This window comes from Epinephelus lanceolatus, chromosome 5 (assembly GCF_041903045.1).
Source record: "Epinephelus lanceolatus isolate andai-2023 chromosome 5, ASM4190304v1, whole genome shotgun sequence".
Lineage (NCBI taxonomy): Eukaryota > Metazoa > Chordata > Actinopteri > Perciformes > Serranidae > Epinephelus > Epinephelus lanceolatus.
The window spans coordinates 49,290,001-49,576,317 of NC_135738.1; the positions used below are offsets into that span (position 1 = coordinate 49,290,001).

Below are 286,317 nucleotides of genomic sequence, written 5' to 3' on the forward strand. Positions count from 1 at the left end.
TTGTTTAAAATGTTGGGACACTTCTTTAGCCTTAGTTTGGTAATCATCTTCTTCACTGCATATTCTTCTCAATCTTACAAACTGACCATAAGGGATGTTGCTAATAATATGGTCAGGAACAAAAGTAGTAGAATGCAAGGTAGTATTTCTGTCAGTTTTCTTACAATAAATAGATGTCTCTAGGTTTTTATTGTAATGAATGAATGAATGAATGAATGAAATTTTATTTTTGTGTCTGGCTGCCCAAGACAGCCCATCCCTCATGGGATTATTCAGATACATTTTAAACAAAACATTTTCCAGTGCCATCACGCCAACATAGAACAGTAAACATGACATATATGCATATTGTAATTAATAGTTATAGAAAGTTATCCAAAGGTCCAAAAAGTAAATTTTTTCTTGACTGTATTCCACAGTGAAATGCATGGTGGGATAAATGCTATTTATATAGTCACTAAATGCCTTAAGTTTATTCTCAGTACCTGTAAACCCCATGAGGATGTCATCAGTGTACCTTCTAAAAAACAAGATGTTCTTAGCAAAGGGGTTGCTGTTAAATATATATCTGTCTTCCCATAAACCATGAATAAATATGCATAGTTAGGAGCAAATGGTGACCCCATCCTTGTTGCTTGAGATTGCAGGTAACACTTTTTGTCAAACATGAAGTAATTAGATTTTAGAGTGATCTTAGTAAGTGACACAAGCAATTCCACTGGAACCGTATCTTTCCTGGGTTCAAGATAAAAATTCTTAGCTTCTAATCCATCCACCTTGTGGAAAATTAGGATACAAACTCTCCACATCAAAAGATACCAAAAAAGAGTTGTCAGGCAAAATGATGTCCGTCACCAGTTTTAAAAAATATCTAGTGTCTGCCACATATGATGGTAATGTCTTTGCAATGTCTTTAATGAAATGGTCCACAAATTGGCTTAAAGGCTCTGACAGTGAGTTGTTACTTGCCAGGTCAGGGTACCTTCAGGCAGTTCGTTTTTTGTTTTAAACCAAAAACGAAAAAACAGAAATACCATGGTTTTCCCGTTTTTTTTCAAAATGAAAAAATGAAAAAACTGAGCCGTTTTTCCGTTTTTGTTGTCAGAATCAAAAAACGAAAAACGACAAAACCAAATTCAAATAACAGCCCGATTTTGTTTTTTGCAGATGCATTTTTTCATTTATTGTTTTGGACAAAAAGTAGAACTGCGGTGACATCAGAGGCGGAAGTAACTTCAAAATAAAAGACAGGAAGATAAGATTGCCTATAAAACTTATAAATACCCTACAAAACTTTCCCATGTATCTTTTATTTCCACTTACACCTGATGTTTTGCGCATTTTGAAAAGCTGCCTGCCATTGCTGTGAGGAACTTTTTATTCATAAAAATAGAAATAAAATGTTATGATCGCAAATTTGTTGTTCAACCATAACGTTGCTGTTCAGAGGGAAATCGTCATGCATATTGTTCCCATGAAGGACGTATAGGGATTACCTCAAAGATTGTGTTTTAATCTTTCGCCAAATTGTTTGCAATAAAGTAATCGAGGATATAATAAATTATTGTGTGTGCCACGTTGTTACTGTTAACACAGGTTTTCTCCATAACGCATCATTGTGTCAGTGAAGTGTCAAGCTGATGTTTGTCCTTTTTACCAGCAGATGGTAGTAGGCCTATGGATTTATTTGCTGTCAGTGAAAGCCTGGTTTTCTCTTAGTTTCTGTTGGATTATACAGACCTGCAATTCTTCAGGTTATTGATACGGACAATTCAAATTATATGCAGCATATATTTACTTGTATTCTTTTATATTGTTGTATCACATAGGTCTATGCATTGTTGGTAGAGATGGGCAGCATTTTAATTACATGTATTTAAAATGTTTTATCACCTACTATGACAATAGAAATGTCATACAAAAATGCATCCTGTGCCTTTTTTCAAAATCTGATTATCATCGAATAAAATAATCAATGATTAATCCATTATTTTTTAAAAAATATATATGTTAGTGGCAGCCCTAACTGTATGCAACACATCTGATTCATATTATTTTAACCTGTTCGTGTTTCTTGCAATGTCCCTCGAAAATAAACTAATAAATACATGAATACAAACACCTTAGCTACTATTGAACATTTGAATGTGATGAGGAACATTTAATGTTCATATGAAGGCAAGTGAAGGAGCTGCTATGTTACATTCTAATAACCTTTCCTATTTTAATTTAAACTTTTTATGTCAACCTCCCAATGAGGTGCAGTTTCCTCATTGCTGCCCTTTGCATTGAGGCCCTCCAGACTGGACCGCTAGGGACCGCTTCGTCTTTGGTTTGCAGTCCGTCAACCACCAGTAGAACAAGGAAGAAGCCGCCGAAAAACAAGGAAGAAGCCGCCGAAAAACAACTCACCTGATTTAGACAATTTTTGAACCCACCTCTTAAAAGAATCAGAACAGGAATTGTTAAAATTCAAACAATGCCTGAACCTAGTGCTTTTTTTTTTTTTTTTTTTTTTTTTAAATCGATTCACATGAAAATCGCGATGCTTTTCTTTGACGATTCCGAATCGGTTCATTAATCCAAAGAATCGATTAAAAAAAAAAAACAAAACACTAGGATCGGGCATCGTTTGAATTTTAACGATTCCTGTTCTGATTCTTTTAAGAGGTGAGTTCAAAATGTTTGCATTGTCTAAATGAGGTGAGTTGTTTTTCGGTGGCTTCTTCGTTGTTTTTCGGTGGCTGTTTCTTCCTTGTTTTACTGGCGGTCGACAGACTGCAAACCAAAGACGAAGCATGGATCAAAATTGTTTACAAACTGTTTAGGGGAATCGAAATTAAAACTTCTTAATGATTCTAATGAATCTGAAATGTTAGAACAGGTTCAGTTCGATTCTCGATGCCCAACCCTAAGCAGCACTTTTAATTTATTTTTTGATAACTTGAATCTATTATTCTTGAAGTCACTGAGAATTCAGTTTTCATTTGTGCAAGTTAAGCATGAATAAATGTTATCTTTTGTCTTAAGTTTGCCTTTGTATGTTTGATTATTGCAATCAGTTGATTTGACTTTTTCAAATATAAAAATGACATAATTTTGTACATACTTTACTCTGCTTTCATGCCATAATTTTCCACACTCACACTGTCTCTCTTCGTGCACAGCAGACTGGAGTAAAAATTAAACACCCTTATGTACTGAAAGATTCACATCCCTAGTCATCACGGCTTGGGCAGGATAAAGATGGGGCCACCGTGCAGTATGTGCTGCTCCTGAGAATCACCGGTCCAAACCTCCCGGCGGGCACGTCCCCGGCAACGCTGAGCACAGCGAGAGTCTCCTTACCGTTTCATTTTTAATTCCAGCCAGGACAAAACAGGAGGTTTTTTTTCTTGTGTTCACTAAAAAGTAAAGATTTGTTATCAAACTGCTTGTGGTCCCCACTTTACGCATGTTGTGGTCAACACAAGCCTGGCCTTAATACTAGTAACTTTAACTGGTACACACTACATTTTGAATCCATCATTACTGTGCTACTTCAATATTATTCAGTCTGGATCATTAGATTAGTTATATTCAAAGAACAAACAAACAAACAAAAACAAACTGAGGAGCGTAAGGGTGACAATGCTGCTAGCATCATTCTATAGGACTATTTAAACAAATACAACACAGACATCAATACAGTTGCTTGATTTTATGGACTTGCAATCACATCCAGGTCATAAATGATAACATAGTTGTACTTTTTAATCCCAGTTTTCATGAAGTGGATATTTGTCGAGGCTCACTGTTGCAAGACTATGTTATGCCAGTACAGGTCAGGCCCAGCAGTAAGGAGGACCACCTTACACTCCGTCCATAGCAGTCCAGTCTGGAGGGCCTCAATGAACAGGGCAGTGATGAGGAAACTGCACCTCATTGGGAGGTTGACATAAAAAAAAAAAAAGAAAAGAAATAGGAAAGGTTATTAGAACGTGACATAGCAGCTCCTTCACTTGCCTTCATATCAACATTAAAGGTTCCTCATCACATTCTAATGTTCAATAGTAGCTAAGGTGTTTATTCATGTATTTATTAGTTTATTTGTAAGGGACATTGCAAGAAACACTAACAGGTTAAAATAATATGAATCAGATGTGTTGCATACAGTTAGGGCTGCCACTAACTTATATATTTTCAAAAAATAATGGATTAATCATTGATTATTTTATTCGATTAATCAGATTTTGAAAAAAGGCACAGGATGTATTTTTGTATGACATTTCTATTGTCATAGTAGGTGATAAAACATTTTAAATACATGTAATTAAAATGCTGCCCATCTCTACCAACAATGCATAGGCCTATGTGATACAACAATATAAAAGAATACAAGTAAATATATGCTGCATATAATTTGAATTGTCCGTATCAATAACTTGAGGAATTGCAGGTCTGTATAATCCAACAGAAACTAAGAGAAAACCAGGCTTTCATTGACAGCAAATAAATCCATAGGCCTACTGCCATCTGCTGGTACAAAGGACAAACATCAGCTTGACACTTCACTGACACAACGATGCGTTATGGAGAAAACCTGTGTTAACAGTAACAACGTGGCACACACAATAATTTATTATATCCTCGATTACTTTATTGCAAACAATTTGAATATTAAAACACAATCTTTGAGGGAATCCCTATACGTCCTTCATGGGAACAATATGCATGACGATTTCCCTCTGAACAGCAACGATGTGGTTGAACAACAAATTTGCGATCATAACATTTTATTTCTATTTTTAAGAATAAAAAGTTCCTCACAGCAATGGCAGGCAGCTTTTCAAAATGCGCAAAACATCAGGTGTAAGTGGAAATAAAAGATAGCCTACATGCGAAAGTTTTATAGGATATTTATAAGTTTTAGGCAAGCTTATCTTCCTGTCTTTTATTTTGAAGTTACTTCCGCCTCTGATGTCACCGCAGTTCTACTTTTTGTCCAAAACAATAAATGAAAAAATGAATCTGCAAAAAACCAAAATCGGGCTGTTATTTGAATTTGGTTTTGTCGTTTTTTGTTTTTTGATTCTGACAACAAAAACGGAAAAACGGCTCCGTTTTTTCATTTTTTCGTTTTAAACCAAAAAGGAAAAAACAGGAAACCATGGTATTTCCGTTTTTTCGCCTGACGGTACCCTGACCTTGCCACCATCGGTCGTTTGTGTTTTGTATTACCACAGCCCCTCCTTTATCAGTGGGTTTAATCACAATTTTAGGATTATCTCACAGTTTGTTTACATTCAACAACCTCTTCAATATCTTTTTCCACTACTTTACTAAATGTAGCAAGTGCGGGGTTGCTGCATTTGCCAGGAGGCATGAAATTAAATTTTTCTTAAATTTGCTCAAGGATTCAATTGCTCCCTGGATTGCTACATCCAACTCATTGTGAAAAAAAAAGCTGTCTGAAAAATTTATAGGATTCAACTTCCAATTTGAATGCATTTACTTTTTTAGTAGGGACAATGGATAGTCCGCGACTCAAGACTTTTGATTGAGGGGGGTCAGTGTATAATCAGAGATGTTAATTACCGAGTGTGCCAGCTCCGTGTCACCATCCCTCTGGTGGGATTGGGGTCTCCTCTGTCCCCTTATGTTTTTTTCTTTGTGGACAGTTCCTTTTCGTTTTCAGGAGAAGCTCCCAGCGTTGTCCTGGACGTACATGCTCCTAGTGTCCTCCAGGTGCGCATCTACATCTTGGCCTCTGGCTCTGTTGTGCACAGGTTTCCAAATGGGTGTCCAGTTGTAAACTGATCCTCCTCTGTAATCCTTTGCATCTCATTCATATTTCTTTATTTAATTAGGGTTCTAACCCCGAAGGGGTAGAACCCTTCTAAGATTGTACCGGTTTATTATTATTATTAGGGTTCTAACCCCGAAGGGGTAGAACCCTTCTAAAATTGTACCGGTTTATTATTATTAGGGTTCTAACCCCAAAGGGGTAGAACCCTTCTAAGATTGTACTGGTTTATTATTATTATTATTATTATTATTTTTATTATTATTATTAGGGTTCTAACCCTGAAGGGGTAGAACCCTTCTAAGATTGTACCGGTTTATTATTAGGGTTCTAACCCCGAAGGGGTAGAACCCTTCTAAGATTGTAGCGGTTTATTATTATTATTATTATTATTATTATTATTATTTTTTGTTGTCTGCCGCTTGAGCTCAAATTCCCGTGAGCTGGAATGAGCCAGAAACCTGAAACTTGGCCCAATGATTGGAAATGATGTGCATCAACTTTTATTAAAATATGAGCCCAGTTGGCCACATGGTGGCGCTGTAATTAAGGCTTAAAAATGACTTTTTTGGGAGGCCACGCCCCTCACACCATAAGTCTGATTGACTTGAAATTTGACACACAGGTCCAGCTCAATGTGCTCTACAAAAAAGCCTCTGGGACCACTAAGCTCCGTCTGACTAGATTTTTTGCTAATTTGCATAATTTGAAAAACAGTAAAGTGACATAAACTTTTACAATTTTGACTCCATCAACACCAAATTTGGTACACGGCTTTGGGGGATGACAAGACACATTTCTATTATAAATGAGCCAGATTGGTACAAAAACATGGCCGCCACGGACCAATGAATCTTTGCTGTGGGCGGAGCTTAGAATTGATTGGCCATAACTCCCACACCCTTTGACCTATCATCACCAAACTTGGTGGGTAGATCCACAATGAGACTTGGAAGCTGCCTACCAAAGCATTTTGAGCTCAGCCTATAGGGGGCGCTATAAATGCCACACATCTGTATCTCAAAGACCATTGGATGGAATTTCACCAAATTTGGTATGCATGCTCTAGCGGTGGCTATTAACTCATATCTTGAGTGCCATGTTGATAGGTGAAAGTGGGCGTGGCCTATTCATCATTAACCATCATAATTTGCGTTTTATTAATTTATGACCAGCTGGAAGGACCTAGGGACATGAAACGTGGTACATGGACTATAAATGACATCCAAATACTGCTCAAAAAAATTTGGTCCCAATCGGCCTTATGGGGGCGCTATAACATAGAGTGTAAAGCTTGAAAGGCTCTGCCCGCCGCACCACAAGTGCTATTGACTTGAAATTTTACACACACATCCTCCTGATAGTCCTCTACAACAAAGCCTCTTGCACCATGAATGCCGCCCTTACAGAATTTTTGCTAATTTTAATAATGTTAAAAACAGTAAAATGAATAAGCTTTTGAAATATTTGTGCTATCAACACCAAACTTGGTATGAGGCATCGGGGGACCGAGACACTCATTTCTATTATAAATGAGCAAGATTGGACGAAAAACACGGCTGCCGTCAAGCAAAGTGTCCTTGGAAAGGGCGGGGCTTAGCGAATATCGGCTGTAAAATGTTAACCGTTTTTCCGATCGTCACAAAACTGAGTAAATATCATCAGAAGGGGACCAAGAACACACCCAAAAAAAGATTTTGAGATTAGCACATAGGGGGCGCCACCGCCAAACCGTTTTCTCCATTGAAAATGAATTACGGAATCTTCAAAAATCACAAAATTTCAAACGGTAACTACGGATTCATACTTTCAGCTAGAAACTCCATTCAAACTGGAAAATATTCAGCAATTCCTTGACTTTTTGCATATGATTAAACTTTTCAATCCCATTCAAACTTTCCAAAATATTCAGCGTTTTCTGAAACTTGGTTATAATGCAAGTCAATGAGAAAATCCTTCAAACTCACTCATCTTCACCCACACTTCACGAACTCATACATTCACGTAGAAACTCCATTCCAACTCTGAAATGTTGACATTGCCATCGACTTTCAGTGACTGATTCATATTTTCCATATCTCTTTTAGTTTTTCTACACCAGCTGTTTAAAAATCATGAAATTTTCAGCCCTTCTCAGAATTTATAATGGGTGTGTATTGCGTGGAATGTTGAGAGTTAGAGTGGGTGATGTCATCGCTAGAGTGAACAGCACCTCTGAAATCATCAAGAAATTTTCTCTTAAACTCGCTGGTGCGGCCACATCGTTCACTCTACATACACAAATTGTACACCAAATTGTAGGAAAAGCCGTTCCGGTCGCAGAGGTGCGACCGCTGAAGAAAATGGATTTAGGGTTTTGGCTGCAGGTGGTCTAAAAGGACAACAAGTCCAACCAACTGCCCCATTCACTCCCATGTTAAGTGAGAGCCCAAATTTCTGGAAGAAAGCAGACCATTCCACTTATGTCCATCATGGCTCTGGCCTCATTTTTCACACCACAGAAATGAAATTTACACCTTTGTGATCCGCATCCTGTCCTCTCGCTCACGGTGTGCTTTTTGTAGCTGTAGCACTTACGGTTTTTCATTAAACAGTTGGAGTTTGAGAGGAACTTTTGGCTCAGTTTCTGCCTTTTCTTGGTGTATTTAAATTTGACTGTGCCATTGCCAACTGGTGATTGGCTGAATCAACTCCAGCCGTTCGGCCAATCGTCTGTGTGTCACAGCACAGTCAAATTTGAATATTTCAGCAACCTGACTTCTTTGCAGTTAAAGCCTCATCATACAGAGGTAATTACATATGTGTCAGTCTGCCTGTCTGGGTCTGTCTGTCTCTGTCTTTCTGTGTCCATCTTGGACATTTTAGACTGCAGTCTTTTTTAGCTGTTAAGTTAAGCTGTTTTTTCTATCTGTAAGTGGACATACACACAGACAGACAAACAGACTCACACATACACAAACGCGCGACAGCACGTGAACATACACACATTCAGGCATGCACACACACACAGACACACAGTGATACATTTACTGCTATTAATAATTAGCATATTGCTATGGGGATACTAGTTGGCAGCGAGCATCAGGCACACAAAATTTCATGTGAAATTTTCTAGTTCATTCATTCACTCATTCATTCATTCTTGAAAATGAAAATTTCATTCATGAAAATTTCAAATGCTCTGCAGAGATCAGATGAAGGCCACAGGATTTGTTTAAAGCCAATTTCCCAATTGCATATTTGAACCTAGCAACAGCTTTCTTTTTAATTTCACTCTCAGGTCCATGCCTTGATTTACCAGCGATAACCCAATTTTTCAAAGCTTCTCTGGCTTGCTGGTGGAGTTCATCCACATACTCAGTCCAGCCTGGCCTGAAGCTGTACTTCTTTGCTTTTCTCTGAATGAGTGGTTTACTAGCCTCATTCAGACCCTGCACAATTCTGTCATATATTACACATACAGTGCCCTCCAAAAGTATTGGAACAGTGAGGCCAATTCCTTTATTTTTGTTGTAGACTGAAAATATTTGGGTTTGACATCAAAAGATGAATATGGGACAAGAGATCAACGTTTCAGCTTTTATTTCCAGGTATTTACATCTGGATCTGATACACAACTTAGAAGATAGCACCTTTTGTTTGAACCCACCCATTTTTCATGACAGCAAAAGTATTGGAACATGTGACTGACAGGTGTGTTTTGTTGCCCAGGTGTCTCCCAATTACATTGATTATTCAAACAATAAATAGCACTGGATGTCTGAGCTCAGTTTCAGATTGGGTACGATAGGTTTTGCCTGTGCAGACTGCATTTAGAGGTGGAACCAACATGAAAACCAGAGAGCTGTCTATGGGTGAAAAAGAAGCAATTGTGAATCTGAGAGAAGATGGACAATCAATCAGAGCCATTGCACAAACATTGGCCATAGCCAGTACAACCATTTGGAATGTCCTGAAGAAGAAAAAAAACACTGGTGTACTAAGCAACAGACGTCGAACAGGTACACCAAGGAAAACATCAGCAGTTGATGACAGAAACATTGTGAGAGCTGTAAAGAAAGACCCTAAAACAACTGTTAGTGACATCAGCAACAACCTCCAGAGGGCAGGAGTGAAGGTATCACAATCTACTGTTCGCAGAAGACTTCATGAACAAAAGTACAGAGGCTACACCAGAAGATGCAAACCACTCATTAGCAAGAAGAATAGGAATAGGAGGCTGGAATTTGCCAAAAGGTACAGAGATGAGCCTCAAAAATTCTGGGAAAAAGTTTTATGGACTGATGAGAAAAAGATTAACTTTTTCCAAAGTGATGGTAAGGCGAAAGTTTGGAGAAAGAAAGGATCTGCTCATGATCCCAAACATACAAGCTCATCTGTGAAACACGGTGGAGGTAATGTCATGGCTTGGGCTTGCATGGCTTCTTCTGGGACGGACTCTTTCATCTTCATTGATGATGTAACACATGATGGCAGCAGCAAAATGAACTCAGAAGTCTACAGAAACATTTTGTCTGCTAATTTAAAGAAAGATCCAACCAAACTGATTGGGAGATCCTTCATCATGCAGCAAGATAACGACCCAAAACACACTGCCAAAACAACAAAGGAGTTCATCAGGTGCAAGAAGTGGAAGGTTTTAGACTGGCCAAGTCAGTCTCCAGACTTAAACCCAATAGAGCATGCATTTTACCTGCTGAAGAGGAGACTGAAGGGAGTAACCCCCCAAAACAAACAACAACTGAAAGAGGCTGTGGTGAAAGCCTAGAAAAGCATCACAAAAGAAGAATGCAAAAGTTTGGTGATGTCAGTGGGTCACAGGCTTGATGCAGTTATTGAAAGCAAAGGATTTGCAACTAAATATTAAGTCTCATTCACTTTAATCTATTTTAAGTTTATATGTTCCAGTACTTTTGGTCACCTAAAAATTTTGTGTTCCATTACAAATAATGCTATCTTCTAAGTTGTGTATCAGATCCAGATGTAAATACCTGGAAATAAAAGCTGAAATGTTGATCTCTTGTCTCATATTCATCTTTTGATGTCAAACCCAAATGTTTTCAGTCTACAACAAAAGTAAACGAATTGGACTGACTGTTCCAATACTTTTGGAGGGCACTGTAGCTCTTCTTTGTGATTTGGCATACCACAGTTGAAATTATCACACATTATAGCATCATATGGAATTTCAGTGTTACCTATGGTCTTCTCAGTCAAGTCATGATAATGTAGCAGGTCGTTCTCTGAGAGTTTAGCCCACTCAATTTTCCCACCATGATTAACCTGATTATCATCCGTGGTCATTGTAGGTAGGTTTTCTACATTGAGCATAATGGAGACAGGCATGTGGTCCATTGTTGCAAACCCATACAAAATCTCAACTTTATCCACACATTCATGGGCATCAGCTGTGCTTACACAATGATCTAGCCAGGATGTTGTATTCCAAGCCTCACTGACATATGTATAGCTATCTGTTGGCAAATGGATCTTACTTGCTAACAAGAGCTTATTATCATGACAAAATTCAACTAGGTATCGGCTAAACACAGACTTCCTATCAGAGATATCTGCATTCAAATCACCCATTACATAAATACGGCTACATTCATTTTCCTCAATAAAAGAGCCAATAAAAGCAAGCTTTTGAAGATATTCGTCCTCGTTACTGGAACATTCATAAGGTGTGTAAACATTCAAAATGATAAGAACATTACCATTATAAGAAACTTTTATTGCAACACACCAGTCTACTCTCAATCTAATCACACTGATCAGAGGGTCATATTTTTTATGCCACATAATGGCCACACCTCCAGGTATTCTGCCTTGAACCAACCCCAAGCTCAAATCTGTGGTTGACTCCCCCACCCCATGGAAGTTACTATGAACAGAGTTAAGCTTGTCCAGGTCCTGTTTAGCAAGAAAAGTTTCTTGTAGACAAAGAATGTCAGTTTCCTCAAGGAGTTTGTCAACAACAAGTCGCCGTGCCTTATCCGCTGCATTGTGTCCTAGACGCAGGCCGCGTGTGTTATATGACACAATTCTCATGAGAAGTAGACAAATCTTATGCATGTCACCCAAGTAAGCAGCGATGGACGAAATGATTACTGCATGTCATTTACCCAAGCTTTCTCTTTACATCATGTTTCTCTCCACTCTCCTTTCTGCTTACATGTATAACTCCTTGTATGTTCACACACTTGATCCTGGGTTCCAACTCCAATGTAGTTACTCAGTCTTGTTAATCATTACTGACATGGTGCAGATTTTAAGTTTAATACTATTATGGCCAGGACAGTCTGACAGACTGACAAACAGACATTGCAGGTCTCTCTCACTCTGTGAGTTTTGCTAATATTTGATGACTTCCCATCCTACAACATAAGTGAAACAAACATGATGTCAGGACATTTTTTACCCTTGAAGAGGGCGGCACATGTAGGCCTATTTTAGATTTAGTAAAATGCCACAGATTAGCCTATGTTTTTGGAACTTCACCTGGTTGAACAATATGGTAAATAGGCCTACTATCATTTTGATTTCATTTGATTTGGAAACATAAAACATTACATAACATTTTTATAGACTAGTGGTTGTTCAGGTGGGGTTAAGAAAGATAAACACAAAAAGCAATGTTGTAGGAATTGAGCAGAGAGAAAACAATGACATAGAGTACTGGGCCTATCCTATTTGTACCTAGCTAATGCATCTGGGTCTCGTTTCAATTTGGTTTTTTCCGTAATTTGGTTTTGAAAGAGAAAACGGGAAAACAGAAGCACTTCCGTTATTTCGTTTTGTGTCTCAAAACGGAATAACGGGAAAACGGCCGTATTTCCATAAATCCGTTTTATTTTGAAAACAAAATATCAAACTATCAAAAGGTACACGGACCCTCACTACCACATAATACCACTTCATGCAAATGAAGCTATTATGTCATGTTTGAATAAAAAAGCCTGCATGTGCACATGTTGCTATAGTTATGTGACTTTTGAGGTCACGTGAATATATTTAGAATGGTTTGATAATTTGCCACTTAGACCATGGGGAGGAGACCAGCTGAGTAAACTGATCTGTGGATGAGAAACTTGCAACTGAAGAAGTTACCCCCACCCCCCGGCCTAGACACTGGGGAAGGTAGGGAATCTTGAGGTGACCGGATGAGGGAACTTCTCATTTGAAGATCCAGATTAAGACAGTCTGTATCTTGATGGAGGTGGTGCAGGGGTGGAGGTGGGCTGGGAGTTTTGCTGAAATGACAGCTGGATGACAGCAGAGAGAGAAATTTGACAGCTAATGACGGATTGGTAGAGAACAGGGAGAGGCTGGCAGACTGTGACTTGTTGAAATATGTGAAGAAGGGTGGAGCAAGAGGATAGTGGGAAAACAGAGAAGTGGCTTTGAGGTATACTTAAGGTAAACATTAAAATACCTATTGAAACTTTGAAATACGCATCAATAGGTAAAATTTCAATTCATGTTTTGATGTTCAAATGGAGTCTCTATGTGAAAGTATACCACAAATGTTATTAGCATGTAGGCTAGCTGAAAACCCGATTTCAAGAAATGTGTGACTTGGAAAGAGTATGCATTGCTTGGAGCTTTCAGGGACAGAGTGGGGAACGTCTTGCACTACGGCAGATGAGGGTCACGGTGGGTGGTGAGGGTCACGGTGGCTGGTTTGGGGCGGAACAGGTTAGAACCTGCAGATTGCCGCTCGCGGCTATATTTATTATTATTTTTTGTTGTCTGCCGCTTGAGCTCAAATTCCCGTGAGCTGGAATGAGCCAGAAACCTGAAACTTGGCCCAATGATTGGAAATGATGTGCATCAACTTTTATTAAAATATGAGCCCAGTCGGCCACATGGTGGCGCTGTAATTAAGGCTTAAAAATGACTTTTTTGGGAGGCCACGCCCCTCACACCATAAGTCTGATTGACTTGAAATTTGACACACAGGTCCAGCTCAATGTGCTCTACAAAAAAGCCTCTGGGACCATTAAGCTCCGCCTGACTAGATTTTTTGCTAATTTGCATAATTTGAAAAACAGTAAAGTGACATAAACTTTTACAATTTTGACTCCATCAACACCAAATTTGGTACACTGCTTTGGGGGATGACAAGACACATTTCTGTAATAAATGAGCCAGACTGGTCAAAAAACATGGCCGCCACGGACCAATGAATCTTTGCTGTGGGCGGAGCTTAGAATTGATTGGCCATAACTCCCACACCCTTTGACCTATCATCACCAAACTTGGTGGGTAGATCCACAATGAGACTTGGAAGCTGCCTACCAAAGCATTTTGAGCTCAGCCTATAGGGGGCGCTATAAATGCCACACATCTGTATCTCAAAGACCATTGGATGGAATTTCACCAAATTTGGTATGCATGCTCTAGCGGTGGCTATTAACTCATATCTTGAGTGCCATGTTGATAGGTGAAAGTGGGCGTGGCCTATTCATCATTAACCATCATAATTTGCGTTTTATTAATTTATGACCAGCTGGAAGGACCTAGGGACATGAAACGTGGTACATGGACTATAAATGACATCCAAATACTGCTCAAAAAAATTTGGTCCCAATCGGCCTTATGGGGGCGCTATAACATAGAGTGTAAAGCTTGAAAGGCTCTGCCCGCCGCACCACAAGTGCTATTGACTTGAAATTTTACACACACATCCTCCTGATAGTCCTCTACAACAAAGCCTCTTGCACCATGAATGCCGCCCTTACAGAATTTTTGCTAATTTTAATAATGTTAAAAACAGTAAAATGAATAAGCTTTTGAAATATTTGTGCTATCAACACCAAACTTGGTATGAGGCATCGGGGGACCGAGACACTCATTTCTATTATAAATGAGCAAGATTGGACGAAAAACACGGCTGCCGTCAAGCAAAGTGTCCTTGGAAAGGGCGGGGCTTAGCGAATATCGGCTGTAAAATGTTAACCGTTTTTCCGATCGTCACAAAACTGAGTAAATATCATCAGAAGGGGACCAAGAACACACCCAAAAAAAGATTTTGAGATTAGCACATAGGGGGCGCCACCGCCAAACCGTTTTCTCCATTGAAAATGAATTACGGAATCTTCAAAAATCACAAAATTTCAAACGGTAACTACGGATTCATACTTTCAGCTAGAAACTCCATTCAAACTGGAAAATATTCAGCAATTCCTTGACTTTTTGCATATGATTAAACTTTTCAATCCCATTCAAACTTTCCAAAATATTCAGCGTTTTCTGAAACTTGGTTATAATGCAAGTCAATGAGAAAATCCTTCAAACTCACTCATCTTCACCCACACTTCACGAACTCATACATTCACGTAGAAACTCCATTCCAACTCTGAAATGTTGACATTGCCATCGACTTTCAGTGACTGATTCATATTTTCCATATCTCTTTTAGTTTTTCTACACCAGCTGTTTAAAAATCATGAAATTTTCAGCCCTTCTCAGAATTTATAATGGGTGTGTATTGCGTGGAATGTTGAGAGTTAGAGTGGGTGATGTCATCGCTAGAGTGAACAGCACCTCTGAAATCATCAAGAAATTTTCTCTTAAACTCGCTGGTGCGGCCACATCGTTCACTCTACATACACAAATTGTACACCAAATTGTAGGAAAAGCCGTTCCGGTCGCAGAGGTGCGACCGCTGAAGAAAATGGATTTAGGGTTTTGGCTGCAGGTGGTCTAAAAGGACAACAAGTCCAACCAACTGCCCCATTCACTCCCATGTTAAGTGAGAGCCCAAATTTCTGGAAGAAAGCAGACCATTCCACTTATGTCCATCATGGCTCTGGCCTCATTTTTCACACCACAGAAATGAAATTTACACCTTTGTGATCCGCATCCTGTCCTCTCGCTCACGGTGTGCTTTTTGTAGCTGTAGCACTTACGGTTTTTCATTAAACAGTTGGAGTTTGAGAGGAACTTTTGGCTCAGTTTCTGCCTTTTCTTGGTGTATTTAAATTTGACTGTGCCATTGCCAACTGGTGATTGGCTGAATCAACTCCAGCCGTTCGGCCAATCGTCTGTGTGTCACAGCACAGTCAAATTTGAATATTTCAGCAACCTGACTTCTTTGCAGTTAAAGCCTCATCATACAGAGGTAATTACATATGTGTCAGTCTGCCTGTCTGGGTCTGTCTGTCTCTGTCTTTCTGTGTCCATCTTGGACATTTTAGACTGCAGTCTTTTTTAGCTGTTAAGTTAAGCTGTTTTTTCTATCTGTAAGTGGACATACACACAGACAGACAAACAGACTCACACATACACAAACGCGCGACAGCACGTGAACATACACACATTCAGGCATGCACACACACACACAGACACACAGTGATACATTTACTGCTATTAATAATTAGCATATTGCTATGGGGATACTAGTTGGCAGCGAGCATCAGGCACACAAAATTTCATGTGAAATTTTCTAGTTCATTCATTCACTCATTCATTCATTCTTGAAAATGAAAATTTCATTCATGAAAATTTCAAATGCTCTGCAGAGATCAGATGAAGGCCACAGGATTTGTTTAAAGCCAATTTCCCAATTGCATATTTGAACCTAGCAACAGCTTTCTTTTTAATTTCACTCTCAGGTCCATGCCTTGATTTACCAGCGATAACCCAATTTTTCAAAGCTTCTCTGGCTTGCTGGTGGAGTTCATCCACATACTCAGTCCAGCCTGGCCTGAAGCTGTACTTCTTTGCTTTTCTCTGAATGAGTGGTTTACTAGCCTCATTCAGACCCTGCACAATTCTGTCATATATTACACATACAGTGCCCTCCAAAAGTATTGGAACAGTGAGGCCAATTCCTTTATTTTTGTTGTAGACTGAAAATATTTGGGTTTGACATCAAAAGATGAATATGGGACAAGAGATCAACGTTTCAGCTTTTATTTCCAGGTATTTACATCTGGATCTGATACACAACTTAGAAGATAGCACCTTTTGTTTGAACCCACCCATTTTTCATGACAGCAAAAGTATTGGAACATGTGACTGACAGGTGTGTTTTGTTGCCCAGGTGTCTCCCAATTACATTGATTATTCAAACAATAAATAGCACTGGATGTCTGAGCTCAGTTTCAGATTGGGTACGATAGGTTTTGCCTGTGCAGACTGCATTTAGAGGTGGAACCAACATGAAAACCAGAGAGCTGTCTATGGGTGAAAAAGAAGCAATTGTGAATCTGAGAGAAGATGGACAATCAATCAGAGCCATTGCACAAACATTGGCCATAGCCAGTACAACCATTTGGAATGTCCTGAAGAAGAAAAAAAACACTGGTGTACTAAGCAACAGACGTCGAACAGGTACACCAAGGAAAACATCAGCAGTTGATGACAGAAACATTGTGAGAGCTGTAAAGAAAGACCCTAAAACAACTGTTAGTGACATCAGCAACAACCTCCAGAGGGCAGGAGTGAAGGTATCACAATCTACTGTTCGCAGAAGACTTCATGAACAAAAGTACAGAGGCTACACCAGAAGATGCAAACCACTCATTAGCAAGAAGAATAGGAATAGGAGGCTGGAATTTGCCAAAAGGTACAGAGATGAGCCTCAAAAATTCTGGGAAAAAGTTTTATGGACTGATGAGAAAAAGATTAACTTTTTCCAAAGTGATGGTAAGGCGAAAGTTTGGAGAAAGAAAGGATCTGCTCATGATCCCAAACATACAAGCTCATCTGTGAAACACGGTGGAGGTAATGTCATGGCTTGGGCTTGCATGGCTTCTTCTGGGACGGACTCTTTCATCTTCATTGATGATGTAACACATGATGGCAGCAGCAAAATGAACTCAGAAGTCTACAGAAACATTTTGTCTGCTAATTTAAAGAAAGATCCAACCAAACTGATTGGGAGATCCTTCATCATGCAGCAAGATAACGACCCAAAACACACTGCCAAAACAACAAAGGAGTTCATCAGGTGCAAGAAGTGGAAGGTTTTAGACTGGCCAAGTCAGTCTCCAGACTTAAACCCAATAGAGCATGCATTTTACCTGCTGAAGAGGAGACTGAAGGGAGTAACCCCCCAAAACAAACAACAACTGAAAGAGGCTGTGGTGAAAGCCTAGAAAAGCATCACAAAAGAAGAATGCAAAAGTTTGGTGATGTCAGTGGGTCACAGGCTTGATGCAGTTATTGAAAGCAAAGGATTTGCAACTAAATATTAAGTCTCATTCACTTTAATCTATTTTAAGTTTATATGTTCCAGTACTTTTGGTCACCTAAAAATTTTGTGTTCCATTACAAATAATGCTATCTTCTAAGTTGTGTATCAGATCCAGATGTAAATACCTGGAAATAAAAGCTGAAATGTTGATCTCTTGTCTCATATTCATCTTTTGATGTCAAACCCAAATGTTTTCAGTCTACAACAAAAGTAAACGAATTGGACTGACTGTTCCAATACTTTTGGAGGGCACTGTAGCTCTTCTTTGTGATTTGGCATACCACAGTTGAAATTATCACACATTATAGCATCATATGGAATTTCAGTGTTACCTATGGTCTTCTCAGTCAAGTCATGATAATGTAGCAGGTCGTTCTCTGAGAGTTTAGCCCACTCAATTTTCCCACCATGATTAACCTGATTATCATCCGTGGTCATTGTAGGTAGGTTTTCTACATTGAGCATAATGGAGACAGGCATGTGGTCCATTGTTGCAAACCCATACAAAATCTCAACTTTATCCACACATTCATGGGCATCAGCTGTGCTTACACAATGATCTAGCCAGGATGTTGTATTCCAAGCCTCACTGACATATGTATAGCTATCTGTTGGCAAATGGATCTTACTTGCTAACAAGAGCTTATTATCATGACAAAATTCAACTAGGTATCGGCTAAACACAGACTTCCTATCAGAGATATCTGCATTCAAATCACCCATTACATAAATACGGCTACATTCATTTTCCTCAATAAAAGAGCCAATAAAAGCAAGCTTTTGAAGATATTCGTCCTCGTTACTGGAACATTCATAAGGTGTGTAAACATTCAAAATGATAAGAACATTACCATTATAAGAAACTTTTATTGCAACACACCAGTCTACTCTCAATCTAATCACACTGATCAGAGGGTCATATTTTTTATGCCACATAATGGCCACACCTCCAGGTATTCTGCCTTGAACCAACCCCAAGCTCAAATCTGTGGTTGACTCCCCCACCCCATGGAAGTTACTATGAACAGAGTTAAGCTTGTCCAGGTCCTGTTTAGCAAGAAAAGTTTCTTGTAGACAAAGAATGTCAGTTTCCTCAAGGAGTTTGTCAACAACAAGTCGCCGTGCCTTATCCGCTGCATTGTGTCCTAGACGCAGGCCGCGTGTGTTATATGACACAATTCTCATGAGAAGTAGACAAATCTTATGCATGTCACCCAAGTAAGCAGCGATGGACGAAATGATTACTGCATGTCATTTACCCAAGCTTTCTCTTTACATCATGTTTCTCTCCACTCTCCTTTCTGCTTACATGTATAACTCCTTGTATGTTCACACACTTGATCCTGGGTTCCAACTCCAATGTAGTTACTCAGTCTTGTTAATCATTACTGACATGGTGCAGATTTTAAGTTTAATACTATTATGGCCAGGACAGTCTGACAGACTGACAAACAGACATTGCAGGTCTCTCTCACTCTGTGAGTTTTGCTAATATTTGATGACTTCCCATCCTACAACATAAGTGAAACAAACATGATGTCAGGACATTTTTTACCCTTGAAGAGGGCGGCACATGTAGGCCTATTTTAGATTTAGTAAAATGCCACAGATTAGCCTATGTTTTTGGAACTTCACCTGGTTGAACAATATGGTAAATAGGCCTACTATCATTTTGATTTCATTTGATTTGGAAACATAAAACATTACATAACATTTTTATAGACTAGTGGTTGTTCAGGTGGGGTTAAGAAAGATAAACACAAAAAGCAATGTTGTAGGAATTGAGCAGAGAGAAAACAATGACATAGAGTACTGGGCCTATCCTATTTGTACCTAGCTAATGCATCTGGGTCTCGTTTCAATTTGGTTTTTTCCGTAATTTGGTTTTGAAAGAGAAAACGGGAAAACAGAAGCACTTCCGTTATTTCGTTTTGTGTCTCAAAACGGAATAACGGGAAAACGGCCGTATTTCCATAAATCCGTTTTATTTTGAAAACAAAATATCAAACTATCAAAAGGTACACGGACCCTCACTACCACATAATACCACTTCATGCAAATGAAGCTATTATGTCATGTTTGAATAAAAAAGCCTGCATGTGCACATGTTGCTATAGTTATGTGACTTTTGAGGTCACGTGAATATATTTAGAATGGTTTGATAATTTGCCACTTAGACCATGGGGAGGAGACCAGCTGAGTAAACTGATCTGTGGATGAGAAACTTGCAACTGAAGAAGTTACCCCCACCCCCCGGCCTAGACACTGGGGAAGGTAGGGAATCTTGAGGTGACCGGATGAGGGAACTTCTCATTTGAAGATCCAGATTAAGACAGTCTGTATCTTGATGGAGGTGGTGCAGGGGTGGAGGTGGGCTGGGAGTTTTGCTGAAATGACAGCTGGATGACAGCAGAGAGAGAAATTTGACAGCTAATGACGGATTGGTAGAGAACAGGGAGAGGCTGGCAGACTGTGACTTGTTGAAATATGTGAAGAAGGGTGGAGCAAGAGGATAGTGGGAAAACAGAGAAGTGGCTTTGAGGTATACTTAAGGTAAACATTAAAATACCTATTGAAACTTTGAAATACGCATCAATAGGTAAAATTTCAATTCATGTTTTGATGTTCAAATGGAGTCTCTATGTGAAAGTATACCACAAATGTTATTAGCATGTAGGCTAGCTGAAAACCCGATTTCAAGAAATGTGTGACTTGGAAAGAGTATGCATTGCTTGGAGCTTTCAGGGACAGAGTGGGGAACGTCTTGCACTACGGCAGATGAGGGTCACGGTGGGTGGTGAGGGTCACGGTGGCTGGTTTGGGGCGGAACAGGTTAGAACCTGCAGATTGCCGCTCGCGGCTATATTTATTATTATTTTTTGTTGTCTGCCGCTTGAGCTCAAATTCCCGTGAGCTGGAATGAGCCAGAAACCTGAAACTTGGCCCAATGATTGGAAATGATGTGCATCAACTTTTATTAAAATATGAGCCCAGTCGGCCACATGGTGGCGCTGTAATTAAGGCTTAAAAATGACTTTTTTGGGAGGCCACGCCCCTCACACCATAAGTCTGATTGACTTGAAATTTGACACACAGGTCCAGCTCAATGTGCTCTACAAAAAAGCCTCTGGGACCATTAAGCTCCGCCTGACTAGATTTTTTGCTAATTTGCATAATTTGAAAAACAGTAAAGTGACATAAACTTTTACAATTTTGACTCCATCAACACCAAATTTGGTACACTGCTTTGGGGGATGACAAGACACATTTCTGTAATAAATGAGCCAGACTGGTCAAAAAACATGGCCGCCACGGACCAATGAATCTTTGCTGTGGGCGGAGCTTAGAATTGATTGGCCATAACTCCCACACCCTTTGACCTATCATCACCAAACTTGGTGGGTAGATCCACAATGAGACTTGGAAGCTGCCTACCAAAGCATTTTGAGCTCAGCCTATAGGGGGCGCTATAAATGCCACACATCTGTATCTCAAAGACCATTGGATGGAATTTCACCAAATTTGGTATGCATGCTCTAGCGGTGGCTATTAACTCATATCTTGAGTGCCATGTTGATAGGTGAAAGTGGGCGTGGCCTATTCATCATTAACCATCATAATTTGCGTTTTATTAATTTATGACCAGCTGGAAGGACCTAGGGACATGAAACGTGGTACATGGACTATAAATGACATCCAAATACTGCTCAAAAAAATTTGGTCCCAATCGGCCTTATGGGGGCGCTATAACATAGAGTGTAAAGCTTGAAAGGCTCTGCCCGCCGCACCACAAGTGCTATTGACTTGAAATTTTACACACACATCCTCCTGATAGTCCTCTACAACAAAGCCTCTTGCACCATGAATGCCGCCCTTACAGAATTTTTGCTAATTTTAATAATGTTAAAAACAGTAAAATGAATAAGCTTTTGAAATATTTGTGCTATCAACACCAAACTTGGTATGAGGCATCGGGGGACCGAGACACTCATTTCTATTATAAATGAGCAAGATTGGACGAAAAACACGGCTGCCGTCAAGCAAAGTGTCCTTGGAAAGGGCGGGGCTTAGCGAATATCGGCTGTAAAATGTTAACCGTTTTTCCGATCGTCACAAAACTGAGTAAATATCATCAGAAGGGGACCAAGAACACACCCAAAAAAAGATTTTGAGATTAGCACATAGGGGGCGCCACCGCCAAACCGTTTTCTCCATTGAAAATGAATTACGGAATCTTCAAAAATCACAAAATTTCAAACGGTAACTACGGATTCATACTTTCAGCTAGAAACTCCATTCAAACTGGAAAATATTCAGCAATTCCTTGACTTTTTGCATATGATTAAACTTTTCAATCCCATTCAAACTTTCCAAAATATTCAGCGTTTTCTGAAACTTGGTTATAATGCAAGTCAATGAGAAAATCCTTCAAACTCACTCATCTTCACCCACACTTCACGAACTCATACATTCACGTAGAAACTCCATTCCAACTCTGAAATGTTGACATTGCCATCGACTTTCAGTGACTGATTCATATTTTCCATATCTCTTTTAGTTTTTCTACACCAGCTGTTTAAAAATCATGAAATTTTCAGCCCTTCTCAGAATTTATAATGGGTGTGTATTGCGTGGAATGTTGAGAGTTAGAGTGGGTGATGTCATCGCTAGAGTGAACAGCACCTCTGAAATCATCAAGAAATTTTCTCTTAAACTCGCTGGTGCGGCCACATCGTTCACTCTACATACACAAATTGTACACCAAATTGTAGGAAAAGCCGTTCCGGTCGCAGAGGTGCGACCGCTGAAGAAAATGGATTTAGGGTTTTGGCTGCAGGTGGTCTAAAAGGACAACAAGTCCAACCAACTGCCCCATTCACTCCCATGTTAAGTGAGAGCCCAAATTTCTGGAAGAAAGCAGACCATTCCACTTATGTCCATCATGGCTCTGGCCTCATTTTTCACACCACAGAAATGAAATTTACACCTTTGTGATCCGCATCCTGTCCTCTCGCTCACGGTGTGCTTTTTGTAGCTGTAGCACTTACGGTTTTTCATTAAACAGTTGGAGTTTGAGAGGAACTTTTGGCTCAGTTTCTGCCTTTTCTTGGTGTATTTAAATTTGACTGTGCCATTGCCAACTGGTGATTGGCTGAATCAACTCCAGCCGTTCGGCCAATCGTCTGTGTGTCACAGCACAGTCAAATTTGAATATTTCAGCAACCTGACTTCTTTGCAGTTAAAGCCTCATCATACAGAGGTAATTACATATGTGTCAGTCTGCCTGTCTGGGTCTGTCTGTCTCTGTCTTTCTGTGTCCATCTTGGACATTTTAGACTGCAGTCTTTTTTAGCTGTTAAGTTAAGCTGTTTTTTCTATCTGTAAGTGGACATACACACAGACAGACAAACAGACTCACACATACACAAACGCGCGACAGCACGTGAACATACACACATTCAGGCATGCACACACACACACAGACACACAGTGATACATTTACTGCTATTAATAATTAGCATATTGCTATGGGGATACTAGTTGGCAGCGAGCATCAGGCACACAAAATTTCATGTGAAATTTTCTAGTTCATTCATTCACTCATTCATTCATTCTTGAAAATGAAAATTTCATTCATGAAAATTTCAAATGCTCTGCAGAGATCAGATGAAGGCCACAGGATTTGTTTAAAGCCAATTTCCCAATTGCATATTTGAACCTAGCAACAGCTTTCTTTTTAATTTCACTCTCAGGTCCATGCCTTGATTTACCAGCGATAACCCAATTTTTCAAAGCTTCTCTGGCTTGCTGGTGGAGTTCATCCACATACTCAGTCCAGCCTGGCCTGAAGCTGTACTTCTTTGCTTTTCTCTGAATGAGTGGTTTACTAGCCTCATTCAGACCCTGCACAATTCTGTCATATATTACACATACAGTGCCCTCCAAAAGTATTGGAACAGTGAGGCCAATTCCTTTATTTTTGTTGTAGACTGAAAATATTTGGGTTTGACATCAAAAGATGAATATGGGACAAGAGATCAACGTTTCAGCTTTTATTTCCAGGTATTTACATCTGGATCTGATACACAACTTAGAAGATAGCACCTTTTGTTTGAACCCACCCATTTTTCATGACAGCAAAAGTATTGGAACATGTGACTGACAGGTGTGTTTTGTTGCCCAGGTGTCTCCCAATTACATTGATTATTCAAACAATAAATAGCACTGGATGTCTGAGCTCAGTTTCAGATTGGGTACGATAGGTTTTGCCTGTGCAGACTGCATTTAGAGGTGGAACCAACATGAAAACCAGAGAGCTGTCTATGGGTGAAAAAGAAGCAATTGTGAATCTGAGAGAAGATGGACAATCAATCAGAGCCATTGCACAAACATTGGCCATAGCCAGTACAACCATTTGGAATGTCCTGAAGAAGAAAAAAAACACTGGTGTACTAAGCAACAGACGTCGAACAGGTACACCAAGGAAAACATCAGCAGTTGATGACAGAAACATTGTGAGAGCTGTAAAGAAAGACCCTAAAACAACTGTTAGTGACATCAGCAACAACCTCCAGAGGGCAGGAGTGAAGGTATCACAATCTACTGTTCGCAGAAGACTTCATGAACAAAAGTACAGAGGCTACACCAGAAGATGCAAACCACTCATTAGCAAGAAGAATAGGAATAGGAGGCTGGAATTTGCCAAAAGGTACAGAGATGAGCCTCAAAAATTCTGGGAAAAAGTTTTATGGACTGATGAGAAAAAGATTAACTTTTTCCAAAGTGATGGTAAGGCGAAAGTTTGGAGAAAGAAAGGATCTGCTCATGATCCCAAACATACAAGCTCATCTGTGAAACACGGTGGAGGTAATGTCATGGCTTGGGCTTGCATGGCTTCTTCTGGGACGGACTCTTTCATCTTCATTGATGATGTAACACATGATGGCAGCAGCAAAATGAACTCAGAAGTCTACAGAAACATTTTGTCTGCTAATTTAAAGAAAGATCCAACCAAACTGATTGGGAGATCCTTCATCATGCAGCAAGATAACGACCCAAAACACACTGCCAAAACAACAAAGGAGTTCATCAGGTGCAAGAAGTGGAAGGTTTTAGACTGGCCAAGTCAGTCTCCAGACTTAAACCCAATAGAGCATGCATTTTACCTGCTGAAGAGGAGACTGAAGGGAGTAACCCCCCAAAACAAACAACAACTGAAAGAGGCTGTGGTGAAAGCCTAGAAAAGCATCACAAAAGAAGAATGCAAAAGTTTGGTGATGTCAGTGGGTCACAGGCTTGATGCAGTTATTGAAAGCAAAGGATTTGCAACTAAATATTAAGTCTCATTCACTTTAATCTATTTTAAGTTTATATGTTCCAGTACTTTTGGTCACCTAAAAATTTTGTGTTCCATTACAAATAATGCTATCTTCTAAGTTGTGTATCAGATCCAGATGTAAATACCTGGAAATAAAAGCTGAAATGTTGATCTCTTGTCTCATATTCATCTTTTGATGTCAAACCCAAATGTTTTCAGTCTACAACAAAAGTAAACGAATTGGACTGACTGTTCCAATACTTTTGGAGGGCACTGTAGCTCTTCTTTGTGATTTGGCATACCACAGTTGAAATTATCACACATTATAGCATCATATGGAATTTCAGTGTTACCTATGGTCTTCTCAGTCAAGTCATGATAATGTAGCAGGTCGTTCTCTGAGAGTTTAGCCCACTCAATTTTCCCACCATGATTAACCTGATTATCATCCGTGGTCATTGTAGGTAGGTTTTCTACATTGAGCATAATGGAGACAGGCATGTGGTCCATTGTTGCAAACCCATACAAAATCTCAACTTTATCCACACATTCATGGGCATCAGCTGTGCTTACACAATGATCTAGCCAGGATGTTGTATTCCAAGCCTCACTGACATATGTATAGCTATCTGTTGGCAAATGGATCTTACTTGCTAACAAGAGCTTATTATCATGACAAAATTCAACTAGGTATCGGCTAAACACAGACTTCCTATCAGAGATATCTGCATTCAAATCACCCATTACATAAATACAGCTACATTCATTTTCCTCAATAAAAGAGCCAATAAAAGCAAGCTTTTGAAGATATTCGTCCTCGTTACTGGAACATTCATAAGGTGTGTAAACATTCAAAATGATAAGAACATTACCATTATAAGAAACTTTTATTGCAACACACCAGTCTACTCTCAATCTAATCACACTGATCAGAGGGTCATATTTTTTATGCCACATAATGGCCACACCTCCAGGTATTCTGCCTTGAACCAACCCCAAGCTCAAATCTGTGGTTGACTCCCCCACCCCATGGAAGTTACTATGAACAGAGTTAAGCTTGTCCAGGTCCTGTTTAGCAAGAAAAGTTTCTTGTAGACAAAGAATGTCAGTTTCCTCAAGGAGTTTGTCAACAACAAGTCGCCGTGCCTTATCCGCTGCATTGTGTCCTAGACGCAGGCCGCGTGTGTTATATGACACAATTCTCATGAGAAGTAGACAAATCTTATGCATGTCACCCAAGTAAGCAGCGATGGACGAAATGATTACTGCATGTCATTTACCCAAGCTTTCTCTTTACATCATGTTTCTCTCCACTCTCCTTTCTGCTTACATGTATAACTCCTTGTATGTTCACACACTTGATCCTGGGTTCCAACTCCAATGTAGTTACTCAGTCTTGTTAATCATTACTGACATGGTGCAGATTTTAAGTTTAATACTATTATGGCCAGGACAGTCTGACAGACTGACAAACAGACATTGCAGGTCTCTCTCACTCTGTGAGTTTTGCTAATATTTGATGACTTCCCATCCTACAACATAAGTGAAACAAACATGATGTCAGGACATTTTTTACCCTTGAAGAGGGCGGCACATGTAGGCCTATTTTAGATTTAGTAAAATGCCACAGATTAGCCTATGTTTTTGGAACTTCACCTGGTTGAACAATATGGTAAATAGGCCTACTATCATTTTGATTTCATTTGATTTGGAAACATAAAACATTACATAACATTTTTATAGACTAGTGGTTGTTCAGGTGGGGTTAAGAAAGATAAACACAAAAAGCAATGTTGTAGGAATTGAGCAGAGAGAAAACAATGACATAGAGTACTGGGCCTATCCTATTTGTACCTAGCTAATGCATCTGGGTCTCGTTTCAATTTGGTTTTTTCCGTAATTTGGTTTTGAAAGAGAAAACGGGAAAACAGAAGCACTTCCGTTATTTCGTTTTGTGTCTCAAAACGGAATAACGGGAAAACGGCCGTATTTCCATAAATCCGTTTTATTTTGAAAACAAAATATCAAACTATCAAAAGGTACACGGACCCTCACTACCACATAATACCACTTCATGCAAATGAAGCTATTATGTCATGTTTGAATAAAAAAGCCTGCATGTGCACATGTTGCTATAGTTATGTGACTTTTGAGGTCACGTGAATATATTTAGAATGGTTTGATAATTTGCCACTTAGACCATGGGGAGGAGACCAGCTGAGTAAACTGATCTGTGGATGAGAAACTTGCAACTGAAGAAGTTACCCCCACCCCCCGGCCTAGACACTGGGGAAGGTAGGGAATCTTGAGGTGACCGGATGAGGGAACTTCTCATTTGAAGATCCAGATTAAGACAGTCTGTATCTTGATGGAGGTGGTGCAGGGGTGGAGGTGGGCTGGGAGTTTTGCTGAAATGACAGCTGGATGACAGCAGAGAGAGAAATTTGACAGCTAATGACGGATTGGTAGAGAACAGGGAGAGGCTGGCAGACTGTGACTTGTTGAAATATGTGAAGAAGGGTGGAGCAAGAGGATAGTGGGAAAACAGAGAAGTGGCTTTGAGGTATACTTAAGGTAAACATTAAAATACCTATTGAAACTTTGAAATACGCATCAATAGGTAAAATTTCAATTCATGTTTTGATGTTCAAATGGAGTCTCTATGTGAAAGTATACCACAAATGTTATTAGCATGTAGGCTAGCTGAAAACCCGATTTCAAGAAATGTGTGACTTGGAAAGAGTATGCATTGCTTGGAGCTTTCAGGGACAGAGTGGGGAACGTCTTGCACTACGGCAGATGAGGGTCACGGTGGGTGGTGAGGGTCACGGTGGCTGGTTTGGGGCGGAACAGGTTAGAACCCGCAGATTGCCGCTCGCGGCTATATTTATTATTATTTTTTGTTGTCTGCCGCTTGAGCTCAAATTCCCGTGAGCTGGAATGAGCCAGAAACCTGAAACTTGGCCCAATGATTGGAAATGATGTGCATCAACTTTTATTAAAATATGAGCCCAGTCGGCCACATGGTGGCGCTGTAATTAAGGCTTAAAAATGACTTTTTTGGGAGGCCACGCCCCTCACACCATAAGTCTGATTGACTTGAAATTTGACACACAGGTCCAGCTCAATGTGCTCTACAAAAAAGCCTCTGGGACCATTAAGCTCCGCCTGACTAGATTTTTTGCTAATTTGCATAATTTGAAAAACAGTAAAGTGACATAAACTTTTACAATTTTGACTCCATCAACACCAAATTTGGTACACTGCTTTGGGGGATGACAAGACACATTTCTGTAATAAATGAGCCAGACTGGTCAAAAAACATGGCCGCCACGGACCAATGAATCTTTGCTGTGGGCGGAGCTTAGAATTGATTGGCCATAACTCCCACACCCTTTGACCTATCATCACCAAACTTGGTGGGTAGATCCACAATGAGACTTGGAAGCTGCCTACCAAAGCATTTTGAGCTCAGCCTATAGGGGGCGCTATAAATGCCACACATCTGTATCTCAAAGACCATTGGATGGAATTTCACCAAATTTGGTATGCATGCTCTAGCGGTGGCTATTAACTCATATCTTGAGTGCCATGTTGATAGGTGAAAGTGGGCGTGGCCTATTCATCATTAACCATCATAATTTGCGTTTTATTAATTTATGACCAGCTGGAAGGACCTAGGGACATGAAACGTGGTACATGGACTATAAATGACATCCAAATACTGCTCAAAAAAATTTGGTCCCAATAGGCCTTATGGGGGCGCTATAACATAGAGTGTAAAGCTTGAAAGGCTCTGCCCGCCGCACCACAAGTGCTATTGACTTGAAATTTTACACACACATCCTCCTGATAGTCCTCTACAAAAAAGCCTCTTGCACCATGAATGCCGCCCTTACAGAATTTTTGCTAATTTTAATAATGTTAAAAACAGTAAAATGAATAAGCTTTTGAAATATTTGTGCTATCAACACCAAACTTGGTATGAGGCATCGGGGGACCGAGACACTCATTTCTATTATAAATGAGCAAGATTGGACGAAAAACACGGCTGCCGTCAAGCAAAGTGTCCTTGGAAAGGGCGGGGCTTAGTAATATCGGCTGTAAAATGTTAACCGTTTTTCCGATCGTCACAAAACTGAGTAAATATCATCAGAAGGGGACCAAGAACACACCCAAAAAAAGATTTTGAGATTAGCACATAGGGGGCGCCACCGCCAAACCGTTTTCTCCATTGAAAATGAATTACGGAATCTTCAAAAATCACAAAATTTCAAACGGTAACTACGGATTCATACTTTCAGCTAGAAACTCCATTCAAACTGGAAAATATTCAGCAATTCCTTGACTTTTTACATATGATTCAACTTTTCAATCCCATTCAAACTTTCCAAAATATTCAGCGTTTTCTGAAACTTGGTTATAATGGAAGTCAATGAGAAAATCCTTCGAACTCACTCATCTTCACCCAAACTTCACAAACTCATACATTCACGTAGAAGCTCCATTCCAACTCTGAAATGTTGACATTGCCATCGACTTTCAGTGACTTATTCATATTTTCCATATCTCTTTTAGTTTTTCTACACCAGCTGTTTAAAAATCATGAAATTTTCAGCCCTTCTCAGAATTTATAATGGGTGTGTATTGCGTGGAATGTTGAGAGTTAGAGTGGGTGATGTCATCGCTAGAATGCACAGCACCTCTGAAATCATCAAGAAATTTTCTCTTAAACTCGCTGGTGCGGCCACATCGTTCACTCTACATACACAAATTGTACACCAAATTGTAGGAAAAGCCGTTCCGGTCGCAGAGGTGTGACCGCTGAAGAAAATGGATTCAGGGTTTTGGCTGCAGGTGGTCTAAAAGGACAACAAGTCCAACCAACTGCCCCATTCACTCCCATGTTAAGTGAGAGCCCAAATTTCTGGAAGAAAGCAGACCATTCCACTTATGTCCATCATGGCTCTGGCCTCATTTTTCACACCACAGAAATGAAATTTACACCTTTGTGATCCGCATCCTGTCCTCTCGCTCACGGTGTGCTTTTTGTAGCTGTAGCACTTACGGTTTTTCATTAAACAGTTGGAGTTTGAGAGGAACTTTTGGCTCAGTTTCTGCCTTTTCTTGGTGTATTTAAATTTGACTGTGCCATTGCCAACTGGTGATTGGCTGAATCAACTCCAGCCGTTCGGCCAATCGTCTGTGTGTCACAGCACAGTCAAATTTGAATATTTCAGCAACCTGACTTCTTTGCAGTTAAAGCCTCATCATACAGAGGTAATTACATATGTGTCAGTCTGCCTGTCTGGGTCTGTCTGTCTCTGTCTTTCTGTGTCCATCTTGGACATTTTAGACTGCAGTCTTTTTTAGCTGTTAAGTTAAGCTGTTTTTTCTATCTGTAAGTGGACATACACACAGAAAGACAAACAGACTCACACATACACAAACGCGGCGACAGCACGTGAACATACACACATTCAGGCATGCACACACACACAGACACACAGTGATACATTTACTGCTATTAATAATTAGCGTATTGGTATGGGGATACTAGTTGGCAGCGAGCATCAGGCACACTCAAAATTTCATGTGAAATTTTCTAGTTCATTCATTCACTCATTCATTAATTCTTGAAAATGAAAATTTCATTCATGAAAATTTCAAATGCTCTGCAGAGATCAGATGAAGGCCACAGGATTTGTTTAAAGCCAATTTCCAAATTGCATATTTGAACCTAGCAACAGCTTTCTTTTTAATTTCACTCTCAGGTCCATGCCTTGATTTACCAGCAATAACCCAATTTTTCAAAGCTTCTCTGGCTTGCTGGTGGAGTTCATCCACATACTCATTCCAGCCTGGCCTGAAGCTGTACTTCTTTGCTTTTCTCTGAATGAGTGGTTTACTAGCCTCATTCAGACCCTGCACAATTCTGTCATATAGTACACATAGCTCTTCTTTGTGATTTGGCATACCACAGTTGAAATTATCACACATTATAGCATCATATGGAATTTCAGTGTTACCTATGGTCTTCTCAGTCAAGTCATGATAATGTAGCAGGTCATTCTCTGAGAGTTTAGCCCACTCAATTTTCCCACCATGATTAACCTGATTATCATCCGTGGTCATTGTAGGTAGGTTTTCTACATTGAGCATAATGGAGACAGGCATGTGGTCCATTGTTGCAAACCCATACAAAATCTCAACTTTATCCACACATTCATGAGCATCAGCTGTGCTTACACAATGATCTAGCCAGGATGTTGTATTCCAAGCCTCACTGACATATGTATAGCTATCTGTTGGCAAATGGATCTTACTTGTTAACAAGAGCTTATTATCATGACAAAATTCAACTAGGTATCGGCCAAACACAGACTTCCTATCAGAGATATCTGCATTCAAATCACCCATTACATAAATACGGCTACATTCATTTTCCTCAATAAAAGAGCCAATAAAAGCAAGCTTCTGAAGATATTCGTCCTCGTTACTGGAACATTCATAAGGTGTGTAAACATTCAAAATGATAAGAACATTACCATTATAAGAAACTTTTATTGCAACACACCAGTCTACTCTCAATCTAATCACACTGATCAGAGGGTCATATTTTTTATGCCACATAATGGCCACACCTCCAGGTATTCTGCCTTGAACCAACCCCAAGCTCAAATCTGTGGTTGACTCCCCCACCCCATGGAAGTTACTATGAACAGAGTTAAGCTTGTCCAGGTCCTGTTTAGCAAGAAAAGTTTCTTGTAGACAAAGAATGTCAGTTTCCTCAAGGAGTTTGTCAACAACAAGTCGCCGTGCCTTATCCGCTGCATTGTGTCCTAGACGCAGGCCGCGTGTGTTATATGACACAATTCTCATGAGAAGTAGACAAATCTTATGCATGTCACCCAAGTAAGCAGCGATGGATGAAATGATTACTGCATGTCATTTACCCAAGCTTTCTCTTTACATCATGTTTCTCTCCACTCTCCTTTCTGCTTACATGTATAACTCCTTGTATGTTCACACACTTGATCCTGGGTTCCAACTCCAATGTAGTTACTCAGTCTTGTTAATCATTACTGACATGGTGCAGATTTTAAGTTTAATACTATTATGGCCAGGACAGTCTGACAGACTGACAAACAGACATTGCAGGTCTCTCTCACTCTGTGAGTTTTGCTAATATTTGATGACTTCCCATCCTACAACATAAGTGAAACAAACATGATGTCAGGACATTTTTTACCCTTGAAGAGGGCGGCACATGTAGGCCTATTTTAGATTTAGTAAAATGCCACAGATTAGCCTATGTTTTTGGAACTTCACCTGGTTGAACAATATGGTAAATAGGCCTACTATCATTTTGATTTCATTTGATTTGGAAACATAAAACATTACATAACATTTTTATAGACTAGTGGTTGTTCAGGTGGGGTTAAGAAAGATAAACACAAAAAGCAATGTTGTAGGAATTGAGCAGAGAGAAAACAATGACATAGAGTACTGGGCCTATCCTATTTGTACCTAGCTAATGCATCTGGGTCTCGTTTCAATTTGGTTTTTTCCGTAATTTGGTTTTGAAAGAGAAAACGGGAAAACGGAAGCACTTCCGTTATTTCGTTTTGTGTCTCAAAACGGAATAACGGGAAAACGGCCGTATTTCCATAAATCCGTTTTATTTTGAAAACAAAATATCAAACTATCAAAAGGTACACGGACCCTCACTACCACATAATACCACTTCATGCAAATGAAGCTATTATGTCATGTTTGAATAAAAAAGCCTGCATGTGCACATGTTGCTATAGTTATGTGACTTTTGAGGTCACGTGAATATATTTAGAATGGTTTGATAATTTGCCACTTAGACCATGGGGAGGAGACCAGCTGAGTAAACTGATCTGTGGATGAGAAACTTGCAACTGAAGAAGTTACCCCCACCCCCCGGCCTAGACACTGGGGAAGGTAGGGAATCTTGAGGTGACCGGATGAGGGAACTTCTCATTTGAAGATCCAGATTAAGACAGTCTGTATCTTGATGGAGGTGGTGCAGGGGTGGAGGTGGGCTGGGAGTTTTGCTGAAATGACAGCTGGATGACAGCAGAGAGAGAAATTTGACAGCTAATGACGGATTGGTAGAGAACAGGGAGAGGCTGGCAGACTGTGACTTGTTGAAATATGTGAAGAAGGGTGGAGCAAGAGGATAGTGGGAAAACAGAGAAGTGGCTTTGAGGTATACTTAAGGTAAACATTAAAATACCTATTGAAACTTTGAAATACGCATCAATAGGTAAAATTTCAATTCATGTTTTGATGTTCAAATGGAGTCTCTATGTGAAAGTATACCACAAATGTTATTAGCATGTAGGCTAGCTGAAAACCCGATTTCAAGAAATGTGTGACTTGGAAAGAGTATGCATTGCTTGGAGCTTTCAGGGACAGAGTGGGGAACGTCTTGCACTACGGCAGATGAGGGTCACGGTGGGTGGTGAGGGTCACGGTGGCTGGTTTGGGGCGGAACAGGTTAGAACCCGCAGATTGCCGCTCGCGGCTATATTTATTATTATTTTTTGTTGTCTGCCGCTTGAGCTCAAATTCCCGTGAGCTGGAATGAGCCAGAAACCTGAAACTTGGCCCAATGATTGGAAATGATGTGCATCAACTTTTATTAAAATATGAGCCCAGTCGGCCACATGGTGGCGCTGTAATTAAGGCTTAAAAATGACTTTTTTGGGAGGCCACGCCCCTCACACCATAAGTCTGATTGACTTGAAATTTGACACACAGGTCCAGCTCAATGTGCTCTACAAAAAAGCCTCTGGGACCATTAAGCTCCGCCTGACTAGATTTTTTGCTAATTTGCATAATTTGAAAAACAGTAAAGTGACATAAACTTTTACAATTTTGACTCCATCAACACCAAATTTGGTACACTGCTTTGGGGGATGACAAGACACATTTCTGTAATAAATGAGCCAGACTGGTCAAAAAACATGGCCGCCACGGACCAATGAATCTTTGCTGTGGGCGGAGCTTAGAATTGATTGGCCATAACTCCCACACCCTTTGACCTATCATCACCAAACTTGGTGGGTAGATCCACAATGAGACTTGGAAGCTGCCTACCAAAGCATTTTGAGCTCAGCCTATAGGGGGCGCTATAAATGCCACACATCTGTATCTCAAAGACCATTGGATGGAATTTCACCAAATTTGGTATGCATGCTCTAGCGGTGGCTATTAACTCATATCTTGAGTGCCATGTTGATAGGTGAAAGTGGGCGTGGCCTATTCATCATTAACCATCATAATTTGCGTTTTATTAATTTATGACCAGCTGGAAGGACCTAGGGACATGAAACGTGGTACATGGACTATAAATGACATCCAAATACTGCTCAAAAAAATTTGGTCCCAATAGGCCTTATGGGGGCGCTATAACATAGAGTGTAAAGCTTGAAAGGCTCTGCCCGCCGCACCACAAGTGCTATTGACTTGAAATTTTACACACACATCCTCCTGATAGTCCTCTACAAAAAAGCCTCTTGCACCATGAATGCCGCCCTTACAGAATTTTTGCTAATTTTAATAATGTTAAAAACAGTAAAATGAATAAGCTTTTGAAATATTTGTGCTATCAACACCAAACTTGGTATGAGGCATCGGGGGACCGAGACACTCATTTCTATTATAAATGAGCAAGATTGGACGAAAAACACGGCTGCCGTCAAGCAAAGTGTCCTTGGAAAGGGCGGGGCTTAGTAATATCGGCTGTAAAATGTTAACCGTTTTTCCGATCGTCACAAAACTGAGTAAATATCATCAGAAGGGGACCAAGAACACACCCAAAAAAAGATTTTGAGATTAGCACATAGGGGGCGCCACCGCCAAACCGTTTTCTCCATTGAAAATGAATTACGGAATCTTCAAAAATCACAAAATTTCAAACGGTAACTACGGATTCATACTTTCAGCTAGAAACTCCATTCAAACTGGAAAATATTCAGCAATTCCTTGACTTTTTACATATGATTCAACTTTTCAATCCCATTCAAACTTTCCAAAATATTCAGCGTTTTCTGAAACTTGGTTATAATGGAAGTCAATGAGAAAATCCTTCGAACTCACTCATCTTCACCCAAACTTCACAAACTCATACATTCACGTAGAAGCTCCATTCCAACTCTGAAATGTTGACATTGCCATCGACTTTCAGTGACTTATTCATATTTTCCATATCTCTTTTAGTTTTTCTACACCAGCTGTTTAAAAATCATGAAATTTTCAGCCCTTCTCAGAATTTATAATGGGTGTGTATTGCGTGGAATGTTGAGAGTTAGAGTGGGTGATGTCATCGCTAGAATGCACAGCACCTCTGAAATCATCAAGAAATTTTCTCTTAAACTCGCTGGTGCGGCCACATCGTTCACTCTACATACACAAATTGTACACCAAATTGTAGGAAAAGCCGTTCCGGTCGCAGAGGTGTGACCGCTGAAGAAAATGGATTCAGGGTTTTGGCTGCAGGTGGTCTAAAAGGACAACAAGTCCAACCAACTGCCCCATTCACTCCCATGTTAAGTGAGAGCCCAAATTTCTGGAAGAAAGCAGACCATTCCACTTATGTCCATCATGGCTCTGGCCTCATTTTTCACACCACAGAAATGAAATTTACACCTTTGTGATCCGCATCCTGTCCTCTCGCTCACGGTGTGCTTTTTGTAGCTGTAGCACTTACGGTTTTTCATTAAACAGTTGGAGTTTGAGAGGAACTTTTGGCTCAGTTTCTGCCTTTTCTTGGTGTATTTAAATTTGACTGTGCCATTGCCAACTGGTGATTGGCTGAATCAACTCCAGCCGTTCGGCCAATCGTCTGTGTGTCACAGCACAGTCAAATTTGAATATTTCAGCAACCTGACTTCTTTGCAGTTAAAGCCTCATCATACAGAGGTAATTACATATGTGTCAGTCTGCCTGTCTGGGTCTGTCTGTCTCTGTCTTTCTGTGTCCATCTTGGACATTTTAGACTGCAGTCTTTTTTAGCTGTTAAGTTAAGCTGTTTTTTCTATCTGTAAGTGGACATACACACAGAAAGACAAACAGACTCACACATACACAAACGCGGCGACAGCACGTGAACATACACACATTCAGGCATGCACACACACACAGACACACAGTGATACATTTACTGCTATTAATAATTAGCGTATTGGTATGGGGATACTAGTTGGCAGCGAGCATCAGGCACACTCAAAATTTCATGTGAAATTTTCTAGTTCATTCATTCACTCATTCATTAATTCTTGAAAATGAAAATTTCATTCATGAAAATTTCAAATGCTCTGCAGAGATCAGATGAAGGCCACAGGATTTGTTTAAAGCCAATTTCCAAATTGCATATTTGAACCTAGCAACAGCTTTCTTTTTAATTTCACTCTCAGGTCCATGCCTTGATTTACCAGCAATAACCCAATTTTTCAAAGCTTCTCTGGCTTGCTGGTGGAGTTCATCCACATACTCATTCCAGCCTGGCCTGAAGCTGTACTTCTTTGCTTTTCTCTGAATGAGTGGTTTACTAGCCTCATTCAGACCCTGCACAATTCTGTCATATAGTACACATAGCTCTTCTTTGTGATTTGGCATACCACAGTTGAAATTATCACACATTATAGCATCATATGGAATTTCAGTGTTACCTATGGTCTTCTCAGTCAAGTCATGATAATGTAGCAGGTCATTCTCTGAGAGTTTAGCCCACTCAATTTTCCCACCATGATTAACCTGATTATCATCCGTGGTCATTGTAGGTAGGTTTTCTACATTGAGCATAATGGAGACAGGCATGTGGTCCATTGTTGCAAACCCATACAAAATCTCAACTTTATCCACACATTCATGAGCATCAGCTGTGCTTACACAATGATCTAGCCAGGATGTTGTATTCCAAGCCTCACTGACATATGTATAGCTATCTGTTGGCAAATGGATCTTACTTGTTAACAAGAGCTTATTATCATGACAAAATTCAACTAGGTATCGGCCAAACACAGACTTCCTATCAGAGATATCTGCATTCAAATCACCCATTACATAAATACGGCTACATTCATTTTCCTCAATAAAAGAGCCAATAAAAGCAAGCTTCTGAAGATATTCGTCCTCGTTACTGGAACATTCATAAGGTGTGTAAACATTCAAAATGATAAGAACATTACCATTATAAGAAACTTTTATTGCAACACACCAGTCTACTCTCAATCTAATCACACTGATCAGAGGGTCATATTTTTTATGCCACATAATGGCCACACCTCCAGGTATTCTGCCTTGAACCAACCCCAAGCTCAAATCTGTGGTTGACTCCCCCACCCCATGGAAGTTACTATGAACAGAGTTAAGCTTGTCCAGGTCCTGTTTAGCAAGAAAAGTTTCTTGTAGACAAAGAATGTCAGTTTCCTCAAGGAGTTTGTCAACAACAAGTCGCCGTGCCTTATCCGCTGCATTGTGTCCTAGACGCAGGCCGCGTGTGTTATATGACACAATTCTCATGAGAAGTAGACAAATCTTATGCATGTCACCCAAGTAAGCAGCGATGGATGAAATGATTACTGCATGTCATTTACCCAAGCTTTCTCTTTACATCATGTTTCTCTCCACTCTCCTTTCTGCTTACATGTATAACTCCTTGTATGTTCACACACTTGATCCTGGGTTCCAACTCCAATGTAGTTACTCAGTCTTGTTAATCATTACTGACATGGTGCAGATTTTAAGTTTAATACTATTATGGCCAGGACAGTCTGACAGACTGACAAACAGACATTGCAGGTCTCTCTCACTCTGTGAGTTTTGCTAATATTTGATGACTTCCCATCCTACAACATAAGTGAAACAAACATGATGTCAGGACATTTTTTACCCTTGAAGAGGGCGGCACATGTAGGCCTATTTTAGATTTAGTAAAATGCCACAGATTAGCCTATGTTTTTGGAACTTCACCTGGTTGAACAATATGGTAAATAGGCCTACTATCATTTTGATTTCATTTGATTTGGAAACATAAAACATTACATAACATTTTTATAGACTAGTGGTTGTTCAGGTGGGGTTAAGAAAGATAAACACAAAAAGCAATGTTGTAGGAATTGAGCAGAGAGAAAACAATGACATAGAGTACTGGGCCTATCCTATTTGTACCTAGCTAATGCATCTGGGTCTCGTTTCAATTTGGTTTTTTCCGTAATTTGGTTTTGAAAGAGAAAACGGGAAAACGGAAGCACTTCCGTTATTTCGTTTTGTGTCTCAAAACGGAATAACGGGAAAACGGCCGTATTTCCATAAATCCGTTTTATTTTGAAAACAAAATATCAAACTATCAAAAGGTACACGGACCCTCACTACCACATAATACCACTTCATGCAAATGAAGCTATTATGTCATGTTTGAATAAAAAAGCCTGCATGTGCACATGTTGCTATAGTTATGTGACTTTTGAGGTCACGTGAATATATTTAGAATGGTTTGATAATTTGCCACTTAGACCATGGGGAGGAGACCAGCTGAGTAAACTGATCTGTGGATGAGAAACTTGCAACTGAAGAAGTTACCCCCACCCCCCGGCCTAGACACTGGGGAAGGTAGGGAATCTTGAGGTGACCGGATGAGGGAACTTCTCATTTGAAGATCCAGATTAAGACAGTCTGTATCTTGATGGAGGTGGTGCAGGGGTGGAGGTGGGCTGGGAGTTTTGCTGAAATGACAGCTGGATGACAGCAGAGAGAGAAATTTGACAGCTAATGACGGATTGGTAGAGAACAGGGAGAGGCTGGCAGACTGTGACTTGTTGAAATATGTGAAGAAGGGTGGAGCAAGAGGATAGTGGGAAAACAGAGAAGTGGCTTTGAGGTATACTTAAGGTAAACATTAAAATACCTATTGAAACTTTGAAATACGCATCAATAGGTAAAATTTCAATTCATGTTTTGATGTTCAAATGGAGTCTCTATGTGAAAGTATACCACAAATGTTATTAGCATGTAGGCTAGCTGAAAACCCGATTTCAAGAAATGTGTGACTTGGAAAGAGTATGCATTGCTTGGAGCTTTCAGGGACAGAGTGGGGAACGTCTTGCACTACGGCAGATGAGGGTCACGGTGGGTGGTGAGGGTCACGGTGGCTGGTTTGGGGCGGAACAGGTTAGAACCCGCAGATTGCCGCTCGCGGCTATATTTATTATTATTTTTTGTTGTCTGCCGCTTGAGCTCAAATTCCCGTGAGCTGGAATGAGCCAGAAACCTGAAACTTGGCCCAATGATTGGAAATGATGTGCATCAACTTTTATTAAAATATGAGCCCAGTCGGCCACATGGTGGCGCTGTAATTAAGGCTTAAAAATGACTTTTTTGGGAGGCCACGCCCCTCACACCATAAGTCTGATTGACTTGAAATTTGACACACAGGTCCAGCTCAATGTGCTCTACAAAAAAGCCTCTGGGACCATTAAGCTCCGCCTGACTAGATTTTTTGCTAATTTGCATAATTTGAAAAACAGTAAAGTGACATAAACTTTTACAATTTTGACTCCATCAACACCAAATTTGGTACACTGCTTTGGGGGATGACAAGACACATTTCTGTTATAAATGAGCCAGACTGGTCAAAAAACATGGCCGCCACGGACCAATGAATCTTTGCTGTGGGCGGAGCTTAGAATTGATTGGCCATAACTCCCACACCCTTTGACCTATCATCACCAAACTTGGTGGGTAGATCCACAATGAGACTTGGAAGCTGCCTACCAAAGCATTTTGAGCTCAGCCTATAGGGGGCGCTATAAATGCCACACATCTGTATCTCAAAGACCATTGGATGGAATTTCACCAAATTTGGTATGCATGCTCTAGCGGTGGCTATTAACTCATATCTTGAGTGCCATGTTGATAGGTGAAAGTGGGCGTGGCCTATTCATCATTAACCATCATAATTTGCGTTTTATTAATTTATGACCAGCTGGAAGGACCTAGGGACATGAAACGTGGTACATGGACTATAAATGACATCCAAATACTGCTCAAAAAAATTTGGTCCCAATAGGCCTTATGGGGGCGCTATAACATAGAGTGTAAAGCTTGAAAGGCTCTGCCCGCCGCACCACAAGTGCTATTGACTTGAAATTTTACACACACATCCTCCTGATAGTCCTCTACAAAAAAGCCTCTTGCACCATGAATGCCGCCCTTACAGAATTTTTGCTAATTTTAATAATGTTAAAAACAGTAAAATGAATAAGCTTTTGAAATATTTGTGCTATCAACACCAAACTTGGTATGAGGCATCGGGGGACCGAGACACTCATTTCTATTATAAATGAGCAAGATTGGACGAAAAACACGGCTGCCGTCAAGCAAAGTGTCCTTGGAAAGGGCGGGGCTTAGTGAATATCGGCTGTAAAATGTTAACCGTTTTTCCGATCGTCACAAAACTGGGTAAATATCATCAGAAGGGGACCAAGAACACACCCAAAAAAAGATTTTGAGATTAGCACATAGGGGGCGCCACCGCCAAACCGTTTTCTCCATTGAAAATGAATTACGGAATCTTCAAAAATCACAAAATTTCAAACGGTAACTACGGATTCATACTTTCAGCTAGAAACTCCATTCAAACTGGAAAATATTCAGCAATTCCTTGACTTTTTACATATGATTCAACTTTTCAATCCCATTCAAACTTTCCAAAATATTCAGCGTTTTCTGAAACTTGGTTATAATGGAAGTCAATGAGAAAATCCTTCGAACTCACTCATCTTCACCCAAACTTCACAAACTCATACATTCACGTAGAAGCTCCATTCCAACTCTGAAATGTTGACATTGCCATCGACTTTCAGTGACTTATTCATATTTTCCATATCTCTTTTAGTTTTTCTACACCAGCTGTTTAAAAATCATGAAATTTTCAGCCCTTCTCAGAATTTATAATGGGTGTGTATTGCGTGGAATGTTGAGAGTTAGAGTGGGTGATGTCATCGCTAGAATGCACAGCACCTCTGAAATCATCAAGAAATTTTCTCTTAAACTCGCTGGTGCGGCCACATCGTTCACTCTACATACACAAATTGTACACCAAATTGTAGGAAAAGCCGTTCCGGTCGCAGAGGTGTGACCGCTGAAGAAAATGGATTCAGGGTTTTGGCTGCAGGTGGTCTAAAAGGACAACAAGTCCAACCAACTGCCCCATTCACTCCCATGTTAAGTGAGAGTCCAAATTTCTGGAAGAAAGCAGACCATTCCACTTATGTCCATCATGGCTCTGGCCTCATTTTTCACACCACAGAAATGAAATTTACACCTTTGTGATCCGCATCCTGTCCTCTCGCTCACGGTGTGCTTTTTGTAGCTGTAGCACTTACAGTTTTTCATTAAACAGTTGGAGTTTGAGAGGAACTTTTGGCTCAGTTTCTGCCTTTTCTTGGTGTATTTAAATTTGACTGTGCCATTGCCAACTGGTGATTGGCTGAATCAACTCCAGCCGTTCGGCCAATCGTCTGTGTGTCACAGCACAGTCAAATTTGAATATTTCAGCAACCTGACTTCTTTGCAGTTAAAGCCTCATCATACAGAGGTAATTACATATGTGTCAGTCTGCCTGTCTGGGTCTGTCTGTCTCTGTCTTTCTGTGTCCATCTTGGACATTTTAGACTGCAGTCTTTTTTAGCTGTTAAGTTAAGCTGTTTTTTCTATCTGTAAGTGGACATACACACAGAAAGACAAACAGACTCACACATACACAAACGCGGCGACAGCACGTGAACATACACACATTCAGGCATGCACACACACACAGACACACAGTGATACATTTACTGCTATTAATAATTAGCGTATTGGTATGGGGATACTAGTTGGCAGCGAGCATCAGGCACACTCAAAATTTCATGTGAAATTTTCTAGTTCATTCATTCACTCATTCATTAATTCTTGAAAATGAAAATTTCATTCATGAAAATTTCAAATGCTCTGCAGAGATCAGATGAAGGCCACAGGATTTGTTTAAAGCCAATTTCCAAATTGCATATTTGAACCTAGCAACAGCTTTCTTTTTAATTTCACTCTCAGGTCCATGCCTTGATTTACCAGCAATAACCCAATTTTTCAAAGCTTCTCTGGCTTGCTGGTGGAGTTCATCCACATACTCATTCCAGCCTGGCCTGAAGCTGTACTTCTTTGCTTTTCTCTGAATGAGTGGTTTACTAGCCTCATTCAGACCCTGCACAATTCTGTCATATAGTACACATAGCTCTTCTTTGTGATTTGGCATACCACAGTTGAAATTATCACACATTATAGCATCATATGGAATTTCAGTGTTACCTATGGTCTTCTCAGTCAAGTCATGATAATGTAGCAGGTCATTCTCTGAGAGTTTAGCCCACTCAATTTTCCCACCATGATTAACCTGATTATCATCCGTGGTCATTGTAGGTAGGTTTTCTACATTGAGCATAATGGAGACAGGCATGTGGTCCATTGTTGCAAACCCATACAAAATCTCAACTTTATCCACACATTCATGGGCATCAGCTGTGCTTACACAATGATCTAGCCAGGATGTTGTATTCCAAGCCTCACTGACATATGTATAGCTATCTGTTGGCAAATGGATCTTACTTGTTAACAAGAGCTTATTATCATGACAAAATTCAACTAGGTATCGGCCAAACACAGACTTCCTATCAGAGATATCTGCATTCAAATCACCCATTACATAAATACGGCTACATTCATTTTCCTCAATAAAAGAGCCAATAAAAGCAAGCTTCTGAAGATATTCGTCCTCGTTACTGGAACATTCATAAGGTGTGTAAACATTCAAAATGATAAGAACATTACCATTATAAGAAACTTTTATTGCAACACACCAGTCTACTCTCAATCTAATCACACTGATCAGAGGGTCATATTTTTTATGCCACATAATGGCCACACCTCCAGGTATTCTGCCTTGAACCAACCCCAAGCTCAAATCTGTGGTTGACTCCCCCACCCCATGGAAGTTACTATGAACAGAGTTAAGCTTGTCCAGGTCCTGTTTAGCAAGAAAAGTTTCTTGTAGACAAAGAATGTCAGTTTCCTCAAGGAGTTTGTCAACAACAAGTCGCCGTGCCTTATCCGCTGCATTGTGTCCTAGACGCAGGCCGCGTGTGTTATATGACACAATTCTCATGAGAAGTAGACAAATCTTATGCATGTCACCCAAGTAAGCAGCGATGGATGAAATGATTACTGCATGTCATTTACCCAAGCTTTCTCTTTACATCATGTTTCTCTCCACTCTCCTTTCTGCTTACATGTATAACTCCTTGTATGTTCACACACTTGATCCTGGGTTCCAACTCCAATGTAGTTACTCAGTCTTGTTAATCATTACTGACATGGTGCAGATTTTAAGTTTAATACTATTATGGCCAGGACAGTCTGACAGACTGACAAACAGACATTGCAGGTCTCTCTCACTCTGTGAGTTTTGCTAATATTTGATGACTTCCCATCCTACAACATAAGTGAAACAAACATGATGTCAGGACATTTTTTACCCTTGAAGAGGGCGGCACATGTAGGCCTATTTTAGATTTAGTAAAATGCCACAGATTAGCCTATGTTTTTGGAACTTCACCTGGTTGAACAATATGGTAAATAGGCCTACTATCATTTTGATTTCATTTGATTTGGAAACATAAAACATTACATAACATTTTTATAGACTAGTGGTTGTTCAGGTGGGGTTAAGAAAGATAAACACAAAAAGCAATGTTGTAGGAATTGAGCAGAGAGAAAACAATGACATAGAGTACTGGGCCTATCCTATTTGTACCTAGCTAATGCATCTGGGTCTCGTTTCAATTTGGTTTTTTCCGTAATTTGGTTTTGAAAGAGAAAACGGGAAAACGGAAGCACTTCCGTTATTTCGTTTTGTGTCTCAAAACGGAATAACGGGAAAACGGCCGTATTTCCATAAATCCGTTTTATTTTGAAAACAAAATATCAAACTATCAAAAGGTACACGGACCCTCACTACCACATAATACCACTTCATGCAAATGAAGCTATTATGTCATGTTTGAATAAAAAAGCCTGCATGTGCACATGTTGCTATAGTTATGTGACTTTTGAGGTCACGTGAATATATTTAGAATGGTTTGATAATTTGCCACTTAGACCATGGGGAGGAGACCAGCTGAGTAAACTGATCTGTGGATGAGAAACTTGCAACTGAAGAAGTTACCCCCACCCCCCGGCCTAGACACTGGGGAAGGTAGGGAATCTTGAGGTGACCGGATGAGGGAACTTCTCATTTGAAGATCCAGATTAAGACAGTCTGTATCTTGATGGAGGTGGTGCAGGGGTGGAGGTGGGCTGGGAGTTTTGCTGAAATGACAGCTGGATGACAGCAGAGAGAGAAATTTGACAGCTAATGACGGATTGGTAGAGAACAGGGAGAGGCTGGCAGACTGTGACTTGTTGAAATATGTGAAGAAGGGTGGAGCAAGAGGATAGTGGGAAAACAGAGAAGTGGCTTTGAGGTATACTTAAGGTAAACATTAAAATACCTATTGAAACTTTGAAATACGCATCAATAGGTAAAATTTCAATTCATGTTTTGATGTTCAAATGGAGTCTCTATGTGAAAGTATACCACAAATGTTATTAGCATGTAGGCTAGCTGAAAACCCGATTTCAAGAAATGTGTGACTTGGAAAGAGTATGCATTGCTTGGAGCTTTCAGGGACAGAGTGGGGAACGTCTTGCACTACGGCAGATGAGGGTCACGGTGGGTGGTGAGGGTCACGGTGGCTGGTTTGGGGCGGAACAGGTTAGAACCCGCAGATTGCCGCTCGCGGCTATATTTATTATTATTTTTTGTTGTCTGCCGCTTGAGCTCAAATTCCCGTGAGCTGGAATGAGCCAGAAACCTGAAACTTGGCCCAATGATTGGAAATGATGTGCATCAACTTTTATTAAAATATGAGCCCAGTCGGCCACATGGTGGCGCTGTAATTAAGGCTTAAAAATGACTTTTTTGGGAGGCCACGCCCCTCACACCATAAGTCTGATTGACTTGAAATTTGACACACAGGTCCAGCTCAATGTGCTCTACAAAAAAGCCTCTGGGACCATTAAGCTCCGCCTGACTAGATTTTTTGCTAATTTGCATAATTTGAAAAACAGTAAAGTGACATAAACTTTTACAATTTTGACTCCATCAACACCAAATTTGGTACACTGCTTTGGGGGATGACAAGACACATTTCTGTTATAAATGAGCCAGACTGGTCAAAAAACATGGCCGCCACGGACCAATGAATCTTTGCTGTGGGCGGAGCTTAGAATTGATTGGCCATAACTCCCACACCCTTTGACCTATCATCACCAAACTTGGTGGGTAGATCCACAATGAGACTTGGAAGCTGCCTACCAAAGCATTTTGAGCTCAGCCTATAGGGGGCGCTATAAATGCCACACATCTGTATCTCAAAGACCATTGGATGGAATTTCACCAAATTTGGTATGCATGCTCTAGCGGTGGCTATTAACTCATATCTTGAGTGCCATGTTGATAGGTGAAAGTGGGCGTGGCCTATTCATCATTAACCATCATAATTTGCGTTTTATTAATTTATGACCAGCTGGAAGGACCTAGGGACATGAAACGTGGTACATGGACTATAAATGACATCCAAATACTGCTCAAAAAAATTTGGTCCCAATAGGCCTTATGGGGGCGCTATAACATAGAGTGTAAAGCTTGAAAGGCTCTGCCCGCCGCACCACAAGTGCTATTGACTTGAAATTTTACACACACATCCTCCTGATAGTCCTCTACAAAAAAGCCTCTTGCACCATGAATGCCGCCCTTACAGAATTTTTGCTAATTTTAATAATGTTAAAAACAGTAAAATGAATAAGCTTTTGAAATATTTGTGCTATCAACACCAAACTTGGTATGAGGCATCGGGGGACCGAGACACTCATTTCTATTATAAATGAGCAAGATTGGACGAAAAACACGGCTGCCGTCAAGCAAAGTGTCCTTGGAAAGGGCGGGGCTTAGTGAATATCGGCTGTAAAATGTTAACCGTTTTTCCGATCGTCACAAAACTGGGTAAATATCATCAGAAGGGGACCAAGAACACACCCAAAAAAAGATTTTGAGATTAGCACATAGGGGGCGCCACCGCCAAACCGTTTTCTCCATTGAAAATGAATTACGGAATCTTCAAAAATCACAAAATTTCAAACGGTAACTACGGATTCATACTTTCAGCTAGAAACTCCATTCAAACTGGAAAATATTCAGCAATTCCTTGACTTTTTACATATGATTCAACTTTTCAATCCCATTCAAACTTTCCAAAATATTCAGCGTTTTCTGAAACTTGGTTATAATGGAAGTCAATGAGAAAATCCTTCGAACTCACTCATCTTCACCCAAACTTCACAAACTCATACATTCACGTAGAAGCTCCATTCCAACTCTGAAATGTTGACATTGCCATCGACTTTCAGTGACTTATTCATATTTTCCATATCTCTTTTAGTTTTTCTACACCAGCTGTTTAAAAATCATGAAATTTTCAGCCCTTCTCAGAATTTATAATGGGTGTGTATTGCGTGGAATGTTGAGAGTTAGAGTGGGTGATGTCATCGCTAGAATGCACAGCACCTCTGAAATCATCAAGAAATTTTCTCTTAAACTCGCTGGTGCGGCCACATCGTTCACTCTACATACACAAATTGTACACCAAATTGTAGGAAAAGCCGTTCCGGTCGCAGAGGTGTGACCGCTGAAGAAAATGGATTCAGGGTTTTGGCTGCAGGTGGTCTAAAAGGACAACAAGTCCAACCAACTGCCCCATTCACTCCCATGTTAAGTGAGAGTCCAAATTTCTGGAAGAAAGCAGACCATTCCACTTATGTCCATCATGGCTCTGGCCTCATTTTTCACACCACAGAAATGAAATTTACACCTTTGTGATCCGCATCCTGTCCTCTCGCTCACGGTGTGCTTTTTGTAGCTGTAGCACTTACAGTTTTTCATTAAACAGTTGGAGTTTGAGAGGAACTTTTGGCTCAGTTTCTGCCTTTTCTTGGTGTATTTAAATTTGACTGTGCCATTGCCAACTGGTGATTGGCTGAATCAACTCCAGCCGTTCGGCCAATCGTCTGTGTGTCACAGCACAGTCAAATTTGAATATTTCAGCAACCTGACTTCTTTGCAGTTAAAGCCTCATCATACAGAGGTAATTACATATGTGTCAGTCTGCCTGTCTGGGTCTGTCTGTCTCTGTCTTTCTGTGTCCATCTTGGACATTTTAGACTGCAGTCTTTTTTAGCTGTTAAGTTAAGCTGTTTTTTCTATCTGTAAGTGGACATACACACAGAAAGACAAACAGACTCACACATACACAAACGCGGCGACAGCACGTGAACATACACACATTCAGGCATGCACACACACACAGACACACAGTGATACATTTACTGCTATTAATAATTAGCGTATTGGTATGGGGATACTAGTTGGCAGCGAGCATCAGGCACACTCAAAATTTCATGTGAAATTTTCTAGTTCATTCATTCACTCATTCATTAATTCTTGAAAATGAAAATTTCATTCATGAAAATTTCAAATGCTCTGCAGAGATCAGATGAAGGCCACAGGATTTGTTTAAAGCCAATTTCCAAATTGCATATTTGAACCTAGCAACAGCTTTCTTTTTAATTTCACTCTCAGGTCCATGCCTTGATTTACCAGCAATAACCCAATTTTTCAAAGCTTCTCTGGCTTGCTGGTGGAGTTCATCCACATACTCATTCCAGCCTGGCCTGAAGCTGTACTTCTTTGCTTTTCTCTGAATGAGTGGTTTACTAGCCTCATTCAGACCCTGCACAATTCTGTCATATAGTACACATAGCTCTTCTTTGTGATTTGGCATACCACAGTTGAAATTATCACACATTATAGCATCATATGGAATTTCAGTGTTACCTATGGTCTTCTCAGTCAAGTCATGATAATGTAGCAGGTCATTCTCTGAGAGTTTAGCCCACTCAATTTTCCCACCATGATTAACCTGATTATCATCCGTGGTCATTGTAGGTAGGTTTTCTACATTGAGCATAATGGAGACAGGCATGTGGTCCATTGTTGCAAACCCATACAAAATCTCAACTTTATCCACACATTCATGGGCATCAGCTGTGCTTACACAATGATCTAGCCAGGATGTTGTATTCCAAGCCTCACTGACATATGTATAGCTATCTGTTGGCAAATGGATCTTACTTGTTAACAAGAGCTTATTATCATGACAAAATTCAACTAGGTATCGGCCAAACACAGACTTCCTATCAGAGATATCTGCATTCAAATCACCCATTACATAAATACGGCTACATTCATTTTCCTCAATAAAAGAGCCAATAAAAGCAAGCTTCTGAAGATATTCGTCCTCGTTACTGGAACATTCATAAGGTGTGTAAACATTCAAAATGATAAGAACATTACCATTATAAGAAACTTTTATTGCAACACACCAGTCTACTCTCAATCTAATCACACTGATCAGAGGGTCATATTTTTTATGCCACATAATGGCCACACCTCCAGGTATTCTGCCTTGAACCAACCCCAAGCTCAAATCTGTGGTTGACTCCCCCACCCCATGGAAGTTACTATGAACAGAGTTAAGCTTGTCCAGGTCCTGTTTAGCAAGAAAAGTTTCTTGTAGACAAAGAATGTCAGTTTCCTCAAGGAGTTTGTCAACAACAAGTCGCCGTGCCTTATCCGCTGCATTGTGTCCTAGACGCAGGCCGCGTGTGTTATATGACACAATTCTCATGAGAAGTAGACAAATCTTATGCATGTCACCCAAGTAAGCAGCGATGGACGAAATGATTACTGCATGTCATTTACCCAAGCTTTCCCTTTACATCATGTTTCTCTCCACTCTCCTTTCTGCTTACATGTATAACTCCTTGTATGTCCACACACTTGATCCTGGGTTCCAACTCCAATGTAGTTACTCAGTCTTGTTAATCATTAATGATATGGTGCAGATTTTAAGTTTAATACTATTATGGCCAGGACAGTCTGACAGACTGACAAACAGACATTGCAGGTCTCTCTCACTCTGTGAGTTTTGCTAATATTTGATGACTTCCCATCCTACAACATAAGTGAAACAAACATGATGTCAGGACATTTTTTACCCTTGAAGAGGGCGGCACATGTAGGCCTATTTTAGGTTTAGTAAAATGCCACAGATTAGCCTATGTTTTTGGAACTTCACCTGGTTGAACAATATGGTAAATAGGCCTACTATCATTTTGATTTCATTTGATTTGGAAACATATAACATTACATAACATTTTTATAGACTAGTGGTTGTTCAGGTGGGGTTAAGGAAGATAAACACAAAAAGCAATGTTGTAGGAATTGAGCAGAGAGAAAACAATGACATAGAGTACTGGGCCTATCCTATTTGTACCTAGCTAATGCATCTGGGTCTCGTTTCAATTTGGTTTTTCCGTAATTTGGTTTTGAAAGAGAAAACGGGAAAACGGAAGCACTTCCGTTATTTCGTTTTGTGTCTCAAAACGGAATAACGGGAAAACGGCCATATTTCCGTAAATCCGTTTTATTTTGAAAACAAAATATCAAACTATCAAAAGGTACACGGACCCTCACTACCACATAATACCACTTCATGCAAATGAAGCTATTATGTCATGTTTGAATAAAAAAGCCTGCATGTGCACATGTTGCTATAGTTATGTGACTTTTGAGGTCACGTGAATATATTTAGAATGGTTTGATAATTTGCCACTTAGACCATGGGGAGGAGACCAGCTGAGTAAACTGATCTGTGGATGAGAAACTTGCAACTGAAGAAGTTACCCCCACCCCCCGGCCTAGACACTGGGGAAGGTAGGGAATCTTGAGGTGACCGGATGAGGGAACTTCTCATTTGAAGATCCAGATTAAGACAGTCTGTATCTTGATGGAGGTGGTGCAGGGGTGGAGGTGGGCTGGGAGTTTTGCTGAAATGACAGCTGGATGACAGCAGAGAGAGAAATTTGACAGCTAATGACGGATTGGTAGAGAACAGGGAGAGGCTGGCAGACTGTGACTTGTTGAAATATGTGAAGAAGGGTGGAGCAAGAGGATAGTGGGAAAACAGAGAAGTGGCTTTGAGGTATACTTACGTAAAGAGATGATCTTCCTGTCTGAAGTTTCACTTACCTTTATTTAGGTAAAATCATAATAGTACACTCACATCTGTGTCTTTAGCCTTACAGAATATTTTACAGCCTCTCCCATACACATCCATTATTATCTCCAGATTTCTCCCAAAATTATCATGATCATGGAACTGTGATTGCTTAAACATTAAAATACCTATTGAAACTTTGAAATACGCATCAATAGGTAAAATTTCAATTTATGTTTTGATGTTCAAATGGAGTCTCTATGTGAAAGTATACCACAAATGTTATTAGCATGTAGGCTAGCTGAAAACCCGATTTCAAGAAATGTGTGACTTGGAAAGAGTATGTATTGCTTGGAGCTTTCAGGGACAGAGTGGGGAACGTCTTGCACTACGGCAGATGAGGGTCACGGTGGGTGGTGAGGGTCACGGTGGCTGGTTTGGGGCAGAACAGGTTAGAACCCGCAGATTGCCGCTCGCGGCTATATTAGGCTTTAAGTTTATCTTCAAAGCCTGCCACTTCTTGTTTCAGTTCAGTTTCCTTCATGATGAAATTCATAATGTCTATATTGTTCTTTGACATTGTTTTCAGTTCTTGTAACTTTGTCTTTATTTTAAGGGATTCTTGCTTAGTTTGTTCAATGATTGACGATCAGTGATGGACTTAATGAAAGACAGGATTTGACTCCTTTTCTATGATATAATTATTAACTTATATCTCCCTCCACAGGTAATTTGGATCCACAGGGAGAGATGAGCCACAAGGCCCCTTGTCACTTCCCTATCACTCCCCCTTACTATTTAACGTAAGTGTAGAGGGATAGAAGTAGGACCTGCAGTCTATCTGTCTTTACAAAGATGTCATCTAGATAAAGGGATAAGGTTAAATTCACCTATCATTCTTGTAACTCTTGTACTCTTAGATCTTGCTGTGTTTTTTTTTTATCTATGTACCTAATTGTGTGTAGGCTACATGTATTATGCTTTCTGGATGAACTGTAAGAATCTTTTGAACACACACACACACACACACACGCACACACACACACACACGGGCGCACTGCCTATATTTACGCCCCTTATTTTTTTTCATCCTGCATAAAACCCTACACTTTTAGGGGTAAGGACCTCTGAGATTCTTAAGTAAGAAATGGAAACAGCAGTCCAACAGAGGGGTAGTATGCTGGTTATAGTAGCATCGTCAGTATCATGCGTATTAATATCCTACAGCAGTAGTAGTCTAATGTTGTGGTGTCATTACTCCAGCCAGCGTCATGGCCCGCCCTCCCTGCTGTTCAGTGTAGTCAGGTTGGGAAGGAGGACGGGTTAAACTGGCAATTCACATAGCACTGGATTTACCGGACTCCACCTGTCGCGAGCCCTGTTTTGTTCTGTCAGTGTCGCAGCAAACGATAACAGCGCGCTGTGACAGAGGTCGGCACGAGACACAAACACAGGAGCGAGACCTGGCTTGTTCTTTTTTTCGTTTACAGAGGACAGAGGGGGAAACAACAACCATAACTCCGGTGGATGGTTTTATCCGCAGTGTCTCAGCCAGCCAGCCAACCGGGGAGCAGAATGTCAAGACAGCAGCACCGGACGCCGTTAAAACTCACCGACAACGTGGTGGAGGTCAAGAGCAAAGTGAGTACTTGGCGAATGGGGTTGTTTGTTAATGTAAGTGGTTATGATAGGATACGGGCTCTGGTTTATGCTTCCGTTCTGCCGGTGCACTGACATCACCAACAGAAACCGATGCACGTTTACTGTTCCACACTGCCAGTTCAGGGACATACTGTGCATGAAAAGCGACTGGATGCAGCTGAAAGGCGGCCTGGATGAGTTTACTGTACACGGACTAATCGACCCCGCCGCTCCGTTTAATTATTTAGTCGTTTCCCCTCCGTGTCTCTACTAAGCAGTCTCCTCCTGTCCCTATACTACGTTTCAGTGTCTCTTGGTTAGTATTTATAGCTCCAGTCAATTAAGATAGCCTGCTTGCAGCTGTGTTACTGTAATACTGCAGTGTAGTGTTACTTTATTCCGATGTACAGCCTGTCAGTGTTGACACGTTACACTAGGCTACAGCAGGTGTTGCGTTTGCGCTATACTTCGTAACTACATTCCGCAGGCTAGTCTGTAGTTTTGAAGTAATGGTAGGCCTCGTTACTCTATGAGAGTATTTTTATTTGGGGAGGCAACAAGACCACTTACTCTGTTCGAGCTGTAGAAACACCCCACTTGATGATGGAGATGTTATAACCCCCTCCCCCCTCTCAAACAGGGAAAACAGAATCATGTTGAAGCTTAACATCAGTCACAGAGGTTTATTTTGCCAACCAATTTCTAAACTTAGAGTCACTAGCGGCGCTGGGCCCAAATCGTTTCTTTCATTCACACACTCTACTTGTCACTCACATATGCAGCTAAATGCATTCAGTGTAGGTTGTCGTAAAGGTTATAGCGCTGCATCATTAGTAGGTTGAGGTCGACACCTACAAAGCCAGGATTGGCGTTTGATCAGGTTTATTTTAGCCAGCAGCCATACCCATGCCAGGCCCGATCGGCGTGAAACCAATATATTTCTTACGTACATTAATATGTTAAATACCATAAAACAGATCCAAGACTTTGAAACCTATTGTTATACAAACATTTAAATACAAGTAAGAGTATGGTACTAGAAGACACTGTGGTAAGCTGTGTTTGTTTTCCTAATACTGTGAATAATGTGCACTATGGTTGCTCTTCTCCCTTTATCAAGTGTCTTGTCTTAGGTCTTGTGTCTGTTGGTGTTGTGTGTGGCTTATATGTGGGTCAGCATGGTTATTGTGTGTTGGCCTTAAGTTTACAGACTTGACTGTCGAACAGTTGCCATTGCTTGGCAGTTAAATTTTCCCTTTATATAATTAGTTAAACAAGACTGAACACGGTGTCATTGTTTTTCTCAAGTGGAGTTGTGGTGGCTGAAGTAAATGTTTTGGAATCAATCAAGCACATTTTTGCTGCATCATTTTGTCAGGACATCTTGCTGTGGAAGCAGTTTATAGCACAGTTTTATTAGTATTTGATCACTGAAATTCATCCATAATTTTAAAGTCAAGTTTTATATTGAAGTCAAGTCTCAGTTGTAATGAAATGATGTGACTGAGGTCCTACCTTGGTGAAACCTGCCCTCCTCCAGCACACAGTCGTAGTGATACTATCTACTAATCTAATTACTTGGACAAAAACATGATTTTTTTTACATGTAGTCAGGCAGGGAGTCATGTTGTCATGTGACAGATAACTTTTTCACTGCTTGAAGTTGCTACATGTTGTTATGTTGGGAATTGATCAGCAGCCTGTCATACTAGTGATGCATATTCATGTTTTCATCATAATCTGAATTATACAGGCTGCTACTGTTCCATTGTGGCATTAAAAATGGCTCACTTTACTTGTAATGCACACCAGCACAGTGAGTTATGGCAATAGCGCTGTTTAGCCATTTACATAATTACATAAACCTAACTTTCCCTGTAACAATCCATTAGACAAGAATTTCCAGTGGTCTAATTTCTGGTATGCATCTCCCCACCCCAAACAGCATGTTTCCTGTGAGGTACAATCACACCTTGTCAAAACAATTCTAAGTATGCCTCTCCACTGATACCACGTCATGTTGATCATCACAGGCCTCTCTCTACTACCATTACAAATGCTATGCTTCACTCTCCAGTTTAAGGAAAAGTAATTAAACAATTCCTGCCAGTGATGCATCCCACCATCCAGGTATTTCTGCTTGAGGATTGATGAGGTTGGGTAGTCCAGAGAGAGTTCAGGGATTTAGACTCAAGACATTTAGAATGGAGCTGTATGAGTTACATATCCAGAATATACCTTAAAGAAGGCTGTTTGACCAGGTCACGAGAGCCGCTGTGTGGCTATAGTGTCTCGTTCATCAGCTAACATTAGCACAAAGGACACATCCACAGTGAGCAGGGTAGCCGATTCAGCAAGAAAGACTGGAAAGTCTCTTAGTGATGGCTGTTCAGCTTGTGTGTATATGACTGTGGTATTAAACAGATATGTTTATTCATGTATTCATTAGACTGACAGAGCTCAGAGAGCTTGTGGGACATAGCAAACTCACCACTGACACAAAGTTAGCAATAAAAACGACACCAATACTATGCGTTCTAATGTTAGTAGTAATGTAGTGTTGATATAGTAGGCCATGAAAATGTTGAAAAACAGTATTTTCTAACATGTATAATGTGTTAAGAAAGAAATCACTGATTTTGCTATACCCAGACTTTAACTAACCCATTTCAGCCAGACCGTAATCCCTGCTTTATGCAAAGAGGCTAAATTATGTTACTTTTCATGCATTTAACATTTTAAGAATCAAGAAAATTTATTTGGCATTTCTACTTTTTGTTCTATCAAAAAATGTACTGAACCGTGACACCACTGTATCTTATGTAATCAAACCATGTTTTTTCTGAACCATTACACACCTACTCTGTACCCATTCAAAAGAACACAGTGCATAAGAGTGGATCAGTGATGAGGCATTTAAACTTGTGAAACACTCTGAGTTTGCACACAGTGTCAATAGTAAGTTTACAATCGTAAGCTCTATGTGGAGCATACATGTAAGATTAACTGAGAACATGTCCAGCTTGGCCACAGTTCAAAAGGTCAGACTTATGGCTGGCTTTGACTACACAATATTTTTGTCTGTTACAGTGGTCACTGTGTCAGATAAGGTGCCATATCCTGTGTGATGTCATGGGAGGTGCTAGGGTACAACTTCTGGGAACAAGAATGTAAAAAACAATGACATCCAAAGTGGTGTGTATGTTACAGGCCAGACACATGCACATGCACAGATAGACCCTAGGTGATGCTTAAGCACCTGCCCTTTTGGCCTCTGCCTAGATAAGTGCCCTTCTTGCAAGACCTATTTTTTTATTTCTTTTAAAAAAGATTTATTTTAGTTTTTAAATTTGCACCATGGTATCAATTCTTTTTCTTTTTTGGCCTTTATTGGAAAGGACAGATTAAGTGGAAGGACACTGCAAATGGGACACACAATCCACCCACCGAGCCACTGGGCGGCTTGGACCATGGTATAAGTTCTTAACTAAAAGCATACTGTATGCCTGACAACTGCATTTGAGTCAATCTCCTTGCCCTCCCTCTTTACCTTCCCTTGATTTTACAGCCACCACAGTTAACACACCCAAATCGAGTGCCCTGTGGCACAGCATCCGTGTCTCCTTTCTTTATGGACAGCCAGGTAACAATAGTGTTTGCAAGCCTTAGCATTGTTGGTTGCTGTTGTGAAATTAAACCACTGTTAAAACGTGAATACAGCCAGTCTGACTTAGGCAACAACCCACCATTACACTTAAAAACAAGTCAGCTTTAAAATAATGTTTGCATCCCCCACACACTGCTGAGGACCACAAGATGCAGAGGAGGAGATGAGAGGCACTGAGCTGCTGCTGCTATTCTTTAGGAATATTTAATAGTTATTTAGAAGATAATTATATGAATTAGTACATGACAATTTAAAAAAGAAAGAGAAGGAGAAGAAAATAAGGTGAAGAATGAGTTGAAGAGGAAAACATCAAGACGAGGAGAGTGACAGAGAGAAGAGGAGAGGAGAGGAAAGGAGAGGAGAACAAAATCAGGAGGAGAACAGAGCAGGATGCACTTAGCCTGACTGTTTCAGCTGGACACAGGCCTACTTTGTAGTTTGGAGTGTAGATTGATTGGTTTATTATGGTATTTATTCAGAGAACAGCATTTTTCAATTTTTTTTTGAAATTTTTTGATTTGAAGTCCTCTGAAGCGTTCACAGTTTGCATTGTTTTCGTGGTTGTTAACTGTTGCATAAATGTACAAAGTGAGTTTGGATGAGTAGCAGCTGCGAGGTACCTATAGTGCAGATCCTGAGACACTTCATATGCAAGTTTGACAGACATTTTCCCTTCTCATTACTGTGCACAAAGGTACTGTATGTACTTAGGCCTCAAGAGTGCTTCTGGTGCCAGCAGACCCATAGAAACTTCTTAACAGGGTGCACTTTGCCAGCGCACAAAACTTTTCTTCCTACATGTGCACCGGTGTGACCTGTTTGTTTCTGCTTGTGCAACTGCCTCACAAATAGTCTATGCACAGCACTGTTATTACTGGCTGTCTTGTTTTCAATCAGTTCAATCAATTTTTATTTATAAAGCCCAATATAACAAATCACAATTTGCCTCAGAGGGTTTTACAGCATACGACATCCCTCTGTCCTTAGGACTGTCGCAGCGGATAAGGAAAAACTCCCAAAAAAACCCTTTAACAGAGAAAAAAATGGTAGAAACCTCAGGAAGAGCAACTGAGGAGGGATCCCTCTTCCAGGACTGACAGACATGCAATAGATGTCGTACAGAACAGATCAACATGATAAATTAACAGTAATCCGTATGACACAATGAGATAGAAAGAGAGACAGAGACAGACAGTGAGTGATGAAAAATATTTAGGGGCACATGTGCACATAAAAAAATCAGCCGAAGCAGCCTATATTTTTGTCAATAAAAAAATATGATAATCTAACCACAAATATTGAAGGAACTCCAGCCATCTTCCCTCTTCCCCGTGTGACACGGTTATGGGCGGTTTTCCAAGCCACTGTTGGCATAATGAATATAAGACCCACTGTTGGAAGGGTGGAAATAAGTCAAAGTGTGGCGGAGGCAGGGGCGGTTTTTGCTTTGGGCAAAAACATAGATTGCACCCTGGGCGACCGCCTCAATCTATGTGAGGGCGCACGAGCGCCCTCCGCAAAAAAGCCAAAACAAACAAACAACAACAAAAAAAACTCGCCAGTTTTCTAGACTACCGCTCATTTCCATGTCAAGTTAGTGGAGTGGGCGCTGGGGCGCCCCTATTATCACGGCGGTTGTGGGTTGAACGGGGGTCACAGATAGGAATACGGTGGAGGATCATAGTGCGCAAGATTATAATTTATTTTATTTTGATCCCCCCTATGTTAATCACTTATTGATGCAGTTAGGGACCGTTCTCCACGGCCAGGCTGTCGGCTGGGTGGGAATAAGTCAAAGTGTGGCGGAGAAGAGGGACCAGGAAAAGAGGCTCCGTTCTCTAGGGACCATTTGCCATGGTACTGCTGCTGGGCAGGGTGGAAATAAGTCCTGCAGAGTTTCAGAGGACCTGGAGAATGTTTTAGGATAGTAATAACATTATATAAGATAATCATATTGCAAAGATAATATATATAAGATAATAACATTAACTAAAGACAAAATTAAATTGCAATACTTTTTCAAAACTTGATGATTTTACCTTTCTGTACATTTTGTATACAAATTCATTAAATAATTTTGCTTGTAAATGTGTATTTGCATCACGTTTATTACAGAAAACACATTATTTGATCAATTTACATTGTGCCCCTAAAGTTCTTTGTGCGTTCCTTACTTTTTCAACTTAGGAGTACATGTGCTCCTTGGGAAAAAAGTTAAGCCCTGTATTATAGGAGGTCCCCCAGCAGACTAGGTCAGCCTAACTAGGGGCTGGTACAATGCAAGCCTGAGCCAGACCTAACTATAAGCTTTATCATAAAGCAAAATCTTAAGTCTAGTCTTAAATGTGGAGATGTTGTCTGCCTCCCGGACCGCAACAGGAAGATGATTCCACAGGAGAGGAGCCTGATAGCTGAAGAACAAGCAGCAACTTCCAGGGCTGAAAAATTAAGCCAACATGGATATGCTAAAAACTGCAGTTCCTCAAGTAGGCAGCAGAGGCTGGCTGCAGAAGCCACCGGCATAGACCCCATATACCCCAATGTTAAAATCTCCAAATTTACAGTCGAAATAAACATGTTTACAGCGTGGTACAGAAAATGGTTTTGGTCTCTAAAGCTAATGGCTCCCTGCATGACAACTATACGGTGGAGAATCTATACATTTTTATTTATATAATTCACCTGTTTACATTTTATTGAAATGTTGTAAGGAGGGCTGCTTTGAATGACAGGCTGTCTGCTGATAGTGACCTCAGATCCCCCCCCCACTCCTCCACAGCACCAGTCACTTGCTCAAGTATGGTCACTTCTGACTCCAAAACACCAAGATGGCAATAACCAAAATGCCAAAAACAGGAGTCCACAACCATTATTTTAAACAGTCTGTGGTTCAGAAAATCCTGAAAAAAGAAATAAAGAAAATGTGACTCTTCCTCTTTTTCACAGTTTCATCTGCAACACCAACACCATGCCTCCCTCACTTTCTCTCACTTAATAATAGTAATAATGACACTATGGACACTTTATGGACACCACAGCAGTCTGCTGTTTTTGCACATACAATCACTTGCACCTTATCCACAGGCCATTTTCATTCACTGCTGCTCCTTATTATCCACTTCCCATTATTATTTTTATTGTTATTGTTATTATTATTTATCGCCGTCTCTTGTATTTTTGTACTTATTTGCATGTCTAGTTATTTAAGTTTTTAAGTTTAAATTTGAAATCTTTAATCTGACTCTTTCCTCTTGACTGCTGTAACACTGGAATTTCTCAATTATGGGATCAATAAAGGTGTATCTTATCTTATCTTAATAATACTACTACACACCTTACAGGACACAGTTAAAAACAAGCAGCAGTCTATCCATGGATCATAAAATCAAACAGTTCAGTAATATACAGTAATAAGGTAATACAAAATAATGATAATAATAATAATAATACAAAATAATACAGGTGTATACTAAAACCAGGTACAAAATCACCATCATGAAGTCAATGCAAGTCTCGATGTGTATGTCAGCATTAAATCAGACCAGTTTATGTCAGCTTGAAAAGGTTGGTTTTCAGACAAGATTTGAAAGTGGAAAGGGAATCAATTTGGCAAATGTCATGAGAGAGAGAGAATGCCAAAGGCAGGAGGCAGAACGGCCCCAAAGCAGAATGGCTTTGTCCAATAATGATCCAAAGAAAATGTGGTACAAATAGAACCTACGGTTTAGGATGAGATGTCAAAAATGCGTTTTTCGTAACAATCAAAAAGGTGTTGCAGCGCTCCCTTTTGACCTATTTAAAATAATATTACACATGTAGTTCAAGATTATGATTTAAAATATTATGCAAGTGTTGTAATGATTGGACAAACAGTTTCTGATTTATGGTCTTTATAGATAAGGTTGGTCCAACAATAATCCGCAGAAAGGTTGGTACAAATTGGACGTATGGTTAAGGAGGACCCCTCACTTGTAAACAAGACCCCGAGATACTTGAACTCCCTTGCTTGAGGCTGTAATTCTCCCCCAACCCACAGGGGGCAATCCACAGGTTTATGGCAGGGAACCATGGCCTCAGATTTGGCGGTGCTGACTCTCATCCCAACCGCTTCACACTTGGATGCAAACCACCCCAGTGCATGCTGGAGGTCACGGTGTGATGAAGCCAACAAAACCACATAGTCTGCAAATAACAGAGATACATTTGTGAGGTTCCTAAACCGGACCCCTTCCTCCCCCCCGGCTGCACCTCGAGATCCTGTCCATGAAAATCACAAACAGGATCGGCGACAAGGGACAACCTTGGCTGAGGTCAACACCCACTGAGAACATGTTTGACTTTGTGCTGAGTATTCAGACACAGCTCTCACTTTGGTCATACAGGGACTGGATGGCTCGTAGCAGCGAGCCTGGTATCCCAAATTCCCAAAGTACCCCATAAAAGACCCCCCGAGGGACATGGTTGTAAGCCTTCTCCAAGTCCACAAAGCACATGTGAACTGGATGGGCAAACTCCCATGACCCCTCTAGCAGCCTTGCAAGGGTAAAGAGCTGGTCCACTGTTTCACGGCCAGGATGGAGTCCGCATTGCTCCTCCTGAATCCGAGGTTTGACAATCAGTCGGAGCCTCTTTTCCAGCACCCTGGAGTAAACTTTACCCAAGAGTCTGAGTGTGTGATACCCTGATAGTTGGAGCACACTCTCCGGTCCCCCTTTTTGAAAATGGCAACCCCAACCCTATCTGCCACACCGCAGACACCGTACCCGACCTCCACGCGATATTGAAAAGGCGTGTCAATTAAGACAGCCCAACTATATCCAGAGTCTTCAGCATCTCAGGGTGAATTGCATCCACACCCAGCGCCTTGCTGCTGGGGAGGGTTTTGACTGCCTCAGCAACCTCTGCCAGGGATATGGGTGAGAGTTCCAGGCTCTGCCGCCTCCATGGTGGACGTGACGGCCGGGTTCATGAGTTTTTCAAAGTGCTCCTTCCACTGCTCGACGATGTCCACAGTTCGGGTCAGCACTTTTCCTTCTTTGCTGAGCACAGCCTGAGACAAACCCTGCTTTCCCTTCCTGAGGCAGTCTGCCAGAACTTCCTTGAGGCCAACTGAAAGTCCTTCTCCATAGCCTCCCCGAACTCCTCCCACACCCAGGTTTTTGCTTCAGCAACCGCAACAGCTGCAGCCTTTCTGGCCAACTGGTACCTGTCTGCTCTATCAGCAGACTCCAGGGCCAGCCAGACCCTTATGGCCTCCTTCTTCAGCCTGACGGCCTCCCTCACCGCTGGTGTCCACCAGGGACTTCTTAGGTTGTTGCCACGACAGGCAATGGCGGTAACTTTTATGTCTGGAATATCATGCTAGCACAACAGAAAGCCAAACGGCTTTCTTGAATGTCTTTTTTTTTTTATCAAAATTTTATTTTAATCAATCAGTCAATCAGTTTTATTTATAAAGCCCAATATCACAAATCACAATTTGCCTCACAGGGCTTTACAGCATACGACATCCCTCTGTCCTTAGAACCCTCACAGCGGATAAGGAAAAACTCCCCAAAAAAAAAACCTTTAACGGGGGAAAAAAACGGTAGAAACCTCAGGAAGAGCAACTGAGGAGGACGGACAGATGTCGTACAGAACAGATCAGCATAATAAATTAGCAGTAATCCGTATGACACAGTGAGACAGAAAGAGAGACAGAGACACAGACAGAGAGAGATGTAGGACAGACGGTAATGACAGTAGCTTTTACAACAACATTAATGAAAGTAATAATATGCAATATGCATTTTCAAATTAGAAAAAAAAACATGAGTGAATAATACCAAGGCACAGGGTGTGTACATATACAATACACACAGAACATAAAATAACTAAAAATAACTAAAAATGGTCAAAGAATATCTATAAAAAATACTAGTACGGGCAAGGGCATTGGTCGACGGCTCACCAACATTCAACACACACAAGGTGCAAGAGAAGAAGAAAATATACACACACACACACACACATATATATATATATATGTATATGTAAGAAAATGTCAATGACGTGATGCTACTTTTTTTGTGTTCATATGGTTTAGTCAAATTTAAAATAAATGTATGATTAACTTACAAATTTTAATTTTGTGTGGATCCAGTATATATTTCTGCTTTTAATTCATTTTGAGAGAATATATTAGAGGATAATGGCAAAGATGTCTAAATGGTGTAACCATAAAAGCTTGCACCAAATTATCTCAAGGCAATTGAATCGAATGCAACTGGACTTGGTTTTGTCTTAGAAGACGTTTCACCTCTTATCTAAGAGGCTTCATCCATCCACAGGCATCTTGCAGCAAATTATTAAACTTGCTTTAAAACATTAAAATTAAATTGACGTTTTTAGACTGGTCAGGTTTGGTAAGTTTACATGTCAAATGGTATGACCCTAGAAAAACATTAATAATTCATAAAAATCATTAAAATTAATATTTACTTAAAATATTATGTTTGAAATATTGAGACTAAGGCCATGTGCTTACACAGGTGTGCTTACACAGGTGTCCATGGTAATGCCTATCAAATTTGATTTTAAAATGAAATGTCAAATGGTGTAACCGGTTACACCATTTAACTCCTATTAAGAGCCTTTCTGTTATAGGCAGTTATGTCAAATATCAGCAGTTTATGATAGTAATTTGTTAGATATCAGTAGTTTATGATGCTAATTAAAGATGTATTATAAAAAAAACTCCTTTTGATCTTGTACAGTAGCTTTAAAATACCTAAAAATCCAAAAATTCATTTAAAGTAGAAATGTTACTTGAACATTAAAATTTCTGTCTGTGAAATACAATTATTTACATTTCTGCTATTTCATTACTAATGTATTACACATTTATAGAAAACTAAAGTAATCAAACTAAATAAATAAAATCAATTTTTCCCATCAGATGCCAGTTTCTGGGAGGGCCACCTGACAAGCCCTAAGGGTTTTCTTTTGGCTCCTCCCACACACTGTTTTTTTTCTCTTTTAAGTCATCGTTTTTTATATGTGTCAATACTGTATGTATTCTGTTTCTTCTTATTGACATCCTATACTCTTTTTCTTGTGTGCAAATAACAAAAACAAAAAACAAAACAAGGAAAAGTGGCTTGTCATAGAGTGTTAATGCAAATGAATGCTAATGATGCAGCAAGGGCCAATTACGTCCTTATGAGTTGGGTCAGGTGACTTTTTCCCTTATCAGAATTTAAAACACAAAATATGAAACATGAGTTAAATTTTAAAATTAAATGATTGTTGTTAGCAAAGAATTTACAGTAGAAGAAATTAGTTAATTGTTGTCAGCTCTTCCTTTTTCTGAACTTCCTCTCTCATTAAATTTTTATTGATTGATATTGAAATTTTTATTTTAATAGTAGACCAGTTCACCCTTATGAGTTGTTGTCAGGTGACTTTTTTCTTATCAGAACTTTTTAGGAAATGTCCTGCTCAGTATTGCCAAAATGCATTAAAATTTAAATATAGAAATACTTCAAAAATATCTTATTTCAATTTAATGCTTTTGAAATAACGATTTTTTTTTATAAGTACACTTAAATCTACTATAGGTGGATAAAATATTTTATATTTATCATTCTTTCGTGGTTACACCATTTGACATTTTCAGGAGCATTCAGTCTTACTTTTCATAAAAAATGGTGCAAATGTCATTTCAAATGACATAAAACCAACAAAAATACAGAATGTACATTTTAACAAATCTGATGCATGCTTTGAAAACTATTTTTGAAGATATTTCTGAATTGCTCATCTTGCCAACCCTTATTTGTCACTGACCCATATACATACATACACACACATACATACATAAATACATACACACACACACACACACATATATACATACACATACTGATATATATATCCTCATACATATATACATATATGTACATACACATACACATGCATTCTATTCCGATGTAATACAACTCAATAATCCTAGCTACTATTGATAAATTTAAGACAATATGAGATATATATTCTTATACACAAGAATTGTGGTCATTGAAACAGCTTATGATCACATTGCCCGAACCTAGAACAAACAAGTAATGACAGCAAAAACAAACAAACAAACAAACAAAGACACACATAAAACAAACAAACAACAAGGTCTGTAGGACTGGGCAACAATAAGTATTCACAAGAGAAGATTATAGAGAAGATGACGTGTTCAATTTTTGAATATGCTCAATGGCCTTGGAACAGGTCAGAAGGGAGTCAGATTTAGCACTGTTGATTCTGGCAGTAGATCTTTCAAGTAAACAAATATCAAAAAAGAAATTAAGCCAAAGTCTCCTCAACGAAATGGTAGGTTCAAACCAGTTCTTAATGATAGATTTTTTTAGCTGCAGTTAAAATTCGCTTCCCCTGAGAAGAAATATAAACATTATTGGGGTTGAACCCCAATAAATAAAGAGCAGGACAGGTGGGAAGAGATTTACCGATAATGTAACTAACAGTAATGTTTATGTATTCCCAAAGAGACTTAATCATGGGGCAGTGCCAGAGCATATGAAGGTAACCCCCTCTCACAGGATTCAGATAGTTGGGACAAGAATCATTATCTGCTAGTTTAAGTTTAAATCTGCGCTCAGGGGTGAAGTAGAATTTATAAATGAACTTAAAATGAATTAGTTGATGGGCCAGATTCTTTGATGATGAAAATAACGTAGTCTAGATTGTATGCCAGTTGCAGACAAAACCAAGAGATTGTAAGAGATTTTCCCAATCATGTAGAGTTTTATTGGGGTTCAACCCTAATGTTTAATGGGAGAAGTTTAATACCAGTTGAGGTGAGCTTGGTGTAGATCTGAGTGACTAATTTAGACTTTGAGAAAAACAGTGTTGTTATTGGATGAATGCCAGGAGAAACATCCCATGGAACCCTGTAAGTTTTTAAAGCAGTGCGGACTTGAAGGTAAAAGAACCATGAGGAGCCTGGGATGGAATAAGAGTTTTTAAGGTCTTGGAAGGATCGGAGGCCTTGGTCATTAAAGATATCGCCTAATACATGGATCCCCTGTTTAGACCACTGGTGAAAAGTAAAGGGCATTGACCCGGATAGTAGTGAATTATTGTGCCAGATGGGAGAAGAGGCGTGAAATTTGCAAGCAATAGATAAATGCTTTTCAATGCAATACCAGATGGATAATGTATTAGAGAAGATGGAACCCATATGTGATTTAGCAGTTTTGAGCTTAACAGAGGAAAATGGTAAGTCCTGAATTCTGATTGGGTGTGACAGAGCATTTTCTATGGCACGCCAAGACACTTCTGAGGAAGGATCCAAAAAGATTTTAATGGCTCTTAATTGAAATGCCCAGAAATAATACTTAAAATTCAGTAAAGCAAGACCACCAAGCAATTTGGGACGAGAAAGACTTATCCTAGCCCGTTTCCCCTTCCAAATAAAATTTCTACATGAAGACTCCAGGTCTTTAAAAAAAGTGGTTGATTGGAGCGAGAGGAAGCATGGAGAACAAAAAAGTGATTCTAGGCAGAATATTCATTTTTATAGTGGAGACACGGCCAAAGAAACCACAGTGCAAGGAAGACCAGGAATTGAAATCTCTCTTTACTTTTTCTAAAGCAAAATTAAAATTGTCTTTTATTATTTGAGAGATTGTGGGTCTTATGGAGATACCTAAGTACGTAAAGCCATGGGGTTGTACAGATACTGGGAAATTTGACAGATTGAGATTCGCGAGTGTGAGATGGAGGGGCATGAGAATGGATTTTGAGCGATTGATTTTATAGCCAGAAAAGGAGCCAAATGTTTGGAAAAGATTCAGAACACGGGGTAGGGAGTTGGCGATGTCAGTGAGATATAGAAGGATGTCATCTGCACACAGGGAAATATAGTGCGATGTATTCATAATTTTGACAGGTTTTATGACATTGTTTTGCCTCAGTGCTAGAGCTAGTGGTTCCAGCGAAAGAGCGAATAGAGTGGGGGACAGTGGATAGCCCTGTCTGGTTCCCCTCGTTAGAGGGAAGTCACATGCACCAGGGTGACCAGTTTGAACACGCACAGATGGGGCTGTGTATAATGTTTGGACCATATGAATAAAAGAGGGGCCGAAACCAAAGCGTTTCAACACTGCCAATAAAAAACTCCACTCCACGCGATCAAAAGACAAAATGCTGAAGGATGTTGCTCAGAAGCTGCATCAATAATTTGTAATAAACGGCAAATATTGTCTGAGGCCATCCGACCCTTCACAAAGCCAGTTTGGTCAGGGTGAAGCAGAGAAGAAACACAAAAGTCTAACCTTCTTGAGGGTACTTTGGCAAACAATTTCAAATCAGCATTTAAGATAGGGGGCGGTAGATAGAGCATTCAGCTGGGTCCTTGCCTTTTTTCAGAAGTAATTAGATAAGTGTGTTCTTTTGGTCTCTGTGAAAAGAACCGACATCTAAAGAGAAATTAAAGGAGTCAAAAACAATAGGACCGATCAAATGCCACAAAACAGAGAGTTATTTGGGGGGATTCCATTCTGGAGACTTTCCTTTCGGCATTGAAACAAGGGCATCTTTAAGCTCTTTCAGTGTGATTGGAGCTTCTAAGAGAGAGAAGTGTGGGTCAGAGAGAGTTGGAAAGTTCAAAGAATCTAAAAAAGACTCCATTTCTTGGTGGTCTCCTGGAGCCTCTGATGTATATAATTTAGAATAATAAAGTGTAAAAGCATGATTAATATCAGAGGGAAGTGTGCATAATTCACCAGTGTCATTTTTAATACAATTAATAGAAGCTAAATGTTCAGATTGTTTAAGTTTCAATGCCAGAAGTTTACTCGGCCTTTTGGAATATTTGTAGTATTTTTGTCTAGTTTTCAAATGAAGAAACTCAGCATGTGCAGTAGTAAGACACCTATGCTCTGACCTAGCAGAAGTTAGGACCTTTTGGCTGGCTTCAATGAAGTTAATTTTCTGTTGGGCTTCAAGCGAGGATATCTGCTTTTCAAGGTCTTCAAGAGTCTTCCTGCATTTTTTGTTCAGGTGGGATGAGGAAGAAGTAAAAAAACCCCCAAATATGACATTTAGTTACCTCCCAGAGTATATGTGGGTTGACCAGGGATTGTGTATTGAGATGGAGAAAATCCTTTAAACTTTCAGTGATATAAATTAAAAAGTCCTTATTTTTAAGGGTAGTATTAAATTGCCATCTCTTACATCTAAAAGGTTCTGAGAATTTTTTAAGAGAAAAAATAATGGGGGAATGATCAGAAAGAAGCATAGAAAGTATAGTAAACTGGGCATTATATTTCAAGAGCACAGGAGAGATGAAAAAGTACATTATTGGCGAGTTAAGCCAGCCGCCACCTGTAGAAAGTGGTTCTACACACAATAAAGCCTATAGTTTGGGAAAGTATAACACAGCAGTCTGCTGGTTTTAATCCGCCCGTATCCTATCCGCTATTAATTAGCCTAATAATTAAAACTGAATGACCCAAATCCGTGGATATCCGGAATATCTCTAGCCTACTTTACATCATCCCGAAACTGAATGTCCCTCAGGCATATAGGCTTTTTACAGCAAACAGAAATAAAATATAAATCTAGATTTTACAAGTAAGGAAAGACTTGACAAGACATCAGCATGAACAGCACTGAGTGTTCCCCGCTCTCAACCTGGCAGCGAAAGTCCAAGTGAATTTAACCCATTTAAACCCATTTAAGGATGTCTGAAAAGCTGTTTCCATAAACTATCAAATTTGCAAAAGGGCAAAATGCGAAAAAAAAATGTGAATGAATTTATGAAAACACAACTATTGATTAAAAACATACAGATGGAGGTTTGCAGCATTTAGGATCCAATTCAATAACAGGCTATATAGTCACAATTAGTCTGTTGTAGCCTATATATTATCTTAGTTAATTATTTTGAAACCACAGCCAGACATCGAGGGTGGTCAGTAGCTCTGATTTGTGAGGATAAGATAAAAATAAAAAAAAATCATGCATGTGTATATGCAGGTGTATGTCTGCAGCAACTTGATTCATTCATTCATTCCACTCTTGCGAAGCACACACACACACGCCTGCCTACATGTGTAAACTATGGAGACAGACAGTTTGCCAAAGTAATTTGACACGTTCAGGTGTTAATGATGTGTACATGCACTGTGTGTGTGCGCACACGCAGGTGTAGTGTATGTGTGACGTTTGTAACGCGCTGTGCACGCATCCTGAAAAGACGTGTGAGCGCATCATGTGAGTGGAGCGAACAACGCCTGTGCGTCATGTAGCGGGTGTGTGTGCTCACGCGGTTTGATTAGATCTGATGTGTCCTAAGTAGGCACAAGTGACGTGTTGTAGTGTGGTTGGGTGAAACGTTTGACCCCTCATACACACACGCACACGCACACACACACACACCCATCGAACAGTGGAAATGCAAAATGTATCAATCTGCCAAAGCCTCTTGGTGTTTGAACAATATGCAATTACTTTTAAATGAGGATGTACATTGCTCATAGTGTTTATGAAATGTGGATAAAAAAATCTTCTGTTACAATTTACTATTTACTATTACTGAAAAATTTTAGTTCCCCCATGATTCATGTTATAAGCACATGAACAACAGTTATGTACAGTTTATACTTGTTAACAGTGCCTTGTGTTTCATGCAGGTAGTATGAATATTTTTTATTTAAATTCAGTTTTTACACAGGATACTGTGCTTGTAAAGGCCAACCTGTGTTTACGTATCCATCTCCATGCAGTTAACCCTCGTCAGGTACAGCATGATGAGTTAATGTACATTTTATTTCCTGCACAAAACTAAATATTCTTTTCACATCTGCTGTGCATTCAACCCTTTGCATGCATACTTTTAATGATATAGTATAGAAAGATACCTCACATGGGGTTCATGTTTATATTTTTCATAATCCTACAGGTTGCTTCTTTCTTTATTTACTTTTTCACCTCACCTATGTAATGTTATTTTATTCCTTCCAATGTTGTAGTGTGATATTGTAATTTCCCTACAGACACTTGACCATCTGTAATCAACCTAGGAACTGACTCAACATTCAAGAATATCTTTAAGCACATTTTCAGAGACAGTATACCCTCAAATTTACTTCTGCCTTCAACCCATCTGGGATGAAATATGTTAGTTCCTGCATTCTGACATTTTCTAATGCAGTAAAACTAAATCCTCATTTTTGCAGTCTTTACAATAAGTTACACCGGTCGGACTTTACATCACACTGTCTATAGTCAGTTATGATGAACGTAATAAAACCATGATCAAACTGGATGTCTACTTGTTATGTATGGAGCTTTTTTCCTATCTTTATTCAAGAGAGTGGTATATCAGTTTGAGAGCATTATTTATTGATTTCACGTTCAGATTCTGTAATATTGTCCCTCAAAACCCTGCCCTCGCACTCAAATAGCCTCTGCTTGCGCTTAGATCTACTCTGTTTCTACTCAAACTGTGTGCTCGCACTCAGATACAGTGTTGCTTGCACGGATTTCCTGCTCCAGCTGCAGGTCTTCTCCTCATGCTCAAGCTGCTTCTGTGTGCTCGTGGAATTTCTGCTCTCAAATTTCTGCCTTGCGCTTGGATTTTTTGTGTAACAACCTTGTCAAAATCCCCCAACCAATAGAACGGCAGGTTTATTGTTGATCAATGAAATGATCCCTGCCTCGCTTTAGATTTTTAGAGCGTCCTGTCCGGGCGGGTACTTTTTAACTGGGTTCATCCACTCCCACCCTTCAGGGCTTTATTAAATGTTCTTGCCTTGCTTTCTTTACAACTGAGATAGCGTTTACGTTAGCAGTTACATTTTTCATTAAGAGAAAATGACTTTTTCCTTTTCTTTTCTCCGTCATGATTTAAATGTGCACGCATCACCAGCCTCAGGTCATCAGCTGGCAACAGACAGTTGTGCATTGTGCGTGGCTGCGGGGATGGGCGCCACAGCGAGAAAGTTGAACCAGAATCGACTTTTGGAGAAACACAACCTGTAACGCTTTACAACCCTGCCATGAGGGAAGACAAAAACATTACTAGGAAGAAAGAGTAAATTTATCTTTCTTTGATAACATTAAAAGTAAAGTTAGGCTTTGCTGACGGCTTCCAGACTCATTAAAAGACCTGAACCTGCTTTCTGAGAATAGTATGCGGTCCGGTCAAGCCACACCTGACCTGAGGACTTGGGGACGATGGAATACGCTCCGGGTCCATTTTTGACGGACGCCGCACGATGGCGTGTCAGTTTACACAGACCAAATGAGTCAAACAGGAAGTCATGCGCAGAAAAGATAAGAGTATCCAGTCAATTTTCAGAATAAAACACCCATGAAAACTCTGAACATACAAGGTTGTGGTGTCTTTAAAACTTCAGCATAGAGGATTTTTTATTGCAACTTTGACAGCTTCTGTTGCCTTACCTTCAAACATCACACTGCTGGCCCATGGAACAGTCTGCTTCTCCTCCAAGTCTGTGGCGCTGCACGTAGAAGCTTCAGTGTTGATTTGCTATTACTCTTGTCGTGTAACCAATCAGTGGGGGCTGTAGGCAGGACATTGATACACAGCCAAGAGTGGGGACTTCAGGCATAGAGACGGCTGCATCAGAGCCAAAGGAGTGCGTTTTAAAATGAACTTATTTTATCAGAAAAAAATGGCCGATGCCGATTATCATAAACATGCCGAATATCGGCCTATATTATTGGCCAATGCCGATAATTGGTCGATCCCTAATTTGTTCACAAAATATCATGCACAGCTACAGATCTCTGTACGGATTCAAAGTTAAAGTTATTCAACACAGAAATTTACATTTTTGGCCATTTTAACAGTATCATACACTATATGTAGTCTACTGTATATTAATATTGGCCTGTTTTAAAATAACATCTGTACAGATGTGAAGCCCTGACTATATCTGACTGATCTTAATGAAAGCTGTTGTCTTGTATTTCTTTTCCTCTGAAAATATTACCCGTGCAGTCAGACACATTTTGTTAAGCCTCTGTAGTTGAGGGGACAGATCTGCTCTGCAGCAGCAAACTGATATGATGCTGATTTACATAAGAATTCATGTAAAATTGAGGTTGAACCATGAACAGAAATTACACAACGCCTGCAAAGCATTTTAATAAATCAATCTATCGTAATTAAAACATTTGAAGACTGAGAACAAAGTGATATATGAGTTTGGATTCATTTGGATTCAACCCAAATGTCAGGACTTCATCGCACTTTGCAGATTAGCAGACTTTGCAGGCATGTTCCCGGGAGGTCCGGGAGTGCTAAGGGCTGTCCAAATCCACAATTCAGCCAGTCCACAAGGGGCCTCAAGTGGACTTTCTGCAGACTTTGAGAGAGTCCGGCTGGAGTGCAGACTTCAGCAGACTTCTCTGATTAAATAACTCACATGATGTTGGTAGGCCAGAAATAATATTCAACCACATCATGATACAGGGATATGTATAAGTATAGGCTGTAGAGGGACTGAAAATGCATTTTATTATTGCAGCCTATCAGGCTGTGCAGTGTAATAGGCTAAAATAATGGCCGAAAAACAACAAAGAAGGTTTCTAATGTCAGTAATACCCAATTTATTTTGTTATAGTTTTTTATTAGGGACCTCGGCCGAAGGACGAAGTCCCTCTTGTTTCTGGTGTGTTTATTATTAGGGAGCTCGGCCGAAGGACGTCCCTATTGTTTTTGGTGCATTTGTTATTATTCTTTCTTCCGCCGTCTCTTTAAACTGGAATTTGACCCCTTAAACATACTCAAAAACTCACCAAAATTGGCACGCATGTCACTGGTGAAAAGCTTTATGAAATGAAAAAATTAATCCCAAAAGTGCCAAAATGGCCTCTCTAGCACCACCTAGACATTTAGGCACACTAAAATGGCCGCTGCGGCTTGTAGGAATAACGTAGAAAGATCAAACCAAAACTTGGCTTGTTCGTCTCATCGAGACCTACAAATCACGCGCTGATACCCCTCACGCCCCTGACCTAAATCCAACAGGAAGTGAGCTATTTGCCCTTTCAAAGTAAGATTTTGCCTCAAAAATGTTCTTTCTTTCTTAAAGAAGAAACAAAAAAAACAACTCCTCCTACACCGTTTATCGTATTGGCTTCAACCCTGACAGATCAACCCCTGGGGAACAAATCTTCTGTACAACTTTTTTGTTACTTGAACAGTTTGGATTTTATGGCCTCTTACAGGTGATGTCTTACAAAACCTCCCGACGATTTTTGCGCCACCTAGACATACTAAAATGCCCGCTGCGACCGGTACAAATGTCGTAGGAAGACAAAACCAAAACTGTCTTGTCGGTCTCATCAAGACCTACAAATCACGCACTGTAATCACTGACCTAAATCCAACAGGAAGTGAGCTATTTGCCCTTTCAAAGTAAGATGTCATTTTTCAAAAATTTTCTCCTACACCGTTTTTCGTATCGACTTCAAACATGCACACATGACAGACCAAGCCCTGCAAAATAATTCCTTTGAAGAACTTGTCATTACTCGATAGAAAGATCAAACCAAAACTGGCTTCTTCATCTCCTTGAGACCTACAAATCACTCATCGACACCACTGACCTAAATCCAACAGGAAATGAGCTAGTGCCTCTGAAAATGAGATGAGCAAATGTGTCAGCTGTGAGCTAGACATTGTAAACTTGCGATCGCTTTTTTGACTCCACAAACATTAAAGCTATATACATCTGCATTCGGAGCGAGTGTATCTATCTGGTGATATCTTTAGATTGATGATCGGACCCACGGTTTGGGAAGAGGAAGGACTAGTTTCAGAAATTTCCATCAAAGTCCATCTTGTTTCTGGTGCGTTTATTAGGGACCTCGGCCGAAGGACAAAGTCCCTCTTGTTCCTGTAACGTTTATTATTATTAGGGACCTCGGCCGAAGGATGAAGTCCCTCTTGTTTTTGCTGCGTTTATTATTAGGGACCTCAGCCGAAGGACGAAGTCCCTCTTGTTCCTGGTACGTTTATTAGGGACCTCGGCCGAAGGACGAAGTCCCTCTTGTTTTTGCTGCGTTTATTATTAGGGACCTCGGCCGAAGGACAAAGTCCCTCTTGTTCCTGGTGCGTTTATTATTATTAGGAACCTCGGCCGAAGGACAAAGTCCCTCTTGTTCCTGGTACGTTTATTATTAGGGACCTCGGCCGAAGGACAAAGTCCCTCTTGTTCCTGGTACGTTTATTAGGGACCTCGGCCAAAAGACGAGGTCCCTCTTGTTTCTGGTGCGTTTATTATTATTAAGGACCTTGGCCGAAGGACGAAGTCCCTCTTGTTTTTGCTGCGTTTATTATTAGGGACCTCAGCCGAAGGACGAAGTTCCTCTTGTTCCTGGTACGTTTATTAGGGACCTCAGCCGAAAGAACAAAGTCCCTCTTGTTCCTGGTGCGTTTATTATTATTAGGAACCTCGGCCGAAGGACGAAGTCCCTCTTGTTCCTGGTACGTTTATTATAAGGGACCTCGGCCGAAGGACAAAGTCCCTCTTGTTTTTGCTGTGTTTATTATTAGGGACCTCGGCGGAAGGATGAAGTCCCTTTTGTTTTTGCTGCGTTTATTATTATTTGGAACCTCGGCCAAAAGACGAAGCCCTCTTCTTCCTGGTACGTTTATTAGGGACCTCGGCCGAAGGACGAAGTCCCTCTTGTTCCTGGTGCATTTATTATTATTAGGAACCTCGGCCGAAGGACGAAGTTCCTCTTGATCCTGGTACGTTTATTATTAGGGACCTCGGCCGAAGGACGAAGTGCGAGGACCCTATTGAAATTCAAGGATTTCTTCTTCTTCTTCTTCCTCCAATGAATTGCCTTTTTGGGAGGCTTAACATACCTGAAAACTCATGAAACTTTGCAGATATATCAGAACTGGTGAAAAATTTGATATTTTAAGGGTCTCGTGCACGGGTTCCGAAAAATGCCTCAGTAGCGCCCCCTACAAAACTTTGAGGAAACAGCCCCTGAAGCTAGTTTAACCTACATGTATGAAACTTGGCAGGCTTATGTAACACTCAGAGACATACAAAAAAAGCCTCTTGGAGGCATGCTCTGAACCCAACAGGAAGTCGGCCATTTTGAATTTACTGTGGAATTTTGATGCATTTTTGGCCATTTCCAGGGGTCCTAAATGAACGAACTAGTCCTAGAGATTTCATCCGATCGACTTCAAACCTTGGTCTGTCCCATCCCAAGACCTTGAAGATGAAAAGTTATCAAAAGCTTGAGTTTTCGTCAATGCATGTGAACGTGGGATGGCGTCAAAGTTAGGGGTCTCGCCACTAAACAGGAAGTAGTTTATAACTCCAGCATACATGGTCCAATCTTGCCCAAACTTCACAGGATTGATGCCAGTCCCGTCCTGAACACATCAACATGTCAGTAATTAGAGATAAATATAGCGCCCCTTACTGGCAACAGGAAAAGTCATGTTTTAGACTTTAATGTACATCTCCTACAGAATTGATCAGATCCACCTCAAACTTGGTCAAAAAAGTCATAAGACGTTGATGACGCTTTGTTGTGGAAACAGTGAGTTTTCGTCGAAGGGCGTGGCCACGGCCTGGCGGTGAACTTTGATGTTTTGCTGTGATGATAAACGTTGCTGTAACTTGACTCCACGTGGGAATATCTTGCCAAAACTTCACACATATGATGACAGTCCAGCCCTGAACACATCTTCGGAGGAATTTTGAATCACCGCCATAGCGCCACCTACTGGCAACAGAAAGTTACTTTATACATTCTTTGATGTCCCTCTTCTAGCTGATTAATGAGACCCACCTCAAACTTGCTGGACTAAGTCCTTAGACCTTGATGATGCTTACAAATGAAGCTTTTGAGTTTTCATCAAATGCTGTCACCATGGCGCCGCCTTGTTTGCCATCAAACACGATGTTGTTTTGAAGGGACAAGGGATGCCTGAAAACTCACCAAACATGGCATACACATCACAGGTCGCAAGTCCTGTTGTCTGATGTGATTTTTGTGCTTTGATGCACCAAGATGTATTAAACTTGGTAGGCACCTGTAACACTCTATTACGTACAAAAAAGCCTCTTGGAGCCATGCTCCAAACCCAACAGGAAGTCCGCCATTTTGAATTTACTTGTGCCACTTTTGTGCATTTTTGCCCATTTCCAGGGCTTGTAAATTAACAAACTTGTCCTACAGATTTAATCAGATTGGCTCCAGACTTCGTGTATGTAAGCGTGACTATATTGTGACCAAATGTTATCACAGGATTTGCCCAATGTTGAATGGCGCACCCGCTGCCGAGCGTTGAATCTTGAGGTCTCGCTATGAAAAACAAAATTGCTGTAGTTTTGGCATAAATGGTCCAATCTCCACCAAACCTAACATGATTCATATTAGTCCCGCCCTCAACACATTTTCATTACCATATTTCCTGATAATTATAGCGCCACCTAGTGTTGAAAGGAAGTACTTCTTATCAGACAGTTATCTTTGGATTAACCTGAAATTTCAATGCTGTTGTCTATATTTGATGTTCACAAACATGACATATAATTAGTGTCTACATATGCTGCAGAGGGTTTAATTTTGATGTCTCGCCATGAAACAGGAAATTGCTATAACTTTGGAGTAAATGGTCCAATCTTCATCAGACTTCAGATGATTCATATTAGTCCTTCCCCGAAAACATTTATATGACCGTTTTTCCTGATACTCATATACCACCTTGTGGCGACAGGAAGTAGGCCTCATTAAATACTTATCTTTTGATTTATCTGAAAGTTAAATGCTGTGGTGTATATTTGGTGTATAAAAACATGATCTATAATAGTGAGCTCTCCAACTCCCTCTTGTGGAAAGAGGAAGTGATACAAAATGTGAAATATGTCATTCCAGCACTGTATCAAGGATATGCCAAGTCACTCCGGCATGTGATGTCTAACTTCGGCAGAAATGATCCAACACATCAGAAGGCATCCCGCCAGTCACCCCGAGTTGCGTGAAGGTGCGAGGGCCCGTTCATAGCTGCTTGCAGATTTAATTATTATTATTATTATTCTTTACCCGACTTCGTGCCCCAATTTTGCCACTTTCCCAAATTTCAAAATGCTTCTAACTTTCCATATTCGTCCGGCCGCATTTGAAATTCGATATTTTTGGGCGGTTACACATGGTCAATGCGAAATGGCGAAATAGCGCCCCCTACAAATTTTCAAAAACCCCTCCACATTGGGGTTAGTTTGTCGTAGGCAAACAAAATTTGGTACGCACATGTATCATATCGAGACGCACAAAAAAGTCTCTTGACGTCATGGTAAAATCCCAACAGGAAGTCAGCCATTTTGTTTAGAATTTTTTCATTACGGCCATTTCCACAACTTAAATGTCAACGAACACCTCCTAGGGATTTTGTCCGATCAACTTCAAATTGGCTACAGATCTTCCTGAGAACATGCCAATCAAAAGTTATTAAAAGCCTTTCTCTTTGTCAAGCAGCATGGCCGCTAGGGCATGACAAATTTTGGCGACTTTTTGTTTCCTTGCCATCAATCGATCAATCAATCAATCAATCAATCAATCAATCAATTTTATATATAAAGCCCAATATCACAAATCACAATTTGCCTCACAGGGCTTTACAGCATACGACATCCCTCACAGTGGCTAAGTAAAAACTCCCCCAAAAAAACCCTTTAACGGGGAAAAAAAATGGTAGAAATCTCAGGAAAAGCAACTGAGGAGGGATCCCTCTTCCAGGATGGACAGATGAGCAATAGATGTCGTACAGAACAGATCAACATAATAAATTAACAGTAATCCGTATGACACAATGAGACAGAAAGAGAGAGAGAGACAGAGATGCAGGATAGACTGTAATGGCAGTAACTTACAACATAAACAACATTAATGAAAGTAATAATATTATAATTAATAATTATATATTAATATCTGATAGTATACATGTGTGAAAATAATCATATGTGTATAATAACAGTAGAAGTATGACTAATGATGATAGCAGCAGCAGGACAACCACACACGTCACACGATCCAGGCACCGCTGCAATACGAGTTAACCTGAGAGACAGTGGAGCACAAAGGCTCGGGAGAAGAAGCCGAGTTAGTGACATCCAGAATGGCCGAGTTAGCAAGATGCAGTAATAGGACACAAGAGAGAGAGAGAAGGAGAGAAGGTGCCCGGTGTATTATAGGGGATCCTCCGGCAGACTAGGCCTAAGTCAGCCAAACTAGGGGCTGGTACAAGGCAAGCCTGAGCCACCCCTAACTATAAGCTTTATCAAAGAGGAAAGTCTTAAGTCTAGTCTTAAATGTGGAGACGGTGTCTGCCTCCCGGACTGCAACAGGAAGATGATTCCACAGGAGAGGAGCCTGATAGCTGAAGGCTCTAGCTCCTGATCTACTTTTGGAGACTTTAGGGACCACGAGTAACCCTGCATTTTCAGAGTGCAGTTCTGGTGGGATAATATGGCACTATGAGCTCTCTAAGATATGACAGAGCTTGACCATTTAGAGCTTTCTAAGTTAACAGTAGGATTTTAAATTCAATTCTGGATTTTACAGGGAGCCAGTGCAGAGAAGCTAAAACAGGAGAAATATGATCACGTTTCTTAGTTCCTGTTAGTACACATGCTGCTGCATTCTGAATTAGCTAGAGAGTTTTAAGGACTTACTAGAGCTACCAGATAATAGAGAGTTACAGTAATCCAGCCTTGAGGTAACAAAAGTGTGGACCAATTTTTCTGCATCTTTTTGGGTCAGGATAGGCCTAATTTTCGCAATATTACGCAGATGAAAAAATGCAGTCCGTGAAGTTTGTTTTAAATGAGAATTAAAAGACAAATCTTGATCAAATGTGACTCCGACGTTTCTTACAGTAGTGCTAGAGGCCAGAGCAATGCCATCTAGAGAAACTATGTCATCAGATAAAGAGTCTCTGAGTTGTTTGGGGCCAAGAACAATAACTTCAGTTTTGTCTGAATTTAACATCAGGAAATTGGTGCTCATCCAGGTTTTTATGTCTTTAAGGCAATTATGAAGTTTAGTTAATTGATTAGTTTCTTCTGGCTTCATAGATAAATACAACTGTGTATCATCTGCATAACATTGAATTTCGAACAGCTCTCCCGCCCACATACTTGATCTCAGCAGCTTCAAACTTGCTGGACATGATGATGGCTCTGCCCTGAACGCCCCGATATGTTAATATCCCACCGTCCCCCGGTGGTAACAGGAAGTGACCAGTTTTCACTTTAACATGTACTCATGCCACAAACTTGACCGCATCAACTTCATTCCACTTCTGATGCATGCAGAACAAGTTGGTGAAGCTACCTTATGAACGCTGTGAAGCTACGTCTAATCGTGTCCCTGTGGCGGTGTGGTGACTATCGATCCCTCGCCACTGAATACGTTTGGCTTTTTGATGACCTCAACGACCTCATCTCCTCATGAAAATTGATACACAGTTCAAGAATGTTGAGCTCTTGCGTCTGCTAGGGGCATTCTCCATGGGGGGGACAAAATGTCTCTATAGCGCCCCCTTGAAATTTTTAAAAAACCCTCCCCATAGGGTTTTTTTTGGAGTTGGAACATGAAAATTGTTACACATGTGTATGTTGTCCAGACGCACATAAAAGTCTCTGGCACCAATGGTCTACTCCAAACAGGAAGTCGGCCATTTTGATTTTGACTTGTCATTTTGGCGCGATTTCCACATGTTGTATTTTAACGAACTAGTCCTAGGGATTTCATCCAATCGACTTCAAATTTTTTACCGATCATCCAGAGACCGTGCTGATTAAAAGTTGTGCTCTGCATGTCTGTAGGTCAAAGGCTTGGCTGCTATGGCGCTGCCATTGTTGATGCATCGCCATGCATATTCAAGCAGCTCTCTCTCCCACATACTTCATCCAAACTGCTTCAAAATTTCTGTACATGATAAGAGCCCCACCCTCAACGCCTCCATATGCTCGTAGGCAATTTTGCTCATGCCGCCCCCTTGTGGAAACAGGAAATGCCCTATTATACATTGACATTGTCCGGTTTGCTCAAAACTTCACAGGTGTGATGAGGGTCCGCCCCTGAACGCAACTGCCCACATCTAGTTACGCTCGTAGTGCCACCTGGTGGATAAACGAAACATTGCGTTTTTTCGCTCCTGCCAGGTTTTTTCTCCCTTCTCGCTTCGCCCCAAAGCCCCCGCATGCCTCAGGCCCCCGTGGTTGCATGGGGGAGCGAGGGCCCGATCACAGCTGCTTGCAGCTTTAATTAGGGACCTTGGCTGAAGGGCGAGGACCCTCTTGTTTTTGGTGCATTTATTATTATTATTCTTTCTTTCTTTCTTTCTTTCTTTCTTTCTTTCTTCTGCCGCCTCTTTAAACTGGAATTTGACCCCCTAAACATGCTCAGAAATTCACCAAAATTGGCACGCATGTCAGGACTGGTGAAAAATTTTATGAAATGAAAAAATTAAAAGTGCCAAAATGGCCTCTCTAGCACCACCTAGCAGTCTAGGCACACTAAAATGGCAGCTGCGGCTTGTAGGAATGACGTAGAAAGATGAAACCAAAACTGGCTTGTTCGTCTCATCAAGCTCTATAAATCACGCCCTCTGACCTAAACCCAACAGGAAGTGAGCTATTTCCCTTTCAAAGTAAGATTTCGCCTCAAAAATGCTCTTTTTAAAAATTCCTTAAAAAAAAATCAACTCCTCCTACACCGTTTATCGTATCGGCTTCAAACTCGCACACATGACAGATCAACTCATCCTTATCAGATATTCTCTTTAACTTTTTCATTACTCGAATGGTTTGGATTTTATGGCGTCTTCCAGGTGATGTCTTACAAAACCTCCTGACGAGTTTTGTGCCACCTAGACACACTAAAATGCCCGCTGCGACCTGTAAGAATCCTGTAGAAAGACCAAACCAAAACTGGCTCGTTCATCTCATCAAGACCTACAAATCACGCACTGTAACCACTGACCTAAATCCAACAGGAAGTGCGCTATTGCCTTTTCAATGTAAAATGTTGTTTTTCACAAATTCTCTCTCTCATAAAATATTTCCTCCTACACCATTTATCCTATTGGTTTCAAACTCGCACACATGACAGACCAAGCCCTGCTAAACAATTCCTCCAAACAACTTTGTCATTACTTGAACAGTTTGAATTTTATGCCATGTTTAAGGTGACATGTCACAAAACCTCTTGACAATTTTTGTGCCACATAGACACAGTAAAATGGCTGCTGTGGCCCGTACGAATGCTGTAGAAAGATCAAACCAAAACTGGCTTCTTCATTTCCTCGAGACCTACAAATCACTCATTTACACCACTGACCCAAATCCAACAGGAAATGAGTTAGTGCCTCTTAAAGGTGACATGTCACAAAACCCCTTGACAGTTTTTGCACTAAAATGGCTGTTGCACCCAGTAAGAATGGTGTAGAAACATCAAACCAAAACTGGCTTCTCTGTCAACTCGAGACCTATAAATCACTCATTGACACCACTGACCTAAATCTAACAGGAAATGAGTGTGTGCCTCTGAAAATGACATGAGCAAATGTCTCAGCTGTGAGCTAGACATTGTAAACTTGCAACTAAGATCGCATTGTTGACTCCATACACATAAAAGCTAATTATGTCTGCGTTCAGAATGAGTCTATCTATCTGGTGATGTCTTCAGATTGACGATCTGACCCACGGTTTGGGAACTGGAAGGACTAGTTCGAGAAATTTTAAACCCATTTTACTCTCACCCTGTCTCTCAGCTGCATGCTGTCATTAATTAGCATAACAAAGGCTTCACTCTGACAGACACAAGCCTGTGTGTGTGTGTCTGTGTGTGTGTGTGTGTGGTCACACACACCTGACAAGATAACACTGACCAAATTGACCAGCTCATGTGTCTCATTCCTGCAATTTCCTAAATGAATGCCTGATAGCAAAAACATGTAAATACAAGATCTCCAGGTCAAGCTCTTTTGCCTCATTTAGAATCTGAATCAAATCTGTAGCTAAAACTGTGCTGCAGCATTACACAATCAAATACATGTAGTCCTGCTCAGTTTCTCCACTGAAATTAACTAGTGTCTGCCTGCTGTTACATCAGGAAAGTATACACATCTTTGAGGAAATGTTACACTCCAAAATTACAAGCTCTTTTGTTTAATCACCACTTTAGTCTTTGTAAAAATAATTTTCTTTTATGATTTACTCTCCTTTATAATTCATGTTTTGTCCATGTTAATATTTGTTATCCTGTTAAAACATCACAATGTGTTACACAACAAAGCAGTACTGTCACCACAGACCTTTGTTTTTTACAGTACATGAGGAACACTTCAATTCTTAACATTATGACAGACACCATGTTGCTGTTAACATTATATAATTACTTAATCATGACAGTGTATTTCATTTCAATGTGGATGTTTTGGACAAGACATTTTGTTTCCATAGCTGACATATCACAGGTACATTTTAGTTAATACATCGGTTGAAAATTAAATACATATTGTAATGTACTGTAATATAAAGTCCCTCTATTGCCAAAAATGACATTGCATTCTCTTGACATTGCTTGTTTTATCGACATTTTGACTCTTACGAATAATTTGCACTGTCTACGTGAGCTGGAGGCCGACAGCGAGAGCCCGAGGTCCCGTTCATTGCTGTTTGCAGCTTTAATTTATATTAAGTATTTAATGACAAAAATAGCTTTGTATCTCAATATCTACCAGGTCATGTGACGTAATGACTCAAAACTAGCGTTGGATCATTTTGAAACGTCTCTTCATTAGCTTTTGCATCTTTATTTTGAAAGTTAATACACGCTGGAGTATTAGCGCAGACTTTCCCAACCGTATCTGTGTATTTACAGTAAAGTCTACATTACGGGCGCACTTGAAATGTCGGGGCGGCTGGCTTGACTATGCAAAAACGAGAGACGGCTGGCTTGGCCGCATTCCCCCCTCACACACATTAGCCTACACTGGTGGAGTCGCTCTCTTGTTTGACAATAAGGGAAAAAAAAAAACGCCTGCAAATTTGCGGGTCACGCACGAGCGAGTAGTTGTAAAAAAAATACTCGCTCTGACTGAGTCTGGAGCCCTGATCCCACACCACTCTTACTAGAAACATTCAGCTCCCTGGTGATCTCCCTACAGCCAGATGAAAACTTATTTAGGATTTTCCAGTGAAATGAGGAGGTATCATACAGATAACTACTCATTTCACCCTCCTGAATCAGCTGTTCCTCATCCATTGCAGTGCTTTAAACGTGAGTGACAGAATAAAAAACTAGAAATAGGGCATTCTACAAAAGTTTTAGTCGATACGGTGCGTGCATGCATGCGTAGCTCACAGGCAGCTAGGGTCCAAAAGAAAACAATGCAATCAAATGATTGAGCTGCTGACACTCGCTCACATCACATCCAGTTAGGACACGGTATTATTCAATGTTTGAGCAGCATCAGACAGAGCCTGAAAGCAGGTTTATCATAATAAAAGTGTGAGTGTTGTCTCTCTGCTCACAGAATGCTGCCTCTAGCCAGGACGCATGATTACACTGCCACAAGTTATTTTTGATATTTATTGAAATATTACATGATTGCATGTATCTCAGAATCCTTCCTTCTGTTAGTTAGTGTTAGTCTTTATGTTAGTGATGGAAGCAGCCAGACACACATTTAGAACTTTATGTTTCAACAAAAAATTTTAAACCGTAAACAGTGACAGTACTCTAGTTTGTCTCAGCTGTTAGTGTATGAGATTACAAGTTAAATTAAAGATGCAAGCAGGGATGAACGCTCCCTCCACTAGAGGGAGCTGGAGGACACACTAATTATAAGCCATGTTTTTATACATCAAATATTGACCACAGCATTTAAATTTTAGGTAAATCTAAGGACAAGTGTTTGATGAGACCTACTTCCAGTTGCCACTAGGTGGCGCTGTGTGTATCAGGATATTTCCTGATACACACAGCGCCACCTAGTGGCCTTATTAGGTGATATAAATGTTTTCAGGGTGGGAATAATATGAATCATCTAAAATTTGGTAGAGATCAGACCATTTGCGCCATAGTTATAGCAATTTTCATTTTCATGGCAAGACCTCAAAATTCAACACTCCACAGCAGGCGGGCCATTCAACATTAGGCAGATCCTGTGATCACAACGTAGTCAGGCTCACGTAAACCAAGTTTGGAGCAAATCTGATTAAATCTGTCGGACAAGTTCGTTAAATCACAACACGTGTGAAAGCCAAAAATGACCACGGAATTCAAAATGGCCCACTCCCTGTTGGGTTAAGGCAATGGGTCCATCAGACTTTTTTGTGCATCTGGGCGTGATACAGGTGTGTGCCGATTTTCGGGCATGTTGGTAAAACATGCGGCGGGGGCTCCTCTTTAAAGGGCGTGGCCAAGCCATTTTGCCGTGCTCATCGATGACACTCATGTCCAGGCCTAGACTATTAAGTAGTGTGTTAAGTTTCAGGTAGATTGAACAAAGTCCACTTTAGTTAATGCCATTTCCTGTGTTTTGGCGAAACATCCGACTTTGCTGTGCTGTTATGGCGATGCCGTTTGGTGACATTTTACCATCTTCACCATATAACATAACCAAGTTCTTAAGACCTTTATGAGTTGGATATAGTCAACCTGCCAGGAGAAGCACGTTTAAGTGTTAAACATGTAATTTCCTGTCGCCACTAGGTGGCACTATGACTATCAGGAAAAAATGGTTATGTAAATGTGTTCAGGGTCAGACTAATATGAATCATGTGAAGTTTGGTTGAGATAGGACCATTTACGCCAAAGTTATAGCAATTTTGTTTTTCATGGTGAGACCTCAAAATTCAAGCTCCACAGTGGGTGCGCCATTCAACATTGGGCAGATCCTGTAATAACTTTTGGTCACAATGTAGTCAGGCTAACATAAACATCGCAAATCCGAGTAAATCTGTAGGACAAGTTTGTTAAATCACAACACGTAGTCATGCTGTCACACTCGGTCACGCTGCTTGTTCACGCGGTCTGGGCTGGAGTGTGGTGGTTGCTGCCTGTTGCCTCTCTTGCTAACTAGCTGGATAGGTGCTCCTCTCCTGGCGGTCGACTTTACTGGGGTAAGTTATATTGTCTCACGTGTGGTCAGTTTAGCTGTGGTTGACGGTTGCTCGCTGTGGCTCCGCAGATCAGTGTCCCTTCACAGGGATTACTGTCTGACGGGTTAGTCTCTGAAAGGTCGGGGGCTTCACAGCTCCCAGCCTGATCTGTGTGTGGACGTGTGTGTCTATGTGTGTGCCCAATGAGTCGGCTGTACTGAAGTGTGTGGCATAAAACCAACCAGAGCAGCATTGTGTTTTTGTTACAGTATTAAAAACACACATAAGTGGCAGTTACTTCTTACTTGCTTCCTGCTCTTCTGTATTTTGAGATTGCTTTTGCCGCTCAGCACTGCGATTGGTCACCTTCATGCGCGTCATCATTACCCGTGACAACAGTCACAATGCCACCTAAAAAGAACAAGTAAGTCGAGGAGATAAAGAGGGCGCTTGATTTCATGTCAGAGGAGATTGCTACTGTTTCTAAGCAGCAGAAAATGATAATGGACATGATGAGTGAAATCAAGGCTCTGAAAAGTCAGAATGAGGAGAAGAAGAAGAGGCTCGCCAGTCTGGAGAGCCGTGCAGCAGACCTGGAGCAGTATACCCGCATGAATGACATTATTGTCAGTGGGTTGGAGACCAGACCCTGGTCCTACGCCAGGGCAGTGGCAGGGGCAGATGAGGGGGACCAACAGAACCTGACATGGGCTCTGTGGAGCAACAGGTGACTGCCTTTTTCCACAGCAAAGGCATCTCCATTGACAGCACAGACATTGAGGCATGTCATCCTCTACCACAGAAAAACAAAAGTGACAAACCTGCCATAATAATCCGCTTCACCAACAGAAAACACAAAAACACACTCCTGATCCAAGGAAGAAAACTCAGGGGAACTGATGTTTTTGTGAATGAACACCTAACAAAAAAAGTGGCGACATCACCAGAAAAGCGCGCTTTCTAAGGAAGCAGAAGACAACAAACTATAAGGTCTTTATCAAGCTGAACGAGTCACCTGAGGATGCCAAAGTACTGAACATCAGATACATAGAAGAGCTGGAAAAGTACCAATGACCCCAGAGCACATAAAATTAAATCTGCATACTAGATTAACACTGTGTGTGTTTTTCTGAACTGAATGAATATGGATTCAGGTGAAGAGATTGACTATGTAAACGGGACATCATATGGAAATGAGGATAAAGATATGTGTAATGATTTGAACTTTAAAACATTCAAATTCACGGACCATAATCTGCAGGACTTTGATCCTGAATTTTTTTTTTAACAATAATAACTGCAGCTACTACTCAGAGGATGAATTCAACAAGCATACAAAATCAGGTCAGGGGTCATCAATCATCCATTTTAGCAGCAGGAGTTTATACACTAACTTTCACAATATCAAAGAGTACTTAAGTCACCTAAATAAGCCATTTAATGTTATAGCCATATCTGAGACCTGGCTAAGTACTGAAAAGGCTGTGGATTTTGAGATGAACGGGTATGAACTGAATTACTTAAACAGGCAGAACAAAAAACTATTATTGATGATGTGATGGAGTGTATCACTGTAGAATTCTGCTTGGGAAGAAAGAAAAAGGCATTGGTAAGTTGTGTATACAGAGCTCCTAGGTCTGATGTTGAACCATTTAAGAATAGCATCGAAAGAATGTTTTCCATTGAAAATAACAAAAATATGTTCATTTGTGGGGATCTCAACTTGGATCTTTTAAATCCTAATAAGCATAAACTGACTGATGAATGTATCGATGTAATTTTTAGTATGAGTTTATTTCCATTAATCACCAAACCAAGCAGAATAACATCTCACTCCGCCACACTAATTGATAATATATTCACTAACTGTGCGGATAATACCATGATGTGTGGACTACTTCTGATTGACATCAGTGATTATTTGCCAGTGTTTGTGAGGTATGATTGTGATTATGATATGTTTAAGGATGCCAATGTGTCTAGATACAAAAGAATAAGAACAGAAGAATCTATTAACAACTTTAGAAATGAATTAACACAGAATTAGAAAAAAGTGTATGAAGAAACTGATAGTAACAAAGCATATGAAACATTCCTGCTAATATTTAAGTCATTATATGATAAGCATTGTCCATTAAAACTATGCAAGAGGAAGAAAAGATATACAGATAAATCATGTATCACGAAAGGGCTACAAATGCATGCAAAAAAAAATATTACATTATACAGGGAATTCATATAATCAAGAACTATAGAAGCAGAAAAGAAATACAACATGTACAAAAATAAGTTAATATTATGAGGAAATCTAAGAAAGATTACTACAATGACATACTGGACAATAATAAAACAAATATCACGGGCATATGGAATGTGTTAAACAATATTATCAGGAATGGTTCAACAAATAAAAATTACCCTGAATACTTTATGGAAGGTCATAAAACTGTATTCCATATGAATGATGTGGTCAGTGGGTTGGGGTCATCCCTATGTTTCCCGGGTTCTGTGTTTCCGGGGTTCTATGTTCCCTGCTTACCACCCAAAAAGGTTATATGTTTCCCGGATTCTATGTTTCCCGCTTGGTTGAGCAGGGAACATAGAACCCGGGAAACATAGAACCTTTTTTGTGTAAGCGGGGAACATTGAACCTTTGTTGCAGGGTTAAGTTGGGAACATAGAACCTGGGAAACATAGAACCAGGCTTCCAATGGGTTCAACTGATTTTTTGTAAGCCTGGGACCAAAACTGGCAGAACAAATCACAAACCCACAGCCAGAAGAGGGACGGGGGAAGGTTGTCGACTTTTTAGACAGCAACCCCAGCTCAATGTTTTTGAAAGCAGCAGCTGAAAAGGAAATAAAAATGTCCACAGACTGGAACGCGTAGATATGTCTTTAATTAAGAAAGTAATCGCTGTCATTGTAAAACCATTAACTTATGTGTGTAATCTGTCATTTACAACTGGTGTATTTCCATGTAAAATGTAAACTGCTAAGGTCATCCCACTTTACAAAGCTGGCAACAGGAAACAATTCACTAATTACAGGCTGGTCTCGCTCCTCTCGCAATTCTTGAAAATTTTGGAAAAGCTTTTTGCAAGTAGACTAGATAATTTCATTGAAAAGTATGAACTGTTAAACGATAGTCAGTACGGCTTCAGATCAAAAAGATCCACATCAATGGCATTAATGGAATTAATGGAAGAAATAACCAGTTCTCTGGACCAAAAAAAGTATGCAGTAGGAGTATTTATAGACTTAAAAAAAAAAAAAAAAAGGATTCGACACCATAGATCAACAGGTATTAATCATGAAATTAGAAAAACATGGAATTAGAGGGGTTATACTCAACTGGTTGAAAAGTTATTTGGTAAACAGGAATCAATTTGTGCAGATGGGTGATCACCAATCAACACACCTTGATATTACATGTGGAGTCTCACATGGGTCTGTTTTGGGTCCCAAATTGTTTATTATATATAAATGATATTTGTAAGGTCTCGGAAAGTTTTAAATTTGTGTTATTTGCGGATGACACAAACATTTTCTGTTCTAAAATAAAGTATTAAAAAAAAAAAGAAAGAAAAATGTGCGAAATGCCAAAAATGACCATGAAATACAAAATGGCCGACTTCCTGTTGGGTTTAGGCAATGGGTCCAAGAGACTTTTTTTGTGCATCCGGGCATGAAACAGGTATGCACCGATTTTCGTGCATGTCGGTGAAACATGCTGCGGGGGCTGCTGTTTAAGAGGCATGGTCAAGTCATTTTGTCCTGCCCACCAACAAAAGCAATATCACACTAACATGTACATGGGAACTGAAGGGGACACACAAATTGGGGAGTTTTTGAGTATGTTAAAGCCCCCAAAAAGGCAATTTATTTGTCAGAAAAATGATAATAATAATTCCTTCAATTTCAGTAGGGTCCTCCTCGCACCGAGGTCGGTGCTTGGGCCCTAAATATCCTGGGCAGAGACATTTAATGCTTTTGTTCATTGTCGTCTTCAGTTTGAGGCAGAATACCGGCGCTTTGCTCTAAAGAGGAATGGCCCGGGTGGGTTTCAGGAGTTCTACTGCCTCCTCCAAACCATCCATCGCATCCCTGGTGTCGACGTGCTGCTGGGATATGCTGACATCCATGGAGACCTCCTTCCAATCAACAATGATGACAACTTCCACAAAGCTGTCTCCTCAGCCAATCCACTGCTCCGCATTATCATAACCAAGAAAGGTAAGGCAGTTAAGGACAAACTAAGGGATGTGATGGAGAGAAAGTATATCATAAACCTGTTGGCTGTCCCTTCTTGCTTTCAAGTAGTGTTGGTGTGTGTGAGAGTCAGTGGCAGTGCACAGCTGCAGGGAAGGTCCTTGTTCTCCACACCAAACATATTTTATTTTTTATTCTAACGCCACATGATGATTCTCTGCTTGCCTGTTTTCATGCAGATCGCCCTCTGGGTAGGCTGTGCTGTGCTGTGTTTTGTTTTTGTTTTTTTGTTCTGGGGCATGTCTGCTTCAGACAATGCAGCATAGGAAAAGAGAGATGGAATAGAGCCACTGTCAGACATTGCAAACAATTGTTGCAATGGTATGAGATTGTCATGGTACAGTAACTGTCTCAGAAAATATTGCAGTCATGGTATCATGGTTTTTACAGAATTTCTATTAATATCAGTCAGAACGACCCTTAAAGGACTGAAAACATGTTTCAGTTATATTTGCTGGAAAATGCTTTATTACTATAATTGAAACTTGTCACCACTTTGTTAGGGCGGTACGGTGGTGTGGTGGTTAGTACTGTCGCCTCACAGCAAGAGGGTTGCCGGTTCGATCCCGGGTGTGGGAGCTCTTCTGTGCATGTTCTCCCCTTGTCAGCGTGGGTTCTCTCTGGGCACTCCGGCTTCCTCCCACAGTCCAAAGACATGCAGATTGGGGACTAGGTTAATTGATAACTCTAAATTGTCCGTAGGTGTGAATGTGAGCGTGAATGGTTGTTTGTCTCTATGTGTCAGCCCTGCGATAGTCTGGTGACCTGTCCAGGGTGTACCCTGCCTCTTGCCCAATGTCAGCTGGGATAGGCTCCAGCCCCCCCGCGACCCTCAAGAGGATGAAGCGGTTAGAAGATGAATCAATCAATCTGTTAATGGAAGTATGTGTAAAAAGTCTCCCCTTTGAAAATAGATAAAATAAAGGAGAGATTCAGCATTCAGTTGCATTTTTTTTCCAATATCGTAGATGCACCTGGTATGATAACTTTAATATCATGGTTTACCTTGAAACCAGAATATTGCTGCAATCCTATTGTAAACCCATCACCTCAGAGTTTGCTATATCTGGTGTTAGAGGTCACAGTCTGAGGGACAAATCCTTATTCTATTGGGCTTTACAAATTCATTTGTAACCTTGGAAACAGCAGTTGTCGAAACAATATCAGCTAAACTAAAGGTCCATTAAAGGTTTGGGTAGGCAGAGCAGGTTGTCCACTAATCGGAAGATTAGTGGTTCGATCCCCAGCTCCTCCTGTTTGCATGTCAAAGTGTCCTTGGGAAAGATACTGAACCCCAAATTGCTCCTGATGGCCATCAGTGTGTGATTGCATTTAAACTCAGTAGCAGGTGGCACCTTGCACATTAGCGTCGGCCACCAGTGTGTGAAAGCGTGTGTGAATTAGGGCTGGGGAAATAATCGATTCACAAATGTCAAAAATTGATAACCTATCTTGTTAATAATGTGATGGAATGTGAGAGGCGGAACTCAACTGTGAGGAAAGTGCATCACCTGGACAGTCTCCAGCACGGATGCGATAGAGTTATCTTGCAAGTCATATTCACAAAAGGCAGCAGTTCCAAGCAACTAACTTGGAATAACTCTATGTTCAGCCATTTTCCCCTCAAATACCATGCGCCTGGCCTGCTCAGTGTCTAGACTTTCCATGGATTGAATGGCAAGAGGAGCTCCTTGCAGCTCTGCTGCTGGCATAACGTAAAAAGCAACACAGCTGAGCCACGGAGCATTTTGCCTTCTCCTCATGTTATTCTTAGGAACACAGGAGACTGTAAGGCTGCCTTTACACTACCATGTCTTGATGCCCAATTCCGATTTGTTGCCTATATCCGATTTTTCCTGACTGTTGTTTACATGTTCTGTTCACCTTATTTTTCACGGACACATGGAGGCAAAACAGAACGCAGCCAGCTTCCAGTTTTTTGTGCGACACTTCCGGTCCAGCACTCTTGACCACTGTGTAAATGTCACACGGTATTTGCTACAGTGACATTACTGTGCGCATGGAAATGTTTACATTACTGAAAGCAATTTTAAGGACTAACTTTAAATATCTGAAGTTAATCGTTGAAGAATAAATCACCCGGAAAGCTGGCGCTGCTCCACATAATTTAAAAGGTAACTTAGCCTACACAGAGCGGTGGAAATGTCTGTGAAGCTGCAGATGGGTGCAGCTGGATGTTTGATGCGTACATGCTGATTCGGGTGCTATCAGAGCCGATCCGTGCATGACTATGGCTTAATAATCAACTCAGTCAATAAAACAACCCATCCTGTATTAGGAGTGTATGTCGCTGACAGAAAGAAAGAAAGAAAAATAAATAAAAAAAGCTAGAAAAGCAGCGTACACCTCACATATTTATTTCTCACAGTTGCGCACATGTTTGGCTGGCATGCAGAAGCACCGTCTGTGTGTCGAGGGTGTGAGCCGCAGCTTCAGCTGCTCAGGTAGAGAGGCTGTGTAGCCCAGTGTGTTTTTCGCTGATTCGGTTCTGCAGGTTCTCTGCTGGTACACTGGAGATGGGGATCAAGCAGTTTGTCTCACTCGGGATAGATTGTGCTTTTTTTGGTTCATAGTTTTTGATTGACGTGCAATTTATTCGGCTTTCCTTCCTTTCCCTCGCTCATGAGCACGTCATCAAAATGCGCTGTCGTCGCATTATTCATGACGTACAGCGTGGATTGCCAGGAAATATCCGATCTGTTTAGATTACAGACCTATTGGCAGATATGTGATTCATATCTGATATATTTCCACATATGAAGGAGGCCTGAATCCGATCTGGCAATATCCGATATCATGCGTTTTTTTTTTCCTGTTTACACATTCATGTTACAGATCCGATCTGTGCCACTTGAGAGGAAAAAATCAGAACTGGGTCACTTGAACCATGTAGTGTAAAGTATGCCTAAGGTAATTTTGAATTCATTAATTTATTAATGCAGTTTACCTTTTAGAATAAAAATGCTGTGAACTATTTATTATACAACAGAACGTGAGTGGCTTACTGTTTATACTGAAATATTAGAATAGAATAGAAAGTCTTTATTGTCATTGTACTAAGATTATACAAGGAGATTAGGATCAGGTGCCAACTAGTTAATAAAACAACCAAGTAAAAACAGACAATACAATCATTCATAAAATTGGAAATAAATAGTATTGAAAAAAAAAAATAGGCTTGTATCAAACTGTGTTAGATATATAGTGGACTGCACTTAATAGGTTGTAGATTGCACTATTTAATAAGTAGTGGATTGCACCTGACAAGCAAAATGATGTCATATGCATTGATTTATCAGCCCAATGGCCCACTGGTAAAAACTGTTTTTGAGTCTGTGTGTGCGTGACTTTAAGCTCCTGTATCTCCTGCCAGAGGGCAGGAGAGAGAACAGTTTGTGACCCGGTTACAGTATGCAAACATTGGAGCTTACACCGGCACGTATATATCCTACAAAATATAAACCACAATTGATTAGCATGAGCAACTGAAGATGGATACAATCTAACTGGCACCCACTGATTCAAAATCTGTAGTGTATGGAGATAGGTTGAAGGAAATAGGGACCTGGACAAGAGCCACGTAGTCAACAAACAAATTCATCTGGGCCCAGTTTCCCAGAGCCTTCGTAGAGCTACATGCATTGTCAAGCCTAGTTCACATTACACGATTTTCACCCTGATTTTGCATCGCAGAGACTATTGTAATCTTTTGAGTGTTCATACCTAGCGACATGTGTTTCTGTCTGCGGGAGTCTTGCCAACTGTGTTACAACCTGTGTACACACCACAAGATTTCTCCACCGAGCCCTCACCGACAGAGCCCCACATAAAGCGGTGACGTCACCAAACTTGGGGATGACACATAGTAAAGGCATGAATATTCTTCCCAGTGTTGAATCAGATCTGCCTCCAGGGCCTGGGTCCAAACACAACGCGCTTCCTGTGATCCTGTGGATGCCGCCATTGTTGTTGTTGCTTGCTGGCTTGTCAGTGTTGCCAGATCTTGGGAGAGAAACAAGCAACCAGGGCTATGGAAACAAGCCCAAAAGCGTTTAAATAACTTAGAAAGGTGATGTTTAGAGAGCAAGCCCAAATAAGCAACTCCACTTTAGAAACAAGCCCAAAGTTGCGGCTATTAAGTGGACCTGGCAAGTGGCAACCCTGTGACTTGTCCTCCTCACATTTCTTCTGTCCTCCTGCGTGCTGACGTGGGACGTATTCCGCCTCTCATTGTCTGATGCTCTTTGTCAGTTGTGTCAGACTTCTCCAGTTTTCTAGCATGCCAGATATCCAGTCCCAGTCACAGACGAGGGGGTGACTTGCTCGTTGGCTTGTTTACACATGAGGACTCGTCGTGGTAGACTATCTGCTGACTCACCTCCGACCCAAGGTGGCTCTCAAGATCCCCTGCAACGTCAAAATTGCAGTGAAAATCTTGTAATGTGAACTAGGCTTAAGTTGTATATTAAGTTCTCACTTAAGCTTACAGGCTGTTTCCCAGAGTCTCCTTAGTGAAGATATATCTTCTGAAAGGTCTATCTTAAGAAGGGTGGTCTGAACCACTGGTAAGCTGTCCCTTAGTGATGCGCTCCATTCATCCTGTCAGTTTTAGCTTTAGCCGATTAGCCAATTTTTATCCAAAATTATGCTTTTTAAATGGACAGTTGCAGTATAATTCACTTCTAGACTCCTTGCGCAAATTACATCATTAGTTTAGAATTAACTTCATGAAAAATCATAATGAATATTGTATATTATGAATATATAGATTTATTTATTTATTTATTTATTCATTCATTCATTTATGTAATGGAGCTAACTAACTGAGGATATGTTTTTTCTGACGAGGCTACAGGCTGTACCCTACCACTATATATTGAATATCTGACAGATATTTGACAAATTGATCAAATTGCTATATAGGTGATCAAGTCTCTGCTTGCTTCATTGTAGACGAGATTATGGCTGCCTTACAGCAGACAGGGCTCTGAAGCACAGAGCTCTCTGTGGGGCAAAATAAGCCCGGGTATAGGGAAGGGGTTAGAACACTGCGGGGAAACATCATGGTTATCCGACCTGGAAAAGTTTTCCTATTGTTTTTTTTTTTTTTTTGTTTTGTTTTTTCCTCAGAGATGTCCTTGAGGAAAAAATAAAGAGGAACCCAATCAACACACACTCTGTGTCTCTGCAGAAAAAGACAAACAAACATGTATGCTGTTATAAATGTTGCAGTAAGAAGTGCATTATCGGTGCGTAGCAATCACGTTTCTCTGCTTCATTATTAGTCTCCTTGTTTATAACTGGATGCGCATATAAGTCATTTTTGATGTGATATGCTTCAGACATATTAGGACGGGGATTTTTCCTGAAATGGTGCCAAAACGCTCATCTGGACCGAAATTTAGTTTTAAAGCGTTGTTTTTATGAAATACCCATGTATGTGTGGACTAGGCTTCAAATAGATAAGCAGATGTTCTGTAAAAGTCATAGCGTCATTTTTGATATAATATTTGGTACATCGAAACTGGGAAACGGGGCCCAGTTTGTTGAATTATGGATCACTACAAATACAGTATGCTATGTTTAAAATGTATTAAGTAGTTACACAGTGAGAAAATAAATCATTCATTGAAATCAAAAATTTCAATATGTGAAAATTCTCTGTCCTTAGGACCCTCGCAGCGGATAAGGAAAAACTCCTCCCCAAAAAACCCTTTAACGGGGAAAAAAAATAGTAGAAACCTCAGGAAGAGCAACTGAGGAGGCATCCCTCCTCCAGGATGGACAGACGTGCAATAGATGCCGTACAGAACAGATCAACATAATAAATTAACAGTAATCCATATGACACAATAAGACAGAGAGAGAGACAGAGAGAGATGCAGGACAGACGGCAATGACAGTAGCTTACAACAACAATTACAATAACAATTAATTAAAGTAATAATATTATAATTTTAATTACAGCTATTGTGGTACAATATGTTGAAAGTATATATTAATATCTGATAGTATACATATGTGACAATAATCATGTGTATAATAACAGTAGAAGTATGACTAATGATAACAGCAGCAGGGGACATCAGGTAGGACCACAGCAGCAACACAACCACACACGTCACACTATCCAGGCACAGCTGCAATGTAACTTAACCTTCGAGACAGTGGAGCACAAAGGCTCCGGAGAAGAAGCCGAGTTAGTGACATGCAGTACAGCGGAGTTACCGAGATGCAGTAACAGGACATGAGTGTTAGCAAAGGAGAGAGAGAGAGAGAGAGAGAGAGAGAGAGAGAGAGAGAGAGAGAGAAGGTGCTCGGTGTATTATAGGAGGTCCTCCGGCAGACTAGGCCTAAGTCAGCCAAACTAGGGGCTGGTACAAGGCAAGCCTGAGTCAGCCCTAACTATAAGCTTTATCAAAAAGGAAAGTCTTAAGTCTAAGTCTTAAATGTCTGCCTCCCGGACCGCAACAGGAAGATGATTCCACAGGAGAGGAGCCTGATAGCTGAAGGCTCTGGCTCTTGATCTACTTTTGGTGACTTTAGGGACCACGAGTAACCCTGCATTTTCAGAGCACAGTGTTCTAGTGGGATAATATGGCACTATGAGCTCTCTCAGATATGACAGAGGCTGACCATTTAAAGCTTTCTAAGAGTAGGATTTTAAATTCAATTCTGGATTTTACAGGGAGCCAGTGCAGAGAAGCTAAAACAGGAGAAATATGATCTTGTTTCTTAGTTCCTGTTAGTACACGTGCTGCTGCATTCTGAATTAGCTGAAGAGTTTTTAAAGACTCATTAGAGCTACCAGATAATAGGGAGTTACAGTAATCCAGCCTAGAGGTAACAAAAGCGTGGACCAATTTTTCTGCATCTTTTCGGGTCCGGGTAGGCCTAAGTTTCGCAATTTTACGCAGATGAAAAAACGCAGTCCTTTTTAAATGGGAATTAAAAGACAGATCTTGGTCAAATATGACTCCGAGGTTTCTTACGGTAGTGCTAGAGGCCAGAGCAATGCCATCCAGAGAAACTATATCATCAGATAAAGAGTCTCTGAGTTGTTTGGGGCCAAGAACAATAAGTTCAGTTTTGTCTGAATTTAACATAAGGAAACACACAAAAGGAGAACACTACGTCAGGTTTTAATTCACAAACATATCCAATACAGTATTCAGCGTAGTTTACAACCATCAGTTACTGAAAATATAGCTGGCATTAGTGCCACAAATGTGGAAAAATAATTAGCACATGGTCCACTAGCATAATGCTAACATATAATGGAACTCTTCATATAACAGGAATTAGCATGGGTGCCGCAAAGGGTATTACAATGACAAACAAAGTGCAAGTGAGCAACTCTACATAACATGAGCAAATAAACTCAGAGCAAAACATTTGTACTTACAGACATATGTTTCCTGTGCTCTATTAAACTTAAACTGTGTCGTTGTGCACCACTACAAGTCTGCATATCCCGCTTCTAAAAATACACATCACTGAAAAGGTATAATGACTTAGGCCCAATCCTAATACCCCCCCTTGTCCACTACCCCTTAGCCCCTGGCCCTACCCCTAGCCCTTGGCCCTCAAAATGAAGCAACGAGGGATAGGGGTAGAAATCTTTCCCTTGGAATTGGGACACCGCTCACTACGTCACAGCATCGATTAAGTTCATGCATACGTAACTATTTTAAACAGGAAGCTGTGAGCCATCTACATTAGCAGCCGGCATCTACAATGGAGTCTCATTAATCCTACCGATTGCGTTTGCAGCATTTATCATGCTTCGTATGATGAACGACAGATGACAGGGGACTTCTGCTAACATTACGAGGCAGTATAGTTATACTAGCTGGCGTGTTATCGTAATGTGAAAAGTCTGACAATTTTTCAGAACAGGACAGATGACAGACGCCAGATAGTGCGAGCTAGCTAGCTACCTAACAAGCAACCTGACGACGGTAACGTTAGCTATGTATGAACTTTTTTCCCAGTCTCTTGTTCGGTGGTAGCCATGGCAAGTCAGCATCTGGAATTCCTCGCTCTGAAGGGCTAGTTTCATACCCACTACCCATCGTTATGCCCCCTACCCCTACACGCAAAAAGGAACTGGGACACCACTACCCCTCGTGGGAACGCGCAAATGCAGGGGTAGGGCCACGGGGGTTATTGGGATATATTTTTAGAACTTTTAAAAATGCTATGGGCAGCTCCCTGCACTTTTAATTTTCATCTGCTGTTCATTGTTGTACATTTACTGTTCAGTGTTTTACTTTTTACAGTACTTTAAACCTCAGGGAGTACATTTATATCTTTCCATTCATTTGTTTACTTGACAAAGAGTGTTTATTTTTCTAATTCTGTGTCAACCATGGTTTTTACAAGTCAGTTGTAAATATCAGCGATCGGTATCTTTGTTTCATAATAATCGGTATCGGCATCGGCTCTGATTTGGAGTGGACGTGTAAGATTCTGGTTAATAATTACACTAACACAAACAAAATGAGCAGACGACAATGCTGCGCACAAAACAACTGTGTAGTGTGTGCACAACCGTGAACCACTTGTTTTCATTTGGATGATGTGCTGCTGGATCAAAGATTACTACGCGTAGGGCAGGGTTGTCAAGTCTGTTTATTAGCCGCGACTTTGGGTTTGTTTCTAAAGTGGAGTTGCTTATTTGGGTTTGCTCTCTAAACGTCGCCTTTCTCTATATATATCCATCTAATAAGTTATTTAAATGCATGATAGTATGCTGGAGTGCAGGATGTTTCCACAGCTTTGCTCCCTCCGCCCCTCTCCTTCTCTGCATACACACAGGTGACGGTCAGTCAGTGAGACTTTTCACATTTAAATTGCGTGATTAATGGAGGTTCTTTAACTATTTGGCTAACAAGTCAAGTCAAGTCAACTTTATTTATAGACACTTTTAAAAACAACAATTGTTGACCAAAGTGCTTTACAATGGATACAAGTATACACAACCAAGAAAAATAATCAACCTAGACAGTAGAGTTTGCCTTGAGCAAATTCAATGAAAAGATGAATATCAAACAAAATGTTCTCATGATGGCAGAGAGATTGTTGTGGCAGGCTGTTCCACAGTTTCGGACCAACAACTGAAAAAGCTCTGTCACCTCTGGTTTTTAACTTTGTAAGTGGGATGGAAAGCAGTGATTTGTCAGTGGATCTGAGGGGACGAGAGGTGGAATAGAGAGTGAGGAGTTCTTAAATATAATCTGGTGCTAGTTCATGCAGTGCTTTAAAAACAAATAAAAGATTCTTAAAATCAATCCTGTACTGTGAAATATGTACTCATCATTCAGATCTTAGCATACCAGCACTGTGACAGTGAAAGTAAAATGGCTTGTTATATGCAACTTCTTTACTTTAATTTTCATTCATTCATTTATTCTTTCCACATTTTTGGTCGGCTCGTTGGTTTGGTAGACTTCAATGGCAATAAATGTAATGTATTTGTAAAGTAATTTTGAAACAGTTGCTTATGAAATGCTGACAAATCCATGCATATACTGCATCCTATACATATATATATATATATATATATATATATACACAGGGATCAAAATTAGCAGTCGCCAGAGGCGACTAATTTTAACCCTTTGGCCAGTAAATGAAGTCATCTAAACAGCCACTCTGGCGAGTGAAAAAAATAGGGCCAAACTACTATTATTGTTGTTCCTCCTGCCCCTGGCTGTGTGTAGGCTATGTGATGTCATTGGTTGCGCGCCGGTGTCGTACAACAGATCTTCAAGCCCACAACATGCCGCAAAGTGGGAGCTAGAACATGAGCGTGCAGTTGGAGATCAGCGGTCCGCCATTTCCACGCCCTAGAAAGGCTGATAAGGGGGTGCTGTGGCCGTGCTGCCTGCTCTCTCTGGTTTTATGCCAGGCTCGGCTCGTTTCAAAGACTCCTTGCGAAGCACTCCAGCGACCGGATCTTTGCTCTCAAACCACAAAAAAAGATGTGATGGCACAACAGTCTCCTTCAGTACACTATTCTGTGCTTTCTTTTGATTTTCACATTGGCTAGTCATCCTGTTTAATTTGTCTTCTGATTAAATCGAAACCGTTGAAACAAGTTGTAGGAAGCCTCTGCAAGTAATTGGTTGCTGGCAGACACTCTGCAATAAAATGGTTAATCAGCAGTGCCGTGCACTGTAGAGCCGATGCACTGCTGGTTCTGCCGGCCTGAATAGAATATAATATCTACTGTTGTGTACAGCATTTATAGACTGAGCTGAGTAGTGATGCGCGGGTCAACCCGTAACCCGCGGGACCCGCAAATGGACCTGTGGGTCGTTCAGCAGTGATCGTCTGTTAAATCGGTCCGTAAATGATGTATGACATTATTGGCTATTACTGTCATGGCATCCGAAGGTACTGATGCATTGAGCAGGTGACAGTCCGCGGCCGTTTGCCACGTACTCCAAAAGAAACTTGTTGAAACTTTAAACAATTTATTGTACAAAACGGGGGAAACAAACATTGACAAAAACGGTTCCATAATTCATATTAAATTCAAAAGATAACGAAAAAACAGCTACAAGTTAGAGGGAATAGTGATAAAGTGGTAAAACATGGCATTGATCCACAGCCTCAGATGGATGCGCTCAAGCCTGCCGTGCGCACAAGCTCAGTTGGTAGGATAGGTCTACTATATTTTCACACATTTTAACATACATTTAACCTACATTTACCAACAACAAAAGACTACATTTAACACCAGAAAAATATTAAAAACAAAAAAAAAAAAAAAAAAATAATAATTAAAAAAAAGTAAATAAAAAAACGAATATTGAATACCAAATTTTCATAACGAATACCTACCCATAGAAACGAATATCCAAATATTTGGGTACAGCCCTAGAAATAACTGACCAAAAATATTGAAGTTTTTCACAATATTGTGATTTATGGAGATGCGCCAGTATATAACAATGAGTTGATACATTTAATGTAAAGCTTATTAAGTATGTTTTAATAAAGTATTTTTAACAATCAAATTTGACTCATTCCTTAACAAAATTATGCTAATATTGTATTTTGAGAATTGCTCAAGTTTATTATAGTAATAACACATTGAAAATATACTAAAATGCTATTTATGATTTTTGGCTAGTGAAAAAAATTTTTAAAGCTTACTAGCCACTTGACTAGTAAGCCAAAAAGTTAAGTTTGAACCCTGTATATATATACATATATATATATATATATATATATCTATATATATATATATATATATATATATACAGTACAGGCCAAAAGTTTGGACACACCTTCTCATTCAATGCGTTTTCTTTATTTTCATGACTATTTACATTGTAGATTCTCACTGAAGGCATCAAAACTATGAATGAACACGTGGAGTTATGTACTTAACAAAAAAGGTGAAATAACTGAAAACATGTTTTATATTCTAGTTTCTTCAAAATAGCCACCCTTTGCTCTGATTACTGCTTTGCACACTCTTGGCATTCTCTCGATGAGCTTTAAGAGGTAGTCACCTGAAATGGTTTCCACTTCACAGGTGTGCCTTATCAGGGTTAGTTAGTGGAATTTCTTGCTTTATCAATGGGGTTGGGACCATCAGTTGTGTTGTGCAGAAGTCAGGTTAACACACAGCCGACAGCCCTATTAGACAACTGTTAAAATTCATATTATGGCAAGAACCAATCAGCTAACTAAAGAAAAATGAGTGGCCATCATTACTTTAAGAAATGAAGGTCAGTCAGTCCGGAAAATTGCAAAAACTTTAAATGTGTCCCCAAGTGGAGTCGCAAAAACCATCAAGCGCTACAACGAAACTGGCACACATGAGGACTGACCCAGGAAAGGAAGACCAAGAGTCACCTCTGCTTCTGAGGATAAGTTCATGCGAGTCACCAGCCTCAGAAATCGCAAGTTAACAGCAGCTCAGATCAGACACCAGATGAATGCCACACAGAGTTCTAGCAGCAGACCCATCTCTAGAACAACTGTTAAGAGGAGACTGCACGAATCAGGCCTTCATGGTCAAATAGCTGCTAGGAAACCACTGCTAAGGAGAGCCAACAAGCAGAAGAGATTTGTTTGGGCCAAGAAACACAAGGAATGGACATTAGACCAGTGGAAATCTGTGCTTTGGTCTGATGAGTCCAAATTTGAGATCTTTGGTTCCAACCGCCGTGTCTTTGTGAGACGCAGAAAAGGTGAACGGATGGATTCCACATGCCTGGTTCCCACTGTGAAGCATGGAGGAGGAGGTGTGATGGTGTGGGGGTGTTTTGCTGGTGACACTGTTGGGGATTTATTCAAAATTGAAGGCACACTGAACCAGCATGGCTACCACAGCATCCTGCAGCGACATGCCATCCCATCCGGTTTGCGTTTAGTTGGACGATCATTTCTTTTTCAACAGGACAATGACCCCAAACACACCTCCAGGCTGTGTAAGGGCTATTTGACCAAGAAGGAGAGTGATGGAGTGCTGCGGCAGATGACCTGGCCTCCACAGTCACTGGACCTGAACCCAGTCGAGATGGTTTGGGGTGAGCTGGACCGCAGAGTGAAGGCAAAGGGGTCAACAAGTGCTAAACACCTCTGGGAACTCCTTCAAGACTGTTGGAAAACCATTTCAGGTGACTAACTCTTGAAGCTCATGGAGAGAATGCCAAGAGTGTGCAAAGCAGTAATCAGAGCAAAGGGTGGCTATTTTGAAGAAACTAAAATATAAAACATGTTTTCAGTTATTTCACCTTTTTTTGTTAAGTACATAACTCCACATGTGTTCATTCATAGTTTTGATGCCTTCAGTGAGAATCTACAATGTAAATAGTCATGAAAATAAAGAAAACGCATTGAATGAGAAGGTGTGTCCAAACTTTTGGCCTGTACTGTATATATATATACATACATATATATATATATATATATAGACAGATTAACTAATACAGTGGCCTCTGGCTATTTTTAAGGTTGTCATTTTCATGCCCAACAAAGCAAACATTCCATAAACATTCCGCATTTTATATAATTCCAGAGTGAGCAAGTACCTTGTAGCTGGTATTAAAAAAATAAATTGTGGAAAGGGGTTGGATGAACTGCACTCTGTTTTGGTAGTTTTGCTGAAACATTCAACTTTGTTCATTTGCAGAATAAGGGAAATTGAGTGTTAGTGTATTTTAATGTTCAATTTTTTTAAAATTTTTTCTATCATTATTTACTTTTATTTATTGTTATTTACAGTCCAGATGTAAAAACTATTATCCAACACTTAGGGGCACTTGCCCCAGGATGGTCAGATGGCTCTCAGTTTGAAACTGACATGTTATTTGTAGTAGGCCAATCTACCTGCTTTCAATGTAAAGAACATGAAGACATGTATAAAGATTTGTACCTCTAGCGAGATGGTCATGATGGCTCAATGGATTTGTTCTGTTTTGGAATACACAATATTCCTCCAAATTAGTGTTTGTGTATTTTAATGTTAAGAATTTCACTTCAACAAGCTCTCTCCTTTTTGACCATACACCTGTTTGCATCCCTGGTTTCAAGTCGTCTTCATTCGCTGGTTTCAAGTTGTCTTCAGTACAGCATGATGTTCATTTATTAAATTATGCTTCCTTGAGCATCCTCAGATCCCCCCCTTCACTCCTCCCTAGTTCCACCCCATCCAACTATGGTCTCTTCTGGCACCAAAAACAGAAGGTTTCCAAACAGGAGTCCACAAACCAATGGATGACAACATGGTATTTATATCCATTATTTTATGCAGCCTATGGTGAAACCCAAGGTGTCTTTTATCATAGCCAAAGTTACCGTTGGGCTCTAACACCTGGTCATACTGGTACTGCAGCTAGGGCTGTCATGAGCATGAAATTTTAGTTGACTGTCACACAAATAATTGGGAATAACAATTTCATTGTCTTTTTCTTTTCATTTTATGTCACACAGTGGTGCTGTTGTGTTTGGCTTTGCAGTTACACCTAAATCCATTTTGTTAATTTCAGTGGCCTCTCATCAATAAAAATGAATGATATGATTTTTGGCAAAATAGTGGCCGTCTTTAAATAGTTTGCTGAACCAATATTTCGCCTTTTGCTCTACTGCACAGATTTAGTTGAAATACCTGGTTCTTTAGCTGGTGTGTAGGCCTACCTAATGTATTAAAAATGTGGTTCAAATCACTTTACCAATTTAGCTTTCTGTCTGAGGAGCTGCCACATTTATTCAGAGACAAAGTTAAAACTACACTGTTCATTTACTACCGCTAGACAACTTAACCGTGAATTTCTCTGTCTAATCTGACTGCCAACACCTGAACACCTGTCTGCTCTGAGTTCTTCCACCGTCACTCTCTCTCACTCAACCATATCCTCCCTGCACTTGCATAATGAAACAGAAGAACCTGCCCAAGAGTAGTAAGATCTAGAAAGCCAAGCTCTCTTTTTCCATGTCTTTCCTGATTTCCTTGATTTTGGAATCTAAAATGATCGTGGACAGCTCAATTAGTCGCGATCAGGCAATCTTACTATATAAGGATGAAAACTCTGTCTGTAGCCGTTTCTCAATACTCAAGTTCGGCAGTTCGGACTTGTGGACTTGGCAAGTTCGGACTTGGCAAGTTCATGCGAGAGTCCGGACTTCCCAAGAACAGGAGAACGGGAGGACGGGAGGACGGGAGTACAGTCATTTCTGCTTTTGGAACAGCAGCGAACTTGATGATGTCACCACCTCCGCTCGCCTTGGCTGTTGTACTGTGTTGTATACATGTATTTAGAATAAAACAATATAAACACAGCCCAGTCCTGCGTCTTTGCATAGACATTGTAAGAAATTAATATGTATATGTATATGTTTTTAATGTTTCAACATATATAACTGACATACAAAAACATAAATAGCCAAAATATTTTCATAAAATGTCTTTTAAAACCTTTTCCCCGCAGCTGGCTTCTGATTATAATCAAAAGTCAAGTGCGGGGCGAAAAGTTTGTGGAGAGTTGGTGGTTATTGTGATCGTGAGCATTGGCGAGATGGAAATCAAAAATCAATAACAGACATGGATCGGAGAAGGCGTCTTGGCGCAATTATTGCAGCAGGATTGCTGTACCTGCGGGCTGAGAAGGAGGCTGCCCAGCTGAGGAGGCAGATCCCAGAAAGACAGCGGAGGATGAGGATGAGACGTGCACTGCTTGCATGTCTGTTCGATATGTTTGTTCAGTTGTGGACAAAGTACCCAGGAATATCACAACAAAGAACAAAAACTCAGTCAGAAGTAAAAGTGCTGCATACCAAATCTCACTTGAGTAAAAGTATCTGGGTATTGTCAGCAAAATGTAGGCCTACTTAAAATTAAAAGTTCAAAGTACTCATGATGCAGAGAGACCCAATTTCAAGTGTTGTAATCATCATATACATGAATATGTATTGAGTATTAATTGATCAACATCGGCTACATGTGAGCAGCATTTAAATGTTGTCATGGTAGAACTAATTTTAACACCTGTCACTGGTGTACTAGTCTAATCTATGACAACACACAGCAACTTGTAAATATGAAACTTACAACATATAAAACAAACTATCTGAAAAGTAACTATAGCTATCAAATAAATGTAGCTTGAGTAGAATGTACAGTATTTCCCTCTAAGTAAATGGAAATACCCAAAGTACATCAAATTTGTACTTAACAGGGTACCCGCAGATCCTTGAAAAATCTTAAAAAGTCTTAAATTCATGTTTCTAAAAGTAAAGCCTGAAAATGTCTTAAATTCATTAGAAATGTCTCAAATTGGTCTTAAATTCATTACTAAAAAGGTCTTAAAATTGTTGCAGAAGGAATATTTAATCTGACTTTATTTCTTTTCTTTTTTTTATTCTTGCGGCACTTTTCTGTGAGTATCCATGCGCCGTCCAATAACGGCGCACGCTGGCGGTAGCACATACACAATGAATGGGTTCGTCAGCGGAGGTCTGCACTTTGCACGCTCTGTGTGAAAAGGGCTTAACAGCGCGCGCTGGCCACCTGGCACTCAATATGCTGCTGTAGTGGTTTGTTTTCCAGACATGTGAGTATCTTTGAGCAGTGAAAGTTATTATTTATGACTTTTTACTTGTCGGCAGTGATTTGTTTTCCACAGAGCTCTACGTGCGAGCATTTTACTCGCATTTGCGACTAAAAATAGTTTTGTGCCAGCAAAATAAATCATTCAGCACGCAGTGCGAGTCCAGATTTCAACCAGCAGCAGAAACGAAAGGCGAATCATGCAGGTTGTGGGTTGAACGGGGGTCACAGACAGGAATACGGTGGTCAAATAGCCTACGGCGGCTCTGCGGCGCAAAATAACGGCTTAGTGGCAGCAACAGAGGAATCCGACCCCAGGTCCAGTAGCCTAATTTCCTCTTTTGTTGGCGTCATAACTGCCGTTCACATTTCTCTCTGTGGCAGGTAACGGCCCACAAACCTCACCGCACTTTAGGGACTGTTCTTTACTTATGAAGGGACTGTTCTTTACTTGTCAGGGGAGGAGGGTGGCTGGTTGATTTTTATTTTATTTATTTATTTTATTTCAATCCCCCCTATGTTAATTACTTATTGATGCTGTTTTTCTATGAATAAGTCAATAAGTAATTTATTCCATTGAAATATCATTGATGTATTATAGAAAAGTGATTTATCTTTTTATAAATGACAAAGGCACATCTGCCTCATTTTTGCTGTGGTATCATGATACTGCTCAGAACCGTGATACTTTCACTGGTATCGTACTGTGGGTCCCAATTTTGGTACCGTGACAACACTAGATGTCACAACCATTCCATTCAGAGTTGCACAGTGAAGCGGCTCTGGTGCCGCTTAAAAAAAGTGTTCCCCCACTTCTAATTTTACAAATTAAGCACTGGTTATAATACAGCGGGATCCCCCAACCATCGCTTATATTTATAGTTTTTTCGGTCTTAAATTCCATTCAAGGTGGCATTAAAAAGGTCTTAAAAAGTCTTACATTTAACTTACTGAAACCTGCAGATACCCTGCTTAAGTACAGTAGCTCCTTGAGTAAATATACTTAGTTACTGTCCATCGCTGCATTTGTCTCATCATTACGCTTTCTGTCTACATTTTTATGGAGAGTTGACAGTTTACTTGGTACACCTAGAAAAAACAAAAGCAGTTTAGTATTGTATTAAGTCTAACATTTTATTGAAGTGTTGAGTTGTAGATTGTGGTGGTGTTGAACTGTACTGGATTATACTGACAGTAGTTTCTCATTTAGTCTATCCTCACCAATATAAATGGATCAAACAGGTCAGATGTTCAGAGGAAAAGTTTATTCAGCCACACTTCAGACATCAGGTATACAATTCATATCAGATAATCAATATTTAAAATGCTGTTGAATAAATACTACAATAAAGACAATCTTTAAATACATAAATAAATTACAATAAATTCTTAAAATTATTATTGAATGGTAAAAACACATAGGCCTAAATAAGCAAAAGAATGCAAAGAACGATAACATGTTACAACATTTAATAATATAAGAATATATCTTATACTGAGACTGAATGTTGCCCATTAGACATACCCCAAACGAATTACATTTCATATTTAACCACTACAGAGATATCAGCCACGAATTTCAAATGGACTACCCGAGAGAGGCTGCTCTCTGGGGCAGCCTAGGAGCTCATACACACGTTTATTATCTATGAGCGCTGACACCGCTAGATGACAGCGGTGTCAGCGCTCATAAACACATGAGCGCTGACACCGTTGTCATCTAGCGGACCTCACATTCAACTGGGCTCTATATTAAAACCATGGGTCTGACATTTAAACTACGCATGAAAACACTACGTTCTGTGACAAAACAACAGTAACATATCGGTAATTATGGCTTACAATTGTGCGCCTTTCCCTTACTTGTCATTTTCCGATGATCGTTGCGAAATGCATGCTGGGATACCTGGCTGTCTGAAGTCCACACAAGTCTGCTCCGATGCATCCCCGGTGAAATGGGTGTTGTGAGAACACATCCGGGAATTTGGACTGAACTTGGCTAGATGTGTACTTTGAATTGGAACAGTACTGGCTGTGACTGATGATGTGTCACAAGTCCACAAGAACACAAGTCCGCACAAGAACGCATATTGAGAAACGGCTTGTGTGTCTGTCGGTGTGTCTGTGTGTGTCTGTTCCATGTTTTTCTCCTCACTGACTTGGTCAATCCATGTGAAATTTAGCACAGTGGTAGAGGGTAATGGGAGGATGCGAATGATGAAGCAATATTACATCAATTGGCCAAAGGGGGGCGCTATAGCAACCGATTGAAATTGCAAATATTGAATGGCATATGTCGTACAGACATAAAACTTTGCAAAGAGATGCCTCTCCTCACGAGGAACAAATTACCCTCAAGAACCCACAACTTCTGGTTATATAGATTTTCCGCCCTTTTGAATTTTTTGGAAAAACACTTAAAATCGATCTCCTCCTAGGAAGTTTGACAGATCTGCATGAAACTCGGTGAACATAATCTAGGGACCAATATCTAAAGTTCCCTCTTGGCAAAAGTTGGAAAATTTACTGAAACTGAGCTTCTATAGGGCAATGAATAGGGCGTGGTTCATCACATAAAGGTGTATAACATCTCAAGGATTTCACCGATCACCACGCAACTTTGTAGGCATATGACCACACATAATCTGAGGGGACCCCCCCATTATTGACCCGATCAAACAAAATGGGGGTGCTAGAGAGCTAATTTCTTATCTAGGCCTAACTGCCATTTCGATTTTTACTAAACTTGGTAGATATGTAGAACAGGATGCCTCAATGTGACTGGAGAAATTTAACTCTAATTGGCAATTGGGTGGTGCTATAACAACAGAAAAATGCTTAAAAATGGCTAAAATGCGACCGATCACTTTGGCTCCCCCTGTGGCCAAATGTTTTTTTTTTTTGTTTTGTTTTTTGTTTTCTAATTTTTGGTAAGACTAAGTCATGTTATGGTATGCTGTACATAATCACGGAATGTGTCAGTGTGTTATTCTGTCATTCATTCATATTCTGTCTGTCCCATGTTTTTCTACTCACTGACGTGGTCAATCTATGTGAAACTGCACATAGGCATTGAGGACTGGCATAGGTAGAAGGTGACAAAGCTACTTTTTCCAAAAATTACACTATAAGTTTATTCTTTTACAAAGTCGCTTTTAATTGAATTGTATGTATTCACCCCATGAGTTACTGCACATGCACGTTAATATATGTATCCACCTCAAACGGACATCAGCTGTAGCAGAGCAATCGTTCTATCAAATTCACAAAAACTCTGTCTGAATACATTGCTCTTCTTAATGGGTTCAGTTGACTATTTAATCTGCAATTTCCTATGACCTGTATCTCAAACACACACCATGTGAAACTGTACATGGGCAACTCTGCACTCAATGGGTATGGACTAGTTGTAAATAATTTAGGAATGTAATATAATTATAAAATTGGGTTGTAAACTATATACTTGTATGTAACTATATATACATGTAAGAATTGTGCAAATAATTTAAGTTAATAGAGAAAATATATGCAAAAATTGGTGTAAGTTAATAGAAGAAAAGTGAAAGACGGGTAGGAACTTTCAAGTTTTACTTCTACCTACTCCTTTTCGAACATTTCTGTTTTTTTTTTTGTTTGTTTGTTTTTTGTTATCACAACATTGTTTTAAACTTTGGTTCGAAATAAAGTCATTCATTCATTTATTCACTGGCTGCTGGGATAAAACTCTTCATATCTTCTACACACGCTTAGTTCTTCTATCATGTGAATTTGACTGATTATTGTATAACAGACTAATGCACTGTTGTCTGTCGGAGCACCTTCTCTTGCTGTGTCTCTGTATCTTGAATAATTCATGATGTAACAGTGCTAATCTGCTACTTAGCAGGCCCCGATTGTTGTTGAGAATCAAGACAGCTGCTAGCTTAAAGGCGCCGTATGTAAGAATCGTGTCTGCCCCCCCTCCCCTACAGATTCGAGGTTGCTGGACAGCGGCACGCTGGAGATAGATTTGTTTGCCCACGGGTGGCTGCCGTGGCAGGGCCGCGTCGCCGCGTCCTTGATCTTCGGTTTTCCAGCAGACCGTTGGAGCAAGTCCGGCTTCTCTGCTGCTAACGCTGCTGCCGGGATACAGCGGAGGAGGAGCCGGCTACTAATGCTATGTACCGGGACACTGCTAATGCTTGCCGTGCTGCTAACGTTTGTTTCTCAAAACAATCAGCCAGGTCGATGACCCACCTGCACATGGGCTACAATGTATGATCGAAAATGAATAACCGATGATGATGAGGGTTTTTAATGCCTCTGTGCTGGTGATAGCCGTGGTTGGAGGCATTGTGATTTCTGGTTGTCCACCCATCGGTCTGTCCATCCACAAGTCAGTACGACTGTCTGACCATATGTCCCGTTCAGGGAATTTCTTTACATTTGGCACAAACATCCTCCTGGACTCGGCAATGAACTGATTAGATCTTGGTGGGCAAGGTCAAAGGCTAAGGTCGCTGTGGCATAACAAAACATATTCTTGGCTATATCTCAAGAATTCATATGCTAATTATGACAACATTTCACACAAATGTTTAATAGCGCACAATGATGAAGTAATGACATTTTATATTAAGAAGGTAAAAGGCCACCTTCACTGTGATATAATGATGTTCTGCAAAACACTTTCTGGACATTACTAAACATCAGAACCCAGGAACAAAAGGGGAGACATTTGGTTAGATACGGATTTGGTGACACTATTCTTGGGTACGTGGGCATGGGTCCCTTCTGTGTGGAGTTTGCATGTTCTCACCATGTCTGCGTGGGTTGTCTGTTAGTACCGGTTAAGTCAATTAGTGACTTAAAATTGCCTGTAGGTGTAAATGTGAGCATGACTGGCTGTCCATCTCTGTGTGTTAGCCCTGTGATGATCAGGTGATCTGTCCAGGGTGTACCCTGCTTCTTTCCACATGACAGCTGGGAACACAGGATAAGCAGTTAGGGAGAATGGATGGATGGATGGATGGATGGATGGAGCCAAGTGCAGCCATTTTTAACTCTATTCCGTTAATCAGCCCTAAACCTAAACTAGATTATAATTCCTTTGAAAGCCTTGTTCTTAGTCTTTTACATCTGACCTGGAAAACCTCACAGCCACTTTTATTTGTTATAGTGTACCGTGCTCCTGGCCCATATTCTGAATTTGTGTTAGTTCTTAAATCAGATAAAGTTATTATTGTAGGTGATTTTAACATTCATGTTGACATTGAGAATGACTCCCTCGCCACTGCTTTTATCTCATTATTAGACTCCATTGGCTTCAGTCACAGTGTACATAAACACACCCACTGTTTTAACCATCACCTCGATCTAGTTCTGACGTATGGAATTGAAATAACCTAACAGTCTTTCCACAGAATCCCTCTCTATCAGATCCATCCATCCATCCATCTTCTAACCGCTTCATCCTCTTGAGGGTCGCGGGGGGCCTATCCCAGCTGACAGTGGGAGAGAGGCAGGGTACACCCTGGACAGGTCGCCAGACTATTGCAGGGCTGACACATAGAGACAGACAACCATTCACGCTCACATTCACACCTACAGACAATTTAGAGTTACCAATTAACCTAATCCCCAATCTGCATGTCTTTGGACTGTGGGAGGAAGCCGGAGTGCCCGGAGAGAACCCACGCTGACACGGGGAGAACATGCAAACTCCGCACAGAAGGGCTCCCACACCCGGGATCGAATCGGGAACCCTCTTGCTGTGAGGCGACAGTGCTAACCACCACACCACCGTGCCGCCCTATATATATTTACATCTTTTTTATTTTTCTTTCTTTTTTTCTGTCAGCGACATACACTCCTAACACAGGACAAGTTGTTTTTATTGACTGAGTTGATTATTAAGCCATAGTGATGCGCGGATTGGCTCTGATAGCACCCGAATCAGCATGTACCTATCAATCATCCAGCCGCACCCGTTTGCAGCTGCACGGACATTTCCACCACTCTGTGTAGGCTAAGTTACCTTTTAAATTATGTGGAGCAGCGCCAGCTTTCCAGGTGATTTATTCTTTAACCCTTTAAAACCGGCGGGAGCGCCCACGATCCCATTTGCATATTGATTTTTAAATCTGGGTAGAATTGCAACCAAATAAGATAGAGCAATAATTCTTTTTGCATTTAAAACCGGAGGAGTTACTCTAACTTACCATGCATTCATCATGTCCCAGAGTGCTGTTTCCTTGCACTGACAGGTTTGTAGAAAAACAGTAAAAAGCGCTAAGAACAAAAACATTATAATCCTGATCGCGGGTATTCACAGCACTTCCAATGTTGGACTAAACGTCATCACGTTGTGAGCATGAACTGTCACGTTATTTTCTTGTGTGTCTTTCTCGCGACACTACCCGCGGCAACAAGGAGTGACGTCATTTCCCGGGAAATTCCTCTCTTTCTTCCGCGGTAAATATTTCTCTCAGCTTGCAGTCACACACTCGCTCTCGCTCTCGTTTTGTATTTTACTCTTTCACAACAACACTTAGACACACACACACACACACACACACACACACACACCAGACACTCACCACACACTCGCAAAATATTGCTCATCGTGGACAGGAACTGTCACTAGACCTATCACAGCTCCCCTGGTGCTATTGAAAAGTAATGTTTGACTTTGAACTTTGGTTGTTCTATTGTAAATATTTTATTTTGATGTACATGTTGTATTTTTGCTAATTGTGCACAATGTGCATTTAACTTTCGTTTTTGTCACATTTTATAAAAATGAGTGTATCTCAAAAATTAAGTTATGAAAACACTCAAAATAAATTTTCTGTGGTTTGAAAGGATTTTGTGCAACTTTTTTACATTTACAATTTGGAGGGATACAGCCATGATATTTCTGTATTTAGAAAAATATGTGTAAAAACAAAAACGATTTTCATTTTTTTACTGGTTTATTGCACTTTTTAGCAATTTCTTTCATTAGTATGGACATATGTCCACACAAATTATTACAATTTGGGATTTAAGGGTTGTATTGATGTATAGCATATTCAAATACTCCAAAAAATGGCCCTACAGCAGGTAAAATTGTAAAGATATGCTCTGGCGGACTTGCTCTATGGTAGGTCATAAAGGGTTAACGATTAACTTCAAATATTTAAAGTTAGTCCTTAAAATTGCTTTCAGTAATGTAAACATTTCAATGCGCGCAGTAATGTCACTGTAGCAAATTCCGTGGGACATTTACACAGTGGTCAAGAGTGCTGGACCTGAAGTGCTGCACAAAAAAACGGAAGCTGGCTGCGTTCTGTTTTGCCTCCGTGTCTCTGTGAAAAATAAAGTGAATAGAACATGTGAACAGCAGTCAGGAAAAATTGGATATAGGCAACAAATCGGAATTGGGCATGGTAGTGTAAAAGCAGCCCAAGTCAAGGCAGTTTGGTGTGTTTGTTTTGCTGACTATGGCAGTTTTCTACTCTTTCTAAGTATGCCCTTTTTTCTCTCTGTCCTTTAATTTCTATTACTTTCTTTCATTCTCTGTAACGTTTATGCTTTACGTTGTCTTTGTGTGTATGTGTGCACTGCAGCGCAAGCGGGAGAAAAACGTGGAATAGACACACACACACAGACACATATACACACCAAGCTTGTATATAGTTAGAATTTGTGTGTTTTGGTTTGCTTTGCTAATTTGTGAATAAATAGAATTCTTTGGAATCATGCCTGCTGTCTGTTTAATGTTGCACAAGGGTGAATGAATAGTCAACCTCTGCTGCGTCAAGGACTCCGAAATCCTTCAGGCGTTACTGTTAATTTTGGTTGTTATCATTAATTTAATTATTAATCAAACTCCAAATTAATAGTTTAGTGTATTTTATGAGACTGATATCTTTAACTGGCTATTATTTTTCCCTTTACGGGAATGGTGCCCCACGAGGTGATTTAATGTTAATTAAGTCACATTATTTAACATAATTATTAATTATTAATAATAATTATTAATTATTTCTGATAGCCAGTTAAATCCCAACATATTTGGTGCCTCCGTGTGAAGCCTAATTTGTTGACCCCAACATTTATGGTGCCGCCGTGTGAGGTTGACCCCAACAAACCATTATCAGAGGTGATATGTGATGATTTTTTTTTCATGCATTTACCCATGTTTATCCGTGACATTGTGTAAATGTCCGTGGCGGACATTTGAAAGCGAGTAAATGACAAACAGTACAGTAAACTTGTAGATAAGTCAAATATATGTAATAGCTTAGGTGGAAAATGCTTTAACATTTCATTCAGCCTACATGCAGCCTCTCAGCTCGGCGGTAAACGACCCCGCTGGCTTCTCTACAGTCAGTGGAGCCCCAATGAATACGCCGCGACGCTACACTGAAGTGACGCTTACGTTTGCAGCCGGTGAAGCCCAGCCGTTAAACTAACCTTCCCGTGCAGTCAATCTACTGTTTTTTTGTTGATGTTTTTGTTGTTGTTGTAGTGTTGTGTTGTGTAGTTTTATTTTTTCATAGTAAATAGCATTTAGTTCATAAAATGGACAGGCAGAGGGTACTTCTTCTAGCTCTGGTTGAGGGTTAGAAGCTGTCAGCAAATAGTTTGTTGAGCACAGGGAAACAAAGATCTGTGTGGGTACATGAGACCCTAAGAAAGAGGATGGATCACCGGGAGTACCACCAGTTGGTCCAGGAGCTTTGCCTCGATGATGGCCATCCCCAGGCATATTTTAGAATGACTCGGGGGCAGTTTGACAACCTGCTGTCTATCGTCGGGCCATATAGCTCTGGGTATCCAGCAGCTGCTACCACCAGTTTCTCTTCCATTGTTTACCAACTCTAAACTTGTTGTTGTGACCATGACGAAGAAAGAGATGACATGGGGCGTTTTTCTGCTCTGAGTTTAAGTTTATACAACTTGAGGAGTTCAAAGCGTTCCAGCAAAAATGCCGCTTAGAGCGCAGAAATGTGAGGCACGTCACAATGCAAAAACTGCAAGCAAAATCCATTTTACCGAATATTTTTTGTTTGGACTATGCCTTTGTTTTGGATGATACTATCATAAACTTTACAATAAATGACCAGACATGAAGAAACATGACAGTTTAACAATACTGCAGGATTTACATGGGGTTATAATGTTAATCCAATCTTGGGTGTGCCACTGCATTAAAGGACAGGGTTAGTCTCAAATTTTGGGGACAGAGAAAGCTTAGAATATTGTTCTTTCTGTCTGCTTTTGTTTGTGTCTGTGTGTTTGTGTTTGTGTGTGTGTGTGTGTGTGTGTGTGTGTGTGTTTTCTCCTGTATTAATGTTTCTCTCTGTTGGTCGATACTGCCTTTCAGAGAGTGACCTAATGAACACACACACACACACACACACACACACACACACACACATACAGTGATTGAAACAAAGTGTGTGACTGAAAGAATGTTGCATGTGGAATGCAGCAGATCAGGTATGTCTCCAGCAGAGAGGATTCCTGCACTTTGTTTGCTCTTTGGTTCAACAAACTGTAAAGGAGACAGACAGTTTCATGTGTGTGTCTGTACTCTGAGTGAGCATTACTGTCATGTAGAGAAATATTCAAGTTAAACACACAAAAGCCTTTGAAATAGAATTCATAATGTCCTTTGATTAGTATAATTAAAGCTAGTGGGTATTTGCTTTGATATCATGTATGGCAGTCTAGCCAGGCAAATATTATCATTAGTAAATAGTAGGGGTGGGAATCACCAAAGGCTCCATGATACGATATTATCACAATTCCTTAGTCAGGATACAATATTACTGCAAAACGTATGATTTATTACCTATTTTCAACTGCAAATAATCTCTTCAAAGGAGAACTTTGTCAGCATCTGTATTATCTAATAAGTTAAAGTTTTCAGTCCATTCATCTCAGTTAAGTCTTTTTGAAGCAGCAGCAGTATGATGTATGTAGTGGACTGAAAAAGCAACTGATTATATTATTCAAGTAGGCTACTATGGTAGGATACTATGCTGTATCGATTTTTCCCCCACCCCTCGTAAATAGATAATGAAATGACACTAAGTTGGAAGACATGTTGTTTGTGATGTTTTCAGCTTTAGAAAAATGTGATTGTAAAAGTGCTGAAAGAATGCAGTTTTGCTTGCCATATTGCTGATGCACTGTAGTTAAGAGCCCTCAACAGGTTTAGCCTCAAGACCCTACAATTTAACTCTCAGTGGTGGTTAATTCTTGACATATACCATCTGTCAACTTCATTTCAGCCACTGTAAACTAAGCTTGTCTTCTATTTTTATTTTTGAACGATGATTGAACATGAAGACCTGGAAGTTACATTCTTGGATAAATAATCTTTATTCAGCATGTATAATTTCCCAAAAAAGGAAGAAAATTATTTTATCCTGTTTTTTTATGCTTGCTAGTTTTGTTCTCTCAGTGCTGTTTCTTGTGCCAGTAGTGAGATGTAGAGATGTTTTACTCAGCTCTTGTATTTTTATTTTGCTTCTTTTGTAAATTGTTCTTCAAAATATTTTATCGGATTATTAGTGAACTGGGAGACTTGCCCCTAGGTTTTAAGTGGGTAACAGATGCCCAGGATATATGTTCAAAGTAGTACATTATTTAGAGGTAAGCCTGGAGGGATGCTAGATGTTCCCTCTCTCAGAGCAGTCTGTTTCATTTAAAGGATAAATGAACACTGACTCACATGAGGCAGTAAACAGCTCCTTTAGTGCTCTTCATGAGCTGAAACTAAGCATCCAGCACTTTTGTCATGCCCTGATAATTGACATCACAGCAGGTGTTCTCCCTCAGCTGGCACAGGCAGATTTTATTCAAATAGTTTGCAAAGGCTCAAAAGGAGGCTACAACCATACCCAAACAAGATCTGCTCCGGCTTTCTGAATTTTCAGCAGTGATCCAAAATGAAAATCTGCAGTTTTATGGAATGTTTTTTGCTTGCTATGTGATAGACAATATTGATTTAGAAAAAAAAGAGACTTCTTTAAACGTAAAGAGATGTCATTGAAATTCTACAGGCACAGATTCTATGTGGGCCTCCTAATAGCAGACAGGTTGGTTTATTTGGCTCAGGATTCATGTTCATTCCGTCTATGCTGTTTTTGATGCCCAGGAAGACATTGTGTCACACACCACAGGCAGCTGTGAGGAGCAATTTAGGGGTTGTGTCTTACCCGTGATACTCTGAGATATAACTGCAAGGGCCAGGGATCAACCTCCAACCTTTTGATTAGTAACAACCTCTCTATTTCCTGAGCCACAGCTGCCCATGTCATTTGCCCATGATAGAAACAGATCATTAAACATAACATAAGAAGCCTTTTAAATGTTCACATCAAGTCAATGCTATTTCAGTCATACTGTACTTACTGTATTTCATAATGCAAAAGTCAAAAGCTTCATGCTCCTTCTTGACTTTAAAAGCCTAAGAAGGTCAGTGTCCCGAATGTTTTATGAACAGCCCCAGACTTCTCAGACTTCCCTGCAGAGGGAACTCATACAGCGACTCCACAGCAGCACAGCGTCTCTCTCTTTCCTCTCTCGCTGTGGTGTCATCAAGTAATTAAACCTTCAGTAATATAAACTATGTGCCACTTGCACCTCAACAAAAAATTAATCAGGCAAGTTAGTTAGAGCTGCATTTAGAGCTGTTATGGTGAATTTTAATAATTAATAATAATGATAATAATGCACAATAATGCACAATATGTGGTATTACCACCATTTTTGTTGTTTTTGCAAGTCATTTCATTTATTTTGATTTTTGTGCTTTGTGAATAAGCTTTATTGTTAGGCTATTATTAGGCACATAGTTGCTTTTCGAAAGTCCAGTGTGTCAGCTTTAGGGGGATTTGGTGGCATCTAGCAGAGAGGATTGCAAATTGCACCCAGCTTAAACTCATCCTGATCAGATTTCCTTCAGTGTTCATTGTTCAGGATATTTTTGCTGGGAGCTGAATTATCTGCATAGGTCTCTAACTCTTTAAAACAAATACACTAGCTGATTTGACTGGTAAAAAACACTGAATACTGTTTCATGTTACAAATCAGTATTCATTTGATGCTGCTTGTCATAGATAAGCTTCTAACTGCCATGGCTGACACAAAAGTGTAAATAGCCCTATCTAGAGTCAGTGTTTGGTTTGTCTATTCTGGGCCAGTGTAGACACATGGCGGTGCAACATGAAAAACTGTAAAACTAGCGTATGAGACTTTTACGGTACGATAACCATCTCAGAAAATACTGCAGGGTCACAGTATCACAGTATTTTTTTCAAATGATGCGCCGGTTAGAGTGGCAGCAAGTCTAAGTAGCTCCTGTTTTTTAAGTCATTTTTGAGTGTGTTTTTAGTTTTTTAACCCTACTGTGGTCTTAGCCGTTTTTTAGTCATTTGATCATAAAAATGTTTGGTTTTTTTTTCATCTACATGCACCAACATTACATGGATGGTACCTGTTATGCCCTTTGTTAATAAAATTTAGTACCACAACTTTTGACTGAATTATGGGTGTTCTACTGAAACAAAAACACCTAGAGCCTTCCCAGGTAAATTTGACCTTGTTGTAAAATGGGTCACAATCCAGCAGATGGCGACAAACACACACACACACACACACACACACACACACCTGCACGTTTACAGACCATCACAGACACATGTTTGCACACACACATCACAAACTCACACACACACACACACACACACACACACATACAGTTACACAACTACAAAACACAACTTCCTATTACAGGTGTGTAAACAAAATTTCAAAACAAGTTTTGCCTCCATCATGACTCAGACCTTCGAGACAACACACACAGGCACACACACACACACACACACACACAAACACTCAGAAACACACACATATTTCAATGCACAATGTCAAACCACAGTGTAAACTACATTACAAAAACAATGTTTGCCTACAAAATGAATCAGAGCTACCACACACACACACACACACACACCACCACACACATCTCCCTGAACACACACACACACCACATATACACACATGCAAAAAATGGAACAAATAATTGGACAATGATGAACTCATTATGCTTTATAAACAGCCAAATCAAGCCTGGTCAATTTGACCAAAAGATGTCATTATTGGCTGCCATTCAAAAATAAAAATGGTTTCAAAGCAATTTTCTGACAAATCTTTGACATGTACCAGTCTCTGATAATCCATCAACATATGTCACTCTAAACCTATATCTAACCTATCTATAGATGAAATAATTCATAATTTATGCTTGTTTTTACACATACACACAAAAATACACACAATGACACACACACTCATATACACACTCACACACACACAGACATACACATGCAAAAAATGAAACACATCATTGGATAATAATTTATTGTTTATGCTTTATAAACAGCCAAATAAAACTGGGTCAATTGGACCCGGGAGGGCAGCAGGTGTTTTTATCTGCTGCCATTAAAAAAATAAAAACATGGTTTCAAAACAATTTTCTGAAAAAACCTTGACAGGTACCAGTCTTTGATAATCCATCATCATATGTCACGCTAAACCTGACTATAATGGAAAAAAATACAAAATCTGCTTGTTTTTAGACATAAACTCATAAAACACACACACACACACAATGACACACACACACATACACACACTCATGCACACACAGACATACACATGCAAAAAATGAAACGCATCATTGGATGATCATTTATTATTTATGCTTTATAAACAGCCAAATAAAACTGGGTCAATTGGACCCTGGGAGGGAAGTGCAGCAATTATGGATGGGAAGATAACACAAATTAATGATTGTTAATTTTTCCTATGTGATGAGTGAAGTTGTGTACACGAGGGATGATTTTCTGGCTCTGAGAGGAATAACTTACGGAGTTAAACACCCGATACCGGCCGAGCTGAGGAAGGTGTTTCCAGGCTGCAGAGCAGGAGCAAAGCTAAAGGCTAGGAAGTGGAGATGCAAGCCTTTTCTGCTGTCGTGGGGAATGTAAACTCTTTATCCAACAAGTGTGATGAACTGCTGGCACTGGTGAGGAGCCGACAACTCTACAGGGAGTGTAGTCTGATGTTCTTCACGGAGACGTGGCTGAATGACAACATGCCTGACAGTGCACCTAACGGGCTTCTCTCCTGTGCGAGCGGACAGGGACGTTAAGGCGAGGGGCAAAAACAGAGGTGTGGGACTGATGCTGCTTGTGAACAATAAATGGTTTCATCCTGGAAATATCACAGTGAAGGACAAGATCTGCTGTCAGAATATTGAACTGTTGGCAGTCGATCTTGGACCATATTATGTGCCTCGGGAGTTTTCACACATTGTCATCATTTTTGTTTACACTCCACCACAGGCAGCAACGGCAGTGGCGTGTGACATCATTCATGAAACTGCTAGGATTCAGACCCAGCATCCTAGTGCATTCCTTGCAATAACGGGGGATGTAACAACCCTGCTTTCTTCTTCCGTCTCCCTCGGTTTGTTCAGTATGTGGACTGTCCCACCAGAGAGAATAAGACACTGGATTTGTTTTATGGAAATGCCAAGGATGCCACCTCTTGGCAGATCATATCATAATCTGGCTCTCTCCAGCCCACATACAAACCCTGCCTGTTACCACCCGCTCAGTCAGAAAGTGCTCCCCGGAGACCGGTGAGTCTCTCAGGGACTGTTTTGAATGTACAGAATATCTAAACTTCTGTAGGGACACTGTGATGCCAGTTTTGGTTCTAATAATGCAGATAACTTTAAACCTATCAGTCCGAAAGAAGTCATGAAGCTTGTGGCTAGCTACGTGGTAGAGGAAATGCTGCCATTGTCTACGGTGGAGTCTAAAACATTCCGCAGGATCGTCAGTAAAATCCCCACGACTCAATAGATGGAGGAGGACTCGCTGATAAACAGGTCAGACTCAGGACTTGCATTATGACTGGTACACACTAGTACTACACGACTTTTCTGTCCATTCTGAAAGTCACTATGTCACATTACACAAGTGTGGAGTCATAAAATCATGCCGTGACTAGGCCGACAGACATGACACACTACACGATGGTACTCACCAACTATCCCCAGTCGTCTTTCACAACATGTGTGATGTCATCGGGTTATTCTTGTCCTATTTTTATTACTTTTACTATTATTTGAGTCACTGTGTCTGTTCATGTGTCAGCCGAAATGTTGTTTTAGTCACCTAAAAAGAGCCAGCAGATGGCAGGAGCTACATTTGAAGTACCGTACGCAAACATTCAAGCTACTGTATCCTCCACAACAAGTTCCTACAAATGTTTCACAATAAAAGCCTATTTAGAAAACGGAGGGATTCTCTCAGCTGAGGTTATAGGGGGCTTTAAATTTGAAGCAAATTCAGGAAGTGTTGAGTTTGAAATAATGGCGCGATATGTTAACTTTATATTTTCACTTTTTATCTGCTCCTGTTGTCTTTATAAAGATACAGAGGCATCAATAAATAACTGACCATCTATAATGTAGTCTGTTTCGAATGAAGCTGGTAGCCTCTGCAGCTGTGGTGAGTAAAAGCCCCACCACTATTTGTTAATGTTATTACTTTATGTCAGTCTCCATAATGAGGACGTAACATTGTTTGCTAGCTTGATGCTAATGGCAGTACTCGGGTTGACAAAGTGCCTCTGCTGTTTCACACCATCATTTTCCCCTTTTACTCTGTGCGGTAACATCCCTAGAGAAAATATTAAAAACGCTGGGGTGTTGTTGTGATACAGTTGTCTATGGCAGCAGATTGTTCTGTGTTTCTACTGGTTAAAGTGACTGCTGTGATGGGAGAATTGGATCTCAGTGGTCCATAACTTTAATTTTGGAGACAAAAAATGTAGGCTAAGCGCCCTGTGGTCCATTGCCCAGTAGGAAACGTAGAATACTCAAAAGTACTTTAAAAGTACTTGTGTTACATTTCTCAGGGAGTAACGTTGGAAGTACTTTAAAAGTACTTGAGTTACTTTACTCAGGGAGTAATGCAGTAAAGTAACTAGTTACTTTTCAAAAAAGTAACGATGTAAAGTAATTTAATTACTTTTAAAGTAACCCTTACCCAACTCTGTCCCAATAATAAACTCTGGGTTAACAATGATATCAAACAGCTCCTCAACCAGAAAAAGCTGGCATTCAAGCAGGGGGACAAGGAGAGGCTCAGGGAGGTTCAACATGAGCTGAAGGGGAGACTGAGACAGGCAAAGGACTACAAAAGAAAGGTGGAAAGTAAGCTGCAGCAGAACAACAACAGAGAGGTGAGGAAAGGGAATGAACATCACAAGCCATTCAAAGAAGAATAGCCAGGTTATGGATGGTGATGTGGAATAAGCCAACTTCAACCTGTTCTTTAACAGGTTTGATGGAGGGGGCAGTGTTCACCCTACCCCTGCATCCAACCCAACCCCCCCCCTCTTCCACAGTGTCACCTGCTGCTACTGCTCCTCCTCCACTGTCACCTTGAAGTTGCTGATCCACCACTACTGCAGCTACAGCTACAACATCTACCACCCACGGCCAACTACCACTGTCCTTGACAGCAGACGAGGTGAGGGCGGAGCGCAGGAGACTGCATACAGGGAAAGCTGCGGGCCCAGATGGATTGTGTCCAAGGCTCCTGAAAGACTATGCAGCCCAGCTAGCGGAGCCCCAATGTTGAGTCTCAATGTTTTGAGAAAATTGTCAACATGCTCAAAACCGAAGTTATTCATAGTATGGATCCCTGCCAGTTTGTACTCCTGCCTTGCCTGTAGGCAGAGGATGCGCTCCTCAGTGTAACTCACCTTATAAGCAAGCACCTTGAAGATACCAAATTGTATGCCCATGTTTTATTTAACATTTTTTATATTATACTCCACTTCTGCCAATATATCCTCCTAGATCCTAAACACTGGACCTTTAAATGATGAAAATGACACAGTTAAACCAAATTTAATACTTCTTCATTGTTAAATGCACAACACAGAAGGCCAATCAGGTGCAATAAGAGATACACACGTACACCCATCTCCTTATAAACACAATATCTGAAGGAGACCTCCAGGGAATTTCTTCAAATTTGATGCAAATGTCCACCTGGAGTCAACAATAAACAGAGTTGTTGTCATAGGTCAAAGGTCAAGGTCACTGTGATCTTGTTTGTCTCATTCTTGTAAACGTGATATCTCAAGAATTTCTTTAAATATGGCACAAAAGGTTGACTTGGTCTCGAGGATGAATTGATTAGATTTTGGTGGTCAAAGGTCATCTCATTTTTGTGAATGCAATATCTCAAGAACACATTAGTGGGAATTTCTTCAAATTTGGCTCAACTGATTGGATGAAGTGATTGGACTTCGGTGGTCAGGGTCAGTGTAACCCTGCATCTGTCTCATTCTCTTGAACATGATATCTCAAGAACACCTTATTGAATTTCTTTAAATTTGATGTTCACTTGGACTGAAGAATGAACTGATTAGAATTTTGTGGTCAAAGGTCAAGGTCAGTGTAACCTCACAAAATATGTTTTTGGCCATAACTAAAGAATTCATATGCTAATATTGACAAGACCTCACACAAAAGTCTTAAAGGATAAAATAATGAAGTGGTGACATTTTATATCAAAAAGGTCAAAGGTCAACTTCACTTTGACATCATAGTGTTCAGCATAAAACACTTTCCTGGCCATTTCTCAATGTCATATCTCAGAAACAGAAGGGGAGACATATGGTCAGACACTGAATTGGTGACTCAAGCGGAGCAGTCTCGCAGAAGTAGGTGCTAGAATGGATGGTCTGGAGGAAATAGTTATTTCTTATGTTCAGAGAGCAAATCCCCAAAAAACAAACATGACAAAATGCACAGCTATTCTGTGCGACAAACTGTGCCTCCTCACTTAGTAGTTTTTTATTATGGGACACACTAAAAGCTTACTTTAAGGGGACACATTATCTCCTACACATAAAGTATTAAAAAGAAATACATGGTAGAAATAGAAAAGCTGGAAATAGAAATTTTAAAATTGTAAATCAATTGTATACCAATCACTTGTAAACAAAAAAAGTAAAATGCAGTATTTACACACTAAAAGCTATTTAAAGAACCAAACAACAATTTTCTTTTCAAATTCAAAAAATTGTCCTGGCAATTAAGAACAGAGGAAAGCTCAAGAACATTCAGTGCAATCCAAACTGAAACAGGTTCAGTTTCACGTAATCCAAGGAATTATTGACACATTCAAAGAGTTTTATACAAATATGTGTACATTGGAATCACCAGAAGATTGACAAAGATTGATACGTTTTTGTCCACTATTAATTTACCTAAACTTGGCCAGGAGGACCAAAAGAATCTTGATGTCTCCTTCACCCAGAAATAAATTGAAAAGGCTTTTGGCTCATTACAGTCCAATAAATCGCCAGGACAAAGGATGGATCCCTCCTGAACTTTACAGAGCATTTAAGGATTTACTCATTCCTCTCGTAATGGGTATGATTAATTTGGCATCTAAAACTTTAACTCTTCCTGAATCATTCTCTTGTGCCATAATCACTGTGATCCAAAAAAAGAGACCTATTAACATACTCCTCATTTTGGCCCATCTCATTATTAAATTCAGATTACAAATTGATTCTCAAAGTCCTGGCTAACAGGCTTGGCCAATATTTGTCAAAATTCAGAAAAAACAAGACCAGAGTGGCTTTGTTCAGCTAACAATTTATGTTGACTCCTTAATACTATTCAACAAACAAAACTGAGCCTAGTTTCGCCGTAGCTTTAGATAAGAAAGAGGCCTTGACAAGCTAGAGTAGCCACATTTGTTTAAAGTCTTGGCCAAGTTTGGGGTTGCCCAGTTGTTTATCTATGAGGTTAAAACCCTTTATAATGAACCTGGGGGCAAAATGACTGCCAATGAACAGATCTCAACAGCATTTCCCTTGAAAAGATCAAGCCAACAAGGATCCACTGACAGATTATATTATTTTATACTTAACCGACCCTGGTAACTCCCTCACCAAATTACGGGATCTACTAAATGCTTATGGTGTTATCTCAGGTCATAAGTCATCAATTGGAAAAAAGTGAAATTCTTCCAATAACACGTTTTGAATACAGTATCAACGAACAAGCTCATTTTAGTGCCTTCTAAATTGTGTAAAATAACCAGAAATAACTGTACATAATGGCCTTAAAATGTATACAAACTTAACAATCTCCTTTTGCTTAGTAGAATTGAAAATGATCTAAGTAGGTGGTTGAGTTTGCCCATCACTCTAAATGACAGTTTACTGTGTGAAAATGAATATACTACTGAGGTTACAATATCTTTTCAAGTTCTTGCCCATTCCATTGTCTCAAATATTTTTCAATACCCTCAACAAATGTTGAGAGTAGGTGTTTCTGTGATGATCTGGAGAATTCAAGGATGAGGCCGATCACAGAATTCTTTCTTAATGCACGTTTAATTACGAGCTTGGATCAACATGGCTACATGCAGAAGCTTTATTGTGAAAACTGTGAGTTTTCATCGAAGGGCGTGGCCACGGCCTGGCGGCGAACTTTGATGTTTCGCCGTGATGATAAACGTTGCTGTAACTTGACTCCATGTGGGAATATCTGGCCAAAACTTCACACATATGATGACAGTCCAGCCCTGAACACATCTACAGAGGAATTTTGAATCATGGCCATAGTGCCACCTACTGGCAACAGAAAGTTTCTTTATACATTCTTTGATGTCCCTCTTCTAGCAGGTTAATCAGACCCACCTCAAACTTGCTGGTCTAAGTCCTTGGACCTTGATGATACTTAAAAATGAAGCTTTTGAGTTTTCATCAAACGCTGTCACCGTGGCGCCACCTTCAAACACGAATATTGTTTTGAAGGGACAAGGGATGCTTGAAAACTCACCAAACGTGGCATACACATCACAGGTCGCAAGTCCTGTTGTCTGATGTGATTTTTGTGCTTTGATGCACCAAGATGGCTCAACAGCGCCCCCTAGAATATTTCAATTAAGCAGCCCCCAAAGCTGATTTGACCTGCATGTATGAAACTTGGTAGGCACCTGTAACACTCTATCATGTACAAAAAAGCCTCTTGGAGCCATGCTCCAAAACCAACAAGAAGTCCGCCATTTTGAATTTACTGTGCAATTTTGGTGCATTTTTGCCCATTTCCAGGGCTTGTAAATTAACTAACTTGTCCTACAGATTTAATCAGATTGGCTCCAAACTTGGTGTATGTAAGCGTGACTATGTTGTGACCAAAAGTTATCACAGGATTTGCCCAATGTTGAATGGCGCGCCCGCTGCCGAGCGTTGAATCTTGAGGTCTCGCCGTGAAAAACGAAATTGCTGTAGCTTTGGCATAAATGGTCCAATCTCCACCAAACTTCTCATGATTCATATTAGTCCCGCCCTGAACACATTTTCATTACCATATTTCCTGATAATCATAGCGCCACCTAGTGGTGAAAGGAAGTCCTTCTTACCAGACACTTATCTTTGGATCACCTGAAATTTCAGTGCTGTGGTCTATATTTGATGTACACAAACGTGACATATCATTAGTGTCTATGCGCGCTGCAGAGGGTTTAATTTTGATGTCTCACCATGAAACAGGAAATTGCTATAAATTTGGAGTAAATGGTCCGTTGTCCACCAAACTTGACATGATATTTGTCCCACCCTGAACACATTTATATGACAATATTCCGTGATAGTCATAGCGCCACCTAGTGGTGAAAGGAAGTACTTCTTACCAGACGCTTATCTTTGGATTAACCTGAAATTTCAGTGCTGTGGTGTGTATTTGATGTACACAAACATGACATATCATTAGTGTCTATGTGTGCTGCAGAGGGTTTAATTTTGATGTCTCGCCATGAAACAGGAAATTGCTATATTTTTGCCATAAATGTTCTGATCTCCATCAAACTTCAGATGATTCATATTAGTCCTGCCCTGAAAACATTTATATGACCATATTTTCTGATACTCATAGTGCTACCTAGTGGTGACAGGAAGTAGGTCTCAAACACTTATCTTTTGATTTATCTGAAAGTTAAATGCTGTGGTGTATATTTGATGTATAAAAACATGATGTATAATTACTGCGCTCTCCAACTCCCTCTAGTGGAAAGAGGAAGTGATACAAAATGTGAAATATGTCATTCCAGCACTGTATCAGGGATATGCCAAGTCACTCCTGCATGCGATGTCTAACTTTGACAGAAATGAATTGACACGTCAGAAGATGTCCTGCCAACCCACCCCCCCGAGTTGCGTGAAGGTGCGAGGGCCCGTTCATTGCTGCTTGCAGCTATAATTAGGGCCCGAGCAGGAGACCTGCGAGGTCCCTATTGTTTTTCTCCGGATTATCTTTTTTTTTTTCCTTTTCCTTCCGCCCATATGATCGCATTTTTCACTGCCTGAACATTCCCCAAAACTCACCAAACTTGGAATATAAGTCACACCTGGCGAAAAATTTTATAATCTATTGTCGTCCTGAATTTCCACCACTAGGTGGCGCTATTATTAAGGAAAGTGCGTTTTGGCTCATAACTCCCATATACTTTGTCACACATTCAAAAACCTTATATCCACACGTTCAGTGAATTGTGCTGATTCTCGTGATATAGGCCACGCCCATTTCCTCCTAAAGTTTTTCCCCCAAATTTGCAAAATGTTGCAAACCTACTTTTTCTAACTCCTCCTAGGCTATTTCATCGATTTGCACGAAACTTTGCACACAGCATCTGTGGACTCTTCTGCCAAAAAGTTATTAAAAGAATTTTGATATTCCAAAGAATACTCAAGTTATTAAATAACAACTTCCTGCAGATTTAGTTCTAAACAGGAAGTGTTGCATATCTCCACATTGGTGGGTCCGAGTGACATGAAACTCAGTTTACTACTTCCCCATGAGCCCTTGAGGCTCTGTGCAAAGTTTCGGGTGATGACCCCAAGGTGGCGCTCTTTAAATTGAAGTATTTTATATCTCAACATCGGTTGGGCGGATTAAAACGAAACTTGGTACAATTATTGTCAATGTCCTCCTGAGGATATCTGATGAAGGACTTACCGATCTGCCACTAGATGGCACTCTGGTGGCCGTCTAATTTAATATTTGGCACTGTGCCAACACCATAACACTCATGGAAATAAAATTGATAGGGGTGGTAAAGACTGGCCCCTGTAACTCATACACCAAAAATGACCAGCAGGTGGTGCTATTTTCAATGCAAAAGCATTTTTGGCTACTCCCACATAATATGTCGCACATTGTTAAACCTTCTATTTACGTGTTCTCTGAATTGAGCTGAATTGTGTGGTGTAAGCCACGCCCACTTTCGCGGTAACTCTCCATTCACTAAATCGCAACAAATGAAAATTGTATTTTTTCGAACTCCTCCTAGGCGATTTGACCGATTTGCACCAAACTTTGCATGTAGCATCTGTGGACTGTCCTGACAAAAAGTTATTAAAAGAATTTTGATCGTCCAAAAAACGCCCAAAATGTAAAACAACAAATTCCTGCATATTGTTTTCAAAACAGACAGTCTTTTATATCTTGACCAAATACAGTCCAATTACCACAACACTTTTGCTAATTGTGTTCCATGGCCTGATGAGGGATTGTGCAAAATTCAGTGCAAATCGGCCAATAGGTGGCGCTCTGGTGGCAGTCTAATTAGTGTGAACGAAAGTAAGTTGGAAAATCTTCAAATCCTCTTCAAAACTCATCGACTTTCAACCTTCTTGTCCCTCATACTTTGAGCTAGAGACACCATGTCAACTTTTAAAGAGTCAGAAGACCTTGAACTATTGGGCATGTATTAAGCTTCTACTTTTTAGAAAAATACATACGTGGGTTGGGTGCCTAGTTGTATACTGGAAATGTAAGTAAGAGATAACGTTTATTTTTTTATTTATTACAGCTGACAACACTTCCAGGTGCACGGCCCCTGACAGCAGCATGCCCCGACGCGCGTGGACTGCGAGGGCCCATTCATCGCTGTTTGCAGCTTTAATTAGGGCCTGAGCGATGACTAAGTCGTCCGTGAGGACCCTATTGTAATTGCGCCGTTTATTATTATTAGGGCCCGAGCACCTAGCGGTGCAAGTACCCTATTGAAATGCAAGGATTTTTTATTATTATTATTATTTAGGGCCCGAGCGACGACGAAGTCGTCAGTTAGGACCCTACTGTAATTTTTTTTTTTCTTCTGCCCATGTGATTGCATTTTTCACTGCCTGAACATACCCCAAAACTCACCAAACTTGGAATATAAGTCACACCTGGCGAAAAATTTTATAATCTATTCTCGTCCTGAATTTCCACCACTAGGTGGCGCTATAATTAAGGAAAGTGCGTTTTGGCTCATAACTCCCATATACTTTGTTGCACATTCAAAAACTTTATATCCACGCGTTCACTCAATTGTGCTGAATCTAGTGATATAAGCCACGCCCATTTCTGCCTACTTTTTTTTCACAAATTCACAAAATATTGCAAACCTACTTTTTCGAACTCCTCCCAGGCAATTTTACCGATTGGCATGAAACTTTGCACACAGCATCTGTGGCCCCTCCTGACAACAAGTTATTAAAAGAATTTCGATAGTCTAAACAATACTCAAGTTATTAAATAGCAACTTCCTGCAGATTTCGTTCTAAACAGGTTGTGCTGCACATCTCCACATTGGTGTATCCGAATGACATGAAACTCAGCTTACCACTTCCCCATGAGCGCCTGAGGCTCTGTGCAACATTTCGGGTGATGACCACAAGGTGGCACTCTTTAAATTGAAGTATTTTATATCTCAACATCGGTTGGGCGGATAATCACACAACTTGGTGTAATTATTGTCAATGTCCTCCTGAGGATATCTGACGAAGGACTTACCGATCCGCCACTAGGTGGCGCTCTGGCGGCCGTCTAATTTAATATTTGGCACTGTGCCAACACCATAACGCTCATGGAAATAAAATTGATAGGGGTGATATAGACTGGCCCCTGTAACTCACACATCAAAAATGACCAGCAGGTGGTGCTATTTTCAATTCAAATAAACACAAGAAGTTTGTGCTCTAATAAAAAAAAAAAAAAAAAAAGGGATCAGCACTCAGTGAATAATCCTCCTAAGCCCTACGATAAGCTATTATGGCAAGGCTTAACTATACAGACCCGTGAGCAGTGATAACTAACATGTCTTTGGGGTCATCGGGTGGGAACCTCCTTTCACCGGTGTTTCGTCTAGTTAGTCCCACGACACCTCCAGGAGGCTAGACAGTGATCTCTGGCGTCCCAGAGACACTCCCCTAATGCCAGGTCTCACTGCTCCCCACACTAACCGAACAACCTCTTTTACCTTACCTATACTACCACAGAGGAGGTAGACCCAGGGAAGGAAGCCTTGTTAGGCTATCACACTCCCCCGCCGGGTTAGGCTGTACAGTCTACCTCCACAGGACGAGCCCTCACAACAATGACACCTCCAGGAGGCTGGACAGTGATCTCAGCCCAAACAGCACTGCCACCTTCAACCAAGCCCAGGCTCCGTTTATGCGAGCTCCAGGCAGAAGCAATGCTGATACTACCTTTACTAGCACATTCACCATACTCTATTTCACATGCTACATGGCATAACTACAATGTCAGCTAAAGTTAAAGGAGATAAATGAACTCACAGGATCAGCAAACACACTCACTTTGCAGCATGGTCTCAAACAAAATGGATTCAAATAGGCCACTCCCACACTTAAATACTTCCTCTTCCTGGATTTCCTTCTTACTTACACATGGCTTTCTCAGCCCAAACAGCACTGCCATCTTCAACCAAACCCAGGCTCCATACATGCGAGCTCCAGGCAGAAGCAATGCTGATACTAGCTTTCCTGTCACATTCACCATACTCTATTTCACACACTACATAGCATAACTACAATATAAGCTAAAGTTAAAGGAGCTAACTGGACTTACAGGATCAGCAAGCACACTCACCTTGCCGCATGGCCTCAAACAAAATGGATTCCAATAGGCCACTCCCACACTTAAATACTTCCTCTTCCTGGATTTCTCCTGACAGGAAGTGGATCTCTCCACCTGATCTCAAGGAGTTATGTGCCCTGTTTAGTAGTTCCCCCTGCTGGCCCCCAGCTGACATTATTTCTTCTGTAATAGATAAACTGGCTGCATTTAATTGCTTCATCTGACATTTCCCTCACTGTCTTCCTCAAATTCTGTCCCCGCACTCCGAGTTCCCCCAGGAGTGAGACAGTTGATCTTGCTATGAATCCCCTACACCCCACTTCCACTGGACAAATCCTAGTCTTCCATCCTCGCTGCTCAGTTTCTGCTCCTAAGTCTGCATATCTAAGCTTTTTTCTTTCATAGGCTTCTTCCACTGAGTCTTCCCAAGGAACTGTCAGCTCAATGAAATAAACTATCTGTTGACTCACTGACCACAACACTAAGTCAGGCCTCTGCCTGGTACAGACTATTTCCTGAGGAACAACAAGCTTTCCCCCTAAATCTACTTGCATTTCCCAATCACAAGCACCTTCTAGGCGGCCACACCCTTGCCTCCTCACTAACTTATCCCTTCTGTATTTCTCTCCCTCACGGACAAACTGAATTACTAAGCCCCTATCCTTAACACCTTCTGAATTCACCTGTCTTCGTTTCCCTTCGATGCCTGCAGCTAAACATTTCAACACCTGATTATGTCGCCATGTATATCGGCCTTGTGACAAGCTAACTTTACAGCCTGACAAAATATGCTTTAAAGTTGCGGTACGTGAACACAATGGGCATGATGGGTCCTCATTTACCCACAGTTTTAGGTTCTGGGGGGTTGGTAAGACATCGTATGTAGCCCCTACCAGGAATCTAATATGATTCTCCTCCATGCTCCACAGGTCCCTCCAACTAAGCTTCCTCTTCTCTACATTTTCCCAATTCAACCACTGTCCCTGTTTAGCCTGGGCCACTACCTTTGCACCCCTTACTATCTCTTCCTGTCTGCATATCTGTTCTACAACCAGCTTTCTTTTATCTTTGAGGCCTGCTGTATTCCATACCGGTTTACCTGAGCCAAGCCCCAGGCCTCCCCGGCCAAACTGAACATTACCTACAATCTCTGCATGTCTAAGAGCTGCCTCTGCCTCCTGAACTGCCGATCTTGGGTTCCACTTCCTCCCCTTGGTTGGATTTGGAACCACACTCCTAACTACCACATCCTTACTCCCAGATAACAACAGCTCTGTCCTGACCTTGGTACATTTAAATTCCTCTGTTAAACTAGATACTGGCAGCTGAAGTATCCCTTTTCCATACAATGCAACACTACTTAGGCACCTAGGAGCGCCCAACCACTTCCTAATGTAGGAGCTAACCGACCTTTCAATTCTCTCCACAACAGATATTGGAATTTCATAAACTGACAATGGCCACATTAACCTAGGATATAGCCCAAATTGCAAACACCACAACTTCAACTTTCCTGGAAGTTCTGATTTATCTATTCTATCCAATCCTTCAGCCACATCTTTTCTAAATTTCACCACCTGTTCCTTATCATTCAACTCTACATTGCACCACCTACCTAAGCTCTTTACTGACTTTTCCCTAATTGTTGGGATGTCCTCATCATCTATGACAAACTTCCTATCACTTAACTTCCCTCTACATATCGAGATGCTTCTAGATTTACTAGGCTTGATCTTCATGCTGGCCCACTTGAGGTTCTTATTTACCTTCTCTAGTAGCCTTTTTGTACATGGCATTGTTGTGGTCACCAGTGTCATGTCATCCATGTAAGCCCTAACTGGTGGAAGATGCAACCCATTCTGCCGTCTCTCCCCACCTACCACCCACTTAGAAGCCCTGATGATTACTTCCATTGCCATAGTAAATGCTAATGGAGAAATTGTACACCCTGCCATGATGCCTATTTCTAGCCTCTGCCAACCTGTTGTGAAATCTGCTGTACTTAGACACAACCTAATATCCTGAAAATATGCTTTCACCAAGTTAACAACTACCTGTGGCACTCTGAAGTAGTCAAACGCACTCCAAATGAGGCTGTGCGGTACTGAACCAAACGCATTTGCAAGATCTAAAATTATTACATGTAGGTCCCTTTTGTTAATCTTCGCTGCCTGAATCTGGTGCCAGATCATGCTAGTATGCTCTAAACACCATGAAAAACCTGGTATTCCTGCCTTCTGCACCATGGTATCTATTAAGCTATTCCTTTCTAAGTAGCTAGCTAGTCTCTGCGCTACTACACTAAAGAAAATCTTCCCCTCCACATTCAAGAGAGAAATCATCCGGAACTGGCTAAGGTCCACAGACTCCTTCTCCTTAGGAATGAGGACACCCCCTGCCCTACGCCATGCTCTTGGTATAATTTGTTTTTCCCAAACTATTCTTAGCTGTTTCCACAAAAATTTAAGGGTATCAGGCGCACTTTTATAAACCCGGTAGGGGACTCCATTAGGCCCTGGGGCCGAAGAAGCCTTTGCACGCCTGACCACCTCCTGAACTTCCTTCCACCTAGGTGGCCTGACATCCATCTCATGCTCTATCCCTCCTAATGGAGGGATATCAGGTGGGAAACCTACTATCATATTCTTCTCCAAATCTGAATACGTGTTTCTCAAATATTCTTCAACCTCTAACCTTTCTGCTTTAAGCTGCCCTCCCTTTTCCTGGCTGAACAATCCTTTAACAAACTTAAAAGGGTCCCTGAAAAAACCTGTCCTAGCATATTCCTTCTTCCTCCTCTTTTTCCTGAGATGCTCCGCCCTTCTAAGAACTGCTAGCCTGCTTCTCAACTCCTCTTGCAACACCTTAATTCCCTCCCTTTCTTCTTCTGTAGCCTTTTTCCACTGCTTTCTTAACTGTCTCCTTTCCTTGACTAACTTCTCTATTTCTCTCTGCCGCCTAGACTTACCTGACTGTACCCTCTCACTCCTCTTTCTCTCATGCACCCCAAACCTCTCTACACCATATGAATACATTATATCTCCCATCTTTTCTAACCTTTGTACTGCATTTCCTCTAAGCCTACTCAAGATTACTGACAAGTCTCTATTAACTATCTCCCATTCTTTACTGTCATTTGCTCTAGGCCATCTAACTCTAACCTTTTGCTCCATGGTTCTTTCAGCGTTTTGTTAAACCTTCTATTTACGTGTTCTCTTAATTCAGCTGAATTGTGTGATGTAAGGCACGCCCACTTTTGCATTAAATTTCCATTTGCAAAATTGCAAAAAATGAGAAACCTACTTTTTCAAACTCCTCCTAGGCGAACTGAGTGATTTGCACCAAACTTTGCATTAAGCATCTGTGGACCCTCCTGACAAAAAGTTATTAAAAGAATTTTGATCGTCCAAAAAATGTCCAAAATATAAAACAACAAATTCCTGCACATTGTTTTCAAAATTGACAGTCTTTCATATCTTGAGCAAATACAGTCCGATTACCACAACACTTTCGCTAATTGTGTTCCGTGGCCCGATGAGGGTTTGTGCAAAATTCGGTGCAAATCGGCCAATAGGTGGCGCTCTGGTGGCAGTTTAATTAGTGTGAATGGAAGTAAATTGGAAAATCTTCAAATCCTCTTCAAAACTCAACAACTTTCAACCTCTTCTTGTCCCTCATACTTTGAGCTAGAGACACCATGTCAACTTTTAAAGAGTCAGAAGACCTTGAACGCATTAACTGTACATAATTATCTATCTTTATCTTTATTTCGGCCATGACCAATATTCTTTTGTTTATGAACACTGGTAGATAACTATCTTGCCACCAGGTGGTCTTTGGCTGCTCCTGACGCTACCATCATAAAAACAAGAGACCGCACATGCGCAGTTGCGCACTCTCAGCTGATTGCAAACAGATAAGATGGCGACAAGACGCAACGTCAGTGTTCATTTAAAGCTAGACGTTTTGAAATATTCCGAACAAATGTCGGGGGAATACGCCACGGACATGTCCACTTTTCACGTCCCGTCAGGGGCGTCCGGGTTTTTTTTTAATAAACTGATAATGTCCGGTTTTCCGTGTGTTTGTGTGTGTGTGTTAGAGGGCGGTACAGCCGCATATTTCTGTTCCAACCCGAACCGAGCCCGACATTATTTATAACCAAAGTACTGAGTTTGTGCCACACAGTTGTTACGGTTACAGGCTCTTTAACCCTATGGGCCCAAACGATGCATAGTCCGTCCAAATTCACACCTGTTCTTCTCTGTGGATTTTCTCCGCAACCGTGGCCACGCATATCACGTGAAACAGTGGAATCATAGCTTTCCGACAAGACCAAGCACTTGTCGGTAGTCCAATGTTTTCACAGCAAAAAAAATGAAAAAGTTACACTAAAGTGATGTATAACAGAGCTTTCATACAGCTCTGCACGCACATTACTATTGGATGGATTACTCACGAATGCAGGCTCGCACAGAAATGCCCAGCATATCACATGAAAGTGCAGGAGCAGAGCTTTCCAGTGATACCACACATCATTGTGCTGTCATTCCATCACGCTATAAATACAGATTAATTGTCTACAAAATAAAAACCTGACGAATTTCTTTACAATCCATTATACAGATCTTGTTATCAGTCACTTCATATAGTGAGGAATATCGTATCTTACCACGTCTGAGACTTGCGTGTGTTTCTCCCTGTCTATCCACATTGTAGTCCGCCTTTCAAGATGCAAATATCTCCATATTGTCCAGTTGACACTCCATCAAACTTTGTATGACAAGACCAGCCACTTCACCTTTGCACACCCAGACAACAGTAGCCTAATTATGCATGCATGACAGGGCCGTAGTCACCATATACATTGAGGGGGACACGTGCCCCCCCCCCCCCCAATGCCCACACAGCTGCTGCAGCTTTAATTTAATTTGATTTGAGTCACTATCCAAAACCAAACAGTCACGTGTTATGTCCTTCCGCAACTTAAAAAACATTAATTTAGCAGACCTCATAACAGGCAATGACAGTTTCCCCATCATCAATTACCCATGTACCCCGGATCAACTGGTCTCCATTTACAATGGTGGTCTCCAAACTCTGCTGGACTCATTCGCTCCCCTCAAAACCCAGACTGTCACATTCCCCCACTCTGCCCCTTGGTTCTCCCCTCACCTACAGTACAGGCCAAAAGTTTGGACACACCTTCTCATTCAATGCGTTTTCTTTATTTTCATGACTATTTACATTGTAGATTCTCACTGAAGGCATCAAAACTATGAATGAACACATGTGGAGTTATGTACTTAACAAAAAAAGGTGAAATACCTGAAAACATGTTTTATATTCTAGTTTCTTCAAAATAGCCACCCTTTGCTCTGATTACTGCTTTGCACACTCTTGGCATTCTCTCCATGAGCTTCAAGAGGTAGTCACCTGAAATGGTTTTCCAACAGTCTTGAAGGAGTTCCCAGAGGTGTTTAGCACTTGTTGGCCCCTTTGCCTTCACTCTGCGGTCCAGCTCACCCCAAACCATCTCGATTGGGTTCAGGTCCGGTGACTGTGGAGGCCAGGTCATCTGCCGCAGCACTCCATCACTCTCCTTCTTGGTCAAATAGCCCTTACACAGCCTGGAGGTGTGTTTGGGGTCATTGTCCTGTTGAAAAATAAATGATCGTCCAACTAAACGCAAACCGGATGGGATGGCATGTCGCTGCAGGATGCTGTGGTAGCCATGCTGGTTCAGTGTGCCTTCAATTTTGAATAAATCCCCAACAGTGTCACCAGCAAAACACCCCCACACCATCACACCTCCTCCTCCATGCTTCACAGTGGGAACCAGGCATGTGGAATCCATCCGTTCACCTTTTCTGCGTCTCACAAAGACACGGCGGTTGGAACCAAAGATCTCAAATTTGGACTCATCAGACCAAAGCACAGATTTCCACTGGTCTAATGTCCATTCCTTGTGTTTCTTAGCCCAAACAAATCTCTTCTGCTTGTTGCCTCTCCTTAGCAGTGGTTTCCTAGCAGCTATTTGACCATGAAGGCCTGATTGGCGCAGTCTCCTCTTAACAGTTGTTCTAGAGATGGGTCTGCTGCTAGAACTCTGTGTGGCATTCATCTGGTCTCTGATCTGAGCTGCTGTTAACTTGCCATTTCTGAGGCTGGTGACTCGGATGAACTTATCCTCAGAAGCAGAGGTGACTCTTGGTCTTCCTTTCCTGGGTCGGTCCTCATGTGTGCCAGTTTCGTTGTAGCGCTTGATGGTTTTTGCGACTCCACTTGGGGACACATTTAAAGTTTTTGCAATTTTCCGGACTGACTGACCTTCATTTCTTAAAGTAATGATGGCCACTCGTTTTTCTTTAGTTAGCTGATTGGTTCTTGCCATAATATGAATTTTAACAGTTGTCCAATAGGGCTGTCGGCTGTGTATTAACCTGACTTCTGCACAACACAACTGATGGTCCCAACCCCATTGATAAAGCAAGAAATTCCACTAATTAACCCTGATAAGGCACACCTGTGAAGTGGAAACCATTTCAGGTGACTACCTCTTGAAGCTCATGGAGAGAATGCCAAGAGTGTGCAAAGCAGTAATCAGAGCAAAGGGTGGCTATTTTGAAGAAACTAGAATATAAAACATGTTTTTAGGTATTTCACCTTTTTTTGTTAAGTACATAACTCCACATGTGTTCATTCATAGTTTTGATGCCTTCAGTGAGAATCTACAATGTAAATAGTCATGAAAATAAAGAAAACACATTGAATGAGAAGGTGTGTCCAAACTTTTGGCCTGTACTGTACGTCAGCTGAAAGCCAAAGGACGTCAGCTGGAGTGGCTTTCCAGAAAATACGGACTCGCTGTTCACAGGCAGATGTACCATGCTCACATTCTCCAATAAAAAGATGCCCTCTCCTCAGCCAAATCACAATACTTTGCTGAAATAATCTCTGCTGGTGCTGCGAACACCGGGGCCCTGTTCTCAGTGGTCAACAACACACTGTGCCCCCCAGATTCCCTTCCCCCACACTTCTACTCCACTGACCACTGTAACTCCCTGATGTCATTTTTCAACTCAAAAATAAGTACTACCCACCAGCAACTGACCCCCCACACGTCCAGCTGTCCATCTCCTCTAGTTCTCCACTCCCCCCTTCTGTACCACTCTCATGCTTCCAACTCCCCTCTGCCGCCAATTTATCAGAAGTCATCTGGAAATCCAAGCCATCCACCTGCCAACTTGACCCCCTGCCATCCTCCCTGGTTATAGCCTCCCTCCCCTCTCTGCTGCCCCTGATAACAGCCATTATCCATTCCTCCATGAATGGTCCTGTCCCACCATCTCTTAAATCTGCTGCAGTGACATCGATACTGAAAAAACCTGGTTCAGACCCAGCAACTACAATAACCTTCATCCCATCTTCAACCTGCCATTTCTCTCTAAAATACTGGAAAAGGCAGTGGCATCACAGGTTCAGACTCATCTCTCCAACAATAACCTCTATGAACAGTTTCAGTCTGGTTTTTGCCCCGGCCACAGCACAGAAACGGCCCTCCTTAAAATCTCAAATGACCTCCTAATGGCTCCTCATCCTCCTTGACTTGAGCGCGGCCTTCGACACCATATCACACTCACAGTCTTTTAATGTTCTGCTGCAAACTCTGCACTATTTTTCTGTTGTATTTTAGATGTGCTTTAATTGTTGTTGTAGTTGTAGTTTTTTTTTTAATTGTTGTACGGCGACCTTAAGTGCCATGAAAGGCACCTTATAAATAAAATGTATTATTAAAGGGATAAGGGTCAAGGGGTGAAGGATGCTGGATGAAAGGATGAAGATGGAAGGATGAGGAATGAGGGGGTGAGGGATGAATGGATGAGGATCGAGGGTCGAATGAATGAGGGATGAAGGGATGAGGGTTGAAGGGTTGAGGGATGAGGATTGAAGGGATGAGGTAATGGGGTCGAGGGACGAATGGATGAAAAGTAAGCAATGACAGCATGATGATCAAGGGATGAAGAGTGAGGAATGAAGGGATGGAAGATTGAGGGATGAGGGCTAGGTCTCTGGGTCATGGGTGGGTGTAATGATGGATGTGTTCGTCGAAGGCAGGTAGGCAGGAGGGACCACAGGAGTGAGACTGGGTGGGGTAGTTGCCTTTTCGTGAACTCTGCTTCAGATAGAGCCCCCAAGAAAAGCTTCAAGAGTTGTGGGTGTTTCAGATGTTGTTTGGATCGTAGCTCATGTGTGTGATCTTCACTAAAGAAGGCAGCACTCTAGAATTTCAATATGGTAGAGAATTTCCTGCCTATAAGCAGTTGAGTCTACTCCATGTGAAGAGACAACCCAAGTCAAAACAGTCGAAAGAGGTTCAAAGCTGAATGACTCATGGCTTGGTGGTGTGATCATCACGAAAGAGAATGTCATTCCAGGAGGAATGGGACTGGTGCTATGGTTTTAGCTCCATCTTGCATGCTTAATTAAGCTTGAGTGATGATACAGATGAAGTAGTTACTGAGTCCTCGTGGTGAAGAAGTTCGGTCGGAAGGAAATTTGAAAAGACCAAAAGAGGCTTTCACATCAGGGACCCGGGCCCATATCAGCCCATGCTTGACCTCAGTCTGGTTCTTTGGATAAGTGTGAACACTTTGCACCACATCATGGAACAGTGCACTGAACCTTGCTCAAGTCCACTTGAAAGGTTTGTCTCAAATAAAGTTCACAGTACACAGTGTGGTTCCAGCACAGTATGTGTCAAGTGTGAAAATCAACTATACCAAAAACCATGGTATAATTGCTGGGCAACCATACTTGAGGACAGCATGAATCACTCGTACCTGATATAAAAATGCCTGACGGAATTTTGGCAGATTTTCTTGGTAGGCAGGGATGCTTGTAATGAGATGGGGTTAAGGGGAGTGGATGAAGACAATGCCGAGGGAGAGATGGGATTGAAGGAAAGGATGAGTCGGAGGGAAAGTGAAGGTGGTTCAAGAAAACGGAAACAAGGGCCTACTTAACGATGATCCATGTTGGAAATGCAGGCAAGAACTTGGCACATATATGTATAGGCGTAGGATTGGGTAGGGACGGTAAGGACACGTCCCTACCAATATTCAGCTCCTTCAGTATTGTCCCTACAAAATAAACACTGGCTGTCGGCGTCTGCTCAATGTGGTACACAAAGGGTTAACAATCATTGGTGTCTACCATATTTCCCGCCTCTAACCTCATATTGCTCATCGATTGGCTCTACCGTTATTTTGGTAACGCGTGATTGGTCCTCCCCAGCGCTGCTCTCTCCACTGACTTTGTGGCTGCGCGTCACTGTACAGTTCACGGCAGTTTGTGAGGGAACGACACATACAAGGGTAAAAAAATGGCCGAAAAATGAAACGCCAGCAGGCCCAGCACCAACAACAGTCGTTGATGAACTGGATGAAAAGGAAGAAAACAGATGTGAGTTGGTTGGTTCAGTAAATAAGCTAAAAAAATGTATTTTTTGCCAACACCTGTTGATGTTAAGCTAACTGAATGGCGTTCCTTGGCAACTCTTTGCTAGATAATGAGATGCTAACGAGATAATACTAGCTGAGCTAAGTTTGGCAACTATTAGATCAATATTATATGCCAGAGAACATGAAATTCAACTTCACATGCTCCATCAGCAATCATAGATGTCATGTAGTGATGACACAGTTCAAATTAATGTTTGTAGTAAGATGACATGATAGAAACAGTCTGAACAAATAAAGTGTAAACACTATAAATAATAGCTCCTTCACTGACAGTCTTCAGCATCCATGGTTTGTGAAGGAGAGACTTAGGAGAATAGAGATCCACTGCTCTCAGTAAAAAAACCAAAATTGATTGATTTGTTGATTTATTTTATTTATGTTTAACATGATGAAGCTGACTAAATTGTGCTGACATTATGGCTGTTTTTTAGCCTATGTACATTCAGATGTTGTGTAATGAATTACACATTTACACAATTACACATACACAACATACAGTATGTTTTTTACAGTATGTTTTCCTCAGGCTACAACAATCAAAATCTATGACTGTTGCATCTCAAATTGTCCCACTGTTCACATGTCTTGCATCAATATATTTTTTGTCAGATGACAAGTAGTAGAGAGACTGGAGGAGATGGAGGAGGAGAGGCAGGAAGAGAGACAGAAGGAAATGGAAGAGAGACAGGAGGAGATAGAGGAGAGACAGGAGTCTCACAGGTGAGACTGGGCCTGAAAAGATTATATTAAAACTTGATAATCATAGATGTTATAATTTACCCTGGGAAGCACATACGGACAGATGTGATGAAGTTATCAGTGTATATTCATGTAACTGATAACATTAGAGAATACGTTAACCAAGACATTCTTGTATTTAGTGTAGAAATCTAAATATGCATTATAAAGCAGTGATGAGTTTCGCATCACGTGAAACTGCATTAAAAAATCATCAACGTACAGGTCGCCGCCATGGAGCACTTTTATGTCCCTACCAATGTGAAAATCAAACCTATGCCCTTGCATATACGTATGAACTATGGGAATGTCCTAAGGGTTCTTTACTTGTGGAGGAATGTTCTGGATTAAATTGGTATATGGTTAGAATTTGAATCGCCTAGTTTGCCGAGACTATGGCTACGGTTACGTGATGGCTTCTCATTCAGAATGAAATAAATCTGAATGAAATCATTCGGAATTAAAGTTTTTCCAGGTAGTTTACATGGGAAATATTCATTCCGAATGAGGGTTTACACGGGAGATCAGTTTAATCGCCTTTATTCAGGTCCGCACAAGGTTTGGGGCAGGGAAGGTTTCTGATTGGATAGGGGGTCGGGCGGATGTTACTTGTTTACATTTACCGGAAGAAAACACTGTAGTCCTCGCTCCGGATAACAAGATGCTTCTTAGTGCCTTTTTCGGGCTTGTTTTGCTTATATTCTTGAAGCAGCAATACGACAACAACCTTGTTCTGCTAATGTTTCGTCTGTTGAGGAGGAGAAGAGAGGTAGAAGGTCGAAGAAGGGAGACAGAAGACGGTGCTGTGGTGAATGGAAACCGGTGAGTGCAACGAGCCCGACTGCTCTATCTTAGCCCGTTGCTATGCACACTATATACGTCATCGCGCCAGAAGGGCAAGGAAACGAGCATGCGCAGAAAGACCAGAATGAACTTAAAGAGGAATGAGTGTATACATGTACACAAAATTCTTTCATTCGGAATGACAAACGGAATAAACCACCCCCTTTAATCGGATTTAATTTTCAATTGGAATGACCATTTTTCAATCGGAATGGCCTTTCATTTCAAATGAAAGTGGAATTAAACTGTCCATGTAAACATACTGACTGTCTCCTCGGTGACAAAACTGTAGTGCCATTAGAATATTGAAAACTGGCCTTATAACCTGTGCTCGGATGATTCTAAGGTGTGGAAGGAGCCTCGAACTCCTACACTGAATATGTGGAAAGTGCAAATGATGGAAACTACTGCGTATGAAATGATACTTGGAAGATTAAATTGGAAAAATTATATGGTTAATTAACAATGGGACAGTTTCAGCGGATGTATGTCGGTAGTAGGGCATTAACGACTTTGATTTTTTTCAGGTCGACTTATCTGTCAATAAAGTCTAAGTCGAGTCGACAAGTCATTTGACGTCACATTGACACGGCGGAGGAAAGTGAAGTATCTCCACACGTGATGTGTGTCTGTCAGGCCCAAACATACTCGGGCGGAACGTCAGCGGAACGGACTCTGCGGAGGTCCGCGCAGACTCAAAGCAGACGTCCACAAGCCCTGTGCGTGCAAAGCTCAGATTTTACGACCGCGCGGACTCTGCTCCGCACACCAGTGACTGCTCGGCATGTATTTTTCACATCGCGGGGATTTTTCATGGACATTTTTACAGGAAACTACAATGCAGAAGTGCGCTCGACTATGAAAGCCCAAATGACTGCCCAAATGACATTCCTCGCGGTATCTGCTCCGCTTATAGTACACCCGAGTATGTTCACTAGGATAAAGTATCAGCATAAGCCAATCAGAGGCAGCGATTGCATTCCGTACACAAGCACACAGAGAGAGAGAGAGAGAGGGAGAGAGGGAAAAAAACACACGACTTGTCGACTCCTCCCGGGGGGTGTTGACTTGTGCCACTGACGTCGACACGTCGACAAATCAACTTTTCTGTTAATGCCCTAGTCGGTAAGGAACAATTTAAAAATGTAAAGGCACTGGTGATGTGGTTTAGTGCCCCTCTGACACATTGCACTAATGATTGGCTCACCACTGTGACTGAATAGCAGCCTTTCCTGTACTATTGTCTGTCAGTATTTGCTAGATTTCCTGGCTGTTTGTTTGATTTTGTTTTTGATTGTTGTGTTATTTTGTTAATGATTTTCATCTTTTTAAAAAGCAATAAAAATTTTAATTACGAAAAATGAAAATGGAAACAAATAGCATGGGGAGGAATAACAAGGTATAAGTAGTGAGGTGTGGTCCTGCTCCCAGACTTAAGCCAACTGGTAAACTAAAGTTTGCCCCAAGGACTGTGCCACGACCAAGCAGTTTGTAAAGGTTTAATAAGACAGGGAAGTACAACATGTTGAGGAAGTATAAACAAATTTGAAGATGGGGATGAACGTGGGGCAGGAGGCTGTCCATTGATGCTGGTCTGTGATGGATGTATGAGGGCCAGGGAGGAGGAAATAGTTACAACTGTTGCAGATATGAGAGTGAAATTAGGTGACCAGTGGGAAGGCTGTGCTGATTTACTTTGCAGGAGTGAGAATGAGAGAGATTCTGAAGTATTAAGTTTTCTGCTTAAGTGCTCCATGCTATTTGCTGCAGTGACATTACTCCTCTTACAGCATTACCCTCAGTAGGAAACTACTTGCTTGCAATTTACCAAATCTGCCATGTAAATAGCAGTGCTCCAGGTGCAGGTGCACCTGGCTTATAAAGGGAATTGGAGATCATACTCTGATTGGTTGACTTCAAGTCATGCCCAACACTCACATGATTTTGCCCCATTTTGCCTTACTTTGCACCAGGATTATGTGCCATTCAACCTGCAAAAGTTGAGTGAGACATGCCATAAATGCACTTATGCTATGCACTTAAGACCATATGCTGTACACTGTTTAAATAGGGTCCTGGGTGTTTTTGCAACTTTAGCATAGGATTGTGATGTTCATTACAATTAACACATTCCACCTGTTTATAATTCTAATATAATACGCTTGGGTGGGGACAAAAAATAAACAGGGCAGAGCTGTCTTGCTGCGTTATTGACAAAGCCCTCCAAAATGCTTTTGCTTCAAGTGTCCGTGAATAGCAGTTGTATTGCTTTGAGAAGCCATTTACAATTTGTGGATGAGGTTTTTCAGCTGCAGCTTGTTGTGTGGAAGCATCTATGCTTTGATTGGGCGCAGCTTATTTTATTGCAGCTTCACTTCATCGATTGTATCGATAAATTGGCCCAACCCTAACTGCTGGCATTGAAATTTTTCCTGACATTAAAAGTGGGACAAAATATCAGTAAGAGATTGTATCGTATTATTTCCTCTTGTGATGTTATTGATACACTGGTGCCAAATACTGATATTTTTATTAAAACATGCAGAAACTCACAGGAGGAGATGCCAGACAGTGCAGACAGCAGGGGAAAACAAATCCCGAAGCACCGTCATCTTTTAAGTCAAGTCAAGCTTTTAACACACAGTTGGGACAAACAAAATTGATAAAGACTATGCTAGTACATAGGCAACCAACCCAATCACCAAAATAAATTTTGAGATTGTATGTTTTACAGACCACAGATATGTTTGGGCTTATATCTCAGCTGCTGAAGTCTTGCTAAAAAAAAAAAAAGTCTTGGCTCGAAAGGCACAATTAAAGCTGGAAATGTCCCCAATGTCACACTCAAGAACACTCGCTCTCTGTGACACAATTAACACTGGACATGCAGCCAACATCTTGCTAAAGAACTCCTGCTTTTGGTGGCACAATTGATGCTGGGAATGTCACATGCATCCATTTCCATCCATCTATGTTGGGCTGAGTCACAGGAGCAGGAGGCTGAGCAATGCTTTCCAGCTCCTCCTGAGGGATCCTCCCCCTTTTTCTAAGACTTAGCCCAGCCACCCTCTGGCAGTACCCCCAACAGGATTCCCTATGGGATGCAGTCATAATATTTCTTCAAGTCCACAAAACGCACGGAGACTGGATGGGCAAACTCTCATCACCCCTCCAGCAGCCCTGCAAGGGTAAAGAGTTGGTCCACTGATCCACAGCCACGATGGAATCCAAATTGCTCTTCTTAAATCTGAGGTTTGACTATTGGTGACTGACTTAGCTGTCAAGTAATAGAAACTTGGCCAGTTTCCCAGGCTGTTGAAATATTTCTTTAAGTTAATTTTTCAATTATAAATCGTGAATTGTTCAAAAGCACCAATAATAAATAATGAACTTCTCTTTCCATCCTCTCCTTTTAGAGGATGAACCGGTAGTTTTTGCCACCAACTCCCTTCAGAGGCGTAAAAAGGGGCTGGGCTTAACCGGACTGCGCACCACCGGCTCAGGCTCCACTCATTCAAAGAACAAACCAGGGCTTATGATTGGCCTGCCACAAAACTTCAGACAGATCTCATCCATTATTGATGTGGACATCTTACCTGAAACACACCGACGTGTACGACTCCACAAGCACGGTACCCACAAACCACTGGGCTTCTACATCCGTGATGGGGTTAGTGTTCGGGTGACACCACAGGGCGTAGAGAAGGTAAGATGTATTTTTATTTCATTTTAGATAATTCCACAGACATATCACCTTTCAAGCTGACAAAACTGATGATAAATATCTGGGTCAATAACATACCTTCTCTCAGACTTTCTCTGAAAATCATCCTTTACTATGAAAATACATAAGGAGAGAAAAGGCAAGTCCAGCAGAATTATTGTTTATCTTTGAAAATGTTACATGACAGTTTAAAATGGAAAATGAAACATTTGACACATTTTTGGCTTGCCTGTCATGAATCATGGCACTGACCTGAATATCAGAACTGAATTATGGAACTTGTTGAAATGTTTTCTTGGGAAACTGATAAAAAAACAAAAGGTCACACCATTCCAGATACTTTTTTTTTTTAACTGTTTACTGCTGTTTCTTCAGATGTAATGGAGTGGTCCTCCATCTAACTATAATGGAAATAATCTCTGTATGTACAGTACAGGTCAAAAGTTTGGACACACCTTCTCATTCAATGCGTTTTCTTTATTTTCATGACTATTTACATTGTAGATTCTCACTGAAGGCATCAAAACTATGAATGAACACATGTGGAGTTGTGTACTTAACAAAAAAAGGTGAAATAACTGAAAACATGTTTTATATTCTAGTTTCTTCAAAATAGCCACCCTTTGCTCTGATTACTGCTTTGCACACTCTTGGCATTCTCTCCATGAGCTTCAAGAGGTAGTCACCTGAAATGGTTTTCCAACAGTCTTGAAGGAGTTCCCAGAGGTGTTTAGCACTTGTTGGCCCCTTTGCCTTCACTCTGCGGTCCAGCTCACCCCAAACCATCTCGATTGGGTTCAGGTCCGGTGACTGTGGAGGCCAGGTCATCTGCCGCAGCACTCCATCACTCTCCTTCTTGGTCAAATAGCCCTTACACAGCCTGGAGGTGTGTTTGGGGTCATTGTCCTGTTGAAAAATAAATGATCGTCCAACTAAACGCAAACCGGATGGGATGGCATGTCGCTGCAGGATGCTGTGGTAGCCATGCTGGTTCAGTGTGCCTTCAATTTTAAATAAATCCCCAACAGTGTCACCAGCAAAACACCCCCACACCATCACACCTCCTCCTCCATGCTTCACAGTGGGAACCAGGCATGTGGAATCCATCCGTTCACCTTTTCTGCGTCTCACAAAGACACGGCGGTTGGAACCAAAGATCTCAAATTTGGACTCATCAGACCAAAGCACAGATTTCCACTGGTCAAATGTCCATTCCTTGTGTTTCTTGGCCCAGACAAATCTCTTCTGCTTGTTGGCTCTCCTTAGCAGTGGTTTCCTAGCAGCTATTTGACCATGAAGGCCTGATTCGCACAGTCTCCTCTTAACAGTTGTTCTAGAGATGGGTCTGCTGCTAGAACTCTGTGTGGCATTCATCTGGTCTCTGATCTGAGCTGCTGCTAACTTGCGATTTCTGAGGCTGGTGACTCGGATGAACTTATCCTCAGAAGCAGAGGTGACTCTTGGTCTTCCTTTCCTGGGTCGGTCCTCATGTGTGCCAGTTTCGTTGTAGCGCTTGATGGTTTTTGCGACTCCACTTGGGGACACATTTAAAGTTTTTGCAATTTTCCGGACTGACTGACCTTCATTTCTTAAAGTAATGATGGCCACTCGTTTTTCTTTAGTTAGCTGATTGGTTCTTGCCATAATATGAATTTTAACAGTTGTCCAATAGGGCTCTCGGCTGTGTATTAACCTGACTTCTGCACAACACAACTGATGGTCCCAACCCCATTGATAAAGCAAGAAATTCCACTAATTAACCCTGATAAGGCACACCTGTGAAGTGGAAACCATTTCAGGTGACTACCTCTTGAAGCTCATGGAGAGAATGCCAAGAGTGTGCAAAGCAGTAATCAGAGCAAAGGGTGGCTATTTTGAAGAAACTAGAATATAAAACATGTTTTCAGTTATTTCACCTTTTTTTGTTAAGTACATAACTCCACATGTGTTCATTCATAGTTTTGATGCCTTCAGTGAGAATCTACAATGTAAATAGTCATGAAAATACAGAAAACGCATTGAATGAGAAGGTGTGTCCAAACTTTTGGCCTGTACTGTATTGATGTGTGTCCTTCGCATATCCCACCAACCATTCTTCCAGTGGTTGGTTGCATTTGCCAGGTATACAGTGCCTTGCAAAACTACCCCCTTGCTATGCAGCCAGGTCTTATTTAGGGGCATCATAGCAAATGGGCAAGCACATATCCACGTACCACTTGTAACTACACCAATTTTGACTATTTTGTGTTGGTCCATTACAGAAAATGCAAATAAATGAAAATCCATATAAATCACAGGTTGTAATGCGAAAAAAACAGGATAACAGCTAAGGTGGGTGATGTACTTTTGCAAGGCTATTAAGGTTTCTGTGGTCATGAAAAACCTGGAAAAGTCTTGGAAGTTTTAAATAGCAATATCTAGGCCTGGGAACGTTTTGGAACATTATAAATATACGCGGAAAGTTGAGGAAAAGTCATGGTAATTTGTTTCACAAATACCTGGATAAAAGAGTATATGTGGTCTAGTTAAGATCATCTGAAAAAAATCTAAATTAGCTTAACAGATCAGTCACGTCACTTGACGTTCTTTGCAGGGGTAATGTCAACCTGAGTCAACCTTGTTCTTTAATGAAATGTAAGTTCACGTAATGCGAAGAAAATGTTTACTGGATATCGTCTGGTGTCGTCTGACTTTAGTGGGATAAGTGTAGGGCATAGCTTGGTAAGGACCAGAACCTGGGATGTGCAAAATGTGAACTGTGTGTCGTAAATCGTTCAATGTTTTTAACATGGGAGAGGCAATGACACAGCATGTCACACCCGATGCCAGCTGCAGTGCTTCTCTTTTGTCCACCACCAGACAAGGGACCATTTTGGGTCATTTTTGGGTACTGTTCCAGAAACGGAATACTAACTGCATTAGAGGTGGGTACCAAAACCCAGCTGGCCGCGGGGGTAACGACTGTAGTATTGATAAAGTCTGACATTACTGGTACTTTTATCGGTATTTTTTTTTAACACAAACGACACTGACTGAAGTCAGTGAACAGCAGAGAGGGTGCTGTGAATACAATAAACAACATTCACTACTGTAAATGCAATAGAACCTTAGCGAGTTAAAAGCAGCATGTCGGCTGTGTATATCGCCAGTTTTTCCGTAATAACTTGAAACTAGGGCTTTTCACTCTTGCTGTCAATTACACACAGGTCCAAAAGACACACACATGCACAAACAGGACCTATACGTGCACAAAGTGGAGAGATGTCAGAGTGAGCGGTTGGGGGGGTTTGGTGCCTTGCTCAAGGGCACCTCGGCAGTGCCCAGGAGGTGAACTGGCACCTCTCCAGCCACCAGTCCACACTCCATATTTGGTCCGGATGGGGACTCGAACAGGCGACCCTCCGGTTCCCAACCCAAGTCCCTATGGACTGAGCTACTGCCGCCCCATTCATATGCTTAGTTAATTACGACCTTTATTTATTTATGTTGGACCTTTCACACTACAAATTTATTCCAATTAGCTTATCTGAAACCAACTGCGATGAGATGCTGCGACCTGCGAGCTCAGTTCCAAACATAGACTGCGGAGATGAAACTCCGCCTTCCGTTGCGACTTCCGTATGTGGGCAGGTATGGGCCGACCCAAAGCCAACGTAACAGAGACGTTTGATGAGCTGGGACAAAAGAGTATTAAATTTAAAACGTTATAAATTAAGGGCCGATGTGTCGTCCTTAGGCCGACGTCGGCCAGATATATGTGTGCTATCTGGATACTAATAATATTACTTTAGGCAAAATACCAATGCTCAATAAATCCATGGTCTGCTTTATTAATGCCATTGTCACATCAAAGCAAGCGACGAACACAATTATTTGGGGATGAATACCTCCACTAAGTGTATTTCATCAGTGTATTGTGAAAAGCACTGACTTTGGTGTTGTTAGGGGTAGATTTAGTCATTTGGGGCAAATGTCATCTTGCTTTACTTTTCACCCTTTCTCTCACTGTGAATGTTACTAAGTTCTGCATCTAATTTTTGGTAGCACTTTTTATGAAGACCACGTCTATAATGCATCATAAGGCCATTCATAGTGAATTATAATGCATTTATAATGTTCTGTTACTACACTCATAAAGACACATCATGCTTCCTGATGCACTATATCAACAGTCATAAAACATTATAGATCTGACTTGAAGTGTCTTATGGATGCTCTTGACAACTTGAAGTGTCTTATGGATGCTCTTGACAACTAGAGTTGACTGATGGGGCTTATGATGCATTTTGAATATCTATACTCACCTATACACACTTAACACGCTTCAATATCACTCTACGTGTTAAGTAAAGTACATTGATATATCAATAATAATGCATGCTTCATCATAGTGTTTCATTGTTGGTGCTCAGTAAAGTGTGATGCATTTTCATGTATTTAAAAGAATCCATGATGCATCATAAGTAATTAATGTCTATCATACACTAGAATAATTTGAAAAACTTTTAAAAGACTTAATTCTGACACCCTTTCGCATCTTCAGACTGTGTCATGAGTCAGAGAGTTTCCAATCACAAAATACAATTTTACAAAAACTGGGCATCTTGCTGAGTCACTATTTGCAAGACTGTTAGCTTCAAAAAGAAAAAAAAAAAAGTGGACAGAAATTGTTGCAGCCTGTTACATCCTTAAACTAGTCCATACCCATTGAGTGCACAGTTGCCCACGTACAGTTTCACATGGTGTGTGTTTGGGATACAGGTTATAAGAAATTGCAGATTAAATAGTCAGCTGAACCCATTAAGAAGAGCAATGTATTCAGACAGAGTTTTTGTGAATTTGATAGTACGATTGCTCATCTACAGCTGATGTCCGTTTGAGGTGGATACATATATTAACACGCATGTGCAGTAACTCATGGGGTGAATGCATACAATTCAATTAAAAGCGACTTTGTAAAAGAATATACTAATAGTGTAATTTTTGGAAAAAGTAGCTTTGTCACCTTCTACCTATGCCAATCCTCAATGCCTATGTGCAGTTTCACATAGATTGACCACGTCAGTGAGTAGAAAAACGTGGGACAGACAGAATGAATGACTGACAGAAGAGCACATTGACAGTTTCCGTGATTATGTACAGCATACCATGACTGTCATACCAAAAATTAGAAAAAAAAAAAAAAATATTCAGCCACAGGGGGAGCCACAGCCATCAGTCACATTTTAGCCATTTTTAAGCATTTTTCTGTTGTTATAGCCCCACCCAGTTGCCAATTAGAGTTACATTTCTCCAGTCACATTGAGTTTAGTAAAAATCGATATGGTGGTTAGGCCTAGATAAGAAATTAGCTCTCTAGCTCCTCCATTTTGTTTTATCGGGTCAATAATGGAGGGGTTCCCTCAGATTATGTGTGGTAATATGCCTACAAAGTTGCGTGGTGATCGGTGAAACCCTTGACGTTATACACCTCTATGTGATGAGCCACGCCCTCCACAATATCCATTGTCTTATAGAAGCTCAGTTTTAGTAAGTTTTCCAACTTTTGCCAAGAGGGAACTTTAGATATTGGTCCCTAGATTATTTTCACCGAGTTTCATGCAGATCAGTCAAACTTCCTAGGAAGAGATCGATCAAAGTGTTTTTTAAAAAACTCAAAATGGGGGAAAATCTATATAACCGGAACTTGAGAGTAATTTGTTCTTCATGAGGAGAGGCATCTCTGTGCAAAGTTTCATGTCTCTACGACATACGGAGCATGAGATATGCCCATTCAAAGTTTGCAATTTCAATCGGTTACTGTAGTGCCCCCCTTTGGCCAATTGATGTAATTTTGCATCATTCGCATCCTCCCATTACCCTCTACCACTGTGCCAAATTTCACATGGATTGACCAACTCAGTGAGGAGAAAAACGTGGAACAGTCACACACACAGACACCCACAGACACGCAGAGTTTAAGATATGAAAATTCATCCCCTGTACAGTTGTCATAAAGGGGGGAAAAAGCTATAGAGACCAAAACTATTTTTTGTACCATGCTGTAAACATGTTTATTTCTGTTGTAAAGTTGGACATTTTAACATTGGGGTCTATGGGGATTGACAGGCCTCTTGTGGCCAGCCCCAAGTGGTCGTTCAAAATATTTGAAGTTTTTGGCACTTCCATTGCTTTATTTTTCTTCCCTGGATGTTGCCTCTTGTGGGAGGACTACAGAAGTTTTTGAAATGAACACAGTTTATGTTTCTGCAGTCGTATGGTAAACCAGTATCAGGAAACATACCTAAAAAAAGAGGACTAATGATAAAATAATACAGCAAATATTTGGACATATTTTCCTTTTCCATACTCCCATAGGTCCCAGGGGTTTTCATTTCTCGTCTGGTACGTGGCGGGCTAGCAGAAAGCACAGGGCTGCTGGGAGTTAATGACGAGATCCTGGAGGTCAATGGCATCGATGTAGCAGGAAAATCTTTGGATCAGGTAAATTTAGTGTTCAAAATTAACCCTCTCCTGCTATTCCCTTTCATTTTGTGCCTACTGTGAATTGTAGACACATATGCAGATATAGGAGCCCTGTCTGCACGGTGAGTGATTAGTTCACAGATCTATGTCATAAGGAAGTAACAGAGTTTATGGAGTCCCGCTGCTAGTTCTTGTTCTTAGGACAAGCTTAGGGAGGTTTAGGTGTGTTTATCTGTCACCTGTTTTGAGGGGTTTTGTTGTGGGGAATTGGGGTGGTAGGTCCTACAGATTCACTTTTATTTTTATTATTGTTTGTGTTTTTAATGCTACTTCCTTCTACAAGGCATTATGTCATCTCACCATATACTTACAAGGTTGATTATGGCTAATACAACAAAAAAAGGGTTGTCTTGTTTGAGATTTGTCTCTTGGAATGTTAAAGGGATCAACGGCCCAGTTAAAAGGGGTAGAATATTTTCCCATTTAAAGCATCTTAAAACAGAAATTGCTTTCTTACAGGAGACACATTTGATCGCCAAGCTTTTCACTCCAATTTTAGTAGTAAAGCAAGGGGTACATAGATTTTAATACATAAAAAAATACAGTTTAGCCCAACAAATGTCATAGCTGACCACCAAGGCCATTTTGTTATAGTCTCAGGTTCCTTTAATAATGTATCTGTTGTTCTTGTCAATCTCTATGCACCCAACTGGGATAACAAAGCATTTATCGGGAAAGTAATCTCAGTTTTACCAGATCTAAGTTCCCACCATTTAATCTTAGGGGGTGATCTTAACTGTGCAATAGACCCTTTGTTAGACAAATCTTGTCCAAGGCAGGATCCTCCTGCTAAAATGGCTAAAGCAATTTGATCATTTATGGATCAAATAGGAGGTGTGGACCCATTGCGCTTTCTTTATCCTGATAAAAAAATATTTTCTTTTTACTCTCAGGTCCATAAAACATTTTCAAGAATTGATTACTTTTACATTGATAATTATTTTCTTCCTGCTGTCGATAATATAGAATACTCAATGATAGTGGTATCTGACCACGCTCCATTGCTACTCGACCTTTCGTTTACACTCTTACAAAAAACACGCCCCCCGTGGAGGTTGAATTGCACATTGCTGAACAATGATGGATTCTGCAAAACAATTTCAAAAGTAATTGACGATTTTCTCATAATTTACAAATCTAATCTCATATCCCCATCTCTACTTTGGGAGACATTAAAGGTGGTAGCCCGTGGAGAGATTATATCTTATTCTGCGAGACTAAATAAACTTAAAAAACAAGAACAGCTCATGGAAAGCATAACAGAATTGGACAGAAAGTTATCAGTATCTCCATCCCCTGAATTAGAAAAGGAGAGACAAAACCTTCAAATGAACTACAACTTACTGTCAACACAAGAAACTGAAAAATTACTCTTACGATCACATGGATTTCTTTATGAGCACAGTGAGAAGGCAGGACGTCTTCTGTCTTGCCAAATTAGAAGCCATTCAGTATCCCAGCAAATTAAACAGATTAGAACCCCCTCAGGTGAACTTACTGTAATGCCATCTGTCATTAATGAAACCTTTAAAACATTTTACTCTGAATTATATACTTCACAATCCCCAACCGACAAAACAAATATGGTGAGTTTCCTGGATAACCTGAAATTTCCACCCATATCTTCTACTCAGAAGTGCGAAATGGATCGACCTTTAGAAATTCGTGAAATCGCAGATTCAATTAAACTAATGCAAAGTGGCAAGGCCCCTGGCCCAGACGGCTATCCTATAGAGTTTTTCAAAAAATTTGCTGATAAATTAACCCCCCTCCTTTTAAACATGTTCAGTGACTCTCTGGACCAGGGAACCCTGCCTCAAACTCTCACCAAGGCGTCAATAACCTTACTACTAAAACCGGGTAAAGAAGATTCTGATTGTGGTTCTTACCGTCCCATTTCTCTTTTAAATGCTGATTATAAGATTTTAGCTAAAGTACTGGCCTTGCGACTTGAATCGGTTATGCCAAGCATAATTTCACTCGACCAAACTGAGTTTATGAAAAACCGACACTCTTTCTCCAACATCCATCGCCTCCTCGACATTCTTTTTTCTCCAGCATCCAGGGAGACACCAGAAGTGGTGGTCTCCCTGGATGCGGAGAAAGCATTTGATAGGGTGGAGTGGAGTTATCTGTTGGAGGTCTTGGAGAGGTTCTGCATTGGGTCTAAGTATACATCTTGGATTGCATTTTTATACTCTTCCCCTAAAGCGTCCGTAAGCACTAATGGGATGAAATCCCAATATTTCACACTTAGCAGAGGAACTTGCCAAGGGTACCCTTTGAGCCCGTTGTTGTTCGCCGTGGCAATCAAACCTTTATCTATTGCACTTAAATCGGCCAGTTTTAGTAAAGGATTCCACAGATGTGGTTTGGAACGTACACTTTCCTTCTATGCGGATGATTTATTATTGTTTATTTCTGATCCGATAACAACCATCCCTAAGACAACTGAGTTGTTAAACAGCTTTGGAACATTTTCAGGTTATAAATTGAATTTTTCAAAAAGTGAATGCTTTCCTGTAAATAATTTAGCCCTTGTGATCCCTAATGTGTTTCTTCCATTTAAAATGTCTAAAAACAGCTTTAACTATTTAGATGTGCATATCTGCCGTCAGATCTCTTCAAGAACAACTTTCCACCCCTAATCGACAAGCTTAAATTAGATCTGGAAAGGTGGAACAATTTGCATCTAACTATAGCAGGCAGGGTAAATTGCATCAAAATGAATGTGCTTCCACGCTTTCTGTATCTTTTTCAATGTTTGCTGATTTTTTTACCCAATTCCTTTTTTCGTATAAACTAGTTTCATCTTTTATATGGAAAGGCAAGACTCCCAGGATAAGGAGAGAGTTTTTACAAAGGCATAGGTCCGTAGGTGCACTGTCACTCCCTAACTTAAGACTCTACTATTGGGCAGCTAATACACACAAAATGACTCTCTGGATCCAAGAACCTGAATTAAACTGGTGTAAGCTGGAAGCTAAATCCTGCTCTACCTCACTTTTAGCTCTGCTTACATCAAAATTGCCCTTTCGATCATCCCAATTTACATGTAACTCAATTGTTGTCTCCACCCTTAAAATTTGGTTTCAATTTAGAAATACTTTTGGACTCCAGGGATTGTCCAATCACAGCCCCATTCACAATAACCATCTCTTCCTCCCTCCCAGCACAGACTCCGCCCTTTCTCTATGGCAGAGATCAGGCCTTGTCAAGCTAAGGGACCTCTATACTAACAATGTCTTTGCTAGCTTCAGTGAACTATGTAAAAAATTTAAACTCCCAAAATCTCACCTATTCCGATACTTCCAGCTCCGTAACTTTGTTAAATCAAATAGCACCTCTTTCCCTAATACTCCCCCTAACTCAGTAATTGACTCAATTCTGGACATCTCCTCAAATCAGAAAGGTCTTATCTCAAAAATGTACACCTTAATCTCATCATCATCAGACACCTCTTGATAAAATCAGAAAACATTGGGAAGTAGAACTTGGCAGTGTTAAAACTGGTGAACCAGGAGAGAATGGACTCAAACGCACGACTCAAGAGGCAGTTCAGGTAAGTAAAAAGTCTTTACTGGACAAAATAGGTTGAGGTAGACACAGGGAGATCAGTAGAGGCAAAAGTATCCAAAAAGGGACAAGGCAGAGGCAGAGTCAAAAAACAGGCTAAGTCCAAAAAACCAACAAAGAGGCACAGGGAATCAAAAAGCTGGAACGTCGACACCCAAGGAGCTAAGACATACTGGCACAGAGAGAAAACAAGGCACACACTAAATACTGTGGTGAGGGGAAGGATAACAAGGCACAGGTGAGACTAATCAGGGCGGGACAGACAATCTGACACAGGTGAAGCCATCAAAAGGGAGGGAAAACACACAGGGGCAGGAAGTGAAGTGATTTGAAATGAGAAGAGATGTGAGTTTCAAAGTAAAACAGGAAACAACATAATTGAATAAAAACAACCTAAGAAACCTGAGCTGTGACAGGCAGAGTTATAGATGACAGTGACTGGGACTCCTGCATTAACTCGAGTAAATAACAGTACATCTTGTGCCAGGCTTAATCTGATTCAATTTAAGGTTGTCCACCGTACTTATTTTACCAATTCTAAACTCTCCAAAATGTATTCTGATATCGCAGATACATGTAATAGATGTCACATGACACCAGCAAACATGACACACATGTTTTGGTCTTGTCCCCATCTGCAGGACTATTGGACAGCTATTTTTAAACATCTTGCAGAGGCACTAAACATGAAGTTGACGCCATTTGCAGAAATGGCCATTTTTGGAGTATTATCAGACCCTCAAACAATTAGGAGGAAGTGCAAGTTAGAATCGCCTTTGCATCCTTATTAGCACAAAGAAGAATTTTGTTGGAGTGGAAGTCACCATTGCCCCCAAAGCTTTATTGTGGCTTAAGGACCTCATGCTGTACATAGACCCAGAGAAAATTAAGTATAATCTGAGGGGGTCACTTGGAAAATCTGATTCTGTTTGGGACTGTATGATTAATTATATAGCTAAATTAAAGACACTACAGGACAAATGAAATCCTCACCTCTGACAATCAGCTTGTCACCATATTTTATTTTCTTCTCTGCCCTTTTTTTTCAATCCATCTACAATGCTACTTCTCTGCATGTTGTTATCTTTTTTATCTTTTTATTTGTTCACCTGCTTATGATAAGAAGGAAGGATGTGTATTATTTCTTGCCTTTACTGATTTGTAACAAGCTTATGTAGGACCAAGGGGGGGGGGGGGGGGGGGGGTAAGTGTCGTTTTTGGAAAAAAGAAAAAGTCCTTATTTGCCATTGTATTCACTTTTGCCTGCCAATTGAATAGAAAGAATTATTAAAAAAAATAAAAAATTTAACCCTCTTTGAGATGCAGCTGAGATTTTAGGTGATGTTTTCTTTTTTTGTTTTGTTTTACACTAAGATTTTTTGCAGGGTTACTAAAAGCAGATCTTGTATTGTGTCATAGTATGCAGTTATACAAAGCTTTTCTTAGAGTTGTTATATTACTGTAAATTAGTTCAATCATTTAAAACTTGAAAAAGAAATAAAATATCTTTTGTTTCTTTTTGTTTCTAATTCAACAAATCAAACACCTGCAGCATTGACCCAAGGCTGATTTAATGACAATCCCAATTAATGGATATCAAACACTAACTGAAGCTATCAAATTTCTATAATCTTAGTGGATTTATGTGCAAATGTTAGCTATTGGCATGAAACGTATTGGATGGAAAGTGCAGTGATGTTTAACAGTGTGCCAACAAATTACTGCTAATGCCTTTTGTAGGGTCATTCGCCTTGGAGCTCTGGAGCCATGTCTGGTTTTTTTAATTTCAATTATAGCATTTTGGTTAAATGAATTAAACAGATCCAACATGGTTCTTCCAAAAGTTATGTTGTTACAAGCACATTTTGATTGCAATGATAACAATGAATATCAGGGTGCTTTGATTAAGTGTCAAAAGAGGAGTAAAAGATGTTTCCAAATTTCATATTTTACAGATTTAAAGAAGGGAACTGTGAATCATGTGACTACCCTTGTCTTTAATAAACAAATCCCTGAAGTGTTTTTTTTTATTTTATTTCTCTTCCTTTGATACTAAGACCATCTGCGTGTCATTGCAGGTTACAGACATGATGGTGGCCAACAGTCACAACCTCATTGTGACTGTCAAACCGGCTAACCAGAGGAACAATGTGGTGCATCGTGGGAGTAAAACCTCGATGGGCAACTCTGGTTCTGTGGGCTCAGCTGGATCTACTGGCTCTGTTTTGTCACATGACTCACCAAGCCCCGCCTCTCAGAGCAATCCTGTTACTGCAAGGTATGACATGGACAGGACAGAGGACCTGCTTCTTGCACAGTAGAAACTGATTGAAAAAACGCAGTGCCAAGGAAATCCCCCCCAAAAAAGACTCAAAAGTAGTCATGGAAATAATATATGTCTAACATTTTAATAAACCCTCTTTGGTTCAGGAATTACAAGATAAATGTAAACTTTTTCGGTGTGACACCCCCTGATCAGTCCCGATCAGTGTACAACTTGTGACTTATGGCACGGTTTTTGTTTGTTTGGCCATAATAGTGGTTTACCACTTTGGTTGCCTTGGTTTATGGAAAAAGAGAAGAACTTTGCAAGCAGTATTTGGTACTTAAATTCAAAATGTGGCAATATAATGTAGGTTTGGGACATTCAACAAACATATTATACCTTAAACCTGTAAAAATCAATATTTTTATATAAACAATGCAACTAGGGATGCACGATTATATCGGCACATCATCAGTATCGGCTGACATTGGTTTTAAAATTAAATATCCGAATCAGTCATCATGTCCATGTGACAAACCGATTTTTTCTAATTAATTAACAAAGTAAACAATACAACAATGACACAGCACATGTAACAAAACAACGTATCTGAAAGATATACAAGTATGTAGGAAGAATATAAATGACAACAGTTAAAACATATGTTAAAATAATCATGTGTAACCTTTTCACAGTTGGCTGTGTAAAAACCACCAGAGCAATGAAGCAGAAAGGATATCTGTGGCATGATTGTAAATGACGATGAAAGGGCCATTACCAAAGATTACATGTCCTTATGATCCACTTACTAACTATGGTGTGAAAGGACCTAGAATATAGAACAAAATGAGGATACTCCTGTGTTGAGATAATGCCGGATGAGTCCGGCAGCGCTGTGTTGTCCTCTTCTGTTGTAGCGTTATCCACTCTTGAGCCATCGACCAGCGTAAAATCAACTGCTAAGCTAGCTAACGGCTAGCGAGCTACAGTCTACACTTGTTAAAAGCTGCTAAAGTTGCTAGCTAGATGCTTGGGACTAAACCGTTATCACAGTTCTTGCAACATGGCACTTTGTCAAAATGTTCATTCACAGTCAGTGAACAAAAGCCCCACACTCTGTACACTCCGGTGCTTACAGTCAGTTCTTGTTGGCTCACTATTTAGTACTTTTTCTGTTGGCTGCTCTCCTCCATGCTGTCGTCTCTCCAGGGTTGTCAGTTCTGACCCTTTACTTCTTTGCCCCTATGACAGGCTAACAGCTTAACAAGCAAATTACCACCCTTTCAACTTGAAATCTACTAAGTAAAGTCTGTTTTACAAATTTCTTAAACCACCACAAAGTAAAACAACACCCTTATAAAACAAAAGGCTGTGAATTATTATTTTCCTTAGAGCATTTCAAATTTTAAAGTGAAATAATAAATAATAAATCCATAAAATTAGACAATGTATAACAGTACTACACAATGCAAACACAAATACATGGTCTTAAACCAGGGTATTACATAAGTACATAGATGAAAATACATATAAAAATAAGGATAAACCAGGGCACACTGATACATACGAAGAGGTATATTCAGTTGCAGGATTAGGGGAAGGAAGTTGCATAATTTTCGTAACATATGAATATATCGATATTCGTATCGGTTATCAGCCAAATGAGTTGTTATATATTGACATCTGATATCAGCAAAAATACAACAGATGATTAAGCGTTATATGAAAGATGTCACTCGTACTGTTGAAACCACAGAAAATGATCTCCAACTCTGCAGTTCCCCTCAGCTCTGCAGAGCTTCTAGCCTCTTTGAGATTCCCAGCTCACAGCTTTACTGTTTTGGTTTAATCCCACTGTTTTCATCAACATGGTCTCCAGTAGCAGCATCAGCTGCTGTTTTCAGTGGAAAAACAGCTCTATGACCATTTTACACTGCCTGTTACGCAGAGAACAGCAGAAAAACACAGTTGAGCCCCTGTCCCACAGGACAAAGAACCCACTAACATCTAGCTTTTGTATTTCACGGGAAAGGTTAGAGTCGGCGTTCACTCCCAGGACAAATGAATTTGCAGTAGTTAATTGGCTTCAGCTCTCATTGGATTCGATCAGCAGTGATGGAAATATGACACCCGGGTAGTCATGCAAATTTTAGCCCTTTGCCGGCACGGTGCAATAACCAGCCACCAGAGAATGCCATTTGTCTCCGTCCAAGCAGCACGTAGTTTGAAAGAGAGACTGGATAAGTAAGAGATATAAAAAATAAGTAACCTCTGTAACATTTTCATTTCATTTTTGGCCTTGATGCTGCTCTCTGCTGTTTACCAACCTGTTTCGTTGACCATCTATGACGTTGAACATGACACATCAGGAAAACAAATAAAAACAGAAAGGAATACTTGTCTGCTGTTGACAATGGAATAGTCTCGCCACCAGACAATCAGAGATCTCCGCCTTCTGGTAGTCTGGGGACATTCCTTTCTAAAGTGTGTTTAACACACCGGAGAAAACGGCCGGCAACAAAGCAACGCCTCTTGCATTTTTTAAAAGGACACGTCATCCCGGAAATGTGCGCTCCCCCTTTTCTCGTCCACAAGGAAACAAACACGCACAGAGCTTGAAAATGGATGCCGAGAGATTTAACTCCGATTTATCAAACATGCGCTCAGGCCACAGGATTGTGGAAAGGAAGGACTTACAGCAACTTTGTTTAAAACTTTAATGCAGTCGGACTATGTTTATGAGCACAAGAGTTCAGTGAGCCACCGAAGGACCGCCCTGTGGATTTACGATTGGTTCTGCAACGTAGGGAGTTTTTTTTAAACTCTGAAATTGTATCAGCCCATCTAAACACAAAATCAGGGAGAAAGACATCAGTCTTTAGTTAAGCAAAGCGTCTAAAGACTGACTTGTGAGTCTAACAATGGGAAAGCAGTGAATACCCCCTTTTTTCTTTTAAAAAAAGCGATTTTTGCCTTTAAAGCAACACAATGGAGGATTGCACTTTTTAACCTCACAGGGTGCCCCTACAGACGAAAAACAGTATTGTCTGTTACAACTATTGCAAAAATCTTTCTGTGCGTGCATTTGTTGACAATCCAACAATACCGGTCAACTTCCTGAAGCTGGCCGTGTAATGCGCAATCATCATGTCTTCAGAACAGTAGCTTTATAGCATTTTGTACATTCATGATTAGGCCGATTGCTTTATTAGGGCCCGAGCAGGAGACCTGTGAGGTCCCTATTGTTTTTCTCCCGATTATTTATTTTTAGGGACCGAGCCTAGAGACAGAGGACTGCTCACAGAGCAGTCCTCGCCGAAGGTGAGGACCCTATTGTTTTTGCTGCGTTTATTATTCTTTCTCCCGCCGCCTCTTTGAGCTGGAATTTGACCCCCTAAACATGCTCAAAAACTCACCAAAATTGTCATGCACATCAGAACCGGTGAAAAATTTTAGAAAATCATGAAATTAACCCCTAAAGTGCCAAAATGGGCTCTCTAGCGCCACCTAGGCACACAAAAATGGCCGCCACGGCCTGTAGGAACGTTGTGACACATACCAGCTCAACTGCTACTAAACAGATCTTCTGTGTAACTTTATCTCTCTCATCATCACATTATTTTCATGATTGGACCAACGGTTTGGGAATGGGAAGAACTTCTTCGAGGAGTTAAATCTCCACTAAAACAGGTCTCTCTGTGTTCTGTCTGTCTCTCTCTGCTCTTCTGCCAGGTGCACCTACTTCATCACCATGGCAACCGCTGTCACACACAAACTCACAGAAACATGGTGTGTGTGTGTCTTAATCTTACATGCAGACATGACAGGGGCACAATCTCCATTTTAACCCTTTAGGTGGCAGAGTTTATTGAGGAAAATATTCCATTTTCATTTCAACATTTCAAAAGGCTGTGGCTTGAAAGTGGTGAGAGATAAAGGCATACTGTAAATGAGAAAACTATTCATCATGACCCAAAGTTTGTCATGGGAGTAAATTAACTCATCTAATTTGCATATTGTGACGTCACTAGGCGGCGGCCATATTGGATTTCATACATCTCAGTAAAACAACATTTTGAACATATTTACACAGTAGATTTATTTTGTTTTGTGTTGTTTTTGTTGTCTCTTCCTCAAAATAAAGGAAGAGGAATCTGATGGGAAGAAATTCGCTCATCTAATTTGCATATTGTGACATCACTTCTCCATACCTACAGCTACAGAAAGCGTTCAAACATCAAAACGTTCAGCTTTGTAAGGACTTTCTGATGTTTGTGGCAATATGTTTGATATTTCTAAATATTTCACAGTGACGTCATAAGCTGGGGGCCGAAACAGGCGCGAGTGCGAGGTCCCGCCCAACGCTGCTTGCAGCTGTATTTAGGGACCGAGCCTACAGGCAGAGGACTGGTCACAGAGCAGTCCTCGCCGAAGGCGAGGACACTATTGTTTTTGCTCCGTTTATTCTTTATTATTATTATTATTATTAGGGACCGAGCCTAGAGGCAGAGGACTGCTCAAGGAGCAGTCCTCGCCAAAGGCGAGGACCCTCTTGTTTTTGCTGCGTGTGTTTATTAGTGACCGGGCCCAACAGCAGTGGACTACTCACAAAGCAGTCCTCGCCATAGGCGAGGACCCTCCCTATACTTTTTGCTGCGTTCATTCTCACAGACCAGTCCTGGCCGAAGGCAAGGACAGTATTGTTTTTGCTGCGTTTATTAGGGACCGAGCCCTAAGGCAGAGGACTGCTCACAGAGCAGTCCTCGCCAAAGGCGAGGACCCTCTTGTTTTTGCTGCGTGCGTTTATTGTGGACCGACTCCAACAGTAGTGACTCCTCACAGATCAGTCCTCGCCAAAGGCGAGGACCCCCCCTATACTTTTTGCTGCGTTTATTCTCACAGACCAGTCCTCGCCGAAGGCGAGAACACTATTGTTTTTGCTGCGTTTATTATTATTATTCTTTCTCCCGCCGCCTCTTTGAACTGGAATTTGACCCCCTAAACATGCTCAAAAACTCACCAAAATTGGCACGCACATCAGAACCGGTGAAAAATTTTAGAAAATCATGACATTAACCCCTAAAGTGCCAAAATGGGCTCTCTAGCGCCACCTAGGCACACAAAAATGGCCGCCACGGCCTGTAGGAACGTCGTAGAAACATGAAACCAAAAGTGGCGTGTTCGTCTCATGAAGACCTAAAAATCACGCACTGACACCCCTGACCTAAATCCAACAGGAAGTGAGATATTTGCCCTTTCAAAGTAAGATTTTGCCTTAAAACTGCCTTTCCTAAAAAATCTTCTTCTCATACACCGCTTATCCAATCGGCTTCAAACTTGCACAGATGACAGATCAACTCGTTCTAATCAAAAGTTATTCGTAACTTTTTCATTACTCGCTTAGTTTGGATTTTATGGGTTCCATAAGGTGAGATGTCAGAAAAACGTCCTGGCGATCTTCGAAAGCTGTCCCATAGGAAATGAATGGCAGCAGGGGGGAGAAAGAGACCAATCTTAGGGCTTTTTCTAGCATTTACAGCGTCTCCATACTTTGTGCTACAGACTCCATTCCAACTCTCAAATGTTGCCACAGGTCTCATCTATTCACTCATGTTTTCATCTTTTTCATATCTTTTACCGTTTTTCATCTGTGCCTCTCAAAGTACCATGAGCAAAAAGTGGAGAAATTTTGAGTTTACAATGGGTGTGTATTGCACGGAATGCTGTGAGCTAGAGTGGAGAGGGCTCTAAAAATCGTCTAAAACTTTTGTCTTTAACTCGCTGCCATGGCCACAATTTTCACTGTACAGACACAATTTATACCACAAAACGTAGGAAAATTTGTCCTGCTCACAGATATGTTGACATGGAATCTCTCACACGTACACATTTCTGCTGAGTGGCTCCAAAGCGAAGGGAGCGCTGATTTTTTTCTCATTCACTCCCATGTAAACTCAGAGGAGAAATTTCTGGAAACAGCTTAGGTGCAACACATTTTAAACTCGCTCCCCTGACCACATTTTTGACTCGAGAAATATAAAACGCGACGCGCTTTCACGAGACGTGAACCCTTTATTTTCTTGCTTGGACCAACGGTTTGGGTATGCGAAGCATTTGTTCGAGGAGTTAAATCCCTTTATAAACAGCCTTTGGTGATCTGCTCTCCTGACGTGTCTGTGTCTGCCACAGGTGCGGGCAAGTCATTAATCGCCATGACAACGGCTGCACACACAGACACAGCCACAGGGCTCTCTGGTCTGTGTGTCTCACAATCTTTAAAGGACAGATTACAGCAGCAGAAACTTCATTTGAAACAGAACACACACATTATTAACCCCTACAGTGCCAAAATGGGCTCTCTAGTGCCACATAGGTGCACTAAACTGGCCACTGCAGCCCGTAGGAATGTCGTATCAAGATCAAACCAAAACTGGTGTGTTTGACTTACAAATCACGCGTTGACACCCATGACCTAATTCCAACAGGAAGTGAGCTACTTGACCTTTCAAAGTAAAATTTCACCTCAAACGTGCTCTTAAAAAAATACATCTCCTCCTACACCGTTTATTTTATCGGCTTTAAAGACGCAGACATGACAGCTCAACTGCTGCTAAACAGATCTTCTGTATAACTTTATCTCTCTCATCATCACATTTTTTTCATGATTGGACCAACGGTTTGGGAATGGGAAGAACTTGTTCGAGGAGTTAAATCTCCACTACAACAGATCTCTCTCTGTGTTCTGTCTGTCTCTCTCTGCTCTTCTCCCAGGTGCACCTACTTCATCACCATGGCAACCGCTGTCACACACAAACTCACAGAAACATGATGTGTGTGTGTGTCTAAATCTTACATGCAGATATGACAGGGGCACAATCTCCATTTTGACCCTTTAGGTGCCAGAGTTTATTGAGCAAAAAAAAATTCCATTTTCATTTCCACATTTCAAAAGGCTGTGGCTTGAAAGTGGTGAGACATAAAGGCATACTGTAAATGACAAAACTATTCATCATGACCCAAAGTTTGTCATGGGAGTAAATTAACTCATCTAATTTGCATTCCGTGACGTCACTAGGCGGCGGCCATATTGGATTTCATAAATCTCAGTAAAACAGCATTTTGAACAGATTCACACAGTAGATTTCTTTTGTTTTGTGCTGTTTTTGTTGTCTCTTCCTCAAAATAAAGGAAGAGGAATCTGATGGGAATAAATTAACTCATCTAATTTGCATATCGTGACATCGCTTATCCATACCTACAGCTACAGAAAGCATTCAAACATCAAAACGTTCAGCTCTGTAAGGATTTTCTGATGTTTGTGGCAACATGTTTGATATTTCTAAATAATTCACAGTGACGACATAAGCTGGGGGCCGAAACGGACGCGAGTGCGAGGTCCCGCCAAACGCTGCTTGCAGCTTTAATTTTTTATTTTTTTTTTTTCTTCTGCCCATATGATCGCATTTTTCACTGCCTGAACATACCCCAAAACTCACCAAACTTGGAATATAAGTCACACCTGGCGAAAAATTTTATAATCTATTCTCGTCCTGAATTTCCACCACTAGGTGGCGCTATTATTAAGGAAAGTGCGTTTTGGCTCATAACTCCCATATACTTTGTGGCACATTCAAAAACTTTATATCCACGCCTTCAGTGAATTGTGCTGAATCTTGTGGTATAGGCCACGCCCATTTCCGCCTACCGTTTTTTTCCGCAAATTCGCAAAATGTCGCAAACCTACTTTTTCGAACTCCTCCCAGGCAATTTCACTGATTGGCATGAAACTTTGCACACAGCATCTGTGGACCATCCTGACAAAAAGTTATTAAAAGAATTTCGATATTCCAAACAATACTTAAGTTATTAAATAGCAACTTCCTGCAGATTTCGTTCGAAACAGGAAGTGCTTTATATCTCCACACTGGTGTATCCGAATGACATGAAACTCAGGTTACCACTTCCCCATGAGCCCCTGAGGCTCTGTGCAAAATTTCAGGTGATGACCACAAGGTGGCACTCTTTAAATTGAAGTATTTTATATCTCAACATCGGTTGGGCGGATTAACACGAAACATGGTATAATTATTGTCAATGCCCTCCTGAGGATATGTGACGAAGGACTTACCAATCCGCCACTAGGTGGCGCTCTGCTGGCCGTCTAATTTAATATTTTGCACTGTGCCAACACCATAACACTCATGGAAATAAAATTGATAGGGGTGGTATAGATTGGCCCCTGTAACTCACACACCAAAAATGACCAGCAGGTGGCGCTATTTTCAATGCAAAAGCATTTTTGGCTAATAACTCCCACATAATATGTCGCACATTGTTAAACCTTCTATTTACGTGTTCTCTGAATTTCGCTGAATTGTGTGGTGTAAGCCACGCCCACTTTTGCGGTAACTTTCCATTCGCTAAATCGCGACAAATGAAAAACATACTTTTTCGAACTCCTCCTAGGCGATTTGACCAATTTGCACCAAACTTTGCATGTAGCATCTGTGAACCCTCCTGACAAAAAAGTTATTAAAAGAATTTTGATCATCCAAAAAATGGCCAAAATATAAAACAACAAATTCCTGCACATTGTTTACAAAACAGACAGTCTTTCATATCTTGACCAAATACAGTCCGATTACCACAACACTTTTGTTAATTGTGTTCCATGGCCCGATGAGGGTTTGTGCAAAATTCGGTGCAAATCGGCCAATAGGTGGCGCTCTGGTGGCAGTCTAATTAGTGTGAATGGAAGTAAATTGGAAAATCTTCAAATCCTCTTCAAAACTCATCGACTTTCAACCTCTTCTTGTCCCTCATACTTTGAGCTACAGACACCATGTCAACTTTTAAAGAGTCAGAAGACCTTGAACTATTGGGCATGTATTTAGCTTCTACTTTTTGGAAAAATACATACGTGGGTTGGGTGCCTACCTGTATACTGGAAATGTAAGTAAGAGATAACGTTTATTTTTTTATTTATTACAGCTGACAAGACTTCTAGGTGCACGCCCCCGACGGCAGCATGCCCCGACGCGCGTGGACTGCGAGGGCCCATTCATCGCTGCTTGCAGCTTTAATTTATTTATTATTTTTCAAAACTCAGAAATGAGTTGTTCTCTGCATGTCAGGGCTGACCTCCTCCTCACAGCGCACATGCACACACACACACACACACACAAACTCAACAGAGTGAAGTCAGACAACAGCAGAGAGGCCGCGGTGCAGATGAAGGGAATATAACTTCAAGATTACTCTAGTTGACAACAACTACGCTTGTTACTGTTAGTAAGTGCGGTAAAACCTCTGCCAGCCAAGCCAATACTTTATCAATACATGTGATCAGCATGTAGAAAGGGTGCGAGAGGGTAGTTATACGCACATCGAAAAAGGTGCAAGGCCGGCACAAAACATGAATGAAAAAGAGGTAGAGCCTGCACACTTACTCCATGCCACAAACTTGGTAAAAGACCTGTATAGAAAAGAAACAGATAAATGTTCTTTTTTACATGGCCAATCTTTCCACCCAACCCATCTGAAAAAAAGCCTCCCCATCAGTCAGTTTAGTCGTATCCGGAGAATTTGTACAAAACAAACAGACTATGAAAAACGAGCTGATGAACTAGAGCATAGATTTAAGAAAAGAGGCTACCAGGACAATTGGATAAAAACCGCCCGAGATAGATTTAGCGGATTAACCCAGGATGAATGCCTAGTCAAAAAGGTTAAAACCTCAGCAAATAACCACCCTAGATGCTATTTAACATACTCATGTCTAGGAAAGGATTTTGAAAAAATCATTAACAAACATTGGCACATCTTAAGTTTAGATCCACTACTCCAAAACATCTTTAAAAATTCTCCTAGAGTGGTGTATAAACACCCTCCCAATCTGAGACAAATGCTGGTAAAATCTGATCTGAGACCAGCCAGAAACCCAACTTTCCTTGAACTGCCTCCTGGCAATTATCGGTGTGGTTCATGCACTCAATGCAATTTTACATACAAATGTACCACGTTTAACCACCCGGTAACTGGGAAAACAATAAAAATCAGAGGTACAATATCCTGCTCAACAAAAAAATGTTATTTACCTCATAAAATGCCCTTGTCGTTTAGCATATGTGGGCAAAACTCAGAGACCTTTAAAAACTAGGGTAGCTGAACACAGGAGCTGTATTCGAACTCAGGACCAGCATAGCCTGGTGGCGGTGCATTTCAGGGAGGCAAATCATTCAATTGCCTCCTTGAGATACATCGGCATCGAACACGTAAATCCCCCAAGAACAGGAGGTGATCTGAACACCCTCCTATTGAAAAGAGAGAGTTTTTATATCTTCATCCTCCAGACTCTTTCCCCTAGTGGTTTGAATCAAGAATATGAGATCACACACTTTCTTTAAATCCATTAGGCTGACTTGAGTGATGAATTAACATATTTTTCTTATTTTTTATATATTCCTATATTGTTCTATATGGTTTCGTCAGTTTACATGTCCCAGTAGCCTACTGGGACATGACTGTGAACACTAATTTTGGTGTTCAGGATCTGTGAGCTTAATCATTTGATTTTTTTCCATTGATGAGGTCTATTTAAATATATGAGATGAGGTTTTGCTGCTAAGATGTATTTTGGATGATTTAACTGTGATGATTTGCTAACTTTAATGTTATTCTGTTGAAGAGACTAATTGGCCCACGCTGATTAATTGAATATAATCCACTTAATATGATTGCTGCTCATGATATATTACTCGATGTTTTTTTGATTTGTAGGTCCCCTCTTTTTTCTGATGGAATTTTATAATATATATATATATATATACATATATATATATATATATATATATATATATATATATATATATATATTCTTAGAGTGTTTTTGATGTACTTGTACTGAATTGTTACCCTGGATTGAATTTGATGTTTGCTTTTTCTGGTCAATGTTTTTTAAAAAATAACCCCAGATGATATTGGGATGATTAATCACACCTGTTGCACACAATGTTATAAATAGAGGTGTGGTTTTCATTTTCCAACATTCAGACCTGATGAAGATCCCTCTAGGATCGAAACGTTGTTCATTAAAGTTTGTGGCATGGAGTAAGTGTGCAGGCTCTACCTCTTTTTCAGCATGTAGAAAGCCATATTTCAATCTGCTCTGTCCACAGTCTCTCATTCACCACTATTATGATTTACGATCATGGACGACACAAGCACATCGCGCTTACGGTGCTAACAGCAAACTGTTGAAGACGAACTAAAATGAAAGTTTAGTTAATTTATTGACTTTATTAATGCCCCTGAGGGGAAATTCAATGTTTTCACTCTTGCTTGTCAATTACACACAGGTCTGAAAGACACACACATGCACAAACAGGACCTATACATGCACAAAGTGGAGAGATGTCAGAGTGGGGGGGCTGCCCTTGGTGAGGGTCTGTATGTAGGCTAACACTTTATCTTAAAATGTACCTGAGCCAGCTGACCTGCAGACAGTGAGTCTCCTAAGTAGAGGGTAACAGCAGTAACAGTGCCAGGTCACCATCGGTCGGCCATTCCTCCTCCTCTTTCAGCTCTTGCCAGCGTGTGAAAGCCGTGCCAATAATAATCCTTGTTCGAGCTTTTGTTTTATCGCTCTCCCGTTTTCTTTTCTTTGTCTCCTTGGACAACACCTTCACCCTCTTCGTTTTATTTCTCGCTTCAGCCATGACAACCACATCTAACTTCGTTCACTTCGGGTTTGGCTACGCTACTCTAAAGAGGGGAGGGGGATATGACTTATGCTGTAAAGCAGCCAAATTTTGTAGTCCTTTTTGTGTCTGGGTTCCTACCTGAACCCTGAAACTGCATAGTGCCAGTGCAAGTGAATCTCAAGCAATGACGGTGTCATCCAACCTATTGAGTTGATGTTCCATCACAAGGATCTTGGATATATGTTTTTTGCGGTCTCAAAATCTCCATTGAGTTGCTTTAATGATAGTACATCTGATTAGAATCGATCGGAATCAAACCTATGTTTTGGCAAAGGCTTGTATGGGGTGCACACTCCACCAGGTGAGGTACAAGTTGCCCCTCAATCTTCTATTTTCAATGGGTTTCCTGTGTTTAAAAACTTGCATCTATGCACCCATTTTGGTAGAAAAAGGGATCTAGATGGTGAACATAGTGGAGCATTTACCAGTTAAACAGTCCAAACCAGAGCTAAAATAGAGTGAATACTGGACTTATTCATCAGGTGTCAGAAACAAAACAACAGATATTAATAAAAAAATGTAACCCAACAAACTGCTCTGTTAACATTACTTGCCCTATTGTTTGTTGTTACTACAGCAACAGCATTGCCGAGGGCGACAGTGATGAAGATGATGATGATGATGATGATGATGATGATGGTGACCTTATTCTGGAAAATGACTGCCTGACACCCTACGAATCCCACCGGGTAACCAACAGCAACAACACTAACCTCAACAGAGACTCACCTAGCAACAGGCCGCATAACTCTGCTGAAGTCAGGCCCCTCCCACAGAGCGTCTCATTGCCTAATAGCGTTGGCGCATCCCTGAGTGACAGCTCCATGGTGGTGTCCAGTCACAATGGAAACCCCACCCACACGTCTAGTAGCAGTCAAGAGAGCATGAGAGAGGATGGCAACATATTAACACTGTAACCATGACAACACTGACAGCTACACTGCAAAAGTCAGGAAAATGGACTGTTACAACCAGAGTGCTATAACCATGACAACTCCAGATGGCTTTTCTCCTGAACAGACTCAGTGGCACTTCTTCTTTTAAAGCTTTCTCCTGTTGACTTACTGATAGTTTCTCTTCTTAAAGTGCAGAAAGATTAGGAACAGTGACTGCACTGCATAGAGACAGCACACAATCCACCAGCTTAACAACACTCGTAACACTTTATATGTCTGCCACTTGTGGCTGAGTTATATAGACACCTGAATTGTCAAGTTCAAAACAATAATTTGTGGCTACCCAAAGGAAATTATTAACTGATCAATGTAGACTCATAGGGAGCAACAACACTGAGAAATAACTGTTAATGCCCTTGTAAAAGCCATAGATTGTTAGTTTGATGTGTTGTTAAGTCATCCTTATTCCAACATTGTTTATGAAGTACGACAAAACTACAAACCGACACCAAACACAAACATCAGTTTTAACTGCAGGATAGCTGATGTGTTCATTATAACAAGACAATGAAGGCACAATATAAAGTGAATCCTTAAGGGCGCTATTTTACTAAACAACCATTGCAAGCAGCGCTCCGACAATTTGGTGATTGCCTGACAATGAAATTCTCTTTGCCCACGTCTGTTTCCAGAGCAAAGTCACTCTGCTGTCAATTGAGGGATTTTCACAATTGCACAGCAATAATGGAATTATCTACTAGGCCTACTGCTACTACAAGCTTTTCCACCAGTAGTTGAATTTAAATTGAACTGTGAAATTAAAGTTTATTGTGGGTAAAGCAGAACCGTCAGTAGAATTAAATATGAGTGATTGCTCCAGTATGTGTTGTCCACAGCTGGTTTATACTGCATTAAAAGTTTCTCCTTCAGGTCATTAAATGGTTGCAGACATGTGAAGGCAGCAGGATACAGGTGGTGATAAATCTGCAGCCTCTGTTTTGAGTTCTGTTTAGAGCTCAGTTGTTTTACAGCTATAAGAGCAGTGTGACAGGCGAAGAGTGGATTTTTTATTCACCACATCCTTTGATCAATATTCCACTTCACCCAGCCCATTTGCACTTTATATTGCTGCACATACATGAACCAAAGTATGAGGTGGAGATGCACACACAGATTCAACTGGTTTAAACCACTTTAAAGTGAGATCAAAGGGGTCTATCAAATATGATTACTGTGGATCATATATAATGATTCTGATTTTACAAATAATGTCATCAACAGTTATTCATAAAATAGGATGGAGATGAGATGGAAAGGTGAAGGTGAGGTATAGGTACACAGTGACTATATTTTATGATTTTCACATAATTTAAGAATTAATAAAATGCAAACGTCAGTTCCCTCCCTAGTATAGCAAACTTTAATCATATATACACAAACACATGGATATGCACACAAACACACTATAAACCATCAGGGAGCAGGGGTCAGAATATTGAAATTCCTGTCATGGTTGAACAATCTGAGTGTAGCGTGAGTGTCTTATCTGACTCATATAAATCTGTGTGTGTATGTGTGTGTTTATGCATGTGTGAGGTCATGGTGTTGTTGTTGGAGCTCTGGGGGTATTGCCTTACAGTCAGAAATGTTGGCTTACTCAGTCACACACGGCACTCTTTCTTTACAGTCCTCTGTCTCACATCCTACTTTCAACCACACTAAAATATTTTTTGACTGACTGTCAAACACAATCAATGTTACACTCAAGTTTACAAAATAATATCAGCTATGTGATGTACAACAGAAGATGGACAATGGTCATAAACCATCTTTGTAAACTTGGCCTTGGGTGATGCCAAGGCCGTGCTTACAACTATAGTTGTATGTTTTCATATATAATTCATCAGAAATAAAAAATTATAACACCCTAACAGATATATTATACAGAGCTCCATAGTCTGCTTGTGTTTAGTGTCCACTCACAGTGTGAATGCTCTTTCAGTGCTATGGTGCTCTAATCCTGCTCAGAAAAGTCCCTGTGCCCTGGAGAAGGTAGAGGAAACCTGTAAGGTTTTTTTTGTTTGTTTGTTTGTTTTTTCTTGTTATTGTTTTGTGTCTTAAGCATTCAACAAGCAAACCTTACAGAGGTAGAAGCCATTTAATACCCTAAAAGACTTTTGACTGGTTAAAAGCAACTATTAAAGTAAATAGTTTTCAATTTAAAGTAGCATGATCACTTTTAGGAACAAATTAGCTGATTTAAATGGGTCTGATGGCTATTTCCTCTCGTTGGAGAAACAAACGACCAATCAGAGCTCTGTAGGAGGGTTTAAAGATGTATACATCATCGTCCTGTATTTGTAGATATATGAAGCTTTATGAAACATACTGGCAGGAAAATGGCAGCAAAAAGGATGACAAGCATTTAAGAGATGATGATCATCATATTTCTTAGACCGACCTTTAGCTTGTGATGGAGTGAAGCAGTCTGTGAGACATGTTATTTCTGATTAGATGTTTATACAGAAAACTCCTGAGATCTATGAGAGTCATAATATTATCAAAGTATCATCAAGAATAATGCTCAAACCTTACCCTGCGTCCCAAATGTCCATGAAAGCACAATGTATGTCATTCAGCAAATTTAAGGTTTGGTTGGGAAGTTTCCTGTGGCAAATGGAATTCTTGATCCCAGTACTGGTCTGTGTGTGCATAGCTCAGCCTGATGTAACTGTCTCCTGCTATGTCAAACGTAGACTGAGATTCGCTGAAAGGAGTTTCTATGAAGGCAAAGGATGTAGCATCTCTAACCAAACTCTGGCTGCTTAATATAATTGAAACGAGGTACTGAGTTTGAAATCAAATCATAAACACTTAACCAAGTTATATCCACTTGGGTCAATAGGTAATAGACACTGTCTGGTTGAACGTTCTGCTTGTTAAAATGCTATGAGCAAACAGCAAGAGGAACTTAACAGAAAGCATGAGGAGTGCTTGAAAGATTGTCTAAGTCCACTGATGCTGACCTGGATATATTTCGTCAAAGTTTGATGTAAACAGCTACACACACACACACAAACACACACAAACACACACACAAACACAAAACAGTCACTTTTTTTAATTTTAATGTATGTTACTGTAAAATACAAATGTAAATGCAAGATTATAAAACAAGGGAGATTTTCATTACCTGGAAGAAGTTTTTATGTAAGAGAACATTTTATAACATGTAACATATGTAGAGTATTTTTCTTATTCTTGTACTTTTAAATTGTATATGAGAGGATACAGGAGGTGATGTGAACAGTATGTGTGGTAGGTTGTTGCTGTATGTATCAACATGCGCACAATGTGCTGTTTGTGTTGAGCAGATGTGATTAGAACCACCGCGTAATTAAATATAAAGGATGTTGTTTTCAGAGATAGGTATTTCCAAGTCGAAATTATTTTGTAATAAATGCATGCCAAAATGTTTCATGTTAATAATGAAAATCCTGGAATATTCCCCAAAAGAAGAGTACCATTGGTATGTACGTCTGCACAGTCATTCCAAGGTTCACATGTCAGGTGCTTACCGTGGCTTATAAATTTATTCAACATTGTATGGATCATTTGTCTTTGCTGTTGTATGATTGATATTTTTTGTCCCTACCAACAAGCACAGTGTTTGAAATCTTCGAGACAAGCACTGGTGGTTTTTTAAGGCAAATATTGGGCAACCTTAACAAAATTCAAGTGTACAGAATGCATGAGTGGATTACCAACTAGGCAAAGTGGACCAGACCACAAGCAGCCCCAAAGGCCCCAGCTTCACTGTGTGGCAATGTTGGCAACTGATTAATTATAAATTTGTTTGGTAATGCGCACCACTAATGTACAATATAAACTGAAGTGACCAAGGGGCAAGGGCCATCTTTGTCTGTACTATATCAGTATATATTATGCTTACATGGGATATATTCTTTATTAAAACTTTGTGTATTAAAATGTTCTATGATGAGCTAATAGGGAGGGAGGTGGTGGTTGGCTTAATATGGAGCCACATCTAATTTTTTTCCCCTGAGGCCCTAACAGGCTAATCCAGCTATGAGTATTATGTGTACACCAGCATTAAAGAGACAGTTGACAGTATTGTTACCCAGAGTCAGGAAAAAAGCTTGAAGTATCAGATCCAGGATCCAGGAAGAATAGAGGTAGGGGACCCACTCCTACTTAGTTCCATTTCAAAAGGGCCATATTTATACATACTCAGTGTGGTGAATAAAAATCGGATTGTAAAAACAAGAAATGATTTGTTCAGGAACTATTAGGAGCTATTTCTTAACCAATCACAGTAATGAGTTGTCAGGTGCCCAATAATTATTTAAGCATATTTGTACTAGATATATGATACAGTAATTATGGCATACAGTAGTTTCAGCTTGATTTCCATAATAGTCAAATGTGATGGTTCTGATTTGAAAGAAGCATAATTATAAATTGCAAGTTATTCATATCAACAATGTATTGTGGAAACCTGACCCTGGATTTGCCATGAATGATCCAATCACAATTCATCACCTGTTATGAAGTTTCTGTGACTGTATTTCAAAACTTTTGTTTGCTTAAAGTGCCAAATTGTTGTGTTAAGTTTGATTTATGGTACAGACACATTATACATGTAACCTATTTGCCACATGGCTGTATGCAAAATGTGATTTGGACTGTGGCCTCTGACACAGATGCAATTCAAAAATATGATTTAAGTAAAATGGAACAGTAATAAAGACATGTCAGTGTTTTGGATAAGGCAGGGTCATCACTGTGACTTGAGGGTAAAAGCTCTCCCTGAGCCATTTAGTGCTGCCTGGTGTAGCCAGTACCTTTTTCCTGATCCCAGCAGGGTGAAAAGGCAGTAATCTGGGTGGTGGGGATATGTAATAATTCTCCTGGCCTTATATTTGCAGCGTCTGGTATAAACATCTTTTGTGCAGGATAGAGCAGCCCTGTAGTGTGTTCAGCTGAACAAACCATCATTTTTGGAGTGCCCTGCAGTCTGGACTTAAGTGTTCAGTTACTACTGAGCCCCAGAAATGTGCGTTGTCTGGTTTAAACACTCCAAAAATGTATGGTTTGGTCAGAACTTGTGAAATGCTATGCTAAATGCTAGCCTCCTACTACTTACGTCATGTAGACCCTAAATCAGACAGCTATATAGTTTTTGGTAGTTGTATTTATTTCCATTTGTAACAGAGCTAGGCTAGCAGTTTCCCCATGCGTGTATTAAGCTAGGCTAAACATAGGATAGACCTATGTCTGTACTGGACAAGACTCATCTGACTCCGGACAACACAAGCAAACTCAAAATATCAGACTGTTCCTTTAATTAAAGATCATAAAATACCCTGCACTTAACTGTGAGGATCGGTGTGTTACTAGCTTATGTTATGAAGTACATGTACCGAAACAGCCTTTCTTGGGATGCAAAATGGCACGTGTGGAAGAAGGATTCAAGTATGGAGCTCAAGTATATATGACATCCCCTCTCTAAACTACACTGCTGATGTCTGACTCAACAGAAAACAGCTAGTCTGTCGTTGTGGTGATCATGTTGCCAAACCCATCAATGTCATACCACTGTTAAAGGTAGGGTCTGGATGATTTTCCAGTTGCTGTTTGTAAACACACATTCAAATTCGGCCCCTCCTATCAGGCTCAAGTCTCCCGGGTGTACGGCGCCCGGAGGTACGGAAGAAGGCTTCACAGAAGAGGTTCAGGCAAGGCTCGCGCTGGTGCACGTTTGGACACGCTCGGGCATGGCCAGTGGCGTCCCTAGGCTAAAACATTCGGGGCTAAAGCCCCGGATGTTTTTTAATTAGCCCCGTATATTAATTTTCCAAAAAAAAAAAAAAAGTATTTTTTTTTTTTTTTGTTTTAACATCACATCTTCAAACTACGGTTGTCTTATGTTGATGCTTCGATAAAACAGTGTTTTTGGACAGGTTTGAGTAACAATAAATTATTATTTTTTAAAAAAAAGCCACTAACCCGCACCCGCCCCGCCCGTCAATAAAGGGACCCGTTACCTGACCCGCTACCCGTGATTGTATCTAAATCTAATCCAGACCCACCCCACCCGTCAATAAAGATACCTGTTACCCGACCCGTTACCCGTCATTACATAAACAGCACAGACACACTTAACTCAGTTTTAACTGCTTTATTTTTTACCTTTATGATACAGGCTACAACACTCTACAGGAGCAGTGCATCAGGTTATCTGGTAGAAACAATCACAACTGTCTGTGTTCTGATTGCTGACATATTGTTAATGCTGTTAACACTGTTTGAGGAAAACAATAAACCGGTGTAACGAGATGATTACCAACAGACTGATTCATAACTGCAAGAAAATATCAATGCAGCGGCATTGCCTATAAACATCTTCCGTTTTGAATCTTCAAAATAAAATCATGCACCAGTCCGTACAAGTGCGTTGTGCATAAAGGAAAAAAGAAAATCATATGACAGCCAGACAGGTTTAGCTATGAGGCCACTACATTAAACAAAAACAGTTTAAAGTTGGCAGGAAAATATATATATTGTCCACTCCACACAAACAATGTTGAACATGAAGTTGAAATCATATGAACTAACACAAATAAACAGCAGGTAGCAAGTCACTACTCACAGTATGCTTTCCTGTCAGCTGCTGATGACATTTAATTCTTGAGCCTGAGATTGCTGTGCAAGAAAAGGATATCATCCACTGTCTCTGGATTAAGCTGGGTTCTCCGTTCTTGAATGACATAAGAAAAGTCTCTTTCACTCGCTGCGCTCAATGCTGAGATGGCAAGCACATTCTGTGCAATCAGGGCAAGGTTAGGAAACGATTTGCATGCTCCTTCCACCAAGACAAAACATCAAAAGTGCCGTCCTTGTCCTTAGGTGTCTTAAATTCGATGTAGGCTGCCACCTCATCCAGAGCCTGTACACTTTCGTCACTAGAGTCCTCCACGTCTGCTAAATCATCAGCTCCTGGACGGGCATAGACGTCGGAACTAGGGGTGCGGGGGTTGCGGCCGCACCCCCTCCCATCCGCAACCCCGCACCCCAGCCTCCCTACCCACTGCATTACGCTTTAAAAAAAATAAAGAATCTGAATTTAAACTCAATTTGTCTGTCTTACATTTATCTCTTTCATATCATTAATGCATAAATCTATGCTTTTGATGTGATACGCAGCCTGCCTGACTACATACAGTAGTAGTAGCCTTGGCATCCAGGATGTTGTGTCCATCCTGCAAACCTTGCAGCCCCAAACCCGCTCCATGCTGTCGGAGGTGGAGAAGCTCATTAAGCTCTGTCTGGCCCTGCCCTGCATCCAAGTGCTCTTTCTCAGCCTTGCGCAGGCTGAAAACCTGGCTGCGCAACACCATGACACAGGAGAGACTAACACATTTGGCCATTATGAACGCTCACAGTGACCTTATGGATGATAGCGATGTCTCGACCCTGCTTAAAATCTTCATCAGTAGGTCAACTGAGAGAAGGTCCACTTTTGGAAATGCATGAAAGCTCTGAGGGCCGAATTCACAAAGAATGAACTGCGGCCGCTGAAAGCACCTTGAATTGCACTTCACTTGCACCCACAGTTTGCTCCGCAGTGGCGTCCCTAGGCTAAAACATTCGGGGCTAAAGCCCAGGATGTTTTTTAATTAGCCCCGAATATTAATTTTCCAAAAAAAGAAAAAAAAAAAATTTATTTTTTTTTTATTTTTTATTTTTTTAAGATCACATCCTCAAACTACGGTTATCTTATGTTGACGCTTCGATAAAACAGTGTTTTTGGACAGGTTTGAGTAACAATTAATTATTATTTTTTTAAAAAAGCCACTACTTTGGCTTTGGCACGCAAGTGGTTAACACCTCCAGGTCGCACGTGACGTCATTCACCCAAAACAGCAGCGTCAGGCAGCAGGCGCACTTGACAACAGGCAGGCTTGACAACAGCAAGCTGTTCAGCTGTCTTTGGGATGTCACAAAAAAAGATTTCCATGTTTTTCCCCCCAAAGGTGGTCAGCAATCAAAGAGGTAATGGGAATAGAAATTATGTAAAAATGTATAATTTCGAAAAGAGTGTTGCAGCTGGAACTACTAAAGGGAAGTAGCTAACGTTAGCTAGCTAGCAGCTAGTTGATATTACATGGGAAAAAAACGATCTGTTATTATTAGCATCTGTCTGTAAATGCAATTGTAGTGTGTGAGAATTGTGTACCTAAAAATAATTAAGCTTGGGCTTCTTCTAGAGGGGAAAGTAGCTAAAGTTAATGTTAGGCTATAACGTCGAACCATCTTGTTTATTTTCAGACAGGGATCCTGCACAGCCTGCCTCTTTTACTGTAGCTGCTAATGTGTTAAATGGAAAAACAATGTGTTGTTACCTAGCTAGCTAATGTCAGTACATGGGTGCAAACTAAATTCAAAATGGGTCATTCATTTGATGATCTGTGGTTATGGGATTGCATCGTTTTCACCTTTTTCACCGGTGATATGACAGGTTTGCAGTGCACCCCTGTACTTAACCAAGCATTCGTCTCTGAATGCAAGTGTAGTGTGAATTTCGTGTTCTTAAAATAATTTAACACACTTTTTCTCAGATGATGATAATCAAGATGGCACTGCTGCTGCTGCTTCTGCTGGTACTGCTGCTGCCATCAGACAGACAAGCACAAGGGATGTTGGAAGAGGTAGTTAGCTTGTTTCTTAAAATCACTGTGTGATTATTCAAGGTGTCTCTCCACCACTAGGTGGTAGCATTAGGACAGGTTAACATGTTGTTCCCCAACGCTGGTTGGGTTTAAATGAAGCTGGACAGATGGGCAAAATAGAGGAAAAGTTGGGCGATTATGCAGGAAAATAAAATATTTCAGATATGTCTTTTTTATGCTACACTAGAGAGGCGTAACTGGTCCAGTGTTTGGGCATGTGAAAATGCCATAAGTTAGTGGCAACTTTGCCCATAATTATTTGTATTAATTGCAATGGGATACCAATATTGACTATACGTACATTCATAAATAAGCTATAAAATGTTATGTTTACATTTAATTTTCAGGTATGATAGCAGATAGGGATGTGTTCAGGGATCCTGCAGCAGACCAAAGGGAGGACAATGAAAGAGCAGGTACCTGTAGGCTATGTGGAGAATGTCTCTATACAGTATTGAACATTTAAAAAAAAAATAAAAATAATACATTTTTAGAATTTCATTCTAGAAAGTCATTTTTCAGTAGCCCAGTTAGGTTTTACATTTGTAAAAGCAATAATAGGATTATCAGAATCAGCTTTATTATAAAATTTAATTTAATATTTAATTCACAGTAGGCTATGGCTTAACATTATTTTGTACGTTTTCAGAAATGAGAACAGATTCAGCAGACAGAGGTGCTACCAGTGATGCTGCTGACCAGAGCGAGGACAATGCTTGTACCTGTAGTAGTGTAGGCTATGTAAAGATTATTCCATCAATAGCTCATTGGCTTTGGAACTAAAATGTGAGTGAGGCCATAGCTTTATTTTCTCTCTTTCCCCCCTTTTTGGCAATGCAGATGACACGAGGTCAGGGAGGACAGGGAGCCTGTTAGGCAAGAATGATTTAGGGACACGAGAAACGGGCCCAAAGCAACCCAGACTGGACCAGTACCCCTCGACCAGTTTTGGGAAGCAGCAACGGTCTTTCCAGAAGCAATGGTTTGATTCATTTGACTAGCTAGAGTATTCTCTAAGCCGAAATTCTTCGTACTGCTTCTCGTGTAGGCTCTTTAGTACACTCAACCTTAGAGCAAACAAAGATGCTCTCCTCAACACAGAGGGCTTTAAGAACTGGAAAAGGGCCTTGGATAGCTACAGAGAGCATGAGGCAAGTGCTGTCCACAAGTCATCTCTCCTAGCCTGGAAAAATTATAGAGCTACACTAACAGAAGGTGATGTTGTTGACCAAATGAATGTGGAAAATGTTGCCCAGATTAACGAAAGGAGGGAGTACATGCGGCGTATTGTGGCAGTCACTAGCTTTTTAGGCAAACAAGGGATCGCTTTCCAGGGTCACCGTGAAAATGTTGCCAGTGATAATCAGGGGAACTTTTTAGAAGTTATGAAGCTATTGGAAAGATTTGACCCCTTCCTCCAAAACTATCAGGCCCCTTCACATTCTACATACAGTACAGGCCAAAAGTTTGGACACACCTTCTCATTCAATGCGTTTTCTTTATTTTCATGACTATTTACATTGTAGATTCTCACTGAAGGCATCAAAACTATGAATGAACACATGTGGAGTTATGTACTTAACAAAAAAAGGTGAAATAACTGAAAACATGTTTTATATTCTAGTTTCTTCAAAATAGCCACCCTTTGCTCTGATTACTGCTTTGCACACTCTTGGCATTCTCTCCATGAGCTTCAAGAGGTAGTCACCTGAAATGGTTTCCACTTCACAGGTGTGCCTTATCAGGCTTAATTAGTGGAATTTCTTGCTTTATCAATGGGGTTGGGACCATCAGTTGTGTTGTGCAGAAGTCAGGTTAATACACAGCCGACAGCCCTATTGGACAACTGTTAAAATTCATATTATGGCAAGAACCAATCAGCTAACTAAAGAAAAACGAGTGGCCATCATTACTTTAAGAAATGAAGGTCAGTCAGTCCGGAAAATTGCAAAAACTTTAAATGTGTCCCCAAGTGGAGTCGCAAAAACCATCAAGCGCTACAACGAAACTGGCACACATGAGGACCGACCCAGGAAAGGAAGACCAAGAGTCACCTCTGCTTCTGAGGATAAGTTCATCCGAGTCACCAGCCTCAGAAATCGCAAGTTAACAGCAGCTCAGATCAGAGACCAGATGAATGCCACACAGAGTTCTAGCAGCAGACCCATCTCTAGAACAACTGTTAAGAGGAGACTGCGCCAATCAGGCCTTCATGGTCAAATAGCTGCTAGGAAACCACTGCTAAGGAGAGGCAACAAGCAGAAGAGATTTGTTTGGGCCAAGAAACACAAGGAATGGACATTAGACCAGTGGAAATCTGTGCTTTGGTCTGATGAGTCCAAATTTGAGATCTTTGGTTCCAACCGCCGTGTCTTTGTGAGACGCAGAAAAGGTGAACGGATGGATTCCACATGCCTGGTTCCCACTGTGAAGCATGGAGGAGGAGGTGTGATGGTGTGGGGGTGTTTTGCTGGTGACACTGTTGGGGATTTATTCAAAATTGAAGGCACACTGAACCAGCATGGCTACCACAGCATCCTGCAGCGACATGCCATCCCATCCGGTTTGCGTTTAGTTGGACGATCATTTCTTTTTCAACAGGACAATGACCCCAAACACACCTCCAGGCTGTGTAAGGGCTATTTGACCAAGAAGGAGAGTGATGGAGCGCTGCGGCAGATGACCTGGCCTCCACAGTTACCGGACCTGAACCCAATTGAGATGGTTTGGGGTGAGCTGGACCGCAGAGTGAAGGCAAAGGGGCCAACAAGTGCTAAACACCTCTGGGAACTCCTTCAAGACTGTTGGAAAACCATTTTAGGTGACTACCTCTTGAAGCTCATGGAGAGAATGCCAAGAGTGTGCAAAGCAGTAATCAGAGCAAAGGGTGGCTATTTTGAAGAAACTAGAATATAAAACATGTTTTCAGTTATTTCACCTTTTTTTGTTAAGTACATAACTCCACATGTGTTCATTCATAGTTTTGATGCCTTCAGTGAGAATCTACAATGTAAATAGTCATGAAAATAAAGAAAACGCATTGAATGAGAAGGTGTGTCCAAACTTTTGGCCTGTACTGTACCTTTCTCCTAACTCGCAAAATTGCATGATAAAATGTTGCGCTGATGCAGTCACGGCAAGCATAGTGGAAGAGATCAAGACATCCAAAATGTATGCAGTGATGGCAGATGAGGCAAGAGATGGCAATGTAGAACAGCTTGCTGTCTGTGTTCGCTATGTCTCAGCTGATGGCACAGTTAAAGAGCGCCTGCTTGAACTTTGCAACCTTCAGGGATTCAATGCAGAGTCAATCACAAATGCGATTGAACAAGTATTGGAATCAAATGGCCTGAATGACCTCCTTTGTGTTGCCCAAGCTTACGATGGAGCGTCTGTTATGAGTGGTTCGATTAGTGGTGTTCAAACCCACTTTAAAGAGAAACATCCAGAAGCTGTGTACATTCACTGCTATGCTCACAAACTGAACCTGGTTCTCTGCCACACATGTAAGGCTGTGCAAGAAGCCAGTGAACTCTTTGAAACATTAGAGAGTGTATATAGTTACTTCAGTGTATCAATCGTAAATCATCAGAAATTCTCTGATGTCCAGAAGCTCCTGGGCTTGGGAACAAGCGAACTTGTCCAGCTGTCTAAAACCCGATGGGCATGTCAGGTTAAGTCAGTGAAAGCGATGCTTGACAATCTGCAAGCTGTCTTGAAGTGCCTGGAAGAGAGTGCAACACCTCTAGGTGTCGGACTACTGTCGAAATTGTCCAGGCTTTCCACTGTCTATCTGCTAGTCATGTTCAGGAGTATGCTGTCAACTACAGAGGGGCTGCACGTGTACCTCCAGAAGGATTCTGTGGACTTGGCCCAGGCAACAGTCTTCAAAGATGCGCTGCAAGAAACACTAAAATCCATGCGAACGGATGAAATGGCAGACAAGCTATTCAATGAAGCCAAAACCATTTGTGCTGCCAGTAATATACCTCAGAGCCTAACTGGTCGCAGACACAAGCAGAGGAGAATGGAGGACTTCACTGTAGAGTCCACCTTGGGTGCAAGGGTTCAACTGGGCACAGAAGACCAGCTGAAGCAATGACTGTTCTATCCATGCCTTGACCGTATGCTAGCCGAGCTGAACAGCCAGTTTTCTGATGTGGGAGCAGGACTTATGAAAGGCATCCAAGCTTGTAACCCAGCGTCTGATGACTTTTTCTCTGAGGATTCCCTAGACCTCATTGCGACACACTACAAAATGTCAGTGAAAAAAGAGGAGATCCTAGTAGCAAAACAGTCAGAAGAGACAGAAGAGAGAAGGTGCCGTGTCAGACATGGGCAGTATTTACAAGCTTCTTCACCCAGATATGTTCCCCACCTTGAGTCCAGTGCTCCAAGCAGCTTTGACAATACCTGTCAGTAGTTGCACTTGTGAGCGTTGATTCAGCGTATTGCACCGTCTCCACACCTGGCTAAGGAGAACAATGGGCCAGGACAGGCTACATCATTTGGCTATGTTGGCTATCGAGAAGGATGTCTTTTGTGGCTTAGATCATGGTGACATCATTGACCGGTTCGCCCAAGCCACACCAAGGAGATACGCACTTATGCATAAAGGACCAAAGAAATGAGGAAGAAACAGATAGCAACTGAGAATGAAGAAAGGCAAGTGTAGAGTGAAAGTAAAAAGTTACAAACACGAAATGAACAAAGACAGTAGGTGTAGAGTAAGAGTTAATGCAGAGACCTAATTGTACATGATGACTGAAGAAAGAAAAAGAAAAACAAGATGTAAAGTCAAGTGTAGAGTGCAAGTTAAGACAGATATACTGTACAAGACAAATGTTTGAAGTAAAACTAAAGACAAATGAACAAGGAAAAAAGATGTAAAGAGTACATTAATAAAAGTTAAGTACAAGAAACAAAGACAATAGGTAGAGTTAAGAACAGTTAAGGCAGAGACCTAACCTGAGACCTGTAAGAGATACAAATATTATGTTAAAGAGTATGTTATGTTAAAGAATGTTAAAGAATATGTAAAGAATAAATACATATGAGTATGTACAGAGCATTAAATGTACAAAGTAAAACAATGTAAATACTGTACAAGACAAGATGCATGGTTCATTAAACATCTCAATGTTTACTGTTGCTGAATGGTTGCTGTTGGTCTGTTCAACATGATGAATGGGGCATTTTTGTGCCTGGGCTACTGAAGGAAGTTTGTGAAAACTGCTAGCCTATTTGGTATTAACTGGTAACCATGAAATGCCTTAATTCAATTCAGTCCAGAAGAGCAGGTACCTGTAGGGTATGTGGAGAATGTTTCTATGTCTAAAAATTTCAGATCCTAGAGACGCCCCTGGGCATGGCACCTGCGCTCTCTCATTGGCTGGGGAAATCTCCGCCCAGAAGCAGTCCAAGCTCACAAAAACATCAAAATACAGTTAAAGGGCAGGAGCTCTGCAAACAGAGTCACCACCACATATGAGCAGAAGCCCATAGGTGATGATTAAGCAGGATTTCATTTGTATATGTCTATATTTTGTTTTGTTTGAAAATCCTCCAGATCCTACCTTTAAACTGTGTCTGGCTTGTTTACATGATGATGATGATGATGGATGGTTGTGTGGATAAGCAAAAAAATGAGCATGTCCTCCCCTGATCGTACAAGCTTTTTAGAAAACAAAGGAAGTGCCCTTCTGAGTAAGGATACTTGGGTATCATAGGATGTTCTGTGTGATGTTCAGTACATGGTTAAAGCACCTATGTGCAGAGGCTTATTGTAGAGAATGGAGGGCAGCAGGACTGTTAGAGGTTAGATGTTTGATGTGTACCCTGCACTGAACTCATAGCTGGCTTCCACAGGAGTTTGTAACTAAACTGTGAATGTCATTTGGAGATCAAATTTGATGATAGAAAAAAATAAAGTATTATTGGAAAACAGTTTGTAATATTTCACTTTCTGTTTTCATTTAACTTATGTAAAGTCCTTTTTGTGTCTTTACTTTTTTCTTTTCTTCTTTCTTTTATCAGGTCCCATGACTAGCAACATGGCGGCGACTGGCAGGTCGTGTGTAACAGGAGCTGTCCTTGTGCTTTTAACTTTTGGATTTATTTTAAACTTTTAGACACGGGTCCGTTCGTAAAGATTAAGGAAGCTCCCTGCAATTTTGCAGTGCACCGAGACACGATTAAGCATTTTGGATACGGTAAACACGCTCTAATGGTAGCGTTTGTTTCCGCTGCCGGCCATCACCACCGCGTGCAGTGAAGCCCCAGGCAAACGCCAAAATGATAATCTGATCATCATCACACTCTTCCTGTTGCTATCTGGAGACGTGCACCAGTGCCCCGGACCGAACACACGAAATGCCAGAAATGAAGACGCAAAATGCAACGATCCTGTCTCTCAGGTATGTGGTAATTACAGTGAAAGCACAGTGACTTAATTACTCCACCAACCTAATTTGCTGTCTCGCGTCTGCTGTCCGAGTGGAGTGGAGGGGCTACTGGAGGCGCATCAACCGGGAGATGGCTCAGTCTGTGTGGGAGAGTGGAGGCCCGGGGCTCCGAGGGCTGTGGATACGGGCGAGGGATACGTCGTGGATCGGGGCCGACCAGCTGTGGGCGTGCGGAGCGACGGGGAGACTACAGTACCTCTGAGGGCTGTGGATGCGGGCGATGGATGCGCCGTAGACCGGGGCCAACCAGCTGTGGCCGTGCGCAGCGACGGGGAGACTACGGTAGCCATCGAGAAACAGTACTTTTCCCCGCAGTGTGTTTACACCGCCGCGTACTGTCCAGGTAACACGGAAGTTGGATGTTGCGTTCAAAATCGTAGGAAAAGTCTGTTCAGGAAAACCCACCGTGATAAAATTAACAGTACCATTCCGGTTTTCAAAAAACATCGCAAGTTAAACTTCTCCAGAACTGTCAATCACTCTTTAATGATTTGGGATCCACTACACAAACCCAAAGGTGTCTTTGGAGGACATATTAACATTCGTAGCCTCACCCCTAAGGCTGACCAAGTTCATCATCTCCTTCACAACTCCAATTTAGATTTTCTTTGCCTGATGGAATCATGGTTGCATAGTAACTTTCCATCTGCAGTGTTCAATATCCCTGGCTACAAAATCTTTAGACAGGACAGATCTATTGGCAGATGGGGTGGGGTCCTGACATACATTAAAGAACACTTTAACTGTAATCAAATATGCTGTCCATTTAATATTGATATAGAAGGTCTTGGACTGAACATAATACTCTCTCCTGAAATGTCTTTTAAACTAATTGTTGTATATCGTCCACCATCCTCCAGCAATGACTTCTACGCCACACTTAAAAAACTGCTTAAAGTATTTGACCCCAAAACAGAGGTTATACAACCCCTGGCAAAAATTATGGAATCACCAGTCTTGGAGGATGTTCATTCAGTTGTTTAATTTTGTAGAAAAAAAGCAGATCACAGACATGACACAAAACTAAAGTCATTTCAAATGGCAACTTTCTGGCTTTAAGAAACACTAAAAGAAATCAAGAAAAAAAATTGTGGTAGTCAGTAACAGTTACTTTCTTAGACCAAGCAGAGGGAAAAAATTATGGAATCATTCAATTCTGAGGAAAAAATTATGGAATCACCTTGTAAATTTTCTTTCCCAAAACTAACACCTGCATCAGATTAGATCTGCTCGTTAGTCTGCAGTTAAAAAGGAGTGATCACCCCTTTGGAGAGCTGTTGCACCAAGTGGATTGACATGAATCATGGCTCCAATACGAGAGATGTCAATTGAATCAAAGGAGAGGATTATCAAACTCCTTAAAGAGGGTAAATCATCACGCAGTGTTGCAAAAGATGTTGGTTGTTCACAGTCAGCTGTGTCTAAAATCTGGACCAAGTACAAACAACATGGGAAGGTTGTTAAAGGCAAGCATACTGGTAGACCAAGGAAGACATGAAAGCGTCAAGACAGAAAACTTAAAGCAATATGTCTTGAAAACAGAAAATGCACAGCAAAACAAATGAGGAACAAATGGGAGGAAACTGGAGTCAACGTCTGTGACCGAACTATAAGAAATCGCCTAAAGGAAATGGGATTTACATACAGGAAAGCTAAACGAAAGCCATCATTAACACCTAAACAGAAAAAAACAAGGTTACAATGGGCTAAGGAAAAGCAATCGTGGACTGCGGATGACTGGATGAAAGTCATATTCAGTGATGAATCGCGAATCTGCATTGGGCAAGGTGATGATGCAGGAACTTTTGTTTGGTGCCGTTCCAATGAGATTTATGAAGACGACTGCCTGAAGAAAACATGCAAATTTCCACAGTCATTGATGATATGGGGCTGCATGTCAGGTAAAGGCACTGGGGAGATGGCTGTCATTACATCTTCAATAAATGCACAAGTTTACGTTGACATTTTGGACACTTTTCTTATCCCATCAGTTGAAAGGATGTTTGGGGATGATGAAATCATTTTTCAAGATGATAATGCATCTTGCCATAGAGCAAAAACTGTGAAAACATTCCTTGAAGAAAGACACATAAGGTCAATGTCATGGCCTGCAAATAGTCCGCATCTCAATCCAATTGAAAATCTGTGGTGGAAGTTGAAGAAAATGGTCCATGACAAGGCTCCAACCTGCAAAGCTGATCTGGCAACAGCAATCAGAGAAAGTTGGAGCCAGATTGATGAAGAGTACTGTTTGTCACTCATTAAGTCCATGCCTCAGAGACTGCAAGCTGTTATAAAAGCCAGAGGTGGTGCAACAAAGTACTAGTGGTGTGTTGAAGTGTTCTTTTGTTTGTTTGTTTTTCATGATTCCATAATTTTTTCCTCAGAATTGAGTGATTCCATAATTTTTTCCCTCTGCTTGGTCTAAAAAAGTAACTGTTACTGACTACCACAATTTTTTTTCTTGATTTCTTTTAGTGTTTCTTAAAGCCAGAAAGTTGCCATTTGAAATGACTTTAGTTTTGTGTCATGTCTGTGATCTGCTTTTTTTCTACAGAATTAAACAACTGAATGAACATCCTCCAAGACTGGTGATTCCATAATTTTTGCCAGGGGTTGTATTACTTGGTGACCTGAATTGTAACTGGCTGGACAAGACAAACAGGAGAGCTCTCAAACAGATAGTTTGGATTTTGCACAACTGACTGTAGGACCGACTAGAATAACTACCTCCTCCAAAACGCAAATTGATTTAATATTTAGTAACAAGCCTGAGAGAGTCATTAAAACATATAATCTACTTACGGGACTATCTGACCATAATTTAATATTAATGTCCAGAAAACTCATAAAAAAGCGCTTTAATGGCCCTAACAAATCCAAAGAACTCATGAAAAAAATTCCGAAAAATGAACTAGTAAATTTTGAAAGAGCAGTGCAACAGACTGATTGGGAAAATATGCTAACTGGGAGTAACGTGGAAGCAGACTGCAAACTGTTTTCAATGGAACTACAAAATCTGGTTGAGGAGTTCAGTAGAAAAGTGAAGAGCAGAGAAAGACAAAAACAATACACTTCCCTGGTTCAATGACGACATATTCAATTTAATGAAGAAAAGAGATGGTGCACTAAAAAGAGCTTTGAAGACTAATTCAATTAGTGATTAGAGGTACTGTTTCACCTTATTGCGTAACAAAGTTACAAAAACGATCAGAAAAGCCAAAGCTAACTTCTTCATAACAATTATTGATAAGACAAAAGGCAACACTAAACTGATTTGGGAACAAATTAAAAACTTAATGGGAATCAGTCACAGGCCTAAAAAAGAGTTGGTGCTGGAACAGAATGGCCAGCTGGTGCAAGACCCAGTGCAAGTTGCAACAGCATTTAACAAATACTTCATTAGTTCTGTGGATGCGATTGCACAAAGCTTTCCTCTACCTACAGTCAATATTGCTGAAGTTGATGAAAGTAAAACATCTTTAAGCATTCTACCCATCTCTGAATCGAAAACCTCTGCTATTATTGACTCCCTTAAATCCTCAACAGCGAAGGATGTTTACAGTATGGATTCCACAATGCTCAAGTCTCTGAAAGATTCCCTGGTACGTCCAATCACACAAATTGTTAACTTATCAGTGCTACAGGGACATTTCCCAAATGCCTGGAAAACTGCAATTGTGTCTCCCATCTTCAAGTCAGATGATCCTCAGAACATTAGTAACTACCGCCCCATCAGTATCTTACCTGTGGCATCTAAGGTTGCCGAGAAATGGGTATTAGAGCAGCAAAAAAAGACAAAAAGACAATGTAACATTATGCCAGAAGTTAAAATCTCAGGCCAAAACATCACCATTGTGCCAGAAGTCAAATACCTGGAATCATTTTTGATTCCAATTTGACTTTTAAAGCACATATTAAAATATTAAAAAAGTGCCCAAAAGAGTGAAGTTTAGCTTAGCTAATTTCAGATACATACGGAGCACAATGACTCTACATGCTGCCATGCTATATGTGAATGCTATGATCATGCCATATTTAACATATTGTCTTACAAGCTGGGGACAAACAAACAGTTCGACATTGAAACCACTGGCCACTCTTTATAAGCAAACTGTTAAAGTACTGGATAAGAGACCGAACAGCTCCCATCATTGTCCGATTCTGAAAAAACATAAACTTCCGAGTTGGAAAGATGTAATAAAATACAGGAACATCTGCCTTGTCCACAAAATTTTGCACAATACAGCTCCTCCCCCTCTTAACTCACTCATAACTCAATGTAACAGTAACAGTCAAACTACCAGAAGCATTACACGTGCCAACCTGTTAGTCCCTTTCAGGAAAAGTACATTTGGTCAACTATCCTTCTCAGTTAGAGCCACTCAGAATTGGAACTCTCTACCCACCCAAATCAAAGACATACATACATACTCCACCTTCCCTGCACACTTAAAAACCTGGTTCGCTGACAACTACACCTGCACACACTAGACTGGATTGGATATGACGTGTTGCGTGTAACATGATCATAGTGATAGATGTTGCCCGTCTGTTTTTGTGATTATATGTGCTGCTTCTGTGTTGTGAACATGTGATGTGCTGCATGTGATTATATGTGCTGCTTCTGAGTTGTGAACATTGTGATGTGCTGCATGTGATTATATGTGCTGCTTCTGTATTGTGAACATCGTGATGTGCTGCATGTGATTATATGTGCTGCTTCTGTGTTGTGAACGTGTGATGTTCCTTCCATCTGTCACTTCTCACTTCTGTTTCCTGCATCAGTCCTTCTGATTATTTATAAACTTCACTTTAATTCTATTGTTTTTTTTTTCCTCTTTCCATTTGACGAGTTCCATTTCTTTCCTGCAATTATTCTATTTTTTCCCTTTTCTCTTATTCCTGTCTTTATTTTTCCTTTAATTTCTCACTTCTTTTTTCCCCTCCCTCCATGGATAATTCCCCTTTTTCCTTTTCTTCATCCCCCCTCTGTCTATTATTTCTTTTATTTCATTCCTTTAGACCAGACTCATTTCTTTACCGCCATCCTGATTGCTGATCATGAATGCTGATTAAGCATTCACACTATTGTGATACAAATCTTTGTTCTACTAATTTCAACATTCTTCCGTACAATTTTTAATAATTGCATACTTTAACCTTCAGAAACCATTCAATTATTAAAATGTTCAGCTCTTTGAAGACATCTGCTCTGTGTTCTCTTGTTTCTACCATTTATACTTTTTTGAAATATTGAGGGGTTTTTTTCAACCTTTTTTATGTAATGTCAAACAATGGAGAGTAGTCAAATCTTCCTAAACCTCCTCCACTTAGAAATGCTACTGCTTCCACACACTTTCAGTGAGAGACTTTATTTAAACTTTAAATGGGTCACAAGACTTTGAACTAGTGCTGTCTATGGAGCTACATTTGTTTCTTTATTATTCAGTCAAACAGAGAAGGTTTTGCAATCAAAAAAAAAAGATTTGAGAGCAAAAGTATTAATATTGCAATCAAAAAATGTTTTATTGCAAGTAAAAAGTGATTGATTAAAAAATGTAAATCCAAAAGTTTCATTTGCAAATCCTAAAGTTTTGTTTGCAAGTCATTTTTTTTCGTTTGCAAGTCAAAAAGTTTTGTGATTAAAAAGTTGAACCTGGTGGGCAGGGCCTAAACTGAAAGCTGTAAGACACATCTCCATTGGCCAGTCTCAATCGGAATGACAGCTTGCAAAGCATTTTTTTTTTCTTCTTCTCTCTTTTGGCGGATTGCAAACAATTTAAAGGTGCATACCGCCACCTGCTGTACAAGAGTGTGCAACATCATCAAATCAAATCAAATCAAATAAACTGTATTGTCCTTTACAGGAAATTCGTCTTGGGCTCAGAGTGCGTGAAAACTGCGTTTACAATGACACACAACGCACAGTACACAAACGACAACAATATGGTTTTTCCAAAGACTTACAAGTACACATGGTGTACAGTAGAACAAATACCGGCCACCATGCAGGTGTCGGTCACTGCTAAGCCCGGCAGTGTAAAGCTATAGCATACTAATATTAGCAACATACACATGATTGCAAAGCCACAATTGTGAGCCTTTGGCCCCTGTTAACAGAAAGCTAAACTATTAGCAACATTTTCTCTCAATCTCAGTACACAAACGACAACAATAGGGTTTTTCCAAAGACTTACAAGTACACATGGTGTACAATAAAACAAATACCGGCCACCACGCAGGCATCAGCCACTACTAAGCCCGGCAGTGTAAAGTGCGTGGAGAGGTTAAAAGAAAGTTAAGGAAGAGTTGGACAGTCAGAATAATTTAACTGACAATTGTTAAATAAAATTATAAAAAGTTAAAAACTAAATTTAAGAGGAGACTGAAGCTATACCTCACTACGGAGGGAACAGGGCTGGTTTTTTGTTCAGGAGTGCTATGGATGTGGGTATAAAAGAGAATTTGTATCTGTTGCCTTTATACCTGCTAGCCCTGTAGCGTCTGCCTGAAGGCAGGAGCTTGTATTCGGGCAGTAAAATGTTTGTTGGGTCCTTAAGAATCCTGTGCGTCTGTCTGACCACCACTGTTTCAAAAGTGTTCTGAAGGGAAGGATAAACGGTTTTGCCTATCACCTTCATGGCAGTTTTGATCATGTTCGTTATTCTGTTTCTTAGCTGGACAGTGGCGGTGCCGTACCAAGCTGCCAAACCATATGTAATGATGCTGTCCAGCACAGCATTGTAGAATGTTAGCATGGTGTCAGGGTTAACTCCAAACAGTCTTAGTCTCCTATGAAAGTGAATTCTTTGGGCCAGCTTGGAACACAGAAAATCAACATGGTTACTCCATTTCATGTTAAAATCAAAAATGACACCCAAATATTTATACGACTCCACCTGCTCAATTTCACAGTTCCCAATGGTAACAGGGTCATGGTCTCTCACCTCTCTTGGGTCAAAAATGATCTCCTTTGTTTTATTGGTGTTGAGAATGAGGTGATGACTGTCACACCAGACTTTAAAATTTGTCACCTCATCGTAGTATACTGAGGGCGAGTCCCCATCCCGCAGCAGGCTTAAAATCAATGTGTCGTCGGAGAATTTGATTACATAGTTGTTGGGCTGTGAGCTCCTACACTCATTTGTGTACAGTGTGAACAAAATTGGTGAGCTCACGCACCCTTGAGGAGCACCTATGCTACAGAATTTAGTCTCCGAGAGGGTGCCATTAACCTTTACCTGCTGGGATCTGTTAGTCAAGAAGGAGTAAAACCATTTGATGATGAAAGGGTTCACATGCATATTGTTTAACTTTTTGACAAGCAGGTGGGGCTGGAGTGTATTAAAAGCTGAACTAAAATCTGCAAATAAAGCACGAGCATAGGCTTTAGAGTCTTCAAGGTGCTTGCTTATTAAATGTGTCACACTTATGATAGCATCCTCTGTGCTCTGCCCCTGTCTATATGCAAATTGTAAGGGGTCCATATGAGGAGCCACTTCAAGTTTAAGCATATGTACAATGACCTTTTCAAAACATTTCATAACGACAGATGTTAAAGCAATAGGTAGGAAGTCATTGTTTTCAGATGGGCATGATGTTTTAGGTAGCGGAATGATTATGGATTTTTTCCACAGAGCAGGCCCAGTATGACAGTCTAAGGACATCTGAAAGATGGGGCACCAGGCAGCAGTTAGTTCAGATGCACATCTCTTCAAAACGGAGGCAGACAAGCCATCCGGCCCCGTTGATTTGTTTTTGCAAATGTTTTTAAAAGTCATCAATACTTGGTAGGGTTTTAGTTCAGGTCTATGTGTCCTCTCTAAGTGTCCAAGGTCCTCCAGGGCCTTAAGCCCATCCTGTGAAAAGTCCTGTGTGTCAAATCTCAGGAAAAAGTCGTTCAAGTCATTTGCCTTCTCCTGCTCGTCCAGGGTGTTGAGTTGTCTGAGGATTTAAGTTTGTAATAATTTTCATATGATCCCAGAGTCGTTTGTTGTTCATTGAGCTGAAGCTCTGTTCAATGGAGGATCTGTGTTTCTCCCTTGTTGTCCTCAGGAGCTGATTGAGTTCTTTTTGTGCCGTTCTTTTTATGCCACACCCATACGGTCCTTATTCCTGAAAGCCAGTTTCTTTTTGTTAATGCAGGCTTTCACTTCCTTAGTAATGTAAGGCTTGTTGTTAGGGAAATGTAGGACGTTCTTTTTGGGGACCACGATTTCAACACAAAAGTTTATGTAGTCAGTAGTTGAGTGTGTCGCCTCATCAAGGTCCAGATTTTGAAAGATGCTCCAGTCTGTGCTGAGGAAGCAGCCTCTGAGTGTTTCCTCACAGTCCTCAGACCACTGCAGAACAGTTTTGTACTGGGGCTTGCTGGATTTAAGTGCAGTTCTGTATTTAGACATGAGATGGACAGTGGAGTGATCTGAGTTGGAGAGAGGGGGGAGTGCATTAGATCTATAAGCACCTTTAATGTTGACAAAACATTTATCTAAAATTCTGTCATTTCTAGTGCCACATTTAACATACTGGAAAAAAACAGGTAGAGCTAGTTCTAGTTTGCACTGATTTATATCACGTAGAACAAAAGCAGGAGCCCTTGGAGTGCGCTGGAGTTGAGAGTGAACACATTCTGCTACACGTTTTGCAGCTATAGCTGCATTTCCGCTGGGGGGGATATATGTAGCACAAAGAATGATGTTACCAAACTCTCTTGGAAGATAAAAAGGTCTCATGGAAATGCAGAGCAGTTCTAGGTCAGGGGTGCATATTGTTTCTCTGATTGGCCTCTCCGCTGGAGCCTTAGACGAACACCGCCTCGCTTCTCCCTCTTACGCCGGTGACCACGAAGTCGTCCTGCTGGTTCTCTCCTTATTTCATCCAGTAGGCTGGTCGGCGCAGTGTCTCCTGTTGCCCGCAGAGCAAGCAGGGCCTCTCTGGAGTACACCCAGTGCACCTCTGTGTCCGTGTACGCAGTTTGTGTGGGCCAGCTCTTACAAAGCAGTTCACCAACCACCAGAAAAAAAGTCAGCATGGCCAGTAGTGCCGCCGTGGGGTTAGTCCGCACACAGGCTCCGAGAATTGGCCGACTATCGGCGTGGTAAACAGCCAGCCGTGCAAGCCGTGTCGTGTCCCCCGTCTGTTCCAACAGGCACGGAGGCTCTGTTACCCGGGTCGCCAGCTGAGCAGCGCCACCGGAACCAGAATTCTAATTCTCCTAAATCATGTCATTTAGCCTGATTCTTAAATTCTACTCATCAGCCTAGTACGCTTGCAAAGCCACATGGGAGTTCTGTAGTTCAAGGGGAATTCAGTGCGGGAGCTGTGGCGAAAATCAATTCTGAAGCCGAAGTTTTTCGGTTCGTCCGACCAGTGGACGAAAATTCGTCCACACGAGTGGTGTGATAAAAAAAAATATGATGCACATGCCAAAGCAGTAGGTGGTGATGTAACTTCTAACGGAAAGGCCATTTTAACCAATCAGAAGTCAGAGTCAATACCAGAATAGGGAAGTGCGGAAAATAAAAACAACCCGATCCACAAAAGTAGCGCTACCTAATTCAACATCAGAGGCGCCTGAACGACCAACTACACTACCACAAAAGCAGCAACGGGCCTGCCAACAGAGGTCTGACCTGGCCGGATCCAGAATCTCCATTGGCAGGCCCGTCGCTGCTTTTGTGGTAGTGTAGTTGGGGTAGTTAGCAACAGGAGCAGCCTCCTTTGTTGGTCGTTGGGTCGAGCAGCTGGATATGCCATCCAAAGAGAGCAGATAGCATGCTCACAAAGAAAGTTAGTGTGACATATAGGGTATTTATGTGCATCTGCCCACTCAATTCTGACATTATTTTATGCATATGATATCGATTTTGTATCTTTACAGACACTGATTTGAGTAAAGGCACGAGAGCAAATCTGGGTATACAAACGGTTGGTTTGCGCTGTGTTCTTCATTTGGCAGTTACACCTAGAGCAAAGCTACTGAAGACCAGCAAAATCACTGTTTGTTTTCATTTATTCTTTCAGGTGGGTAAATGTCACCTAAGCACCTTCAGATTTTATCAGTATTGTACCCTTAATAGATAATTTGATTATATAGTTTGTATTGTGCTTCATGATATTGTTTGAGGGAACTGTAACATAAGGTAACTGCATACGAGTGGATGCAACCGTCACTCATGCTAGCGTAGTTCCTCAGGGAGTTATTACTTTAATTTTGACAATCTAACCTGTGACAACACATTAGCTAAAGTTTTAAGGACTGTAACTGTTGGTAGCTGTTGTTGATTTTGTTTAAATAAGTTGAATTATAATTTTATGGGTTACTGTTTGTCGGATGATTGAGCTAAGCTAACTGACGCTAATGTCAGCCACTTGTTGTCATAGCAACAGTAAACATTCACATAGGGGCCAAGTGCAGAGTGCAGAATCAAGCTTCATTGCAAATATAGTTAAGATACATTGTATTCAACACAGGATGTGGGATTTTAGTAGTAAGTAAACTTTTAGAAAAGGGCTATTTACAATCGCTCTGACGTCAAACAGTGGAGACAGGTAATAAAATACTGCGGTTATCCTATCTATACGCAATTGCTGGCACCGGAGTCTTCCAAAAACTTCACCCTGGACTCCCGTTTCAAAGAAGCGCGTTTTTTGGGGCCCAAAAGTGCAGTTGCGTTTGACCTAACAGCCAAATTGCATAGAATAATCCACGGTTTCAGAAGTACACGGGTCCGAGTGGACTAGGCCTAATAATAGCAAGAATGTTTTATTTGAACTGGTTCATGTGGATTGCTTTTGTTTAGCCAGGGCAAAACTATCCGACGGCGTAACAGTCAGTACCGTCGATGCCCCGGGGTGTAGTAGAAGGGTTGCCACCATAGATTTGTGAAAAAAAGGGACACTCGACCAAATGTTTGAGGTGGAGGCCTCGGCCATTATTACTAGTTCAGACTGACCAATGAACATGAAATTCGGACATAGGAGACCAGATTTGCCATCATTCCATGTCCTACTATGTGCCTGTATTTTTACATGTATCTCACCATAGCAAGTTGGAAAATGACATATTCTGCCATATCTGAAGAGGGGAGATGCTCTGGAATCTGGCAATATAAGAACCATGATGGTGGGACATTCTGTCACTTCACAGTTCTCCAAAACGTGGTTTGTGCCAGGCGGACAGTATTTTTTCATTATTGCAAGAAATTCCATTGACTCATTCACAAGTCAAAAATGTGTTTTATCTGAAAGAAACATGCAATATTTACATCTAAGATCATAGAAAAATAGTCAACCAAGTGCAATGATGTCCTCCAAGATAATATTTGCCACTTTGTTTGCAGTAAAAAAAAATTGGGCATTGGGGGGGGGGCACGTGTCCCCCTCAATGTATATGGTGACTATGGCCTTGTCAGCATGCATAATTAGGCCTCAGTTGTTTGGGTGCGCAAAGGTGAAGTGCGCTGGTCTTGTCATACAAAGTTTGATGGAGTGTCAACTGGACAATATGGAGATATTTGCATCTTGAAAGCTGGACTACAAATGTGGATAGACAGGGAGAAACACACGCAAGCCTAAGACGTGGTAAGATACGATATTCCTCACTATATGAAGTGACTGATAACAAGATCTGTATAATGGGCTGTAAAGAAATTCGTCAGGTTTTTATTTTGTAGACAATTGATCTGTATTTATAGCGTGATGGGATGACAGCACAATGATGTGTGTGGTATCAGTGGAAAGCTCTGCTCCTGCGCTTTCATGTGATATGCGTGGTATTTCTGTGCGAGCCTGCATTCGCGAGTAATCCATCCAAGAGTATTGTGTGTGCAGAGCTGTATGAAAGCTCTGTTATAGATAATTTTAGTGTAACTTTATCTTTTTTTTTCGTTGTGAAAACATTCTGAAAGCTACAATTCCGCTGTTTCACGTGATATGCGTGGCTTCTCGCTGTGACACATGGTCACGGAGAAAAACCATAGAGAAGAACAGGTGTGAATTTGGACACACTATATGCGTCGTTCGGGCCTGTAGGGTTAAATATAAATGGAAAAAATACAAATTAAAACATGATTGGATGTGCAAATATACTAAGTGAACTGTTAGGACTTCCCACAGCTCCTCTTACCTCTTTGCTGTCTCTCTGACACAGATGTTCTTGAGCCTGTTGCACTGATTCTGGATGGACTCCTTGGCCTGCTACTGCATTTTCCCCAAAAACGGGACAAATTGTGTCCCGGGAGAGATTTTTTTTTTTTCCTGGGACAGCTAATGAAAAAAGAGAACAATTCTGGGAAAAACGGGACAGGTGGCAACTCTATGTAGTAGTAGCGCCGACTGTCGAGCGTTTCAAGTGGGAGAGAGGGAATCATGGGTGTAGCCCGCTCTGTATGTAGCCACGTCAAACCCACCAATAGAAACCCTTCTCTCATCCACAGTGTAGGCCCCGCCCATTAAGTGCAGTTGAACTTGCAAGCAAAACTTTAACTCGCAAGCAAAGAGGACTGATCTGCAAGCAAAAGTTTTTAACTTACAAGCAAAGAGGACTGATCTGCAAGCAAAACTTTTTCACTTGCAAGCAAAGAAGACTGATTTGCAAGCAAAACTTTTTAACTTGCAAGCAAAGAGTACTGATTTATAAGCAAAATGATCACACGTTTTTACTTACAAACTTGATTTTTGATTGCAGTTCAAGAAATATGCTCTCAAAGCAGTTTTATATGATTGCAAAAAAAAAGACAAAAAAATACCTCCATAGCTGTCAAGCAATTCATTTTTTTTTAATTGTGAGTAATTGCTGAATTTCAATTTCGCAATTCATTGCATTTTTTATTGTATGCTTAATGTAATGAGGGAGACCTCTTGCACTCACACACTCTCCCTCCCTCTTGCATTCTGCCACACCCTCTGATCAACCTATTGAGACCACGTGAGACTTGATTACCCCCTGGTCTAACCACTCATTAAAAGTAGCTGTGTGCAGCTGGCCTCAGGCTTGCCTCATCTGTCCTGGCCCCATGTTTGAGGGAGATCATGTCACAATAAGGTATGCACTTTGCCTGCCTCCTTTATATCTGTTACCTGTGTGCATGTTAAGTGTCTCTCTGGCATCTTCACAGGCATTGTTTGCAGTAGGACCTGACTGGAGGGTAGCATTCACCCCATCCCCCGACACCACATGAGTGTGGCATGTGTGTGTGCCGGAACACAATTGTTTGGTCACTGTAACCTGTTGCCCAAGGTATGCTACTGTTTATCACTGTAGTTTCATACATGAGTGTACATATCATACTTTTGACCAAATGTCATATTTTGGGTAATGTCAGTCTATTGTGGGAACAAGAAGTATGATGTTGGCTTCCCATATGCACTAGTTCTGTTGCACTTGAGCAAAGGTAACATTTTTCAACTGCCTAGTAGTGTTTTCTTACTCAAGTGAAGGCCTATGTGTTAATCTTATTTCTGTCCTTTTGCCTATTAGGCGGAGCTCTGTTGCCACTGCTGTTTTTGTCCTGTAGCTAATTTAGATTTCATACCTTTTTGGTTTCCTTGTTTTTTGCTTCCATTCATTTGTGGTAGTTGATTTGCATTATTTTCTGTCTATAAGGACGATGCAGTTAGCTCTATCCTGTCTCACTGTATCTGTATATGGGTTATGTGGAGGCCCGTAACAGGTGAAGGAGCTATTTTACTCTGTTTTTGTAAATCTTTATTTTGTAAATTGACGTGGGTGTGTAGTCGACATAACTGGGGGCTTGTGATATTGCTGGGTCTCTTCTGCCAGTTGCAGGATGTGTGTGTGTGGTGTGTGTGTCCCCCTCTGCATGAAGAGTGGGACATTCTCTATTGCATGTGTTTGCTGTGTGTATTAACTCGTGTGTCTTTTTGTCTTGCAGTGCATGTGTAAACTCCCTTCATGCTCCTGGTGGTGGTTTCCTCCCCCCTTCACTCCCATCCTCCTGTGTGTTTCCCTGGCACCCTTCCGCCTGTACTGGTAATGAGCTCAGCCTAGAAATCTTAACATTTAGAGTGTATTTTAGAGTCTTTTGTAATAAAGAACCATATTTTTACCTATAGACTCTATTTTCAGCTTCTTTCCCCAGTAAGTTAAATACTGGTGGATTTAAAAAAAAGTGCTATTTTGAAACTAGAAACTCACGTCTCTGCTCCTTTTCTTTTCAAAGAACTTGTGTATTGACTTATTCATTCTCTGGGTGAAATTCCCAGAGTGGCGTTGTCAACCTCTTGTACTCTGGGGTTATATGCCCCAGTCACATAGTTAATTTAAACAGATGATAGTATGTCGGACTGCAGGATGTTTCCACAGCTCCGCTCACAGGTGACAGTCAGTCAGTGAGACTTTTCACATTTAAATTGCGCAATTAATGGAGGTTCTTTAACTACTTCGCTCTCAAATTCTTCTTATTATTTGTACATTGCTTGAGAAGAATAGCTTTATTTTAGATATTTTTTGGGCCAGCTGTGGCCTGTCTAATAAATGTCACAAGTTCTAAACTATTGTGTTCTGGTGTTCCGCTGTATAATACTGCATTTGTCTGTCTGTTATGTTGTCCCACACAACAATGCAGTGTAGTGTACAAAACCCAAAACCAGTGAAGTTGGCACGTTGTGTAAACCGTAAATAAAAACAGAATACAATGATTTGCAAATCCTTTTCAACCTATATTCAATTGAATACACTGCAAAGACAAGTTACTTAATGTTCGAACAGGTAAACTTTGTAATTTTTTGCAAATATTAGCTCATTTGGAATTTGATGCCTGCAACATGTTTCAAAAAAGCTGGCACAAGTGGCAAAAAAGACTGAGAAAGTTGAGGAATGCTCATCAAACACTTATTTGGAACATCCCACAGGTGAACGGGCTAATTGGGAACAGGTGGGTGCCATGATTGGGTATAAAAGCAGCTTCCCTGAAATGCTCAGTCATTCACAAACAAGGATGGGGCGAGGGTCACCACTTAGTGAACAAATGCGTGAGCTGATTGTCGAACAGTTTAAGAACAACATTCCTCAACGACCTATTGCAAGAAATTTAGGGATTTCATCATCTACGGTCCGTAATATCGTCTAAAGGTTCAGAGAATCTGGAGAAATCACTGCACGTAAGCGACAAGGCCGAAAACCAACATTGAATGCCCGTGACCTTCGATCTCTCAGGCGGTACTGCATCAAAAACCGACATCAGTGTGTAAAGGACATCACCACATGGGCTCAGGAACACTTCAGAAAACCACTGTCAGTAACTACAGTTCGTCGCTACATCTGCAAGTGCAAGTTAAAACTCTACAATGCAAAGCGAAAGCCATTCATCAACAGCACCCAGAAACGCCGCCGGCTTCGCTGGGCCCAAGCTCATCTAAGATGGACTGATGCAAAGTGGAAAAGTGTTCTGTGGTCTGACGAGTCCACATTTCAAATTGTTTTTGGAAACTGTGGACGTTGTGTCCTCCGGACCAAAGAGGAAAAGAACCATCCGGACTGTTGTAGGCGCAAAGTTCAAAAGCCAGCATCTATGATGGTATGGGGGTGTATTAGTGCCAAAGGCATGGGCAACTTACACATATGTGAAGGCACCATTAATGCTGAAAGGTACATACAGGTTTTGGAGCAACATATGTTGCCATCCAAGCAACGTCTTTTTCATGGACGCCCCTGCTTATTTCAGCAAGACAATGCCAAGCCACATTCTGCACGTGTTACAACAGCATGGCTCCATAGTAAAAGAGTGCGGGTACTAGACTGGCCTGCCTGTAGTCCAGACCTGTCTCCCATTGAAAATGTGTGGCGCATTATGAAGCGTAAAATACGACAACGGAGACCCCGGACTGTTGAACAACTTAAGCTGTACATCAAGCAAGAATGGGAAAGAGTTCCACCTGAAAAGCTTCAAAAATTGGTCTCCTCAGTTCCCAAACGTTTACTGAGTGTCGTTAAAAGGAAAGGCGATGTAACACAGTGGTAAAAAGGCCCCTGTGCCAACTTTTTTGCAATGTGTTGCTGCCTTTAAATTCTAAGTTAATGATTATTTGCAAAAAAAAATAAAGTTTCTCAGTTTGAACATTAAACATCTTGTCTTTGCAGTGTATTCAATTGAATATAAGTTGAAAAGGATTTGCAAATCATTGTATTCTGTTTTTATCTACGATTTACATAACGTGCCAACTTCACTGGTTTTGGGTTTTGTAGATAAATGTACAATGTTTTATAATAATGACTTATTCTATTAAGTGTCAGTTTCATTCATTTAACATTCAATGTTGAGTTTCATTACCGAAAGTAACAAGTAACTATAACTTATTACTTTTTTAAGTAACATTCCCAACATTGTTTGTACATGAGTGTTTCAATACAACTTCAGTGCACATGGTTTACTCATTTCATGCGAGAATCAAATTACGTGAGTCACTCGGTGCATCAGCCACATCTGTGTCCCCCTCTGCCTCTGTGACCAGTCCACTCAGGAGGGATTTGCCTCCGGTGAGCTCCGGTGTCCCCTTCCCCCTGCTGGTGGTGCACACGCTCTGCTTTTGTAAGGCTATGCGCTTTTTGGCTTCCACCTTGATATTGGACCACTTCTTCCTCTTCTCTGTAAGTCAGACCTTCTGAGGCCACAGCATTTACGGCATCTGCCATCAACTGCCACTCTGCTGCCTTTTTAGCATTGGCAATGCCCATACTGAGCCCATCAAACAACATTTTCTTTTTCTTTTCAACTTCTCCAACAAGAACTTCTACTTCACACTGTAAAATTTCTTTTTTTACCTACTCTTGCAGCGTTTGCCATGATCTTCCTCATGTCGTATCCTGATGAATATTAAATCAGGGCGTTTCACTGGCCATTTATAGTCACCTATGGGTGTGGCAAGAAGCTCGTTCCCCTGTGCCAAATGTCGAATTGATTGTGATTTATAAAGGGAAACAGGCGTGGGACATGCGTGCGCACTGTTATAAATCAGGATATTTGTTTGCGTAAGCACTTTCTGTGCTTTGTTCGCACGTCACCTTTAGTCACCTTTCCTGCGCACAGTTTTATAAATGAGGCCCCTGATCATGCCGGCATGTTCATAGGGCGCTATGGGTTAATTTTAGCTTGGCTTTAGCTGGTAACTAGTTTCTAGCAGTCCGGACCACTCTGCAGAAGTAAGGATAGCAAGGCATTCGGGTGCCATTCACAAACTATGGCTTTTGTCTTCACCACAAAACAAACATGGCTTTCTCATGAGGTTTAACAGTAGCCCTGAGCTTATGTATACATCTATTGTCACTCTTTGCCACCTGCCAGACAGAGCTTAAGTAAACTAAGCATTTCTTCCTTCAGCCTTTTCCATTAATTTCAACTTCCACCTCTGACAGTATTACAATTTAGTTTCCAGCTTTTCTAACAATGTATTTCATCAATACATTAATTTACCTGTTTATTGTAGGTAATGCATTTCAGCTGTATCTCCACGTTTACTGACGTGTATGTCTTGCAGGGTGTTCAGTTAGTCTCAGACCTCTTTCAAGGTGAATGTAGGGTTAACTTCACCCCTCGTTCTCTCTCAGGAAGAAACGTCTAAGTGTCGGTGGTACTTGTTGTGGTTGGCATTGGACAGTGGTGACATGTGGCTGCAAATCAGTCATCAGGATGAGGAAATAAACTCAACAGTCTGTAAACTCTCCTGTCCTGGCCAGACTTCTGCTACTCTAGCCAGGACAAGGTTGTCATATCTAAACATCAGTAAAATCGAGGAAAGATGGAGAAGATTGACACTACTGAACTAGTATCTGCTAGCTGTAATACAGGCGTTGGATAATAAACTGGACAACCCTCATGCCCTCATCAGTTTCCAACGGATATCAGAGACTGTAATATCCTTTGAATCACTGAAACTGGACAAAAGATCTATTCAGTTAGGAGACTCTTTTCCAATGTACTGATCTGACTGAGCAGAAGACTCTGGCGAGAGATCTCTCCACTTTCAAATCCCACCTCAAAACTCATTTCTTTCAAATAGCCTATTCAGTTTGACTCCCATCCATCTAGCCACACATTTCTGCTATTTACATTGAATATTATTTACTGTAAACTTGTTTTGCTGTTTTTTTTATTTGTTGTCATATTTTTATCATTTTGATCATTTAGTTTTATGTCACTTTATTTTTTGCCTATAAGGTGACCTTGAGTGTCTTGAAGGGCATCCATAATTAAAATGTATTATTATTGTTTTGATTATTTGGGTGTGTCCTTTATGGTAACTGGTGTGACATTGGGAATGTGAAGAGCTGTTTTGTTCCTTTTCACTCTGTGCCACAAGGGGAATAAACACTCTGGATCACTGCTAAGAGGTAAACAAGAGGTAGCTGCAGAGCATCGCTGGCAATGTTGAGAAGGGGCAACCATGTTGCCTTCGTGTTGAGGTTAAAAAGTTTAAATAAACTACAACAAGGCCCCCCCAGATATGCAAGAGATGAAGTCTGCAGCACTTCCTGGGGGACCACCGTCGATATCACTGATGACATCAATGTCAATTCACTGAGTCTGTGGTGGATTTAATCTGTAAAATAACAAAAACAAATTTACCCAAAATGACACAGAAATCATTCCTCAACCAGACACCATAGATTACCAGATTACCATCCATCTTGCCATATATACACACACTGCAGCCAGTCTGGAAACATGGACAATGAGAGAGCATTAAGACAAAGTACAAAGGGGCCAAAAAGGCCTAAATTACAATGCACAAGTTTAAGGACATAGAAGGATATATTTTAACTTTGAATACACACTGTTTTTTAACATGTATATGTATACACAATATGTGATATTAATATGTACATATGTATAAATCGATGCACACTGCATACACTGTCCACTTACATCACAAAGCAAGCTTATATCTTTCTATATTTATTTCAGCACCCTTCGCATTCTGCACTTTGCACTATTGCCCTACTCTCGACATTTTTCATTTTGTTGGGGAGGGGGGTCTTCATTAAGCTTGGGTCCTCTACCTCTGCCTGGGAGTTTGAGGGCACTGCGCAGTATCTTAGCTGCTCCTAGGACTGCACTCCACAGAGACTGCACTACACAGATTTATTTATTTTATTATTTAGAGAATGCAAATTTCTCAAGCCAAGCAGTAGCCTCTTGATCTATATTGTGGAGGGATACTAGACCTCCTTTTAGTACACAGAGACCTCAGATGTTGAACCTGGAATCTGCTGGAGCCACTCTCCCAGGGGTCACTCACTCACTTACTCACTTACTCACATACATACATAAATACATACATTTAATTTAGCTGTTTCAGCTGCATCGGTCTGTAATTTATTACAATGAACACATAATCATGTCTGCTTGGATATTATATCTAATGTTTCAGTACAGGAATTAAAAATCATTTGCTCATGTAAAACTTTTGTACAGCCTTTTATCAGAGTAAAAGCCCCCCTGGAGTATAAAGTACTGCACAACCTTTACATGAAATTCAACAGTCAAGTTTTCTGCTATCCAGTGCTGACATCTGGTGGTTGAGGGAACACTGCAGCCACAAAGATCAAGACAAAATAGGACCATCTTCTATCATTTATTCAGAGCATTTTGTCTTTTTTGTTGTTTAACTTGCTGCAAGCACAAAAATGTACACACATATTATTCATGGATGAAAAATACAAACATAATTCAATGAGGAAATTGTAAAACAGTGATACATTGAAACATTCATATACGGTAACAACATATGCAGAGCTTTCATGATCTGGTTGGGTTTGGCACCAATTGGGTCTTTGCCTGTACTACTCAATATAAATTAGACTGCTGTGATATAAATGTTGTGCTGTGATATAAATGTTGTGCTTTGTAATTGTGGACATGTTCTCAGTGAACTGTTAGTTTAGTTCCAATGTCGAGACAGTCTGACCCTGTGTGTCTCATCTCTCCAGGCGGTAGTGGATAAGGACTTTGTCTGAGCTTCCGATGTGACTGGGATTACGGAAGTCCTGTGACTGCAGTCTCTGGAGGCCTGCACATTCATGCACGCACACACACAGATATACACACACAAAAAAAGGTCCATTTCAAAATTAAAGCACAAACCTGACTTCATGATGCCCATTAATATACTACATTTACACTGCTCAAAAAAATTAAGGGAACACTTAAATCACACATCAGATCTCGATGAACAACCATCATATACACAGTAGACAACCATGTAGTATAGCATGATGAAGACAAAGACAAAGAGACAAAGATTTGAAAATCTTTACTGATGTACACTGTATAGTTTTTTGAGAACAAAAAGACATAACAATGGTCACTGGAGACCAAAATCATCAATCTGATGGCTGGATTCAAACTCACACTGAAAATCAAAGCCTAAGCCCTCACACCAGGCATTACACACAAATGCACACATTCCATACAGCCCAGTGTTCACCAAAGAGTAATTAATTTATCTTATTTCATTGTAGAGGTGCATGCAGATCATTTGCTAAGCCCCTCCTTGCCTCTCTCTCTCTCTCTCTCTCTCTCTCTCTCTCCATTTCTCATACCACAGACGAGACAAGAATTGGCTAGCTAGCCACACCACAGCCCCTCTGCCTTGCTCCCTGCACCTGGAGGACAGCGGGCAGCAGCTCAACCAATGTGAACTCCCTAGCTACCACAGCGGGCTGGTGGCAAGCGGCAGTACTGAGTCTAACCTGTGTAAAGAGAGCAACAGAAAGTTTGCTGATCTGATGATGAGTCAGATCTATCTGGTCCTCAGGAGCTGGGGTTTGCGCTGGTTGGATTTTGGTTGCTTCGGCTGCTGACTGGAATTCCGTCTCTGTCTCCACATTGTCATTAATTTGGAGTTGTGTTTGCGTCCACCTGATGAATTCTCTTTTAACTCTGTTTTTGGTCTCTACCTACAGTACAGGCCAAAAGTTTGGACACACCTTCTCATTCAATGCGTTTTCTTTATTTTCATGACTATTTACATTGTAGATTCTCACTGAAGGCATCAAAACTATGAATGAACACATGTGGAGTTATGTACTTAATAAAAAAAGGTGAAATAACTGAAAACATGTTTTATATTCTAGTTTCTTCAAAATAGCCACCCTTTGCTCTGATTACTGCTTTGCACACTCTTGGCATTCTCTCCATGAGCTTCAAGAGGTAGTCACCTGAAATGGTTTCCACTTCACAGGTGTGCCTTATCAGGGTTAATTAGTGGAATTTCTTGCTTTATCAATGGGGTTGGGACCATCAGTTGTGTTGTGCAGAAGTCAGGTTAATACACAGCCGACAGCCCTATTGGACAACTGTTAAAATTCATATTATGGCAAGAACCAATCAGCTAACTAAAGAAAAATGAGTGGCCATCATTACTTTAAGAAATGAAGGTCAGTCAGTCCGGAAAATTGCAAAAACTTTAAATGTGTCCCCAAGTGGAGTCGCAAAAACCATCAAGCGCTACAACGAAACTGGCACACATGAGGACCGACCCAGGAAAGGAAGACCAAGAGTCACCTCTGCTTCTGAGGATAAGTTCATGCGAGTCACCAGCCTCAGAAATCGCAAGTTAACAGCAGCTCAGATCAGACACCAGATGAATGCCACACAGAGTTCTAGCAGCAGACCCATCTCTAGAACAACTGTTAAGAGGAGACTGCGCGAATCAGGCCTTCATGGTCAAATAGCTGCTAGGAAACCACTGCTAAGGAGAGGCAACAAGCAGAAGAGATTTGTTTGGGCCAAGAAACACAAGGAATGGACATTAGACCAGTGGAAATCTGTGCTTTGGTCTGATGAGTCCAAATTTGAGATCTCTGGTTCCAACCGCTGTGTCTTTGTGAGACGCAGAAAAGGTGAACGGATGGATTCCACATGCCTGGTTCCCACTGTGAAGCATGGAGGAGGAGGTGTGATGGTGTGGGGGTGTTTTGCTGGTGACACTGTTGGGGATTTATTCAAAATTGAAGGCACACTGAACCAGCATGGCTACCACAGCATCCTGCAGCGACATGCCATCCCATCCGGTTTGCGTTTAGTTGGACGATCATTTATTTTTCAACAGGACAATGACCCCAAACACACCTCCAGGCTGTGTAAGGGCTATTTGACCAAGAAGGAGAGTGATGGAGTGCTGCGGCAGATGACCTGGCCTCCACAGTCACCGGACCTGAACCCAATCGAGATGGTTTGGGGTGAGCTGGACCGCAGAGTGAAGGCAAAGGGGCCAACAAGTGCTAAACACCTCTGAGAACTCCTTCAAGACTGTTGGAAAACCATTTCAGGTGACTACCTCTTGAAGCTCATGGAGAGAATGCCAAGAGTGTGCAAAGCAGTAATCAGAGCAAAGGGTGGCTATTTTGAAGAAACTAGAATATAAAACATGTTTTCAGTTATTTCACCTTTTTTTGTTAAGTACATAACTCCACACGTGTTCATTCATAGTTTTGATGCCTTCAGTGAGAATCTACAATGTAAATAGTCATGAAAATAAAGAAAACGCATTGAATGAGAAGGTGTGTCCAAACTTTTGGCCTGTACTGTACTTCAGTTAAATATCTGTGTCTTTGGCTGCTAAATGCTCCAGAAGAAGAAGATATATTTTATTAATCCTCGAGAGGAAATGTAAATTTTTTTTGTCACTCTGTTGTCGTCTCACACATGCACAAAACATGACCTATACATGCATTAAATGAAGAGATGTCAGAATAAGGGGGCTGCCTTGGGCAGGCACCCCGAGCAGTTGGGGGTTCAGTGCCTTGCTCAAGGGCACCTCAACAGTGTCCAGGAGGCAAACTGGCATGCCTCCAGCTACTCCACACTCAGTACTTGGTCCTTACAGGGACTTGAGCCGCCAACCCTCCGGTTCTCAAGCCAAGTCCCTATGGACTGAGTGACTGCCGCCCCAAAGGTAGTGCACATTGTGTTTAGCAGAGCTTTCTCACTCAAAACAGCTGTGTGCTGCTGCTGGTGAGACTGACCCAGAGACTAAATGTGCTGTAAATCAGACAATGAGCTAAAAGAGGCTAAAAGGCCCAGTAGTATTTGATACTAACTCTACTGATTTGACACCATCAGTATCAGTAGTAATTTGGTAAGTTGGCAATATAAAAAAGCAGCTTTGAAGAAACAATTCTAGTAAGTGTGAAATGACAGGCTGAAATGAGGTATAGTTGTACTGTACCTTTGAGCACTGTGTACCAGCCCTGCAGACTCTGCTTCCAAATACTGTCATCCTCTGACACAAACCTCCTGCCATCTGGAGTCAGCAACAGCAGAACACAGGGTTAAACTGATATGTTGTTGACCATATTGTGTACTGATAATAATATTGTACGTTTTTTCTGTAGGATAATTCTGTTAGTGTTGTCCATTCTAATGTTAAAAATTTGTTTCCATCCCACTGATGATTTATTACTGATTTGTGGGACAACTGAACAATTATCTGGTTTCTGTGACACATTACAATGGGATTTCACACATGTTGCACATTTATTGAGGGTTTAAGGGTTCCACAGAGGACAAGTCCATATTGCAATGTGATGGTTGCACAATTACAAATCAGAAAGAAATACAGCTTCAACTGGCAAGATGGGAGTGCTGTAATTACTGTCCATATTGACATGTGTGTGTGATTGTCACAAAATATGGTACAAAAACTGCATGTATCTCTTCCATATCTTAACATCTGCTTTGTGGGCAGCCAGAGTGTCTCTGGATTTCAACAAAACTGGAGACATTTCCAACAGCTGCTACAACAGAATAAAGGGCAAAACGAATAACTGTGTAAATTAGCTCTTCATATGAAGCAGATGAGCCCATGTGTTGGAAACACATGAACATCATAATGTACACTGACAAAATGAAAACTGCATTACTGAAGAAACTCATGCAGGACAAAACTCTTGTACACTATGGGTACATGAAGTACTCAGGCTGCTGCTAAATACAAAAACGGATTTAACCCCTTCGGCCCTTGTTTAACTGTGTTCAAGTTCACAGAAGTTCTTGGGGAGTTTCCAGAGTTTACAAATGTACAAAAGATGTCAGGATAAATGTTGGAAAATGTGTAGAAAATAATTCCAAGATGAGCTACAGCAATAGAAAACACAGTGGACATATATTTTACTCAGTTTAGGCATCAACAAGCTTGCACAAATCTTTAATGAAGCAAACACATTCCAAATATACTGTATATGTGACGTTAACTTACAGTACATTCAGCGTGGAGAACAAATCAGACTAATGGAGTTATGTCCCCTGATGACAACTGAGTTTATTAAAAACTTCTGTTTTTAATAAAGGGTGGGAGCAGATAGTCTATTTTGCACTTAAACTCACGTTTGCCCTTCAAGTACATCATGGACTGAGGACCCCAGTGGATGTTCAGCTGACAGGAAGAGATGAGAGCAGTTTGCTTTCGTAAGAGGGTGTGATATAGGAAATCAGTGGGAAATGTGAGTAGCTAGTGAGTTTTACCTTCTGTGCATGACAGGACTCTACGAAAAGGGAGATGACTAAAGTACATGTCCAGACAACTGTGGCTTTTATCTTCTGGAACAAGAACATACAAACAACACAAATCATCTAGGTCAGACTCTGTGTTCTGGCTCCACAGTGCTGGGTTGACCTGATGGCCAGCAGAGTCACTATACATACCCCACTGTAGGCTGCCCACCTTTTCAGACTACATTTCAACACCCCTTACTAACAGGTGCTTTATATAACTCTAAAGATATGTGACCATTGTGTCCCATTATCAGGTCATCAAATAGGGATGCTGTCGTGAGTCGTGACCCAAAAACCCAAGGCGTCGGTATTTTACAACCTGAGAATGAGACTTAACAATTAACTATCTCTCTCCAGAGTTACAGACAGCAGTTCTGAAACTAATTTCTTTAAAAAAGCAGAATCTTTATGCACTTGTACTCAGGGTTCAAACTTAACTTTTTGGCTTACTAGCCAAGTGGCTAGTAAGCTTTAAAAATCTACTGGCCAAAAAAATTTTTTCACTAGCCAAAAATATAAATAGCATTTTGGTATATTTTCAATGTGTTATTACTATAATAAACTCGAGCAATTCTCAAAATACAATATTAGCATAATTTTGTGTGTAATTAAGGAATGAGTCAAATTTGATTGTTTAAAATACTTTATTAAAACATACTTTGCTTAATAAGCTTCACATTAAATGTATCAACTCATTGTTATATACTGGCGCATCTCAATAAATCACAATATTGTGAAAAACTTCAATATTTTTGGTCAGTTATTTCTAGGGCTGTACCCAAATATTCGGATATTCGAATATTTGTTTTTTTATTTACTTTTTTTATTTTTTTTTATTTTTTTTTTTTTACATATTTTTCTGGTTCTAAATGTAGTTTTTTGTTGTTGGTAAATGTAGGTTATCAATAAAAATCAAAACTTTTAAATTGCATTGTTAAAAATGTGAAAATATAGTAGGCCTATGCTTGCAACTGAGCTTGTGCGCATAGCAGGCTTGAGCGCATCCGTCTGAGGCTGTGGATCAATGCCAAGTTTTACCACTTTATCACTATTCCCTCTAACTTGTAGCTGTTTTTTCGTTATCTTTTGAATTTAATATGAATTATGGAACCGTTTTTGTCAACGTTTGTTTCCCCTGTTTTGTACAATAAATTGTTTAAAGTTTCAACAAGTTTCTTTTGGAGTACGTGACACAAGTGTGTTTTGAAAACGGCCGCAGACTGTCACCTGCTCAATGCATCAGTACCTTCGGATGCCATGACGGTAATAGCCAATAATGTCATATATCATTTACTGACCGATTTAACAGACGATCACTGCTGAATGACCCACAGGTCCATTTGCGGGTCCCGCGGGTCCCGCGGGTTACGGGTTGACCCGCGCATCACTACTCAGCTCAGTCTATAAACGCTGTCAGAGTGTCTGCCAGCAACCAATTACTTGCAGAGGCTTAGTACAACTTGTTTCAACGGTTCCGATTTAATCAGAAGACAAATTAAACAGGATGACTAGCCAATGTGAAAATCAAAAGAAAGCATAGAATAATGTACTGAAGGAGACTGTTGTGCCATCACATCTTTTTTTGTGGTTTGAGAGCAAAGATCTGGTCGCTGGAGTGCTTCGCAAGAAGTCTTTGAAACGAGCCGAGCCTGGCGTAAAACCGGAGAGAGCAGGCAGCACGGTCGCAGCACGGCCACAGCACCCCCTTATCAGCCTTTCTAGGGCGTGGAAATGGCGGACTGCGGATCTCCAACTGCACGCTCACGTTCTAGCTCCCACTTTGTGGCATGTTGTGGGCTTGAAGATCTGTTGTACGACACCGGCGTGCAACCAATGACATCACATAGCCTACACACAGCCAGGGGCGGGAGAAACAACAATAACAGTAGTTTGGCCCTATTTTTTTCACTCGCAGAGTGGCTGGTTAGGTGACTTCATTTACTGGCCAAAGGGTAAAATTAGTCGCCTCTGGTGACTGGCGACTGCTAATTTTGATCCCTGCTTGTACTGTAGCAGTGAACATACTTTTAGTTATTTGTTTAAAAGCGATACACTCCTGATTTTGGATATGGAGCTCTTGCTCCTACATGATTTGCATACTGTAAGTTGCAAAAAAAAAGTGTCAGCCAAATGAATGTAAAGTAATCATTTATGCAATAGCTGCATTTAATAGAGTCAGACATCCAGTGAGGTCATTTCTATTATATGCAGTTAATGATGAATCAATAATTTTGATGGATTACTCACTAAATAAATGAAGTAATTGCGTAGTAGCAAAGAAAAAGAGGTCACATTAAAATAAAGTGGAGTATAACTGAAGTATTAGCATCAGTATGACTGTTCAGTATTATACAAGTAAACTAAATCAGTTTTACTGTACTTGTTGCATCATGAGTAATTAAAATATGGATGATTAAACAAAGATTTGATCATTTTTATAGCAAAGCAGTTGATTTTACATAAATTTAACAAACTCAACCAAATACATTTCAAATGTATATTGTTATATTTCCATAAATACAACTTTTACAAAACTAACATAAAAGGAAGACAACATGCAGTATAGTCTTTGAAAAAAACCACACACATTAGACTGAATGTAAAAAAGCTGAAAACATGCACTTGTTTCCACTTACCATATCTGCTTCAGTGTGAGCAGCCGGTACAGTCGTAGCATGTGTGTGTGGTTCAGACCAGTGTTCCAGGCTACTTATATCCCCCATCAGCAGCAGTAACAGGTTCGATCCTGCTCCCTGAGAGGCCTGGCAGGACTCCTGTTTACTACAGTTTAAAAAACAGCACAAAAACACAGGCTGACGTCACAACCGTGATCTGCAGTGAGGAACATCAATAGTATGGACCTGCTGTGTTGTGTTTGTGTGAGCTGTTGTCCCAGTGAGGAACAGAGGTATTTCATGTTGCTGCTGTTTCTATTTCCATTTAAGTCTTCCAAGTATCAGGAATGACCTTATTCCTAAATGCCCTACAGCCAGGCATCACTGATTATCTTCACAACAGTCTGAATTCACAGCCTTTATCATCCTCGCCATAGATTTTAAAAAGCTGGACTTAGTACATGCGTGGACTATATATAGATATGAAGCAGAACAAACATATTTGAACTAACTTACATGGCTAGATTGGGCCCTGGGGCAAACATTTGCTGCTAGAACCATATTAACCATCTCAGGAGTAGGCCTAATAACCATGTGAGCATAATAAACTAAAAATTATAAAAAGGTCCACCTACCAGACAGAGAACTCCAGCAAAACTTATAAAGTCACAACTTTATTTCAAGACTAACTTCTTTCTGCATATGGCCTTCAGCAGACTCATCATGAAACATAATATTGTCTAAGAACATTTCAAGCAGTCCATGAAAGACCTTTTTAAATAAAGGAGTATATCAGCAAAAGATTTTAGTAGCCAATAAAGGTGTGATAATAAAAAATGTCCTTAAATGTCTCTTAAAACAGAGACTCTTAAAACAGAGTCATAGTGTTCGTCAAGGACAATAGGAACAACACATGCCCCTTAACACTGCCCCCCTCTACAGATGATTTTGGTTTGTGGTGTGTGTTGCTATTTCTACTCAGTGTAAGCATCTAAAAACTTAAACGTTTAGGTAGATAAGATAAAATTCTGAGAAAAGTTAAAGTGATATTATATTATTTCCACTCATCACTTTTATTTTTCAGGTTGTAGTCTTTAAGTTGTTGTGAAAATTGTAATTATTCTCAATAAGCAACATGTAAATTGCGTGAAAGTTCAGGTTAATGACTTTTCACAGGAATTTGTGTGCAGCACAGAAAACTGCCGGGAGCTGCTGGGAATTGACGTGGAGTTTCAGTTTCTGGCAGTTTTCCAAGCCTTAGAATGTTGGCACTTGACAACCCCACCCTCCCCCAGCCCCAGCTTTCACATGTGAGCTATACAAATGCATATTAGGACATAATCGGGATTTTGACTCACTAGTGAGTTACACCTTTTTCTAAAAGAGTAATAACTGCAAAAAAAACCCCTCATATAAATAAATAAGGCTAAGTATAATGAAAGATTAAAATTGCAGTAGCAATTGGGTTGGGAACCGGAGGATCACCCCTTCAAGTAGGGACTGGTAGCTGGAGAGGTGCCAGTTTGTCTCCTGGGCACTGTAGAGGTGAGTCAGAGTGGCAGCAAGCCTGAGTAGCTCCTGTTTTTTAATCCTGTTTGAGTGTGTTTATTTTTTCTTTTCTAATTATTGTTAATCTTTTCAATGTGATCAATAAAGTTGTGTTCAGGAGGGACGATCTTCTGGCTCTGAGAAGAACCTCTTACAAAGTAAGACACCACATACCAGCTGAGCTGAGGAAGCCGTTCAGAGGCTGCAGAGCAGGAGCTTAAGTTAAAGGCTAGGAGGTGGAGATACAAACCTTTCCTGCCGTGGGTCCTTATGGGGAATGTCAACTCGCTCTTTAACATGTGTGACAAACTACTGCCAACAGTTCAATATCCCGACAGCAGATCTTGTCCTTCACCTTAACACCATGATGACACCATTTATTGTGTCGAGTCATCGGCTGTGGTGCCGATGACTCAAAAGGGAGTGTAGTCTCATGTGCTTAATGGAGACGTGGATGAATGACAACGTGCCTGACTCCTGTGTGAACCTACCTGGATTGTCTACTGTATGAGCAGACAGGGACATGAAGGCGAGCGGCAAAAACAGAGGTGCGGGATTGATCCTGCTTGTGAACAATAAATGGTGTCATCATGGTGTTAAGGTGAATGACAAGATCTGCTGTCAGGATATTGAACTGTTGGCAGTCAGTCAGACTGTATGGTGTACCATGGGAGTTTTCACACATTGTTGCTATTATTGCTAACATTCCACTGTGGGCAGTTACAGCAGTGGCGTGTAAAGTCATCCATAAAACTGGTGCTAGAAATTAGACCCAGCACCCTTGTGCATTCATTGCAATAATGGGGGATTTTAACACCACTACTCTCTCTTCCCATCTGACTAGGTTTGATCAGTATGTGAACTGTCTCAAAAGGGAGAATATGACACTGGATTTGTTTTATGGTAATGCCAAGGATGCCTACAGTGCCTCTGCCCCAGAGTCCTGCAACGGGTTGGGTACCTGCGGGTACCCGACGGGTTACCTGCAAAAACAGTGTCTGATGGGTAAAAAATATACCTGTATAAATTAACGGGTACGGGCATGGGCAGAACTGAACTAACACGGGCGGGGCAGCGGGTAACTATTTTCATCATTTTATTGTGAAAAGCAGTGACTTGACACTTGAATGACACTTGACTAGTTCCGCCTAAATAAACAACATCACTGCCACTGTCACTCTAACTGAGCCGCCTGAGCCGGTTAGCTGCTGAGCGAAATGGACGACATAAAATCAAAGTTAGTGAGTGGTGAATATGAAATTGTGGACAATAAATTGTCGAGGGCCAAGTCGGACATCTGGGAGAAGTTTGGTAACATTGTTAGTGGCTACGCCGTCTGCAAAACATGCAAAAATGTTTTAGCCTTCGAGCCCCACAGGCTAGGTACTTCCTCGCTGAGAAAACACGCAGAGACCTGCTGTGGGAAAGCCGCTGCTGAGTCAATTGAGAGATTAATTTCCAAAAGCAAAAATGAGCTCTCAACACCAGACCAGGCGGCCAAGGGCGCCATAATCAAGTTGGCGGTGAAATTTGTGTCTCGGGATGTCAGGTCATTTGAAACTGTGTGTGGGGAAGGGTTCAAGGAGCTGGCACAGGGCTTGGTTGACGTCGGGGCACGGTCTGGCAGAGTCGATGCTGTGAAACTTCTGCCGGATCCAACAACTGTGTCATGCAGACTCACAAAATGTGAAAGAAAGAAAGAAATTCGAGAGAAACTCATCCCAGAGCTGAGGAAGCAGCTGACTGAAAGCAACGCTGCAGTTACGTTGGATCTTTGGACAGATGACTACCGGAAAGTTGGTTATCTTTGTGTCACGTAGAAGCGAAAATCGGTGCCTGGAATTGGGCCAGATGGCTCCCGACCTCGTCTTCACCTTCTCTTCAAGATCGTCCTCTGAGTTAACTTTAGTAGTTTAGGTTCAGTTGGCTACACTTAGAGAAACACTGGTGTCAAATAGAATCTGGTGCAATCGAGTTTAATGTGTCCACAAGCTTCAACACATACAACTCATGAGTCAGGCTCTGGAGCAAGACTGAAGTTTCGCTTTCTGAGCTCTCCCTTTTATGCTGGTGAAGATTCGAGAGAATCTCCACCCTTTTTCCTTTAGCCCTTCCTTCCTGAGCCCAAACCTATTGGTGGCAGGCCTTTATGCTTTTGTCCAAATCATGCCTGGGCATGTTTTAATGGTGTAATCCTTTTACCTCATCCTGGAAATTCCCAAACTCTCCCACCATTAGGTTTGAACTCTGTTTCACCTTATTTTTTAAAAACATATGGAACTTGGGGACTATTACTATGAGGTCCCCTGTGCCTTCATGCAATATAACTTCAGTGTGTGTGTGTGTGCATTATTACACTTTCACGCAGTACATAGTATGGTGTGTGTGTGTTCTCAATATCTGAATACATAAACTTGTGTAAAAGTGTTCTGACACACATGGATACATAAAAACATTATATGAACTTTAACCTTAATCAACCTATGTAATATGAGCATTAACCTGATCAATAATTAAATCTTACACTACAGTCACCATGCATTACATCGACAAGAAGTGGGAGTTGATTGAGCGCGTGCTTTGCACAGCTGAATGGGACAGTTTGTTACGCAAAACTGCAGAAAAATTGAGACCAGCAATCATGCTAGCACTACGCAAATGCGACCTGGATGAGTTCTTCCCTAAACTGGTCTACGAGACTGACAGAGGCGCAAATATAGTTGCAACACTGAGCAGTGTTACCAGGCTTACAGTTGCAATCAAAATTATTCAACCCCCATTGCATATTAGGCTTATTGGCAAAATGTACAATTTTTCAGCTGTTTGCAATAAACAAAGTAGACAAGAACAGTTGAAATAGTTTAATAAAACTAATATTACCATGGTTTTTATCCAAATTTTATCCAAAAAATGCTACTTTTAATCACTACTGCAGTCTCAAAATTATTCAACCCCCTGTCTCAAGCACACCTGATGCAATTAATCACAATTATTCAACCCCCTGTTTCAAGCACACCTGGTGCAACTAATCAAGGGCTTCATTAGTTCAGGTGTGCTTGAGACAGAACACATAAATACCTGGACTGGCTAGGGGTTTGTTGAGAGTGACGTTTGATTGCATGTTAGAAATATGGCTAAGTCAAAAGAATTGTCCAAAAAGTTCAGAGAAGAAATCATTGCCTTGCACAAACAAGGAAAAGGATACAAAACGATAGCAAAAGCTCTGAATGTTCCTAGAGATACAGTTGGAAGCATAGTTCGCAAGTTCAAAGTTAAAGGAACAGTGGCTACACTACCTGGACATGGCAGAAAGAGGAAACTATCAGCGGCTGCCACCAGATTCCTGAGGAGGAAAAAAAAAACCCTCGAGTGACTGCAAAAAACCCTCGAGTGACTGCAAAACACCTGCAGCAAGACTTGGTGGCAGCAGGCACTGAGGTTTCAGTTTGTACAATAAGGCGCATACTAAACACCGAAGGGCTCCATGCCCGGACTCCAAGACGTACACCACTATTGACCCAAAAGCATAAGAAAAGTCGGCTCCATTATGTTCAAAACCATATAAATAAGCCACAGAAGTTTTGGAATTCTGTTCTGTGGAGTGATGAAACAAAACTGGAACTTTTCGGGCCTATGGAACAGCGGTATGTCTGGAGGAAGAAGAATGAAGCATATGCTGAAAAAAACACCCTGCCTACAGTGAAGCATGGCGGTGGCTCAGTGATGCTCTGGGGCTGCTTTGCTGCCTCTGGCACTGGAAACCTGCAGCGTGTGGAGGGCACGATGGATTCAGTCAAGTATCAGGAAATCTTAGGTAAAAACGTTGTGCCGTCTGTGAGGAAGCTGAAGCTTGGGCGTCATTGGACCTTCCAACAGGATAATGATCCCAAGCTTACCTCAAAGTCCACCAAGGCTTGGTTTCAGAAGAAGAAATGGAAGATTCTAGAGTGGCCGTCACAGTCGCCTGACTTGAACCCCATAGAAAATCTCTGGTGGAATTTGAAGAAGGCGGTTGCAAAACGCACACCCAAGAATATTACTGAACTGGAGGCCATTACCCATGAGGAATGGGCTAAGACTGGCTATGCATCACGTTTGCATCAGGTCATAACAGCAAAAGGGTGCTCTACTAAGTACTGAAGATGCTTGTCATGAAGGGGTTGAATAATTCTGAGACTACAGTAGTCATTAAAAGTAGCATTTTGTGTTGAATTTGGATCAAAACCCTTGTAATATTAGTTTCATTGAACTACTTAAACAGTTCTTGTGTAATTTGTTTATTGCAAACAGCTGAGAAATTGTATATTTTGCCAATAAGCCTAATATGCAATGGGGGTTGAATAAATTTGATTGCAACTGTAATTGCGGTGCTCACATCTTGAACACAGTGCTACACACCACACTTGGTGGTACCCCAGCAGCTGAAGATGACTTCTTTGATGAAGTGTCTGCTCTCATCAAGTCTGCGAAGTCCCTTGTAACTTACTTTAAGCAGACAAATCTCCAGAGTCGTCTGAAGATAACGCTGAAAGCGGCCATGGAGACACGCTGGAATTCGCTACACACAATGCTGGACTCCATCTACAACCAGTATGAACAAGTCTGTGCTCTTCTGAAGGAATGAGGAGAAGAACATCGCCTCATCAACTTGAGCACAGAGACTCTGGGTGACATGGTTGCCTTTCTGGCACGATTCAAAGAAGCCACCAAGGCCTTGGAGGCCTCCAAAACCCCAACTCTTCACCTGACCGTTGTGTGGTTGGGGCGCCTGAGAAATCACCTGCAGCCATCTACTACTGACAGCATGACACTGTCCTCGCTTAAGAAAAAAAGCCTCAGGATACTGAACGAAAAATGCATCTCCTGCATAAGATGGCAGTGTTCTTGGATCCCAAACTTAAAAGCCTTAAGCTGCTTGCAGATAAGGCCCAGGGTGACGTGATAAGTGTTCATGATGAAGCACAACGTCTTCTTGGTAAGAATAATTGTAATACAATACGACTTTAATAAGCTACAGTAATAACTTGGCTCACTAAATGTGTGTTTTGGCGTTCAACATGACGCTTCAACTGTTTGAATCTATTTTGTTTGCCTCTTAAAATAGCACTGATCTTATTATTTATTTTTATTCATTTTTGTTTTTTATTATTTTGAAGAACACAACCATGGAAGCCCCTCGGGCCCGTGGACTCAGGCCGCGGCTGCCGCTGCACCACCAGCGAAGAGACCCCGTCCACATGGACGTCGGAACTATTTTCTGAGAGGGGGGGCGGGATTTTTGTTGGGAGGGGCGGGGGAAGCACGCACACTTATCAATGATTAAGGATTTGATTTGAAGTTATTTTATAATAACATGCACATAAGAGAACTAGAATGGATGAACACTGCATCTTTATTGTTTAGAAAATGAAAGTTTGATAACTAAATCTAGCCATTTGAGGAACATAACATTATTTGTAACCTTGAATGCAAAAAGAAAAGTCTGCGCTCCTGACTGAGGGCCGAATTCACAAAAGGATTGCGTGGCTTTTGCGGCCGCTAAACCTGTAAAAATGGAGCAAACAGATCCCATCACATTCACAAAGCACGCGCAGAGGGTGAGATGCTCCACTAACTGCACTGCCAAGCAGATTGTGTCTCGGTGCTCCAGTGTTATTTGCACGTATTTAAATGAGGTAATATGCATATATTTGGCACAAAAATATAATATATATTTATGCAAATGAGCCTCATTGATAAACAACGTCTAATTCACTAACACCAGTGCTAATAGCCACACGCTGTTTGAGTTAAGTAAATAACGTCTTTAGAAAGCTGGTGCAAACTGGGCGCTCCTCTGTGGAAGCCTCTTGCCCAGACTTTCCAGTGATCGTGGCAGCAGTGATCGTCTGTTAAATCAGTCTGTAAATAATATTTTGACATTATTATTATAATCATTATTACTTTAATGGCATCCGAAGATATTGATGTGTTGAACAGGTGACAGTCTGCGGTCGTTCTCAAAACGCACTTGTCACGCACTTCAAAAGCAACTTTCAATAATTTATTTTACGAAACGGGGAAAACAAACGTGAACAAAAACGGTTCCATAATAATAATAAAAATAATTCATATTAAATTCAAAAGATAACGAAAAAACAGCTACAAGTGAGAGGGAATAGTGATAAAGTGGCCTCAACCCATCCGACACTGTTAGACTGACTCACCATGAGACATCACTACATGAGGGCATACAGTATTCAGTACTTTGCCAAACAAAGTCTAATTAATACCAGCGCTAATAGCGACAAGCAGTTAAGTGAAAAAAATAACTTTGCCATGTGTGGCTTATTGCAATCAGGGGCAAATCAGCGGCAAACTGCACTCAGCTGCCAAACTTTGTGGGCGTGTTTGCGCTGGTATATCATTAGCGCAATATCCTTTGTGAATAGGACGTTAAGACGGAGCAACAGGGGCGTCTCTAGGATTTTGACACATCCGGGGCTTAGCCCAGAAGAGTTAAGCAGATGCGCGCGCAGAACGTGCGCTGAAATTTTTAGACATAGAAACATTCTCCACATACCCTACAGGTACCTGCTCTTCTGGACTGAATTGAATTAAGGCATTTCATGGTTACCAGTTAATACCAAATAGGCTAGCAATTTTCACAAACTTCCCTCAATAGCCCAGGCACAAAAATGCCCCATTCATCATGTTGAACATACCAACAGCAACCATTCAGCAACAGTAAACATTGAGATGTTTAATGGACCATGCATCTTGTCATGTACACATTGTTTTACTTTGTACATTTAATGCTCTTTACATACTCATATGTATTTATTCTTAACATACTCTTTAACATAATATTTGTATCTCTTACAGGTCTCAGGTTAGGCTTCTGCCTTAACTGTTCTTAACTCTACCTATTGTCTTTGTTTCTTGTACTTAACTTTTATTAATGTACTCTTTACATCTTTTTTCCTTGCTCATTTGTCTTAAGTTTTACTTCAAACATTTGTCTTGTACAGTATATCTGTCTTAAAGGTGATAGCTACAACTTTTTCATCAAAACGAATAATTTAAAAAAAATAATACATCCACAGAACGTTTAGAGGGGTGTAGAATAAAAGTATTTTACTGAAAAAAAATATTATAATATAGAAATAATTGTTTTATAAATTTTGACGGGTCCAAAATATATAAATATTTACATCTGGTTACGTTGGCTACGTCGACATGAAATGATCCCTGAGCCAATAGCATTAGTATGTTGATGTCACGTGAGGCGGAGCTCAGGGGTCGCCAGATCGTGATAACTCTGTGGAGAAATGGCATCTTGTCGGCGTTATATGTCTCAAATTCGAGCAGACCAACAACGAAGCAGGACCAGAGTGAACATCGGTCAAGCTTTTGAGCGTTGGTGCCAGCTGAAGGAAGAAAAGGGGCTCAAAAGCCACGCAGAGGTCGCCGCTTTCCTTCTGGACAGGTAAGCTAAATGTTTGCTAATGCTAACTAACATTGCTAGCTAACCTGAAGAGCAAAACTCTTGCCAAAATGCAACCTAGGGTGTTTTTGTGAATGTACCCGAGTCAAACTTTAGTTTAAAACCATAACTACGACTGAAAAGCCATTTTTAAGATTGAGCATATTTTCGTTTTCGGGTCAAAATGCCCTTTGAATGGGTTCTGTAGCGGCACTAACGTTACTATAACTGTCAAACACATCAAGAGGGCCCTAGCTCTCGTGCCCTCCTCATTTGGCCCTGTGCCCTTGAAAAAAATATCTGCCCTAAGGCCACAGTGGCCTTGATGCCCCGCCCGCACTGCCCCCGGTGATTTTGCGGTTTTCTCTTCTGCCTCTTTCCTGTCAACACGGCTTTGACACCTGTGTCTACTGAGAAAAAAATAATGCGATTACATTTTGGAGTCTTACTGAGCAACATCAAATAAGACGGGGTTTGATTCGAGCCTGGCATGAACCGTTGGGACGGGCTGTAACGACAGTTAGACACCAATCTATCACCGGCCAACCAGGAGACTTCATCAAACGCCCAGGCAGGGTTCGGTACCGAGACTCGGTATTAAACAACCCAAGGCAAGTTTAATCAACACCGTAATAACAGCAAGCTCCGCTGTTATCGGCGTTACTTTTTAAAGTTTCAGTTTCATGTATCATCATTGTGCAGCGGTGGGGCCGCAGTGCATGAAGGGAATATAACTTCAAAATGACTCTAGTTAACAACAACTACACTTGTTACTGTGAGTAAGTGCTATAAAACCTCTGCCAGACAAGCCAATACTTTATCAATACATGTGATCAGCATGTAGAAAGCCATATTTCAGTCCGCTCTGTCCGCAGTCTCTCATTCACCGCTATTATGATTTATGATCGCAGTCGACACAAGCACATCGCGCTCGCGGTGCTAACAGAAAAGTGTTAAAGACATACTAAAATGAAAGCTGTCTGTGTGTAGGCTAACACTTTATCTGAAGATGCACCTGAGGCAGCCGACCTGCAGAAAGTGAGTGTCCCAGTAGAGGAGGGACAGGGAGCAGGATGAATGACTGATACTGATGTTTGTCTTCATGCTGAGATAACGTGACTTTCTTCACTCAGTATTGTGATGTCAGGAAGAATATTTATATTCCAGTGAGATATTATTGGGTTTTAAATAGTGAATTTGTTGTTGTAAACATGACTGTTGCTGCCATGGACTGTATAAAACTATATCCTGTGTAACTGACCTATAAGGAAAGCATCAGGAGGTGAGGCGTGTGCGTGCGTGTGTGTGTGTGTGGAGGAGAGGGGAGAGGGAGATGCTGGTAGAGAGATAGTGTGTGTTGTTAGATACTGTTAATGTCACTTATTATTATGCCCCTAAAATGATGAAATTCCAGGCCTGGCGATGGGATATTATTACTATTACTTGCTCCAGAATCCTTAGCAAAACAGTCGTTTTTGGTGTTTTATTTATTGTTAGGCTAGTAACTATCCACTCTGTACAATTTGCACCAACCACATTGTTTGAGATGGGTCTGATGCATATCCATAGCCTACTATTTTATCTTGATTCTCATAGATCCTGTCTGAACTTTTTATCTAGCTTTCCACTATAATGTTTTCTTGCTGAAATAGTAACTTCATCTCATAACCACAACCTCCTCTTCTGATTTTTTCCCCCATTTCCAACATTTTGCCACCATAGACATGATTCTGATGAACCTTTGGCATCAACGCCCTTGAAGAAACGGAAAGGCACCTTGACACCTGCACCAGCCCTGTCAAGTATCCTAGGTGCACTTTCACCAGACCGGTTAGTATAACAAAGTAAAGTCTACTTATGTAACTTATGCATTTACAATTAATACAGATTCTCATTCAAAGGTTGTATATGAATGAACATTTTCATTGCTTGAAGGGAACATTGTCAGCTAAGCAGCAGCAATGAAGAGGACAACACTCTCACAGCTACTGAAGGAACAGGTCTGGAGGAGAGGTATAATGACGTGACTTTTTTTCCACCCTCTTTGTTAGTTGCTCTAATGACATTGTCATCATATATGACTATATTGAGACAATCATAGGTGTAATTTAATAAAGAGCCACACGTCATTAGAAAGCAGAGACCAAGACAAGCCACATAAATCTAGCTAAAACACAGGTACAGGCTTTATACCTGTTTCAGGGGGTGGAGACCTCATCCCCCCAAAGTTACACCCATATAGACAATGCACAATTATATTACTACATTATTTTGAATTACTCTCTCCACCTATCTGATTTGTCACCATTCTGTTTAGCCTACAGGATATGCAAGTGGATGAGCAAGAACAGAATGTGGAGATGGACATAGAGGAAATCAATGACCTGAGGAACAGTGTGTAAGTTGCAATGACGATGAATCAAACTATCCCTTAAAGCCTAGTTGATAACTATTATATCAATTTATTTCTTGTGGTCAAAAAATAATAACAAAATATTTAATATACAGTATTGACTGGGAAGACTCAGAGGTCCAGTCAGAGGTCGACTCCACTGAAAGTGACAGCTCAGCAGATGAGGACTATGTCCCTGGTCTCTGTATACAGTATGTGAACTGTGACTGCTTACTATTACATATTTAATTGTAAATATAAATACCAACTTGCTCCTAATTTCTTGCTCCTATAGTGCCTCTTGGCTAACCTCTCTGTATGTTCTTTGCTTGTGTCATTCATCCTTCGGGTCCCATTAGTGTTTCTCTGTATGTACTTTTGTGATTCCCTTTAGTGTCATAAATGAAACATTTTCTTCATGCACTAACAGCACTGGTGGAGCACTGAAAAAGTGCCCATGCATTGAAACATTGCCATTCATCGGTGTTGATGAGACAGTTCATGATGTCCCAGACCACACCGAGCCACCACCGCTTGAGACAGACAGCATACCGCCAAACCTCCCACCACCACTCCAGGTTCAGAGTGAGGAAGATCTAATAGGGAAGCGTGCCTTCATCATGTATGAAGACAATCTGCAACAGCTGGCTTCATTCCTTGTTCTACCAGTCAGCAGATGTCCATACATATGCAAGGTATTTATTGAAAATACTATTGTGAATGTAGTTGTTGATGGGATCCTTATGTACTGTTCTTTCTATACATGTGAGTGACTGTCTGCAGCAAAACAAATGTACCATAGTAAAGAAATAGATCTTTGACCATAGGTAAGCGGGATGCAGTGTGGCAGCCATCCACTGTACAATGTCTGCATCCATGCACGGGGATCAGCAAGCATTATGGACTGGATGAGTATCCATAACAGAAATATGTTTTTAAATTGTAAATATAAATACCAAATCCGTGTAGAATTTCTTGTGATTTTGATATTAATACCGTATGCTGGTATGCTTATTTTCTGACTAACTAATATTAATTACTAATACTAAACGATAAAAACTTACCATCTAATAATTTTTTATGTTTGACTACTTTTAGACATGTGCCACTGGCCATCTAATTTGGAGGTGGAACTCCCAGTCAACCCTAAATTTTGGGATGCAAGCAGGAGATTTCCTGATGGCGTGCAACATTCTGCTGTCAGGAAACAACTACAGTAAAGTAGCCCTTTTGTTCAAGTTCATGAACATCCGGATTGTCGCACCAAGGACCTTTTACTCCATCCAAGACGTGTACTGTCTGGACAGTATCAAGGAGTGCTGGATGGAGCAAAGACAGGAGGTGATCAACCGAATCAAACACTGGGATGTGGTGCTTATCGGTGAGAAATACTTATAGTTTATTTTTAGGTCTATGTTAAAAAAAAAAAAAAAAAAAGGGTTAAATAGACTGATTCTTTTCACACTTTATCAACAGCTGATGGGAGGATGGACAGCCCTGGGCACTGCGCTCAATACTGCACGTATACGGTTATGGACAACGAATCAAAGGACATTGTATCAATCCTAACCGTTGACAAGCGTCAGACAGACCGGAATTCCGTCATCATGGAAAAGAAGGCGTTTGTGGACACCATGACCCAACTCATCACTGAGGTCAAGGTGGTTGAGATGTGCACAGATGCCCATGTGCAGATCTCTGCCCTCATGGGTAAGTGGGCTTTATAATAGCAATTATACTGTCTGTCTCTGTCACTGATGAGATGGAAAAACTGCACTGCTCTACTCTGTTTGTCAAACAGACCGCGGACTTTTTCCCGGAGTCAAACACAGCTTTGACATGTGGCATGGGTCAAAGAATCTGGCAAAAAAGATCTCTGCAGTAAGTGTTACCTGTCATGGAAAACTCCAACTGACCAAAACTTCATTTATCATACTAAAATTGTGTTACCTCTCATGGCAAACTCAAAATGACCAAAAGTGTATATATCAAACTAAAATTATTTTGTGCATCTACTTTTCAGGTAGCAAAGACCAAGGGACACTCCGAGTTGCTTGTCTGGCTGCGTGATATCGTTAACCATTTTTGGTGGGTGTGTTGCAAGGCTGAAACCTATGACCAGTTCATGGTATGTTTTTACATTTGAGAGTAACAGCACCTAAAAATTCAACCTGCAGGCTTTTTTTACAGACTTGAAAATATGTATCAGGGTTCAACGCTAAGGTTTTTTTTCACTTGCCCGGTCGGGCAAGTTGGTCACAGATCTACCTCATTCATTCAGTCATTCATCTTCTAACCTCTTCATCCTCTTGAGGGTCGCAGGGGGGCTGGAGCCTATCCCAGCTGACATCGGGCGAGAGGCAGGGTACACCCTGGACAGGTCGCCAGACTATCGCAGGGCTGACACATAGAGACAAACAACCATTCACGCTCACATTCACACCTACGGACAATTTAGAGTTATCAATTAACCTAGTCCCCAATCTGCATGTCTTTGGACTGTGGGAGGAAGCCGGAGTGCCCAGAGAGAACCCACGCTGACACGGGGAGAACATGCAAACTCCGCACAGAAGGGCTCCCACACCCGGGATCGAACCGGCAACCCTCTTGCTGTGAGGCGAGAGTGACAGATCTACTTGCCCTATAAAAATTGTTTAATTTAAGCGGCTATCAAATAACAATGACTGCAGTTATTTTTATGTTATGTAATCTTTATTCACACTGTATTTATTAATTAAAACAACATATGTCATGTATTGTAGCTTCATTCCTACACAAAAATGACAGTGTCAGGGCTTAAAGTGAAAAATGTGTCAATCATTCTCCGTCTATAATTTTGCGCCCTACTTGAGCCATGCCCACCTCTATTTATTTTTCACCCCTTTCTCCAGTTCTGCTGTATTAACACTGGGTTTAATATATTTTGCTTCCATCTCTCTGCCCTGCTCTACTCTACTTCAGCGCTACTTAGCTCTCTCTCTACTCTACCAGTAGACTACCACATCTACCTGTTGCACAAAACGCACACAGCAGTGTTTCCCCTAGGATGGAGTTGTAGCAGCGGAGGTGAAGCACACGCATGAAAAATAATTTTCACATGCGTGAAACTTTTTTGTATGCTTGCAAAGCACAGCCTGCTGGGATGTTTCTGTGTATCTACTGGCACCAGAAGGGCTCTTTAGGACTAAGTACATACAGTACATGTGTGCACAGTATGAGCAGGTGAAATGTCTGTCTAGCTTACATATGAGGTGTCTCAAGATTTAGGATCATACAATTGTATTGAATATAATAAAGTAAAGTCACTTAACATGCTGCTGTTTTGTGCTATGACCTATTTAAGTGTTGGAAGTTGTTATTTACGTGACAACGCCTGAACGCAACACAAGCTCAGCATGAGTGCCATGCTGAGCTGCTGCGTGAGTAGCATGTTTGTCTGTGCGTAACAGCAGTCTGTTGGTGGTTATTTACACACTGTCCATTTCAATAACTTTATCAGCTGACAAACTGCACCGGGCTCGGGGTCAGGTTTGGTCAGGAAAATGCGGCCCCAGCCACTCAAGCGTGCTCACCTGTGTGTGTGGCGGAACTCCGCCGTGCGCGATACAGAGAGCAGAGGAGAACTGTTAACGCGTGACCATGTAGAGACAGAAATGACACGATGGCATAACACCATAAATAGTATATTGTTATGTTATTATATGAAGCGTCCGTCGCGCAAAATAATATCAATGGGGGCTGTGGGCAGGACATTGTTACACAGCTGTGCCTGTGACTTCAGGCAGAGAGACCGCTGCATCAGAGCCGAAGGAGCACGTTTTAAAATACATTTATTTTATCAATGAGTTATTAACTCTTACTATTTTTAGCAACTTGCCCGATCGGGCGAGTGAGTTGTTAGTTTACATGCCCGACCTTGAGTTTTACTTGCCCCGGGCAATCGGGCAATCCTTATTGTTGAGCCCTGTGTATATACATAGTCAGTGTAGATGTGTCATTGTGCAGTCATATGTGAATGTCATGTTTGGAATTCTCATTCAATAAATCATAAACATTTTGCTATTTTGTCTCAGGATCTGTGGCTTAGCCTGCTCCACCATGTAGTGAACGAGCACCGCTGGGTGCTTGGACGATGCCAGCATGAGGCACTGGAGACCAGCTCCACAAAACAATGGCTGAAGAAGGGGTCGAAGGCTTTGGAAGCCCTTCAGGATATCATGATGGACAAGCGGTGGTTGAAAAGTGCAGACAAGTACCTGACCTTTAGGTGATTATGATGCAAAGTGCTGTGTGAAAACATGTTTTCAAAAGGCAAAAGAGCGCAATCATTAATATGAATGTGGTCTCACAGATCGACTGCAGACCTGGAGGCATTCCAGAATCACATTTTAATGTACGCGAGCAAAAGGTTCTCCTTCACACCACTGGTCTATGAAGCCCGGACCATTCTAGCGGCAATGGACTACAACCAACACAGGGGCCGTCCAGAGAGGAAGACAGTTGACGGCAAGCAAATGTAAGTTTTGGATTAACAAACAACTGTAAAAAAAATGTCAGTGGTGGAATATTGATAGTATTTCACTCTCAATATTGATAGTATTTCACTCTCAATTTTATAACTTAACACCAGTACAATAATCTCGACAATCATTATCCTGGCAAGTTAAACCAGACTTTTATGTATGATCTTACCAAAAGTGAATTGCGCACTCACATGGATTTTAAAAACTTTTATGCCATCAGGGTCCGGAGACTATATAAAAAGAATGCGAGGCGCTGGAGTGTCTATGCGGTCAAGGAGGTGAAAAAGTATGACCACATTCCCTCCCTCCAGGCCCGCATTCTTTCAAAGAGATTGGCAGAAGGTGGGCTTCCTCTACGAAGGCCTCTTCGTCCAGAAGACCCCAGGAGACTTGGCCTTGTACCTGCCATACCGCCACCCCCAGTGGAAGACCTTCTGCAGACGCAAGCCAAGAGGGGACTAGGTAGGTAGATAACACTAAATCGTACGCATGCACACACACCCATTGTCATCAAGGCGGTATTATTTGGCAAGTTACACAGGTCTTCTCATAAGATTGACTGACTGATTGTCTTCCTATCTTAATCAGGTCGAGCTCTGCAGCAGAAATAGGATACCAAATGACAGCAAACTGGTAAAATGGAATTCTATTTCTGTTTACATTTTACCTTATAATCATGTTGACCAAGATAGCTAATTGTAGCGCTCTTGTAGTGCTGACAATGCTGTGCTGTTTTTCAGATTTGATTTTTATGGTTTTGAAGTTAATGTGACCTTAGTAAGCAAGGTCAAGACTGACTGACTTAACAGGAGAACAGAGGCTTTGCATAGTCTCTAATCCTTCTCTCACTCCTCCCAGGAGACTACATAGATTTCACCGTGTCCACCATAGGCATGCTCACCGGGGTCAAGGCAGGCCTGCTCAACCAGCACGCAACATACATAGTTACTAAGTCTGCAGCTTATGGTCTCAGCTAGTGTGGTATATTGTAGTGTTTGATTTAATCCTCATTTATTGTCATTATAGATTGTTGATGCTGGCTGTCCTGCTGGAAAGTAATGAGCAGAACTTGAGCCCACCTTCACTTCTTTTTGAAAACCATTCATCAAAAGTATTACAATGTCCAAAGGTGACCGTCAAGATTTTTATTATGATGATGTGATATTTGTATTATTCCAATTTCTATTCAAAATAAAAATGAACTTACTTGACCTGACATTTGGCCGTTTTTCATTACATAAGAGTATTGATGTGTTTATTATTTGAAAACGTGCGCAATTCTGATATGTGTGAAGTCCTAAGGCAAAAGTCCTAAGTCCTTATGCAATGCTTAACATTTGTCAACACTGAATCATTGTTTCATCTTCAGTGAAAACAGAATGTGCACAAATGATAACACTGCCACCATTTTACAATTTTTACATATATATATATATTTTAGTGTCAAACCATAACGAACAGTCAAAAAAAATGGAACATGAAGTTGCTTGGAGGGAACTAGGGGGTTCAGTGTGAACACTGAGTGACAGTAAGACAGGCAAAGCAGTGACACAGTGACCAGGAGAGTGAGCTTAGCGGCCAGGAACAAAACCAGTGTATTGCCCATGAGGATCAGGGAAGCGGTCCCTGATCGCACACACGCAGCAACTGGGGATGACAAGCCGGTTTCTCTGGCCCAGAGCACCATGCTGCCAGAAGATAAAATGCCTGTAGGCAGCGTAACGGTACTCCCGGTTGTCATCCCCAGGCTCCCTCACAACCAGAAGGTCCTCCCTGTACCGCCGGTGAATCCTGAGGTTGTCTTCATCCAGGCAGTACAGGGAGAAGTGAGGCAGCTGGCTCACACAGTAGTTTGGTTCCTGGCCGCAGCACAGCTTCTCCAGATCAGTCGGCATGTCCCTGCACCTACCACATATGCACCATGGCACGTCTGGCATCCCAGCAGGTTGAGGAGCACCATGCTGCTGTTGGTACATCATTAATGCGTCAAACATTAAACCAGGCTCCCTGACAAAGAGTTGGCGGCCTAACTCCCTGTACTCCTCCAGGGTTAATGACTCAAGTAGCTCCTGAAAAAACATAACCATAGCACATTGAGATTCATTACAACCATAGCCCATTGATAGATTGTCCAATATAATATGATAATAAATAAAAAATATAAAGTGCTATGCAAATCAATTGTGAATATTGTTGTTCTTATATTGAACAGGAACAAGTGAATTCACAGTAGCTGCGACCAACATACATGTTCCTCCACTTTATATTACAATATATATAGGAAATTTGGCATGGAGGTTCAGTACTGTACTCAACCCTCTATGCCAAATTTCAAGAAAGGCCGCCTTACTGTGGCCACTTGAGCCTGTAGAGGTTTTGGGGACCAAACCATCAAAAAATACAAACCTCTGTCCGAACCCTTCTCTCCTCTTGCAGCGCCAAGACTCTCTCCCCATCTTCTTCTGCCTGCCTGTTTGCACCACCTCTACCCCTTCCTCTGCCTTGCCCTCTTCCTCCTCTTCTTCCACCTCCTCTGCCACCTTGACCTCTGCCTCTTCTCTGTCTCTGGAATACAAGTAGAATCTAATACAAATCCTAATATAGCTATATAAGCTATATAATAGTAGATACAAATTGCCACATGGATTTATTACACTACCAACAGAGGTGTATCTATCAGGAAACAATCAGGTGGGTGTGGTGCTGTTATAGAACCAGCCAGATTAGTATGACTGGTGTTGATGTTTATATAGTAGGAACCAGTGTCTGCCTTACTCTTCCACCGGCACCAGCCCCCTGGCCTCTCCTGCCTCTCCCTACACCTGGGCTGCCCTCACTAGAGCTGGATGGATTTCCTTCAGGCTGGACAATAAGTAGTTAGCTAACATGAGCTTTCTTAGGCTAATGTAACTAAAACGTCTGAAAATGAATAAACGATCATAATTATAGAAATAACAGGTTCAATCACGAGCATTCGCCATCATATAATGACAGTCAGCTGTTTAGTTAGTGATCTAAACATGTTTTACAAGGAGATTGTTACAGTGTGTAAAAGTGTTATAGGGCACACAAGAAAGGATTTATGATTTAATAATTAATAAACGTTACCACGAAAGACTCCTCGCTTGACATCTCTGTTGTTCTCTGTCCGGGTATTTGGCTAACCTGGCAACCAGTAGAATTCAAGGTTGGAGCGAGAGCGGGCGAGTGTGAGTGCGACACCTAGTGGCGGGGAGGAATTAAACTTGTAGCTATCACCTTTAACTTGCACTCTACACTTGACTTTACATCTTGTTTTTCTTTTTCTTTCTTCAGTCATCATGTACAATTAGGTCTCTGCATTAACTCTTACTCTACACCTACTGTCTTTGTTCATTTCTTGTTTGTAACTTTTTACTTTCACTCTACACTTGCCGTTCTTCATTCTCAGTTGCTATCTGTTTCTTCCTCATTTCTTTGGTCCTTTATGCATAAGTGCGTATCTCCTTGGTGTGGCTTGGGCGAACCGGTCAATGACGTCACCATGATCTAAGCCACAAAAGACATCCTTCTCGATAGCCAACATAGCCAAATGATGTAGCCTGTCCTGGCCCATTGTTCTCCTTAGCCAGGTGTGGAGACGGCGCAATACGCTGAATGAATGCTCACAAGTGCAACTACTGACAGGTATTGTCAAAGCTGCTTGGAGCACTGGACTCAAGGTGGGGAACATATCTGGGTGAAGAAGCTTGTAAATACTGCCCATGTCTGACACGGCACCTTCTCTCTTCTGTCTGGTAATGAACTGTTTTGCTACTAGGATCTCCTCTTTTTTCACTGACATTTTGTAGTGTGTCGCAATGAGGTCTAGGGAATCCTCAGAGAAAAAGTCATCAGATGCTGGGTTACAAGCTTGCATGCCTTTCATAAGTCCTGCTCCCACATCAGAAAGCTGGCTGTTCAGCTCGGCTAGCATACGGTCAAGGCATGAATAGAACAGGCATTGCTTCAGCTGGTCTTCTGTGCCCAGTTGAACCCTTGCACCCAAGGTGGACTCTACAGTGAAGTCCTCCATTCTCCTCTGCTTGTGTCTGCGACCAGTTAGGCTCTGAGGTACAGTACAGGCCAAAAGTTTGGACACACCTTCTCATTCAATGCGTTTTCTTTATTTTCATGACTATTTACATTGTAGATTTTCACTGAAGGCATCAAAACTATGAATGAACACATGTGGAGTTATGTACTTAACAAAAAAAGGTGAAATAACTGAAAACATGTTTTATATTCTAGTTTCTTCAAAATAGCCACCCTTTGCTCTGATTACTGCTTTGCACACTCTTGGCATTCTCTCCATGAGCTTCAAGAGGTAGTCACCTGAAATGGTTTCCACTTCACAGGTGTGCCTTATCAGGGTTAATTAGTGGAATTTCTTGCTTTATCAATGGGGTTGGGACCATCAGTTGTGTTGTGCAGAAGTCAGGTTAATACACAGCCGACAGCCCTATTGGACAACTGTTAAAATTCATATTATGGCAAGAACCAATCAGCTAACTAAAGAAAAACGAGTGGCCATCATTACTTTAAGAAATGAAGGTCAGTCAGTCTGGAAAATTGCAAAAACTTTAAATGTGTCCCCAAGTGGAGTCGCAAAAACCATCAAGCGCTACAACGAAACTGGCACACATGAGGACCGACCCAGGAAAGGAAGACCAAGAGTCACCTCTGCTTCTGAGGATAAGTTCATCCGAGTCACCAGCCTCAGAAATGGCAAGTTAACAGCAGCTCAGATCAGAGACCAGATGAATGCCACACAGAGTTCTAGCAGCAGACCCATCTCTAGAACAACTGTTAAGAGGAGACTGCGCGAATCAGGCCTTCATGGTCAAATAGCTGCTAGGAAACCACTGCTAAGGAGAGGCAACAAGCAGAAGAGATTTGTTTGGGCCAAGAAACACAAGGAATGGACATTAGACCAGTGGAAATCTGTGCTTTGGTCTGATGAGTCCAAATTTGAGATCTTTGGTTCCAACCGCCGTGTCTTTGTGAGACGCAGAAAAGGTGAACGGATGGATTCCACATGCCTGGTTCCCACTGTGAAGCATGGAGGAGGAGGTGTGATGGTGTGGGGGTGTTTTGCTGGTGACACTGTTGGGGATTTATTCAAAATTGAAGGCACACTGAACCAGCATGGCTACCACAGCATCCTGCAGCGACATGCCATCCCATCCGGTTTGCGTTTAGTTGGACGATCATTTATTTTTCAACAGGACAATGACCCCAAACACACCTCCAGGCTGTGTAAGGGCTATTTGACCAAGAAGGAGAGTGATGGAGTGCTGCGGCAGATGACCTGGTCTCCACAGTCACCGGACCTGAACCCAATCGAGATGGTTTGGGGTGAGCTGGACCGCAGAGTGAAGGCAAAGGGGCCAACAAGTGCTAAACACCTCTGAGAACTCCTTCAAGACTGTTGGAAAACCATTTCAGGTGACTACCTCTTGAAGCTCATGGAGAGAATGCCAAGAGTGTGCAAAGCAGTAATCAGAGCAAAGGGTGGCTATTTTGAAGAAACTAGAATTTAAAACATGTTTTCAGTTATTTCACCTTTTTTTGTTAAGTACATAACTCCACATGTGTTCATTCATAGTTTTGATGCCTTCAGTGAGAATCTACAATTTAAATAGTCATGAAAATAAAGAAAACGCATTGAATGAGAAGGTGTGTCCAAACTTTTGGCCTGTACTGTATATTATTGGCAGCACAAATGGTTTTGGCTTCATTGAATAGCTTGTCTGCCATTTCATCCGTTCGCATGGATTTTAGTGTTTCTTGCACCGCATCTTTGAAGACTGTTGCCTGGGCCAAGTCCACAGAATCCTTCTGGAGGTACACGTGCAGCCACTCTGTAGTTGACAGCATACTCCTGAACATGACTAGCAGATAGACAGTGGAAAGCCTGGACAATTTCGACAGCAGTCCGACACCTAGAGGTGTTGCACTCTCTTCCAGGCACTTCAAGACAGCTTGCAGATTGTCAAACATCGCTTTCACTGACTTAACCTGACATGCCCATCGGGTTTTAGACAGCTGGACAAGTTCGCTTGTTCCCAAGCCCAGGAGCTTCTGGACATCAGAGAATTTCTGATGATTTACGATTGATACACTGAAGTAACTATATACACTCTCTAATGTTTCAAAGAGTTCACTGGCTTCTTGCAAAGCCTTACATGTGTGGCAGAGAACCAGGTTCAGTTTGTGAGCATAGCAGTGAATGTACACAGCTTCTGGATGTTTCTCTTTAAAGCGGGTTTGAACACCACTAATCGAACCACTCATAACAGACGCTCCATCGTAAGCTTGGGCAACACAAAGGAGGTCATTCAGGCCATTTGATTCCAATACTTGTTCAATCGCATTTGTGATTGACTCTGCATTGAATCCCTGAAGGTTGCAAAGTTCAAGCAGGCGCTCTTTAACTGTGCCATCAGCTGAGACATAGCGGACACAGACAGCAAGCTGTTCTACATGGCCATCTCTTGCCTCATCTGCCATCACTGCATACATTTTGGATGTCTTGATCTCTTCCACTATGCTTGCCGTGACTGCATCAGCGCAACATTTTATCATGCAATTTTGTGAGTTAGGAGAAAGGTATGTAGAATGGGAAGGGGCCTGATAGTTTTGGAGGAAGGGGTCAAATCTTTCCAATAGCGAGAAGAGAGAAAATAAAGCTATGGCCTCACTCACATTTTAGTTCCAAAGCCAATGAGCTATTGATGGAATAATCTTTACATAGCCTACACTACTACAGGTACCTGCACAAGCATTGTCCTCGCTCTGGTCAGCAGTATCACTGGTAGCACCTCTGTCTGCTGAATCTGTTCTCATTTCTGAAAACGTACAAAATAATGTTAAGCCATAGCCTACTGTGAATTAAATATTAAATTAAATTTTATAATAAAGCTGATTCTGATAATCCTATTATTGCTTTTACAAATGTAAAACCTAACTGGGCTACTGAAAAATGACTTTCTAGAATGAAATTCTAAAAATGTATTATTTTTATTTTTTTTTAAACGTTCAATACTGTATAGAGACATTCTCCACATAGCCTACAGGTACCTGCTCTTTCATTGTCCTCCCTTTGGTCTGCTGCAGGATCCCTGAACACATCCCTATCTGCTATCATACCTGAAAATTAAATGTAAACATAACATTTTATAGCTTATTTATGAATGTACGTATAGTCAATATTGGTATCCCATTGCAATTAATACAAATAATTATGGGCAAAGTTGCCACTAACTTATGGCATTTTCACATGCCCAAACACTGGACCAGTTACGCCACTCTAGTGTAGCATAAAAAAGACATATCTGAAATATTTTATTTTCCTGCATAATCGCCCAACTTTTCCTCTATTTTGCCCATCTGTCCAGCTTCATTTAAACCCAACCAGCGTTGGGGAACAACATGTTAACCTGTCCTAATGCTACCACCTAGTGGTGGAGAGACACCTTGAATAATCACACAGTGATTTTAAGAAACAAGCTAACTACCTCTTCCAACATTCCTTGTGCTTGTCTGTCTGATGGCAGCAGCAGTACCAGCAGAAGCAGCAGCAGCAGTGCCATCTTGATTATCATCATCTGAGAAAAAGTGTGTTAAATTATTTTAAGAACACGAAATTCACACTACACTTGCATTCAGAGACGAATGCTTGGTTAAGTACAGGGGTGCACTGCAAACCTGTCATGTCACCGGTGAAAAAGGTGAAAACGATGCAATCCCATAACCACAGATCATCAAATGAATGACCCATTTTGAATTTAGTTTGCACCCATGTACTGACATTAGCTAGCTAGGTAACAACACATTGTTTTTCCATTTAACACATTAGCAGCTACAGTAAAAGAGGCAGGCTGTGCAGGATCCCTGTCTGAAAATAAACAAGATGGTTCGACGTTATAGCCTAACATTAACTTTAGCTACTTTCCCCTCTAGAAGAAGCCCAAGCTTAATTATTTTTAGGTACACAATTCTCACACACTACAATTGCATTTACAGACAGATGCTAATAATAACAGATCGTTTTTTTCCCATGTAATATCAACTAGCTGCTAGCTAGCTAACGTTAGCTACTTCCCTTTAGTAGTTCCAGCTGCAACACTCTTTTCGAAATTATACATTTTTACATAATTTCTATTCCCATTACCTCTTTGATTGCTGACCACCTTTGGGGGGAAAAACATGGAAATCTTTTTTTGTGACATCCCAAAAACAGCTGAACAGCTTGCTGTTGTCAAGCCTGCCTGTTGTCAAGTGCGCCTGCTGCCTGACGCTGCTGTTTTGGGTGAATGACGTCACGTGCGACCTGGAGGTGTTAACCACTTGTGTGCCAAAGCCAAAGTAGTGGCTTTTTTAAAAAAAATAATAATTAATTGTTACTCAAACCTGTCCAAAAACACTGTTTTATCGAAGCGTCAACTTAAGATAACCGTAGTTTGAGGATGTGATCTTAAAAAAAAAAAAAATAAATAAATAAATAATTTTTTTTTTTGGAAAATTAATATTCGGGGCTAATTAAAAAACATCCTGGGCTTTAGCCCCGAATGTTTTAGCCTAGGGACGCCACTGCGGAGCAAACTGTGGGTGCAAGTGAAGTGCAATTCAAGGTGCTTTCAGCGGCCGCAGTTCATTCTTTGTGAATTCGGCCCTCAGAGCTTTCATGCATTTCCAAAAGTGGACCTTCTCTCAGTTGACCTACTGATGAAGATTTTAAGCAGGGTCGAGACATCGCTATCATCCATAAGGTCACTGTGAGCGTTCATAATGGCCAAATGTGTTAGTCTCTCCTGCGTCATGGTGTTGCGCAGCCAGGTTTTCAGCCTGCGCAAGGCTGAGAAAGAGCACTCGGATGCAGGGCAGGGCCAGACAGAGCTTAATGAGCTTCTCCACCTCCGACAGCATGGAGCAGGTTTGGGGCTGCAAGGTTTGCAGGATGGACACAACATCCTGGATGCCAAGGCTACTACTACTGTATGTAGTCAGGCAGGCTGCATATCACATCAAAAGCATAGATTTATGCATTAATGATATGAAAGAGATAAATGTAAGTCAGACAAATTGAGTTTAAATTCAGATTCTTTATTTTTTTTAAAGCGTAATGCAGTGGGTAGGGAGGCTGGGGTGCGGGGTTGTGGATGGAAGGGGGTGCGGCCGCAATCCCCGCACCCCTAGTTCCGACGTCTATGCCCGTCCAGGAGCTGATGATGTAGCAGACATGGAGGACTCTAGTGACGAAAGTGTACAGGCTCTGGATGAGGTGGCAGCCTACATCGAACTCAAGACACCTAAGGACAAGGACGGCACTTTTGATGTTTTGTCTTGGTGGAAGGAGCATGCGAATCGTTTCCTAACCTTGCCCTGATTGCACAGAATGTGCTTGCCATCTCAGCATTGAGCGCAGCGAGTGAAAGAGACTTTTCTTATGTCATTCAAGAACGGAGAACCCAGCTTAATCCAGAGACAGTGGATGATATCCTTTTCTTGCACAGCAATCTCAGGCTCAAGAATTCTCAAGTCATCAGCAGCTGACAGGAAAGCATACTGTGAGTAGTGACTTGCTACCTGCTGTTTATTTGTGTTAGTTCATATGATTTCAACTTCATGTTCAACATTGTTTGTGTGGAGTGGACAATATATATATTTTCCTGCTAACTTTAAACTGTTTTTGTTTAATATAGTGGCCTCGTAGCTAAACCTGTCTGGCTGTCATATGATTTTCTTTTTTCCTTTATGCACAACGCACTTGTACGGACTGGTGCATGATTTTATTTTGAAGATTCAAAACGGAAGATGTTTATAGGCAATGCCGCTGCATTGATATTTTCTTGCAGTTATGAATCAGTCTGTTGCTAATCATCTCGTTACACCGGTTTATTGTTTTCCTTAAACAGTGTTAACAGCATTAACAATATGTCAGCAACCAGAACACAGACAGTTGTGATTGTTTCTACCAGATAACCTGATGCACTGCTCCTGCAGAGTGTTGTAGCCTGTATCATAAAGGTAAAAAATAAAGCAGTTAAAATTGAGTTAAGTGTGTCTGTGCTGTTTATGTAATGACGGGTAACGGGTCGGGTAACAGGTATCTTTATTGACGGGTGGGGTGGGTCTGGATTAGATTTAGATATAATCACGGGTAGCGGGTCAGGTAACGGGTCCCTTTATTGACGGGCGGGGCGGGTGCGGGTTTCCAAAATTGGACCCGTGCAGGACTCTGCTCTGCCCTACCACCCCTTGGCAGATCAGATCATAATCTGGTCTCTCTCCAGCTGTCATACAAACCCTGTGTATTAGAGTTGTCTGTTACCACCCGCTCAGTCAGGAAGTGGTCCCCAGAGACCAGTGAGTGTCTCAGGGACATGGACAGGAGGGTGGACATTCTGACAGAATATATGAACTTCTGTAGGGACACTGTGATGCCAGAAAAGACTGTATGCTGCTTTCCCAATAATAAACCCTGGGTTAACAATAATATCAAGCAGCTCCTCAACCAGAAAAAGCTGGCGTTCAAGAAGGGGGACAAGGAGGCTCAGGGAGGTTCAGCGTGAGCTAAAGATGAGACTAAGACAGGCAAGAATGGACTACATGAGTAAGGTGGAGCAAAGCTGCAGCAGAACAAAATCACAGGGTGTTGAAGGGAATGAGGAACATCACAGGCTGTTTAAATGCTGCTTACATGTAGCCTATGTGTAAATTGATCAATTAAAACTCAATACATATTCATGTATGATGATTACAACGCTTGAAATTGGGTCACTATGCATAATGAGTACTTCTAACTTTTCATTTTAAGTAGGCCTTTATTTTGCTGACAATACCTATATACTTTTACTTAAGTCAGACTTGGTATGCAGCACTTTTACTTGTGACTGAGTTTTTGTTCTTTGTTATGATATTACTGCTTTTTCTGGGTACTTTGTCCACAACTGGACAAACATGCCAAACAACAGAGACATGCAAGCATAGCACGTCTCATCCTCATCCTCCACCTCCACCTCATTCTCCACTGTCTTTCTCAGATCTGCCTCCTCAGCTGGACAACCTCCTCCTCAGCCTGCAGGTACAGCAATCCTGCTGCAATTACTGGACCAAGACGTCTTCTCTGATCCATGTCAATTATTGATTTTTGATTTTCAGCTCGCCAATGCTTACGATCACAATAATCACCAACTCTCCACAAACGTTTCCCCCTGCACCTGGCTTTTGATTACATATAATCAGAAGCCAGGTGGAGGAATTGGATATAGATTAAATATGATCAAAAGCCAGCTGCGGGGAAAAGGTTTTATAAGACATTTTATGAAAATATTTTGGCTATTTATATGTTTTTGTATGTCAGTTAATTTCTTACAATGACAATGAAAAGACGCAGGGCTGGGCTGTGTTTATATTGTTTTATTCTAAATGTATGTATACAGCACACTACAACAGCCAAGGTCAGCGGAGGTGGTGACATCCTCAGGTTTGCTGCTGTTCCAAGAGCAGAAATGACTGTACTCCTGTCCTCCCATCCTCCCATTCTTGGGAAGTCCGGACTCTCGCGTGAACTTGAGTATTGAGAAACACCTTGTAGCGCCACATTATGTAATAATGTGTACTAAAGCAAGCCACCAGGGGGAGATCCAAACACTTTGGCTTTAGTTTTAGTTTAGTTTAGTTTAGTTTAGTTTAGTTTATTTGTTTATTTGGATGGGACAGTGCAAGATTAATAAACACAGGGCATGAGGCAGATACAAGTACCTTGAACATGATACAGCGTAAAAATTGCCGGATTTAGCACAAGGCTAATTTCCATCCTTAGTCCTCAACACATAGAAGACAATATAAAAATAAACCTTTAACAGTCACCATAAAATTAGAAGCAAATACATTCAATAGACATAGCAGCATTCATTCATTAAAGGAGGAAGAAGAGAGAAAGAAACAAAAAACGGAAGAAATATAAAAGACACTCCATAGCAGCAGTACATTCAAAATACAATAGGTCAGTGGTTGCACGACTGGTTGGCTTTTAGCCATTTTTTTAGCGTACCTCTAAAGGTGGCAAGGATGGGAATTTCTCTTAGGTACTCCGGGAGGCAGTTCCAGGTTTGGCTACCTTTTATAGAGAGCACATTCTGGTCAAATGTGGTCAGTCTGTGTTGTACCTTGCAGTCACCTCTGGCGTCTGACCTAGTTACAAGTCCGGTCGATTGTTTTTTATGGATGAATTCCTGTACAGGAGGGGGCGCTAGGCCATTTAAACACTTAAAAACAAAACAAGCACTCTTCGGGACTTTGATGTTTTCAAAGAAGTTGTAATGATCCAAAATGTTGTAGTGATGGTATGACAATGGTTTTCTGGCAAAAATCTTTATGGCTTTGTGAAAGAGTTGTTCAATGGGTTTTAAAATTGTGGCCTTAGACAGTTTTAGTGCTGCAAAGATTTTTCTTAACTCATCCTCAGTTATTTTCTCCAGCTCAAAGAGGGGTCCGGCATCCGTCATTGGGCTGGGTGAAACCCTCGAGGGAGTGAAGAGTTTTGTTATTTCCAGCACACTGTTTAAGAAATAATTATTAACAGTATAGGCCAGCATAGCGGGATCTTTAGTTAAAATGTTGTTGACTTTTAGTTCTACAGTGTTGTTTTCATCCTTGTTCTGTTTACCTAGTAGTTTATTTAAAATTTGCCATACTTTTTACTATTTCCTTTCGCACCTTCAATTACGTTAATAAAAAAGTTTGCTTTGGTCTTTCTTAGGATTTGGCTTGCCTGGGTAAATTTATGTCTATCTGTCAGTAGGCCAGATTTTAAGCTTTGTTTGAGGAATGAGTCTCTAGACTTCAGGAGAGAAATGCAGTTTTCGTCCAGTCAGGGAAGATGAATTTTTTTCCTGGCCTTCTGGAGAACGTGGCTATCACTTTGTTTATTTTTATCTGTGAACAGATTACAGTTTTCCCCAGTATCAGTACACTTGCAGAAATAGAAGTGCTAAGTAGAACCATATAAGGTTCTTCGGCTTGTCCTCATAGGAGAACCCTTTTTTGGTGCCTGGTAGAACCTTTTGTAAAGGTTCCACCTGGAACCCTTTCGGAGGATTCCATCTAGAACTCAACATAAGGGTTATACCTAGAACCATCTGTGAAAGGTTCCACCCAGAAACCCCATGAGAGGTTCCACAAAGAACCCTTACTGGGGGTTCCATCTAGAACCTTTTCACCTTCTAAGGGTTTTGTGTGAAACCCACACAGGGGGTTTGAAGGAGAACCTTTTTATATTTCAAGGGTTTCATCTTGAACCAACACAGGGGGTTCCACTGAGAACCTTTTTATATTTCAAGGTTTCATCTAGAACCCACACAGGGGGTTCCACCGAGAACCTGTTTATATTTCAAGGGTTTCATCTAGAACCCACACAGGTGGTTCCACCAAGAACCTTTTTATATTTCAAGGGTTTCATCTCGAACCCACACAGGGGGTTCCACTGAGAACCTTTTTATTTTTCAAGGGTTTCATCTAGAACCCACCCAGGGGGCTCTAAAAACAACCTTTTTATATAACCTGCTTGTCTCTGAGGGTTGTATGAAGAACCATATTGTATTCTACAGTTTAGGCAAACCATGATTGAATCCCATATATTGTTACAATCAATGTTACAATAACCAATGTTTACAATATTGACACTGAAAAAACATTTGAACAATTTTTAATGAGAAAAAATGTATTTAAAACTCTTGGAACAATAATGAATAAGGAGGGGGGACTCTCTGAAGTAGGTGTCGGGATGGGGGGAGGGGGGGATCAGCAACATGACAGATACACAATCCAGGCACATCAGGCACTTCACCAGGTGAATTCATGGTGACATGGTAGAGGGGGAAGAGAAAAAAAGACAGTTAGTACCATCAATCAAAGGTACACTTACTACAGCTGATGAAGCAGTAAAACAAAAACAAAAAACAAAGTAATGCATGGTCCAATGAGAGCAATCAGTGTATGGACACATAATGATAATTGTGGAACAGCCTGCCAGAGAACCTCAGAGCTGCAGAGACTGTTGATGTTTTTAAAAAGAGGCTCAAGACTCATCTCTTTAATTAAATAGCTTTTTGTTTATTTGGTTCTTTTTATACCTTTTATCCTATCTTACTGTTTTAGTCCCTCAGTTTTTAGCTCCAGTGTTTCCTCATGGGGGCCTACCACACTGAGAGTTGTTCCTGGTCTCCCGATGGGGGTGCTGTCAGGAGACCGCTCTGACCTGGGTGGCTGAAGGGCACTACACCTCGGGGTGGAGCCTCATGTCTGCCCGGGTCGGGGAGGTCTCTATGGCGGCGCTCCCTGTGGCCGTGGACCGTGGGCCCTCTCAGTGTGGACGGCCCCCAGAGGTGGCTTTTTCCTTGCCTCAGGTCTCGGTGCTCAGCCATGTCTCTTTAGTGATAGCTAGTGTGTGTGTGTGTGTGTGTGTGTGTGTGTGTGTGTGTGTGCGTATGTGTATATTTATGTATCTGTATGTGGGATGGGAGGGTTGGGTTTTCTCTTTTCTTTTTGTTTTCTGTTTTGTATCTTTGTTGTTTTTAACCTCTGTGAGGCACTTTGTGTTACTGTCATACAAAAAGTGCCATATAAATAAAGTTGATTTGATTTGATTTGATTTTGAATAAGCCTGTCCTCCAACTCCAATACTAAGAGCCACCAGTGGCACATAATTAGCTTCAGCTAAAGGGTTAAAATGGAGATTCTGCCCCTGTCATGTCTGCATGTAAGATGCAGACACACACACATGCATCATGTTTCTGTGAGTTTGTGTGGAACAGCAGTTGCCATGATAATAAACTAGGTGCACCTGGCAGAAGAGCAGAGAGAGACAGACAGATCACAGAGAAGAGAGCTCTTTTAGAGGAGATTTAACTTCTCGAACAAGTTCTTCCCATACCCAAACCGTTGGTCCAATAATGAAAATAAAGTGATGATGAGAGAGATAAACTTCTCGTGAACGCAAGTGTCATGTTTTATATGTGTAGAGTCAAAAATGTGGTCACAGGAGCGAGTTTAAAATGTGTTACACCTCAGCTGTTTTCCAGAAATTTGTCCTCTCAGTTTACATGGGAGTGAATGAGAAAAAAATCGGCGCTCCCTTCGCTTTGGAGCCACTCAGCAAAAATGTGTACGTGTGAGAGATTCCATGTCAACACGTCTGTGACCAGGACAAATTTTCCTATGTTTTGTGGTATAAATTGTGTATGTACAGTGAAAATTGTGGCCGTATGAGTGAGTTGAAGAGAAAATTCAAGTATGAGTAGAGGGCTGTGTGTACGTGTCTGTGTTTGCAGCCGTTGTCATGGAGATTCCTGACTTGCCTGCACCTGAGGGGCACACAGAGAGCTCATGAGAGAGCAGATCAGCAAAGGCTGTTTATAAAAGACAATTTTACAGAGATCAGTCAAAGGAAACAGCTCAAAAGAAGTTCTTCATTCAAACCTCAAGGACTCTCAGTTTGCAAGATATGTATCCATTTAGCTTCTCTTTGCAATAACAGTTTGTCTCTATCACCACCTCTTCTAAGGGGTTAGATCATATCAATCCCCTGAAATTTAAGTGTACAGACATCATGGCCAACAGAATTAAAATGTCTGGCCACTGGGGATTTCTCATCTTTGTTTCTGATACTACATTTACATTTACATTTACTACATTGACTTAGTGTTGTGGTCAGTGAGTCAACGGATAGTTTATTTCATTGAGCTGACAGTTCCTTGGGAAGACTCAGTGGAAGAAGCCTATGAAAGAAAAAAGCTTAGATATGCAGACTTAGGAGTAGAAGCTGAGCAGCGAGGATGGAAGACTAGGATTTGTCCAGTGGAAGTGGGGTGTAGGGGATTTATAGCAAGATCAGCTGTCTCGCTCCTGGGGGAACTCGGAGTGCGGGGACAGAGTTTGAGGAAGACAGTGAGGGAAATGTCAGATGAAGCAATTTAATGTAGCCAGTTTATCTATAAGAGAAGAAGTAATGTCAGTTGGGGGCCAGCAGGGGGAACTACTAAACAGGGCACATAACTCCTTGAGATCAGGTGGAGAGATCCACTTCCTCTCAGGAGGAAATCCAGGAAGAGGAAGTATTTAAGTGTGGGAGTGGCCTATTTGAATCCATTTTGTTTGAGGCCATACGGCAAGGTGAGTGTGCTTGCTGATCCTGTAAGTTAATTTAGCTCCTTTAACTTTAGCTTATATTGTAGTTATGCTATGTAGCATAACTACAATACAATACTACAATATAGCGTGTGAAATAGAGTATGGTGAATGTGCTAGGAAAGGTAGTATCAGCCCTGTTTCTACCTGGAGCTCGCATGTACAGAGCCTGGGTTTGGTTGAAGATGGCAGTGCTGTTTGGGCTGAGAAAGCCATGTGTAAATAAGGGGGAAGTCCAGGAAGAGGAAGGTTATTTAAGTGTGGGAGTGGCCTATTTGAACCCATTTTGTTTGAGGCCATGCGGCAAGGTGAGTGTGTTTGCTGATCCTGTAAGTTTATTTAGCTCCTTTAACTTTATCTTATATAGTAGTTATGCTATGTAGCGTGTGAAATAGAGTGTGGTGAATGTGCTAGGAAAGGTAGTATCAGCCCTGCTTCTACCTAGAGCTCGCATGTACGGAGCCTGGGTTTGGTTGAAGGTGGCAGTGCTGTTTGGGCTGAGAAAGCCATGCATAAGTAAGGTAAAGGAGGTTATTGGGTTGGTGCAGGGAGGGGAGCAGTGAGACCTGGCATTAGGGGAGTGTCTCTGGGACGCTAGAGATCACTGTCTAGCCTCCTGGAGGTGTCGTGGGACCAACTAGACGAAACACTGGTGAAAGGAGGTTCCCACCTGATGACCCCAAAGACATGCTAGTTATTACTGCTCATTGGTTTGTATAGTTAAGCCTTGCCATATTAGCTTATCATAGGGCTTAGATTTTTCACTGAGTGTTGATCCCTTCTATAGAGCACAAACTTGTTGTGTTTATTTGAACTATGCTCAGAAATCCTTGTTTTCAATTCTCGCTTAGTTTTACCGACATAACCCAGTCCACATGGACATTTAAGAAGATACACTACATATTTGCTTTTGCAGGTAATTCTGTTATGCGGAACTTTTTGCCTGTATGGGGATGTAGAAAAATGTCCCCTTTAATCATGGTGCTACACTGGGCACAATTAAAACAAGGAATATTACCACCAGGAAGGTTAGAAGGAGAAAGAAAATGTTGAGGTGGAGCATAACAGTCAGATTTGACTAAAGTGTCTCTTATATTCTTGGCACATTTATGTGGCCTGGAAAGAATGTCCTATGAGAGGATCGCTAGCTAAAATGTGCCAGTGTTTCAAAACAGTCTGCTTAATATCATAAGATAATGGAGAAAAGGTGAATAGAAAACTATTAATTTCAGCCTGTCACTGGCTGTCATTGGCTGCAGCTGCAACACAGATGGTTTCTATTGCCTCTCATTATACCTTCCATTGTGATTGGTGCTAGAACTTTGCCTATGTATATAGCAGGCTTTCAGTGTCTTTGTCTGTTTGATACACTGAAGAAGGCTTAGGCCGAAACGTTTGTTTGTTTGACCGTGTGTTGCCCTAGTAAATTATACATTTTGACTTTTTTGTCTTTTGTGAGTGCTGTTGCCCACAAGTTTTTTTGGAATCATTCTGCAACTTGCACCCATTGTTTTAAAAATATTGGAGATGTGCGTCCTCCTTTCTTCAGCTGTTACAAAAGTTTGTCACACATTTATATACTTTATTTTTTTTATATCCTTTATTAATCCCCTGAGGGGAAATTCAATTTTTTCACTCTTTTGTCATTAACACACAGGTCCGAAAGACACATGCCTGCACAAACAGGACCTATACATGCACAAAGTGGAGAGATGTCAGAGTGAGGGGGCTGCCTTGGTCAGGCGTTCCGAGCGGTTGGGGGGTTCGGTGCCTTGCTCAAGGGTACCTCAGCAGTGCCCAGGTGGTGAACTGGCACCTCTCCAGCTACCGGTTCACGCTCCATATTTGGTCCAGATGGGGACTTGCACAGGCGACCCTCTGGTTCCCAACCCTAGTCCCTATGGACTGAGCTACTGTCGCCCATAAACCATAACCATAAAAAACTACAATATTACATTAGAACATAATACAACAACATGATATATTCAATTAAACATAATAATAATACTTATTTGGACACATTGCATTACCTCAGTCTGGAGTTGTCAGTCTCTTCATTCATTGAGAATATTGTGGAAGCTGAGAGAGAAAGGACATTTCAAAGATATGAGTGTGGATCAAACCAAGAAGATAATGAACCAGATGGTCTCCATGATGATGCCCTGAATGCCAAAAGCCTCTGATACCTCAAATGACAGCCATGATGCTTTGTTCAATGTACAGTAGACCATCACCATTTGCTGGATAAACCCGATGACTGTCCCCTGGATGAACGCCATCATGATCCCCTGAATATACCCCATGATGATGCCCTTCTATATGATAATGGAAATTGTGACATGCCCAATGTGCTGACAGAATTGCTGTCATATATTATTCAGTTAACACTACATGCTGACATGTCAATGCTTAGTGTATTCAACAGGGTTTCTAAACTTTTTTTTTCAAGACCTTGCATCACCATTTCTTCCTCAAATCTACATCAGGGAATCTTCAGCTGAAAGCCTTCAGTTGGAACATGACAGTGACAGTGTCATTAGTATTATGGGGCTATATAAATCAGCTGAACATGGGAGTGGTCTCTCAGTAAGATTAAAGGAGCTATTTGGAAAAATTAGCAAGTGGATGAGGGCCTGGGTCTTGTTGAAGCACAGGCGCTGTGGATATTTCAAAATCAAGGACATTTTTTTGAAAACGTAGTATATTGTCAAGTGTTTTGTGACTAGATTGACTTGTTCAACCCTTACAATACATACTGAACTTCATATCCTGACATAAGTTATGACAGGAAGGAAGGAAGGAAGGAAGGAAAGAAGGAAGGAAGGAAGGAAGGAGGGAGGGAGGAAAAACAAAGAAATAAGATATGATGTAAACTGTGAATGAAGGAGAGAATGATAGGAGGAACTTCCAAATGTGGCACAGATCAGATTTAACCTTGAACAGTATGTCTGTTGTACCTAGTTCGAAAATTTTCTGACTGATTATCTTTAATCTTAGTAAGTGCTGGTTGTTTTAAGAGAAGTTTATGTTGGAGGAAAAGGTCTTTCTACTGTTGCTACAAGAAAAGATTTTTTTTTTTTCAATTTCTTGTATATTGGAAATATTGCAACTCTTTTTGTTAATAGGCAATTGTGGATAGCCTTTTTTTAAATTTAATAACATGATCAGAGAGTGGGGAACATAGAGCCTTTTTTTAGTAAGAGGGAAACATAGAACCCGGGAAACAGAACCTTTTTTGTGTAAGCGGGGAACATAGAACCTTTTTTGCAGGGTTAAATGGGGAACACAGAACCCGGGGAACACATTTTTTTTTTTTAACTAACAAAGCACCTCGTTTCCAACTTAAAGTCCATGGCATGGCACTGGAGCACAACAGACAGCAACGCACGCAGCACAGCAACACAGCAGCACAGCAGCACAGCAGCACACAACACACTCACTGTCACACCAGCTTACATGGCACATGTACATGACTATATTTTTGATTTTTTGTTTCTGTAAATCCCTATGATGTTTAGTATATACACATACAACTGTCCATTTCGTTTTTTTCATGTATTTCCCACTCCAAACTCACCACACACAGATCTAAATGTGAAGTAAGGGATAATGGGCCTCATTCACAAATATGTGCATGGAAATGTTCTTACTTTGCGCACAAAATAAGTGCATACGCAAAATCACCGTGGGATTCATGACACCTGCCAATTTTGTTCTCACCACCCTGTGGATGTGTGTGAATCAGAATCACTCTAAATTGACAGGTGCGTGCTCGCAATTTGTGATTAGCATACTACCACGCCCCCATTTCTCCATATAAGGAAACCGCTTGCCTAGAGTTGATTCATGAATGAAGGAAGCGGTTATGCGAGGAGAGAAGTAAATTTCACAGTTTGTTATAAGCAATGGCGCCAAAAGGCAAAAAACAAAAGAACTTTACAACCACAGAAATAGAAACAATTGTGTCCAAGGTGGAAGCCAGAAAAGGAACACTTTTCCAGAGTGTCTCCTCGGGGGTGACCATGGTAAAAAAAAAAAAAAAGCTTGGACTGCAATTGTAACCGATGTAAAAATAAGATTGTTTATATTTCACCAAAAGTCCCTTTTTTTTCTATTCACATGTTACTGTTAGTTTTCATGTAAAATTCCTGTTTCTGTTAATTTCACTTTTTCATTGCGTGACCTTTGACATTACAGCGAAGTCACTTCCTGTTGTTTGGCGGTAATTCTCCTCACTCGGCTCTAGCCCTGGAGAGGAGAGTTAAGATGCTACTAGCGATCCTGTAAATAGTGTGGTAAAATGTGGTAAAAACGTTAAACATACTTGCAAACTGTACTTTGTATAGGTCACACATGTTGTATTTTATTAGCATACCGCTCTCTCTAGCGTGTATGTTCCTTTTTTATCGTGTATAGCACTGTTATGTTGCTGGTTAGGTGGCCATTTTTAAGCTAGGCTACCACAGCGTGGAGACCATTTCTGATGCAGTTTGTTGTGATGTACCTTTCTTTTAAAGGTGTGCATTGTGGAGACTGATTGTGAGAAAGTGCTGTATTGAATTTAATGTGTTTTACACAGGTATGTAAGCTCCCTTTTTTTGTTTTTTTTGTCATATGATGTTATGTTGTTAGTTCATGAAATACTAAAAACTGCTGCTGACGGATGGAAAAATATTTCTGTGACTATACAATTGATTTAGCTATATTTTGTTTTATGGATGTATTTTGTTTTATTCATTTAATTTAATGTAAAATTCAACATGATAAATGCTATAACTCACTCGGCTCTAGCCCTGGAGAGGAGAGGTGTGCATTGTGGAGATTGGTCGTGAGAAAGTGCTGTATTGAATTTAATGTGTTTTACACAGAATAAATCCACCCAGCCAAGCAGACCAGCCATTGTCCATGCCTTGTTCCTCATCATACCTAACACAACGCAGAGATTGTAGCAGACCGCAGTGTCAAGTCAGACCGGCTACAGTGGTGCCGTGACCCGGATCCAAACCGCTTCAGACTGGTCCATCGTCGTTCGTGGAGCTGTGGATCAACACCAGCTTGATCACTGGAGGTTGCTACATATCACACGGTTACTCTAATGAACTTTTTGGTATTTGGAAAAAGTGTCACAAAGACAAAGTTAAAAAGTATAGAGAGTTACTGTATAAAAAAATAAATAAATAAAAAAAAGAGAGAGAGAGAAAAATAATCTCTGGAAAGTGCTTTCTACTTTGGGTTGTTTTGTCCTGATTTGAGAGTCAATTCGCCATTTTTGTATATTTTGTTGTGTACAATTAAATGTGATATAAGAGGTTAAAAATGACATATGTTATCAGAGAGATGGATGAGGACAAGGTCCTAAATGACAATTTCAATTTTGTTTTTGGTAGAGGGAGACCTATTAGTGAATTACCTCACACCCCAGTCCAAGGTGCATATAATGTAGATTCGCCAGCTTTTTGTTCCACTCGCATGCCTGGTAATGTGGCCTCTAGCCCCAGTCGAGGAGTTACACTCTCAAGCCTTCCAGATACAACCAACCCAGCCTTAAATAACCTGATAACCCATATCGCACAGCAGGTAGGACAGACTATAAAAGATCAGTTGGGGAATGACAGTGAAGGAAGAGGTGTTAGTGGCACACAAGCTCAGAGCAGTGTAGGCCAGCTACCCAGTGACCCCACTTACCTCAACTTGACTGGTGCAAAGCTAGTCCTACAGTCAGATGTGAGAGAGCCCCCAGTCTTCAGGGGAGATGGGTCTGATAAGAACACAGTCTGTGAGTGGAAAAAGTTGATGGAAGTGTACTTCAGGGGAGTTTTTCATAAGGACAGAGGGATGTCGTATGCTGTAAAGCCCTGTGAGGCAAATTGTGATTTGTGACATTGGGCTTTATAAATAAAATTGAAATTGAAAAAAAATTGAGCCACGCCCCTGAACGAACAGCATCTGCAGCCCGGATATTGAACTGTTAGCTGTGGGCCTCCGTCCTTACGTGAATTCTCACATGCTATTGTAGTGGCTGCATATATTCCCCCGTCCGCTAACCCGATGTTGGCATGTGACATCATCCACTCTACTATAGCCGGACTACAGACTGCATACCCGAGTGCTCTCATTATAATCTCGGGTGACTTCAACCATGTCTCTATTAAAAAGACACTCCCTAAATTCACCCAGTATGTGACCTGTAAAACCAGAGAGGAGAAGAGCTTGGACCTGCTGTATGCTAATGTAAAGGACGCATACACCTCCACGTCCCTTCCCCCGCTGGGTAGATCAGATCACAACTTGGTGCTTCTCACCCCCTGCTATGTGCCTCTAGTGAAGAGGCTGCCTGTGACCACAAAGACAGTGAGGACATGGTCAGAGGACTACTATGAGGCATTGCAGGGCTGTTTTGAGGTGACTGACTGGAATGTACTCTGTGAGCCACATGGAGAGGACATTGATGGGCTGACTGAGTGCATTACAGACTACATTAATTTCTGTGTGGACGGCATTGTCCCAGCAAGACTGTGCGTTGTTACCCTAACAACAAGCCTTGGGTAACAAAGGACATCAAAGCCTTACTCAACCTGAAGAAGAGGGCTTTCAGAGGTGGCAACAGGGAGGAGCTGAGGGACATTCAGAGGGAGCTGAGTGCAAAGATCAGTGAGGCTAAGGATGGCTACAGGAGGAAGCTGGAGAAGAAACTCCAGCAAAATAACATGAGGGAGGTCTGGAGTGGTATGAGGACCATCACCGGTTACAGACCAACTAGCAGTGGAGCTGATGGTAGTGTGGCTAGGGCCAATGAGTTAAATCTGTTCTTCAATAGGTTTGACACTGCTGCCCCGGCCCCTGTTGGCTCTCCTGCTGACTGTCTCCAGCCACCACCACTTCTGACCCCCCCTCCTCCTCCTGATAGCACCTCATCCAACTTGGTGAGTCTCTCACACCCATCCCCCACTCCTCACACCTCCTCTGGCTCCCATGCTACCTGCCCTCCTCTCACTTTGGACTCCAACTCTCCCCCTCCTCAACCTGCACTCTTTACACCTCTACACGTTAGGAGACAGCTGAGCAAACTCCCCGCTGGTAAGGCTGCAGGCCCTGATGGTGTCAGCCCACGGGTTCTCAGAGCCTGCGCCGAACAGCTCTGTGGAGTGCTTCATCGTGTCTTCAACATGAGCCTGTGCCTCCAGAGGGTCCCTGTGATATGGAAGACGCCCTGCCTCGTTCCAGTGCCAAAGACGCCGCAGCCCAGCGGTCTCTCGGACTACCGACCAGTGGCACTGACATCACATATCATGAAGACCCTGGAGAGACTTGTCCTGGAGCAGCTCAGGCCTATGGTCAGGCCGCACCTGGATCCCCTCCAGTTCGCCTACCAGCCCCGGATTGGAGTTGAGGATGCCCTCATTTACCTGCTGAACCGCGTCTACACCCACCTGGACAAGCCGGGGAGCACTGTGAGGGTCACGTTCTTTGACTTCTCCAGTGCTTTCAATACCATCAGGCCTGCTCTACTGGGTGACAAGCTGACGGCGATGCTGGTGAATCCCCCCCTTGTAAGTCCTGGATTGTGGATTACCTCACTGGCCGACCACAGTACGTGCGCTCGTGGCACTGTGTGTCAGACACAGTGGTCAGCAATACCGGGGCCCCACAAGGTACTGTCCTCTCTCCTTCCTCTTCACCCTTTACACCACGGACTTCAGCTACCAGACAGTCTTGTCATCTTCAGAAGTTTTCTGATGACTCTGCTATAGTTGGATGTATCAGCAAGGGTGAGGAGGCTGAATACAGGGCTGTGGTGAATAACTTTGTCTCATGGTGTGAGCTGAACCACCTGCAGCTCAACACAACAAAGACAAAAGAGCTGGTGGTGGATCTGAGGAGAACAAGGACACCAGTGACCCCAGTTTCCATCCTGGGGCATAACGTGGACATCGTAGAACGCTGGGTGTGTTCATTGACAATAAACTGGACTGGACTAAGAACACTGAAGTCCTTTACAAGAAGGGACAGAGCCGCCTCTATTTTCTGAGGAGGCTCCGCTCCTTTAACATCTGCCGGACTATGCTGAGGATGTTTTATGAGTCTGTGGTGGCCAGTGCTATTCTGTTTGCTGTGGTGTGCTGGGGCAGCAGACTGAGAGTAGCCGATGCCAACAGACTCAACAAGCTGATCAGAAAGGCCAGTGACGTTGTGGGGGTGGAGCTGGACCCTTTGACAGCAGTGTCAGACAGGAGGATGCTGTCAGCTCTGGTCGAACAGAGGAGCACATCAACAGAGGAGCACCTTCAGCCAGAGACTGATTGCTCCTAAATGCACCACTGAGCGCCACAGGAAGTCATTCTTACCTGTGGCCATTAAACTGTACAACTCCTCCCTCTGATGATCGGACTCATTTGGCTATTTATAAAACAAAACACACAATATAATTACTCATTCTTATTTCATTTATAACACTACAACCATTTCATTGTATATTGTATATATTTCAGATTGTCTACTTTACTATGTTATTACTTATTTTATTTTATTGTCTACTTTAATATTTTATTTTATTTATTTCATTGTCTATTTTAGTATCTTATTTATATCTTCATCTTTATCTCTTGTTTCCATTCATGCTGTATTTCTATTTCTACTTTGCACGGAGCATTGGAACAAAAATAATTTCCCCCCGGGGATTAATAAAGTATTCTGAATCTGAATCTGAATCTGAAGCATGCTGAAATAATGTGTAAGTTAATGTGCAAAGCTAAAGACATTGTGAGAATAACTCTGAGAAGCAGCCCATCCCTGAAGCCTCAAGAAAATCCTAAAATCATTTATGACATCCTCTCGCAACATTTTAGTGCAGTGACGTACTCATGTATGCCCATGGCTGATTTCTACAGCACTGTCCCACTGGCAAGAGAGACCCCTGTAGAGTACTGGCTTCGGTTGAACAAGGCTGTTGATGCTGCAGAGGAGGGCTTGAAGAGGCTAGGACGACACATGGAAGATTCCTGTCAGGAGGTAACCATGATGTTTGTGAAGCATTGCCCCAGTCCCACCCTTGCTGCTGTTTTCAAGTTTAAAGCACCAGATAAGTGGACAGTTAGTGAGGTCCAAGAGCTTATTGATCGCCATCAGACTGAATGAAAGAACAGATGCTCTCCAAGTCAAAGTGCCCTAAACCACTGACAGTTCATACTCAGGCGCCCACACCAGACAATTCAGAAACAGCATGCCACTCAGTGGAGTCAGCTGTGCAGGGCGAGAACAGTGCAACACCCAGAGTCACTTGTAATGATAACTGCCCGAAAACACTAGTCAGCCTTTTTGACCAGGCACTGTCACAAAACAACCAGGCTGCACGCAAACCAATCCCACCTGATCAGTTTCAGTATAGATCCTGCAGGGTCTGTCAGTCGCTGGAGCGCTCCACCCATGCCCACTGCAGGCGGGAGCGCCTATGCCTAGCATGCTTTCAGCCCAATCATATCAAGAGAGACTGCCCAAGTCGCCAGCCTAGCCTATTTCAACAGGCCTCTGTGCCACAAGACACTGAGCATTTAAACTAACTGGGCTGCATTTGATGAGGGGATGTGTGGGCACAGAACAATCTCTCAACAGTGGTGATATTGAGCAGCAGTACATAAAAGCGTGTGCAGCAGCACCAGCTGGCGCTAAAGTAATAGTGCAGAACATTCAGAGAGTGGGTCCCTTTGACGAACTGTTTTATACACCTGTCAGCATAAACAACACATTCCAGGTGCAGGGGATGTTTGATTCCGGTTCCATGGCCTGTACACTCAGCGAGCAAGCAGAGCTGAAGATGTTGAGTGAGAATACACTCTCAGAGCCCATTCTTTTGACTCAGGCGATTGTGCTAGTGGGCTGTGGAGGGACACTGAGTAAACCAAAGTGCATGTATGAAATGGAGATGAAACTGTATGGAGAGAGCTGCATTGTGCCTGTCCTCGTGGTGCCTGGCCAACGTGATGATTTGATCATAGGCACAAATGTCATCAGATCCCTCATGCACCAGCTGAAAATAACCAGTGATTACTGGCGTCTTGTCTCCAATGGAAATCTTCTCCCAGAGTGTGAACAGTTTCTTGACCTCATGGCAAACTCCTCCCGGTGGAGAGGCTTGGAACTTCCCGATGTGACCGTTAAGCTCCAGCAGTCAGTCACCCTGCTAGCGAGGCAAGAACATCTGGTTTGGGGTAAATTGCCGAAGAACGTCCCCATGTTGCCAGGCAGTACAGTAATTGTTGAGCCCACCTCATCCAAGTCTATGCCTTGTAACATCATGGTCGGCCGTGTCATCACTCCTTTGTGGGGTGACAGGTGGATTCCCATGAAAGTTACTAACCTGTCAGACAAGCCCATCATCCTAAAGAAAAACAGTAAGCTGGCAGATGTGTCTACCTGTTAAACTGTGGAAGATTTTGAGGTTTTTCAGGGTGTCAACCAACCTGACAAAGCCGAACAGGGGAAAAAACCTGAAAATGTCAAGCCTGCAGATCTCAAGCAGTGACTACAACAGCTTGGGCTTGCTGACATAGACATTGAACAGTGCCATGCTGACCAGGCAGGGAAAGAGAGGCTGGTCGAGCTGCTCGAAAAGTATAATGACCTCTTCTCTAAACATGCACTGGACTGCGGTGAGGCAAAAGGCTTTCAGCATTGCATCCGACTCACTGACGAGAGACCATTTCGCCTCCCCTACCGGCGAGTACCACCAGCCCATTACGAGAAACTACGGCAGGTTCTGTCTGAAATGGAGGAACAGGAGTTAATAAGGAAGTCGGTGAGTGACTACGCCTCCCCCCTCGTGCTAGTATGGAAAAAGGATGGCAGTCTGAGGCTCTGCACAGACTTCAGGTGGCTAAACACCAGAACCCTCAAGGATGCACACCCCTTGCCACACCAGTCAGACTGCCTGGCCGCCTTGGGTGGAAACACCCATTTCAGCACAATGGACTTGACGTCCGGATTTTATAACATCCTGATGGCAGAGGAGGACAAGAGATACACCGCATTCACAACTCCAATGGGATTATACGAGTATAATCAGATGCCACAAGGTTTATGCAACAGCCCTGCCTCATTCATGCATATGATGCTCAGCATATTTGGAGATCTGAATTTCAGCAGTCTGTTGTGTTATCTTGATGACCTGCTTGTGTTTGCCGCAACTGAAGAGGAGGCTTTGAGGAGGTTAGAGGTTGTTTTCCAGCGGCTCCGACTCCATAACCTGAAACTCAGCCCCAAGAAATGCCATTTGATGAGATCCTCAGTCAAGTTTCTGGGTCACATTATAGATGGTGAAGGAGTGGCTGTGGACCTGGCAAAAGTTGAGGTCATATCGAAGATGTCAAAGGCAGACCTGATGAAGGATGATGGCTGTACGCCGGCAGTAAAGAGGATAAAATCCTTCTTGGGAATGGTATTTTATTACCAACATTTTATTCCTAACTGCTCTTCCGTAGCCAAACCATTGTTCGCTCTCACTGCTGGATAAAAGAGAAGTGGGAAAGTCAGGATGAACTCCAATGCTGGCTCTTTCAGGAAACTCAAACCCTCTGACTGGACAGACGAATGTGATGCTGCCCTGTGTAGTCTGAAAGATGCTCTGTTAAACTGTGTTGTCCTCTCTCACCCAGACTTCTCTCAGCCCCTGATACTGTCTAGACGCCTCACTAGACGGACTTGGAGCTGTCTTGTTCCAAATACCAGCTGGTCAAGGACAGGCGCGTCCCATTGCTTTTGCCAGTAAAACCCTGAGCAGTTCCCAACAGAAATACCCAGCGCACAGGCTCGATTTTTTAGCTTTAAAATGGAGTGTGTGCGAGAAGTTTAGCCATTGGTTAAGGGGCCATTCTTTCACAGTATGGACTGATAACAATCCTCTTACCTATATCATGACAAAACCCAAGCTTGATGCATGCGAGCAGCGCTGGGTATCTAAACTCGCCCCTTACACATTTGACCTGAAACACATACCTGGCACCAAGAACATAGTAGCTGATGCTCTCAGCAGAGATCTCTTTGCAAAAACAGTCAGTCACAGGCTCATCACAGAGCAGTACAGCTATCTTCTTGCTGAAGCTGAGGGTGTTTGTCACAACGGCATTCAAGATACCTTCCGGCTAAAGGTCCAGTGTCAACAGGCGAAGTAATCAGCCTGCAGTAGCTCAAAACCCCAATCTACCCCCTTCAGGTATCACTGTGATGCTGCGGCTGTTAAGGCTCTTTTGGATGCTCATGATCATTGGGAGGCCACCGCTGAGACAAGAGCTGTGGAGTTACTTCAGTCTGTTCAAGGCCTGTTACCACCAGGACAAGATTCACTCCCTGCATTCACGCTGGAGGAGCTTCAGCACAGCCAAGAGCTTGACCCCACTATTTCCACAGTCATGCCATTTGTCATCCTCGGCAGGTGACCTTCCTGGCGTGAAAGAGCAGGATTTGACACAAAGGCAATGGTGCTCATCAAGCAGTGGGAGAGGCTCAAAGCCCAAAACGGTGTCCTGTACCGAGTTACTAAAGACCCCATCAGTAAACAAAAGCGACACCAGTATGTCTTGCCGGACAGCCTCAAGGAAAAAGCATTACATGGCATACATGATTCTGCTGGACATCAGGGGCAGGCAAGGACCCTGCATCTAGCGAGGCAGCGGTTCTTTTGGCTGAAGATGGAGTCGATGTAAAAGATCATGTCAAGTGCTGCCAAAGGTGCATTCTGGCCAAAACACCAGACCCCTTTGCTCGAGCCCCGCTTGAAAGCATCAGGACATCTGGCCCTATGGAGCTGGTGTGTTTGGACTTTTGAAGTGCGGAGGACAGTAAGCAGCATTCAGTGGACATTCTTGTTATGACGGACCACTTTACTAAGTTGGCTAAACAAGTAGCTAAGAAGCTGTGGGATCACGTCTTCTGTGTCTATGGGTTCCCTGAACGTGTCCATTCTGCTCAGGGCGCCAACTTCGAAAGTGAGCTCATAGCAGAACTGCTCAAACTCTCCGGAGTCTCCAAGTCACATACTACAGCATATCATCCCATGGGGAATGGGGGGACTGAGAGGTTTAATCGAACACTTGGAAACATGCTGTGGTCTAGGGCTGGGCGATATGGCCTCAAATCAATATCACGATATATTGAGCAGTTCACCTCGATAACGATAAATGGACGATAAGTACACATAATTTCACATTTGCCATTGGAAAAGTAAACAATGATTTGTGCAAAGGCAATGCCATCATATGCAAAGGCCTATCTCTCTGTAAAGGCCTTGGAGATAGTCTCTTGTAAACAATTATAGGCTAAATAATGCCATTATCATGTGCAAAGGCCCATCTCTGTCTAAAGGCCTTGGAGGTAGTGTCACTTGTAAACAAATGATAAATAATGTCATGAACAAAAATGTCAATAGAACACTGAAAAAACTATTGCAAATAAACACTAAACACTGCCATGTGACAGGTGACAAGTGACAACTTTAAACTCTTTTAAACAAATATGTTAAATAGTGCCATGTGCAAAAATGTCAATAGAACACTGATGATTAAGAATAAGAGGGGCTTGAACAGGGCACTTAAAAAAGGGGCAGCAGACTTGGTATCCTGACCTGTTTACTCAGACTAGTGTTGTAGATGTGAATCTGACTCGTGGCTGCTGTTGCATGTGATCACTCTACTCTATGCACTAGTGTTTACTCCAGGTTCTTGCTAAGAAACACTAGCATGTTTACCATTTCAGGTTTCAGGCAGGATCTGAGGCATGTAACAACGTTTTCTCCAGAACTGAAAACCCGCTTAGATGGGGAGCTAGTGACTGGTATGCACAGGTACTTTTTTGCCACTTTACTTAGAGTGGGAAAGTGTACCTGATGCTCTCTCCACCAATCTAGTGGATTTCCCTCACTATCCTGCACAGGAGACACTGAGTAGCTGCTCAGCTCTGCTTATACTGCTTGCTCAGGTGACACAGTGGGTGCAGTTGAAGGGGTAGCCTCACTTCCTTTGAAAAAGCTTCCCAGTGATCTCTTTGGCTTCTTTGCTTCTGATGATGTAGAAGGCTGAGGCTCGGTGCTCTCTGCGGTACTTCCTGTGTGGACTGCAGCTGCTGACTTCATCTCGGTTTTCACTTTCTCCTGAGTGGCGGTGACACGGTCTGCAGAAATGTATGCTGCTTTGAATCTCGCGTCAACAAAACTGGCTGTGTCCAAAAGCTCTACAGTGGGGGGATCTGAGAATTTGCCATCAAGGTGCGCAAGGATGTCAGATTTGATGGCTTTGGTCAGCGCCACGTCATCTTCTTCCTCAGCCAGCACTCGTGAGTGGAGGATGTGGAGTACAGGCTTCACAGATGAGATGGTGACATATTCTTCCCCTGACAGGGCGTCGGTGAACTCCACCAATGGAGCGAGAGCTTTGTTGACGGCCTCCAAGACATCCAGGTCTGACCATCTTGGAACAAGATGCCTTGATGCTCTGTCATCAGCGAGGACCTGTAATAATAATAATGATAATAATAATAATAATTATTATTATTTATTTTATTTATATTGCGCTTTTCATCTTAAATGACACATCAGAGCAATTACAATAAAGGCTAAAATCATTACCTGAGCCCAGCCACTAAAAAAGACACACAATAAAATAGAGTACCAAGGATCATGTAACTTACCTGTGTGATGGCATTCTTCTGCTCCAGGATCCTTGCTGTCATCATCTGCATGGATCCCCATCTGGTTGGACATGCCGTTTTGAGCTTGTGCTTTGGCAGGTTCATCTCTTGTTGTACCTTCCGTAATGCCTTCTTCTTTTTCCAGCTGTAGGAAAATGCACTGACAATCTTTTTGCAGACCTTCATTGCCCGTTCCACAGGGGCTTGTTTTTTCAGGGCATTTTCTGTAACACACACACACACACACACACACACACACACACACGCAGTGTTGTGTGTAACGCGTTACAAAGTTTGATGGTGACACTGCCTGTCTGCCTCAGCTGCGCACTAGGCAGGAACTGTGGCAGTTGCCATGTCAACAGTACAGACAGGAGCACCAAAATCAAGAATCGTATGAGGAATATGGAAGATACACACACGCCTCCTCGGATTATTTTAACGGTTTGTCAACCGAAGACAGGTTAGCTTATTGTAATAAGCTAATAATTAGCAACGGAGTGAGGTTTCCGACCCAACGAAATGGCCTAAGCTACAGTGGCCGGACATTTTTTTATATCTTGTGGAGAAACCCGGTGTTTATACGCATGAAAAACTCAAGGCATATAAATCCCTTGATGTGTATAATTTTGTACTTTGCGGTCATGTCCAAGATATTGAATACCGGGATTTATCTGATGGTTTTTGTGCTCTACGGACCGAAGTACTGCCGAGCCAGTGACAAGGACACCAAACAGTAACGTTAACTAATGTACAAGACCTGGGCGATTCTGAACAAGTCGACCAACTATATACTGACAGCGAACTGCACTTGTATGGCTGGGTAAGTGTTGTTTAATGTAACGTTAACCTCGCTAGTCAGACCTCAGACATGGGCAACATACGACCCCGGAACCTCAAACGAAATCAAAACGACCCCCAAAACATCAATAAAATGCAGCATTGTGTTAACAGAAAACAGAACAATCATAACCTGCCTACCTTCCTGGCACTGTGTGAACAGCAGCCTGTTGCAGCAGCTCCTATTTTGTGTATTTTAAACTGCTGCTGTGACATTGAAATTTCCCCCCGAGGGGTTAATAAAGTACCTACCATACCATACCAGAAGAGAAAATGAATTAATTTATTGGTGCAGGTCTGTAGCTTACTGCAAAGTATGAGTCTGTTACACAAACACAGTCTCACAGTTACACACGTAATAACAGAACAGAAAATGATTTATTCATGAATATGACACTATTTGTTCAAAGACAGTGTGTGTGAATATTAATATTTTCCTCATTCAGTGATGCAGCAGGTCTGTCAAATAGGCTATTAGTAGTAGTAATCTGTCATGTAACAAATTCATGTAGCCTAGTTAACACAAATTAACTCTCACTCTTTAATCTTTATTTTATCACCAAAGTGGTAAATACCAGTGGGAAACTCGGATTTTTTCACATTTAGGAAATGAGATGGGGTTCTACCCAAAGTCAAGCACCATAAAAGTAACGTAAAAGTAACGAGTAACGTAAAAAGTTACTTTTCACAGAGGGTAACTAAGTAAAGTAAGGGATTACTTTTTTAAGAAGTAACGAGTAACGAGCAAACACTACTTTTTAAAAATAACTTCCCCAACACTGCACACACACACACACATTAAGAAAAGGAAAAATAGCTGTAGCCATTTAATTTTATAGCTATAACAGGGTTCAACGCTAAGGTTTTTTTTCAAGTAGATCTGTGACCAACTTGCCCAGTCGGCCCGAAGTCAGTTTTTACTTGCCCTATAAAAATTGTTTAATTTAAGCCGCTATCAATTAACAAAGACTGCAGTTATTTTCATGTTATGTAATCTTTATTCACACTGTATTTATTAATTAAAACAACATATGTCATGTATTGCAGCTTAATTCCTACACAAATATGACAGTGTCAGGGCTTAAAGTGAAAAATTTGTCAATCATTCTCCGTCTATAATTTTGCGCCCTACTTGAGCCATGCCCACCTCTATTTATTTTTCACCCCTCTCTCCAGTTCTGCTGTATTAACACCGGGTTTAATATACTTTGCTTCCATCTCTCTGTCCTGCTCTACTCTACTTCAACGCTACTTAGCTCTCTCTCTACTCTACCAGTAGACTACCACATCCACCTGTTGCACAAAATGCACACAGCAGGTGTTTCCCCTAGGATGGAATTGTAGCAGCGGAGGTGAAGCACACCCATGAAAAATAATTTTCACATGCGTGAAACTTTTTTGTATGCTTGCAAAGCACAGCCTGCTGGGATGTTTCTATGTATCTACTGGCACCAGAAGGGCTCTTTAGGACTAAGTACATACAGTACATGTGTGCACAGTAATGAGCAGGTGAAATGTCTGTCTAGCTTACATATGAGGTGTCTCAAGATTTAGGAACATACAATTGTATTGAATATAATAAAAGTAAAAAGTCACTTGACATGCTGCTGTTTCGTGCTATGACCTATTTAAGTGCTGGAAGTTGTTATTTACGTGACAACGCCTGAACGCAACACAAGCTCAGCATGAGTGCCATGCTACGCTGCTCGGAGTGCAGCGTGTTTGTCTGTGCGTAACAGCAATCTGATGGTTATTTACACAGTGTCCATAACAATAACTTTGTCAGCTGACAAACTGCACCAGGCTCGGGGTCAGGTTATGTCAGGAAAATGCGGCCCGAGCCACTCTAGCGTGCTCACCTGTGTGTGTGGCGGAAGAAGAAGAATTGTTAACACGTGACCATGTAGAGACCGAAATGACACGATGACATAACACCATAAATAGTATGTTGTTATGTTATTATATGAAGCGTTCATCGCGCAAAATAATATCAATGGGGGCTGTGGGCAGGACATTGTTACACAGCTGTGCCTGTGACTTCAGGCAGAGAGACCGCTGCATCAGAGCCGAAGGAGCACGTTTTAAAATACATTTATTTTATCAATTGGTTATTAACTTTTGCTATTTTTAGCAACTTGCCCGATCGGGCAAGTGAGTTGTTAGTTTAACGTTACATGCCCAAGTTTTACTTGCCCCGGGCAATCGGGCAATCCTTACTGTTGAGCCCTGTATAACGTTACTGCTGTAGCTCTATTATGTGGCGATAAGATATAATTTAAAATTTTAATATGGCCTACATTATACAATTGAACACACACAAACACAGAATATAACAGCCAGTCACCACCCAAAGATATCCCCATTAAAATGTGCACACTTACCGATTGCCAGGTGCAGCCTGTGCCCAAAACATTGCACCTGCGTCCATTTGTTGAGCTCGGCAGCTTTCACAATATTTGCGCAGTTGTCAGTAGTTATGGCCACAAGGTCCTCTTCTCTGATGTCCCATGCAGTCAGCATCGTTCTCAAGCCCTGTCCAACCATCTCTCCCGTGTGATCAGATGGAAAATATGCCGTCTTGAGCACTCTGGTGCGCAGTTTCCATTTGTCATCGATGTAATGTACTGTCAGATTGATATAGGGGTCCATGGTGCGACTGGACCAGAGATCGGATGTGGCTGTAACGTGCTTAACATATCTCAACTCAGCAGCGACCTTTTCTCTCTCTGTTCTGTACATGCTAGGAATCACAGTTTTCGAAAATATTTTTGCGATGGCAGGCCGTATCTCTTGTCGACGGTTTTCATGAGGTGTTTGAACCCCTTGCGCTCCACTGTAGCAATGGGAGCCATGTCTTTTGCTATATGGTAGCCTATCGCTTTGGTGATTTCGATCCATCTTTTTGACGTTCACTCATATTGTTGAGTACTAGCAAATGCTTCGGTTATTGACTGCTGCCTGGAGGTGGAAGCACTTTTTGCTGGTCCTCCTGATTGCTTATCACTTTGAGCTTTTTTTACTTCTTTGAATTGAATCACGTGGTTGTACTGCAGGTGGTTGAAGAGGTTGGATGTGTTACCTTGACTTGTCGCAGCAGTCTTTTGGCACAGTTTACATTTGACGGTTTTTTGATCAACATCGTCCTTGCTGAACCCAAAATGTTGTCAAACGATTGATGAAGCATTTTTTTTGGGAACAAGCTGCTGCTCTTCCTCCTCGACCAGATCTATCTCCACCGCCGCAGCTGCTGCTTCGACATTTGAACCGTCCTCCATTTCGTCACCGTCTCTTTCCCTTCTTGTTACAGACTGGATGGGGTGGAGTCACGTGACTAACGTTACACACGCTGGACTACGTGTGCAGCGTCTTAAAGGGACATGAACATAGCCTTCCTACAAACACACAGCCAAAAAAGACAAAAACGACTTTACTTTTCTTTTTTTTTTTTTTTTAACACCGAATATACCGACATGGGCAAAATGACGTCGGTTATCGTCGTAAATTTCGGTATCGGTAAGTTTTCGGTTTATCGCCCAGCCCTACTGTGGTCCCTTTCACTCAAAGAGAAGCAAAAGTGGCCACAACAAATACGGTCTGCTATTTCTCTCTGAAATGTACCTGTAGCCAGGAAACCGAGGGTGGACAGGACTTGCACCTGATGAGGTATCGGGTGAGAATGGCGTGTTGGGTGATTTAGATGCTCCAGAGAATCGCATAGTTGCAGTAGCACATGCCCTGGCAATCAGAAACGGCTGGTATGCCATTCATCATTTTCCTCGAACATGTGTTGGTCCCTGAATACATGCTCTCTCCTCAGGGCACGGGCTGCAATATCCTCTAGCAAGGCTAGATATGCCATCTTAACACCTGCTCAGGTGAATCAGAATCGTTTATATACCCTGCATGACCTGTAACATGCTACCAATTAACCAATTGCCTTTGGTCACAGATGCGTAATTTCACGGCACAAGAAATTGTTGGGAGTGGGTGATCATTATAGGCCAAAACAAATCAAAGCCAAAACTGTTAGGCCTACATTTCGAAATGTGCATTCTCATATATTCCTTTGTAAACTAGGACTGTTGTTATCGTTGAATATTTTAATTGTCACAATGATGAGGGTGAAAGTGTGTCAATTTCATGGTTATTTAATACATTTGGCTAATATATTAGTAAATTAATGATTTAAAAAATGTTAATTAAATTTCTTTTTAATGAATGTGGTTTTAAAGGCTCTACATGTACTTAAAAGGTATGTGTTTGCATTTTCTAATTTGTGCATATGCATAATCTGAGACAGTTCTAAATTTGTTCGCAGAGTAAGAACAAATTCGGGTAAGAAAATATTGATGAATACTGGATTTGTGCAACAAACGATCGTACGCACAGTTTAAACACAGATTTGTTTGTGAATGAGGCCCAATGTATAGTGAGCCAGTGACTGTTGAAAAATAACTCCCGACAGGCGAATGGAACCCTGACGCGCAGCATCCATTCCCGGTCATGTTCCATTATCCCACATGGAACATGGCTTATAACTTAATTCTTCTAGTTGTTTGTGCCGGTTTGCTCCTGATGGCCCTGCGATTTTCTCTTCCTTTCTTTTTTTTTTTTTTTTTTTTGCTGGGGACATGTCACTATTTTAGCCAAACATCAAGTGTTTTGTCCTCTCCAAAAATGTTAAAAGCAATGTCCTGAAAATGCTGCATTTTGCCACTCCGATCCTATTTGGCCTGTTTGGACTAATGTTAACTGATTTTGATGCTCCTCAGTCTAAGGCTGTTGCTATGGTGTCCCTAGCAACGGAGCAACGGAGCAGCAGAGCAGCGGTGATACCTCAAGAAATAAACACTGCAGAATTTTGTTGATTGACCAGTCAGAATCAAGTATTTAAGAGTGCCATGCAAATTTACTCTGCTGTGCTTTGGAGGCTCATATCTCCGCAACGAATTGGTCTATTTGAGTGATTGACACTTCGTTTGATTCGTTAGAGCCAACAGAATGACGCTATACCCACCAACACGAGATTGACAGCACTGTAAGCCAATCAGTCAGCAGAACGCCATTGTGGGGGAGTTGTGTTATGCTCCCCCCGGGTCCTGAAGCCCATTATGCTCACCCAGATTCATTTGAATGCAGCACAACATGTCGGTCTACTGGAACATACCATGTGGCCCAATTAACGTTTCACAGCAAACAATGGTAAGAGAAATTTTACAACGATAGCTCGGCGAAACAATTTCTGTTGTTGTTGTTCTTTGGCCTCTATCTCTCTGATGCTTTGGTGTAGAAGGCTTTGGCACATATGTGTGGAAAGAGCAGTATCTGTGCTTTCATTTGAGATGAATGGCATATGACAAGTTGGTTTGAAGTTGGATTTGTTGTTGTTTATTAAGCTGCTGTTTGAGCTGTGTTTGGGGCATGTAAAAAGGGTTTATACAGCCTTGTAGCCCAGATTCTGCTGTTTAATTTGATGTGCAGCATATTCTTCATGATTAGTGCATTGTTTTACACTGTTTGCAAAGTTCTCTAAGTCCCGGGTTTAACAGGTTTTAACCAACAATTTGGGCAACCCAATAATAGAAGACGAGTGCTCATTCTTTGTCAAAATATGTTAAAATCACGTGGAATTATTCAAAATTTTCCCGGGGGAGAAACTCCAGAACCCCTGGGTAAAGAATTGTTCCCACTATAAGGCTAAAGCCCCAGATGTTTTCAAATCCTACCAACACCTCTGATTAGAAATATCTCATTTGGATTTGAAAGATTCTTCAGGCTTTTTTTAGTCAGTTTATATACTATTTTTAACCATTATAGAAAAGGAAATCTATGTTGCATTAACACAAATGGAACTGGAATAAATTTTTTTCTGTCCCATATTTGTTTTTGTCTTTTTTCTGCTTTCTATCATGTATATATGCTTAACATAATCCAGATTGCATGTGTGTATGTCTCTCGACATTTCAGTGCACCTGTAATGTTCATGTCCGTAACACTCATTTAGTGCAGTTTTTGTCTCTATGAGCTTTCAAACACATTCTCTATTATTGTAATAAACACTGTTATATTTGATTTAGTTTTGGTGTAAGCTACCCTAAAATATTATTTATTGATTCATATTTAGATTCAGACAACTTTATTGATCCCACGTGAGGCAATTCATTTGTAGCATACTCATCCCAAGCATCAACCACAACAACATACAATTTCCTATGTTATGCACAGTCCAGAAAAACAGACCACTAGGTCATTGAAGGGCACATTGAATGGCCCAAGTTTGTCATGATTTTTACAACATAGCCTACCATTCTATGACTTTTTTTGTGATTTTTGACAACATACTATACTGACTTCTTTTTGGCGGATTTTGACGAAATTCTTCAATTTGACTTTCTTTCGCGATTCTTGACGACATGCCATTCTATGGCGGTTTTTCATGATTTTTGACAACATGCTATATATTGAATTTTTTTCGCAATTTTTGACAACAAACCACATTACAACGTTTTTTTGCGATTTTTGACGACATGCTAAACTGACTTTTTTCATGATTTTTGAAAAAATATTATACAATTACCCTTTTTCGCAACAACATACTAAACTATGACGTTTTTTCTTGATTTTTGATGATATACTACACTTTGACTTTTTTTCGTGAATTCTGACAACATACTACACTACATTATTTTTTTTCTTGATTTTTGACAACAAACCACACTATGACTTTCACAATTTTTGGCAACATACTAAACTATGACATTTTTTTCACAATCTTTGACATCATATTAAATTATGAATTTTTCAGAATTTTTGAAAAAATATTATACAATGACCTTTTTACATGACGACATACTAAACTATGACCTTTTTCCCGATTTTTGATGATGCTTTTTCGAGTTTCTATGACGTTTATCCAACATTTTTGATATGCTAAACTATGACGTTTTTTTCATGATTTTTGAGGAAATACTATACTTTGAGTTTTTTTCATGATTTCTGACAAAATACCATTCTATGACTTTTTTTGTGATTTTTGGCAACATACTATACTGACTTCTTTTTTTGCGGATTTTGACGAAATTCTTCAATTTGACTTTCTTTCGTGATTCTTGACGACATGCCATACTATGGGGTTTTTTCATGATTTTTGACAACATACTACACTTTGAATTTTTTTGGTGATTTTTCACAACAAACCATACTACAACGTACTAAAGTATGACGTTTTTTTTCACAGTCTTTCACATCATGTGACTTTTTCATGATTTTTGAAAAAATATTATACAATGACCTTTTTACATGATGACATAATAAACTATGATGTTTTTTTTTCTCAATTTATGATGACATATCATACCATGACATTTTTTCACAATTTTTGAAGACATACTACACTTCTACTTTTTTTTCCGCGATTTTGGAAGACATAGTAAACTATGACTTTTTTTTAGCCCCTTTCACACTGCCAGATTGCCCCAAAACAGACGCATTCCGTATAAACAAAAATAGGTAAGGTTTTTTTTTGCGATTTTTGACGACCTACTATACTAAGAAGTTTTTTCATGATTTTTAATGAAAAACTAAACAATGTTTTTTTGATTTCTGACTACAAACTAAACTGTCATTTTTTCCGCGACTTTTCACGAAATACTAAAGTATGACGTTTTTTCACACTTTTAGACAACATACCATTCAAAAACACAGGTTGGTGTTTATTGCCCCCCAGGAACACCAACTTGTGCTTACATCTATGATGTTTTTTTGTGATTTTTGAGAACATACTACACTGAACTTTCTTCATGATTTTTGACAGCTTACCATACTATGAAGTTTTTTGTGATTATTGACGACATACTATATAATGACTTTTTTTCATGATTTTTGATTAAATACTATACAATGATGATTTTTCAAGGTTTTGACAACATACATATGGCGTTTTTTTCATGGTATTTGGCAACATACTACACCTTGAATTTTTGTCGTTCATTTTGACATCATTGCATACCATGACGATTTTGCGATTGTTGAAGGCATACTATGTAATGACTTTTTTTCATGATTTTTGAAACCAAACTATGATGGGTTTTTTGTTGCAATTTTTGACAACATACTTAAGTATGACTTTTATCAGGAATTTTAAAAACTTATTGTACTATGATGTTTTTTTTTCATTATTTTGACAACAAAATATGTTTTTTAATGTTTTGTGACAACATACTAAACAATAAGTTTCATCATGATTTTTGAAAACATAGTACAGTATGACATTTGTTTCATGATTTTTGACAACATACTAAACTATGACTTTTTTTTTTTGCCTTTGATCAGAAGCACTTAGAAACAAGATTCCAGGCCAGAAACATGTGGTTTGGAGCATTCTATAGTAGCAAGCCAGTTTCCCATAGTTGGTTTATAGTTAGTTTATAATTGGTCAGAAAACAGCATAATGTCACATTTTGCGTTTTCAGCCCAAGAAAAGCATTTTGAGAGCATGTTGTAAGTTACGCTGTTACTTTTGACCAGAAGCACTTAGAAACAAGTTTCCAAACCAGAAACATGTGGTTTGGTGAATTCTATAGTAGCAAGCCAGTTTTCGATAGTTTCCCTCACTAGTTGGTCAGAAAACAGCATCATGTCACATTTTTCGTTTTCAGCCACAGAAAAGCATTTTGAAAGCATGTTGCAAGTTAAGCTGTTACTTTTGATCAGAAGCACTTAGAAACAAGTATCCAAGCCAGAAACCTATGGTTTGGTGAATTCTATAGTAGCAAGCCAGTTTCCTATAGTTTCCGTCACTACTTGGTCAGAAAACAGCATCATGTCACTTTTAGTGTTTTCAGGCCACAAAAAGCATTTTGAGAGCATGTTGTCACTTAGGCTATTACTTTTGACCAGAAGCATTCAGAAACACGTTTCCAAGCCAGAAACATGTGGTTTGGTCAATTCTATAGTAGCAAGGCAGTTTCCTCTGGTTTCCATCACTAGTTGGTCAGAAAACAGCATCATGTCACTTTTAGTGTTTTCAGGCCCCGAAAAGCATTTTGAGAGCATGTTGTCTTTTAGTCTGCTGCTTTTGACCAGAAGCACTCAGAAACAAGTTTCCAAGCCAGAAACATGTGGTTTGGAGAATTTTATAGTATCAAGCCAGTTTCCTATAGCATCATGTCTCTTTAAGTGTTTTCAGGCCCCGAAAAGCATTTTGAGAGCATGTTGTCACTTAGGCTGTTACTTTTGACCAGAAGCACTAAGAAATAAGTTTCCAAGCCAGAAACATGTGGTTTGGTGAATTCTATAGTAGCAAGGCAGTTTCCCCTGGTTTCCATCACTAGTTGGTCAGAAAACAGCATCATGTTACTTTTAGAGTTTTCAAGCCCCGAAAAGCATTTTGAGATTTCCAAGCCAGAAACATGTGGTTTGTTGAACTCTATAGTAGCAAGGCAGTTTCCTCTGGTTTCCATCACTAGTTGGTCAGAAAACAGCTTCATGTCACTTTTAGTATTTTCAGGCCCCGAAAAGCATTTTGAGAGCACATTGTCACTTAGGCTGTTACTTTTCACCAGAAGCACTCAGAAACAAGTTTCCAAGCCAGAAACATGTGGTTTGGTGAATTCTATAGTAGCAAGGCAGTTTCCTCTGGTTTCCATCACTAGTTGGTCAGAAAACAGCAACATGTCACTTTTAGAGTTTTCAAGCCCCGAAAAACATTTTGAGATTTCCAAACCAGAAACATGTGGTTTGCTGAATTCTATACTGGCAAGGCAGTTTCCTCTGGTTTTCATCACTAGTTGGTCATAAAACAGCATCATGTCACTTTTAGTGTTTTCAGGCCCCGAAAAGCATTTTGAGAGCATGTTGTCACTTCGGCTGTTACTTTCACGAGAAGCACTCAGAAACAAGTTTCCAAGCCAGAAACATGTGGTTTGGTGAATTATGTAGTAGCAACTCAGTTTCCTGTGGTTTCCATCACTAGTTGGTAAGAAAGCAGCATCATGTCACTTTTAGTGTTTTCAGGACCCGAAAAGCATTTTGAGAGCATGTTGTCACTTAGGCTGTTACTTTTGACCAGAAGCGCTCAGGAACAAGTTTCCAAGCCAGAAACATGTGGTTTGGTGAATTCTATAGTAGAAACTCAGTTTCCTCTGGTTTCCATCACAACTTGGTGAGAAAAAAGCATCATGTCACTTTTAGTGTTTTCAAGCCCCGAAAAGCATTTTGAGAGCATGTTGTCATTTAGACTGTTACTTTTCACCAGAAGCACTCAGAAACAAGTTTCCAAGCCAGAAACATGTGGTTTGGTGAATTCTATAGTAGCAAGGCACTTTCCTTTGGTTTCCATCACTAGTTGGTCAGAAAACAGCATCATGTCACTTTTAATGTTTTCAGGCCCCGAAAAGCATTTTGAGAGCATGTTGTCACTTAGGCTGTTACTTTTCACTAGAAGCACTCAGAAACAAGTTTCCAAGCCAGAAACATGTGGTTTGGTGAATTCGACAGAAGCAAGGCAGTTTCCTCTGGTTTTCATCACTAGTTGGTTAGAAAACAGCATCATGTCACTTTTAGTGTTTTCAGGCCCCGAAAAGCATTTTGAGAGCATGTTGTCACTTAGGCTGTTACTTTTGTCCAGAAGCACTCAGAAACGAGTTTCCAAGCCAGAAACATGTACTTTGGTGAAGTCTATAGTAGCAAGGCAGTTTCTTCTGGTTTTCATCACTAGTTGGTCAGATAACAGCAACATGTCACTTTTAGTGTTTTCAGGGCCCGAAAAGCATTTTGACAGCATGTTGTCACTTAGGCTGTTACTTTTGTCCAGAAGCACTCAGAAACTAGAATCCAAGCCAGAAACATGTACTTTGGTGAAGTCTATAGTAGCAAGGCAGTTTCTTCTGGTTTTCATCACTAGTTGGTCAGAAAACAGCAACATGTCACTTTTAGTGTTTTCAGGGCCCGAAAAGCATTTTGACAGCATGTTGTCACTTAGGCTGTTACTTTTGTCCAGAAGTACTCAGAAACGAGTTTCCAAGCCAGAAACATGTACTTTGGTGAAGTCTATAGTAGCAAGGCAGTTTCTTCTGGTTTTCATCACTAGTTGGTCAGATAACAGCAACATGTCACTTTTAGTGTTTTCAGGGCCCGAAAAGCATTTTGACAGCATGTTGTCACTTAGGCTGTTACTTTTGTCCAGAAGCACTCAGAAACTAGAATCCAAGCCAGAAACATGTACTTTGGTGAAGTCTATAGTAGCAAGGCAGTTTCTTCTGGTTTTCATCACTAGTTGGTCAGAAAACAGCAACATGTCACTTTTAGTGTTTTCAGGGCCCGAAAAGCATTTTGACAGCATGTTGTCACTTAGGCTGTTACTTTTGTCCAGAAGCACTCAGAAACTAGAATCCAAGCCAGAAACATGTACTTTGGTGAAGTCTATAGTAGCAAGGCAGTTTCTTCTGGTTTTCATCACTAGTTGGTCAGAAAACAGCAACATGTCACTTTTAGTGTTTTCAGGGCCCGAAAAGCATTTTGACAGCATGTTGTCACTTAGGCTGTTACTTTTGTCCAGAAGCACTCAGAAACTAGAATCCAAGCCAGAAACATGTACTTTGGTGAAGTCTATAGTAGCAAGGCAGTTTCTTCTGGTTTTCATCACTAGTTGGTCAGAAAACAGCAACATGTCACTTTTAGTGTTTTCAGGGCCCGAAAAGCATTTTGACAGCATGTTGTCACTTAGGCTGTTACTTTTGTCCAGAAGCACTCAGAAACTAGAATCCAAGCCAGAAACATGTACTTTGCTGAAGTCTATAGTAGCAAGGCAGTTTCTTCTGGTTTTCATCACTAGTTGGTCAGAAAACAGCAACATGTCACTTTTAGTGTTTTCAGGGCCCGAAAAGCATTTTGACAGCATGTTGTCACTTAGGCTGTTACTTTTGTCCAGAAGTACTCAGAAACGAGTTTCCAAGCCAGAAACATGTACTTTGGTGAAGTCCATAGTAGCAAGGCAGTTTCTTCTGGTTTTCATCACTAGTTGGTCAGATAACAGCAACATGTCACTTTTAGTGTTTTCAGGGCCCGAAAAGCATTTTGACAGCATGTTGTCACTTAGGCTGTTACTTTTGTCCAGAAGCACTCAGAAACTAGAATCCAAGCCAGAAACATGTACTTTGGTGAAGTCTATAGTAGCAAGGCAGTTTCTTCTGGTTTTCATCACTAGTTGGTCAGAAAACAGCAACATGTCACTTTTAGTGTTTTCAGGGCCCGAAAAGCATTTTGACAGCATGTTGTCACTTAGGCTGTTACTTTTGTCCAGAAGCACTCAGAAACTAGAATCCAAGCCAGAAACATGTACTTTGGTGAAGTCTATAGTAGCAAGGCAGTTTCTTCTGGTTTTCATCACTAGTTGGTCAGAAAACAGCAACATGTCACTTTTAGTGTTTTCAGGGCCCGAAAAGCATTTTGACAGCATGTTGTCACTTAGGCTGTTACTTTTGTCCAGAAGCACTCAGAAACTAGAATCCAAGCCAGAAACATGTACTTTGGTGAAGTCTATAGTAGCAAGGCAGTTTCTTCTGGTTTTCATCACTAGTTGGTCAGAAAACAGCAACATGTCACTTTTAGTGTTTTCAGGGCCCGAAAAGCATTTTGACAGCATGTTGTCACTTAGGCTGTTACTTTTGTCCAGAAGCACTCAGAAAGAGTTTCCAAGTCAGAAACATGTACTTTGGTGAATTCTATAGTAGCAAGGCAGTTTCTTCTGGTTTTCATCACTAGTTGGTCAGAAAACAGCAACATGTCACTTTTAGTGTTTTCAGGGCCCGAAAAGCATTTTGACAGCATGTTGTCACTTAGGCTGTTACTTTTGTCCAGAAGCACTCAGAAACTAGAATCCAAGCCAGAAACATGTACTTTGGTGAAGTCTATAGTAGCAAGGCAGTTTCTTCTGGTTTTCATCACTAGTTGGTCAGAAAACAGCAACATGTCACTTTTAGTGTTTTCAGGGCCCGAAAAGCATTTTGACAGCATGTTGTCACTTAGGCTGTTACTTTTGTCCAGAAGCACTCAGAAACAAGTTTCCAAGCCAGAAACATGTACTTTGGTGAATTCTATAGTAGCAAGGCAGTTTCTTCTGGTTTTCATCACTAGTTGGTCAGAAAACAGCAACATGTCACTTTTAGTGTTTTCAGGGCCCGAAAAGCATTTTGACAGCATGTTGTCACTTAGGCTGTTACTTTTGTCCAGAAGCACTCAGAAACTAGAATCCAAGCCAGAAACATGTACTTTGGTGAAGTCTATAGTAGCAAGGCAGTTTCTTCTGGTTTTCATCACTAGTTGGTCAGAAAACAGCAACATGTCACTTTTAGTGTTTTCAGGGCCCGAAAAGCATTTTGACAGCATGTTGTCACTTAGGCTGTTACTTTTGTCCAGAAGCACTCAGAAACTAGAATCCAAGCCAGAAACATGTACTTTGCTGAAGTCTATAGTAGCAAGGCAGTTTCTTCTGGTTTTCATCACTAGTTGGTCAGAAAACAGCAACATGTCACTTTTAGTGTTTTCAGGGCCCGAAAAGCATTTTGACAGCATGTTGTCACTTAGGCTGTTACTTTTGTCCAGAAGTACTCAGAAACGAGTTTCCAAGCCAGAAACATGTACTTTGGTGAAGTCCATAGTAGCAAGGCAGTTTCTTCTGGTTTTCATCACTAGTTGGTCAGATAACAGCAACATGTCACTTTTAGTGTTTTCAGGGCCCGAAAAGCATTTTGACAGCATGTTGTCACTTAGGCTGTTACTTTTGTCCAGAAGCACTCAGAAACTAGAATCCAAGCCAGAAACATGTACTTTGGTGAAGTCTATAGTAGCAAGGCAGTTTCTTCTGGTTTTCATCACTAGTTGGTCAGAAAACAGCAACATGTCACTTTTAGTGTTTTCAGGGCCCGAAAAGCATTTTGACAGCATGTTGTCACTTAGGCTGTTACTTTTGTCCAGAAGCACTCAGAAACTAGAATCCAAGCCAGAAACATGTACTTTGGTGAAGTCTATAGTAGCAAGGCAGTTTCTTCTGGTTTTCATCACTAGTTGGTCAGAAAACAGCAACATGTCACTTTTAGTGTTTTCAGGGCCCGAAAAGCATTTTGACAGTATGTTGTCACTTAGGCTGTTACTTTTGTCCAGAAGCACTCAGAAACGAGTTTCCAAGCCAGAAACATGTACTTTGGTGAAGTCTATAGTAGCAAGGCAGTTTCTTCTGGTTTTCATCACTAGTTGGTCAGATAACAGCAACATGTCACTTTTAGTGTTTTCAGGGCCCGAAAAGCATTTTGACAGCATGTTGTCACTTAGGCTGTTACTTTTGTCCAGAAGCACTCAGAAACTAGAATCCAAGCCAGAAACATGTACTTTGGTGAAGTCTATAGTAGCAAGGCAGTTTCTTCTGGTTTTCATCACTAGTTGGTCAGAAAACAGCAACATGTCACTTTTAGTGTTTTCAGGGCCCGAAAAGCATTTTGACAGCATGTTGTCACTTAGGCTGTTACTTTTGTCCAGAAGCACTCAGAAAGAGTTTCCAAGTCAGAAACATGTACTTTGGTGAATTCTATAGTAGCAAGGCAGTTTCTTCTGGTTTTCATCACTAGTTGGTCAGAAAACAGCAACATGTCACTTTTAGTGTTTTCAGGGCCCGAAAAGCATTTTGACAGCATGTTGTCACTTAGGCTGTTACTTTTGTCCAGAAGCACTCAGAAACTAGAATCCAAGCCAGAAACATGTACTTTGGTGAAGTCTATAGTAGCAAGGCAGTTTCTTCTGGTTTTCATCACTAGTTGGTCAGAAAACAGCAACATGTCACTTTTAGTGTTTTCAGGGCCCGAAAAGCATTTTGACAGCATGTTGTCACTTAGGCTGTTACTTTTGTCCAGAAGCACTCAGAAACAAGTTTCCAAGCCAGAAACATGTACTTTGGTGAATTCTATAGTAGCAAGGCAGTTTCTTCTGGTTTTCATCACTAGTTGGTCAGAAAACAGCAACATGTCACTTTTAGTGTTTTCAGGGCCCGAAAAGCATTTTGACAGCATGTTGTCACTTAGGCTGTTACTTTTGTCCAGAAGCACTCAGAAACTAGAATCCAAGCCAGAAACATGTACTTTGGTGAAGTCTATAGTAGCAAGGCAGTTTCTTCTGGTTTTCATCACTAGTTGGTCAGAAAACAGCAACATGTCACTTTTAGTGTTTTCAGGGCCCGAAAAGCATTTTGACAGCATGTTGTCACTTAGGCTGTTACTTTTGTCCAGAAGCACTCAGAAACTAGAATCCAAGCCAGAAACATGTACGTTGGTGAAGTCTATAGTAGCAAGGCAGTTTCTTCTGGTTTTCATCACTAGTTGGTCAGAAAACAGCAACATGTCACTTTTAGTGTTTTCAGGGCCCGAAAAGCATTTTGACAGCATGTTGTCACTTAGGCTGTTACTTTTGTCCAGAAGCACTCAGAAACTAGAATCCAAGCCAGAAACATGTACTTTGGTGAAGTCTATAGTAGCAAGGCAGTTTCTTCTGGTTTTCATCACTAGTTGGTCAGAAAACAGCAACATGTCACTTTTAGTGTTTTCAGGGCCCGAAAAGCATTTTGACAGCATGTTGTCACTTAGGCTGTTACTTTTGTCCAGAAGCACTCAGAAACTAGAATCCAAGCCAGAAACATGTACTTTGGTGAAGTCTATAGTAGCAAGGCAGTTTCTTCTGGTTTTCATCACTAGTTGGTCAGAAAACAGCAACATGTCACTTTTAGTGTTTTCAGGGCCCGAAAAGCATTTTGACAGCATGTTGTCACTTAGGCTGTTACTTTTGTCCAGAAGTACTCAGAAACGAGTTTCCAAGCCAGAAACATGTACTTTGGTGAAGTCTATAGTAGCAAGGCAGTTTCTTCTGGTTTTCATCACTAGTTGGTCAGATAACAGCAACATGTCACTTTTAGTGTTTTCAGGGCCCGAAAAGCATTTTGACAGCATGTTGTCACTTAGGCTGTTACTTTTGTCCAGAAGCACTCAGAACCTAGAATTCAAGCCAAAAACATGTACTTTGGTGAAGTCTATAGTAGCAAGGCAGTTTCTTCTGGTTTTCATCACTAGTTGGTCAGAAAACAGCAACATGTCACTTTTAGTGTTTTCAGGGCCCGAAAAGCATTTTGACAGCATGTTGTCACTTAGGCTGTTACTTTTGTCCAGAAGCACTCAGAAACTAGAATCCAAGCCAGAAACATGTACTTTGGTGAAGTCTATAGTAGCAAGGCAGTTTCTTCTGGTTTTCATCACTAGTTGGTCAGAAAACAGCAACATGTCACTTTTAGTGTTTTCAGGGCCCGAAAAGCATTTTGACAGCATGTTGTCACTTAGGCTGTTACTTTTGTCCAGAAGCACTCAGAAACTAGAATCCAAGCCAGAAACATGTACTTTGGTGAAGTCTATAGTAGCAAGGCAGTTTCTTCTGGTTTTCATCACTAGTTGGTCAGAAAACAGCAACATGTCACTTTTAGTGTTTTCAGGGCCCGAAAAGCATTTTGACAGCATGTTGTCACTTAGGCTGTTACTTTTGTCCAGAAGCACTCAGAAACGAGTTTCCAAGCCAGAAACATGTACTTTGGTGAAGTCTATAGTAGCAAGGCAGTTTCTTCTGGTTTTCATCACTAGTTGGTCAGATAACAGCAACATGTCACTTTTAGTGTTTTCAGGGCCCGGAAAGCATTTTGACAGCATGTTGTCACTTAGGCTGTTACTTTTGTCCAGAAGCACTCAGAAAGAGTTTCCAAGTCAGAAACATGTACTTTGGTGAATTCTATAGTAGCAAGGCAGTTTCTTCTGGTTTTCATCACTAGTTGGTCAGAAAACAGCAACATGTCACTTTTAGTGTTTTCAGGGCCCGAAAAGCATTTTGACAGCATGTTGTCACTTAGGCTGTTACTTTTGTCCAGAAGCACTCAGAAACTAGAATCCAAGCCAGAAACATGTACTTTGGTGAAGTCTATAGTAGCAAGGCAGTTTCTTCTGGTTTTCATCACTAGTTGGTCAGAAAACAGCAACATGTCACTTTTAGTGTTTTCAGGGCCCGAAAAGCATTTTGACAGCATGTTGTCACTTAGGGCTGTTACTTTTGTCCAGAAGCACTCAGAAACTAGAATCCAAGCCAGAAACATGTACTTTGGTGAAGTCTATAGTAGCAAGGCAGTTTCTTCTGGTTTTCATCACTAGTTGGTCAGAAAACAGCAACATGTCACTTTTAGTGTTTTCAGGGCCCGAAAAGCATTTTGACAGCATGTTGTCACTTAGGCTGTTACTTTTGTCCAGAAGCACTCAGAAACTAGAATCCAAGCCAGAAACATGTACTTTGGTGAAGTCTATAGTAGCAAGGCAGTTTCTTCTGGTTTTCATCACTAGTTGGTCAGAAAACAGCAACATGTCACTTTTAGTGTTTTCAGGGCCCGAAAAGCATTTTGACAGCATGTTGTCACTTAGGCTGTTACTTTTGTCCAGAAGCACTCAGAAACTAGAATCCAAGCCAGAAACATGTACTTTGGTGAAGTCTATAGTAGCAAGGCAGTTTCTTCTGGTTTTCATCACTAGTTGGTCAGAAAACAGCAACATGTCACTTTTAGTGTTTTCAGGGCCCGAAAAGCATTTTGACAGCATGTTGTCACTTAGGCTGTTACTTTTGTCCAGAAGTACTCAGAAACGAGTTTCCAAGCCAGAAACATGTACTTTGGTGAAGTCTATAGTAGCAAGGCAGTTTCTTCTGGTTTTCATCACTAGTTGGTCAGATAACAGCAACATGTCACTTTTAGTGTTTTCAGGGCCCGAAAAGCATTTTGACAGCATGTTGTCACTTAGGCTGTTACTTTTGTCCAGAAGCACTCAGAAACTAGAATCCAAGCCAGAAACATGTACTTTGGTGAAGTCTATAGTAGCAAGGCAGTTTCTTCTGGTTTTCATCACTAGTTGGTCAGAAAACAGCAACATGTCACTTTTAGTGTTTTCAGGGCCCGAAAAGCATTTTGACAGCATGTTGTCACTTAGGCTGTTACTTTTGTCCAGAAGCACTCAGAAACTAGAATCCAAGCCAGAAACATGTACTTTGGTGAAGTCTATAGTAGCAAGGCAGTTTCTTCTGGTTTCCATCACTAGTTGGTCAGAAAACAGCAACATGTCACTTTTAGTGTTTTCAGGGCCCGAAAAGCATTTTGACAGCATGTTGTCACTTAGGCTGTTACTTTTGTCCAGAAGCACTCAGAAACTAGAATCCAAGCCAGAAACATGTACTTTGGTGAAGTCTATAGTAGCAAGGCAGGTTCTTCTGGTTTTCATCACTAGTTGGTCAGAAAACAGCAACATGTCACTTTTAGTGTTTTCAGGGCCCGAAAAGCATTTTGACAGCATGTTGTCACTTAGGCTGTTACTTTTGTCCAGAAGCACTCAGAAACGAGTTTCCAAGCCAGAAACATGTACTTTGGTGAAGTCTATAGTAGCAAGGCAGTTTCTTCTGGTTTTCATCACTAGTTGGTCAGATAACAGCAACATGTCACTTTTAGTGTTTTCAGGGCCCGAAAAGCATTTTGACAGCATGTTGTCACTTAGGCTGTTACTTTTGTCCAGAAGCACTCAGAAAGAGTTTCCAAGCCAGAAACATGTACTTTGGTGAATTCTATAGTAGCAAGGCAGTTTCTTCTGGTTTTCATCACTAGTTGGTCAGAAAACAGCAACATGTCACTTTTAGTGTTTTCAGGGCCCGAAAAGCATTTTGACAGCATGTTGTCACTTAGGCTGTTACTTTTGTCCAGAAGCACTCAGAAACTAGAATCCAAGCCAGAAACATGTACTTTGGTGAAGTCTATAGTAGCAAGGCAGTTTCTTCTGGTTTTCATCACTAGTTGGTCAGATAACAGCAACATGTCACTTTTAGTGTTTTCAGGGCCCGAAAAGCATTTTGACAGCATGTTGTCACTTAGGCTGTTACTTTTGTCCAGAAGCACTCAGAAACTAGAATCCAAGCCAGAAACATGTACTTTGGTGAAGTCTATAGTAGCAAGGCAGTTTCTTCTGGTTTTCATCACTAGTTGGTCAGAAAACAGCAACATGTCACTTTTAGTGTTTTCAGGGCCCGAAAAGCATTTTGACAGCATGTTGTCACTTAGGCTGTTACTTTTGTCCAGAAGCACTCAGAAACTAGAATCCAAGCCAGAAACATGTACTTTGGTGAAGTCTATAGTAGCAAGGCAGTTTCTTCTGGTTTCCATCACTAGTTGGTCAGAAAACAGCAACATGTCACTTTTAGTGTTTTCAGGGCCCGAAAAGCATTTTGACAGCATGTTGTCACTTAGGCTGTTACTTTTGTCCAGAAGCACTCAGAAACTAGAATCCAAGCCAGAAACATGTACTTTGGTGAAGTCTATAGTAGCAAGGCAGGTTCTTCTGGTTTTCATCACTAGTTGGTCAGAAAACAGCAACATGTCACTTTTAGTGTTTTCAGGGCCCGAAAAGCATTTTGACAGCATGTTGTCACTTAGGCTGTTACTTTTGTCCAGAAGCACTCAGAAACGAGTTTCCAAGCCAGAAACATGTACTTTGGTGAAGTCTATAGTAGCAAGGCAGTTTCTTCTGGTTTTCATCACTAGTTGGTCAGATAACAGCAACATGTCACTTTTAGTGTTTTCAGGGCCCGAAAAGCATTTTGACAGCATGTTGTCACTTAGGCTGTTACTTTTGTCCAGAAGCACTCAGAAAGAGTTTCCAAGCCAGAAACATGTACTTTGGTGAATTCTATAGTAGCAAGGCAGTTTCTTCTGGTTTTCATCACTAGTTGGTCAGAAAACAGCAACATGTCACTTTTAGTGTTTTCAGGGCCCGAAAAGCATTTTGACAGCATGTTGTCACTTAGGCTGTTACTTTTGTCCAGAAGCACTCAGAAACTAGAATCCAAGCCAGAAACATGTACTTTGGTGAAGTCTATAGTAGCAAGGCAGTTTCTTCTGGTTTTCATCACTAGTTGGTCAGAAAACAGCAACATGTCACTTTTAGTGTTTTCAGGGCCCGAAAAGCATTTTGACAGCATGTTGTCACTTAGGGCTGTTACTTTTGTCCAGAAGCACTCAGAAACTAGAATCCAAGCCAGAAACATGTACTTTGGTGAAGTCTATAGTAGCAAGGCAGTTTCTTCTGGTTTTCATCACTAGTTGGTCAGAAAACAGCAACATGTCACTTTTAGTGTTTTCAGGGCCCGAAAAGCATTTTGACAGCATGTTGTCACTTAGGCTGTTACTTTTGTCCAGAAGCACTCAGAAACAAGTTTCCAAGCCAGAAACATGTACTTTGGTGAAGTCTATAGTAGCAAGGCAGTTTCTTCTGGTTTTCATCACTAGTTGATCAGATAACAGCAACATGTCACTTTTTGTGTTTTCAGGGCCCGAAAAGCATTTTGACAGCATGATGTCACTTAGGCTGTTACTTTTGTCCAGAAGCACTCAGAAACTAGAATCCAAGCCAGAAACATGTACTTTGGTGAAGTCTATAGTAGCAAGGCAGTTTCTTCTGGTTTTCATCACTAGTTGGTCAGAAAACAGCAACATGTCACTTTTAGTGTTTTCAGGGCCCGAAAAGCATTTTGACAGCATGTTGTCACTTAGGCTGTTACTTTTGTCCAGAAGTACTCAGAAACGAGTTTCCAAGCCAGAAACATGTACTTTGGTGAAGTCTATAGTAGCAAGGCAGTTTCTTCTGGTTTTCATCACTAGTTGGTCAGAAAACAGCAACATGTCACTTTTAGTGTTTTCAGGGCCCGAAAAGCATTTTGACAGCATGTTGTCACTTAGGCTGTTACTTTTGTCCAGAAGCACTCAGAAACTAGAATCCAAGCCAGAAACATGTACTTTGGTGAAGTCTATAGTAGCAAGGCAGTTTCTTCTGGTTTCCATCACTAGTTGGTGTGAGAACAGCATCATGTCACTTTTAGTGTTTTCAGGCACCGAAAAGCATTTTGAGAGCATGTTGTCATTTAGGCTGTTACTTTTCACCAGAAGCACTCAGAAATAAGTTTCCACGCCAGAAACATGTGGTTTGGTGAATTCTATAGTAGCAACTCAGTTTCCTCTGGTTTCCATCAGTACTTGGTCAGAAAACAGCTTCATGTTACTTTTAGTGTTTTCAGGCCCCGAAAAGCATTTTGAGATTTCCAAGCCAGAAACATGTGGTTTGGTGAATTCTATAGTAGCAAAGCAGTTTCTTCTGGTTTCCATCACTAGTTGGTTAGAAAACAGCATCATGTCCCTTTTAGTGTTTTCAGGCCCCGAAAAGCATTTTGAGAGCATGTTGTCACTTAGGCTGTTACTTTTGACCAGAAGCACTCAGAAACAAGTTTCCAAGGCCAGAAACATGTGGTTTGGTGAATTCTATAGTAGCAATGCAGTTTCCTCTGGTTTCCATCACTAGTTGGTCAGAAAACAGCTTCATGTCACTTTTAGTGTTTTCAGGGCCCGAAAAGCAATTTGAGAGCATGTTGTCACTTAGGCTGTTACTTTTCACCAGAAACACTCAGAAACACGTTTCCAAGCCAGAAACATGTGGTTTGGTGAATTCTATAGGAGCAAGGCAGTTTCTTCTGGTTTCCCTCACTAGTTGGTGTTAGAACAGCATCATGTCACTTTTAGTGTTTACAGACCCCGAAAAGCATTTTGAGAGCATGTTGTTACTTATGCTGTTACTTTTCACCAGAAGCACTCAGAAACAAGTTTCCAAGCCAGAAACATGTGGTTTGGTGAATTCTTTAGTAGCAAAGCAGTGTCTTCTGGTTTTCATCACTAGTTGGTCAGAAAACTGCATCATGTCACTTTTAGTGTTTTCAGGCACCGAAAAGCATTTTGACAGCATGTTGTCACTTAGGCTGTCACTTTTGACCAGAAGCACTAAGAAACAAGTTTCCAAGACCAGAAACATGTGGTCAGGTGAATTCTATAGTAGCAAGGCAGTTTCTTCTGGTTTCCATCACTAGTTGGTCAGAAATCAGCTTCATGTCACTTTTAGTGTTTTCAGGCACCGAAAAGCATTTTGAGAGCATGTTGTCACTTAGCCTGTTACTTTTCACCAGAAACACTCAGAAACAAGTTTCCAAGCCAGAAACATGTACTTTGGTGAATTCTATAGTAGCAAGGCAGTTTCTTCTGGTTTTCATCACTAGTTGGTCAGAAAACAGCAACATGTCACTTTTAGTGTTTTCAGGGCCCGAAAAGCATTTTGATAGCATGTTGTCACTTAGGCTGTTACTTTTGTCCAGAAGCACTCAGAAACGAGTTTCCAAGCCAGAAACATGTACTTTGCTGAAGTCTATAGTAGCAAGGCAGTTTCTTCTGGTTTTCATCACTAGTTGGTCAGAAAACAGCAACATGTCACTTTTAGTGTTTTCAGGGCCCGAAAAGCATTTTGACAGCATGTTGTCACTTAGGCTGTTACTTTTGTCCAGAAGCACTCAGAAACGAGTTTCCAAGCCAGAAACATGTACTTTGGTGAAGTCTATAGTAGCAAGGCAGTTTCTTCTGGTTTTCATCACTAGTTGGTCAGAAAACAGCAACATGTCACTTTTAGTGTTTTCAGGGCCCGAAAAGCATTTTGACAGCATGTTGTCACTTAGGCTGTTACTTTTGTCCAGAAGCACTCAGAAACTAGAATCCAAGCCAGAAACATGTACTTTGGTGAAGTCTATAGTAGCAAGGCAGTTTCTTCTGGTTTTCATCACTAGTTGGTCAGAAAACAGCAACATGTCACTTTTAGTGTTTTCAGGGCCCGAAAAGCATTTTGACAGCATGTTGTCACTTAGGCTGTTACTTTTGTCCAGAAGCACTCAGAAACAAGTTTCCAAGCCAGAAACATGTACTTTGGTGAATTCTATAGTAGCAAGGCAGTTTCTTCTGGTTTTCATCACTAGTTGGTCAGAAAACAGCAACATGTCACTTTTAGTGTTTTCAGGGCCCGAAAAGCATTTTGACAGCATGTTGTCACTTAGGCTGTTACTTTTGTCCAGAAGCACTCAGAAACTAGAATCCAAGCCAGAAACATGTACTTTGGTGAAGTCTATAGTAGCAAGGCAGTTTCTTCTGGTTTTCATCACTAGTTGGTCAGAAAACAGCAACATGTCACTTTTAGTGTTTTCAGGGCCCGAAAAGCATTTTGACAGCATGTTGTCACTTAGGCTGTTACTTTTGTCCAGAAGCACTCAGAAACTAGAATCCAAGCCAGAAACATGTACGTTGGTGAAGTCTATAGTAGCAAGGCAGTTTCTTCTGGTTTTCATCACTAGTTGGTCAGAAAACAGCAACATGTCACTTTTAGTGTTTTCAGGGCCCGAAAAGCATTTTGACAGCATGTTGTCACTTAGGCTGTTACTTTTGTCCAGAAGCACTCAGAAACTAGAATCCAAGCCAGAAACATGTACTTTGGTGAAGTCTATAGTAGCAAGGCAGTTTCTTCTGGTTTTCATCACTAGTTGGTCAGAAAACAGCAACATGTCACTTTTAGTGTTTTCAGGGCCCGAAAAGCATTTTGACAGCATGTTGTCACTTAGGCTGTTACTTTTGTCCAGAAGCACTCAGAAACTAGAATCCAAGCCAGAAACATGTACTTTGGTGAAGTCTATAGTAGCAAGGCAGTTTCTTCTGGTTTTCATCACTAGTTGGTCAGAAAACAGCAACATGTCACTTTTAGTGTTTTCAGGGCCCGAAAAGCATTTTGACAGCATGTTGTCACTTAGGCTGTTACTTTTGTCCAGAAGTACTCAGAAACGAGTTTCCAAGCCAGAAACATGTACTTTGGTGAAGTCTATAGTAGCAAGGCAGTTTCTTCTGGTTTTCATCACTAGTTGGTCAGAAAACAGCAACATGTCACTTTTAGTGTTTTCAGGGCCCGAAAAGCATTTTGACAGCATGTTGTCACTTAGGCTGTTACTTTTGTCCAGAAGCACTCAGAAACTAGAATCCAAGCCAGAAACATGTACTTTGGTGAAGTCTATAGTAGCAAGGCAGTTTCTTCTGGTTTTCATCACTAGTTGGTCAGAAAACAGCAACATGTCACTTTTAGTGTTTTCAGGGCCCGAAAAGCATTTTGACAGCATGTTGTCACTTAGGCTGTTACTTTTGTCCAGAAGCACTCAGAAACAAGTTTCCAAGCCAGAAACATGTACTTTGGTGAATTCTATAGTAGCAAGGCAGTTTCTTCTGGTTTTCATCACTAGTTGGTCAGAAAACAGCAACATGTCACTTTTAGTGTTTTCAGGGCCCGAAAAGCATTTTGACAGCATGTTGTCACTTAGGCTGTTACTTTTGTCCAGAAGCACTCAGAAACTAGAATCCAAGCCAGAAACATGTACTTTGGTGAAGTCTATAGTAGCAAGGCAGTTTCTTCTGGTTTTCATCACTAGTTGGTCAGAAAACAGCAACATGTCACTTTTAGTGTTTTCAGGGCCCGAAAAGCATTTTGACAGCATGTTGTCACTTAGGCTGTTACTTTTGTCCAGAAGCACTCAGAAACTAGAATCCAAGCCAGAAACATGTACTTTGCTGAAGTCTATAGTAGCAAGGCAGTTTCTTCTGGTTTTCATCACTAGTTGGTCAGAAAACAGCAACATGTCACTTTTAGTGTTTTCAGGGCCCGAAAAGCATTTTGACAGCATGTTGTCACTTAGGCTGTTACTTTTGTCCAGAAGTACTCAGAAACGAGTTTCCAAGCCAGAAACATGTACTTTGGTGAAGTCTATAGTAGCAAGGCAGTTTCTTCTGGTTTTCATCACTAGTTGGTCAGATAACAGCAACATGTCACTTTTAGTGTTTTCAGGGCCCGAAAAGCATTTTGACAGCATGTTGTCACTTAGGCTGTTACTTTTGTCCAGAAGCACTCAGAAACTAGAATTCAAGCCAAAAACATGTACTTTGGTGAAGTCTATAGTAGCAAGGCAGTTTCTTCTGGTTTTCATCACTAGTTGGTCAGATAACAGCAACATGTCACTTTTAGTGTTTTCAGGGCCCGAAAAGCATTTTGACAGCATGTTGTCACTTAGGCTGTTACTTTTGTCCAGAAGCACTCAGAAAGAGTTTCCAAGTCAGAAACATGTACTTTGGTGAATTCTATAGTAGCAAGGCAGTTTCTTCTGGTTTTCATCACTAGTTGGTCAGAAAACAGCAACATGTCACTTTTAGTGTTTTCAGGGCCCGAAAAGCATTTTGACAGCATGTTGTCACTTAGGCTGTTACTTTTGTCCAGAAGCACTCAGAAACTAGAATCCAAGCCAGAAACATGTACTTTGGTGAAGTCTATAGTAGCAAGGCAGTTTCTTCTGGTTTTCATCACTAGTTGGTCAGAAAACAGCAACATGTCACTTTTAGTGTTTTCAGGGCCCGAAAAGCATTTTGACAGCATGTTGTCACTTAGGGCTGTTACTTTTGTCCAGAAGCACTCAGAAACTAGAATCCAAGCCAGAAACATGTACTTTGGTGAAGTCTATAGTAGCAAGGCAGTTTCTTCTGGTTTTCATCACTAGTTGGTCAGAAAACAGCAACATGTCACTTTTAGTGTTTTCAGGGCCCGAAAAGCATTTTGACAGCATGTTGTCACTTAGGCTGTTACTTTTGTCCAGAAGCACTCAGAAACAAGTTTCCAAGCCAGAAACATGTACTTTGGTGAAGTCTATAGTAGCAAGGCAGTTTCTTCTGGTTTTCATCACTAGTTGGTCAGATAACAGCAACATGTCACTTTTAGTGTTTTCAGGGCCCGAAAAGCATTTTGACAGCATGTTGTCACTTAGGCTGTTACTTTTGTCCAGAAGCACTCAGAAACGAGTTTCCAAGCCAGAAACATGTACTTTGGTGAATTCTATAGTAGCAAGGCAGTTTCTTCTGGTTTTCATCACTAGTTGGTCAGATAACAGCAACATGTCACTTTTAGTGTTTTCAGGGCCCGAAAAGCATTTTGACAGCATGTTGTCACTTAGGCTGTTACTTTTGTCCAGAAGCACTCAGAAACTAGAATCCAAGCCAGAAACATGTACTTTGGTGAAGTCTATAGTAGCAAGGCAGTTTCTTCTGGTTTTCATCACTAGTTGGTCAGAAAACAGCAACATGTCACTTTTAGTGTTTTCAGGGCCCGAAAAGCATTTTGACAGCATGTTGTCACTTAGGCTGTTACTTTTGTCCAGAAGCACTCAGAAAGAGTTTCCAAGTCAGAAACATGTACTTTGGTGAATTCTATAGTAGCAAGGCAGTTTCTTCTGGTTTTCATCACTAGTTGGTCAGAAAACAGCAACATGTCACTTTTAGTGTTTTCAGGGCCCGAAAAGCATTTTGACAGCATGTTGTCACTTAGGCTGTTACTTTTGTCCAGAAGCACTCAGAAACTAGAATCCAAGCCAGAAACATGTACTTTGGTGAAGTCTATAGTAGCAAGGCAGTTTCTTCTGGTTTTCATCACTAGTTGGTCAGAAAACAGCAACATGTCACTTTTAGTGTTTTCAGGGCCCGAAAAGCATTTTGACAGCATGTTGTCACTTAGGGCTGTTACTTTTGTCCAGAAGCACTCAGAAACTAGAATCCAAGCCAGAAACATGTACTTTGGTGAAGTCTATAGTAGCAAGGCAGTTTCTTCTGGTTTTCATCACTAGTTGGTCAGAAAACAGCAACATGTCACTTTTAGTGTTTTCAGGGCCCGAAAAGCATTTTGACAGCATGTTGTCACTTAGGCTGTTACTTTTGTCCAGAAGCACTCAGAAACTAGAATCCAAGCCAGAAACATGTACTTTGCTGAAGTCTATAGTAGCAAGGCAGTTTCTTCTGGTTTTCATCACTAGTTGGTCAGAAAACAGCAACATGTCACTTTTAGTGTTTTCAGGGCCCGAAAAGCATTTTGACAGCATGTTGTCACTTAGGCTGTTACTTTTGTCCAGAAGTACTCAGAAACGAGTTTCCAAGCCAGAAACATGTACTTTGGTGAAGTCTATAGTAGCAAGGCAG

At 41.0% G+C, this 286,317-nt stretch overlaps 2 protein-coding genes and 1 pseudogene across 2 annotated transcripts; 1 reads left to right on the forward strand and 2 right to left on the reverse strand.

The window, feature by feature from the left end:
• Nucleotides 1-51,764: 51,764 nt before the first annotated feature.
• pard6a (par-6 family cell polarity regulator alpha) lies at nucleotides 51,765-175,896 on the forward strand. Its single transcript, XM_033617519.2, has 6 exons — nucleotides 51,765-52,232; nucleotides 88,087-88,309; nucleotides 143,972-144,261; nucleotides 150,637-150,762; nucleotides 156,459-156,658; nucleotides 168,986-175,896. The coding sequence occupies exons 1-6, from the start codon at nucleotides 52,119-52,121 to the stop codon at nucleotides 169,323-169,325; spliced, it is 1,293 nt and encodes a 430-aa protein (XP_033473410.1). The 5' UTR covers nucleotides 51,765-52,118; the 3' UTR covers nucleotides 169,326-175,896.
• Nucleotides 175,897-204,449: 28,553 nt separating this feature from the next.
• On the reverse strand, nucleotides 204,450-211,871 carry LOC144463561 (uncharacterized). The gene is made up of 5 exons (XM_078168301.1): nucleotides 211,676-211,871; nucleotides 209,010-209,084; nucleotides 208,872-208,920; nucleotides 207,715-207,789; nucleotides 204,450-204,552 (listed from the first exon to the last, which is right to left on the reverse strand). The coding sequence occupies exons 1-5, from the start codon at nucleotides 211,760-211,762 to the stop codon at nucleotides 204,461-204,463; spliced, it is 378 nt and encodes a 125-aa protein (XP_078024427.1). The 5' UTR covers nucleotides 211,763-211,871; the 3' UTR covers nucleotides 204,450-204,460.
• Nucleotides 211,872-257,490: 45,619 nt separating this feature from the next.
• On the reverse strand, nucleotides 257,491-258,653 carry LOC144463595 (E3 SUMO-protein ligase ZBED1-like; annotated as a pseudogene).
• Between the last annotated feature and the right edge of the window lie 27,664 nt (nucleotides 258,654-286,317).

Coding starts and splice junctions, on each gene's coding strand:
- pard6a (XM_033617519.2), top strand. CDS start 52,119: ATGGTTTTATCCGCAGTGTCTCAGCCAGCCAGCCAACCGGGGAGCAGA. Junction 88,310..143,971: donor CATTATCATAACCAAGAAAG/GTAAGGCAGTTA, acceptor CTCTCCTTTTAG/AGGATGAACCGGTAGTTTTT. Junction 156,659..168,985: donor AGCAATCCTGTTACTGCAAG/GTATGACATGGA, acceptor TTGTTACTACAG/CAACAGCATTGCCGAGGGCG.
- LOC144463561 (XM_078168301.1), bottom strand. CDS start 211,762: ATGGGGGATATAAGTAGCCTGGAACACTGGTCTGAACCACACACACAT. Junction 207,790..208,871: donor GATGTACTTGAAGGGCAAAC/GTGAGTTTAAGT, acceptor TGCTGACTCCAG/ATGGCAGGAGGTTTGTGTCA. Junction 204,553..207,714: donor CTGGTACACAGTGCTCAAAG/GTACAGTACAAC, acceptor ATGAATGTGCAG/GCCTCCAGAGACTGCAGTCA.